A 275,180-nucleotide genomic window follows, 5' to 3' on the forward strand; every position below is an offset into this window, starting at 1 on the left:
CTTTTTTTTTCCGACATACTATACTATGACTTTTTTTTTTTTTTTTTGACATACTATACTATGACTTTTTTTTTTTTTGACATACTATACTATGACTTTTTTTTTTTTTTTCCCGACATACTATACTATGACTTTTTTTCTTTTTTGACATACTATACTATGACTTTTTTTTTTTTTTTTTTAACATACTATACTATGACTTTTTTTTTCCGACATACTATACTATGACTTCTTTTTTTTTTTTTTTTTGACATACTATACTATGACTTTTTTTTTTTTTTTTCCGACATACTATACTATGACTTTTTTTTTTTTTGACATACTATACTATGACTTTTTTTTTTTTTTTTTGACATACTATACTATGAATTTTTTTTTTTTTTTTTGACATACTATACTATGACTTTTTTTTTCCGACATACTATACTATGACTTTTTTTTTTTTGACATACTATACTGACTTTTTTTTTTTTTTTTTGACATACTATACTATGACTTTTTTTTTTTCCGACATACTATACTATGACTTTTTTTTCATAAAATTAACGACATGCTATACTATAACTTTTTTTTCATAAAATTAACGACATACTATACTATGACTTTTTTTTCATAAAATTAACGACATACTATACTATGACTTTTTTTTCATAAAATTAACGACATACTATACTATGACTTTTTTTTTTTTTTGACATACTATACTATGACTTTTTTTTTTTTGACATACTATACTGACTTTTTTTTTTTTTTTTTGACATACTATACTATGACTTTTTTTTTCCGACATACTATACTATGACTTTTTTTTTTTTGACATACTATACTATGACTTTTTTTTTTTTTTTTTGACATACTATACTATGACTTTTTTTTTTTTTTTTTTGACATACTATACTATGACTTTTTTTTTTCCGACATACTATACTATGACTTTTTTTTCATAAAATTAACGACATGCTATACTATGACTTTTTTTTAATAAAATTAACGACATACTATACTATGACTTTTTTTTCATAAAATTAACGACATACTATACTATGACGTTTTTTTCAAGAAATTAACGACATGCTATACTATGACTTTTTTTTCATAAAATTAACGACATACTATACTATGACTTTTTTTTTATAAAAGTTTCGACATACTATACTATGACTTTTTTTTTCCGACATACTATACTATGACTTTTTTTTTTTTTTTTTGACATACTATACTATGACTTTTTTTTTTTTTTTTTTTACATAATATACTATGACTTTTTTTTTTTTTTTTTTTAACATACTATACTATGACTTTTTTTTTCCGACATACTATACTATGACTTCTTTTTTTTTTTTTTTTGACATACTATACTATGACTTTTTTTTTTTTTTTTCCGACATACTATACTATGACTTTTTTTTTTTTTTGACATACTATACTATGACTTTTTTTTTTTTTTTTTTTGACATACTATACTATGAATTTTTTTTTTTTTTTTGACATACTATACTATGACTTTTTTTTTCCGACATACTATACTATGACTTTTTTTTTTTTTTTTGACATACTATACTATGACTTTTTTTTTTTTTGACATACTATACTGACTTTTTTTTTTTTTTTTTTGACATATATACTGACTTTTTTTTTTTTTGACATACTATACTATGACTTTTTTTTTTTTTTTTGACATAATATACTATGACTTTTTTTTTTTTTTTTTGACATACTATACTATGACTTTTTTTTTTTTTGACATACTATACTATGACTTTTTTTTTTTTTTCCCGACATACTATACTATGACTTTTTTTTTTTTTTGACATACTATACTATGACTTTTTTTTTTTTTTTTTGACATACTATACTATGACTTTTTTTTTTTTTTTTTGAAATAATAAACTATGACTTTTTTTTTTTTTTTTTTTAAAATACTATACTATGAATTTTTTTTTCCGACATACTATACTATGACTTCTTTTTTTTTTTTTTTTTGACATACTATACTATGATTTTTTTTTTTTTTTTTTTGACATACTATACTATGACTTTTTTTTTTTTTTGACATACTATACTATGACTTTTTTTTTTTTTTTTTTTGACATACTATACTATGAATTTTTTTTTTTTTTTTGACATACTATACTATGACTTTTTTTTTCCGACATACTATACTATTAATTTTTTTTTTTTTTTTGACATACTATACTATGACTTTTTTTTTTTTTGACATACTATACTGACTTTTTTTTTTTTTTTTTTGACATATATACTGACTTTTTTTTTTTTTGACATACTATACTATGACTTTTTTTTTTTTTTTTTGACATAATATACTATGACTTTTTTTTTTTTTTTTTTGACATACTATACTATGACTTTTTTTTTTTTTGACATACTATACTATGACTTTTTTTTTTTTTTTCCCGACATACTATACTATGACTTTTTTTTTTTTTGACATACTATACTATGACTTTTTTTTTTTTTTTTTGACATACTATACTATGACTTTTTTTTTTCCGACATACTATACTATGACTTTTTTTTCATAAAATTAACGACATGCTATACTATGACTTTTTTTTCATAAAATTAACGACATACTATACTATGACGTTTTTTTCAAGAAATTAACGACATGCTATACTATGACTTTTTTTTCATAAAATTAACGACATACTATACTATGACTTTTTTTTTATAAAAGTTTCGACATACTATACTATGACTTTTTTTTTCCGACATACTATACTATGACTTTTTTTTTTTTTTTTTGACATACTATACTATGACTTTTTTTTTTTTTTTTTTGACATACTATACTATGACTTTTTTTTTTTTTTTTTTAACATACTATACTATGACTTTTTTTTTCCGACATACTATACTATGACTTCTTTTTTTTTTTTTTTTTGACATACTATACTATGACTTTTTTTTTTTTTTTTCCGACATACTATACTATGACTTTTTTTTTTTTTTGACATACTATACTATGACTTTTTTTTTTTTTTTTTTGACATACTATACTATGAATTTTTTTTTTTTTTTTGACATACTATACTATGACTTTTTTTTTCCGACATACTATACTATGACTTTTTTTTTTTTTTTTGACATACTATACTATGACTTTTTTTTTTTTTGACATACTATACTGACTTTTTTTTTTTTTTTTTGACATATATACTGACTTTTTTTTTTTTTGACATACTATACTATGACTTTTTTTTTTTTTTTTTGACATAATATACTATGACTTTTTTTTTTTTTTTTTTGACATACTATACTATGACTTTTTTTTTTTTTTTTGACATAATATACTATGACTTTTTTTTTTTTTTTTCCGACATACTATACTATGACTTTTTTTTTTTTTGACATACTATACTGACTTTTTTTTTTTTTTTTGACATACTATACTATGACTTTTTTTTTTTCCGACATACTATACTATGACTTTTTTTTCATAAAATTAACGACATGCTATACTATAACTTTTTTTTCATAAAATTAACGACATACTATACTATGACTTTTTTTTCATAAAATTAACGACATACTATACTATGACTTTTTTTTCATAAAATTAACGACATACTATACTATGACTTTTTTTTTTTTTTGACATACTATACTATGACTTTTTTTTTTTTGACATACTATACTGACTTTTTTTTTTTTTTTTTGACATACTATACTATGACTTTTTTTTTCCGACATACTATACTATGACTTTTTTTTTTTTTGACATACTATACTATGACTTTTTTTTTTTTTTTTTGACATACTATACTATGACTTTTTTTTTTTTTTTTTTGACATACTATACTATGACTTTTTTTTTTCCGACATACTATACTATGACTTTTTTTTCATAAAATTAACGACATGCTATACTATGACTTTTTTTTCATAAAATTAACGACATACTATACTATGACTTTTTTTTCATAAAATTAACGACATACTATACTATGACGTTTTTTTCAAGAAATTAACGACATGCTATACTATGACTTTTTTTTCATAAAATTAACGACATACTATACTATGACTTTTTTTTTATAAAAGTTTCGACATACTATACTATGACTTTTTTTTTCCGACATACTATACTATGACTTTTTTTTTTTTTTTTTTGACATACTATACTATGACTTTTTTTTTTTTTTTTGACATACTATACTATGACTTTTTTTTTTTTTTTTTTGACATACTATACTATGACTTTTTTTTTTTTTTTTTTTAACATACTATACTATGACTTTTTTTTTCCGACATACTATACTATGACTTCTTTTTTTTTTTTTTTTTGAAATACTATACTATGACTTTTTTTTTTTTTTTTCCGACATACTATACTATGACTTTTTTTTTTTTTTGACATACTATACTATGACTTTTTTTTTTTTTTTTTTTTGACATACTATACTATGAATTTTTTTTTTTTTTTTGACATACTATACTATGACTTTTTTTTTCCGACATACTATACTATGACTTTTTTTTTTTTTTTTGACATACTATACTATGACTTTTTTTTTTTTTGACATACTATACTGACTTTTTTTTTTTTTTTTTTGAAATATATAATGACTTTTTTTTTTTTTGACATACTATACTATGACTTTTTTTTTTTTTTTTTGACATAATATACTATGACTTTTTTTTTTTTTTTTTTGACATACTATACTATGACTTTTTTTTTTTTTGACATACTATACTATGACTTTTTTTTTTTTTTCCCGACATACTATACTATGACTTTTTTTTTTTTTTGACATACTATACTATGACTTTTTTTTTTTTTTTTTGACATACTATACTATGACTTTTTTTTTTCCGACATACTATACTATGACTTTTTTTTCATAAAATTAACGACATGCTATACTATGACTTTTTTTTCATAAAATTAACGACATACTATACTATGACGTTTTTTTCAAGAAATTAACGACATGCTATACTATGACTTTTTTTTCATAAAATTAACGACATACTATACTATGACTTTTTTTTTTTTTGACATACTATACTATGACTTTTTTTTTCCGACATACTATACTATGACTTTTTTTTTTTTTTTTTGACATAATATACTATGACTTTTTTTTTTTTTTTTTTGACATACTATACTATGACTTTTTTTTTTTTTTTTTTTTAACATACTATACTATGACTTTTTTTTTCCGACATACTATACTATGAATTCTTTTTTTTTTTTTTTTTGACATACTATACTATGACTTTTTTTTTTTTTTTTCCGACATACTATACTATGACTTTTTTTTTTTTTTTGACATACTATAATATGACTTTTTTTTTTTTTTTTTTTGACATACTATACTATGAATTTTTTTTTTTTTTTTGACATACTATACTATGACTTTTTTTTTCCGACATACTATACTATGACTTTTTTTTTTTTTTTTGACATACTATACTATGACTTTTTTTTTTTTTGACATACTATACTGACTTTTTTTTTTTTTTTTTGACATATATACTGACTTTTTTTTTTTTTGACATACTATACTATGACTTTTTTTTTTTTTTTTTTAAATAATATAATATTAATTTTTTTTTTTTTTTTTTGACATACTATACTATGACTTTTTTTTTTTTTGACATACTATACTATGACTTTTTTTTTTTTTTCCCGACATACTATACTATGACTTTTTTTTTTTTTTGACATAATATACTATGACTTTTTTTTTTTTTTTTTTTAACATACTATACTATGACTTTTTTTTTTCCGACATACTATACTATGACTTCTTTTTTTTTTTCCCGACATACTATACTATGACTTTTTTTTTTTTTGACATACTATACTATGACTTTTTTTTTTTTTTTTTTTAACATACTATACTATGACTTTTTTTTTCCGACATACTATACTATGACTTCTTTTTTTTTTTTTTTTGACATACTATACTATGACTTTTTTTTTTTTTTTTGACATAATATACTATGACTTTTTTTTTTTTTGACATACTATACTATGACTTTTTTTTTTTTTGACATAATATACTATGACTTTTTTTTTTCCGACATACTATACTATGACTTTTTTTTTTTTTTTTTTGACATACTATACTATGACTTTTTTTTTTTTTGACATACTATACTATGACTTTTTTTTTTTTTTGACATACTATAGTATGACTTTTTTTTTCCGACATACTATACTATGACTTTTTTTTTTTTTTTTTGACATACTATACTATGACTTTTTTTTTTTTTGACATACTATACTATGACTTTTTTTCTTTTTTGACATACTATACTATGACTTTTTTTTTTTTTTTTTTTTAACATACTATACTATGACTTTTTTTTTCCGACATAATATACTATGACTTCTTTTTTTTTTTTTTTTTGACATACTATACTATGACTTTTTTTTTTTTTTTTTCCGACATACTATACTATGACTTTTTTTTTTTTTTGACATACTATACTATGACTTTTTTTTTTTTTTTTTGACATACTATACTATGAATTTTTTTTTTTTTTTTTGACATACTATACTATGACTTTTTTTTTCCGACATACTATACTATGACTTTTTTTTTTTTTGACATACTATACTGACTTTTTTTTTTTTTTTTTTGACATACTATACTATGACTTTTTTTTTCCGACATACTATACTATGACTTTTTTTTTTTTTGACATACTATACTGACTTTTTTTTTTTTTTTTTGACATACTATACTATGACTTTTTTTTTTTCCGACATACTATACTATGACTTTTTTTTCATAAAATTAACGACATGCTATACTATAACTTTTTTTTCATAAAATTAACGACATACTATACTATGACTTTTTTTTCATAAAATTAACGACATACTATACTATGACTTTTTTTTTTTTTTTTGACATACTATACTATGACTTTTTTTTTTTTGACATACTATACTGACTTTTTTTTTTTTTTTTTGACATACTATACTATGACTTTTTTTTTCCGACATACTATACTATGACTTTTTTTTTTTTTGACATACTATACTATGATTTTTTTTTTTTTTTTTTTGACATACTATACTATGACTTTTTTTTTTTTTTTTTTGACATACTATACTATGACTTTTTTTTTTCCGACATACTATACTATGACTTTTTTTTCATAAAATTAACGACATGCTATACTATAACTTTTTTTTCATAAAATTCACGACATACTATACTATGACTTTTTTTTCATAAAATTAACGACATACTATACTATGACGTTTTTTTCAAGAAATTAACGACATGCTATACTATGACTTTTTTTTCATAAAATTAACGACATACTATACTATGACTTTTTTTTTATAAAAGTTTCGACATACTATACTATGACTTTTTTTTTCCGACATACTATACTATGACTTTTTTTTTTTTTTTTTGACATACTATACTATGACTTTTTTTTTTTTTTTTTTGACATACTATACTATGACTTTTTTTTTTTTTTTTTGACATACTATAATATGACTTTTTTTTTTTTTTTTTTAACATACTATACTATGACTTTTTTTTTCCGACATACTATACTATGACTTCTTTTTTTTTTTTTTTTTGACATACTATACTATGACTTTTTTTTTTTTTTTTTGACATACTATACTATGACTTTTTTTTTCCGACATACTATACTATGACTTTTTTTTTTTTTTTTGACATACTATACTATGACTTTTTTTTTTTTGACATACTATACTGACTTTTTTTTTTTTTTTTTGACATATATACTATGACTTTTTTTTTTTTGACATACTATACTATGACTTTTTTTTTTTTTTTTTACATAATATACTATGACTTTTTTTTTTTTTTTTTTTGACATACTATACTATGACTTTTTTTTTTTTGACATACTATACTATGACTTTTTTTTTTTTTTCCCGACATACTATACTATGACTTTTTTTTTTTTTTGACATACTATACTATGACTTTTTTTTTTTTTTTTTTTTTAACATACTATACTATGACTTTTTTTTCCCGACATACTATACTATGACTTCTTTTTTTTTTTTCCCGACATACTATACTATGACTTTTTTTTTTTTTTGACATACTATACTATGACTTTTTTTTTTCCGACATACTATACTATGACTTTTTTTTTTTTTTTTTTGAAATACTATACTATTACTTTTTTTTTTTTTGACATACTATACTATGACTTTTTTTTTTCCGACATACTATACTATGACTTTTTTTTTTTTGACATACTATACTATGACTTTTTTTTTTTCCGACATACTATACTATGACTTTTTTTTCATAAAATTAACGACATGCTATACTATAACTTTTTTTTCATAAAATTAACGACATACTATACTATGACTTTTTTTTCATAAAATTAACGACATACTATACTATGACTTTTTTTTTATAAAAGTTTCGACATACTATACTATGACTTTTTTTTTACCGACATACTATACTATGACTTTTTTTTTTTTTTTTTTGACATACTATACTATGACTTTTTTTTTACCGACATACTATACTATGACTTTTTTTTTTTTTTTTTGAAATAATATAAAATGACTTTTTTTTTTTTTTTTTGACATGCTATACTATGACTTTTTTTTTTTTTGACATAATATACTATGACTTTTTTTTTCTGACATACTATACTATGACTTTTTTTTTTTTTTTTTGACATACTATACTATGACTTTTTTTTTCTGACATACTATACTATGACTTTTTTTTCATAAAATTAACGACATACTATACTATGACTTTTTTTTTATAAAAGTTTCGACATACTATACTATGACGTTTTTTTTTCCGACATACTATACTATGACTTTTTTTTCATAAAATTAACGACATGCTATACTATGACTTTTTTTTCATAAAATTAACGACATACTATACTATGACGTTTTTTTCAAGAAATTAACGACATGCTATACTATGACTTTTTTTTCATAAAATTAACGACATACTATACTATGACTTTTTTTTTATAAAAGTTTCGACATACTATACTATGACTTTTTTTTTCCGACATACTATACTATGACTTTTTTTTTTTTTTTTTGACATACTATACTATGACTTTTTTTTTTTTTTTTTGACATACTATACTATGACTTTTTTTTTTTTTTTTTTTTTAACATACTATACTATGACTTTTTTTTTCCGACATACTATACTATGACTTCTTTTTTTTTTTTTTTTTGACATACTATACTATGACTTTTTTTTTTTTTTTTCCGACATACTATACTATGACTTTTTTTTTTTTTTGACATACTATACTATGACTTTTTTTTTTTTTTTTTTTTGACATACTATACTATGAATTTTTTTTTTTTTTTGACATACTATACTATGACTTTTTTTTTCCGACATACTATACTATGACTTTTTTTTTTTTTTTTTGACATACTATACTATGACTTTTTTTTTTTTTGACATACTATACTGACTTTTTTTTTTTTTTTTTTGACATATATACTGACTTTTTTTTTTTTTGACATACTATACTATGACTTTTTTTTTTTTTTTTTTACATAATATACTATGACTTTTTTTTTTTTTTTTTTGACATACTATACTATTACTTTTTTTTTTTTTGACATACTATACTATGACTTTTTTTTTTTTTTCCCGACATACTATACTATGACTTTTTTTTTTTTTTTGACATACTATACTATGACTTTTTTTTTTTTTTTTTTTTTAACATACTATACTATGACTTTTTTTTTTCCGACATACTATACTATGACTTCTTTTTTTTTTTTCCCGACATACTATACTATGACTTTTTTTTTTTTTGACATACTATACTATGACTTTTTTTTTTTTTTTTTTTAACATACTATACTATGACTTTTTTTTTCCGACATACTATACTATGACTTCTTTTTTTTTTTTTTTTGACATACTATACTATGACTTTTTTTTTTTTTTTTGACATAATATACTATGACTTTTTTTTTTTTTGACATACTATACTATGACTTTTTTTTTTTTTGACATACTATACTATGACTTTTTTTTTTCCGACATACTATACTATGACTTTTTTTTTTTTTTTTTTGACATACTATACTATGACTTTTTTTTTTTTTGACATACTATACTATGACTTTTTTTTTTTTTTTGACATACTATAGTATGACTTTTTTTTTCCGACATACTATACTATGACTTTTTTTTTTTTTTTTTTGACATACTATACTATGACTTTTTTTTTTTTTTGACATACTATACTATGACTTTTTTTCTTTTTTGACATACTATACTATGACTTTTTTTTTTTTTTTTTTTTAACATACTATACTATGACTTTTTTTTTCCGACATACTATACTATGACTTCTTTTTTTTTTTTTTTTTGACATACTATACTATGACTTTTTTTTTTTTTTTTCCGACATACTATACTATGACTTTTTTTTTTTTTTGACATACTATACTATGACTTTTTTTTTTTTTTTTTGACATACTATACTATGAATTTTTTTTTTTTTTTTTTGACATACTATACTATGACTTTTTTTTTCCGACATACTATACTATGACTTTTTTTTTTTTTTGACATACTATACTGACTTTTTTTTTTTTTTTTGACATACTATACTATGACTTTTTTTTTCCGACATACTATACTATGACTTTTTTTTTTTTTGACATACTATACTGACTTTTTTTTTTTTTTTTGACATACTATACTATGACTTTTTTTTTTTCCGACATACTATACTATGACTTTTTTTTCATAAAATTAACGACATGCTATACTATAACTTTTTTTTCATAAAATTAACGACATACTATACTATGACTTTTTTTTCATAAAATTAACGACATACTATACTATGACTTTTTTTTTTTTTTTTGACATAATATACTATGACTTTTTTTTTTTTGACATACTATACTGACTTTTTTTTTTTTTTTTTGACATACTATACTATGACTTTTTTTTTCCGACATACTATACTATGACTTTTTTTTTTTTTGACATACTATACTATGACTTTTTTTTTTTTTTTTTTGACATACTATACTATGACTTTTTTTTTTTTTTTTTTGACATACTATACTATGACTTTTTTTTTTCCGACATACTATACTATGACTTTTTTTTCATAAAATTAACGACATGCTATACTATAACTTTTTTTTCATAAAATTCACGACATACTATACTATGACTTTTTTTTCATAAAATTAACGACATACTATACTATGACGTTTTTTTCAAGAAATTAACGACATGCTATACTATGACTTTTTTTTCATAAAATTAACGACATACTATACTATGACTTTTTTTTTATAAAAGTTTCGACATACTATACTATGACTTTTTTTTTCCGACATACTATACTATGACTTTTTTTTTTTTTTTTTGACATAATATACTATGACTTTTTTTTTTTTTTTTTGACATACTATACTATGACTTTTTTTTTTTTTTTTTTGACATACTATACTATGACTTTTTTTTTTTTTTTTTTAACATACTATACTATGACTTTTTTTTTCCGACATACTATACTATGACTTCTTTTTTTTTTTTTTTTTGACATACTATACTATGAATTTTTTTTTTTTTTTTTTGACATACTATACTATGACTTTTTTTTTCCGACATACTATACTATGACTTTTTTTTTTTTTTTTGACATACTATACTATGACTTTTTTTTTTTTGACATACTATACTGACTTTTTTTTTTTTTTTTTTTTACATATATACTATGACTTTTTTTTTTTTGACATACTATACTATGACTTTTTTTTTTTTTTTTGACATAATATACTATGACTTTTTTTTTTTTTTTTTTGACATACTATACTATGACTTTTTTTTTTTTGACATACTATACTATGACTTTTTTTTTTTTTTCCCGACATACTATACTATGACTTTTTTTTTTTTTTGACATACTATACTATGACTTTTTTTTTTTTTTTTTTTTAACATACTATACTATGACTTTTTTTTCCCGACATACTATACTATGACTTCTTTTTTTTTTTTCCCGACATACTATACTATGACTTTTTTTTTTTTTGACATACTATACTATGACTTTTTTTTTTCCGACATACTATACTATGACTTTTTTTTTTTTTTTTTTGACATACTATACTATGACTTTTTTTTTTTTTGACATACTATACTATGACTTTTTTTTTTCCGACATACTATACTATGACTTTTTTTTTTTTGACATACTATACTATGACTTTTTTTTTTTCCGACATACTATACTATGACTTTTTTTTCATAAAATTAACGACATGCTATACTATAACTTTTTTTTCATAAAATTAACGACATACTATACTATGACTTTTTTTTCATAAAATTAACGACATACTATACTATGACTTTTTTTTTATAAAAGTTTCGACATACTATACTATGACTTTTTTTTTACCGACATACTATACTATGACTTTTTTTTTTTTTTTTTGACATACTATACTATGACTTTTTTTTTACCGACATACTATACTATGACTTTTTTTTTTTTTTTTTGACATACTATACTATGACTTTTTTTTTTTTTTTTTGACATGCTATACTATGACTTTTTTTTTTTTTGACATAATATACTATGACTTTTTTTTTCTGACATACTATACTATGACTTTTTTTTTTTTTTTTTGACATACTATACTATGACTTTTTTTTTCTGACATACTATACTATGACTTTTTTTTCATAAAATTAACGACATACTATACTATGACTTTTTTTTTATAAAAGTTTCGACATACTATACTATGACTTTTTTTTTACCGACATACTATACTATGACTTTTTTTTTTTTTTTTTTGACATACTATACTATGACTTTTTTTTTACCGACATACTATACTATGACTTTTTTTTTTTTTTTTTGACATACTATACTATGACTTTTTTTTTTTTTTTTTGACATGCTATACTATGACTTTTTTTTTTTTTGACATAATATACTATGACTTTTTTTTTCTGACATACTATACTATGACTTTTTTTTTTTTTTTTGACATACTATACTATGACTTTTTTTTTTTTGACATACTATACTATGACTTTTATTTTTTGACATAATATACTATGACTTTTTTTTTCTGACATACTATACTATGACTTTTTTTTTTTTTTTTTGACATACTATACTATGACTTTTTTTTTTTTTGACATACTATACTATGACTTTTTTTTTTTCCGACATACTATACTATGACTTTTTTTTTTTTTTTTTTTGACATACTATACTATGACTTTTTTTTTTTTTTTTTGACATACTATACGCTCTGAGGCGACTCAAGACTTTGAGACTGAAACCGCAAATCCTCAGGGACTTCTACCGGGGCACCATAGAGAGCCTCCTGACAGGCTGCTTCACCACCTGGTTCGGCAGCTGCACCAACGTGGACCGTAAGGCGCTGGAAAGGGTGGTGCGCTCGGCCCAACACATCACCGGGTGCGAGCTGCCCAGCCTGCAGGAGCTTTACACCCAGCGGTGCCTCAAGAAGTCCCTGAGGGTCATTAAGGACACGACACACCCCCACAACAGCCTGTTCTCCCTCCTGCCCTCTGGTAGAAGATACAGGACCCCCAGGACTCTCACCAGCAGACTGAGGAACAGTTTTTTCCCCCAGGCCATCAGACTTTTAAATCTATAATTAATTTGACACATTCTTACACAAAAATATTTCTTATACTGTATATATTGTTAATACATATGTTCTTAATATGCCCTTGTATAAAGTATTTCCTTTTATAATTGTAATGTAAATGTAATTGTAATGTAAATGTAAATGTAATATAATTTATTATTTAATGGAGCTTCCTAGCGAAAAGTATTTCACACGTTTGTACCTGTACAACTGGCGTGACAATAAACATCTTGAATCTTGAATCTTGAAAACTATACTATGACTTTTTTTTTTTTTTTTTGACATACTATACTATGACTTTTTTTTTTTGACATACTATACTATGACTTTTTTTTTTTTTTTTTCCGACATACTATACTATGACGTTTTTTTCAAGAAATTAACGACATACTATACTATGACTTTTTTTTCATAAAATTTTCGACATACTATACTATGACTTTTTTTTCATAAAATTAACGACATACTATACTATGACTTTTTTTTCATAAAATTAACGACATACTATACTATGACGTTTTTTTCAAGAAATTAACGACATGCTATACTATGACTTTTTTTTCATAAAATTTTCGACATACTATACTATGACTTTTTTTTCATAAAATTAACGACATACTATACTATGACTTTTTTTTCATAAAATTAACGACATACTATACTATGACTTTTTTTCAAGAAATTAACAACATACTATACTATGACTTTTTTTTCATAAAATTAACGACATACTATACTATGACTTTTTTTCATAAAATTAACGACATACTATACTATGACTTTTTTTTCATAAAATTTTCGACATACTATACTGACTTTTTTTTCATAAAATTAACGACATGCTATACTATGACTTTTTTTTCATAAAATTAACGACATGCTATACTATGACTTTTTTTTCATAAAATTAACGACATGCTATACTATGACTTTTTTTTCATAAAATTAGTGACATACTATACTATGACTTTTTTTTCATAAAATTAACGACATGCTATACTATGACTTTTTTTTCATAAAATTAACGACATGCTATACTATAACTTTTTTTTCATAAAATTAACGACATACTATACTATGACTTTTTTTTCATAAAATTAGTGACATACTATACTATGACTTTTTTTTTATAAAATTAACGACATGCTATACTATAACTTTTTTTCATAAAATTAACGACATACTATACTATGACTTTTTTTTCATAAAATTAACGACATACTATACTATGACTTTTTTTTCATAAAATTAGTGACATACTATACTATGACTTTTTTTTAATAAAATTAACGACATGCTATACTACAACTTTTTTTTCATAAAATTAACGACATACTATACTATGACTTTTTTTTTTTGACAAACTATACTGACTTTTTTTTTTTTTTTTTGACATACTATACTATGACTTTTTTTTTTTTTTGACATACTATACTATGACTTTTTTTTTTTGACATACTATACTATGACTTTTTTTTTTTTTTTGACATACTATACTATGACTTTTTTTTTCCGACATACTATACTATGACTTTTTTTTTTTTTTTTTGACATACTATACTATGACTTTTTTTTCCGACATACTATACTATGACTTTTTTTTTTTTTTTTGACATACTATACTATGACTTTTTTTTTTTTTTGACATACTATACTGACTTTTTTTTTTTTTTTGACATACTATACTATGACTTTTTTTTTTTTTCGACATACTATATTATGACTTTTTTTGACCAGATTTTACTGTACATGTCTTATACCCCCGAAGATATGATAAGAATCTAAACCATCTCTTCTGTTGGGTAAATCCAACAGCCTCATCTGTGTGTAAAAGGAATTATAAATGAGACGTCATTTACCAGCAGGATGTCTCTGTATCACTAATGACATCAGTTCATTATGAACTCTCCTGCTGTGAACAAAGGGTAAAATTGTCCTCAGATTTATATCCCGTGCAGTTAAATGTACACATTTTTTTAATTAAAAAAAGATGAGACATTTTTACAGATCATCCGTTTTGTGGTCTCACAATTTTTTGAAAACAAAACCGCTTCAACACAAAATGGTACAATCACTGATAGCAATCTTTACTGAGAATAAATTTCACTGTACAAGCAGATATAAATATGCAACCATAAAACTTTGAGCATACAGTTAGTGTTCAGTAACTAAATGACTAATATGCCAAAGCTGCACTCGAGAATTTTCAATGGAAAAAAAAGTCTAAACTACTTAATTATTTCTTTTCTTTAAAAAAAGTGGGAACAACACAAATAAACAGGAGGAAAAACAATAGAAATCTATGACGATGTATCTGCCTGACTGACTATATATGGTACAAAAACAGCCCAGGCTGCAGTAACACATGGCCAGAGGACTTGTAGTGGAGTACTTCTTTTTTTTTTTTTTTTTTTTTTACACTTATTGAGGCCAAATTTCCAAAAATAATAAATCAGAACATTTCGTAGAAACCGGCAGATTGTTTACAGAGAGGTATGGCTAGTCCAGCATACTATGAAATATTGTCTAATGAGTTGGCGATCAAGCAGTAGCTTCTCGGTGATGTGTCCTCGTCTCTGGTTGCTCAGTTCAGGAGCAGGACTGAAATTTGTACTGTGGAACTTCCTTTATGGTAAAAAACACTGGATCTTCATTACATCTTGCTGATATTAGAGCACATCAACTACAGATCATAGTCTGGCTTCACTACAAGCAAACTACTTAACCCCACTGGGAGAAGATGAAGCTAACCGATGCATTGTCCAGTGAAGATGATCTGATTTCAGAAACTCTACAGAGGGTTAGAGATGGACCGGCTTTTCACAGAGCGTTACTTAGATATTCTTCTTAATCCATGATAACTTCAGTGTTGACACTTACAAACGGAATTGTGAAATTAGCAATGTTTAACATGTCTGTTCACAGGGGTTTAGTTGTTGTGTTTTTTTGCATTTCCAAAGCACATAAAAATGCAGATACTAACTTGTCCATCGCTGAAGTCGTACAGCTCTCTAAAACCTTCACTTGTGCCACCAGCATTCGGAGGGATGGGACTGTGTGTGTGTGTGTTTGTGTGTGTGCCCAGTCCAGACATTACTGCAGCCTTCACTTGTAAGTCCCAGGCTTGAAAGGCGTTAGGCATTGGGAGGGCTTGGCCAAGGCTTCAGGTGGGTTGGAGGCGGGCAGGAGTGCAATCACGGGTCCAGTGGAAAGAGGGTCTTGGGGAGGGGTCAGTCACAAGGCTTCATACAGTAGGGGTCAAAGGTCAGGAGTATATACAGAATGGGTGGGAGCTTTTTACTGCCGACTCTTGAGGGAATCCACCAGCCTATGAGGACAGAGACACAGAGCAAATATAATTCAGCCTCGGTAAACACAAAGAACAGATAGCATGTTGTGCAATATGAACCAATGCTGAAGAGGATGAGTAATGTAACGCAATTAACTTTTTTATGAGCCCTCCACATTGCTTTAAAATGGCTCACCGTTGACAAATACAAATGTAGTTCTGGATGGCAATAAACACCACACCTTATTTCTCATCTAATAGGATGTTGAGTTTTTTTCCTACTTCACACCTATTTGTATTTCTCTATCTAGTAAGTATGCTAAAGCTTACCATTCCATTGCTTCATCCAGGCCTGTGCCCTTTGTGGCCGAGGTCTTGAAGATCTGCCATTTTCTGTCTTTGAGGGCGGGAAGGCCCAGAGAGTTGGCCACCTCAGCGGGCGTCATTGCCTGGTCCATATCCTGTTTGTTTGCAAATACCACCAGGATAGCTTTCTTTAGCTCTTCCTCCTGGATAAAAAACACAAGGTCACAAAATGACATCATGGAGAGAGAGAGAGAGAGAGAGAGAGAGAGAGAGAGAGAGAGATAGAGAGATAGAGAGATAGAGAGATAGAGAGATAGAGAGATAGAGAGATAGAGAGATAGAGAGATAGAGAGATAGAGAGAGAGAGAGAGAGAGAGAGAGAGAGAGAGAGCCAGAGATTTGCCAAGCTAAAAATATCAGTGGAATGGAAGCAAAACACAGCAACTAAATACTTAGTGAATGTTAATCACTCTCAAATACTTATTAAAAGGTGATAACATTTTTATGCAGATGAATAATTAAAAAAAAAAAATTCATCCACAGAGCTTTTAGAAAGGTATTATATTTGGGAATTAATCATTTTAAAAAATGTTGGCGGGTCCAAAATTAATGTTTTGTTTATCTCTGTGGAAGATATCTGACGTTTGGTTCACACTTCCAACAAGGCTACTAACAAGGTGTGACATCTAGTGGCTGATTGTTATCAATGTTATCAAAAGCACCTTTAAAATTGAAATACCACTGATTTTATAGCTTTGAAATATTCTAATTTCAACATTAAGTACAGTAACATTAAATACACTTTTAGGATTAAAGATGATTTTATTTGCTTATAGCAATTCACACCGATTTTTATGAACATTTAACAATTGCTTTTCACAACATCTAGTCAAGAACCAGTGTTGAACAAACAGATAATGTGACCTCATGGTAGCATTAGAGGAAAAGTGAAGGTATTCTCTCAAAATGACTAGAATTGATCCTCTGCGAACATTCGATGTCATGGAAATCTTTCCAATAGCTTCACTCTTGACAAAGTGTTGAACATCCCTACAGCTTTGCCGCTAAGAAAATATCCTCACATCTGACTTGATTCAGTGTGTTTAGGTTTGTAGGTTGAGAATAAGCCGACTTACCTCCAACATGGCCACCAGCTCAGACTTCGAGATGCCCATCCTGTCGCGGTCGCTGCTGTCGACGACGTAGATGACTGCATCTGTGTTCGAGTAGTAACACCGCCAGTAGGGCCTGTGAAGCAGAGAGAGGAACAGACAGGTTGACAGATGGAAGAAGAGACAGATATATATAGATATATAAATATATATCTATATATATATATATTTAAAAAAACTTGATTTTTCTGTTTATCCCCAATTTCCAAGTTGCTGTTTGGAGCTATGTCCGTGTTCCACATGCATACGTTTCCCACACAATCACTCCTGGGAGCTCGGCAGTACAGCCACCATCTGCCCCTTTACAACCTACCTGATACTCGTCTGTCCTCCCAGATCCCACACCTGGAACTTCAGATTTTTGTATGTGACTGTCTCCACGTTGAAACCGATTGCTGTGCAGAGAGAAATTCAAATGGTTTCAGTGAAAGCAGAAAATGTGAGCCTGATTATTATCATCGTGTTATCTGGATGGGCAGTATACTGCAAGTATGATATGACCTGCTGTTCACAGTAATGTGAGGGAGATAGCAGAGGAAAATGATGCTCTTTTGTAGAGCCTGAATATAAAGAAAGAATTGGCACGAATACTGAAATACTGCATTTTTAAAGCTTATGAAATCTTTCCCTCGGACAAGAAATTGTAGCATATTTGATTCTAATGAGTGAAGTAAACCACACTGTTTGTCATTTTCTCTACAACTAATTGGTCATGGTTCACTTCATTATAAAACTTCAAAGATCACATCAACAAACCACAGTGAAACAACATGTGTGTAAGCAAAGTTTGTGCTGTCATGGTAGAAGTGCTCATCTTAAGTTACTCCCCCCTGAGTGGAAAACATGCAAACATTTAGCATCTGCACATTCACATGGAAAAATAACAAAGAAAACGCTGCTGAAATGTAAAAGACTGCACAAAAAAAAAAAAAAACTGGATTTTTAAATTAAACATTTGCAACATTTGTTTGCAAACCTGTCCATACATGATCAGAATAATAGCGTTACTCTCCCCCACAGAAACACTGCTCCTGAACTGCCTAAAGCGCCTTTTCTTCCCTAACGTGGTGATGTCAACATGTTATACATTTGCATAATACATGCCTAGCGGCTAGTTAGAGCGGGGTCTGAAGAGTTTGGTACAGTTGACCAATCGAAACAGAGTGGGCATTTTTCTGACAGGGGTAGGAGCTCAAACAAGAGCGTTTCAGACAGTCGATATGAGAAAAATCAAGCATTTTTTGAACATTAAAGCGTGTAAACACCTTCTAGTAGAAAACCAAGATACAAGTATGAACCTGAAAATGAGCATAATAGTTCCTCTTTAAAGCCAGTGAAATAAAACACTTGTGTGGCAAAGAGAAGAATGTTGCCCAGACTGGTTGCCCGTGTGTGCCAAGCCTCTCCACGTAGAAGCATTTGCCTGCAGGGTTATTGTTCTGTGCCATCCGTAATCTAATTACTGTAGGCTACATAAATACATTGTTGCTACAAAAAATAGTGCATCTGATAAACTGAGAGAGTTGCACTGATATGAATCTAATGATGTTGTGTAAGGAGGAACAAACACTAAATAAATATGGAAATTAAGAAAGAGAGCAAATCAGTACATACTGGGGATTGTAGTGACCACCTCTCCAACCTGCAGCCGGTACAGAATGGTTGTCTTTCCAGCGCCGTCCAAACCCAGGATCAGAATCCTCATCTCCCTGGTGCCAAACAGGCCCGAGAAGAGACTAGAGAAGAAACCTCCTGAAGAATCGACAACACACGGGAAGAAGTTAGAAGTAGCTTTTGATCAGCTGATGGATAGAAAATTAAGTTTTGATCATTTATCAACTAAAACAGCTTGCTTCATCTTTATTCAAGATTCAAGATTCACTTTATTGTCATTTCACTGAGTATTTGCATACACAGAAGGAAACTAAATATGTTTTTCTCCCAGCTCCCGTCAGTGCATTAAAAAGGATAGAATAAATAAGTATTAAAATGAACATACCTAACTATAACAATACAAAAATAAAATAAGTAAACGTTTCAGACACAATTTCACCCAATTTGCAGTCATACACCCAAGTGCATTTATGTCCATAGTAAAGTGCTGATTGCATTACTGTTCCAAAAATTGTCTTTGACAGGTGACTAGCTTTAAAAACTGTTTCTGTGTTAATGCTGGGGGGTTGGATGTGAGTGTGAGTGTGTGTGGGGAGGGGACACAGTTCATTTACAAGCCTGTGGGAAGAAGCTGTTCAGCATCCTGCTGCACCTGCAGCAGATGCTCCTTTGAATACTTTGGATGTATTGAGTGTAACACATCACTTTGGGCTCTAGTAAACTCTTGCATGAACTTAATGATAACTCAAATAATAATAAACATAACATGATTAAATCAATGGTAAATCAACTGACAAAATAGTATTTACTTTAAGTTCTAAAAGAATTACAGAAACAGAGAAATGTGAGTCCCCTTTTCAACGGAAAGAGTGAGCTTTTCTACATCTGGAAATATTATAAAGAACCCTTTTCCTGTTTTGCATGACAGTGGCCTAATTCTCTGTCTGTAGGCGGTTGAGCTGGTTAGCTGAGGTTCGCTTCAGTAACAGACGTTATGGTGTGATTGAATTAAATTGAAGACTGCAGGTTGTCTTGCTTTTTCCTCGTATGTCCTCAATGCCATTATGTAAATATTATAAAACAGCTAGCTTGAATACACAATGTTTAGGAGCTATACACAACAAAACACCATGTAAAGTAAACAGTTGTAAAATAGGTACGGTAGATATAATAAATAAATGTAAACAGAAGTGTTACACTAGAGGAATAAAATGTAAAATAGATGTAATGTAAACAGAGGTAATTGCACTTGTAAAGTAGGTAGGGTCGATGTAATAATAAGTGTTACACTAGAGGAATAGAATATAAAATAGATGTAATATAAACAGAAGTGTTACACTAGAGGAATAAAATATAAAATAGATGTAATGTAAACAGAAGTGTTACAACTAGAGGAATAAAATATAAATAGATAGATTTAATGTAAACAGGTTGTAAAATAGGTAGTGTAGATGTAATAATAAGTGTTACACTAGAGGAATAAAATATAAAATAGATGTAATGTAAACAGAGGTAAAATAGGTAGGGTAGATGTAATAATAAGTGTTACACTAGAGGAATAAAATATAAAATAGATGTAATATAAACAGAAGTGTTACACTAGAGGAATAGAATATAAAAAAGATGTAATGTAAACAGAAGTGTTACAACTAGAGGAATAAAATATAAATAGATAGATGTAATGTAAACAGGTTGTAAAATAGGTAGTGTAGATGTAATAATAAGTGTTACACTAGAGGAATAAAATATAAAATAGATGTAATGTAAACAGGTTGTAAAATAGGTAGTGTAGATGTAATAATAAGTGTTACACTAGAGGAATAAAATATAAAATAGATGTAATGTAAACAGAGGTAATTGCAATAGTAAAATAGGTAGTGTAGATGTAATAATAAGTGTTACACTAGAGGAATAGAATATAAAATAGATGTAATGTAAACAGAAGTGTTACAACTAGAGGAATAAAATATAAATAGATAGATGTAATGTAAACAGGTTGTAAAATAGGTAGTGTAGATGTAATAATAAGTGTTACACTAGAGTAATAAAATAGGTAAAGTAGATGTAATGTAAGCTGTAATGTGATGTAAGGTAAACAGTTGTAAAATAGGTAAAGTAGATGTAATAATAAGTAAACAGTTGTAAAATAGGTAGTGTAGATGTAATAATAAGTGTTACACTAGAGTAATAAAATAGGTAAAGTAGATGTAATGTAAGCTGTAATGTGATGTAAGGTAAACAGTTGTAAAATAGGTAAAGTAGATGTAATAATAAGTAAACAGTTGTAAAATAGGTAAGGGTAGATGTAATAAATAAAATGTATGTTGCACTTGAGGTGTATATTACATAGTATAACTAAAAGAGTGAGCTTCTGTGAGTGTTTTCCTGTGTAACATGACAGTGGCCTAATTCTCTCTGTGTGTAGGTGGTTGAGCTGGTTAGCTGAGGTTAGCTTAGCCAGCTAGCAACAGTCCTAATGTGTGTTAAATGAAGCAGGCTGATACAAAGCAGGTATCTAATTACTCACACGCATTGATAAATACATGTTTTATCGAATAAAAGTTAGAAATACTGACCCATTTCGATAAGAATACGACCCTTTGAGTGGAGCAGGAACACAGAGAGGCAGGTTGGACGGTTGGAGACCTACTTCCGGGTTGTTGACGTGTCGCTGTGCTACGTCACCACACTGTGGCTTCAATTTCGTGTCGTCACATTCGACACATAAAAAAAATTAAATTAAATTAAAAAAAAAAATTTAATTAAAGTTAAAAATTTGTTTTAACAATATAGTTGACACATTAAGAGTCTTTATTTTATGTTTTTTTATACACATTAATTTGCTTTATATAAAAACATGTTTTTTATCGAAAGTGCTGCTCTGGAAAAGAAGCTTCATCATGACGCTGTGGTTCAGGGTGCATTCAAGACGCCAAAACGGTGTCGCGTTCTCAAGTGTTTAACAGCTGTTCTTATTAAAGGGAATTGTGACATTCAAATGATGTGTCAGTATATACCACAGAACTATTGGCAATATTATTGCACTTATATTATTTCCTCATTATTATTATTATTATTATTATTATTTATTATTTTATTTTATTTCATTATCAGGTCTATTGGGGAATACAGCAGTTTTTAAGAGAAACTGATATAGTTAAACGAATCTAGAGTTTTCCTCATTATTTTTTTTTCAATATTATATTTATTGTTTTTTTGTTCATTTTGAAACAACAGAACAAACATTCACAAAGGTCCCCAATAATAACATTCTCGGTACAAAAAGAAACTTAACAAACCTAATATTAATATAAAATAAGCCAGCATAGATACAGGAAAAACATATTATATACAAAAAATAGATATATAAGTAAAAAGAATATACACAAGTAAAATAAATAAAATTGAAAACAATAAAATAAAATAAAATCTATTTATATATACTCTATACATATATACACATATACGCACACGCAGTATATAAACATACAAAATCACATATACATATAATCAATTAAAAAAAATCAGTGTACAATTCAGTCATCATATTCTATCACCCAGTTTTCCTCATTATTATTAGTATTTTTTTAATTATTATTTTGTTTCTGCACAATCTCCTGCTCCACACTCCAGTCCAGATGGTGGTGGTAATGCACCTCTAAATGGTTTGCCAATAAACACCAAAAAAGAAGCTGAAGCAGGGACTGTGTAATAGAAACTGGGTTGTTTTTGAATGCAACTCACATCTAGACGAAAGGAGTTGCCCTCTCTCTCTCAACAGCATCACATTTTTATTATCACCTCAGAATAAAGACAGATTATAAAGGTAGATGTGGAGAAAAAGAAGCTGCTGTGCATAATGTTATAATTTTTAGTGCAACCTGTTCTGAGCAGTTTATAATAACTTTGCATGCAAACGGATGGATTTGGTGCCTGAAGGCTGAGACATCATCATTTTTACAACCGGGACCGCCGACAGGATGGTGGAGCGGTCGGACCGAGCTCCTCTGCTGGACTGGGAGGAGGTTCAGCCCGGTGGAGCTGCACCACCTGCACCACCGGTACCGGTACCGGCTGCAGCTGCTGCACACACCAAGGAGAGCCGTGCATCACCGGGATGCTGCGGACCAGCAGGGGGTCCAACTCCTCCCAGCAGCTGCAGGTCTGTCTCCTCCAACGCAGACGGCTGCAGCGCCACACCCGCCTTCACCTCCACCTCCACCTCCACCACCACGACGTGCATGGAGGATGAAGCCGAGGAAGAGGCACATCTCTCGGATTCAGAGTCCAGGGAGGAGACGCTGGAGGAGAGGATGGTGAAATGGGAGGAAAAGGACCAGATTGTGTCGGTCTTTGTGGTTGCATTCAACACCAGATCAGGTGAGGGACAAAAAAATATATATGCAACATGCAAACACAATGCAAAGGGAAAAAGATCATGTTTATAGACAGAGAAATAGATGCAACATGGAACACAATGCAAAGGGAAAAAGATCATGTTTATAGACAGAAAAATATATGCAACATGGAACACAATGCAAAGGGAAATGTTTATAGACAGAAAAATATATGCAACATGGAACACAATCAGGTGGGGGACATAAAAAATATATGCAACATGGAACACAATGCAAAGGGAAATGTTTATAGACAGAAAAATATATGCAACATGGAACACAATGCAAAGAGAAAAAGATCATGTTTATAGACAGAAAAATAGATGCAACATTGAACACAATCAGGTGAAGGACACAAAAAATAGAAGCATGCAAACACAATGCAAAGGGAAAAGATCATGTTTATAGACAGAAAAATAGATGATGCATAGCAAATCTCTCTGTGTGTCTGACGCCCAAAATTGCATGTTTTGTACCAAGTCTGCAGAACATTTTCTCCTACAGGTGTGGCCTTTTTCTGACCTGCTTGGCCATAAGTTTAGAGACATGATGCAAAAGGCATCTGTGGCCTGTAACTACAGAACAAGACATGTCCAGATGTCAGGGTGGAAATCAATCAGCTGTTCTGGTTTCTGCAGAGCAGGCCTTATACATTTTTAATGAGGGGTGCATGTTGAAGACAGGATGAACCCTAACCTTGTGAAATATAGCAGGTTACTTGCATAAGATTTAATGTTTTAAAATGATAGAGATAGAAATTCCCTGCAGGGTGGAGCTGCTGGGTGCTTTATGATGTTGCAGCATGTCAAACTGAAATGAAACCAGGAGAAAAGGGTGAGGTTATAACAGGTTATAACATGCTTTTTATAAAAAGAAATATTTGCTCACTGATATTAGTGGCTCCACCTCTACCAACCATCTGATAGTGGCTTTGCAAGGAAAGGCCTCAATTTGAAGCTATAACAAATAGGACTCCAGGTAGATTAGATGCATCAATTCCTGGTCTGTAGAGTCAATAATGTTCCTGGACTTTCAGGGTAACACATGATAAGATAATACATTATTGTTTGCAATACATCAGGATATTAACAGGTATATACAGTTGGTAAATCTTTGATATTAAATATTGCAAGACAGTTGGCTGTGGTGCATCATTAGACGAAAACATACCCTTTCATTCAGTATATTATTAAATGTTTTCATATAAAGATCAAACGGTGTGTAACGTATTGCATAGAACCACATTATTTGTAGCGTGCTTACACCAAAAATCCTATAGTTTGTGCACTCTAATGTCACTCTTATGTTAAAATGTACCTGTGTCTTAGCATCACAAGTAAATGTAGACTATTAAGACAGTTGTATCTTGGCAAGATGTAATTTCCCCATTTCTACTTACAGATAGAAAGTTCAACTTCTGCTTATTTAAAAAGATGCGGTCAACTCGAAAACACTGGTGTAGCGTATGTACTTTCCTGTGACGTGTCGTTGTTTTTTGAGGGTGTTGTTCTGGCAGAAAATGTTCAGATTTTTCCATTTTTTTTAATAGTTTTTTGGGAGTATTTTTTTACCTTTTTTTATTAGAGTGCAGCAGATAAATGACAGGAAATGAGGGGAGAGAAGGAGGGAGAAAGATATGCAACAGTTTCATCAAAACAACCCGATGGTTCCTTTTTTTTAAGTGAACAAATGAGACCTAAATATTTCCTAGATTACTTCAGAGTCTATACTGTACTAGAGCAAATAGAGGATTAATTAGAGTAGCATTAGGATTCATTTTTCACCTATAATAATAATAATAACGCTGACAGAGTGAATATTGATTTGAAGATAATTTCTTACAGAATTTAGCCGAGCATCAAGAGCCACACGATACATCACAAATAGGGCTGCACACGATTATTTTCATTGTCGATTATTTTCTGGATTAATCGATCAGTTGTATGGTCTATAAAATGTCAGAAAATGGTGAAAAATGTGTGTGTTCTCAAAGCCCATGATGACATCCTCAAATGTTTTGTTTTGTGTATAACTCAAAGACATTCAGTTTAGAAAATATCAGAAAATATTCACATTTAAGAAGCTGAAATCAGCGAATTTTGACTTTTGAAAAAAAAAAAATACTCAAACCGATTAATTGATTATCAAAATAGTTGGGGATTAATATATAGCTGACAATTAATCAATTAATTGTGGCAGCTCTAATCACAAATTAAAGCAAAGCAATACGATTTTGTGCTTTTGTTCACAACTGGGATACAAAATATATAATGAAAACCTGTAATGTCTCTAGGGGCCTTTTTAAAACAGGTCTGTGTGTACAGGAAACAGCTCTGATAGGCACTTTGCACTGCATGAGACTTAAAGCGAAACGCTTAAAGTCAATAACAACTGTCAGAGTGGTAACAAGACAGAGCATCTTTGGTGTTTCAGCAGCAGGTGGATGATACAGACCTGTAGGCTCAATCTCACGACTGAACTCTGCAGAAACAACTCTGACTGATACGTGGAGCTAATGATTAGATTGAAAGCTGAGTCACCTCCTCCATCTACCCGCTCCTTTCAGACCATATTTGCTCAGCTGCCGTTCGAGCGTCAGCGCTCGGCCTTCACACATAATGAATTCCAAAGAATCCAGTCGGGCTGTGTCACTGTTGTTTCACGAACACGAAATGGTGATAATATATTTACAGTCTGGTCTTGTATCTTTGTCTGCTTGCCTGTGTGTTCTAACGTTATCTGTCTGTTGTGTGGGTGTGATAGGAAACATGCTGGAGTGGTGTCTGCCCAAAGACATGGACCTGGAAGGAGTGGAGTTCAAAGCCATCGCCAGCGGCTCCCACCGAGTCACAACAGACTTCATGTAAGCACAATAGATGAAGTTGTTCACCTTCTTTACATCCTGAAGGACAAGTGGAGGAAGCTAATTCTCAGTATTAGGATGCGGCCCCATGTCTTCCTCCTGGCAGGACAAACAAAGTGTTGCCTGGCAAAAAAAAAAAAAAAAGCCCAGCCATCTGGCAGTGCCTTTGCTTTTCATGACTCATGGCTTCGTCTGTCTCCCTCTCTCTCTTTCTCTCTCCCTCCCCTCCATCCATCCATCCATCCATCCATCCATCCATCCATCCATCCATCCATCCCACAGCTACTTCCGCAAGGGCTGCTACTTTGGCCTGGCCTGCTTTGCCAACATGGCGGTGGAGAGCACAGTGGAGAGGGGGGCGAGGATGAAGTCGGTAGGGATCCTGTCTCCTTCCTACACCCTGCTCTACCGCTACATGAGCTTCCTGGAGCACCAGGTCAGGTAAGAGGAGCTGGTTTGTTCAACAAAGGGGTCTGCTTGATGCGCATGGCGGGAGCCAGTGCGTTCACTGAACATACTTAGAAGGATTTAGTCTATAAAATGTCACAAAATAGTGAAAAACGCACACAAATTGCTTGTTTTGTCTAACCAATCATCATATCACACGATCTTCCTCAGGAGATTATGGAATTGCCAGACTGTTTTCTTTCCCAGGGCGTCAAATACCGATGCTTTGTCACAGCCGTCGGTGATCAATACCGCTGCACAAGCCAACCTTGAGTGGCGGTAATGTGACAATTAACTACACTGTAAACCCATCCATGGAATCAGTAAATGCTCAGGGAAAGTGCTGCGGTAATGTAGGTTAAAGAGCGAAAGAGACACACTAGGCGGGCGGGAGGGAGGGGAGGTGGATGTGTCCAACAAACACAAGGCTTTCATACAGGAGACCGCTGTTTGTGTCACATGCATCATGATTCACTTTCAGCTGATTGATCGTGTCCCGTGTTCACAGCGTGAAATCACATTTTCACTGTACAAAGTTAGTCATTTTAAGACCAACCAGGTTGTTTTTTTCTTAAACCTAACTAAGGTTTTTTTTTTACCTGATCCTAAACAAGTGTTTTTGTTTAATTCGCAACATTAAGCGTGTTTACTGCGAGCAAAAGATGACGTCACGACAAAGCGTCAATATATGACAAGTTGGGATGAGAACGTGTTGGAATTGTAGATGTTCAAATTTCCTTTTCTTTACATGCCATGTTGGCTTAAAAATTGAGATTGAAAATAGGGCTAATCGATTAAAAGATTTAAATGTGATTAATCGCATGATAGTCATAGTTAATCACGATTAATCCCAAATTAATTGCACATATTTTATCTGTTCAAAATGTACCTTAAAGGGAGATTTGTCAAGTATTTAATACTCTTATCAACATGGGAGTGGGCAAATATGCTTGCTATATGCAAATAATGTATGTATATAATTTATTTATTATTGGAAATCAAATTAAATCAAATTAAAACAAATTTGCGTTAACACGTTATTATTGCAATAACTTTGACAGCCCCTAATTGAAGGTCAACAACATTCAGTTTATAAAACCGAAGCAAAACCTCATTTTGAGAAGCTGGAACCAGCAAATGTTTTGCTTGATAACTAACTTAACATGATTATCAAAATCTCTTTCAAGTAATTCATTTTTCACTCTTTAAGAGTTAATCCTGTGACACTTCTACCACTACATCTTTACTACAACCAATAAGAGGTTTCAAGTAGGCATTATTAGTCCACAGGTAAGTTCACATACGGCCATTAGGGGCCACTAGTGAGCCTTTCTGACTCTCCTTAGCCGAGTTCTTCCTCTTCTTCTCTCTCTTCCCTCTTCTCAAATAGACCGCTCTCACTCTTTCCGTGACTCCCGTTTTCTGTCCCTCAACAGCGCTACACTTCCATTATCCTTAAACCCCATTAATAATGTTGCTGGTGTGGACAGGCCTGTGAATGTTTCATCCCGAGATTTGTCACACCCCTGTCACACTTTCTCTTTGAACACAGTTCCCCCTTTCTGTCTCTCTGCTTTATCCTCGTCCCTCTCCTTAGTTCCCACACTCCTGGCCTCGCCTGGCCTCCAGTCACGCAGCGCTCATGCTCCTTACTCATCATTCCCCACGTAGCTCGCTCCAGATTCCCCATCTGCTGAATATAAAGGGCTCTCTGTTGGTCATGAGGTTAAGTTAGTTAAGATATAGAGGAATCTCTCTCTCTCTCTCTCTCTATTTCTGATTTTGAGTCAGTTATGTGTCCTCTCTTGGCACTTCCAGCTAACGCAGGGGTCAGCAACCTTTACTATCAAAAGAGCCATTTTAGGCAAAGAAAACAACAAATCTGTCTGGACCTGCAAAACATTTGAGCATTGTGATGAAGATAACACAGTTTATAGTCTAAGTATATAGTATATAAGTCTAATGCAGTGAGGGCCAAAGTGTACTACGGAGTATTAGGGTCACATTGAGGGAAAAAAACACCTGAGATTTACAGAATAAAGTCAAAAAAATGGGTGGGTATAGGTATGGATATCATGATTTAGGGTTTGTTATGTTTTGATGTTTTTCTTGGTTTGGGACCTTTTGAAATTATGATGGGATTTAGGCTGTAATTCATTATATAATTATAACAGATTAATCACTAGGGGTGTAAGAAAATATAGAGTTTTGTGATACTGCATTGATTCTCAAAAACAATATAAAATATATTATAATATAATATAAATAGTTTACATGCAAAGTCAATACTTGAATTAATTTCTATGTGCCCTAGTAAACTGAAACTATGCTTGTATATTTTTGTAAATATTTTAATTTTAAAGTCTTGAATTTTCCAGTTTTAAAGACGCTGAATGTCTTTTTTTTCGATCCCCCCGCTACAGGCTGCAGCTTCAGACCCCAGGCCACTACTCTCCCCTGGAGGCCTTCTATGAGGACAAGAGAGCACTGCTGCCCCCCAGTGTTGATGGTGTTGTTACTGCATGTCCAGCCAACGCCTGGGGAGCTGCAATCAACCACAGCATGCACCCAGAGATGAAGGTAGGAAGGACAGTTCCACCTCTACAACTACGTCAGTCACTGTGTGACTCAGTAATAACCTTGTGTGCATGTCTGTGTTTGCATACCTCTGGACCAGATCACCCACCCTGCAGGCTGCATGTCCCAGTTCATCCGCTTCTTTGGGGAGCAGATCATGGTGCTGTGGAAGCTGGCTCTCCTCCGCAGACGCATCCTCATCTTCTCCCCTCCACCTGTGGGCGTGGTCTGCTACAGAGGTGAGAAGGAATACATAGTATTCTCAATTATCTCTTGGCAAGATAGCGAAATGGTGTATTTCACAAAATGTCAAAAACATTCCCTTAACTTAAAAATCATCATCAAAAGAAAATAATTATTTTCATGTTTTTACTTTTTAAAAGTTGAGACCATCTGCCTTTTACTAATTTATTGTATGAGTCTGGTGGATTTTACTTGCAGTGTCTCTCCAGCTGTATCAGCGTTGGACGTCATGCACACACTCACATCCTGTGTCGCTCTCTTTCTCTCCCACACTCATGCATCACCCTCCGCCCCCTCTTCCCCTCTCAGTGTACTGCTGCTGTTGCCTGGCAAACATCTCCATCCCCGGGATCGGCGTGGCCGTGCCCGAGTTCCGCCCCTTCTTCTATGTTAACGTGGCCGACATCAGCGCCCTGGAGAACGAGCTCTCCTACGTGGCGTGTAAGTGGGTGCTCGAAAAACATGTTGACATTTTGTGAAAAGCCCCACTGTAAAAAAGGACTAGTTGGTGTAATATGCATCTTTTGCAGGTACGATTAGTATCTTAGAGATGTGTTTGTATGTTTAGGTACTACTGAGAAGATCTTTGAGGAGAAGAAGGATCTGTACGACGTGTATGTAGACAATCAGAATGTAAAGACCTACAGGGAAGGCCTGAAGCCTCTGCTCCGCCTCAGCACCGCAGACAGGGAGAAATATCGCAAACTCACCGAACAGAGGTAAGGTAACACTACTAACAACAGGACTAATGCTTACACTTCATAATAATTACCAGGGTGGGAATTAAAAGGGACATATTGAGAGTATCTAAGTTTGTCCAAACTGATATATCTCAACAAATCTGAAATTTAAACTGGTTGCAATCTGCAATCTCACCACTAGATGCCGCCAGATCCTACGCACTGCACCTTTAAGTACAGCCTCACAAAGCTGCTAGCACCATGTGTACCACAAATACACATTACATATGTTGGTATACTGTAGATCACGAATCGTGCACTCTCTCTCCTGTAGGTTTTCAAAGGAACGGCTAGAAATAAAGCGTGTCTGTGTGTGTTTGTAGGCAAATGTTGCTGTACTCCCAGGAGGAGAATGGAGACTGTGTGTCCAGCGAAGAGGATCTCTTTATTCTGTAAGTACAACATGATTCATTTAACCAGCCAGCGGAGGGAGAACTACTGATTAACCACTGTACTGCAGAACAGACACAAGTTGATCTTTTCATGAAGGGAACGGTCAGCACAGTGGCTGCTTAGAATAAATTGAATCAAAGAGGTAATGATCCTGACAGAATCTCTCCCGACCTTTCTCCTCCTCTCACAGTAACTGTTGTAATTACATCTCACAAAGGGCGTTTGTGCTGTTTTTCCATCTTAAGGGGGACAAATGAAGGGAAAAGGTCAGCTTTGTGTCGGTCAGCTGAGCCATATTTGATAAACTATAAATTAACTACTCACCCTTCCTTCTTGACTCGTCCAGGTTTTTCCTGGAGCAGAACAACAGGATTTTCCAGACCCTCAGCGAGGTGGCGGGGAGCCCCGATCCCACGCTGACCCAGGAGAGCGTGAGGGCCATGGGTCTGGATCCCCACGGAGACAGGCTCTTCCTGCTCCACCTGCTGGAGATCTACGGCTACGACACCCTGCTGGTGTCGGAGCAGCTGTGCTGCAGTTGAGAGATTATGGACGGCAGGCTTTCCGCCTTTCATCACTGCTGGGCTTTAAAAAAGGGGAGGGTTGATTTGCCTCGCGCAAAAACGTCAAGTGCTGCACTACTGGCTTCTTGGGAGTCTTCAGGACTGTTTGGATTTCCTCTGGTAGAACTTTTTTTGTTGTATATCCCCCTTGTGCTTCTTTTGTTCGCCGTGGTTCTGCTCCCTGCAAGAACAACAACAGTCTCCTTTATTATAACCAAGAGTAATGTGGTCTGTTCTACTTGATACAGCCTCAAGATGTGATACTCACCCTTGGCGGACTAAAAGTGATTCTCTGGATCAGATATTTCAACACTGAGCCGTGTTTGAGAGCCATGGACGGCAGGTCCAAACCCAAGATGAAGACCAAATAAAGTGGCCTGAACTGTACTGGGACATCAAGTTGATTGAGAGACTTCCTCCGAGATAAAGCCAGGGATTTGGAGATTTTCAGTGAACCAAACGTGTTCTGAGGATTGATGTATGAAAGTGAAAAAGAGAGGTAGCCGTCCTGTAAATAATTCTTTCCCCTCTGTGTATAGTGTGTCAGCGTATGTGTGATATTGGGGTTCGCCTCTCTGCCAGTGTTGCTTTCCTTGTATCAAGAGCTGGATTCAAACATCTCATTTTTAAGCCTCTATGTCCAAATCAGGGGCCTCCTTTCTTGAATTAATGTCACTACTAAGCAGGTCAAACCACCTTTTGTCTTCATGAGCCATGTCTGTAAAGCACTACTGTTTTAACTGGCACTTAAATGACCAGTTTTGCCATTTAATGTTAAGACTAATTATTTTTTTTTGGCCCTGAGCTAAGACCAAAATCAGATTTTCTAAATGATGTCCAACAGGCGAGGGGCGACGTCCACGTGGACATAGAGGCTAATTTCAAATGGCTTATTTGCACCCGTGCTGTCAGCTGGGCCTGCAGCTCAGACAGAGGAATGCACTGTTACACAAAGACCACTGTTAAAGTCTTTAATGCTTTTCTCAAATGTCCAGTTTTGCAGCTCTAGTATCAAGACAAAGACAGGCCTTCAGGGGGTCGACTTCACAACTTCAGATGATTCTCTCAGTTCAGAGACACTGAGTTGGTTTATTTAACAGCTTCCGTCTGCAGAATAGAGCATAGAGAATCAAGTTAAGACAGTACTATAACTTTTAATAATGTACATTTTGAAGCACGCCATAGCAGCGTATGCTTTCGGCTTCGCCAACAGAGTGGTTGCACTTGTTGATATCTTATGTGCATTGCTGTTGATACATGAGGTAGTGCATACGTGACATAAAATAAACAAGGTTCTTGGTTATTCGGAGAACCTTAAAGTTGCATTAATTAAACTTTGGCCATGAGACGGCAAAATAACAACAACAAAAATGACACAGCTAACACATCAGTGGCTTGTTAAAGGTGCTCTCTACAATATTCAAAGCATTAATAAAGCAGCAAATAACTATTTGCTATTTAAAGATATAGAGGAGTAATGTCTACCTGAGCAGAGAACGAAGTCGCTCTCCCTCTGCGTGGGTTGTAATCCGAACTTCTCCTTGCTTTATTTACGAAGCCGGGTGTGTGTTTTAAGTGCATGTTAGTGTGACCCACCGGCTAGCTCAGGACCACCGCTCTGCACTGCTCTCATACCCGTCCCGACCGATGCTGAAGACGAGCACCCGCCCTCTGGTTCCCCCCCAGGTTAACAATGTAAGCTCTGTCAGCACTGTTGCCGTAGTTTCCACCAAAGAACGTATATTGCTTAAGAAGTGAAATTCAATTGGTCGTTCCATAGCAACATCGGCGCCCAGCAGCAAAGCTACACTTCCGCCATTTTGGACTGAAAGCGATTACCGGACACCAGTAAAACGTACGCCTAAAAAAGTGCTGTATAAAAGTAAAACAAAATTATTTCTATTCTGTTGTCATATTCGACCGAAACAGCCTGTGCTAAAATATAAAAGTTTATAAATATAATAAGCATTTTCCGTCCAAAATGAGCCGTCGCCATGTTGAGAGCCGTGCGGAGGCAACAGAAATGCTCCCAATCTTGAATTCAGCACCTTTAAGTTTAAACAATGGCCTAATAACACATCCAGCGAACACAAAGAAACATTAGCATTCACATGTCGTCGGGTTTTTAGCTCTACGTTGGGTCTCCACCAACTCTTAATAGCTTTTTAGCTGCTAGCTGTTCGACTTTCTTCACTAGATACCTGCTAACTTTGTAGGTCTCCTGTTTAGCGCTGGATAGGTATCATACAGTCAAGTTTATTGAAACATTTTACACGGTTGATGAGTAGTGAGATTGCAACCACACAGTTAAAATGCTTCATAAAACCATAACTAGCTAAGAGGCTTAAATAGCTCCATGGAGCTGCAGAGATTACCGATAATTCTCTGCAAGTTTGTCAGCGACCGCTTTCACATTCCATGTAGTCATATAAAAAAGAAAATACTCATTAATGCAGCTTTAAGCAATTTTTCCCCTTTGATGGGACAGTAATGTTTTCAGCCTGCATACCTCCATAGATCAGGTAAAGTTTACCAATTTTGTGTGGAACAGCAACGTTTGAGGAATTTCTTTTAGACCGACCAACATTACATAACTGCAATGTGAAAATACATGTGCTGAAAAAGACGAATTCTATTGAAATGTCATTTAAAGTCAGTCATATTGTTAACCTGGTGCTTTTTCCACACACACGCGAGCTATGATGTACTCCTACAACAAACTAATGGTTATTATTCCGTCATTTTATGTGTTACAGTGATCATTTATTTTTTAAATGTATTGTTTATTTAGTTTCTTTAGCCGTTAATCATTTTGAGTGTAAATATTCAATTGCTGTAACATCATCTGTGAAGAAATGGGGTCAGTTGAATGTGTTTTATAAGGCAATTATGATCCCACAGAGCCTCCTGTGTATCACTGAAACCCTCATGCAATTTTGTGTTCAACCGTCCGCTGTAAGAAATCAACATATTTTCACCCCCACATCGCATGGCACCTTAGATCACGTGTACAGAGCTAAAGCAACCATGTTCGTAGTTGAAGGGATAGTCCGACTCATGTTAAAACACCTTCACTTTATTTATTTTACTGTAAAACCATTTCAGAAATAAAGTGCATCGCCACTTGGAAGGAAAAACACACTTCTCAGTCTGAATATTCTTATTAACAACTTTTACATTCCTGATTCTAGATTTCATTCATTTTATAAAATGTTCAGTTCAAAGCTCAACATCTGTTGCGTGGCCGTCTTCTCAAACATTCAGCAGTGGTATTCCTGGTGTCCAATGATGATAAATTCCTCACCACTAGAGACACTTCCGTCACTGACGTTACCATTAACGTAACATCTGGAGCCATTGGTGATGATGTCATAGCCATCGAGTGTGCACTGCCTGTCGGTCGCAGCATCTTTCAGAGCAGTCAGCCAGCTCTGTTTGAGACCCGAGCCGGCGCAGAAGAAAGTGTGGGTGCTTTTAGATTGTCTTAAACAGAAACAAGGCTGACCCTGGAGATCCTCGGGGGAATCCTCCACACTGCTGCCCAGTAGAGGTATAGTGGACACGGGCTTCACATCCTGGAGATGGGGGGGGGGGTGAATGAATGATAGGGATAGAAAAGCAGGTGGTGGATGCAAAAAGTTGAAGCTGTGTGCATGGCAAGATTTTGTATTAAACAACATTATGTTTTTGTCTTCACAAATCCCATAGTGGGGTTGCAACAGAATATTTTATACATTTTTTAAATGTAGAAAGAAGAGGTTTTGGACGAATGGAAACAAAATGCAGGGCACGAGAAGTTACTGAATGGTTTGAGGACAATGAAAATGATGTTGATGAATTGTATATTATGGTCCTCACATTCACCAGATTTCAACCCAAGTGAACACCTACGGTGGATTTTTGTTTGACGTGTTTGGCGGCACTCTCCACCACCATCATAGGACACTTTATATTGATTTTGTTCTTTAATTTATCACCAACAGTATCTGTGTATGTAGCCAGACACTTGGGAAAGTAATGTTACACTAAACGAAGCCAAAGGGCATTTGCTGTAGGTCCAGATTTAATGCAGCTGAAGATGGATTCAAAGCACGAGGACTTAAAAAGAATATTGTAGTTTTCTGTGGATATGTAAAATGTTTTGAGTTTTATTAGGTATCATTGATAAAAGAAGCAGGAGTGGCTTTAATCTAACCTTTTTAAAAAGTCAGAATCTGTTTGTGTAGTTGATTGCACAACTTCACAATTTCAGCAGGGTTTCCCTTTTTTCCATGAGAGAGCATGATTGCAGACGGTGACTGTTGTGTTGTGCGTGTTTGAGGGGGAGAGACTGTGGTGACATCTGTCTGTGACAACATCACATGCATATCCTATAGAAACAGGCCCACCCGAATAACAACGCCATACAAACAGAAACGAAGTGTGTGGCATCATTACTCCAATGGTTGCATTGTTAAACTATTCTTCATCACAGAGATGCCTACCTGAGGAGCGGTGTACAGCTGGAGGACCAGAGGTTCAGTCAGGGGGATAACAGACCATACGTGTTGCCAGGTGTTGGGGTTGTCACCATACAGCAGGAAGCCACTCATTACGCAGTCACTAGACACTGCAGATACCTCCGACTGGGACATACGAGAAAACACAACGCTGTTAAAGACTTACGTCCATGTTATGTTGTCTATTATGCTCCTAAAAAAGACCTTTAGAAACCACACCAGACTCACCTCCAGTGTCCTCCTCTTCTTTCCCTCCACCCTCTCGGTCAGGATGGAGTAGCAGGATTTACACACTTTGTTCAGCTTGTTGCCGTCGTACTCTAAAGCCACTTTATTGTCTGAACACTTCCAGCACACCACCTGGGGGAGCAGAGAAACCATCACTGTTATCTTGTACCTTAAAAGAGCTTTTCTCTGTTTGTTTGCGTGTTCAGTATTAAGACGTCACATGTCGTCACTCACGCAGCCACAGGCTCTGCAGTGATGTCTTCTCCTGGTGAGTGCGTTGAAAGGCTCCTGGCATTTCATGCACACGGTCACCTCGTTGTCCCTGATCCAGCGAGGGGCGCGTCGGCCGAGTTCCTCGGACTGTTAAAACACTTGCACGTCAGCTGGGATGTTTTGGAGTCTTTGCATAATTTTCTGAATAGATTATAAATACATACTTCTGAAATATTATCAAACTTACTGGTTCTTCTACATTCAGCTCCTTAGAAGCCAATTTGAAGGTTTCATTTTTCTTCTGAAACACATCAATGGCTCGCTGAATTACCTGGAAATAAAACTCGTTTTTAGAAAACTCACTTTTCTAAATTCATGTAGTATTTAAAACACTGAATAATAAAAATACCCCGGTACCTTAATCCACTCATCTCGGTCTTGTTCAGAGCTTGAAAAAACAAATGAGTAAAAAAGCAATTACACATTTAATGCACTTACTGTAAATGTACTGAAATTCAATAACACGATTATGTTCACAGACTACAATATGTTGAGTAATTGAACACTTTTACTGCACACACACACACACACCTGGTCTGCAACTCAAGGGTCTTCTCCTTTCCAGAGACCTGGAAGGTGTACGGGTGGTCTTCATTGGTGGTCTGCTGCACCTCCATGCCATCCACTCCGATCCTGCAGCGGACAGTAAAACGCTGCCCAACTAGGCTGAACTTTGGATTGCAGCACAGCAGGAAGTTGTTGAACTGTGAAGAAGAACACCATAATACACATGGTTACTTTTATGAACTGTGATTAGGGCTGTCAACCGATTAAAATATGTAATCGCATTATAGTCCATAGTTAATCATGATTAATCACACATTTTTTAATTGTTCAAAATGTAGCTCAAAGGGAGATTTGTTAAGTATTTAATACTCTTATCAACATGGGCATGGACAAATATGATTGCTTTATGCAAATGTATGTATATATTTATTATTGTAAATCAATTAACAACACAAAACAATGACAGATATTGTCCAGAAACTGTCACAGGTACTGCATTCAACGCATAGAACCAGTTTTTCCTCACCAAAATTTAGTTTGGAGCGTTATTTAGCCTCCTTCGCAACAAGCTAGTATGACATGTTTGGTACCAATGGATTCCTTTGTTTTTTTTTAGTTTCATATGATACTAGTATCTTCACAACCTCCGAAAGATCAAACAGCAGCCAGGCCCGACTGCGGCCCGTTGGATTTTTAAGAGGTTAATTGAAATAGAGGGGTGTCTATATGCACATTCAGAAGGTTTTTTGGCAGATATATGGATCATTGTTTAACAAAGATGTTGGTGTGTCTGCATCCGTTTCTAACCAGGAATAGGTGCCTCTCCATGGCAGATGCGTTCCTGGCAGCAAGCTTGAACAGACGACCTTCCCTGAGGAACTCGTTGGTCGGGTTGACCACCTCCTCCTCTCCGACCATCTCGTAGATCTCCAGCAGCCGCTTCAGGCTCTCCTACAGGGAAGGAAAGAGAAACACTAAAACACATCGGTTTGCACAATAATAATAACATAATAATAATAATAACAGGATCACGTTTGACAATATAATACAGTTAATGTGTTGTGCGAAAGTGATGATATCTTACTTAGCACAATGGTAAATGGTGTGTAATGGTAACGTACAGCTTTGTGGATGGCGCTGTTTGAGTGGGTGGCTGCCATGGAAATGGTCTGCAAGGACTCTGCGGGAGGAGACAAAGGAAGAGGTTCACTCTGCTCGTTACAGACACAACAACCCATCAGAGACAGACGGGCACTTTATGAGGGGAAAAAGGTGGACCATCAAAACCTTACACAAGCACACTCGGAGCAATTAAACTAGTAATAATGGTCCAGCATATACGTACTGTGAGCAAGATCATAATCTGGGTTATCCTTGGGCAGTTTCTTCAAGTAATCCCGGAGCAGCATCTCGTAGCGTGGAACCCTCTGGACCGGTTCCAACATGTGGTGCTGCAGGGTCAGGCTGCCACACACCTCCTGACTCTGAAAACACATAATTAAAATCACACTCTGTATGACCTCCGTACGTTTATGTGCATAGTACTGCACATACCCTGCTGAGTATGCTTTACCTGTATGTCCTGGACGATGTTTCTGAAGGCAGAGGAGCGTTCAGTCCAGGTCCTCACCAGCTCCATGGCCTGGTCAAAGTTGCTGACGTAGTCTGCGTACATCCTCAGGAAGGGTGCGTGTTGCAGCAGAACCGTACCCAGGCCCGGGCTCTCACACCTACACGTAGAGGGTAAAGTGTGTGACTTTTTATGTATATAGTGTCTTAATTTTAGGGGACAGAAAATAATATGAGAAATGCAAGTATTTAATGTTTTGGTAGCAAGTCCTGACATCTACTACACAAAGATAAATGTTCAACATCTTCCCCGCTGATGCTCTGCCGGAGCTGCACTGCAGAGTTCCTTGTTTGCTGCCTTCAGTCTGGTCTTCAGCAATAAGCTCAGTTGAGGTCAGGTGACTGATTTAAGGGGAGACACCCCACGTGAATAGGGTAACATTTTGGACTAATGAAACTTCCCCGGTTCATTTCTTTCTAAGGTTTCTAAGTTTTCTGAAATTTTATGTTTAAATGTACAAATGAGGCATTATCATATTAAATATGTGCTAATTTGCAGCAATTTCTGGAACAGAAATCTGAACATTGGATAAACCAGGTTAAAAATTCTTATTTAATTTTGTTGCCATATTAGAGTCAAACGTTTTTACTGAGGGAATTTTAAATTTCTTATCACTCCATAAATCAGTAAATACAGTCAACAGCCATAAAAAAAATCTATTTTTACAATGTTTTTAGGAATAAAATGTGATAGAAATCAGGTTGGAGATTTCTGGCTCTGACTCTGAGAAAAACTTAATTTTGAGAAAACAGCCCTTAAAGATATGGATACAAAAATGATATTCATCCTGCTACCACAAACAGCTGTGGAGGCATCAAGAAACCTCGCCCCTATCATGTTTAAACAATGAGACAGCATGTACTTGGAAGAGTTGCTGACAGTTATAAAGTGGTTTGTAAAAGTGTACCAAGTAATGCGAGCGTCACATAGCAAGTTGATTTTCGTATACAACTTTTACATCCTGTAACGGGCAGAACAGGTCTGAATGGAGTCTGTGTTTATGACGTGAACACCCACCAGTGGCTGATGCAGCTTTCCAGGTCAGGCAGCAGGAACTGGCTGTGGAAGGAGTAGATGGAGGAAATGTTGGAGAACATATTTCTTATCACGTCGGGAGGAAACGAGCCTCGGCCCGCCTCTTCCGTTAGGCGTGAGCAGAACACCTGTGGTGGGAGTTAAGAGAGGCACGAAATGAATTTCACACTTGATCCTACACAAAGAAATGTAAACAAAGAAACAAGCATTTTGGTGGAGGAAGCCACAAACAGATGACCACGCTGACCTGGTCCAGCAGGTGGAGACGAGCCACGTAGTGTCTCTCCGTCTGCAGCAGTTCATTGGCTATATTGTACAACTTCTGCTCGGTGTTCTCTTCATCTTTAGTCTCTCCTCCTCTCTCGTTCCTCGTCTCCTCATCACTTTGTTCACCTTTAGACTCCTTGCAAATCCCATCATCTTCTGTTGTCGCCTCGTTCCACTGGCAGGTGGACTTGGAGCCGTATCGTATACGCATCTTGCCTTCTTCCGTTTTGTCATTTATTCCCTTCCCGTTTACCACCGGGCAATCTCTCCCCTTCACTACGCCGTTCATTTGTCCTGGAGAGTGCTCTTTTTTTCCGATGCTCGATAGATGGTTTTCACTCACGGCATGATTGAGTCTGTGGTGAACCGGTGCTTTGATGGTGATGGCTGGCACGGTGCAGTTGATGGATTGCGGCGATTTCAGAAGAGAGCGTTCAACTTTTTTGGTGGGAATCCTGCAAGAAATAAAGTGCATCTATCATTGAAAGTGATATTCATAAATGACTGGATGGTGTTTTACATGCTACGGGAAGGTATTCAGGCATTCATGGTGCAGAAACAGACCAATTATAAAAAACCCAACCTGCTCTCGTCCATGTAAACAATCAAGTCGGGCACGCTCAAAGACTTCCCCGCTCTCTTGTCTTGTCCGTCTGTCTTGCTGCCTGGGATCCTGTGCAGTCCTAGCCAGGATTTAGAGTTCATGGCGGGGCTGTAGCTCCCCATCCTGCCCTGTATGGGACTGGGGGTCCGCAGTAATCCTCCGAGAGGGCTGAGGTTCCTCGGGGACAATTTAGCAGGGCTGTGCCCTCCTTCCCTCGATGGGCTACGGCTCCGAATGCCTCTTTTGCCTGGACTTGGAGATCCTAAAAGTGGACTGCTTGTAATGTAAGAAACCCCCTGAGTGAGTCTGGCAGGGCTGATATGTGCTCCATTCAAAAAACTGTTCCCTCTTCCTCTGATTGGACTAGGGGAGCCTAGACAGTTCTGCGCTGGGCTGACACAGGAAGCAGAAACTCCGTGACCTCTGTTAGGACTCTGGTCTTGCTCTGTGCCGTTAACTGGTTGAGGTAGTGATTTTCCTGTAGTGGGACTGAGGGCTTGAGCTTGTCCTGCCCTCAGAGGACTCTTGAGGTGAGCTGGTTTAGGAGGCACTGCAAAAGAGATAGCATTTATGATTATAGTACAATGTCTTGCAGGTACTGTATAGTCCACAAATGCAACTTAGAGTAATAGACTTGCATAGATAGCTTTTATTCTGCTGGACTTCATGCCTACCTTGTGGTTTGAGAGGTGATCTTTTCGCTGGGCTTCTTTCGTTGTCTTCCTCGGCACCAGGTTTAGCGTTTGGTTCTGATCCACAGTCTCTGTCACAAGCCTGGCCACAGCTGTACGAGCCGCTAACTCCACTGCTGCTCACTACTAAAAGAAATACACGGTTACTATAAACACATTTTCCCCCACACTGCATGGCAATGTTTTCTGTATATAGTACTTCTTTCATAGGTTTTATCATAGTTATACCGGGTGAAATATCTAAAATACACAATGTTAAAGGGGACCTATTATGCTTTTGTGATTTTTCCCTTTGCTTTAGTGTGTTGTTTAGTTTTTTGTGCATGTACAAGGTCTGCAAATTTGGTTGCACCATTACAAAAAGTGGAAAAAATCTAAATGTCTTGCAAAATCATTGTACGCAAAGTTTCCAACTAAAATAAAATGACCTAGCTTTGAACTTTGAGGACCTATTTTGTAGCGTCCTTAGAAACAACACACAACATTTGATGATTCAGAGGTCATGTTCCTCCTGAGCCTTTAACTGCTAAGAAATGCACACACATGGAAAAACTGACCTTACTGTAGTGTTGCTAATCCCTTGGTTGTGTACTGTTACTGGTCAAGTGTTTCATCTGCACTTTAACAAACATTATTAGGGCTGCAACGATTACTTTAATTGTTGATTAATCTGTTTGGTCTATAAAATGTCAGAAAATGACATGAAGATGACGTTCTCAAATATCTTGTTTTGTCCACAACTCAAAGATATTCAGTTTACTGTCATAGAGGAGTAAAGAAATAAGAAAATATTCACATTTAAGAAGCTGGAATCAGAGAATTTTAACTTTTTGTTTCTTAGAAAATGACTCAAACCGATTTATTGATTATCAAATTAGCTGGCGATTGATTTAATAGTTGACAGCTAATTGATTAATTGCTGCAGCTCCAAACATTATCTTGCATCTTGTACTTCTATAAGCACTGCAGGTTGTTGCCGTACAGTATTATGCCCATCTATTGCTGTATTGTTTCCTTCTGCCTGTATGGTATAATATCCTGCATGCTCAATCTTGAACCAAAGACTAAATTAGTTAGTTTCTAATTATTATTTAGTCCAAAAGTACAAAATGTTCCATGTGAGGATTACTTTTTGTCTAGAATCAAAGATGAAATGGATTATTCTTGGTTTACGGTGGTTTTGTATTTTATCTAACACGGATCCTCACAAAAAAAAAACAAGTATGCATGTTAAACACATCATATTATTCACTGCGGTTTCATTACTCTCTGAAATCTGACTGTTCCACTGACATCTTTACTTCACAACAACAATTTACTACTTTCAAAATTGTGTAACATTTTGTTTTCTTACCTGCAATTTATGTCCAAATTTATGTAATTATCCATAACTTGTATAACAAAGTCAAGTTTTTTGCTGTTCACTCTTGGCTCTGCTGATGTGTGACAAATTTGCTGGTCATGTGGAGAGGACTATACTTTCTCAATACTTCTGCTTTCTAACTTCTCTCTTTTCTCCAACTTTTAACCAGTTTTACACGTTATTTAAGGTCTCAGAGCAACATTCAGCACTTTTCTGAATAAATAGAGTACTATCACTCCCACTACACTCTCGTAGTTGTTAGACAGCACTGATGTCTACTGTAAAAAACTACAAAGAGAAAGATGCACGTTGGAGGCTACAGCTATAGGTGACTGCTTCTTTTAAATATCCAAAAGCCTCTACCATTTGAGTTTGTTCATTTTAAAAGAACTGAGTCCAGGGGAAGAGATATTGTAAAATAAAAACAACAACAATAAATCCCATGTACTTCAACGTACACTCCTTTATTACCGTTTGCATACTAGTTTTTGAGAATGCATCATTAATCCCTGATGATGTGCCTCAAGTTTCTCGCCAAAACTACATTTATAAGATTAAATTTGAACACATCATGATAACGTTAGAATTTAACTTCGCCCACTACTCACTTTTTTTTACTGAATAGAGCTTGAATGCATCATAATGTAACTCAATGCAACCTCCCGTACGTTAGCTCCGTTGTTTAGCCAAGCAGGACTGTGCTGCCCACCAGCTGCTAACAGCTACTGTTAACTAGCTCTCCTTCTGCTGATTTCAACGCAGATTTGTTGTTCGCAATGTAGCATTATCAGGGAAATTTTCTATCGTCCCCGGGACGACGTCTTGAACCCTGATCCCCGGTACCTGTGGTACTGTAGAAAAACGAGTACCGTCACATTTTCTAGAGTGGTATCAATCTTCTCTTTTGCTCTCTGCAAAAAAAGAAGTGTCTTTCCTCAAATGTCAAACTATTCCTTTAATGTTTTCAACTATATGAACTAAATCCAAAAAGCACTACTGTGTGTATCAATTTCTAACCTCTAATTTGTAATAAAAAAAAAAAGGCAGAGTGAAGTTTTGAGATGTCTTTGTCTCAAAGTTTTAACACCCCTCTTGCAAAAAACTGGCAGTTATTTTCATCTCAAAATGTAATTAATGGCCTTACTTTGTATGTTTTGTATGGGGGCTTGTTTCAACAAGGCTCAAACCAAAGTGCATTATAGGTCGGAGAGATGGATGACACTATTGAATCTTGCATCTGACAGTACCATTGGAGCAAACATACTTCTCTAATCTAAACAGATAGCTCGGCCTCAATGGGGGGAACAGAACGGCTTTGTGTGTGTGTCTGTGTGTGTGTGTGTGTGTGTGTGAGAGAGAGGGATTGACAAATGCCGGTGGTCTCAAGACACGCAGGCAAAGTCCAGGCTGAATCAGGGGAAAGAGATTTCCCAGCAGTAATCCAACAATAAGATAAGAGGCTAATAGGCCAACTGTGCAAAAAAACATGCATGCACACCAAGTGCAATACATACAATGGCATTATATTAACAAGCTGACTAGGGAAACTAAAAAAAATCATTTAATGATGTATACCAACACAACAAGTCTGGCAGCTTCCTTTATCACCCTCTGGTTGGTGTGACAGCAGACACATTGGAAAATATTCAGACAATATTTTGATAGTGTTTCCAACCAATATCCAATCATATGCATTCTTAGTTTTGCACACAAATTCAAATAAAACTCACCAGCCTATCTACTACTGGTCACTTTTTATGCACTTTAGCAATGTAGTTTGGCCTTTGCTAGATAGATAGATAGATAGATAGATAGATAGATAGATAGTAACTTTATTAATGCCGAGGGAAATTCGGCATCACAGTTCCATAGTGCAAAACATGTTATTAAAAAGGCAGTAAAAAAGTTAGTAGTGCAAAGTACAAAAAATATACCAGATATAAAAATACAATGAGATGAAGAAAACTGTTAAAACTGAATATGGTGCAGGGTAACAGCTGTGATACAGGACTATTAGAAAAGTGAATATAGTGCAGAAGAGACTGTTAAAAATGAGTATAGTGCAGAAGAGACTTTTAAAAAGTGAATATAGTGCAGAAAAGACTTTTAAAAAGTGAATATAGTGCAGAAGAGACTTTTAAAAAGTGAGTATAGTGCAGAAGAGACTTTTAAAAAGTGAATATAGTGCAGAAGAGACTTTTAAAAAGTGAGTATAGTGCAGAAGAGACTTTTAAAAAGTGAGTATAGTGCAGAAGAGACTTTTAAAAAGTGAGTATAGTGCAGAAGAGACTGTTAAAAGTGAATATAGTGCAGAAGAGACTTTTAAAAAGTGAGTATAGTGCAGAAGAGACTTTTAAAAAGTGAGTATAGTGCAGAAGAGACTTTTAAAAAGTGAATATAGTGCTGAAGAGACTGTTAAAAGTGAATATAGTGCAGAAGAGACTGTTAAAAGTGAATATAGTGCAGAAGAGACTGTTAAAAGTGAATATAGTGCAGAAGAGACTATTAAAAGTGAATATAGTGCAGAAGAGACTGTTAAAAGTGAATATAGTGCAGAAGAGACTGTTAAAAAGTGAATATAGTGCAGAAGAGACTATTAAAAGTGAATATAGTGCAGAAGAGACTGTTAAAAAGTGAGTATAGTGCAGAAGAGACTATTAAAAGTGAATATAGTGCAGAAGAGACTGTTAAAAAGTGAGTATAGTGCAGAAGAGACTGTTAAAAGTGAGTATAGTGCAGAAGAGACTATTAAAAGTGAATATAGTGCAGAAGAGACTGTTAAAAAGTGAGTATAGTGCAGAAGAGACTGTTAAAAGTGAATATAGTGCAGAAGAGACTGTTAAAAGTGAGTATAGTGCAGAAGAGACTGTTAAAAGTGAGTATAGTGCAGAAGAGACTGTTAAAAGTGAATATAGTGCAGAAGAGACTGTTAAAAGTGAATATAGTGCAGAAGAGACTGTTAAAAAGTGAATATAGTGCAGAAGAGACTATTAAAAGTGAATATAGTGCAGAAGAGACTGTTAAAAGTGAATATAGTGCAGAAGAGACTGTTAAAAAGTGAATATAGTGCAGAAGAGACTATTAAAAGTGAATATAGTGCAGAAGAGACTGTTAAAAAGTGAGTATAGTGCAGAAGAGACTATTAAAAGTGAATATAGTGCAGAAGAGACTGTTAAAAAGTGAGTATAGTGCAGAAGAGACTGTTAAAAGTGAGTATAGTGCAGAAGAGACTATTAAAAGTGAATATAGTGCAGAAGAGACTGTTAAAAAGTGAGTATAGTGCAGAAGAGACTGTTAAAAGTGAATATAGTGCAGAAGAGACTGTTAAAAGTGAGTATAGTGCAGAAGAGACTGTTAAAAGTGAGTATAGTGCAGAAGAGACTGTTAAAAGTGAATATAGTGCAGAAGAGACTGTTAAAAGTGAATATAGTGCAGAAGAGACTGTTAAAAAGTGAATATAGTGCAGAAGAGACTGTTAAAAGTGAGTATAGTGCAGGGTAACTCCAGTAGCTTAGTCTATGAAAGTGCACTGTGTGCATTATTATCTGTTATGGAGCCTGCATTGAATGCAGACAATATTAGAGCCAATATAAGCCAAAAAAAATCCATTATTAATCTGTTTTGCATCATTATTTTTGATTAGAATAGAGAAAAAGCTCCTCTTAAGTGAAAGGTATCTCACCTGTGTGTGAGTTGAGGCAGTCCACTGCAGCACCTTTGACCTTCCTTCTGACTGCCACTCTTCTGAACTCCTCAGTCTCTCGGCTGTTCAGAGTCAAACTATTCCTCTTTTTCAGGTCAAACATTGTTACAAAGTACAACTTCCACCACCTGCTGTTTCTGCAGAAAAAAACAAACCAGTAAATTGTTATCAGAAAGAGAGAGAAGAGGGAGAGCAACGTGTGCAACTGTTTTCACTATTTCACGTGTTCAATCAATGCCACTATCCTCTCTGCTGTTGTTTGACAAGCCACGCCCCCAGACAAGCCCACCTGAGGCGCTGACCAATCAGATGGCGCAGACTAATTGCATTGACCAATCAGATGCCACTGACCAATTAGATGGTGCACAGTCAGTTGAATCTGGAAAATCAATGAGACTGATGAGATCTGGAGCAGTTTAACACTTTAACTCTGATTAAAAACAAATTATTGTAATCTCTACATGAGCATGCATTAAATTACAGTAGCACTGTTTATTTCTATTTGTTATTTAGACTCATTTCATTTTTACTTTTGGTTAAGTAAAAGTGTAAAAATGTCTTTTTAATTTAAACAAATAAATGTAATTTAATTTAAAAAGTACAATCTGAATCAGCTTCTTACTGATGTTTTTTTTTTATTTTTTCCCACTCACAATGTTGTTTGAAGAAGTCTTTATAGATATTTAAATCAATATCCTCCTCACAAACACTAACCACACACACACACTTGTCTTTTTTGATATATTTACTGTATTGTTATTGTTGTTATTATATATATCTTGTCCTAATTGTTTTGTTCAAGCTGTTTGTGGAGGTGCAGGTTGGGTCTGAGGGATGTAGCAGTCTGCTGCCACCAGGAGGCACCACACTACATGAAGCATGCTGACTGTGGAGTTGATGAGCAACACTGCCTCTGGGGTGGATGCTCCATCTGAGGACAGAACACAGAATATATTGAGGAACTGTATTTTACTTTTTGTTAGTTTTTCAGCACTGACACAAGTTGTTCTGTCACTTGCATCAAAATGTGACTGATTACTTAAAGCCTCTCTTAACAACTCGTTTTCAGTTCCCACCTGTTTCCAGGTACCAGAAGTCCTAGCAGCACACCTGGTCAAATCCTCAATTAGGATAAAGTGATTCATTGAATTAAAAGAGTTAATCTTTTCTGTATTAAATCAACTTTTGTTATGAATATAGCTCGTCTGTTTCATCAACATAAATATATGTAGGTGCGGACTGAGGACTGAGGGCTGCGGTGCTCACTGCATGTGTGTACGTAAGTGTGTGTTTGAGAGGAAGAGACAGACAGAGAGGAACAGAAGTTGGACTAGGAGTTATTAATGACTTACTCGGAACGCTACGTTGTCAAAGAGTTGTTTCTCACTACATGCAAATATGCAAATAAGCCTAACACAGTTTTGTATTTAACTCAAGGTCCATTAGCAACTAAAGGATGCAACATTTCCTTTCCTGTACTTAAGTACAAATTCAAGGAACTTTACTTGAGTTATTCTATTTTCTTGTTTAGGCAACAAAACTATAACTTTTTTAGGTTTAGGCAACAAAACTACAACTTCTTTAGGTTTAGGCAACAAAACTATAACTTAATTAGGTTCAGGCAAAAAAACACACTTGGTTAAGTTTGGGGAAAAACATTGTGTTTTCAGTTAAAATACCTACAAACACAAAGACAACTACACGTTGGTTTCACACGGGTTGCAAGATCCGGTCTCCAAGGTGAAAACCCTGTGTTTGGTGTCCCATTCATCCTCTGACCTCCGCCCCATATGGAGTTTCACACTGTCTATACTACAGCGCCTGACTTCTTCTTTTGCTCCTGCCATAAATACTACAGTCACTAAAGGTCACTGTCGTCTTCTTTTATACCTTCGTTTGGTGATCTACCGTGTGAATAGACGATAGAACCTACTAGGTGCTGCAATAGGCCCCTAATGACCCACATCTATGAGGCTTATAGCGACTGATAACACCTATTTAACAGCCTGACAACAGTCTAAAAAACTATTTTTAGAAGATTTAGAATCACCTTCAACGGCCAAGTATGAATAAAAGGATTTTATCTCAGTACTTCTCGTATACACTGTGTCATGGACAAACATAAGGTAACAGACAAATATACTGAATGCTTTTGTTTAGTTCTCTGCATTAAAAGACCAGTAAATCAATTTATCAGTGGGAGTGGGAGGTTACAGTCCTCTGTTTTGAATGTTGAAGGCAGGGCAACCCCTCGTGTTTATATTTGGATCACAATTGCATCTTTAATGTCAGAGATTAATGTGGTCGCCGGGTCATGAATCAGATCTAAAATTCCATCAAAAACAGTCATCCGCCGTCATTACTGCGGCGATAAACAACTCAACCACCAGATAACGGTTGAAGTACAGAGCCATTTGTGATTTTATATGAAGTAATCGACGGATCTTGACACGATCCCCCGTCCTCTGTCAGGGTGTTTGGCGGATAATGGCTGCATTGTTTTTGGATTCATCAGCAAAAGCAGGCACTTGTTCTATTTTTGAAAAACCTTTTATGCCGGTGTTAACCATGCATGGGAGTATTGATGTCAGTGTCTGAGATGATTGGGTCACTGGTAATCAAACACAGGTTAATGCTGTGCGTCATACCTCCCCTCTTGATTTTCATTACGTTACCCAGAATAACCCCTGCAAGAAGACAGAATGTGATCACAAATATAAAGGATTTATTTGTCTATGAAATAAAAGCACTGATTATATTCAATATATGGAACATATTTTTTTAATTTTCATTGATAAAAAGTGCTCTTGGAGGTTTTTGTGGATGCATTTCAACAGACTGTGGGGCCGTAGACCATATTATGGAAACCACGCTGCTTTGGATATTAATCAAGATACTTTCTCTTTAATTTAAAGCCAACTAAATGCCACAAACACATATTAAATTGTTAACATAATGCATAGATTACTTGCACCTTAAATTGACATTTGTGAGGGGGAGCCCCGGAAAATGGAGGTTGACAGCCTCCATTATTGATAACATTAAGGGATCACAGTTAATTAACCTGACTATATTTATTTTTTTATTTTATTATATATTATAATTATTATTTTTTATTATTATTATTATTTATTATTTTATATTTATTTATTGGACTGTAAATGCTAAGGGTTTTAATGAACTATAATCACAAGTAAATACGTACATATTTCACCTAAATTTCACTGAAAAATCTGCTGTCAAAATGCACATTAAGTGTTTTTCATTTTAATGTCTTTAACTACACCTTTTCATGATGCAAAATTAAGATATATGATATAAGAAACAACAACAACATGTAAAACAGCATATAAGAATCACTGATATATCTAAATCATGGGTTACTCTCCACCAACAGAGAGTTATCAACTCATTCTATGTTATCTCCATATGAGTAATAGAGTTTCAGTTCATTATTGACAAAAATGTAGGGCCTAAATAATTTATGAGATATATCATGTGGGAAAATATAGGCTAATGTTTTCTAAAAGTTAACTTAGAGCAATAGTTTGACGTTTTGCTTACTTGCTTTTTTGCAAAATCTACCAATTAACACCTTAAAAGGCTCACTAAATTAATACATTATATTTTACTTATCTAATCTGTAGATTAAGGCGAGTTAGCCTATGTGCAGGAACATTTCTTGGCTCTAACCCAGGGGTCGACCTTTACTATCAAAAGAGCCATTTTAGGCAAAGAAAAAAAGAAAATATCTGTCTGGAGCCGCAAAATGTTTGAGCATTGTGATGAAGGTAACACAGTTTATAGTCTAAGTATATAGTATATAAGTCTAATGCAGTGAGGGCCCAAGAGACAATGTACGACGGAGTATTAGGGCCACATTGAGAGAAAAAACATCTGAGATTTACAGAATAAAGTCTGAATATTACGAGAAAAAAACGTAATGTTACGAGAATAAAGTCAAAGTTTTACAAGAAAAAAAGGCGTAACTTTTCGAGAAATAAAGTCCTAATAGTACGAGGAATAAAGTCATAACTTTACGAGAATAAAGTCATAACTTTACGAGAATAAAGTCATAACTTTACGAGAAAAAAAGTCGTAATATTACGAGAATAAAGTCATAACTTTAATAATGTGGCTTGAAACGCACAAAGATAGTTTTTAAAATATATACTTTCACAATTTTATTATCAAAATCAACATTTATCTCATATTATGGCTTTACATCTGTTTTTCTTTTATTTATTGTTTTATTATTTTACTTTTTTTTGTATTGTTATTATATATACATCATTATAACAGAGCCACAACACACACACACACACACGCACACACAAAGCCAGAACAAAATGGTTTAAATTAAAGGCACTGTTTCTTTAAAGTTTATAAAATAATCATTTCTTCATAATCATTATCATCACTATCAGTGTCATCATTAGTAACGTCATTGTCACAATCATTGTTACATAAGATGTCATGGTTATATCATCAGAGCACTGTGGGAGGAGTGCTCGGTGGAGGTTCCTCAGTCGGCACTAGAGAGGCAGGTAGAAGGGAGGCGGCAGCAGTAGGTCCCTCTTGCCGTAGGTGCCAGATCCCACGTTGGTCGGCGCGTAGACGGTGCCGATGGTGTTACTGGAGCGGACCAGGAAGTCTGCTAGCCTTTGGGTGACGCAGGTGGCTGTGTTGCATTTCCTCTTCTCTATGTGGTGACTGATGGGTAAAAGAAAGTTAAACATCACAGTAACACTCATAGATAGAATAATGAGGATGAGGATACTGGTTTCTGTAAATGCCGTTACCTGTTCATGGCTGTGAGCCCCCTCTCTGGCCGTGTACTCACGAGGCCGAGGAACGGGTTGGAGATTAACCCCGGGGTTAACCAGCCGTCGCTGTCTGGGAGAGCACTTTCTTGCTCGCTGGATGAGCTGGGACTGAAGTACCTGAATCACAGAAGGGGAAAAAAGGGCCAAACCGTTTCAACTCTGATAGCTGATTACAGTCTTCCCTCTTCAGAACATCCACTAGTCCCGAGAGCAAGAAGAAAATGTGGGCACTTAGCTCCCCACGAGTTGCACAATGAAGCGCTTTCCCCCACACACACACAACTTCCACCACACAGAACATTACAGCCCTACTTGTCACACAATTTCCATGACATTCAGCTGCTTGTCTGCTGACCTCAGATCTGATATGATCAGCAAAGTGAAACCCTTGCTGAATTGGAATTGCTGGTGCTTGCCACCGTTTAAACTCTGCCCCTAATCTTAGACCACAATCACATCATCATTGCACATGCAGCCACACCAAAAGAGCTCATTGCTTCTGATACGCTTACCTGTAGCTCGGGGCGGCGGTGACACAGCGCAGCAACACAAGCAGCGTGAGGAGAAGCACAGGCACCCTCAGGTGATACATAGTGTAGGGTGATTACCTGGATCAACACAGATACAACAGAGTTTGATTTATTGTGAATAATTTGCATGCAATATTTGTTGTAATTAACCTTTATTTAACTACAAAGACAGCAGCACAGACATTTAGCAATTTATGTTCATCATCAGTACATAATGTCCTAATTTAACATGCATAAAAGTGTCATTTCTAAGGAAATTCTGAATTTGAAAACCGTTCCAGACTATTAAGAGAAAAAAAGAGAAAAGTATTGTTCTCTATAATTTCATGCAATCTATAAATCACCTACAGTCTAATTTAAAGCTGTGCTCAATGCATCAGTAACAATAATCCACCAGCACCTACCAAGCATTAAGCAGTTCAACACTGATGTTATGAATATAATTTTTTTCCATATGGTTGCAGCTAACAAATTATATATTTCTTAAATTTGATTTATTTCTTTTATTTATTGTATTTCTTTTATTTATTGCATTTCATTTATTTCTTTTATTTATTTCATTTCATTTATTTATTATTATTATTATTATTATTATTATTATTATTATTATTATTATTATTATTATTATTATTATTATATTTTTATTAATTAATCGATTAATTTTGCCTATAAAATAGAAAATATATAATATATATAAATACAAAAATTCCCCTTAAGAATTTCACAAAAAACACAAAGTCAGAAGCCAAGGTGATGTCTTGTCTGTTTTGTCCGACCAACAGTGCAAAATCCAAAGATATTAAACTTATAATCACACAGGACAAAGAAAAGTAGCAAATCCTCAGAATTGAGAAGCTAGTATCAGAAAATATTTTGCACTTTTGCTTGAAAAATTACATTTATAATATTTTCTGTTGATTGATCATTTCAGCTCTAGATACTTTTTTTTGTGGATCATACTCCTGAGTAAAACATATTTATATTTGTATATATTTGATGGCTTTTGATTCTTCCTTACTTTAAATAAAAAAAATGTTCTGCATCATTTTCTGCACATTTCCCATCATGTGATGCAACAATACATATTTGGTTTCTTTGGGAAACCCTTTTGAATCTTGAATTTAAAATAAATAGAAGTTCTGTTTTGACACACAGATTTAAAGATTTAAAAAATATCTGAAAAGAGGTAGAGATTTAAGAAAATATCCTATTCAAACCTACAATTAAAAGTAAAAATTGTTAATTTCCTGTGGCAACCCATTTGTATATACACAAGAATTTCCTGTATAAAAGACAAAGTCCGTAAGTAAGAAATAGTACTTACTCTCTTGTTGTGTCAGCCAGTAGCCAGCAGATCCCAGTCTGTCACTGGAGCAGTCCAGGGTTTGTCAGACTGACACACAAACAGACTCCAACAGTTATAGGCTCTTCGCTCAAACCACTTGTGACATCAGCTCTGTCCAAATATAGCCTTGTTGCATTTTCATTGACACAGAATGGGGAGGACGAGGGGGGGGGGAGGGTGTATGGGGGTGTCGGGAAGTCCAAGAGGGTCTTATATTTGCCATACACACACTCATCTGTACCTTAATGTAGACTCTTTAACCTGTGCACACGCAGGGAAATGCAAATTTTCGCAGTACATACACACAAACACACACACACACAACTTCGTACGTCACCATCCTCATCATCGCCTTCGTCATCATTGTCATCAAGCCTCCGTGATGGGACTGACCCGCCGTAAACCCACACTGGGGAGAGGAAAGTTGTCTCCCTGTTTACCTTGAGACACGTAATGGACTTTTGGGTCACCAAACTCTGGCCCCCCCTCCGCCTCCCTATGGGCTTCATCGACGATGAATAATAAATCTGAGGATGAATTATCGTTAATAATGAATGGCGTCTCATTATTTTGACGGGACACGTCACAAACAACTGAGAAAGTACTAATTAATGAAGCGATGGTGAGCAACACTTGACGCACGTGACCTGGAAATCTGACTAGTGAGCAATTAGCACATCTCTTTGCATTAGTTTCCTGCAAAGTATTTTTCTGTAACTTTAAAGCTGTTAATCAATATTTTTTATATCAACAATAGATTAAATGATAATGTGTATTGTGAAAAACCCCACAGATAATATCACCCCTCAGCTCTACATAACATTTTAGCATCTCTCAGCTCTTTGTTTTGGTTTTTACGTTCACAACTTTACTGTTTTGGTTGACTCTCACGGCTCTCATCATTATCGTTTTCAGCCAGAGCAGGCAGCTGTTTTCAAAACTGAAAAAAACAAAAAACTGACTACCAGCACAGCACACAGTGGATGTAGCGGAGCATTTAGCAGTTAAAGACCCAGATGTTTCCCTCCGGAGTTAGCGGTTACTAAAAACAGAGCTAAAAGAGAGTGAATATTGGACTTACAATCGTCATGTGGCCAGAAACACGACTCCAAATGAATTCTAATGTTGCTCCGTGTTTGGTGGATGTGCAAATTGGTTGACAAGTAAGACATATCAACTTTAAAAAGTGATGTCAGTGTTTGTGTTTACAGCTTGTTACCGCTGCCCCCCATGGCCATGTGACCAAAACAATCGCAGGTCAAATATTGGTGGTTAAGATATTTATGACTAAAGGAAATTATCCCACAACAGAGTGCTACAGGAAGTCCTAAAACCCGGAAATGAGGTAGCATTTTAGCACTTTCGGTTCCCTCGTCTGGAAGTCAATGTTTTTTTTTTAATGGGTTTATAGTTAGATTCATGAGTCCGTGGTTAACACAAGTTTAAAAGATTTTAACGTTTTTCTCTACGTTATAAAATACGTCAGTAAATATCCCAATCGGGAATTTTGAAGTTTTTGTCTTAAAAAAAGGCGGTTGCTAACAAATGAGTCTACAAAACATCATCACGCCAGCTTGTCCACCTTAACAGTCTCGTTGTTTACACTTGCCTGGATGCGATCGTGGTGTAGTTCGCTTAAAGTCTAATGTCATTTGTGAAGATTATCTTACGGAACAAAACGTGTAAGTATCGTAAACGTTTGTTTGCCACAGAGCTTATTTTCTGAAATAATCCAAAACCCAATGGAAAATTCCCATTGACTTTTTGTTTAGAGAACCAGTGCGATGCTAACTTGCTGTTTGGCCTATAAAAATGCGTCATCCCTGGAGCACCCTACTGTCATCAGATTATAATGTTTCTAAACTCTGATTGGTGCATGGAAATATATGACATCAACTTTTCCCAGCAAAGTCACACTCACTTCATATAGGAACCCTCTGTTGACAAAATTGGTTTACTTGGCCTTTGACTCTTACTATCTTTAACTGGAAAAATCATCTGGTGCACGGAAGCTGATTTCCTTAAATAGAAAATGAACATGAGATATACCGTAATGGTCATAAAAATGCAATTATCAGAGAACGCACGAAAAGAACATTAAATTAAACATTAAATTTAAAATGACTACCTTGACCATGTTTGTGACGTTCATCCCGCGGTCTCAGTGGAGATATGCCGCCACAGGCTGCAGGCTAAGTGCTGGTGGTTTTTCACCGCAGCTTTGAGCTAACAGAGAGATATAGTGCAGTCTTAATGGATATTTAACACCCCCCAAAACCCCAAAACCCATCACGGTCCAACGAACACCTCTTTGTGTTTCCTGTAAACGTCCCAAGAAAACCTGCAGTAACTGCAGACAGAGATGGAGTGACAGATTTCTCTACTTTTACATGGATCATATAGTTTGCATGTTATCAATGCCTGTTAATGCAATTATATCGTGTGTCATTGGCAAACACTGATTGATAAAATAATAATGAAAAATTAACTGAATATATAATTAACCTATTAAATATTTAACTACATGAGCAGCTTGTTTAGAAAGGTTAATGTGCACAATCTTGAAAGGAAGAACGGAGTGGAAGGGAAGGCAGAAGACAGAAAAAAAGCAGAGGAAGAGAGAGTAAGTGGGTGGTAAGTGTAGGATTTTAAGTCTATTTTTATAAGCTATAGTCTGGGGAAACACGTCTCTTCTGTTTTCTTGTCTCTTGGATTACTTTAGTGTGGAGCCAGATGTTACATGGGTGGCATTCTCCACTCTTATTTTTCTTCTATATAGCCACTTTGTTTCCATTTCCACATTTAGTGCACAGATTTGGGGTTTGGAAGCTCCAATACAGAAGCTCAGTATTAGTATTCCTCTAGTGATGGATGGACATGAGAGGGATCAGGAGTCACTGGGGATTGATTAGTAGATAAGTAGCCGGTGCCAGTAAAGGTAATGGTGCTGTGGCCTCTGATAATGACTGTTCATGTTCATTGTTGTTAACTGGGGATGTGTCCGACTGTTGTACGACGTACTACTTAAAGCTGAAGTAGGCGAGATTGGAGCAAATATGATTAAAAAAAGTTATTTTTAGAAAACGGTCGCTATATCGTGACAGTAGTACGTGAAACAGGTAACCTGAGAAAAAATCATGTGCCTCTGTGTCCTCCGGTGCTCCTTACGGCATCTGCAAGATTTCACAGACCGGAGGAAAACAAGCAGTAAGAACTGATCTGTCAATGAGTCTATGAGAGCCGGCTGTCAATCACTCGCGAACTCCGATCAAACGGTCAAACTAGGCAGCGCTGATCAAATATGAATCAATATTCTGTTACCTTAATGCCAATTTCTCTCCTCAAAGGTTTTCAGAATCGTCTTGTAGTGCACGGTTTAGCTGTAAAATGAGAAAGTTTGTGACGACGCCACCATTGTGAAATCTGTTAAAGGAACGCCAAGTTCCGGTCACATGACCGGAGCACAGCCAATAGGAACGCTCTCTCAATGAAATGACCTGTGATTGGTCAAAGTCTCCCGTCACGGGCTAGATTTTCTAAAGCCTGAAAACAGAGACATGATGATGCAGAAGTCTAGTTTTCTCTCAGAACACTTGAATTACAATATGCTGAAAGGTTATTATGGAATTTTTGCCCAATGATGCCAAAAACATACTTCTTACTGCCACTTTAACATTGGTTTTTTTTCGCAACTGCGCATAGATCAGATCTGCAAAAATTGAATGTGACAATATCACACATTGAAGGATTAATTTATTGGCATAAAAAGAAAAAAACATTCATTTTGACCGAGAAGTTTCCTCTATAATGTTTTTCAGTTTGGGTCTTGCACGGCTGTTGTGTAATCATGAGTCAACATATTCCATTTTTATGTTTCTACAGCTGTGAAATCGGGTTTTCTAATTCAATACAACAGCTTTAATAAAAGAGGAAGAGCATGCTATAGCCCAGATGAAAAAGCATTCCCTCTTGAAAATCCAGGTAAATGTGACTTTTGGCCCAATTCAGTAACATTTCTAGAAAGGTCCCAGTGTTTGAGACCACATTGGTGCCCACCTTAGTTTTGTGGGCCATCCGTTTCTTTGCAGTGTGTTGTTTCTTTCTCTAACTCCTTGTCATCTGTGAGATTGTCCTCTTTTGTCTCCTTGCAAACCTCATCTTTTGCCTCTTCCACCTCGTCCCCTGGCTCCAGCCCGTCCATCTCTATCTTTGCTTCCTCACTTGGAAGAGGAGTAAACTCAACAGTGGTCTCTGTCAGGATGTTATTTGTGTAGCTGCCATCTCGAAGGAGCTGCTCAGTTCTGTGAACCTCCTCTCCCTCCTCCAGTTCTGTTGCGATCCGTACCCAAACTTTGGGAGCTTGAAGCGATTTGGGAGTTTTTGGAGCGCCAGGCTGGTCCTCGGTGGGATTTAATGTGGCTCGAAGTTCAATTGCCTTTGAAGCCTTTGTGTCCTGCGTCTCTATTCCTCGCTCTGATTTTCGAAACTGTCGCCTGAGGAGGACGATGACGGCAATGATGAAGAAATACGAGGAACCACTGAGGGAAGTGATCAGACCCAGGAAGATGATCCTGAAAATAGAGACAAAAAAAATGGACAGAAGCCAATAAAGGGCAGAAATATTTATTGCTACGGTGTTTAAAGTGGTGGAGAAACACTCTACACTTTTTTAGTAAATTCATATTAGCAATCACGTTGTATTTCCACATTTGTAGTCCGTGACGTACCTGTACATCTCAGAGTTGTAGATGCGACATACCCCCCTGCCACCACACTTCTTGATCGACCACTTCAGGCAAGTTGAATCAATCAGGGCTCCGAAATACACCGGTGCAGGAAGACCACCTACAGACACCCAAATATGTACTGTTACAATATTGAAATGGAGAGAAATATTGTAAATGTAAATATTTATATAATCTTATTTTGACTTGATTGAGGTGTCATTTTTAGTTAGGAGGAGGAGGGAGCTTTAGTTTTGGGACCGATCAGCAACTGTGCCAACATTGAAAAACAAAACAAGTCCAAATGAAAAAGTAAAATGATTGTACTTAAATGAAGCTTACCAAGAGTCCTAGCTACCATGGCCTGGATACCTAGCGCAAGGGATTTGAGCTCTGGTGAGATGCACCTGTAATTACAAAACAGCACAGTCATTTATATCAGCCCCTTCTCATTCTCAGGGTGTCAAACACCGACGCTCTGTCATGGCCGTCGGCGTTCAATGTTGCTGCACAAGAAACCCTTTAGCGCCGGTATGCAACGCACCGGGCTTTCTATTACCTACAATGGAAACCCATCCGAAGCAACTTGGAGTGTGGTGACGTAGTTTAAAGAGCGAAGGAGACACACACCGGGTGGGTAGGAGGGGAGGTGGACGGGTCCAACAAACACAACGTTCAGTCACATTTTCAGTAATTTTAAGCCCGACCATGTTGTTTTTTTTCCTAAACCTAACTAAGTAGTTTTGTTGCCTCAAGCTATGCACTTGTTTTTGTTGAATTCATGTTAAGCACGTGTTTACTGCGACCTAAAAGTGACGCCGAGGGGTCTGACAGCGTCAGTATATGTTACGTTACCATGTTGAGAGCCGTGTGGAGGCATAACAATGCTCCCAATCTCTTATTTAGCACCTTTAAAGGAATAGTTTTTGGGTAATACACTCATTTGCTTTCTTGCCGAGAGTTACTTGAGATGATAGACACCACTCTCATGTCTGTATGCTGAAATATGAAGCTAGCATTGAAACTATGCAATGCCACTCACAGCTCACTTAGGCTCAGATTATAACAACGATCTACATATAGCACAAATATTCCCAGTTATCATTATTATCATTCTTTGCCAGAAATCAGTGCACAGACCGTATGATGACCATGTAGCCAGGCGTGGTTCCCAGAGAGTTGATGAAGGAGCTGAGGACAGATACGGCCATGTAGGAGGTGAAACTACGGCCGCAGTCCTTGGCATGAGGACACTGGCCCAGCCTTACGGACGTACTGCTGCCTGCTGGGTAAGAGGCGGACACGCAGCTGCAGTTGTGGAAGACCTGATAAAGAGAGAGAAACTGCAATGTAGCGGGATGACTTACTTGAAATTAAATGAATTACTGGAGGCGATAAAGTAGCAGATGAATGACTTTGGATAAATGGGTCACAATAAATGGACCTTCGAACTTAGATTATTTGAGACACAATGCATGCTGTGCTGATCCCACTGGCTCCTGTCGTCAAGAAATCTAATTAACTTTAATAAAATAATAAATGATATCGATAAATTAGGTGACAAATGTGATTATATACAAAATTCTGACATATGGGACCTTATTATTGCCAATTAATTAATTTTAATTTAATGCAATAATGAAATATTATCTAATGCATGTAAACTCTCTAGGTTTAAGTAACTGTATACTGTATATTGTTTTATTTATTTATTTTTATTTTTATTTTATTTTATTTTTATTTTATTTTTAATTTTTAATTTTTAATTTAATTAATTTAATTAATTTAATTTATTTATTTTAAAGGGCTTTGAATGAGATTTTGGTAGTAATTCCAGAGAAAATAACATGAATTTATACTTTGATAAAGTAATTATTTCACAATGCAGAGTGGGGAGTGTATAGAGTGTTGACTATAGCAGGGAGAGGAAGCGAAGAAATTAATATTCAAATTCTTGTCTGCTGAGGAATAAGGGTTGTGGGCTGCATGGTACTGCTGATAAACACGTCTAATCTAACACATTTGTGATTAATTCCTAATCATACAGAGTTCCTATTTCTGTAAACACTGTGTGTTTGTGCATCTACGTGTGCAACCCATACTGTGTTCTTGCCGTATCCACTGGAGCTGAGGCAGCCGGCCATACACGGAGAGACGTAGGTGATGCCGCTGTCTGAGCACACGGGGTCCCACTCCTCTGCTGAACACGAGCAGTCTCTGTTGCACTCTGAGAAGAGCATATCCCTGTCGGATGATATAAGCTGCGTCCTGTAGGGTAAAAAGGGGTTTATGTTTCATATTAGCTGCAGGTTATTGCATATAAAAATCCTGTTCCTTTGGTACATTATTTTAAAGCTTCTTCGTACGCCCTCTGCACTGACCCGTTGTATGAGATGGTGAGCCCAGCCATGGGGATGTTATCACACTTGGTGCCGAACTGCAGCAGCATGAGGAGGTACGCCAGGAAGGATGTGGCAAAAGAGAGCTGTGCTCCTGACACCAAACTCAGTTTATACCTCTTCATCAGCAGCCCTCCCAGGAAGATCCCCCCCGCCACCGCCGGCAGGTTCAACACACCTAGAAGAAAAACACGAGGGAGTCTGGACACTTTCTCTTACAGTAGGAAGTCTCTCATCAAACACCCTGTGATATTTAGTTTCTCTATAAGTCGTTGCTTTGTGCAGAAGTGTACCATTTGAACCTTTGTCCTTCATCTAAGGGACGTGTAGGGGAGCGTTCGCTTGTATGCTGACGATATGACCTACTATAGGCCTATAGATTTGGCGTCATCTAGTGGTGAGGTTGCAGATTGCAACAAACTCAAATTTCTCTCTTGTGCAAAGAACTACGGTGTCTGACGCGAAAATGTGAAAACGCAAATGGCCCTATCTAGAGCCAGTGTTTGTCCGTGTTGGGCTGCTGTAGTAGCATGAAGGCCGGCTGTAACATCAATAACCCTTCAATTTAACTGCAAGTATAAGATTTCACTTTGTTGTTAGGTGTAATATATATTTTAAATTAATGCAGACTTTGATTCTCACAAACTGTCGTTTTTGGTCACATTAGGTTGGCACGTGTTACCATGGTTACACGTCTCCAACCGGCAAGAAGGCCCTCAAGAAGTGGCGACGTAAATTACAGTTCAGTGCGTCCGAAAAGATACATACTACTTTTCATCCACACATGTCGAACGATAGTACACCTATTGAGTATGTAGTGCATAGTGTGCGGACGAAGCACATTGTTTACCTATGAGGAAGTTAGCTCTGGAGGCAGACTGTCCAAACTGTTGTTCCATGTATTTGGCTTTGAAGGTAAACAGGCCGATGAAGGAGTTGAACTTCAGGATGCTCCCACAAAGGAGCAGGAAGTAGGTAGGAGTTCCCAACAGACGCTTTAGCGAGGGAAAAAACCCTGTGGAAGGACATCAAGTAAAAAACAATGACCATAAACCTGCAAACATGTTGTAATTTATTAAAATACCAAATCCTAAATGCCAACCTTTAGCGATGTCAGTCAGCTTGAGGTTGTGATGGTTGTTGGGGGCATCATCTATCCCATCCAGGGTCTCAAGGGCGGGAGTTGGCTTGCCGTCGTCTCCCTTCTGCTTCGGCAGCGAGCGGGGCAGGAACCAGAAGGGAATGCTGGAGATGAGGAGGAGAGCGGAGGACGCTATGAAGCCCATCCACCAGGCGCCCACCCAGCGGGCATCTTTAGGAGTGATGGTCACACTCTCTGGAGGCCAGAAAATAGTTTTCAAGTGAGTGCACAGCAGGAGCAGGAAGCCTGATGTTTCATTTTTCACTTTCATTTGTAATTTCAATGTCACTTCCCTTTGTGTGAATGACCATATTGGACACATTTTGACAACAGGCAAATTGCGTCTTATATTATCAGGGATGGGACACACTAGTAGCGACACTGCACACTTCAGGTGGACTGATTGAGTTTGTTTGACCAATAAATTATTGATTTTACCTTATCTATCTGTGAGAGTTGAGACAGTTCCTCACAGGGACACTCAGAAGTGTCCTCACTAAGCTGTTCTGACAGGTGAGAGCCTATTTTTGTGGTATCCTGACGGACCTTTGCACCATGAGCAGCAGGCTGGTCGAATCAGTCTGAAATAAAGCTCAAGCCAGAGTCACAATGTCTCTTCTATCAAAATGTGACATTCTAGCCAAAAGGCGTGCATAGGTTTAACTCTGTCGTCTACACGGGAGGCGTTTGATTCTAATTTCATTGTAATTTTTGAAACAATGAGTCCTTATTGATTTCAGACAGAAACAGACATCTTGTTTTTTTGCAACCAGAAATGAAACGAGAGGGTGGAGCTAAGTATTTAGAGTGAAGACTAACTGATGATACATAGCCTACTTCTTGCAAAACAAACACATTGCACTTACCGATATCAACATATCCAATGTCAACATATAGTTTGGCACAATAGGAGCCCAGGAGGAAACCAAACATGGGACCCAGGAGAGTGATGGTCTGGAGACAAGCTGCAAAATCATAAACCAATCGATAGATTAACATTTTGTATGATGTGGTCTGAAAGGGGAGGTGAAAAGACATTTGATAAGAGTTAAGAAGATAAAGGATACACATAACAATCTATGTGTAAGTTTTAAGAAATGTGTTTGTTGGTTAACACAATTCATGACATTTGAACCCTTTAAAAATTCCACTCGAAACCCAAAATGTGCAAAGATATCTTACCAATATAGAAGGGCGAGTTTTCAGCTCTGGCAAAATCGTCGATGTAAGAAATGCCCAGAGGCGTAACCGGGGTTTCTCCGATCCCTCGCAGAGCGTTCCCCAGGAACACATAGATCCACATGTGGGAACTAGACTCTCTCACACAGGCTACATAAAGACACACACACACACAATAAGGAAAGCCTGAGTTACAAAGATCTGATAAACTGTGATATTCATAGACACTGCTTTATACTATCTCTGATGTATTGTTTAACATTAAATAAATTTTTTTAAATGTATAATATCATTGACGATCAGTGCCATTCCTAAACTCAAATGTAGAAAATACTAAAAACTTTGGTGCATGTGTATCAAAAGCCCCCTACCATTCATAAGTTACAGAGAAAAAGGAAATAAAGTCTCAAACCCGACGTATGAATATAACGTAGTGTTGTGATTTAATATCAGTGTAATAGGATTCGGCTTTAAGCTTGCATACCGCTGCACCGTGTGTGACGTCCATATTGTATTTCTTTTCTAAATAAATCTCATCTGTGTGGCTGAACAGGATCAATACGTTGCATTCTGTGGGTGTATGACGTGTTATTGTGAGAAGAAGAATTAATTATGGCTCAACAATAGAAAAACTGAAGTAAGGGAAGTAGAACTCATCGGACGAGAGCAACTCCTCAAAATATTGAAGGATACATAAACAGATATGTGTCCAAGCTAAATTTATTACCATAAATATAACAGACGTCTGCCTTCTTCTCGGTGATGTTATAAGACCTGATGGTCCCACATATTATTCTGTCTCTTTCTTTTTCTTGTTGGTTTCTTGCTCTGCAGTCCACATGTCATAGACTGATGACTGGCACTGGATAATTGTACTGTACAGTGTCGGCCTACTCAGCACGGGAGGTGAGTGGCTTTGAGGGTCGGACCAGGATCAGTGCATTCCAGGGATGATTGAAACAAAGCCAGTGAGTTGTTAAGGCTTTTGAACCAGGTTTCATGTTAAGGCCGTCAGTATGCTACTGGTGGCAGCTGACTTTTCCACCCACATGACCAGTACTGTACAAGTTTTATTGTTAGGCCAAGCTAGCAGCATTTCAGTCAAAACATAGACTGTATATAAGAAGCGGACGTAGTCACCATGATGTCACCCATTGGTTTTGTGGACTATGTTTTTGAAGCCTCACGTTCGGCATTTTGGCTGTCGCCGTCTTGTTTTTTTGCAACCATAAGTGACACGAGAGGGTGGAGCTAAGTACAACCGAACACTGAATAAGACATTTTTAGGTGACCAAAATGTTATTATTAACTTTCATGAGCTGAAAACACACTGTGAAAGGGTCAAAGTTATAAGACGAAAACACGGACAACTCCCAGACTGGACAACGCCATGGTAGCGACCTGTCCACCACAAGGTAGCCACGCCCTAAAGCATCCTCTGTTTTAATGTCTATTTGACTCTAAATGGGACCATAATTTACTAAATGAACATCATGCTGTATTGAAGAAGACTTGAAACTAGCGACTGAGACCATAAACTCATGTTTACAATGTTTACTGAGGTAATAAATCAAGTGAGAAGTAGGCTCATTTTCTCATAGACTTCTATACAATCAGACTTCTTTTAGCAACCAGAGGAGTCGCCCTCTGCTGGCTGTTAGAAAGAATGCAGGTTTAAGGCACTTCAACATTGGCTTCACTTTTCAGACCCGGAGTTGAAACAACAAATGTCAACCTTGTAGCCTAGATGTTGAGATATTTCAGTCTAGACCAAAGTGGTGGACCTCGTATCTAACTGTTGCTTATTGTAGATTTAGATGACGGGAAATCCAAATGATTAATGTGACAGTGGAAATAATTTTGAAGGTGCCCATTTGACCCCTGGGTGTAGCCCACAGTCTTACCTTTGTTGACTTCCACAGAAGGCTCAATCTGAACTTCAGGTACTTCTGTTTTCAGAGGATCCACACAGGCTGCGATGGTCACACTGTCATTCTGGAAACCCTGGATGACTGTGCTGTACTCGTAGCTGTGAAAACCGCAAAGAGACTTTAAAAAAGATCATTTGAAGCTCTTTTTTTTCTCCAAATTTTTGCTTCGCAAAAGTTTCTAAAAGTCTGGCGTTTGTTGCTGTTTACCGTCCCATGAAGAAGTGCGTCAGGCCCGTGAGAAAGGACCCTGCGGCCATAAGGAAACAGCCCACAGCAATGAATTTGGGCCGATGAAGCCTGGCCCCAAAATGGCTGACCACAGCGAGAAACAGCAAGTTGCCTACCTCCAAGAAAGAGAAACCAAGAGAGCAGAAGAAAAAAAACATTATATATTTAGAGAATCATCAGCTACAGAGTCAAACAGAAAAAAGTGGCAGAAACAACACTTCAAAAGATAGATGGTACCCATTTCAAAACTGCCATCTATGAGTCCGACGTGCGTGCTGGAGAGGTCGAAACGTCTCTCAATCTGAGTGATGGAGCTCTTCATATAGGTTCCTGCCAGAGCTTTGGAGAAGCAGGCGAAGGACAGTGCCACAATAAACAACTAGAAAACACAAGGGGGAAATATAAGTTATCAAAATAGGCTAATAATTCATATATTATACAAACGTGAAAAGTCATCTGTCATTTTTTGAATATCACCATTTCTACTTTGAGGAAACCAATCACCTAAAATGTTTAAACCTGTCATTTGATACATTGTTATTATAAAAATATAGATTATATCCACTTTAATAATAATCCTCAAACTAAAAAAGATAAACGGTTTCTGCCAACACAGCCTTTGATTTTTAGTCCCTTATTACCAAATGAAACACCTCGCTTGAAGTCCCGCCTTTTCTTCTGTAATGTTGTGATGTCACCAAGTAATACATTTGCACAATACCTGCCTAGAGGGTGCCTAGTTTGGCAAACAAAGCTAGTTAGAGCGGAGCTGGAGCGGAGTCCGAAGGGTTCGGTTCGGTTGACCAATCATAACAGAGCGGGTCAGCTGACCAATCAGAGCAGACTGGGCTTTTCGGGAGGCGGAGCGTTTTAGACAGAGGGTGAAAAGGGGTGCTGAATCACAGCCATCATGAGAAAAGTAAAGTGTTTTTTGAACATTAAAGCATGTAAACATGTTCTAGTAGAAACCCAAAATACAAGTATGCATCTAAAAATAAGCATAATAGGTCTTCTTTAATTAGAGCTCATAAAGCACTGTGTATATTTTGCTGTATAAATTTGCTTTTCAACCCAATATCTAGAGACTGAGCTCAGGAACCGTGAGGAAACTGTCTTGGATGAAGTTGTTATATAGATGTGTTGTGGGGGGAAATACTCCATTAACTTTACACATGCTGATGTAGTCCTTCAATCAGGCAAGGCTGAGCTCAGGACTGATGCTGAAGTGTTTGACTACAGTTGATATGCTGATAGAGTAGAAATGTGGCCTGCAAAGACTTTCGAAAAGAACATATCAGCAGCTCTTGGCTTGATTCAAACTACTTTTGGGGGGAAAGCCTTTCTCTAAAAATGTTCAATTTGACCAAAAACTGATCTGCGTTTTACATTTTAAGCATTTATCCCTCCATCCATCATCTATACACGCTTATCGAAGTTTAACCCCCTTTGACCCTGCACTGCCTTTTAGGCTTTTAACTGATGTTTACTTTGAGTGCATCAATAGAATGAACTTCAGCCCATGACGAAGAAAACAGAGTTAAAAGTAAACAGCAAGAGGAGTGCTGATTACAGAAAGCTTTAGTACTTTGAGAGTGGAGATCCCGGGGCATTTTCTGGTCTTCTGATCAGGGTCACACAGACCCTGCTGGCTGGTCATCTTGTCTCTGTCCTCGGCTGCTTCCTCCATCCTACACTCAATGTTTGTCTGCCGGTCTATCCTGCCCTCAGGCCACTGCAAGAAAAGCAAACATAGACAACAGATAGACAATAAAGAAAGGAAGGTCAGGCTAAAGACAGAATTCACTCTTTAATTCCCTTTCTTGCTGAGAGTTAGAGGAGATACCACTCTCATGTCTGCACCAAAGACTGTATACAAAGATAGACGCAATGACAACTCCCCAAAAGTGAAGTCAAAACATCTTGATCGCCCCCTGGTGGCCGGCTGCAGTATAGGTCATAAATCTGGACGGGAGCGGATGGGACAAACTAAAAAGTCAAAATACATGTCAAATAAATTTTTCCCAAAGGTGTTTCTGTCATTTTAGGTTCTTATCCCGCTGATGTATGTTCAAATGTTTTTTCCTCAGACCTATTATAAAATTACGAAGAAAAAAAATATACGCCACAAGTCGTGAACTCGGAAATTTTAGAAACTTTCCACTTCCGAGGTCATAAATACGACATGAGGGGGCGTTCTTATGGACCCAACTCGTAAACACGGTAAACGCAACCCCATTTGAAGGCACCAATACCTTTGGCAAGAATGTGAATAGGCCGGCTCAACCACTCATTTCATATAACATAACATTTTGTATATTTAGATATATTTATAGCACATTAAATGGTATGAAACTAAATTTTAATTTCTACTGCATAATAAAATATTTAAAGCTTTCAAAATTGGACGGTTTCAAGGAATTCAGATTCTCAGTTATTAGCTAAAAGATCGATTTTTTACCATCATTATCAACTTATTAGCAGTTTTATGTTGTTGAAACATTTCCTCAAGTCCAAAGTCCTGGTCCTGCAAATACCCTGTCACTTGAGCCTCACATTTAAATTTGTAAAGTGAGTGAAAACAAAGCAGCCGTAATGATACCTGTGTAAACTCCACCAGCGTCTTCTCCTAACAATCCTCTCAGCTCAGGAAAACATTGTCAGGAGCTGCAGGTTGAATCCATATCACAGAGGAAAAATGGTTTCCGATGACAACTCATTTGTCCTCTGGAAAACTTGAGACCTGACATAAAGTAACACAATTAACCAGTTAGAATGTTTTTCACTTCATAACTCCAATAATTAACTACTAAAGAAGTTTAATACCTATTGCATCTCCAGGCCGGAGGGTCAGGGGTCTGCCCTCTCTTCTTCTTCTTCTTCTTCAGCTCCTCTTTAAGCAGCCATGTGTCTCTCCTCCTACTGAGATGAAGAAAACCTGCTCTCTCCGAGCTCCTATTCTCCCGTGTGACAGCAGAGCACTTACTTGGAACTAGAGGGACAAAAGGCCTCGCACATTTTTATTCCACACACATGCCAGCCAGTCCAGGAGGGGGACAGCAACAGGAGAACAGGGGTGGAGGGGGAGACAGATTAGTAACTCCAAACTTGCACTTTGGATTATTTTTTTCTCACAAGGCAAAGTTGCAAGAATTTTAAAAGAGGTGTATAAAATAAGTGTTTTATTTTGAAAGTTTTGGTCCAAATTGCCTTTTCATATATCTACTGATAACAAAAAATACATATAACATCATACAGGACATGTCAACCTAAAATCAATCATTTGCTGGATTGTATTGATGAAGAACCTCAAATATGGATCAGTGTATCTCAGTATTAAAGAGTGTGTTTCGCGGTGTAAACATGTGTTCGGGGAATGCTGTGTTAGTCCAGTGACTGGTGGGGGGTTCAGGCTGCCAGGCAACGGGTCACTCAATCAGCTTGGACCGCTCACAGATTTAGATTAAGAGTTCACATTCCTGCACAGCAACAGTGAAGGAAGTGTTTACCGTTTTTGCACGTCTTTCGTCACTGTATCTAGTTTCAGGTGCACTCGGACAGGAATGCAGTTTGTTGCTGCTATTAGGTACTGTACCTGCTGCAAATTATACTGTTTTTAATGTGAATTTAACATATATTTGTTTAATCTTACAGTACACATTTCCTGTCTGACTGGCTTTAGTTTGTACTAATAAGCAGTGCGACACCCTCAGTGGCATTGCACAGTGGATATTTTCTTGTATAGAGTACAGCCTGCTGGTAAAAACAGATACTGCACTCAGATTCATGAGCAACAAGACAATAAGGAAAAATTAAATTAATTGGATAAATGCAGAAGAGATTATATCATTCACATTTAAAGCTAAAAGTTGCACATTTTTTAAATCTAGTAAAGCATAATACAGGTTTAACGATCATACAATATTGTAAGCACTGCTCATAACAGTTACAATATATTAAATAACAAGGTAAAAGGTAAAAACAAACAAACAAACACAAGTTTATCCGTAAAGTAAACTTACCATTTGTCCAATAAAAGAAAGAGAAAACACTTTTGTTGAGGCACAAAGTAAACACAGAGGAGTCAAAGTTTGATAGACTAGGTTATGTAATGTGTAAACAACCTTCAACTTTAAGCAATCCAGAGTGATGTGTTGATGCACACGGGTTTTAAAATGAATAAACCAAAGTGTCCTCGGGTATCATTTACTTTTTCACTCTTGGTGGACTGTAAAAGATAATGTTAAGGTTCAAACTACATTTTATATATTAATATATATATATATTAGAAGAGGAATTGTCATGTCATGTCACTGTCATGTCAGCAGGTGCACAACAGGAGACAGCCATTATTAAGATCACTGACCCCTGTGTTGTTGGTGTCATTGACCCTGCTCATGCTCTTGTGTTATCTAAAGCTATATATATTATATTTTCTACGCTATGGCAGCATGGCTAAATGTTGGTTTGTCAATAAGTCGGTCCACTTTGGTCCAGAATGAAATATCTAATGGAAGCCATTAAATATGGTGCAGAAAATCATGGTTCCCAGATGATGTATCCTTCTGACATTGTTGATCCCTTGACGTTTCCTCCAGGGTTAGGGTTGAAATATCTCAACATTATACCTGTTAAACATCTGCATTCATAGCATTGTCATTGTTAGCATGTTGACTTTTGCATTTAGCTCAAAGCACAGCTTCACAGAGCTGCTAGATTCATTTTGGAGTCTGCAATAACTATTTTTTTTTACCACTTGTGTGCAGCAGAAACAAATCTGTGAACACAACACTGACAATATTGTCACCTTCTAAATTGATAGAGCGCTCCAGGGATGATGTATTTTTGTAGGCCAACCAGGAATTTAGCATCGTCGTGGGTTCCCTCAACAAAAAGCCAATGGGGATTTTTCCATTGGGTTTTGGATTATTGCAGAAAATAAGCTCTGTGGCAAACAGACGTTTATGATATTTACACGTTACGTTCAGCAAGATAATCTTCACAAATGAACACCACTTTTTTTGATTTTTGAAGTGTAAATGCAATCGTAAAAAGCTAACATTAGGCTATAAGTATACACAACGAGGCTGTAAAGGTGGATGAGTTGGCGTGATGACGTTTAGTATTCTCATTTACTCTTAATTTTTAAGACACAAAGGCTTCAAAATTCATGAGTGGGATATTTACTGACGTGTTTTATATCGTAGAACAAATCGTTAACATCTCTTAAGCTTGTTTCAGACCGGAAGTGCTAAATTGCTAACTCATTTCCGGGTTTTAGGACTCATTCATGTAGCACTCTATTGGAGAACTTGTTAGTTACCTGCAACACATCAAACAGATGAGGAGCAACATTCATTTGGTGTCGTGTTTCTGGACACCTAATTAATGTAAGTCCAACATCGACTAATTCCTGAGGGTAATATCTGGCTCTTTAAATGCTAAATTAATTAAGACTCAGGGTTAAAAACATATAGTGAAAATCTGTCTTTAAGTTTACAGATATGCTTCAAGGACAATCAACAAAATTGTAAAAAAAGGAAAAAAAGAAAGAAATAAAAGGCAGAAATGATGAAACAAAATATATGGACACAATAAAAAACATCTAACTCAATATATAACTTCTCATAATTAACAGCAATAATACTGTATATACTAGCTGATGATACATTTTCATCGACAACTACAGTGTTACGATCAAGTTTGAGTTACACTTCAACCTACTTTTAGTCCACCGTCCAAACCTAACTTTTCCAGACACTAGTGAGTCAAAGGATTATATGAACTTGTATGACCTTTTACGGTTTGCGTAATATGATGTGATGTAACAAGGGTTAGTGTGTGTAAAGTCAGACAGGTGAGATATCCCCACATGTTAAATGCCGCTGGGGCACATTTGCTAACAGGCTGAATAAAGGTTAACAGGCTGAGATCCCTTTGACCATGTTTAGGCTATGATTTTGTCAGTGTCCAAAACTTTTATCCAAAACGATTGACGATTGATACCACTCTCGTTTCTGCACTTTAAATTTAAAGCTACTGCAAGAAGACAGATTGCTTAGCTTAGCACAAAGACTGGGAACAGGCGGTTGCAGCTAGCCTGGCTCTATCCAAAGCCCAAATATCAATGCCACTAAAACTTATTAATTAACACATTATATCTCATTTCTTTAATACATAGTTTTTGCTGGTTGCAAGGCAAACGTGCTGTGTTGACAAGACTCCAGGAGGTCACTGCCCCCGGCCAAGAAATAGTCACATAACCCTCGTAAGCACCACAATGTGTCGTATTTACACTTGTATTTCGTACATATTAAATAAACAAGGTATAAATAGTGAGCTTTAGAAGACTCTGTTACCTTTGGACAGAGTCCAGAGTCCAGTCTTTGTGCTAAGCTAACCTGCAGCCTTCCTATGTTTATCTAACAGACTTGAGAGTGATAGTGATATTTTCATCCCACCCTGGACGAGAAAGCGAATTTGGCCAATATGGTTAACTATATCTGTAAGTTAATTCATATTTGGCCTCAGAGAAAGCAGGTTTGTTTGGAGCTGCAAACTACCAAAAAAGGTGCCAAACCGAAAAACTGACCTGACAAAAATGGCATAATTTCCTGGACAAGTTGAACCTCTACATTAATGTTAACTCATTTTACTTAAAAACACCCTCACTGTCCTCATAACAATACTGTTCAATGAAGTAAGCTTTATAATCTCACAAACTCTCAGAAAAACATGAAAGAAAACATCGTCAATCACTGAAAAAACATGAACAATACTTCATCTTATGCTACCACATCTTAGACCACAAACACTTAAAGTAGTATTTAAAACTATACACTGTACATACTATATATTGTACATATACTGTATACATAAATCACTTTGAATGTAAAGCTGTGGGATGAGACATTACTATCATTACCTGGCCTATTCAAGTATAAATGGTGAACACGAGCTTAAAAAGTCAAACGCTCACGTCCTCTAACATCATACTGAAATGTCTCATAAGTGAACAGCATATGTTCCCATTATGTTTTCTTGACTGTTGACTGTTGAAGTAGAGCAAAAAATGACCTCTAAGTTTTATGCGTTTTTGTGCAGATGTGGACTGCATATCGTCTAATGCCATTTGATTGTTGTTCATATTAAAACTAAGCTCTAGTCGGGGTCTTTGACCTTTGAAGTGAACAAACAGCAGCTCATGTTTTCGGCACAAAATCTGTGTAAAAAAAGAGTTGTGCTGTTCGAAGACCAAAGAGTGCTGACACTGTACCATTACCACATTTGGTCCACTATGGATGCAGCACTTTAGGCAATGGAAAATATGTGTCGTTCACCTGCGTTATAAAACGGTGCTGAGCTTCCTCAAACTCCTTAAATAGTGCTCTCATTGTCCGCGTCTTCTTTGTTTTTGGTGATGCTGATGTTGGCGTGTCCGTTGCCCGCCGCGTTACCCTCCAGTCCGTTTTCTTTGGCCTGATTCCTCAGCGCTAACTTCTTATGTCTCTTGACAATTCTGAAATAGAGGCCTCCCCAGAGTATGTTGGATAGGCAGTAGAGTCCGGTAATCAACCCCAAGAACGTCATTCTGAAAGTAAAGTATATTGGAACGGGTTAAAGATATAATATGCAAAAATTCCTAAAAAACAATGTTTAGACTGATACAAAAATAATCCCTCTCAATCACCACTTATGACTTATGACCCACTAGAAGTGTGTCTGTATCTGCAGAGACCTTGCCCTCTGCCTGTATTTTCTCTTTACTTATTTTGCTGTGTTCGGGACTCTTCTGCAAACAGCCTTTCGGTCTCACTTGGGGAGGTAACCCCAAGCTAATAACAGCGTGTTCCGCTCGTTCAAGGCCCCTTTTAGCTCTGTCAGATACAAAGCGACCCTATGTCACAGATGAGAACAGATTGTTACATCGCTGTGAGTTCACCCTGTTCCTCCCCGCACTCATTCAAAAATCTGGCAAAGCGGCACCTTCCTGCAGGGATCTGTGAAGGTGTTTGGAGTTGTGGTTGTGTATATTTGTGTTTTAGAACGTAACCGTTGTGAAACAAGCAGAAAACAAAATTTTATTTTTCTGATTAATAGCTTTGTTCTCGCTAACGTCGCTCCCTATCTTCATTCACTCTGTAGCTCGCTACACCATCGCTGCTCTCTCTTTTTAAATTGCTCGTTGAGCTGAGGAGGACGGGCCAACTTTGAATGCAGTGTGTTTACCAACAGCAACCAAAAATGGTTACATTATACCTTTAAGTTTATTTAGTTATTAATTTTTTGCTTCTTTAGGTGCCTTCATTTGGAATTATGAACACAAAAGCGAAAATGGTGTAAAAAGTGTAGAAATCCAAATGATTTACACGATTAACACACATCTTCTCCATCTCTAAAATAAGAGTCTGGTTTTACCGTACCTGAATGCATCAGCATCATAGAGTCTACATGCTCCACGGCCTCCACACTGCTTGGTTCCCCACTTCAAACAGGTTCGGTCAATCAATGCTCCGAAATATATAGGAGGAGGTATCCCACCTGAAAACACACAAGGTCACATGTGATGTCAGTAACATAATTATTATACAGTATATAATTAACATAATTATTATATTGTAACATAATTATTTTACAAAACCAACATGTAGTTTCGATACTCACCCAGAGTTCTTACTATCAGTGTCTGCATACCCAAAGCCAGTGCCTTCAGATCTGGCTGTATGGACCTGAAGGATCAGCCCAAACATCATCACATCAGACCTTGATATCAGCATTTTAAGATGCAATATTACCTACAGTAGTGTCACACAAAATCAGTACATATGCCAGAAATCAATAAGACACTGCAAGGCATCATTATACGCAACCATTTAAGATGTGAGCTGAGCTCTTTTAGCTTTAGTGTCTCTGACCTGAGCAGTACGATGTATCCCGGCGTGCCCCCGCAGGCAGAAATGAACGACCCCAAGGCGGACAAACCCATGTAGATTTTGAATATGCGATCACAGTTGCTCTTCCTGGGACACTGGCCCAGCACTGCGGACATGTTCATGCCTGGAGTCGTCATCTCCCCAGCGCAGGAGCAGTTATGAAACATCTAAAGAAACCAGAAGACAAGAGATGTGAAGAATTACCTTTGATTACCTTTAATCTACCAGTCTTATCTATTTGCATGAGGAAATATAAGTTGCTGTCTTACAATGTCCTTGCCTTTGCCGGTGGTGGTCTGGCAGCCAGCCAGGCAGGGCGAGGCGTACGTTATGCCGTTGTAGGCGCATACTGGGTCCCATTGCTTCATTGAGCAGGAGCAGTCCATGTTGCACTGTGACAACAAGGTCTGTTGGTTGTAGGACAGCTGAGGAGTCCTGGTGCACACAGACATGAACAGAGATGCATGAGTTGGGGGATATTGGTCCAGTAAGGCTTAACTGAGTTTCCATGGAGATCATTCTTAACTCATGCAAACTTTGGCCACTCACCCCTGATATGAGACGGTCAGACCCGCCACCTCTGCCTTGTCACAGTTGATGAAGACCTGAATGAAGAGCAGACATAAGGACCCGACGGAGGCAGCTATTGACACCCTGGCCGCTCCGATGATACCCAGCTTGAAACGCTTCAGTATAAAACCTCCGGTGATGATGCCCAAAGCTACCGCTGGCAGGTTCAGTACACCTGGATGGATGGATGGATGGATGATCAATAACACTGGAAATACTATGAAATGAAAACGTCTACTGATCACAATGTTATGGCATAATGTAATAAAAACAATGTGTCCTAAACATTGGGTAACACATAAGCATGTTGACGAGAATAACAAATATAAAGAGGACTGTGAGATAGAGTCATGGATGGGCTTTGGATATTGAACAGTTATTTTAGCTTCGGTCCCCGTCCTAACAGATGAACTCAATTAACCCTTCACCAACACCACCTGGCATGTTTCAATGTGTTCATTTGAAATAATTTTAAATTATTTAACACCAATAATTATATGCTATTTAAACTATTACTAATTACTTTTAGCTAACTATTTCAACTATTTTACTTATTACTTTTAGGTAACTATTTTAACCATTTATTCAATACTTTTAGTGAACTATTTTACTCCTTACTTTTAGCTATCAATTTCAACTATTTATCCATTACTTTTAGTTAATTGTTTCAACTATTTATTCATTACTTTTAGCTATCAATTTTAACCAATTTAATTTATTCAATATTTTTAGCTAATTTATTATTTTCAACTATTTTAACTTTATTAATTACTCCTTGCTATGTTTTTTAATCATTTACTTTTAGCTATCTGTTACAACCATTTATCCATTAATTTTCTTACTTATGCACTCTCACTTGCAACACATTTCAGGCGTTACATCTAACTCAATATGTAGATTTTTTTTAATCTTTTTTTTTTTAAAATTAGCTACTCCCCAATCTTTCCACGTACACCACATAGTATGAATTTGCAATTTTCATAATAGCAGGTGATTGTGGAACAATGTCTTTATATATATATAAATATAAACATCCCAACAATAACGCTTTCAGCTAGCCGTGCTGGTCATAAAACCTAATCATACCACAGGTCGCTACTTTATAGACACACACACAAAAGGAGGCTCTCCTTTCCACAGTGGGCTACCTGGTGCTTACATCTCAAGTCAACTTTATCTCTCGCAATCACGCTTCCCTTCAATAACATCATTGTTTCAGTTGCCTTCGGGCCACAAAAAGTGCAGTGAAGACGAAAGTGAAAGAGGGTCAGTTATTGCTGCGTACCTATGAGGAAAATGGCCTTGGAGGCCGATTGGCCGTAGATTTGCTCCAAGAACTTTGGCTTGAAGGTGATCATGCCGATGAAGCCGTTGACGGCCACCAGGTACGTGAGGATCATCAGCGTGTAGATGTTGTTCTTGAAGAGTCGCCTCAGAGACGGAACAAAATCTGGTGAAGAACAAAGCACAAAGAGAGATTGTAGTATTAAACTAAAGTATTTTTATTAAAAGGCACTATGGAATATTATGCATATTGTCATTTTACACACATTAAAGAGAATTATTACATAACCTCTATCTTCTTCTTCTGTATATAATCACTCTTTTGTTTTGTTTTTTAGTTCTCTTTTGCAGCTGTGATATCAGTGATATCGCTTTCAAATAATAATGTACAAAAGTTAAACACTGTTATATCCTGTTGTGTAATGTGTTATGGCATAACTAAGCCCTTAGGTAACTGTTTCCACGTGTTTCTCTGTCCTGAAGTGTCATTCAACTCATGTTCAGATTGCAGCGGTGGTTTGGCACTGTAAGTCCTGGATTCAGGGTTACAGATGGTTTGTCTGGGCTACACCTGGTTAATGATTAAACACATCAACCCTAAAAACTATTTGCACAGAGATACATTTCTTGGAGTTTAAAATCTTAGAAGCTTTTTCTTTGTCAAGTCATATGTGATGACCCGCCGTTAAATGCAGAGTTGTGTATGTCAACATGACCTGAGGCCGCAGAAAACAAATCACAGTTTTGCTTTATAGCGTCTCGTGCTGATGCAAAAGCTTTGGACGGTACCTTTAGCCAGCTCCTTGAACGAAACCGGTTTCTCCTCGTGATCCTGGTTCTCGTCCGGCATGAAATTCTCCTGCTCTGCCACCGTGGCGAGCTCTGTGCTTTTACTCTGGCTCTGCTCTTGCCCCTGCTTGGGCAAAGACTTTGGTAGGAACCAGAACGGGATGCTGGACAGCAGGATCAGGGTGCCGGTCACTATGAAGCCCAGCCACCAGGCCCCCACCCAGCGGGAGTCCTTATAGTTGATGGTGACGGCGTCTGGGAGAGGAAAGACGAGCAAAGACGTCAGATTTATGAAGTGTTTATAGGACTGTTTTCATCTTAACAGCTTCGACAATAGCAGGAGGACATGTCAACAGCTCTAATCAATGCAGTAAACACCGAAATAGTCTTACTATGTCCACAGGATGTAACCTATTGTGTCTGGAAGATTTGTAATTACTCAACTGTTTTTCTCTTTAATTACGACCTTGCCATGTAGGTTCAAAGGGAGGTAGGGTTAACTGTTTTGCTGAAGGGCGCTTTAATGCCAGAGGGGTTATGTGTAATAGGTCTGCACGCAGCCAATTACGCAATATTTGTATAATCAATCAAGGGTAACAGACTGAATGGGTAAGAACTACCAAAAACACAGTCTGCATGTTGTGCCACATTAACACACATACAGTACTGTATTGAGAGAGATTCCATACCTAAATCAACAGATCCAATGTCCACGTAGATCTTGGCAAGGTAGGACCCGAGCATGAATCCAAACATAGGTCCTAAGATTCCCACTGTATGGATGCAGGCTGGGGGAATGGAGAAACAGAGACAGAAAGGTTATGCACTCTAATACTGTCATATTAATCATTACACAGGATGGGCACACAGAAAAGCAACAAAACACCAAGAGCGGGAGAGTTTGTAAGCAGGCTAGGTGTGACCAAGAGTAGAAACTAACACAGCTGTAAAGTGTGTAAAAATGTCATAAAAACTAGCACAGTAGGAGGTAAAAAACATGAACTAACCCAAATAGAAAGGAGTGTTCTCTTCTCTGGAGAAGTCATCCAGGTAGGACACACCCAGAGGCATGATGGGAGTCTCTCCGATTCCACGCAGCATGTTTCCCAAGAATACGTAGATCCACAGGGACGAGCCAGCTGCCTTTTCACATGCTGATGGAGGAGGAAAACTGGGCTCAGAATTTGAAATGAAACTGGACATTGATATTGAAAAAGGTATCGTATCTGTTTATACCTGTTATGGACGCTAAATCAGGCATCTTGTCTGCTTTGGTCAGGCTGTGGTTGGACAGACAGGGCAGGACGCTCTCAGTGCTGTTCACAGATGTACTGTGAGACATACTGGTCTCATATTTATACCTGGAAAATATTGAGAATTATTATTATTATTATTATATTATTGTTTCTTTCATTTATGTCTTGATTGAATGATTTTCTGAAAATTACAGGGCATATAAATTAACTACAAAAATGTTCAGTGAAAGCATTACAGTAGTGTTTATATGTAACATGTGGTGTGCATACCCAGTTTGCTCATACATATGCAAATTGTTATAGATTGTATTATATTTTAAAAATTCTTTGAGGCAGACGGGTTCTGTATTGAGAACTAGAACATGTTTACATGCTTTAATGTTAAAAAAAAAACACTTTATTTTTCAGATACTGGCTTCCCCCTTCAAAATAAAAGCCTAGTCTTCTCTGATTGGTCAGCTGTCCCACTCTGTTGTGATTGGTAAACCTAACCAAACTCTTCGGACTCCACTCCAGCTCCGCTCTAACTAGCTTTGTTTGAGGGCGTACCAAACTAGTCGCTAAGCAGGTATTGTGCAAATGTGTTACTTGGTGACATCACCACGTTACGGAAGAAAAGGCGGGACTTCAAGCAAGGCGTTTAAGAAGCAGTTCAGGAGCAGAGTATCTGCGGGGGAGAGTAACTCCCTTTGGCGTGGACTTTGGCTTTGTAACCCTGCAGACCTTTTACATGCATAAAAAAAACTATATAACACACTAAAGGAAAGGGAAAAAGCACTAAAGCATAATAGCTCCTCTTTAAAAAAATGTTTTCATGTAACAACTTTAGTGTCTTTTAGAAGATGTCCAGTGTTGGGTTTACCATCCTGCAGCACTCTACTGGGGCTTAGTTGGGGTAAGCAGCACCTGTCACTCAGTCAGAGCAAACATACTGTATGAGTCTTTAAATCTTAAAATCTCCTTATCAAAAATAGCCAGTGAGATGCACATTCAATGCTGGATTACCAAACAGGCAAAGCAGGTACCTGCCTCGGAGCTCCAGACTCCCAGGGGCCACACAAGCCTTAAAAGTTACTGTGTGTCTGTTGATTTTTTCAAATTTAATTAACTGTAAGTTTGTCAAGGAATTTGCCCTGCCTGATATGAACAAGATTAACTAAGCCGGGTCATGTGTTATTTCCTAATCTTCTGACCCTGCCTTGTGTCAAAATGTAGTTTTAATACTTTAGATTAATTTACACACAGAAAACGTGTGTCCTGGTAGTCCTATTTCCACGTATAGTACTGGAAAGTTTGCTGTGTGCACTGAACTTGAAGGCGGCGGGCTACATACACAGCTTGGGTAGGGACCCTGAGACCCCAAACAGACTATTCCCACCTAATGCACATTAGAATAAGTAAAATTAGGTTAATTCTGATATTATTGTATCTTAAATAACAGTAGTTCTCTCTCATTGTTGTTCAATTGTCTCTGCTTCCAAAGCAGCTCTGCCTCCAAGAGCCATATCATTTGATTGTAATTAATGATGTGTTATCATTACTGCAGGGCAGTTACAGTATTACAACATTTGAATATTAAGAAGATAAAGTAAAAGGGTGTACTAACAGTCCCTGGAAGAAGTGAGGCAGGGCTATGAGGAAACTTCCAAATGCCATGATCACACAGCCAATACCAATCAGCCTGGGACGATGGAGCTTCGCACCAAAGTAGCTCACAAAGGCTATTACCAACAGGTTACCTGGGGAGAGAGAGGAATCACAAAATAACTGAATGAATGAATGAATTATTTGCTTAAAGGAATAGTTTGACATTTTGGAAAACATTCACTTTTCTTGCAGAGAGTTGCACGATTAGATCGATACCACTCTCATGTCTGTATGCTGAATGTGAAGATAGAGACTGTAGGTGTTTAGCAGAGCTTAGCATAAAGACTTTTTTAAAGGAACAGTGTGTAATATTTCGGGGGATCTATTAGCAGAAATGGAATATAATATTCATAACTATGTTTTCATTAGTGTATAATCACCTGAAACTAAGAATTTTTGTGTTTTCGTTATCTTAGAATGAGCCCTTCATATCTACATAGGGAGCGGGTCCTCTTCACGGAGTCCGCCTTTTGCCTTTTTACATGACCTGAAGGCCACCATAGTTCTACGACACACTTGTGAAACTGTGGTAACTTGAACCATAGAGTGCAAAACCGTGGTACCGCCAGCCGCCATCTAACTTCCGTTGCTCCTAAAGTAGTGTTATTATGGTAAGGATGTATCGCTGAGCGAGGCGAACGCCACGGTTTTGCACTCACGTTACCGCAGTCTTGGGAAAGGGAGGAGTGAGTGGAGGGATGATATCTGCAACCAAACCCTACACACTGTACCTTTAAAATGAAAAAAAAAGCTGCACATACCCATTTCGAAGCTGCCATCTATGACCCCTATGAGGGAGCTGGGGATATCAAAGCGCCTCTCGATCTGGGTGATGGAGCTCTTCATGTAGGCTCCACCGAAGGCTTTTGAGAAGTATACAAATGCCAGAGAGGCCAGGAAGAGCTGGAAACACACACAAAACAACAAGCATGTTGGATGAAACTGTTGATTTCATTAGGTTTCGTTACCGCTCAGACTGATTCTCAGAATATCTTTAAATGGTGAAACTGAGTGTTGTTGTAAAGTGATTACCTCGGTAATAATCTCTCCTCAAAGACTTCCGTGTGAGAGGATTAATCTACTTTTCTTTTGCAATGAAAGGTGTTTGAATGAGGCTTATTCCAATACAAAAGAATAAAAGGATGTAATTGCACCTTGCACAGATGTTAAGGGAAAGGGTGAATGACTGTGTTTAATACTTAGACTCCTCCCATAATGGATTAAGCTCACACACACACAAACACACATTTACAGACCTGCTTTCAACACTGATTGGATTTACTTTCATTGAGATTAGATTAGTTTAAATCTAATCTAATGTAAACTTGTTTGTTTTTCCCCCCACATCATGTTTGTGATAGACAAAGCAAGTTGTCACATCATTTTGTCAAATTAAATTGATACAAAGTTTGGGTTCTTGGAGATTAAACGTTTAGTGAAATCTTAAATCTTTGGGACCTAATTTGAGTCCTTTTTAGAGTTTGTTTGATTTACTATTAAATCCTGCTTGCGTTATATGTTTGCCACAAAGATAGCTAATATTAGGAGGGATTCCCACTGGGCTGTAGGTCATATACTATTCTGTGAATGTGTGTAGAGAACAGATAAAGCTCCACAGGTCAACAAAATTTTAATTTCCTCCAGACTTCAACACGCCAGAAATCAATATTATAAACCAATATCAAATTGCTACTGATCTGATAATGTCCCATTTTCTTCTATAATCAGCCTGTTATCAGAAAGCATGTAATAAACTGTGCCATCATATAAGTGAACCAATAAAAAATAACTCTTACATGGTATGAATACAGCTCACTGCAAGCTAAAAAGCACTTCACTAACTATAAGCCCTATCTCTCTGTCTGTGGTTAACCTGCATATTAACACTCCCTTTACACTCATTAACATGAAATAACACACTTTTCGTGGACTCAAAGTCTTATTTGGTGTCAAAGTATCAGATTTTATCTGGTCAAGAGAAAAAAAAAACGAGGCTTTTTTTGTTAAAGCTTTGCCTTTTACTGCCTCATCAGGTGCAGCATTTGTCGGACGCAGATAATACTGACACAGAAATGGAATACCGAGACAAACGCATGGAGATAAGGTTGAAGAAAAAGCAGTTATACAATGAGATTTTACAACTTGGCACTGTCCCAGGTCCATACAGAGGCGAGCTATAAGAACTGTAAACTGATTATCATGAACCATCCAACCAACATATTATTTATAAACTTTTCAAATTTAGAGATTTGGTGGACTTTAAAACTACACAATTAATGAATAAAGTAAAAAAATAAGTGGTTCCAATTTAGAGTTAGTCATCATGAACTAAGAGGAATTAGCATGTTAACAAAAACTAGGTTAGAACAAATGCAAAACAAATACATATATTTTCTTTTCTTTCATTTTTAGTGTATACATTTAACGAGAAGTGTACAAAATAATTAATGCAAAAAGGGTAGGTGCACTTTGGCTTGTCACTATTTCAGAAGTAATGGCTTATTATTATTAACGTGATAATAAAGCAAATTTGTTTTAACGCCACTAATTTCTTTAACGCATTAACGCAACCAATCTTTTGTAGCAGGCTCAGTTTTAAAGCCAAAGTGAAGATAGATACTGGTGTCAAATGAAACTAGAGAATCTAAGGAATCCATTGGTACCAACCACGTCGTCATACTAGCTTGTCGGCTAAATAACGCCCCAAATTTACGCTAAATTTTAGCGAGGAAAAACTGTCATGGCCATTTTCAAAGGGGTCCCTTGACCTCTGACCTCAAGATATGTGAATGAAAATGGGTTCTATGGGTACCCATGAGTCTCCCCTTTACAGACATGCCCACTTTATGATAAACACATGTAGTTTGGGGCAAGTCATAGTCAAGTCAGCACACTGACACACTGACAGCTGTTGTGGCCTGCTGGGCTTGAATTTGCCAATTTTTTTAATGCTAAATGCAGTACCTGTGAGGGTTTCTGTCATTGTTTTGTGTTGTTAATTGATTTCCAATAATAAATATATACATACATTTGCATAAAGCAGCAGATTTGTCCACTCCCATGTTGATAAGAGTATTAAATACTTGACAAATCTCCCTTGAAGGTACATTTTGAACAGATAATAAATGAACTAAACTAAACATTTGATGATTAAGAACGTACAGTACATTAAAACAGTGAGCGATATTCCCCAACACTTTGTAATTCTATGAAAGGGTGACATTTCACTGACCTTGAGGTTGGAGCAGCAAGCCTCACGTGTTTTTTTGGACTCTACACTCATGATGCTGCTGTGTGCTCAACAGATGCAAGGAAGCAGGAAAAAAACACACCACCAAAGGACCTGCAGAAAGACGGCAAGATTAGAAGCACATCAGAAATTTGGGGGAAATTATGTTTATTTCATGTGATTTTTATCAAAATAATTTCCTTCAAAATGTCCAAAAGTTGAAAAAGAAACTAGAATTCCTTCTTAGAAGTGTAATTTTATAAGAAAATTGAGTCATCAACCTGTCATACATGCTGGGAAAATACAGTTTGAAGAAGCTTAGGATTTGAAATTTGTTACCAAATTCACGTTGTTAGTCAGTTTTCTGATCACAATACAGACGATATACCAGTAATTTACACTAAAATAGCAGTAACATGTAAACCTCGGTGCAGCATTAGAAGAAAAAGCAGAAAAAGTATTTACCTGAGAGGCAGCAGTGGTCCTATGAGGGATGGGAAGGATGTGGTGTGATAGCTGAAGGCTTGTTGTACCTGGCAGGACTTTGTGCTTAAAGCAAAAGTCTTATCACAGACAAACTATAACATCACCTGTAATCAGTAACCCAGTCACTCATGTGCACTTGTTGATCATGTCAATAAAAAGCTCTCCAGCCCCTTTAGCACTCATGCACACAGACACAGACACGCACTCGCAAACCCAAAACGTGACCTCTCTGGCTGGGTAAGGTTCAGCTGGATGTATGTCTGAACAGCACCGGAAGGTTCAGAGGTTCACCGAGCGCAAACACACACACACACACACACGTTCAGTCTGCGCACACTCGCACATCCTCCTCTGTGAACATCACAAGCCTTCCAAGTATCCATCCTTTTGTACACACAACAAACAGCAGCAGCGTGAAGCTGCCCAAAGCTTATTTTACAAGCCTGCTGTTTCTGTTAGTGTGCTGTTTTTCAAAGACTTAAAATGCTTTTCCTCTCCTGGAGAGGTTCAGCTTTTGTAAGGCTGGGTGTTTTCCGAGGCCTGATCAAAGTCTTCCTGTCCTATTGATAGCCCCTAACAATGGCTTTCTCTCTGTGTCCTAAGTGGCTGAGTATGGCACATCACGTCACCTGATCACATCACATTCAATGAAAATACTTACATATTTAAAATTCAACACACCAGAGAACTTTTGGAGAACATTTCTGACATTACAGTTGCAGCAGTAATGTCAGTGCAACAAAGTGTAATTCAAGTGTTCTGAGAGATAACTAGACTTCTCCACCTCCTCATGGCTCTGTTTTCAGGCTTTAAAAAGTCTAAGCCGACGGGAGACTTTGACCAATCACAGGTCATTTCATTGAGAGAGCGTTCCTATTGGCTGTGCTTAAACTTAGCATTCCTTCGCCAGATTTCACAATGGCGGCGGCGTCACAAACTTTGTAATTTTACAGCTAAACCGTGCACTACAAGATGATTCTGAAAACATTTGAGGTGAGAAATAGGCCGTTTGACCGTTTGGTTGGATTTCGCGAGTGATTGACAGCCGGCTCTCATAGACAGCAGCTGGACAGCGGACCTCAGATCAGCTCTTACTGCTCGTTTTTCTCCGGTACGTGAAATCTTGCAGATGCCGTTAGGAGCACCACAGGACACAGAGGAACATGATTTTCTTCAGGTTACCTGTTTCATGTACTACTGTCACGATATAGCGACTGTATTATAAAAATAACATTTTTTAATCATATTTGCTCCAATTTTGCCTATTTCAGCTTTTAAGGACAAGTTCACCCAAACTACAAAAAACACTATTGGTGATAGCCATACGCATATTTGAATTTAAAACATAAACTTAACAGCATATGACAGTGCTCCTGTTACTGTAGATAGCTTTCAAAGGGACTTTTCTTCTGTAGGAAGTAGTTCCAGAGATAAACAGCAAACTTTGAAGCAAAGTTTTGGGATTATTTAGAGCAATCATTCCCAAAGACTGGGTCGCAGGAGATTTTATTAGGGTCGCCAAATAAATTTGCAGAATTTCTTCTATGTATCTGCAGTACTCCCTTGAGCCACACGAATGAGCCTGAATGTTCGTGTTGTGATTTATCAAACATATATCTCTTTTTAAATGTTTACCTAGGTTTACCTATTCAAGATAATATGAGGTGATGCAGAAATGGCAGTAAAAATGGACAGAAACGTTTATTTACGCACAGATTCGCACTTCTCACGACTTATTGAGAATCGAGTCGCAATGGTTTGTCATTTTTAAAGATTAGTTCCCCAGAAAAAAAAGTTTGTGAAACACAAATTTCAGAGTAACAATGATGTTTATTCTGGAAAGAGACGCTTGCTGTCGACCTTTTTTCAGTGCTATGAGCACCACAAGAACAGTTCCTCTACTTTCATTGTGTTGGGGTGAAGGCAGAAATCTCAGTATCTCAAAAGCCTGGGCAAATCAAATCTAACAGCATGGCTTGATACCACTATTGAGAAACTATGATTTTTTTTTTGCAGTGAAACAACCTTTGACGTCCTGGAAGACTCGTTATTGGCAGAAATGGGAGTGATCAAAGCGGCTGTATGGCTGCCAATCGGTACTTAGGGTGATAAAGTGTGAATAGAGTAGATTTAAGTTGCAATACTGCACTGGAAGAAGATGCATACTACAAACTTTGGCAATTAGTCAGTGATTTATTTGATAGAGAGATTCAGTGATTGCTATAAATAAAGAACAGGGTTTTAATTAATAATTCATTGAATTTGAATATATTAGATTTTGATTTGGAAATCTAAAGGATACATTACTAAAAAGGTTATTCTTGGCTCTGGTATGTGCTGTCATTACAGTATTTCTCCAGTAGGAAACATGCTACAGGCTGTGCACTCACAGCTGGTGATGTGCTTGTAGTGGTATTGTCTGGTCGAGAGGTCCAAGCACTGCAGGGTCACTGGTCTCCTCTCGGAGCTCCAGTCCTGACAGCAACTGCAATTCTGCTTCACCATCAGATAACCGTGTAACACGACTCTGTTACATTGGACAGAGAGGTGGGGGGGGAGGGGGGGAAGACGGAGGACAGAGAGTTATTGAGACAGATAGAGGGAGGGAGAGAGATGTGTTATTATATCTTTAACCGGAGTTACAATTCAGCTCTAAACTTCACATGGGACTGAAGGAAAAAAGAAGTCCTCAGTATGAACACTAAAAACCTCAAAATGTGTTAATTGGCTGCTACTGATCAGTGACAGGTATATTTCTTCTCACCTGGGCTGAGACACACATTGGCCCTGACACACAGGTATCTGCATGACGGCGGTACAGTTTTCTACTGTGACGCTGACAGCGGTCACCTTCGGAGCACAGCTCTGGTTACCTGAAGTCAGAGGAAAATTAATACGGGAGGCAGTGTGATGAGTGACGGCAAAACATCTACAAAATATGAAGATATTTTTCCTCTTTATCAAGTTTTGAACGAAGGAAAGACCCACGTTATTTAACTTTTGATTGGTTAAATAGCTGGAACTGAAATGTCAAATGTCAATCTTCAATATTTTATTGATTTTGACTTAACTTACAGGTAAAGCAGCAGTGTTGGACGTCCCAGATTCTGTCCTCCTGGTTAATAAATCACAACAGCTCAAGGTTAAAGGTGCTAAATGTGAGATATGGGAGCATTTCTATTGCTGCGCAGCTAACGGTGACTAACAGCAGTAACAGTGAAAACAACAGCAACCCTGCCAACGACGCCGTCGGTCAGGACGGCGTTATCGGCTGTAGCCGCTGTATGAGCGGCAGCCATGAGCTAGCCAGTGGGGCACGCTTACATGCATGAACATGCACCAAAAGGCACACACAACCGGTGCTGCCATGTCAACAAAGCACGGAAAAGCTCTGATTACAACACACAGAGAGAGGGAGAGTGACTTCCTTCTCTGCTCAGGTAGACATTACTCCTCTATATCCTTATATCGCAACAGTTGTTTTCTGCTATATTAATGCTACTGATATCGTTTAGAGCACCTTTCCATGTTTGTTCTTCTACAGCTTTTGTATTCAAAATTCCTTTTCACTTGGTTAGCTAACCCATAACCCTTTTTCGTTTCATAATGTACCTCCCTGTAGGAAGAGAAATGCTTTCTTTCCACACCCAATAAATGTGACTTTTTTTTTCTTCATTCTAAAACAATGCTTAAGCTGGTGGGAACTGCAGTAATACATGACTTAGTATTACTGTAAAATAAGGCTGGTAGGATGCTATAGTTTAAGGAACAGAGCAGCGGGGTGTGCAGTACCTCCTGACAGTCTTCTCTGGGACAGACTCTCGTCTCAGTCTGAATGCCCTCTTTGCTGCAACTTAATGACATGCAGGGATGGATGGCATCCTTCCAACTGTCTCCCACCTACACACAACAAGACACAGTGATTCATTTCAATCTAAATGCTTTTTTCCTCTATGGGAGAATATAGTACAGAGACTGTTATAAGATTAGACACATCATACCTTGTATGTTTGTCCACGATAACTGCATGTCTTCTCAACTGAAAAAGGATGTGTTGTTTGTATTAGTATTCATGTGAGGAAAGGAAAGTCTCTGAGATAGTACTTAAAGGTCCCATATCATGCTCATTTTCAGGTTCATACTTGTATTTTGTGTTTCTACTAGAACATGTTTACATGCTATAATGTTAAAAAAAACACCTTTATTTTCCTCATACTGTCTGCCTGAATATACCTGTATTTACCCTCTGTCTGAAACACCTGTGGCCGTTAAGTCAACGAAAATCAGCGTCCTGTTGCTCGCGCTTGTGCTCGCTCTACATAGACATGAACGAGCATCGCTCAACACAGTGAGGCGACACACGTTAGCTAAAACCACAATATCACTCTATATTTCACCTGCTTGTCAGTAATGTTAGCTGACCAGATGAAGGTCTCTACATGAATCACTGCTGATCCTAGTGTTGGCTTTTCCTGCTTCAGCCTTCCGACCGCGGCCGGAGGAAACAGGAGAGACACCGGAGTTTTGGTCGGAGACGATAACGTTTCTATCTGCGGAGCCCCGTCACTTCACAAGACACGGGAAACTTCTGTTGGTCTGGAGGAGCTGCAGCATTTAATTCTGCACAAACGTCCACTGTACATTCACTAGATATTCTCAGAGCTAAACTAACTCTTCTGCAGTGTGTAGTGTGCGCGCATGCACGTGAGAGTGGAGCGAAAGAGCAAACAAGAACGAGCGCGGTGTGTGAGTGAAGGCAGGCAGAGGAGCAGAGGAGCAGAGTACAGCAGAGACTCCGGCCCTGGAGACCAAAGCTACGGTCTCCCCCGCGTCCTCCGACCGTGGTCAACACTGTTTAGCAAGACGGGCTACACTAGATATAACTTTGCGGTTTTGGTGCTTCCGTGTAGTTTGTGTTGGAGTCTGAGTCTGAACATCGTAGCCACACGCGAGCGCGCATGGGACACCGACCCGAAACGATTAATACGTGTAAGAAGTTACAAACAGCCCCTTTAACAGGATTTATATAGCACTTAAACCTGCTTTATAATATAAAAGACATGAAAATCTCACTTTCTTTAAATATGGGACCTTTAAACCATTTAAAATATTATGACGTGCCAGTGCTTACCACAAATCTGATCACCACAGCAGGAGGTGTACATCGAGGTGTTTATCAGTACAGCAGTGGGGCTACAGAGGGGAGCTGGTTCCGGGGGTTTTGGAACACACTCCTCTGTGTGAGTCTTGTTGTTACATGTACATTGGTAACAGCCGGACTGCCACACCTCGCCACCCTGGTGAACAGGTATAGAAATGCTTTTAAATATCTAGAATACAATCAAGAGTCAGAGATATCACTATTTTCGCACTGATGAGACAAAAGTTACTCACCTTTCTGGGCTCACCGAGTGGTCCTTTACAATCTGACGGAAGAGACACAAACTGTACATTAACACTAGTTATTATGACAACATATGTCTAGGTGTGAGTGTCAGCCTTATAGCCCGTGTTACTCACAGGGACAGTCAGACACACAGATGTGAGAGTGATTTCCTGCCCTGAAGAGGCCGCTGGGACAAAAACAGCCTTCCCTGCCGTTCACGAGGGACGCTCCTCGATAACGCATTCTGTGCAGCCAAAACCAGAAGAGAAACAGAAATGGTGGACATCTTGACAGGGGAAACATTTGGGATTTAACCAAGTGAGAAATCAACAAGAACAAGTGTCTGTGATTCCTGCCCGAGGCTATATGTTCTCAGTGATCCACAAATGACATCTCACTGTGGAGCCTCGGACTTTATTCAGACCAGTATAATGGTGGGAAAGCAAATTATAATGAGAAACTGGATGAATCCCGGCGAGCCCTCTTTTCAGGAGTGGTTCACAGAGTTGGCAAAAGTGGCATCATACGTACAACTTTCTTTCAGCTTGAAGGACAGGACTGAGAAATATGTGGCGGAGTGGGGAGACTACTTTGAATACATTGCTCATGTGGACAGACCTTGAAGTAAAGCACACACCATCACACAATACTTGTATACACAGCACACACACTCACACTCACACACACTCTGTGTGTTTAAAAATGTATTGGATTCTTGTAAATTAGATTAGATCATGGTGCAGATGAATGTAGGAATATGTATTTCATTTGTCTCTTTTAATTTATTTATTTATATTTATTTTTTACATTTTATTTGTATACTAGGATTTTGTAGATATTATTTTTTAAATGTATTCATTTATGTCTTTTATTTATTTATTTATTATTGTTTTTTATATTAATATTATTTTGTGACAATGTTTATGTAAAAAATCAATAAAATACTAATTACAAAAAAAAAAACAAGAACAAGTGTAAGGGTGTTATTTGGTCAAAGTGAATTTTACAAACCCTCCAAAGCAGAAGTCATCCAGCTTGTCACGATATTCTCTGTAAACCAATCCGTCTGGACATGTCACATCTGAAACAATGAATAAGGACAATTAAGTTATTAAAGACATACATTAAGTCCCTAGTATGACCGGCTTTGCTTTACAGAGTATAAGAAAAAGTATAAAAGATACATACTACAGCTTCCGTTAGTCAGTGTTCTCCAGCCAACACGGACACCAGCCTTCATGCATTCCTCAGCAGCTTGCTCTAGTGATGAGCAAGGACCATTCCTGCATGAATCAAACTCACAGTTCTTCTTTTTAAGGGCCAGATTTACGTACCCGCTGCAATTTGAAAAGACTCTGAGGAAACAGAATAGATTCAATTTTTAGTTGGTTTGTTGAAATATTTAATCTCGATTAATCGCATGACTGTCCATGATTAATCACAATTAATTGCACGTTTTATCTGTTCAAAATGTACCATAAAGGGAGATTTGTCAAGTACTTCATACTCTTATCAACATCAGAGTGGGCAAATATGCTGCTTTATACAAATGTATGTATATATTTATTAATTTATTATTGGAAATCAATTAACAACACAAAATAATGACAAATATTGTCCAGAAACCCTCACAGGTACTGCATTTAGCATAACAAATATGCTCAAATCATAACATGGCAAACTGCAGCCCAACAGGCAACAACAGCTGTCAGTGTGTCAGTGTGCTGACTTGACTATGACTTGACCCAAACTGCATGTGATTATCATAAAGTGGGCATGTCTGTAAAGGGGAGACTCGTGGGTACCCATAGAACCCATTTTCATTCACCCATTTAAAACTGGCCATGACAGTTTTTCCTCGCCAAAACTTAAGTGCAAGTTCAGAGCGTTATTTAACCTCCTTTGCGACAAGCTGGTATTACATGATTAGGTTTTCTAGTTTCATGTGATACCAGTATCTTCACATTAGCTTTAAAACTGAGCCCGCTACAACCTCTGAAAGATCAATTGTGTTAATGTGTTAAAAAAATGAGTGGTGTTAAAACAAATTTGGGTTAACGCTTTATCTAACTTTGACAACCCTAATAATAAGCCAAGCCCTAATGTTTAGTCAAGGTTACTAGGTGGTTGCTAGGTCACTACTAGGTGGTTGCGTGGAGGTTGTTAAGGGTTGACTGCCAGGGAATTAGTAGGTAGGGTGTACTACTTTGTGTCTGCATTAGTCACAAAGGTAGCTCTTAAGTAAAGGAAAAGCATTGCGTCGGAGTAAACACACTAATTCCCAAATCTACCACAAATTCCCTGACGAGGTGTGTGTGTGTGTGTGTGGGTGTGTGTGTGTGTGTGAAGCTTACGGGTGGTGTAGCAGCTCACATAGTGAGCTCGCAGGGCAGGGGGTGGTAGTGGTTGTGTAAGGGGGTACTGTAGTGGTTGAGTAACAAGGTAAGTCCCTTGATGCAGAAGCACAGGCCGGCTTCAGCGGGTCGGCGTACACCCAGTCATAGGCTGTCTTATCACAGCAGCTGTCATCCTCGATCTGCCCTCCTTTACGGATACATGATGCAACGCCACATACACCTGGGGAGAACACAGAGAGGTGCTATCTGATGTCTAATATACACATAAACCTTTTAATTTACATAAACACTCTACACCACTCATACTATGTATGACTTTTAGCCTTTTTTTATGGTTATATGGCCCATACGTAGACCAACCCCTTCCCCCTATTATAAACTGTACGCAGACATTCAAGCAAGAAACCTCAAACAAGCAGCATTTATGCTATCTAAAAAACAGAAAGTGGCTGGTTAAAAAAGTTAAATAGTTAAAAAGTTAAATGTGCAAAATGTAAACAAGCAAATTGGATCAAAGACAACATGTTTCTTTGGGATTGGTGTTTCTTTCTGCCCTCAGTGATCAGAAAGTGTTTAATGCAGCTTAAGTTCCTGATCAGACTGAGCACGTTTTAGCAGCCTGGTGCAGCTTTTTGTAATTGTTTGAAGCATTTTGCGTGCTGATTTGCGATGCTGAGCGCCTCGCATTTTTGCAGGAGCGCCCTGTATGCCTCAAGTTGAAAAAATTCAACAGCGGAAAAGTGACTGACATTATTTTTTTCTCAATGTGGTGACTTTTGCTGGACACCAGGAGATATATATGACTTAACCAATCGTAGTTACCATGATCCGAACAGAAAACAGCAGGTCTGGAGGCAAATTAGTGCAGTACTTCAGATTTCGGGTAAGTTGTTTTCATAAATTTGAACTGTACTATTAACTATTAGGTTGCGTTTATGGTTTGTGTTAAGTTAACGTTAGCACTCATTTGGTGGTTTCCTGGCAACAATTAAAAAAAAGACGCAGCAAATTTCCTTCACTTCACTTTACTGTTTTCCAAACTGTTAAACCTCTGTGTATATACAGTATATATATATATTTATATAATTAATTTTATTTATTTATTTATTACTTCTCTATACATACTACATTCCTGTGTACACCTCTGTTCAGTTTTCCCATCTGAAATACTGTCCTCAACAAAATTACTTTTACATTACTATTTTATACTTACTTTATGCCTTAGATTATATTTTGCTTTTACATTTATTAGTGTGATTTCCCCTCTTATATATATACATATTTTATGAGCGTTGTTGAGGGAACCTGAGACCGAAGATTTTCATTGCCAATGACTGCTTTGCTGGAATTGACATATGACAAATAAAGAACCTTGAACCTCGTCTGATCGGCCACCAAAAAGGCGCGGTGTGGTGCGCCTTGCGTTTTCCACCTGCAAAACGCGCTCTTTCAGATCAGGGCCTAGAGCTGTTTGGCTTTGTTAGCCTACAGGCTAATTTAGCAACATGTTGGCTACTGTTATAAAATTGTCAGACACGATTAAGCTAATAAATTCATAAAAAATCTGCGAGATTCAGAGGTTCTTTTTGCATTACCTGAAAATCACCCCTACACCCAAACAACCACTGTCAAAATGGATGTATAATATGCATTTAACCACACCCGTGAACCGTCCCCTTCGATCCATTACCCACCACATTGTCCCTGGGTGTTGTTGAGGAAGTACTCCATGGCCAGACTGACCACCAGGGTGTAAGACGGACTGAGGGAGACATAAGAGCGGACCTCTGGGAGGTAGATTGACACTATGTACCTCGTGGTCTCAAACCTAAACCCGTGCTCCTCATATGGTGGCTCTATGGTCACGTTGTTCAGAGTTGCCTAGGGAGAATTAGATCAGTATCAACTTAATTCTTTCAATAGAGTATGGTATGGTAAATAGTAGAGCTCTGAAGTAAAAATACGCTTTATCGTGACATACTGTAAATAAATAGAGTTGCATTTTATCCTACCTGTACTCCAAACAATATCGGTAGGATACGGAGTGTAGCTATATTGTCCTGATATTTCAGGATGATGCCTTTAGCACAAGAGCCCTGCAGGCCCGGCACACAGTCTACGTTGTCCACAGCAATGGTCAGATGATGACGCGGTGACCGCTCCTCCACCAGGATGTAGGTGCATTCGTCCAGGAAATCGAAGGGTACACCTTGGAAAGAGATGTAGTGGGGGTCCCCATATAGCTCGCAGCGACCTAGGGAGGTTAAGAGGTGATTTAAATAGGTATGGACAGAAAAGAAAATAATTAGCCACGTTAGCAGCCTGGCTCTAGGGATGGCATCAAAGAATGTATATTGATAAGAAATGAAAGTCAATTGTTTATTCCATTGCAACATCGCACATTTATTCAATAAACTTGTCTGCCCGGCTGCTTCCCAGAGGAGCATTAAGTGAGCACACAGATTTTGAGAGCAATATCAAACTTTTTCATGTCAGGGACCCCCAAAATGGATGTCCAATAGACCACAGACCATGGATGTATAAGAGGTTGTGTCCTGTGCTTTTGCCCTGCGTGTTAGTAAATAGCCTACAACTCCATTAAATTCTGTTTATATCATGCTACTAGCACTACTAACTACAGGCCGATAGCCGGTTGTTTGGGAACAGAGACGTTAATACATCCCACCACGGTACGGGCTTACGGCATACAGCCCATGGGTGTATTATAAGATCATAAAAGTGATGAATTACAGCCAATATATCCATTATTACAGCTGCATACAGCTAGCGGGAAGCTGGCAGAACCAGATGTGTCATATGAGCATGCAGGGCGGTGCAGTCCTGTGGGTCTGATGCACATTCATAATGCTGAGGAAAATAACTCTGGATTCGGCTATTAGGGAATTTTTTAATTTTTAGGACATAACAATTTAAATAAGGGCTATTTAAGTGTTCGTACTGGGAAGTAAAAAAAAAAGTCCTCTGATTTACAGACGTCTCTTTATACACCCATGGAGTTTCGTCTCTTTGCTTCTATACTCTTTGATGGCATTGTCGGTCGGTCAATTATTCACTTCTTTGGTCCAGACTAAAATATCTCTACAACTACTGGATGGATTGCCGTGACATTTACTACATGCATTCATGTTCCCCACAGGATTCATTACAATTATCTCGGTGATCCCTTAACTTTCCTCTAGTACCATCATCTAGTTTGACATGTGTCCAACACTTTACATCATTACCAAATACCTGCAAAACATTCCCAGCAGGATTAACTGTACTTTGAGATAAGTGCTGATTAGCAAAAGATAGCATTCTAAACAAAGATAGTGACCACAGTAAACGTTACCTGCTAAACGTCAGCATGTTAACATGTTAGCATATAGGTCAAAGCACCAATGTCCTTAACTACAGCCTCACAGAGTGCGGCGTTATAAGGACAGATACGTCAGTGCGGATTGATTCAAGGGAATTGGGAACAAGATTACTTGATGCTGTTCTCAAGAGCAGCACTTTGTACTCTGAAATAAAATACACTGCCTAAACACACACAGAAAATATCAGAGATAGACATGTAGAGGGATAAATGGGGGCAAACGAGAGCAGTGGCAAAGACGGACAACACTTACAATCACACTTCCATGTTTCACAGCATCCATCTGAGACTTTTGTGGCCTGTTCTCTGGGGCAGTTGGGAATTGTAGACTCTGGACAAACCACTGAAGTCAACTCTATCTTCCCATCTGTACAGTTCTTATGGAAGCAGTCCTCTGTCCACGTCTCACCGCAATCCCAGCGTTTTCTCCTCTTCAGGTCTGTACACTCACACACTGGTGGTTCTATAAACACAAAACAGAAGACAGTGACCATGGAATAGAATAGTTTAGGCAATTATTTAAGGAACTGATTGCTAGGATAAGTGAAAAAAAACAGACTAATGTGCAGAGCGAGTACATGGCACGCACCCTTGGTTGTTAAGCTTGGTACAGTTGTAGTTGTTGACCAATTTTCAGTAGAAGTTGAGACATTGGTAATGGTTGTCATCGATGTAGAGGTGGTAGGGGGCGCTGTTGACGATGTTTCAGCCGTAGTTGAGGAAGTTGTAGTTGGTGGAGGGGTAGTGGAAAGCGCTGTTGACCAATATTCAGTAGTAGTTGAGACAATGGGAATGGTCGTCATTGGTGTAGAGGTGGTGGGGGGCGCTGTTGACGATGTTTCAGCCGTAATTGATACCTGTTTAGCAGTTGTGAATGTCTCTGTTGGGCCGGTGACAGGGGTCATCAGTTCAGTGGTAGATGTTGCATTGGTAAATCCTTCACTTGTGGGCATCTCGGTGGTGTATGTTGTTGGGGGCATCGTCGTGGATTTAGACGTCACTCCCTGAGACGTTGTTGCTTCTGAGAAGGTGGTAGTGGGTTGAGTGGTTGAATGTGTAGAAGAGGTAAATGTTTCAGTTGGAGCTTCTGACATGGTTACTTCAGTTGGACCTGAGGTTTCAGCAGATGTAGCAGATGTAGCTGGGGTAGTTGTAGTTGTTGGTGTAGAGGTGGTGGAAAGCACAGTTGACCAATTTTCAGTAGTAGTTGAGACATTGGTAATGGTCGTCATTGGTGTAGAGGTGGTAGCGGGCGCTGTTGGCAATGTTTCAGCCGTAGTTAAGGTAGTTGTAGTTGTTGGTGTTGAGGTGGTGGAAAGCGATGTTGACCAATTTTCAGTAGTAGTTGAGACATTGATAGTGGTCGTCATTGGTGTAGAGGTGGAAGGGGGCGCTGTTGATGATGTTTCAGCGGTAGTTAAGGTAGTTGTAGTTGTTGGTGTTGAGGTGGTGGAAAGCGATGTTGACCAATTTTCAGTAGTAGTTGAGACATTGATAGTGGTCGTCATTGGTGGAGCGGTGGAAGAGGGCGCTGTTGATGATGTTTCAGCGGTAGTTAAGGTAGTTCTAGGTGTTGGTTTAGCAGTGGTGGAAAGCACAGTTGACAAATTTTCAGTAGTAGTTGAGACATTGGGAATGGTCGTCATTGGTGTAGAGGTGGTAAGGGGCATTGTTGATGATGTTTCAGCCGTAGTTAAGGTAGTTCTAGTTGTTGGTGTAGAGGTGGTGGAAACCTCAGTTGACCAATTTTCTGTGGTAGTTGAGACATTGGGAATGGTCGTCATCGGTGTAGAGGTGGTAGGGGGCGCTGTTGACGATGTTTCAGCTGTAGTTAAGGAAGTTGTATTTGTTGGTGTAACGGTGGTGGAAAGCTCTGTTGACCAATTTTCAGTAGTAGTTGAGACATTGGTAGTGGTCGTCATTGGTGTAGAGGTGGTAGGGGGCGCTGTTGACGATGTTTCAGCCGTAGTTAAGGTAGTTGTAGTTGTTGGTGTAGAGGTGGTGGAAACCTCAGTTGACCAATTTTCTGTGGTAGTTGAGACATTGGGAATGGTCGTCATTGGTGTAGAGGTGGTAGGGGGCGCTGTTGACGATGTTTCAGCTGTAGTTAAGGAAGTTGTATTTGTTAGTGTAACGGTGGTGGAAAGCTCTGTTGACCAATTTTCAGTAGTAGTTGAGACATTGGTAGTGGTCGTCATTGGTGTAGAGGTGGTAGGGGGCGCTGTTGACGATGTTTCAGCCGTAGTTAAGGTAGTTGTAGTTGTTGGTGTAGAGGTGGTGGAAACCTCAGTTGACCAATTTTCTGTGGTAGTTGAGACATTGGGAATGGTCGTCATCGGTGTAGAGGTGGTTGTTGACAACGTTTCAGTGGTTGTTGGTGTAGTGGTAGTAGAAAGCATTGTTGTTTCGGTGGTAGTTGAAGCAGTTGTGGTTGTTGGTGTAGTGGTAGTGTAAAACACAGTTGTTTCGGTGATAGTTGAAGCAGTTGTGGTTGTTGGTGTAGTGGTAGTAGACAGCACTGTTGTTTCAGTGGTGGTTGAGGCAGCTGTGGTGGGAGGGTTTGATGTAGGAGCAGGTGTAGTAGTGGGCGGAGGTGCTGTTGGAGCAGAGGTGGAATAGAGGTCTGGTGTTTTGAAAACAGGTTCTGTGAAGGCAGATATACTCTAATCTAAAATATTTAAAAACTAATATTTTTGTGTAACTGGTATTTTGTAAATGTAGTCGTACATGAATATAATTCATACTCACGACAGTTCATTGTTCCATTTTCACAGCGACTGAGGAGGATAATATAAGAAAATCATAAATATCCAGTTGTCAATGTAGCAACTAATGAAAAGTGCACAATTTTTCAGATTATGCTGAACATATACATATGTAGACATGCTGTATATATATGTGGAGAATGGCTGAACTTACCACTCAGTAGACTGTATCATCACCACTGCCCGAGGCTGAATGATAGTGTCATTAAAATAACAGGTGCAGTTTCTCAATTTGGTGCATTCACCAGTATTTTCATCATAGTATGGTGCCTCCTTTGAACATCTTGGGTAGCAGCCTTTTCCAAGAATACACATAATGTTTATTTTATGGGTGCAAATGGATTTGTACTAAACATTGACTAGAAAAAAAACCATTTCATAAATATCTAAATTGTGAGGGTTTTATTCAGTTTAAATAAGTTTGCTTGCAATACTGCCAGAATTAGAAATTAAAACATTGTTTTCAATTTTCATTTTCACTAAATTTAACTGATGATTAAGAATTAAGTTTAGCTGTTATATTAGGATAAAACTGAGAAAGTCTGCTTACCTTCCAGCTTGCGAGTCACATAGTTGTCTTTGCCGCAGGTTAGCGTCTCACCGCAGGCTTCATAGTGCCAGCTACACTGGCCCTGCTCGTTGTAGTAGTCACAGTAGACCGCTAAGGTTTAAATGATGACAGGGTAAGTTGTTACAGACTTATAGAGTTTATGTTTATGATTTGCAGAAATCCAATAATAATTGACACACTTTTCATCATATGGATTGTTGGCTATATTGATTGATTACTTTATTTATGTGTCTTACACAGTGTCAGTCCCTGCATAATGACAAAGAAATATTCCAGTACTGATAAAACATTATATAAAGTGTGTAAAGTACGTGAAATACCAAGCAGTGAAATGAAACTTGGATATTTACCTTTAAATTGTCTCTAATGTACTATATGTTCCATATTACCAACTCTTTATCATGAAAGTAAACTTGAACAAGAGATGATGCATCTTTAGCACTTTGAGCATAGCCCACTAAAAAAATTGTTTTGTTAAATGCCTCCTTACATGATGATCTCCTTTCACTCGACTGACTGGTGCTGATCTAATCTATGTTCTCTTTATGGGTTTAAGTTAGAAGTTGTTTTAAAATGTCGCATTGCTGCTACCATCTGAAAAAAAGATGTCTTTAAAGGTGTAGTGTGTAGGATCTGGCGGCATCTAGTGGTGAGGTTGCAGATTACAACCAGCTGAAACTTCTCCTGTGTGTCAAGCGTGTAGGAGAACTACAGTGGCTGACGCAAAAAATGTGAAAACGTGAATGTCCTTCTCTGTTTGGTTGGTCTGTTCTGGGCTACTGTAGAAACATGGCGGCCAGCTCCGTGAAGAAGGACCCGCTCCATATGTAGATATAAAAAGCTCATTCTAAGGTAATGAATCTTATTTTCAGCTGATTATACTCTAAACAAAACATACTTCTTAATATTATATTCCATCTCTGCTAATAGATCCCCCTAAATGTTGCACACTGTTCCTTTAAGAGTTAAATTAATGTTGGTGGGGGGAAAAAAGGGTCTTAACTTACGACACAAATCAGGCGTCCTCCATTTTACACACACATCCTGTTCGCTGCAGGCCTCTGCGTAGGCCGCCACAGCTGTGCAGAAGCCCAGGAACTTCCCTTCAAACTCACAGGAGCAAGACTCCTGCACACAGGCATGGTAGTAGGGATCTGGATCCACCTGTAGAACATCAAAAAATAGAGCTTTTACTAACACATCTAAGGGCTCTCTGTGAGGGGTCTATAACTGTATATACTTATTATATGGTTTCAAAGCTATAGCAACTGCACAGGAGTCCAACCCCTGACCCCTGGTGTTGGTGTCACGCTAAATATGTAAAATACATACTTTTAAGTGGCAATCATTGAATGTGTCTCCTGTAAGGATCATACAGCGCCGCTGGGCCCAGGCTGAGCAGTAGGAGTTGCGTTCACATGGAAATATCTCAGTGGTCACATCAGAGCAAGGAGGTGTGGCGGCTTTCCAGCTGTTGCCAAATGCCAGAGGACTGGACTCCACTAAAAAAAATAAAATGTTTTGGTGTTATTTTGACCACTGTGACACAACTAAACGTCATAAGCTTCATAAAATCAAAAAGAAAATGTACCTGCTGAGCCACTTATCTGAAGGTCATTCATCTCATTGGAGTCAAAATTGCCACAGAGGCCGCACACTCGGTTCTGCAGGAGAGATGGTTGTGAAATCAATTTTAAAATGTATTAAAAAGTTCAGCAAGTACACTTAAAATGAAAGGAACTGCTGATGTTTAGGGAGGATGGATCTATTAGTGATGATCAATGCTTAAATATAATGTTAGTGTCTTTTCTAGTAGTAACACATAGAGGCTTTGATCTAAATCGAAGTTGACTTGAGCTGGTTAAATAAATAAATCAGTACAAAGTTGAGAGAGAAAGCAAGAAGACATTAAGCAATTTAGGCTCAGGATCAAAGTGTGACAAGTGATATATAAATGGCTAGATTTCAAAATCCTCATCACTCACCCTCCAGTACGCATGCAGCTCGATGGTGATCCGGGTGTGTTTGTCCCAGATGAGAGTGATCCCTCTGCTCGGCACTGAGATTATGATGTAGAGTCCCACGGTGTGCGTGGAGTAAAGCGGATCTTCCTGCAGAGACCAGCCTTTGTGGTGGCGTCTGGTCACCTTCATGTCGCTCAGTGTCAGGGTGACTTCGCCCTGTTAGGACAGCACAGGTACAACTCATGGTATAAGAATATTTTTAGTGTGTGAAGCAATGGGATGGAAAAAAGTGAATAACGGAATTAATATTAGTATAATGAAGATAATGATAATAAACATGTGGACAATAGCTCCCAGAAATCCACCTGAAGGTCGAGGATGATGGAGCGAGAGCAGGTGAGCGCCTCATCACAGCAGGGGACGCTCTCCACTCTGACAGAGAAGGTGCCCTTTCCATTTCCACAGTCATCCTTTAAGTAAAAAGATCATATTTAAAATGAAAAATATGGCAAACTCTATATAAACTATATTTTTAAAAATTCCCTATAGTATTTGGAGGATGTACTGTGTCCTTTCAAGGCGATGCATTGGAGGCCTACAAAGCTTTCATGTTTCATGTCTCACCTCTACAAGTATGTACTGGCATTGTCCATCAAAGCGGTACCATTTGGAGTCGAAGGTCTGGTAGTGTCCGTTCCCATAAACTTGACACTTCCCGGGGCAAGGCTCGTCTCTGCAGTGCCACTGACCCTGACCACAGATACTGTAACAGTAGTGATGTAAACCTTTTAGTCTCTGGCTTTAATAGCAATGAACAATTATGAAAGCAGCAGGTGTTACCATGTTTTGCAGTTGGTTTTGACGTGCTGTCCCACGCTGAATACTTTGCCACTGTACACACAGGTGCAGTTGTCCAGAGGAACACAGTTTCCACGGTGATCCTCATACTGGTCATGTGGGCAGTAGCAGCCACTCTCACAGGTCATATTGGTCACCTGGAAATCACACCAAAAGAATATGCTGTAACCATCACAATAAAATAAACCTGTATTTGGACAAAGTGATCGGTAAAAAAATTTAAAAATAAAATGACAGATTTCAGTAGCAGCTGCTCTCAATTTAATGCTAATAATAATAATAATAAATAGCCATATTATTGATCTTACAGTTTTAACAGGTAATTAGTCAGATACTGCTTTCAAATGAAGAATGAATAATGATTCAAGTCATGTATAGAAACATAATATCTGTTGACCTACCATTGGTTTGCTGAGACTGTCACAGGTTTTCTGAGCCGTGTTAACTGGGAACTCGGAGCAATGAAAACAAACCTTCCCATTTCTGCACCCTGCGTTAATTAGATTCCAGACAGTTCACAGATTTAACTTTTTATTTTTTTCCTTTTGTTTTGCAGAAACTAGCATTACATTTTTTTATTGTTAAAACTCTGGGTGAATTTCCTGGGTGAATTCCCACTTTTAACATATTAATGAAGTTGAATAATCAATGGAGCAAAGGTAACAAAGGGTGATTTTGATAGAGGAATATATATTTACCACAATCCGGAGAACAGTGCAGTTCTCCATTCTCACAGATACTGCAATAAACACAATTTTTTGGTTTGAGATATAAAACAATTTTGCCTACATACAGTATGTGTACATCATAGGTGTAGTCTACACTTGGTTAGGGTAGACAGTGGGTAATAGCCTCAGAAATAAATGGTATTTAAAGGTATACTATGCAGGATTTTCTTAAAACAGAAGATATAGACTCATACAAAAATAATCCCTCTCAATCATCACTTATGACCCACTAGAAGTGTTTGGCTGTGTCTGTATCCACAAAGACCTCTGCCTGTATTTTCTTCCCCTGGGTGTGTTGCCCCCATGCATGCATAAGCACGGATCCATGAGTAAGCTACAAAAATGATGGACACAGCGCCGCCGCCGCCGAATAAACGTAAATATAGCGACGTTGACAAAGCTTGTTCCAAATGAGAGTGAATCTGGGGGTTGGCTTTCAGGAGGGGCCAACTTTGAATATAGTATTTACAAACAGTAAGCGACAATTCCTGCATAGTATGCCTTTAAGCATTGTTATTGACTGTAAATATTCAGATGATCAGCTCACCACTTTCGTCCTTCGATAATAATAGATCCCGGGGCTGTTATACCGCCGTGGTAGTGACAACCGCACTCTGACTTTCGGGTGCAGATGTATCCTTGGTTCAGATGGGTTCCCTCCGGACAGCCACAGCCCTCCACGGGAGCGTCGTCCAGCCCACAGGTAGGGTCGAAGCCAGACAGGGAACGGCATGTGTGGTTGCAGGCTTGCATGTTGTAGGAGAATTTTTGGTTGTTCTGACATGTCAGAGCTGGGACACAACATTAACATTAATGTACCACTGATTTTAACACTACTATATGTGACATTTTTATGAACATAATTTTACACTCTTGGCAGTTGTAACACGGTAGTTGATTCAACCTATAATCTGTATAAAGCCTTTACATTTACTGTTATAAACATCTGGTGTCTGAATGGTTTTTAATCATCCTTTTATCATTATCACAAAAGTGAAAAACAACAATCTCATAAATGGAGCAGAATGTATTTGATTTAGGCTTTTTGGAGCCAGTTGTTATGTTGAACATTGGCTCTTTTCAGTGGACTGTGTAAAGTGGGAGGATACAGACAGAATAAATTGTATATTTATCAAAGCTGTACTTACTGCAGTTGGTAGCTTTCCTCCAGTCACCAATTACAACACCCAGACTGGCGCAGGCTTTGGCGTAGCTGCCCAGAGCAACACACAGGCACTGAGGCGGACTGTTGCCACAGTTACATGTTCTTTGGATGCAAGCCTGGAAATAACAAAAACAATCTGTTTTATGCTAACAGGAGTCAGTCATTGATATGTCAGTTGTTGAAAACACTAAAACTTATTAAGTACGGTGCAAAAGTGTTACCGTGTGGTAGTGATCAGTTGGGATGTGATCATGGCACTTAGCAAATATCCCAGTTGGGTTGTTCAACACAGAGCACATTTCCTCAGCATATATTTCTGCAAAAATACATATTGAGACAATGGAATATGTTTGTTTGTCCTTGTAGTTTAAGTATTTGTATATATATTTATTTTCATTAGTTTTTTTATCCTATTTATTATTATTTTCTAATTTATTTATGAACTTTTTTGTTTATGTAAATATATATATATATACATTCATTAATTAATTTATCTATTTTTAAATTTTATAAATACATTTTATATTTATTTGTATTATTATTTAGTTATTTAGTTACCTATCCCCCCCATAGTACAATGGTTTTGTCTGTGTATAAGTCTACGGTATGAAAGCATGTACCAGTATGTACGAGTAAGCAAGCAAACTGTAGAGCAAATTCCAGTATTTTAATATCAAAATATAATAATTGTATGTCTATTTTTTCTATTTAATTTTTTTAATAACTTCTCATCCCCGATATGTAGAATTCAGGCAGACAAATAAAATACGATGCATGAATCTATACACATATTTCCGACATTTTAGAAGCACGTTCCATCCTTAATTAGTACCGTTGTCAGTGTTGATGCAGGTGGGGGGTATGTTCCGAGGACAAGCACCAACACTCCAGGACTGAGCGAACGGTTGAGCCGAATTCTCGATGATCCCGCTGCTGGTGGTGAAGTCGTCTGTGGTGTCGTTGTTGCTGTTGCCACAAAGACCTGAAAGACAGAACGACTCTGATTACAAACTGGATCATGTATTCTTGTATTTTATTTTTGGTCTTGAGAGCTCATAAAAACAAAACTTTGGCTTGTTTGTAGACTGACATCCTGACCTGAGATCATGCCAGTGTGGTTTCTGGGTGGGGTGATGTACAGCTGGATTTCAGGAGACATCTGGACTTGGATCTTCATACCGAAGGATGTGTGGACTTGGACGTACAAGGAGGACTGCCAGAAAACCAGAGCATGATCTGACAGGGGACAGAAGTTGGTAAGTGATTAGGTGGGTGGGTAACTAAGGCTACAAGACATATCACATATTCAAATCTATGATCCAGTCAATAGATGCAATGGACGACAGTTCTTCCCATTTTTTTTTACCAGACTGATGAAGTTCAGTCATGTCCTCTTCTCCTAATTTAACCTTGTTGTGTGAGAATGTATACGAGTCCTGCCAATTCAAAAAAAGAAGGGCATTTATAGTCAGTGACATTTTTTTGATAGATTATATCATTTTAAATTCAAACCTCAAAGACTGCTTTTACCTGAAGAATCTGAAAAATAACTTTTGTCAGAGAGGGCGCCTTTGCAGAAAACTCTATTGTTATTGTCCAGTTGAGACCCTTAAAAATAAAAGAGCAGTTAGTATCATAAAAAGATCAAACATGGGGTTAATGTTACATGTTGAGCTAGTGGGGGAAAAATTCACCTGTGAAGCTACATACGTGCATTTACCAGGGACGACAAATTGTTTGCCATCGAATGTTGTCACAAACTGCCCTTCAATTAGACATCTGGTGGGGCAGAGGTTTTCAGAGCATCGCCATTTCCCGCTGTCACACATACTGTAGAAGACACATGAGGATGAAAACTTAAATTAAAAACTTTACGTCTCTTTTCTTTTTTCAATACTTATCCATATCTGGGAATTACTAAAATCAAATTTTATACAGCGTAGGATCCCGTATGAATCTTGTTTTTTTGCAGCCAGAGGTGACACGAGAGGGTGGAGCTGAGTATAACCAATCACTGAATAAGACATTTTTAGGCAACCAAAATGTTACAATTAACTTTCATGAACTGAAAACACACTGTGAAAGGGTTAAAGTTCTACGACGAAAACACGGACAACTCCCAGACCAGACAACACCGTGGTAGCGACCTGTCAATCACACGGTAGCCACGGCCTAAAGCATCCCCTGCTTTATGGTCTATTTGACTCATGCTGTATTGGAGAAGACTTGAAACTAGTGATTGAGACCATAAACTCATATTTACAATGTTTACTGAGGTAATAAATCAAGTGAGAGGTAGGCTCATTTTCTCATAGACTTCTATACAATCAGACTTCTTTTTGCAACCAGAGGAGTCGCCCCCTGCTGGATAGTAGAAAGAATGCGAGTTTAAAGCACTTCAGCATTAGCTTCACTTATTCACTTATTTCCCACTGGTTCTGAAATAAAGTTTGAACTGAATTGAATTACCATGACTGACACTTGGTGCTGCGTATGTCCCTGGTTGAGTAGCTCTTGCCAGCAAACACACAGGGGCAGCTGGACACACTCACACAGTGGAAGCCATCTGCGCGATCATTAAGCACCTCACCTACAACACAAATTAATATACCTTTTATTATTAGGCTCATGTAGGCTAAACAAGCAATGCAACAACAAGTGAAGAGCTACATCATAAAATCAGATTGTGCTCTCTCACCCTTTGTGCAGACACAGGAGCTGGTGAGTTCCTGGTTGGAGAATGTAGGGTTCATGTTGGAGCAGCTGGGAAGAAAGGGCGGTCCCTGTTCTACATAAACCAGGTCTCCTGGACAAGTCGGCTCCGCTGCATTCACCCACAGAAACAATCACATCATTCAAACATGAAATTTGAGCCAAATAATTTGAAGAACTTTAAAAATCTAGTTTTAGAGAGCACTTACCACATTCAGTTAAAGTTCTCCATACTTTCCAGGCGTAGCTTTCATTTCCACACTGTCGGACAACTTCTTTGAAGAAAGCACAGCCGATGTATCCGCTTGTTTCGTAGAGGTAAATGTTCTCTTCACAGAGTTGCATGTAATGAGGCGTCCTGTCTCGCAGACAATCCAAGGTGTAGGAAAAGAACATTCTGCATGCCTGCAAATATCATCAGAGAAACCACCTGAACATCTGGACCCATGACATATTGTATGGCTTTGTGGACTTTGTCTTATAACTTCAAATCTCCACCACTGACGTAGAAAAGAACAGAACAGAGTAGAAAATAATGGAGACACTTTGATGCTGATCTCAATATTATTATTATTCAGTGTTTTTTATTTTCCTCCTTATGTTTTGTATTCTATTCAATCGTATTTTTTATTTTAAGTGTTTTTATCTTATTTTACATTCATTTTACATTACATTATTACATACATTATTTTAAATTATATGCTCCTTTATTGTAAAGCTATTTGTGCTGCATTTCTTGTATGAAATGTGCTATAAAAATAAGTAATAAACTTTATTATTATTAAACTGAGGTGTGTTTAAACGCAGCTGAATGGATTGCCTCCCAAAAACATGAATTACTGAAAGTCATTACTTTATAACTAAAGAGACAGTTGCGTCAAATAATTCAAACCCTCTTTCCAGTGAGGTCAATGAGTGAAAAAACCCAAAGAAAGTAACGTAGAGAGGAGCAGTACAGTACCAACAGCAGACTGGAATCTAGTATCATCAGCATCCACTCTGATGGTTGTGTTTTAAATCATCAACAGTCAGCCATTTCAGCAGTTCACTTACTGGATTCACAGCGGAGACAAGATCTCGGGTTTGACATGTGTCATCAGCGAGCACGCTCTCCGTAACCAACTGCTGCCCGTTGCCTGATTTCATGAAAATTGTACATTCTTAGAGCAAACTGTATGCAAGCAAATATCAAAGTTTGATGAACAAAATGTGTGCAGCATTCTTATTATCAACTACATTATAATCATGACTAGAAATACTCATTCATTTTATACTTGTGGTTTCACTTGACTTATGAATTCTTCTTTTTATGACCTCCGCCAAGCCCGAAGGCCTATGAGGGAGGTTATGTTTTCACCGACGTTGGTTTGTTGGTTTGTCTGTTTGCAGGATTACTCCAAAAAGTCCGCGATGGATTTGAATTAAACTTTATGGAGGGGTGGGGTGTGGCACAATGAACAACCTATTAGATTTTGGTGGTGATCCGGATCATGATCCGGCTTCGAAAATGTGTTTTTATAACTCCGCTCAGCCTGTGCATTAACACCACAGGCTTTAAGACATGCGCAGTGTAACTGATGATGCGTTCATGACACGTCACCCTGCATCTTTCCTTCTGCCTGCAGAGAGAAAGCGAGGGGTGGAGGGAGTGGGGGGACACCTGTAGATTCAGCATTTTTTCACATTAAACTAGGTGAAATTACAGTTGAGTTCGACCAAAGCACACTTGGTGATTGTTAGAAAGATTAACGATGACAGTTTAGGTGAGTTTTATTTTGTTTGCTCCGCTGCGGTCAGCTGATCTCAGCATAAACAAAAATACACGTGGATGATGGCGCAAGCTGCATCAAGCTGAGAGGGGGGGGCAATCGTACTCGGGCAGCTTGGCGGAGGTCTGCGCTCTCCGAGTGCAATTCTAGTTTTAATTTAACATCACATACAGCTTAACAAAAGCTACAAATTCCATATAAAACTCATTTATAGGCTATTATAACCACAATTGCTAATGGTATTACTGCTATATTACAATAATCCTGCTATCAATTCCAGTCATTTAACCATCATACCTGAGACGTTGTGTTTTCCACACAGTCCAGTCATGTCGGTGCTCAGCTCCTGCTCTAGCTCCACCTTTAACAACAAGTTTATAAAAAAAGTAGCTTCAGTGGGTGAGTTTCGAGCTCTGCAGTACCAAACTAGCTGTGAGGTAGTGGGATGATGCATGAGGTGTGCATGTATTTGTGTGTCTGTGTTTATGCTCTTGTGTGTGTTAACTCACCCACACAGTGTCTATTCCTCCAGGTAGGTTGTGCCAGGTGACCGACAGAGGAAGCAGCGAGCTCTTCAGTTTAGTGTAGATGCCGTACTGAAAGATGTGCTGGTAGGTGTGGTCGTACGGAAGGGAAACACTGTTAACAAATAAACATACAGAGGTATCAAGAGAGGTGGAGGAAGTATTCACATCATTTACTCAAGTAAAAGTACTAACAACACACAATAAAAATACTATGTTACAAGTCCTGCGTTGAAAACGTTACTTAAGTAAAAGTACAATCAGGAAAATGTACTTAAAAGTATTAAAAGTACTCAATGCAGAAACATTTAAATCACTTTAATCTATCAAAATAATTAAAATAATTATAAGGAAATCAGCAAATTCTCATATTTGTGAAGCTGGAAACAGGAAATGTTTTTGCATGAAAAAGGACGATTATCAAAGTAGCTGCCAATTAATTTTCTATCAATCGATCAATCTACTAATTGTTTCAGCTGCACATTTTAATATTTTGAGTGCAGAAATCATAATTTGTAAAGGAACTAGTAACTAAAGTTAACTAATAATTGTAGTGGAGTGGAAGTAAAAATTTGGCTTGAGATTAAAATACTCACTAGTACCCTTAAATGTGTACTTAGGTACAGTACTTAAGTAAATGTACTTAGTTACGCTCCACCAATACAGATGCAGAGAACAGGAGTTATCACAGTGGATTTTAAAGACAAATAAAAACAAAATAATTTAATAAACCGTTTGTGTATGTCTGTTTGTATATTTCCTCTTTCTCAGACAAACCAGGTCTTTCAGGAAGTCTTCTCACTTAATCCACTTTGATTTGAAAAAATTATAATACTGGTTAAAGATTACAGTGTCCACCTCCCCCCAAATACAGCCTGTAAGTCACCTTGCAGAATGCAACAACTTGTATGTTTTCATTTGACTGAACCCGGAGAGACAACCCATTAATAATGCAATGTGTCTCAGAGTCAAAGCTAATGATCAACTAACACTGATGACATTAAGAATGCATAAAAACCACCTGGCTTGGTGGCTGAGTGTGAATGCCAATTTAAGTGAATGATTTGTGTTTGGCAAAACACTCAGGGGGGATGTATGATTGGATCGAACTTTGCATGAATCATTACTTGATGTCAGTTTCCCTGTAATGAAACAATATCAGGGCGGGTTAGGGTTGGGCTGTTGGATGTATGATTGGATCGAACTTTGCGTGAGTCATTAATATAATAATATATATAATAATAAAAATAATTAATATCAGGGCGGGTCAGGGTTGGGCCCGAACCTTTTCTTCTCCACCAGGATGTTTCCGTTCTGCACAACAGTCCTGACTTTGTTGATGATGATCTCGACTTGGACCAGCAGCCCGTTGTCACCTCGCCGTACGGTGATATCACATTCCACCCGGTTGTGGGTGAAGCGGGTGAGGGTGAACGGGCAGTTAGACCGAACGTAGTAACTTGAACCGTTGAAAGGCTGGACGACTCCGCTGCCAAACGTCCTGCAAGTGTCTGATCACAATCCACTGATTAATGCTCAACAATGAAGACATAACTGGGCTCAATAATGAAGCAGTAAATCAATTCAATTATGCTGTTATGTTGGATTTAGGGTTTAAAATGTCAATGTCTATTTTTTCTAGTATGTTATATGATAACATTTTGAAAAGTACCATTTTTAAAATCAATAAGCCACATGATCAACTATTATTTCAAGTCTAAAAAAATCTAAATCAAATCACGTTAATTTGCCACAATCATACACATGACAACGTACAGTAAAATTTGCTCGTGTCCAGCTCCAGAAAGCAAGTAACAATGAGTAAAATAAATTGACTAAAATACTATAGAATAAAATAAACCAAATAAAATAACATATTTTACAAAAGAAACAATAAAACAATGTAATGTATCAGTATGTTTCAGATAAATTAAAACAAAACAGTGAAACAATGAAATTGAAAATTTAAAGTTTCAGAAAAACTGAAACAATATAACCGGTACATATATCTGTATAATGAACTGATCAATATCCAACATTGATTGAATTATACTCACATTTCTGAGTTTCTGTTGTTGTGACTGATTCCCCTGTGCCTAAAACTAGGAGAGAAATACAGCGTCATGGTGGAAGTAAACATGAATTATGATTAAAAACACAAATGGATACAGCGGGGATTGTTATTGTTGTACCAGATACAATATTTAGATATGTAATGCACAGATAATGCACATCAGTGGTAGTAAAAATTGATTATTTTTTATATATTTAAGACTTTTACTTTTAGTTAAGTAAAAGTCGTGCATTGAAAATGTCACATACGTAAAAGTATTATTAGCTACAGTAACTCTACTTTACAGTATCAAAAGTAACTCATAATTGAGAACAATAGCTCCAGTCAGTGTTATACTAATTGACTAATTATATTATTGGACTAGTGGGTGGTTTAATCTACAACATTTCATCATACGTTTTGTGCGTAAATTATTAATTTGTAAAGTAATAGTAAGTAAAGCTGTCAAATAAATGTTACTAGAGTAAAAACAACAATATATAGTACAGTAGAAATAAAAAAGTAGCATGAAATTGAAATACTGTTCCTCAAATTTATACTTAAGTACAGCAAATATACTTTTTTTATTCCACCCCTCAGTGAAAATGACATTTCTTACTCCAGTTTGCCAAATGTGATTAAAAAAAAAAAACTAGAGGAAATAACCATAAAAAACGAGAAATAATTTTATAGAATATGGCAAATGTTAAAAGTTTTGCCGTTTATGCTGCTATAATTAATTAATTTTTGGTCCTTTTTTTGATTTTGCAATATCCTTTTCCCTTGTCACTTTTTTCTGCTTAGAAGAATTAATTAATATTCATAACTGCATCGTACCTGAGGCCAGTGCAAAGCAGAATGCCAGCATCCATCGCTGTGAGGTCATGCTGCCTGATGGTCTCTCGCTGCAGGAGACCAGATGAAACCAGGAGGAACTGCACACACAGCCCACCACATGGGCTTATATATATGTGCAGTGTCCATACGCACACTCCACCCCATACTTGTGCACACAAACGTAGACCAGGAAACTAGAAAAAGAAATCAGTTTAAACATTAAACTAATTAGTAATTCAGCAGAAACATGGAAATGATTACACAACGCTTGGAAAACCAGCTTAATTTAAAATCATATCCTGCTTTTCATATTGCATTTACAGTGACTATTTCATGGTTCAACAACAATCTCTATAATAATACTACCGTGGGAAATTTTGAGTGCGTCTGTTAAAGAGAGATCTTGATTAGAAAGAGGTTGGGATGGATGCACAAACACAGTGGACGTCTCAATATCAACTGCTAAAGAGAGTCTGAAACGTAATCCTGTTCTTTTATTTCTTTAAAGCCCTAAGTGTTTCCTGCCAGTAAATATCAACACCTTGTTAACACTTGGGTCATCACCCCTCACACATAACAGGTAAAAACAAATCTTGTATTATGGAGAAAGAGGGATGCTTACTTTTGGCAAACACTGGTGAACCAGACAATGCCTTTGCTAGTTAACAGAGGACAAATGGACCAATAACAAAGTGAGAAATGAGGCTAAGTAAATGACCAGGATGCATGAACCAGGAAATAGTTAGTTATTTTTCCGTTTCAGAGCTGAGGGAGAGTACCACATGACGTTTTAAAGACATGTTCTGCAGCTATACTCAGATTTCTTTTCATGCAAAGATTATACTTAAAGCTGCAAACTTGAGTTTAAAAGCTTCTCAACTTAAATCAGTGAGGTGGTAAAAGGATTAAGTGGCTTATCAACACTTCAGCAGGCTACATTAAAGCTGAGAGCTATCACCGTAACCCACCACCTGTCAATTGAGATATTATAGCTTCCAAATATGAAATTCTTAGTGTGTGTAGATATTAGTATTGAGAAGTACTTTCACTGCTTATGATTTACTACAACTGTGGTATTTATTGGTTGAAGGTAAAACTAAATTACCTTATGCAAGTAGTGTTTAAGTAGTTATATACAGTTGTAAACCACTGCAAAATACTGAGTGTATGTAGGGGAGAGTGGGGTAAAATGAGCCAGTGGGTAAGTTGACCCACCCCCTGTATCTTGGCAACTGTGATTATGTTTTGTCATGTGACCATAAATTCAGGAAATACCCATCATTTCTATCTTGCTGTGATGAAGTGAAGCACATGGGAGAAGTAGTAAGTACTTTTTTACACCAAAAACAGTTTTTTCCCTATCAAAGTAAATTTTCTGCATGTCAGGAATAATGAATGTTAGGTCATAGCAAATTTATCCAGGTCTAAAAAAATATATTATACATGTTGGTGATTTACTAAGGTATAACACCATGTTAATCCCTTTGCTAAAGATTAGCCTGAATTGCTAAGTTGGGCCATTTTTTCCAAAATGGTAGCTATGGGGCAAAGTGAGCCAAAGGCTATGGGGTAAGTTGAGCCACTGGCTCACTAATATTCTACTATTATTCCGAGCCACTGGCTCAATTTACCCCACCATAAATTAACCAAATTAATTCTCTGATGTATAAAATGGTATTACTGTTGAGTGTTACACAACTTGGTTTGATTTTTTTATGTGTTAACCTTTATAGAAGAGGGAGATAAAGGAAGTTAAAACAGTTGGTTATAGTGGAACAGCAGAGGCAAAGAGGGTCCTCACAGAGGAGGTAGAGAAGGAGCTTGCAGACCATATCAAGAAGCTGGCTGAACAGTTCCACGGCCTTACTCCAAAGAAATGCTGTGAACTGGCATTGGAATTGGCAGAAAGAACAACCTTCCTGTCCCCAACAACTGGAAAGAGCAGGGTTTAGCAGGTAGGCCTAGGTCAAACCAAAGACCAAGACGAAAATCACAGCGTACAGCAGTTCTGAGGAGAGTGTGATGCCATCCCATTTGATGACACTTCTGAGCACGAGAGTTCTAATGATGAGAGAAGTGAATCAGACATCTCAGATCTGTTAGTTGGTGACTTTGTCATAGTAAACTTTGTATCCAAAGGCAGAAGCTACCATTACATTGGCTTGGTTGAGAGCCTGGAGGGCAACGAAGTGAGTGCAAGATTTCTCAGAAGAATCCGGGGGAACACTTGACGTGAGAAGCCCACCTTTGTATTCAAGGAAAAGGATGAGGCATCTTTTCCACTGAGTGATGTGCTGAAGGAGCTACCTCAACCTCAAAAGGCTGGAGGAACTGCAAGGAGGGAGCAACAGTTCATATTTCACTGCAACCTTGACGACTGGAATATTGTCGAATATTGAATGATATTTTGATTGTTCAATGGTCTTGAAACTCACAGGTGGTTTGTTCTCACAAGTTCATAACTGTGAAACTGTTTGTTAACACACTTATGCTGAGGTTTAAACTTAAAAACTCAGATGTTCAGTTTACCCCACGATGGCTCAACTTACCCACTGACTCGGATCAACTTACCCCTTACCTGGGGCAAGTTGAGCCACAGGAGCACTTTTTTTGGGAAGGTCATTTTTTCCAGACAGCTTTGTGATGGATGCATGCTGATCATTTCATTTGATAGGAGAGATCCTGAATTTAAGGTTCAAGTTTTCATTCTGCTTCTGTCTCATTTTTCCTAACCTCGAGGACAGCATAAGTAAAAATTGTCTCATCTTACCCCACTCTCCCCTATATCAAAAATTGTCCAATGTTGGTATGGAAAAATAAAGCATTGTGCTCTGATGACATTTCATTGAAATAAGCAAGGTATACCTACTTGTCATAACTCACTGTAACTGCCATAGAAACTTCTGTCAGTGCAACATGGACAAAATCTTTGTGTATCCCTCCAGAGCAGGGGTCTGCCACCCATGGCTCCGGAGCCACATGCGGCTCTTTAGCCCCTCTCCAGTGGCTCCCTGTGGATTTTTAAAAATGGAAATGAATAACTGTAATTTGTTTACATTTTCATTTTTATTTATCATTGTTGTAGGTCTATGGTACGACAGAGTATTAACTCACTCCGTTATTCACGTTAATCTCCATGGCAACATGGAAGAGGCCGTTGATTGGTTGACGGAAGCCGACGGAAACGACGGTTCAACGACTGGGAACAACATCCGGGCTCTTCAGCTCCTCTCCAGTGGCTCCCTGTGGATTTATAAACATGGAAATGAATTGAACTGTTTTATGTTTATATTTTAATTTTTTTTTTGTTATCATTGTTGTAGGTCTATGGTACGATGGAGTATTAGGGCCACATTGAGGGAAAAAAATAAATCTGAGATTTCGAGAAAAAAGTCATAGGTTTTCATAAAAAAAGTAGTAATATTATGAGAATAAAGTCATAAGTTTACATGAAAAAAAGTTCTAATATTATGAGAATAAAGACATAAGTTTACATGAAAAAAAGTTGCAATATTATGAGAAAAAAGCCATAACTTTACGATAAAATAAGTAGTAACATTACGAGAATAAAGTCATAACTTTACGAGAAAAAAAGTCGTAATATTACGAGAATAAAATCATAACTTTACGAGAAAAAAGTCGTAATATTACGAGAATAAAGTCATAACTTTACGAGAAAAAAAGTCGTAATATTACGAGAATAAAATCATAACTTTACGAGAAAAAAGTCGTAATATTACGAGAATAAAGTCATAACTTTACGAGAAAAAAAGTCGTAATATTACGAGAATAAAATCATAACTTTACGAGAAAAAAGTCGTAATATTACGAGAATAAAGTCATAACTTTACGAGAAAAAAGTCGTAATATTACGAGAATAAAGTCATAATATTACGAGAATAAAGTCAGAAGTTTACGAGAAAAAAGGCGTAATATTACGAGAATAAAGTAGTAAATTTACGAGAAGAAAAGTCGTAATATTACGAGAAAAAAGTCATAAATTTATGAGAAAAAAAGAAAATAACACGTAAAATTACTACTTTATAATATTATGACTTTATTCTCAAAATAATATGACTTATTCTTGAAATCTCAGATACATTTTTTTTCCTCTCCTACCATAGACCTACAACAATGATAAATAAAAAATGAAAATGTAAACAAAGAACAGTTATTCATTTCCATGTTTATGAAGCCACAGGGAGCCACTGGAGAGGAGCTGAAGACCCGGATGTTGCTGGCCCCTGCCTTAATGCTAACCTGTTAGCAACAAGCTAACTTACCTACACAACCAGCAGTCACGGAGCAATATTATCATGTTTCAAGCATAGCTAGCTAGCATAGCAACACCACCAACACAAAGTAAAACTTATCTCCAAAGCAAAAAAATAGAGATATTACCGGCATAATGTTACCTTATGTCCTCATTTAACTAATTAACTAACTAACTAACTAACTTAACGTCAACTCACTCCGTTATTCACCTTAGTCTCCATGGCAACATGGAAGAGGCCGTTGATTGGTCGATGGAAGCCGACGGAAATGACGGTGCGACGACTGGGAGCAACATCCGGGCTCTTCAGCTCCTCTCCAGTGGCTCCCTGTGGATTTATAAAAAAAGGAAATTAATAACTGTTTTATGTTTGTATTTTCATTTTTTTTATATCATTGATGGAAAAAAATAAATCTGAAATTTCAAGAAAAAAGTCATAATATTATAAAGTAGTAATTTTATGTGTTATTTTCTTTTTTTTTCTCGTAAAGTTATGACTTTATTTGCCAAAGTAAGTATTTTCACACTGGTTTTGGTCTTCAAACAAACTCCATGGAAATATATAGCTGGGTCTTTTAGCTGGTGGCCGCTAAACTAACGTGTTAGTATACAGAAGGTTCATCAGAGCATTTGATTTATTGCTGATATATACAGTATAATGTTGTTGATATTGAGAAGCTTTTACATTCATATCAAAGCAGACATTTTGACATGTAGCCTTTAACAGAAAAAAGCACAGGTGTAACTAATAACATTAATTAGGGCTCTGTGCCATTAAAGGGGCTGTTTGTAACTTCTTACACTATAAATCACCCGGGTCGGTGTCCCCATGCGTGCTCGCTCGCATATGGCTACGCTGTTCAGACTCAGACTCCAACACAAACTACACGGAAGCACCAAAACCGCAAAGTTATGTCTAGTGAAGCCTGTCTGTTAAACAGTGTTGGCCGCTGTCGGAGGACTCGGGGGAGACCGTAGCTTTGGTCTCCAGGACCGGAGTCTCTGCTGTACTCTGCTCCTCTGCCTGCCTGCCTTCATTCATCTCGCTCCACCTCACGTGCATGCGCACACTTCGTAGCTCTGAGAATATCTAGTGAATGTACAGTGGACGTTTGTGCAGAAATAAATGCTGCAGCTCCTCCAGACCAACAGAGGTTTCCCGTGTCTTGTGAAGTGACGGGGCACCGCAGCGAGAAACGTTATCGTCTCTGACCGGGTGCCGGTGTCTCCCTGTTCTCTCCCACCGCGGTGGGGAGGCTGAAGCAGGAAAAGCCAACACTAGGATCAGCATTGATTCATGGAGAGACCTTCGTCTGGTCAGCTAACATTACTGCCAAGCAGCTGAAATATAGAGTGATATTGTGGTTTTAGCTGACGTGTGTCACCTCACTGTTTTGAGCGATTCTTACAAACAGTCCCTTTAATTAGGGCTCTGTGCCATTAAATGCCTCAGTGAGCCAGTCCAGTGAGACAGCATGCACAATACATGACCCTGAAACTTGCTCACCTTAATATATGGTCTTTGTCATTCATGTTTTTAATTAAACCTGTGCAATTTCCGACTACAATAGCTATATTACAGTGTCCTGCTGTGAAAAAAGGTCTATAGGTTTTAGTTGTCAATACCCAGCCCACTTGGCACAGTAGGTGTGAAACCATGATCCTGCTCTGTTTCCTTGACTGGAACTGTTATTACAACATTATCCTCTCAACAGGTTGCAGACCGGTGTTTTTCTCCCCCCAGTTTCTTCTTTTTGATGCTGGTTTACACAAAGACGGAGGATTGGGTTCTCTTAAGCCTATACTTTTCTCCCTGTAATGTTGCACGTCAGCTAGCCTGACTGACTCATTTGGGTGTGCATTTGTAGCTGTAGTGCTGCAAATGTTCTTGGGGCGTTTTTGTTTGATTTGAAAGGTTGAGCTTGATTATGGAGAACTTGGAACAAAATGACTCAGTTTGAGGCTTGGCAATCTGACAACCCATCAGAATTTGTCAGCTGTACTCTGGATTTTTCTAGATGTACAAACCTTTGTAGAATATCTGAGAGCAGTCCAGATAAATCAGGAACACCATGGAACTGTAAAGATGATAATATTTTGTGCACATAAATTACAATTAGTCATCAAACTCTCATAATTCGCGCCTTACAAATGCTTGGCAGGCTGCTGGTTTAGAGTAGGTTTTGGGTCGAAGTCTATTTCCTCTTCGAAGACTTAGCACGCAGACAGTAAATACGACAAGCTGGGCTTACGTGTGATCTCTGTAAATCTATGATATTACTCAACTTCTGGATGGTGACACATTAAAATCAATATGAAATTGCAGTTCCGTGTGTTGCAGAACATTAACATGAGGTATAACTTAGTGATTCTTTGGTGAGCTTTTCTTGATCTGAGCTATGCTCCTTCTCAAATGACATATGCTTTTATTTTACAGTTTGGTTTATAGCCATATGGCAGGAGAGCCCACAAGATGCAGTTTTGAGCAGAGATTGAGGATAGATAGATCCGTTTTCAAGTTGACACAGGAGGCAGGTGTGACCTTGCATGTTCTAACATTCATATTGTCAGAGACAGCCAGTGAAGGGAACCAATATAGTGGTGCAGGAATGAGTCCTAAAACCAGGAAATGAGTTAGTGTTTTAGCCTGCGGGAAACTCCAGGGTTTGAAAAGTGAAGCAAAGTTGCATTCTTTCTAATATTTGACTTTATGATGTAGCTCTTCACTTGTTGTTTCATTGCTTGTTCAATCTACATGAGCCTAATAATAAAAGGTATATTAATTTGTGTTGTAGGTGAGGTGCTTAATGATCGCGCCGATGGCTTCCACTGTGTGAGTGTGTCCAGCTGCCCCTGTGTGTTTGCTGGCAAGAGCTACTCAACCGGAGACATACGCAGCACCAAGTGTCAGTCATGGTAATTCAATTCAGTTCAACTTGCATTCTTTCTACTAGCCAGCAGGGGGCGACTCCTCTGGTTGCAAAAAGAAGTCTGATTGTATAGAAGTCTATGAGAAAATGAGCCTACTTCTCACTTGATTTATTACCTCAGTAAACATTGTAAACATGAGTTTATGGTCTCAATCACTAGTTTCAAGTCTTCTTCAATACAGCATGATGTTCATTTAGTAAATTATGGTCCCATTTAGAGTCAAATAGACCATAAAGCAGGGTATGCTTTAGGGCGTGGTTACCTTGTGACTGACAGGTCGCTGAGTTGTCTCTGTTTTCGTCTTACAACTTTAACTCTTTCACAGTGTGTTTTCTGTTCATGAAAGTTAACTGTGTGGCGGTACTGAGTTCCCCAGACTTTAGTTGTTCAGTCAGAAGACTGAAAAACAGTTCCCATCCACATAATAATATAAAATAAAATGCCTTCTTAATAATAATAATGAACAAATGCCTCTTCAATAATGAACAAATGCCTCTATATTAACAAACAATTAAGGAAACTGAAATATTGGTTTGTGTTTTTCCTTTTACCCTCCTTTAAAGTTTTCCCAAATAAAATACACTAAAAGAAATGGGTATAAAGGGTTTCATTGAAAATCAACAAATGAATAGAATACAAAAACACAGCCTGCAGGCGTTAGGCTATTGTAAGGCAAGCCAGCTGTTGCACAAATAGCACCTAATCGTCCCAGTGCAGGTAACCTAATTGGTTGGCACTTAACTTGTTTCCCCAACTAGGAGTCAACACTCTCAACAAACAAAACACAAAGATCACAGAATCCCAAAAGGGCCCAAAACAGACCAGAGTTTCTGATAAAGCTGATAACACATGTTGCATTGAGTGAAGGAGAGATCAGAATGACACTGGGTGTGCAGTTTCCCTCCTCTTTTAAGCCCTACAGAAAGGGCGTCGTTACACCCTGATTGGCCAAGAGGGGAATGCACCAAGCTGCTCTCAACTATCATTTAAGAGCCAGTCCCCACACCCTGCACAACAGGTGAACTGAATAACCCTCTAATCACTCAGCAACTCAACCAAGAAAAACACCAGGGAAAAGGGAAACAACAGCAAGCACCAGAGAATTGGCAGCTGCCACAACTGTAACATTTTGGTTGCCTAAAAATGTCTTATTCAGCGTTCGGTTGTACTTAGCTCCACCCTCTTGTGTCACTTCTGGTTGCAAATAACCAAGATGGGTATGTGTAAATGTTAGTCGGATGTTGGTGCTTGTGGAAAGATCAGGTTGCTAAAATTTGAGCTGTGATTCATACCTAATTTTAGAAAATCTGGCCAGCAGTTGTCAAGAGTTAGACCGATCGACAGAACGACTGACGTACATCGCCACCCCAAGGCCCCGCCACTCAACTGGAATCACAAGGTTAATTTCCCTAAAAGAGACATTATAGGTTTGCACCATGAAACCATGTACACCATTATGCGTATACAGGAAACTTCCATTATTGCCCTCCTTCTCTAATGGGCTCGATCATGAGCCATTATCAGGCTGTACTCATTCTCCATTTTGTGTGACACCGCTGTCCACATATTGATCCCCCTCCACACATGAATGCATTTACAACCGTGTCATTTCTCCAGGCGGCATCCATGCAGCATGTTCACTCAGATTACTTTTTTCTGTGTTTGAAGCCTGATCAATAATGGAGAAGAAGGTTGGCAGTAATAATGATTAAGTGTGTGAAAGAGGGAGCTCTGAACATGAGAGCTTTTCATGGCTCATGGAGACATTTTGTTTGTTTGGTTTAGATGTTGGCAGATATTTTGATAATGGATTAATCTTTTTAGATATTTTTCAAGCAAAATCAACAAACATTGCTTTCTTTCAGCCTCTTAATTCTGAGGATTCGCTGCTTTCCTTTAATGTGATAGTAAACTGAAATTGTGGACCACTGTGTGCATAATCTGGGTCAGACCAGCAGGGGGCAGCCTTTTTCCTATTATTGCCAGAGGCAGCCTGCTGTATACAGTAACAGGCCTTATTTGAAATGTGTGTCATCATTAAGAATATATATGTATATTATAGACATAGCCACAGGTTATATGCATCTATGTCCTTTGTCCCCCCGAGCCATCAAACTGTACAACACCTTTCTAGGGAGGTGGGGGACAAAGGAAGACGGTCTGCATGACAGATAATAATGCACACAGTGCACTTTCATAGACTAAGCTACTGGAGTTACCCTGCACTATACTCACTTTTAACAATCTCTTCTGCACTATATTCACTTTTAACAGTCTCTTCTGCACTATACTCACTTTTAACAATCTCTTCTGCACTATATTCACTTTTAACAGTCTCTTCTGCACTATATTCACTTTTTAAAAGTCTCTTCTGCACTATACTCACTTTTAACAGTCTCTTCTGCACTATATTCACTTTTCTAATAGTCCTGTATCACAGCTGTTACCCTGCACTATATTCAATTTTAACAGTTTTCTTCATCTCCTTGTATTTTTATATCTGGTATATTTTTTTGTACTTTGTTCTACTAACTTTTTTACTGCCTTTTTACTAACATGTTTTGCACTATGGAACTATGATGCTGGAAACTTGATTTCCCTCGTGATCAATAAAGTTACTATCTATCTATGTATGTATCTATCTATCTATCTATCTATCTATCTATCTATCTATCTATCTATCTATATCTGTGCAATAGTTAACAGAATATTTTGTTAGATTTTGCTTGTGTCCAAATATTGTTTTCATAGTCAGAACTGATAGTAAACATCCTAATTGCCCCTTTATTCCAACAGCCTATTGATTTATAGTGTGCTGTACTGCTTTCTATTTCCAGCAGCCTATCTAATCTCCATGATTTAATTGAATTGTAGCAGACTTAAATCTCTGCCACAAACCATTCACTCTAGCTTCCCAAAACAATATTTCCTCTGCTCCACTCCACACTCCTCCTGTCTTTTACCTTTTCCATCCTCACTCTGCCTCCAACTCTCTCATCAGGACCACTGGAGGGGATGTGATGCTCTGACTGCACAACAACAACAACAACAAGGCTTGGACATCAACTTTTATTTATTTATTCTAGGAGTGCTTTGTGGATAAACTAAAACACAGTAACTCCAAAAAACTGAAGAAGGGGTGGGGTGGGAGAATTAGTTTTTGTTTTCTTTTTTTCTTTTATTTTGAAGCATCAACTATAAGCAGCCACCTTGTGCTGCACTGTGTGCATTATCTGAGTCAGACCAGCAGGGGGCAGCCTTTTTCCTATTATAGAGGCAGCCTGCTGTATACAGTAACAGGTGAAAACATGGTGATATGAAGCCTTATTTGAAATGTGTGTCATCATTAAGAATCTATATTTATATTATAGAAATAGCCACAGGTTATATGCATCTAAATCCATGCAATAATTTACAGAATATTTTGTTAGATTTTGCTTGTGCACAAAAATGAAATATTGTCACAACTGATAGTAAACATCCTAATTGCCCCTTTATTCTAATAGCCTATCGATTTTTTTTGTGTGTACTGTAATGCTTTTCTATTTTCAGCAGCCTTTTTCCCTGCCACAAACGATCCTCTTCCAGCATCATGCTTCCAAAAAACAATATTTCCTTGCGTCACACCGACGCTGGTGATGACGAGTTGCTCCACTCCACACTCCTCCTGTCTTTTACCTTTTCCATCCTCACTCTTCCTTCAACTCTCTCATCAGGACCACTGGAGGATGGGATGCTCTGACGCACAACAACAACAACAACAACAAGGCTTTGGAAATCAACTTTTATTTATTTTTGTGGATAAACTAGCACAGTAACTCCAAAAACTGAAGAAGGGGTGAGGTGGGAGAATTAGTTTTTGTTTTCTTTTCTTTTTTTTTTTAAGCATCAACTATAAGAAGCACCCACTTGCGTTGCATTTCCCATATGTCTCGAAAGCAGGGCGACCATGACTACAACCTCCGGAGTATGAGCAACCTGATGGGCGAGAGGTGGAAGAAAGTGAATGATGGAGGAGAGAGGAGTCTCATCAAGGCTGCATCTCCATCCAGCTCCAGCATCAGCAGCCTGCAGGGTGCATCAGCTGCAGCTCCATCACCATCACCAGGCGCACCAGCACCTCCATCCTCCTCCACCTCCACCTCCACCACAACCGGTGACTTGGAGAGGGCTGCACGCAAGCAGTTCCAGCAGGATGTCACCCCAGGTTTCGTCTACATCCTGGCCTCCTTCTCCGCCCTGGGAGGGTTTCTTTTCGGCTACGACACCGGGGTGATCTCCGGAGCGATGCTGCTGCTGAAGAGAGAGCTGGATCTGAGCGCACTGTGGCAGGAGCTGCTCATCTCCAGTACTGTGGCTGCAGCCGCTCTCTCTGCGCTGCTGGGAGGCTTCCTCAACGGGCTGTTCGGCCGCAGAGTGTGCATCCTGATGGCCAGCTGCTTCTTCACCGTGGGGGGCATCGTGCTGAGCAGCGCACCCGGGAAGGAGGTGCTGCTGGCGGGGAGGCTGGTGGTCGGAGTGGGGCTGGGTGAGTAAGACATGTGGTTCAACATACTTTCTGTTCCTTCTCTCTGTTTGAGCGTTTCCCCCAGTTTGTTTCTTTAAATTGCATGAACAGATCAGGTTTAAACCCACATATTGTTTATGTGAAAGCAAGTAAAAGCATTTTGCATGAGTTTTAAATGCCATTTTAGAGACTTGTCACACCACATTACCCAACATCAACACTCACTGATGCAAAGACAAAGTTGCTTTTAATTAGAAACCATATGTTCAACATAGTCCCTTCTGTGTATCATCAAATCAGATGCTTGTTTGAGCATTTCCCCCCCAGTTTTTCTATTAACTTAAATTGCATTGCAATTGTTTTCGTGAAAGCAAGTAAAAACAACCTGGGATAAGAATTTGCATTAGTTTTAAATGCCAGTTTAGAGACTTGTCACACCACGTTACCCTACATCAACAGTTGCTTTTAATTAGAAACCAGTGAAATTATCTCACCCCACTGGCAGCACTAATGCTAATGTAATACTTTATTGATCCCTGCCTTATCATTCCCCCCGCACTTGCTCCCCATCACAAAGTTCAGAGGTCAGAATCAGCTTTTAAGTGCACCTTAGGAGGTGCTCCTGGCGGGGAGGCTGGTGGTCGGAGTGTGGCTTGGTAAGAAGATATGTGGTTCAACATATAGTCTCTTCTGTCTGTCATCAAATCAGATGCTTGTTTGAGCATTTCCCCGAGTTTTTTTTTTAAATTGCATGAACAGATCAGGTTTAAACCCACATATTGTTTATGTGAAAGCAAGTAAAAGCATTTGCATTAGTTTTAAATGCCATTTTAGAGACTTGTCACACCACATGTTATTGCTCAGCAGTTTGGTCCAATACTTCATTAGGTAATATAAGAAAACTGCAACTGGTCCAGAATAAAGCAGCAGGTTTAGCTCTTTCTTGTGGGTGGAGAACAAATGTAATTAAAATGCATAAATGTCTCTCTTGGTTTGAAGTGAGAAATAGATTGCTGTATTCATTGATGGTTTTCATTAAGAATGTCATAACAACAAAGACTCCACTTATTTTTTACCAAAAATATCCTTTAGTACAGATACACACAATTATTCCACTAGGCATGCTGCTGCAGGTTGTTTTACTTTACCAAGATCCAAAACCAAATCAGGTCAAAGTACCTGTAGTAGTGTGTTATGTTAGTGTATGATGAGTAGTGTGAATGTGTATTTTTGTATTGTCATCATGTAAACTATGTTGACCCCAGGAAGAATAGCTGATGCTATGCAAAAGCTAATGGGGATCTAAACAAACAAACATTACCCTACATCAACACTCACTGATGTGAAGACAAAGTTGCCTTTAATTAGAAACCAGTGAAATTATCTCACCCCATTGGAAGCACTAATACTAATGTGTTACTTTATTGATCCCTGCCTTAACATTTCCCCTCCGCACTTGCTCCCCATCACAAAGTTCAGAGGTCAGAATCAGCTTTTAAGTGCACCTTCGGGCCACATGTAATGGGTTTGGTTTTGTCTCTTCTTCTTTCTGCCTCTCCCTCTGCCTCTGGCCCTGATATTTGCAATTACTCACAGCTCCTAATTACACAGTCGTGACCCTTCTGCTTGCTCGGGCTGCTAGACAACTTGCTGTCTTTATTATTATCGTCATTAAAGATTATTATTAGATTTAGTCGGGGGTGCCATTACGTGATTAAAGAACTCTGATAAGAAGTGGATATCATCACAGCAGCACGCCCCAAAAGGAAGCCAAGATGAACGTCAAAGCACCCTGGAAACTTTTAGTGTCAACGAGGTCGTCCTTCATCAGACGCTGATGTCAGAGTTACATTTATCTGATTGGCCCCATCCCTGCTTCCTCCCCCCACCACCAACACACCTCTGCACATTCCCTTTCTACTTCTTCCTTCCCTGCATGCATATTTTTCACTCTGCTTTTTGAATCCTTCCTCTCTCTGCCTGTTCCTCCCTCCCTCCCTCCGCTCTCTGCACGCTTTTTACATGCAGCAGCGCGCCTTTTGATCCGAATTCAATGTACCCCAAATTATTTATAGTGGCTGCCGTTACTCATGAGTCACATCCTCTGTGGAAAGGGCTGTTAAAACTGGCTTTCCAGGGCTGAGCGCCACGTTGATGGCACTCGTGCACCGCCTCCTCTGAGTGTAGTAAGCGCTCTCTCCCTCAGTCATACGTGGAGGAATTGCAGACCATTTTCTCTCCTCAATCAACCACTGGGAGAGGAGAGGAGGCTTAATTCTTTAATAAACAACCCTGACCACAGTGAAGAGCACTGTGTTTACTTCCTCTTACAAACTAAAGCCCTTTATTATCTATGTTTGAATCAAGATTTGCCTTCAGACACCCTTTTGGTACCATTTCTTGATCTTCTTGTGATGAATGGCTGTAATTTTGATTCTTGTTGTGTGGTATATAAATCAATCACGCTATGATTAGCATATATTTATCTAGCTGGCATCAGGAATGTGCAGATGATGAATGTTTCTTTGCAGCCATTTATCCAGCGGTGTTGGCTGGGAAAAGAAGGAGATAACGATTTAAAGGGAAATACTTCAGTCTATATCTGATTTGTATTTCCCATAATTATTTTTCAATGCATGTTGGATACAGTGTGGATTTTTCTTTTGGCTATGAAAGTCATGCAAAGTAAAAATAAAACTGGAAGTTACAGTAAAGTTTTGATTTTTAGAAACTTCAGGTGATTGGCAGGAAGTGCTGGTATGAAAACACTCAACTCGGGTGCAATGAAACGACAACTAGATACGAAACTAAATTAAAGCTTCATGTTTCTTGTGATGGATATAGTTTGAGGAGCTTACAAGTCTGTAGAAAACGCTTTTTCTCACTGAACAAGAATGAAGCAAATCAGAGATTGACGAGGCTTGTGAAGGGTCGAAAATGAGCCCTGCAGTAAGATACCCCAGATATACCCCAGATACCCCAGATACCCCAGATACCCCATAGCAAACTCATAAAACTTCCCTTTTACTAAAACAGCTCTTAAGCAAAATTGTGTTTTCCTGGACTGTAATTCTCCAAACTTGTTTTCTCTGTGCAATCAATTAGAGCAATTACAGGGAACTCTACAAAAACAATATTCTCTTCAGGTATAGAAAGGGTTCAGTTATAATGACAGTGAACTGCTGACACTTTTTCTCATTAAAATACCTACAATGTGCAATTAGAGAGATGGCTGTGGTCATACCAATCTTACAAAAACTGGTATACTGAAATGTGATCATGTTTTAAAACTCTCCATCCTATATTTAAACCTGTCCACCTCTTGAATCTCACCTATCATGACCTCTTGCACTTTCAATCCACTTGTTTTTATGCACATTATGATTTTTTTGCATAAAGCACTTGAATGAAACCCTATCAGAATCAGTGAGAGTGTTGATACCCGTTTGGGTTAGGTTCGGCCTACTTGGACACGGTGCTACAAGTTCTTTATAGTGAAAATATAATGATGGCCCTATTGTCTGTGTTGGGCTGATCTCTATAAACAGATATCTGCATATGGATGTGTCGGCAAAGGGACAAGATTTTGGTATTGGAAGCCTTCTGGTTTCCATTTGTAGTCCGAGTAGTATTGACCAACAATACACGTCTGAGCCGATTTTGGTTGCATACAGGTAAACAGTCCTTGTGGAGAGCAAAAGAGATGGAACGTGTTGTCCGTAGTGCAATCTCTGAACCCATCGGCTATTGTTTGACTTGGATCGGTTGGGATATAAAAATCAGAATAGCCTGTCGGGTTCGGGTCGGGCTCGGTTACTACTCTCTCACACTGGGGTCGGGTTTAAACAGAAATATGTGAGTACAACTGAACTCAGCCTGTGAAAACTGTTGAATAATATCTCCTATGGCTCTGGAGGAGCTTTCTAAAGTCTGATAAAGAATAACCTCGATGATGTCGTCAGCGTTATCTTAGTGTGGGCTTGGAGGATGAATTTATAACAGAGAGCCTGTGAGACAAACTGGGGGAATAAGAGTTTGATAGAACATTTATAAGGGTGGCAGAGAAACTTTAATGAGGAGACGCTATTAAGATGCATCATGGGAAATGTTGGATCCAACTGTTGCATGCTTATATATAAAAAAAATAGTGGAGCACAAAACCAAATATAGTCAGAGAAAATTACTTGATTAGTTGATCAACAGAAAGATGATTATCTATCTATCTATCTATCTATCTATCTATTTACCATTATAAGTTGAATATATTTGGGGTTTGTACATTTGGTTGGACTAAATAAGTTATATGAAGACGTCAACTTGGGCTCTGGGAAATTTTGATGAGCATTTTTCACAAGTTTTCCAACATTTGATAGCCCGATAGACCAGATCGTAAAAATCAAATGACTGATCGATAATGAAAACAATTGTTAGTTGCAGCCCTACATCTGAATTACGATTTTGCTGCTTTATATCCATTTAAGAATTTCTGCTGCTCTTTTGATTATGTAGTCTTGTTGTGCCCTTTTTAAATATATTTGCATACCTACTTACTGGTGGAAATAAACAGTGATTATTTTCTACCTCTGACTTTTTTAGAAACATAGTTAATGGAAAGTCATCAACCACTAGTTTTTTTTATGGAGATGGGAGCCAGTTTTAATTTGAAATAGCAGCCCCATAATGGACTGCAATATCAACACAAACAATTGTGGCAGTAATGCCAGTCTATGTTTGTGTTTGTTTCGAACCAACAATAATGAAATGTGATGGAAAGAAAAAAATATTTTCACAGATTTGAATACCTAAATAAAAGGTGAATAAATGATGATGATTTCCCCCAAAACAAACATGTGAAATGAGGGTTGAAAATGCAGCAGCCACACACTTCATTTACATACACAAGATTGCTAATATGTGGAAGAAACTAATCACCCGGGTCATTTCAGCTGCTACATTATAAGTGGCTGTTTCATTATAAGTATCCACTCCCCTTCTGCCACCACAATGTTTTTCCCATACAGCCATCTTCATTACACAAGCATGCACGAGCCGGCCCCGGTAGATAATGAAACACATTCTGGCACTGCAATTAGCTGCCGGAGACGCTAATAAGGCGTCATTTTTCTTCGCATGCAATTATTTTATAGGCCGAACCTGTCACCTCTAGCCCACATCAACGTGACCGCCGGACGGTTCACACAGGAAAAGCCAGTTTAGTATTTCTGAACCGAACTCGCCAAAAAGGTCATCGTCAAACCAGGAAAGGCCATACACCGCCAAGCCCTGCCCTCTCTGTATTTCTACCCATACGCGTCTGGTTCATCTGCTGCCGGCCGGATATTGTTGATCTGACCTTTTGCCTGGGCGCTGGGACTGTTGTGTGATACGAGCCGTTGCTAGCAGACGGTATTGAACCAGACTGTTTGACTTTGCCAAGTTATTACAGGAATCCCTGTCAATCCTGTCAAATGAAGAGGTTTTTTCTCTCTACACAGGAGATTTGTAGAAAGATGTTTCAATCTTGGAGGAGAAATCTACTCTTGTTAGCTCCAGTGGGTGTGCAAGGGGAGTTATTCTATAATTATTAAGCATAGGAATTTACTCTAACCAATCTTAGACTAGACTCTTGAGTGACCGCCGGGGATAGCAGAGCTAGCACTACTCTCGCGGGATGGTTAAGGTTAGGCATTGACCTCCAATGGTCAAGGTTAGGATTGGTTGTTGGGAAGCAAGTCTTGCGAGAGTTTTTGCAAAGTGTTTGTTACCTTCTAGACACGACTCTGTCCACACTGTTGTTGCAATTTTTTTCCGTAGACCACACTGGCTGTGGGTTTTATGATGTTGTTTTCCTCAGTTTTTACTAAAAAAGGTAGTGATCGATACATTTTGGTAGGAATTGATTATTGACAGTAATAATGTTTTTTCTTTAAACCTGCAATAATACAATTTTAGGCCACTTGGGGGCAGCAAAAACAAACTGTGAATACAACAGTGACATATAATCACCTTTTAAGTTAAGATATTGCAAACTTGTTAGTAAGCCCGACCGATTGAGGATTTTTGAGGCCAATACTGATATTGATATTTGAGAGTTAAAAGAACCCTATCATGATACAGTATATCAGCCAATATTAATTTTCTTCCACAACCCATAACATATATAAACATTTTTGATATGGTTGCCTTTAAATTTTCCTTTTTTAACAGTTGCAGGCAAGAAATGTTCATTGCAGGACATTTTACTGTTGAAAAATAAACTTGTCAAAGTTGTGAAAGAATAAAGAAAAGCGGCAGCTTTGTTGTATTTTTCACTTTTCTGCTGTATAGAGTTTTACTACATTTTCAAGGACAACTGAGTAGACAAACTAGCACAGCTACCAAAAATTAGTCCACTGACAATCTATCATGTGATCTTTGCCCTGCAGTTTTTAATCTTCGGTTATACTTTTCCGCGAGAACGACCACACTGAAATGAGCTGACGTGGAATCGTGACGAGGAAACATTTGGATCTTTTATACTCCGTGCAGGTTTCTCCTCGCGGCAAAATGGACATTCTCAAAGTTCCTCAAAGTTCTCCATAATCTCCGCCCATCCGAGTCCGCGTAGTTAGAAGGATTGTCTGATGGTGTGACGTCACTTTGCCCGTGCAGATGCGACAAGCATAAATCATGCTTTAGTGGTATCTCAGAGTGTCCCTCTAAAATAATGAATTCTTTGCATGCTCTCTGTGTGGTGACGGTTAGATTTAAGGTTGAAATGTTTTTCTGAAGACAAATCTGCTCTGATGCCTTCAGCCCTAGTTAGTCATAATCCATTCCCTCACACATAGACACTCAAATATCAGCATGCACCCTCATGTTGTGCGTATAATCATGTTTTCTGGCTAAATTATCCATCAGTTGCAAACGTTGAACTGTGTTGTCCTCGGAGACAGTAGATGAAGGGTCCGCATAAAAATAGTGCAGTTAATTACATTGAGATAACGTTTAATTATTACCTAGAGGTTTCTATAATTAATTGGTTGGTTTATATAATTAAGCGACAATTCTCATCCTAACCAGGTGGAAGCGCGTAGGTGGAAGTGTAGACTTATTAAAAGGTTTGTTTATGCGGATATTATCGTTGTAATGTTCAAATCACATCACTAACCTGTCAAGTGTTCAAGGAATAAGTTGTTTTTGGCTCAAAATTTTGTGCATTTTGAGTTATTTTTCTTTCCAAAATGGTTTTATAAGAACATGAAGTCATAGAATTTCATTTGACTAATCTCCAAAGTGAAGTAACATCATTAAATTGGTATATTATGCGATAAGTTGCCTTTAGACAAACAAATCCGTATTGGCAAAATCCAATGTGAGATTAGGCACATTCACTGAATTCAATTAAGAAAAGGGCACAACCTCTCCTGCTTTTACCAGTGAATTTAATCACCACTCACGCCACTTACCCATTTGCAAGTCAACAACGGCTTTATCTCGGGGAGGTTTCTCTTTTCCTCACTCCACATTTTCAAGGATGCTCCATTAGCCTCTAATTAGCTTCCTCCATCACAACCAGCTACTTAGTAGCAGAAAATGTCCTGCCTGTCTCTTTACTACATCACAGTGATGGAGGGTCTGGTGGAGTATCTCCCTCGTACTCTGATCAAGTGAGTCAGTGCCGAGCTTTGTACTACGTGCCTAGAGGCTGCCTTCACAAGACCAGACAGAGTCTTTGTTTAACTGCGCTGTGCTGCTTTGAGGCTTCGGAGCCTGACCAGACGATGACTTTATGAGGGTGTGTGTTTGTGTGTGTGTGTGTGTGTGTGGAGAAAGGAGTGCTGGGAGCTGTCCCTTGGTGCTGAAAGAGAGCTCATTAACGAGAAAGGGAACACACTGCAAATGTGTTTGTAAGGGATTCACATTAAGTGAAGAAACCTGGCCTGTGGTTGAGGTAATAGTGCTTGTTTTCAGTGCAGTTTCTGTTCCAGTGGAGAACTTAAGAGAGAATATGAATACTTAGAGATGGCTTCACTTATCAAAATGATGTCACTTGACTCCAGATATGTCTTCTTTTAAATAATACTGGTAGGACTACATACTATTAGTCACAATCATCAGCGGGTCTTCAGGTCTCATTCTCATAATTGTGCTCACTACGACTGTGGGTCATGCAAACTTTGCATTAGCCACTTCCATTGTAGAGATTCAGGCCATATTCCTGGCACATTAGCAAGGCATTTAGTGTGCAATAAGAACGCCTTTCTTGCTTTTGGCGTGTCATTTGTACGCCGTATAGTACGGGTCCAAGAAACACACGACTTTTAACCAGGAGACCAGTGTTTGAGACCGACGTTTTGTCCTGTAAGTTATATTAGTGACGTGTTTTTTAGTGACGTTTGTGACATGTTTTCCGTACTCATGTTATGTTGTTTCCATACGTATTTTACTTAATTTATTTTAAGCTGAAGCATGATACACGAAAAGCCTAAAATACGTCCTCATGACACGAGGAATCTCCTTGTAATGTCGTGCAATTTATACGCCTTTCCATGAGACCGGGTTGTGCTGCAAGCAGCGCCAGTTTCTGAAAGCTTTCCAAATAAACTTTTTAATACTGTGTTTTACATATATCACTTCAACGATTCTTAGTTTCAGGTGATTTATTCACTAACGAAAATACAGATATGAAATATTATATTCAATTTCTGCGAATAGATCCCCTCCGAAATGTTATATACTGCTCCTTTTAAATGCTTGTCTCTGAGTCCAACCAGAAGTAAACACATACATTAGCCCCTTGATAAGCTATTTTTACTAACTGTATAGGGATATACAACCAGCCGGCTAGCTGTTTCGTTAGCCAATTAGTAAACTACCCATCACATTTGACGTAGTAACAAACATTTGTCACTTATTGTTTCATATATAACATGATACTATTTAAATTTTCCTTTATGCAACATCAAAATAAACACAGAAGACGTAACATATGAGTGAAATTATAACATTAGCAGCTTAAAAAGCCAATGTAAGATAAAATAGCTGTGAAGCTGGACTCCCAGCCGAAAACACTTAATTTCAGACGATCAATAAACTAAAGGAAAAGCGTAAAGTATTTGACCTTTTTACTGGCCTGTAATGGTATTAGCTTTAATGGGTTCTAACATATTTTCTCTGTGACCACCTGCAGCAGGATGTGAAATGGAAACGATCCATTACTCAGTGAATACATCAACATCAGCTGTAGTATCTCACTCGTAGGCATATGGGCTGTGTGTGTGGCAGCAGGTGTGCCTCATGACGGAGACAGGCTGGTGGTGCATATGGCCGAGATGTATAACAGAGAAACATGGAGGGGGAACTAGCAGGAGGGAGGACGTGGAGGATGAGGTGCTGTATGAGGTGAATACAGATAGAGGCATTACAGCATGATGAGGACTTTGGGACTTGTTTGTGTTAAGTGTGTTCAGATCTGTGCACATGTCCGTCTGTCTGTGTGTGTGCATCTGCATAATGTCATCTAGAGTATACAAACCTGCAGTGCAAACACACTCAGTCAGAAAAGCTGTCAGATAGAAAGGAGCGAAAACAGATTTCATGGCTTTTGGTGTTTGCTGCCTCCGCTGATGAATTGCTCTGCAGATTAGCATGAAATCCGCCTGCTGCTCTGTTTACCTGTTGAATCATTACACTCGAAAACTTGATACTTATTCTAATATAGCTTTTTTTCCAAACATACTGGATCGAACTGTATTCAACGATACAGTATTAGCATATTTAGTTTGACAAAAAAATTCTAGCGCTAGGTCCACTTACCGCAAAATTGATTGTGTCTTCAGCCACATCTTTGTCAGCGAATGGAGTTTGTTTGGTCACCAAGGAGATGATATTGTTAACCCAAGTATGGAATTTCACTTATGTGATAACATCTGGTTGTATTTGGTGAAGGGGGGGATTTTGACCCATGTCATGAGGCCACTGCGCTGTGTACAGGAAAAGGAAAAATTAAGGAAAAGTGATGCAGAAGTGCCTTAAACTTGCATTCTTTCTACTAGCCAGCAGGGGGCGACTCCTCTGGTTGCAAAAAGAAGTCTGATTGTATAGAAGTCTATGAGAAAATGAGCCTACTTCTCACTTGATTTATTACCTCAGTAAACATTGTAAACATGAGTTTATGGTCTCAATCACTAGTTTCAAGTCTTCTTCAATACAGCATGATGTTCATGTAGTAAATTATGGTCCCATTTAGAGTCAAATAGACCATAAAGCAGGGGATGCTTTAGGGCGGGGCTACCTTGTGATTGACGGCGTTGTCCGGTCTGGGAGTTGTCTGTGTTTTCGTCGTAGAACTTTAACCCTTCCACAGTGTGGTTTCAGTTCATGAAAATTAATTGCAACATTTTTGGTCGCTTAAAAATGTCTTATTCAGCAGTCGATTGTACTTAGCTCCACCCTTTTGTGTTACTTGTGGTTGCAAAAAGCAAAGATGGTGGCGACCAAAATGTTGAAGTTGAAGCTTCAAACGGCCACAAACCAATGGGTGACATCACGGTGACTATGTCCACTTTTTATACAGTATACAGTTTATTACTGTAACCTATAACCTAGAGGTCAGGTTTTCTCTCATGTCTGTCTTGCAGCATTATCTCTTAAAAGCTTATGAATGGATTTCCATCGAATTGGCCTGAGCAGACGGGCTTCATGCCAAAGAGCAGTTGATTAGATTTCGGCGGTGATCCGGATCTCGGATTTCCGCCCCTCAGATGATAATCCTTTTTTTAGCCATAACTAAGATAAAGACTTGACTCCAAATCCTTTGGGTGTGTTTGCACGGTCAAGAAAATCAATTTGAAGACGTAAGAGACGAGACGGATATCTCAGCAGGCTGGAGAGCGAGGAGAGAGAGTCTACGAGTGCCTCTCTCCTCTGATCACTCAACGCTGAGCAGCAGACCAGCGGTGTCTTGAACCATTACCGTTAACTTTTTTCATAGTACACTGAGGGGAAAACAATGTTGCCTTTTTTAAGATAAAGTTCTGAACTCCTTCAAGAACTCTGCTTTGAAATGTTGATGATGGTGATTTCCTTTTGAGGAGACAACAACAACAACAGAAGAAGAAATCCTCCTCGCTCTGGGTTATCGATTTCCCCTTCCCAGAGCTGCCACAGTGTGATGCCCGCTGTGGAGACTGGTTTCCCAGCAAGTGGTTGCCATAGCAACAGGTAGCCACGTAGTCATGGCGGCCGTCGAGGGCAGGGTGGTGGCAGTAGGGAGGGGATGGGAGGGAGAGGTGAGGTTGGGGGGGTTTGGTGTGTGTGTGTGTGTAGAAAGCAGTGGCAGACTATTAATAGAGCTTATCAGGAACCAGCTGCAGAACGCTGCGGTCTCATGGCACCTTGTCAGATACATCGTAAGCAAACACACACACACACACACACTGTTTGCTCTGTGTGTGTATGTGAGCACAGAAGCGTGCATGTGACTCTGTGTGTGTGCATGTGCGTGTGAGAAAGGATGTTTTCCACATCAGAGTAGTGCAGAGCCCATTACTGAGATGGACTATAGTATTTGCTTGTGTTCTTGGGTTCACTTTACGTCCACATGACGTCATTGTTGCTGTTGTTGATGTCAGGGTCAAAGGTCATTTTAAATTAGTCCCTTGATACAGACAATAGAGATTTACTGAAATGATTGTAATTAGTAATGATGATGTTAAACTCACTCACTTGGTAATTGGTTTTGTGGTTTTAAAGTTACAATTTAAAATGTAGTTATTTTCAAATCGTCATATCGTGATACAAAATATTAGTGTAGCTTTAAGGTGAGTTGATAGAGACAGTAACTTGTTTGTTAACACAAATTCATTTTAACTACTATTTTAACTAATTTCTTTAACGCATTAACACAACTTGTGATTTCTAGGTTGTAGCAGACTCAGTTTTAAAGTGAAGATACTGGTATCATATGAAACTAGAAAACCTAATGAATCCATTGGTGTCATACTAGCTTGAAGGAGGTTAAATAACGCTCCAAACTTGGGCTAAACTTTAGCGAGGAAAAATTGGCATGGCCATTTTCAAAGGGGTCCCTTGACCTCTGACCTCCAGATATGTGAATGTAAATGGGTTCTATGGGTACCCACGAGTCTCCCCTTTACAGACATGCCCACTTTATGATAATCACATGCAGTTTGGGGCAAGTCATAGTCAAGTCAGCACACTGACACACTGACAGCTGTTGTTGCTGTTGGGCTGCAGTTTACCATGTTATGATTTGAGCATCTTTGTTATGCTAAATGCAGTACCTGTGAGGGTTTCTGGACAATATCTGTCATTGTTTTGTGTTGATAATTGATTACCAATAATGAATATATACATACATTTACATAAAGCAGCATATTTGTCCACTCCCATGTTGATAAGAGTATTAAATACTTGACAAATCTCCCTTTAAGGTGCATTTTGAACAGATAAAAAAATGTGCGATCAATTTGCGATTAATCAGAATTAACTATTTTAATGGATTGACAGTTGTATTATATTTTAAATAAGGTTAAGGTCATTTGATTAGTTAATGTTAATATAATGTTTTTGTCATGGTTTAGCTTATAAACTTGCCCCAATGGGTTCATATGTGGTACATTTTTCATTTATGTAAATAAGTCCTTTTCATAAAGACTGCAATTTCCTTTGAGAACAAGCAACATCTGCTGTACAAGGCCCAATCTCTGAGTCACCTCGCTTAGCAGAACCTCCCGCTAAATGTCGCCTCCCTCTCTCTCTCTCTCTCTCTCCCTCCTGCTGTGTAGGTATTGCTTCTATGACAGTGCCAGTGTACATCGCCGAGGCCTCTCCGCCCCACCTCAGGGGTCAGCTGGTGACGGTGAACACCCTCTTCATCACCGGCGGACAGTTCACTGCCAGCCTCGTCGACGGCGCCTTCAGCTACCTGCAGCGCGACGGGTGGAGGTCAGACACAAAGACACTCACCTCACACACACACACACACACACACAGAAGAAGTTACAATTTAGACAAATAAAGGGATAAATAACATAAAATTGCATCGTTTATGTCTGCACAAATTCACAAAGGATTCCCATTTCCCTTCATGATTGATGGTCATCTAATCAGATATGATATTAGCGTCTTTTCTTTGGGTTCTTATCATATCAAATGCCAGAAAAAGTCAGGCTGGCTCAAACCCTCATTCCAAATGTCAACACATGCGCGGGTCAGCCCCTAACATTTCCTGACAGCAGCTGTACTGTACGTTTTGAAAGATACAGTATGCCTCTTTCTCTCTGTTCTTCTCTTCTTCGCTCTTTTTCTGCTTCTGTTTGCATCTTTTCCTGCTTGTCACACTGAATGTTTCAGCTGTTTCATGTTGAGCTGCGAGATATTTTAGATAAAAATCGTCCTTTTTGCAAGGATTCGCTTCAACTACAGTTCTGATGGAGCTGGCGCAGATCGTTTAGAAGCAGCTAGATTGCTGTGATTCATACATGATAATGGCTTTTTCGGAGACGCTTATTGAGTTTGGAGTATGACTGTCGGATTGACGTCTTTGCTTGCGCAGTAGACGAAAAGCCTTATATGTCTGGGTGTGTACTTCAGGAGAAATATATGGATTATTTTCCACTTTCTCTTTGGAGTTGTATAAAACAACGACCTGCTGCTTTCTCCACTTCAGAGTTAAAGCTCTCTAACATTTTATCATTATCACAGTCTTTTCCTCCCTCATTCCCCTCGCTTGCACTGTACCCTTTTATTCTTTGCCTTCACACCACATAATATTTTGGATTTGTAGAACGACCCCTTTTACAGAATGTGTTGAACCCTTATTGTGTGCATGAGCGGATACAGAGAGGCAATTTTCCTCTCAACATAAAAAAGTCCAGTATATCAGTGGGTAGTTATTCTGTCATGGTTTGCTGTCAGAGTTAAAACATGCAGTCAGTGTATGTTTATGCACTCATGATCTGATCTTTTAACTGATCACAGGCAAAATAAGATCATTTTTTTACACCCCAACACTCCATCTGTTACATTCAGGGTCAAAGTTAAATGTAAATGTTATTTTAAGCAGCATAATCTTAATAAAAGCCTTGACATTTTCCCTAGCGTTTCATTTTAATGAACCACCTGATGCTTGAACCAACATATGCTGAATGTATGGGTAACCTATAGAAACCTATTTCTGTAGCTAATGTCGAAGGAATTGAAATTTGCATGCAAAGCTTTCCAAAGTCAGCCAGAAACCAAAAGCATCTGGTTATGTAGTGTCTGTGATCGTAATTAGATTCCTCACGCCATGTATTATCCCCTCCCTCCCTCCCTCCCTCTCTGTCCAGGTACATGTTGGGTCTGTCGGTGGTCCCCGCCGTGCTCCAGTTCGTGGGATTCCTGTTCCTGCCGGAGAGCCCTCGCTGGTTGATCCAACGTGGCCTGACCCAGAAGGCCCGCCGCGTGCTCAGCCAGATCCGAGGCAACCAGAACATCGACGAGGAGTACGACAGCATCAAGAACAGCATCGATGAGGAGGAGGACAGCGGAGGAGGTAACGGGGAGTGAAAGGAGGGAGGATAGGGGGCAAGAGAGCAGCATTTTGTTTTTGCTTTTTGTTTCATGCTTTAAAAGATTTTGCTTATTTTCATGTGCATGCTCGTATTTGGGTTTTTTACTAGAACATGTTTACATGCTTTAATGCTAAAAAAAAATATTTGGTTTTCTCATACCGGCCGTGCTGCAGAACCTCTTTTCACCCTGTCTGAAAAGACTCCGCCTTAACTGGCTTTATTTGAGGGGGTGCCAAACATGCAAGTGTGTTACTTGGTGACATCACCACGTTACGGAAGAAAAGGCAGGACTTCAAGCGAGGCGTTTCAGACAATTCAGGGGCAGTGCTTCTGTGGGGGAGAGTAACTCTCTTTGGCGTGGATTTTGCAGAACTTTTACATGCACAAAAAATTATATAACAATCTGAAGCAGTTTGTGAACTGTTTTACTGTAGTTCAGTGTAGGCATTTCAAGGCATTTCATTGGTGAAGAGGTCACTGCTACAGGTTCACTCATCATCTTTACACAGGCTTTCTTAGGCCCTGTCTATACGTCGAGAGATTTTTTTAAAACAGATATTTTCCTCCATGTTTTGGCCTCTCGTCCTCAAGCAAACAAAGTTTCGGGTCACAAAAACGGATGTTTTTAAGACGCCTTCCATGGTGCAGATTTTTAAAAACTCTGGTTACTTTGTGTCTGTGTGGACGTGTAAAACGGAGCGTTTGGGAAACAATGATGTCTTCTCTTCATTTCCATGCCCATTGTTGCATGCCCAAAGATGGCGGACTACCAGCTTTGTTAGCACTGCTCAGACTAATTACTACTTTACATTTGAAAAATGTTACAGTCACAGGAGGCCAAAGCAGGGAACACATTAAATACTGTATGTCGAGGCTGAATGGTGATTGAATAAACAGACAGTGGAGGACAGCAGAGTGATGACAGTCATGCAGTTCGACCAGGAATCCCAGCCCACCCCCAACAACACTAACCGTTATCCAACTGACTGTAATGAAGCCGAAGGAAAGGGAGGTAACAAAATTCATTGACCCTTAACTTGTAATCTCACTTGTGGTGTAAATATTACGCTGAATGTTTGGAGTTGTTTTTGCGTTTGAGTGTGAACGGAGATATTTTGTAACGGAGAGGAAAATATCCGTTTTTAATATTATCTCTATACGTGTAGAGAGGGCCTTAGGGACCTCCTCCACAGCAAAGGCATACAGCGCTGTCAAGGGATGATTTTAAACATGTTTGAAAGGGACTGGCTAATTCTTGGGCTCATGTTATTAACACCTCACAGCTGACAGTCACGACCCCGAGCCTCGAAGGCAGCAACCATCCTTTTCAGTCACTCTGATGAGTGAGGCTGATTAGAGAGTTCATGCTCCCCCTCCTGCTGAGTGATGAAGTCCTTCCTACTGAAGCAACAATAACTCATTCAGTTGCTCTGTTGCGTTCCCCCTTGACTCCCAGGGCGATGATGGCGGCCCGCTGCGAGCAGTAAAGTAGCATCTTTTTCTGTTGACGTCTTCTTTTGTCCCGTCCCGCTTTCAGCGCTCAAGATGACTTTTGTAGTCGTGTACAACAGCAAATGTTTCCTCACACAGCAACAGGTGTTAAAGAGCAGTATATTGTTGAAGCTGTCATGAACTGGATGGAGGTTGAATCCTTTGGTGATAGCTCAGCTTTCAACAAGGTGAATCAGCGCTGTGAATAGAGATCTCTGCTGGAAAAAGGCAAACACAAACAGAAAGCGGAGGAGTTTAACGACTGTGACGGAGTAGATTGAAAAAACTTTCTTCTTCACGGTCAATTATTGTGTGAGCTGACCTTTGCTTTAGCACTCGGATGCTGCTGTTTGGTGCGAGGCTTTGCCAGCGTGAGCCGACAGTATTGAACGAGGTTGTCAGAATGACGGCTGACTATTAGCTGTGTTTCAGAACACGGCTCGTGACAATCATGACATTTTACTGTATTTCAAAGGCTGCGTGTGTGTGTGTGTGTGGTACGCTCCGATCTGATCCTGCAAATCTTTACCTCACCTCTCGTCTCTTTTCCATCCTCGCTTAAACCAGCACAAGACTCACAAACACACTTGTTTTTATTCACATTTCATAACAGTCTTTATCTGCCATCTGTTTGTGTCTCGTGTGTGTGAGAGAAAGCACAATTAAATCCACCAAAGAGACACATTATGCACATTCGCAAGCGAAGAGCATACGGTGTTATAATTGCTGCACTGATGTGAATGTGAATCCAACCCCCAAAAAACAGTTACTTTAACTATCGCTGGAAGTCTCCTATCAAAATTCTAGTCGTTTTGTTTTTATGTGTTAACTTAAAAGGCTGATTTTCACCTGTTGCACCTTCAAATAACAGGAAAGCGAACAACATGTAAAATAATGAACAGATCCTGGATGTTACCAGCTATATCTGAGTTTAGATTTTGATTTGAGGAACCAACCCCAGCCAAATTTGAGAGCGTCACAGTCACAAAAAATCACAAAGCTAACTTCGGTCTTCGTATTCCAAGCATTCAAGCTAAGCATCCAAACAGGGTTATGTCGTGTGAATGACACAATAGTAAAAGCGTGTATGAAGAACGCCGTTCTTGCTTCAGGTGTGTCATTTTCACGCCATGTAGTCTGTACTGACTGCAGTTTAAATGCATTCTTGTGAATATTCTACGTTCAGAGCTAGTGGCGTAGTATAAAACATGAGAAAGACTGCTTATGGTGGACGGAAGAGGATGTGGATGGGTCCAACATACAGAGACCGGTGTTTTTTTTGCAAGTTATGTTAGTGACATTTTCACGTGTTTTCTGTACTTCTGTTACGTTGTTTCCGTATGAAATTTTAAATAGTTTACGTACTTACTTTAAGTCCAACCATGACATTTTTCCTAAACCTGAGTGAGTGGTTTTGCTGCCCTCTGTTGGTAGATTACTGCACCTTCATACATGCTTGTAATATTATTATAACGTGACACTGACATGCTATCCTCTGGTAGACAGGTCTATTCCACACTTTGGCCTGATACAGTCTGATATTACATTTTCCTTATCATACGTATGACTAACTAGCTCTACGATGTTGTTTCTTTCTTCTTTTAGCACAACATTTAGCCATCAATAGCATATATAAGACACTTCACAAGATTCTCCTTTTAAAAGGTGTTAACTGGAGTTTTCAAGCAACTGATTAAGCGTTAGCGTAGCAAGCTAGATGGGAAATGGCCTTTGCATTTATAGTCTTCCGCCCACTCAGAGTGCACCTGGTATGCTCTGATGAAGGTCTGACAGGTCGAAAGCTTAGAATAAAGTGGAATACTGCATAGATCTAAAGTGTGCGGATATCTTTTCTATCATCTTTGGGACTCATTGATTTTTCCAGCACCTTAAGAAAAGATAAGACAGGTGGAGCGGTTGTCATCCTGCAAAACTATTTAGGTTGAATTTGTTTGTTTTTGCCACTACATGCAGGATTTCTTTTTTTAAGCAGAGTCAAGCCTGAGATGAAGTTGTAAATTACTTCTACCGTCATAGCACACAAACCCTTAAACAACTGCGTTTCCAATTATACTAGAAGAGCTACAAGCCACAGATACAGAACATGGTTTCCTGATCTGGATGCAATACTTCAATGTCTCAACGGTGATGGCGATGACTTCCAAGCCTACAGTGCGTGACCATCAAAGGTGTTTTCTATGTTTGTACAACTTTCTCTACTGAGCTTCTTGTTTGTCTCGGCCTGTCTGCGATGAGCCGAGCCGGGAGAGTAATGGAGGGCGAGAGAAAGTGGAGATAGGAGAGTCGATTAATAGGCAGGAGAGGACAAGCGGGCGAAAGGCTGAAAGAACGGCAAAAGAAGGGGAGGATGAGGAGAGGAGAGGAAATTGGATTCATCCTGCAACTAATCAACCTTGACAACAGAGAACAGCATGTCTCTGGAAGGAGTGGCATCCATCGGTCCCCTGGGTCCATGTGGCCTGCCGTGGAGACAGAGGAGCCTCTATCATCACACACTGATGTATTAAAAACACACTGGCTGCTGAGTGTCCCTCTTGTGGGACTCAGTGTGTGTCCTCTTTTCATTTCAGTGTCTCTCCTCCTCACTGTAACTCATCGCTTGCGGTCAGCATCAGTTACTGTGTGCGACCAGAGGCACAGCAGGGCGGCTCCTCTCACTGCCAGCTTGTTATCTCGCAGCCAGTGTTTAACATGTTGATTCAACGTGAAATATAGAAACCAAATGTACAGACTTTATGTTGTCGTCTCGCTTGAGTTTGTTTCAAGTTTCAGGCCTCTCTGTGATTCCAATTAGCACGGCAGAAAATGTAACAATGTTTCTGGTTTTTCCTGCAGAGACGTTGCCGTTATACTGCACCTTTCATTGGGTTTTGGTTAGAATGATGATGGAGCAGCTGGAAGATTAAATTGGCACATTAACTAATATCACACGCATTAAATGCCAAATGAGTTCTGTGATGACTTTCCAGTGAACTCACTAATTAGCCACTTTCCAAACACACTGCACTTTGCACTCAAACTTATATACTAAAACTGGCTGGCTGTTTTTTTTTTCTCAAATGTCCATGAAATATCTTGTGCACTCTGCAGCCTAATTGCCGCGGGCTTTACGCTGCTGGATTACTTAGAATAACATCAGATGGACTTGTGGTTGTGATCGGCTGTGAATTCACTGCTTGATGGTTCAAGGCCAGATCTGTGAGCGTGTCTTAACTCAACAAGTTAGGCAGTTCTCTGTACTCCATGTAGTTATATTACCTCCTGAGATTTATAGTCTCAGGAGGGTCCTCACGAGGGGCAACCTCCGGGTCAGAAAAGTGAAGCCAATGCGGAAGTGCCTTAAACTTGCATTCTTTCTAACAGCCAGCAGGGGGCGACTCCTCTGGTTGCAAAAAGAAGTCTGATTGTATAGAAGTCTATGAGAAAATGAGCCTACTTCTCTCTTGATTTATTAACTCAGTAAACATTGTAAACATGAGTTTATGGTCTCAATCGCTAGTTTCAAGTCTTCTTCAATACAGCATGATGTTCATTTGGTAAATGATGGTCCCATTTAGAGTCAAATAGACCATAAAGCAGGGGATGCTTTAGGGGTGTGGCTACCGTGTGATTGACAGGTCGCTACCACGGCGTTGTCCAGTCTGGGTCACAGTGTGTTTTCAGTTCATGAAAGTTAATTATAACCGTTTTTGTCACCTAAAAAATGTCTTAGTCAGCGTTCGGTTGTACTTAGCTTCACCCTCTCGTGTAACTTCTGGTTGCAAATAACCAAAATGCCGACCTCAAGGCTTCAAATTGGCAGTCCACAAACCAATGGATGATGTCACGGTGACTACGTCCACTTGTATACAGTCTATGTGGCCTGACAAGTCATTCCACTTTACCATCTTATTGGATAGTACAAACAAACAAAACAAACACACAAAGCATGACAAATAGTAAAGAAAAATAATAAAGTAATTGCCATGACATTCATTCATTATTATTATAAAAGTGAACATTACAAGCAAGAGCAACTTGATTTAAAGTAAGAAAAATGCTCCAAAAGATGCTTTGTTCCTTCTGGCATTTCAAGACATCCGATTAAGATACTCTCTACTGTCAGAAACTGACATTTCAAAATAAATTTTAAATAAACCATTGTAAATAACATTTAAAGGTAAATATTTGACTTAGTAGTATTATGACACACCATGTCAGCATAATCCAGAATGGGTAGCAACGATTGGTTGACAAGCTTTTTCCTGACATTAAAAAAGAAAGACCTATAAAGAATGCCCAGATCTTGATTTACTTTTTTAATAACAGCATATGTGGATATTGGAAGAAGCTCAGAATCAATAATAATGCCTTGTGATATGAAAAACCCACCAATGCATGTAATTGAAAGTATATTTGAGGATTTGCTTGTTGGTGTCAAGAAGCACACAACAAAGATTTATTTTTATTAGGTGGCAGCTTGTAGACAAAAATCACACTGAGGCAAATACTGAAGGCAGCAAGTCGAAGGTTTTCATCTCTCTTCAACTTATTATTACTTTATTTTGAAGGCAGAAATTCAATCAGAGTCATCCAACTATGTAAATTAAACTGTAAATCTTAAAACTAAACTTCTTGAAAGGTGCTACAGCCCCTCTCACACAGCCTGTTCAAGGCGGGAATGTTGTGACGTTGTTCCGCCTCGCTGTTCTGTATGAAAGGTACGGAGACGGAATGGGGAGGTTGTTCCACCGCTGAGCCAGCAGCGGAGGTAGTCACAGAACCGAGTCGATGTCTGTGTGAAGCGGACAGCCGGCACGGAGCTACACGCACACACACGCTAGACCCCGACGCTGTCGTGTTTAACGTGACGCCCCTTTTGCTCCTGTGATGCCGGCGTGCTATCTAAAATCATTATTCCGCCAATGGTGTTTCGTTCAATGTGAAAAAGTAAAGCCGGCGAAACGGCGGATCTTCTTTATGGCAGTATTGCAGAATCCATCCATATGAAAAGGTCGGCTATGATTGAGGGATTGACTCCACACGTCTCTCAACATGTTGACAGCTGAGCTATGCTATGCTTATAGTTGTTTGGTTATGTAAGACATTTTCAAACTGTTTTATTTTGTCAACTCGCTCAGCAAAAAGTCTCAGACTAACATAAGAAAGTTTTAACAGATAGGGGATTCGTGGGGAATCAGGCAGAAAGGGCAGACACTACATGACACTACATGATTTGACCTTTATAATTTACTTTACCACCTTTCAGCAGAACAGGAGACCAGTGTTGCTCATGTCTCCACTCATCCTCTCCTCCAAATCTCCTCCAAAGTGTAGTTGTTGGATTAAATCACAGTACATACAGTCTCAAGGTTCCTCACGACTGAATCCCAAAGTGAAGAATCTCTAATGTGCGGCCACCATCTGTGCCACATCATTTCATGCCTGCACCACTAGCATGTTTGCAATTTACATGCTCTCTTTAGGGCTGACATACTGTATGACCTGGAGACCAGCTGTCGCCTAGCAACCAGACAGAGGGAGAGGGCAGAGGGATCGGTAGACGGACAGATGGAGAGAGAATTAAAAGGAAGGTTAAAAACTATTTATTTGATTACTGAGTCTCCTGAGTGGCTCAGTCATGGTCAGGTGACCAGGAGCGGGAAGTTCTTGTAGATAGCAGGGTTGAGGTCAAAACAACTCGGGTTGGAACTACCACAGAGGCAATTTAGAGTACTTTGCCAGGTGTTTTTATGTCTGTGGACAGATTTTGTGACCGCGATAGCTTCACAATTGTGCAAAATGCAGTCATGAAAATGTATAGGTGTGTAGTTGAGATCAAAATGAAGGTCGAGTTTGAAGATTGGTGTGTTTCTGAGCAAGGGCGCCGGAAGTAGTGGGGTAGGAAGTGGGGAAGGAAAAAGTGAAGCCAATGCTGAAGTGCCTTAAACTTGCATTCTTTCTAACAGCCAGCAGGGGGCGACTCCTCTGGTTGCAAAAAGAAGTCTGATTGTATGGAAGTCTATGAGAAAATGAGCCTACTTCTCACTTGATTTATTACCTCAGTAAACATTGTAAACACGAGTTTATGGTCTCAATCGCTAGTTTCAAGTCTTCTTCAATACAGCATGATGTTCATTTAGTAAATTATGGTTCCATTTAGAGTCAAATAGACCATAAAGAAGGGGATGCTTTAGGGCGGGGCTACCTTGTGATCGACAGGTCGCTACCACGGCGTTGTCCATGTTTTCGTCCCAGAACTTTAACTCTTTCAAAGTGTGTTTTCAGATTATATAAAATTTTGGATGCTATGATCTTGGATGAACTCGAGGCTTCAAAATCATAGTCCACAAACCAATGGGTGACGTCACGGTGACTACGTCCACTTCTTATACAATATACTTATTTAGCGTCGCGGCTGGTGTGTGATCCCATCACAAAGTGTTCTCTAGTGAAGTTTACCATAGTTTAATTTTATTTTCTCATTTAAAATTATCAATAATTTTACATTAAATGTCGCCGACACTAACAGGAAAACATCAGTGGTCACGATGAAGTACAGTTTTTAAAATGAACCAAAGCAATAAAAACGTCCATTAAGCATTAAGAGTTTGCAGTTCCTCCTGCAAGTACGAGAGCTTCTTAAGAGCCTCCCATGAGTGAGTAGGAGGCCCTCGTTAATCTACTTTAAGAGTGTCTTAAATTAAGATGCTTTTAGGGAACACCTCTTCAGCTTAAGAGGGTTTGTAAGATGAATTTTTATAATCATTAAGATGCTTTTGAGAAACGGGGCCCTGGATAGAAAAATTTGGTTCCATAAAGAACAAAATTGACAAGTGATTCTCTCTCCGACATGATGAACAGATAAAATACAGAGAGTTCACTGTGAGTGACGGATTTTTCTACCCGCTTTGTTAAGTTTGCAGTTTGTGTAAACGTTACTGTAATAAACATTAAAGGTTGCGAGGAAATGCGAAGGCCATGATGTGAGTTTAAAGAATGGCAGGCGTTCCACCAATTTGTCTTCGTTGCCCTTTAGAGTACTCATTAAGTGTGTGTCTGTGTGTGTGTGTGTGTGTGTGTGTGTGTGTGTGTACGTATGTTTTCTCACCTTGAAAAAAACAAAGACGCACCGTGCCGCTTTGCTGACATGTCGGTTACCATGGAAACAACACTTCTCACTTCCCTTTTCCTCTCACCTCAGACGTAACAGTGATTATAGTGTGCATAAATCGCATAAACCTCCTTCACTCCCTCTCTGTCACACAAACACACACACACACACATACACACACACACACACACACACTAAAGGTGCAAATGACTCAGTGGTCAGAAAGCTGATAATGACAGAAGGATAATTATAGAAGGAACAGCTGTACACACAGTTCTCATCACGTCGCTGTCATCACCTCCTGTCAAAGTCAAAGTTAGTATATACTATATACTATACTATATATAGTATACTATATACGTAACTGCACATTGTGAGTTTATGCAGCCTTTGTTAAGTTACAAGAAAGTCTTTTCAGAGTTGAATTGAGTCACAAACAGTAAGTTAATCTTCAGTGTTTCTTGCTGATTTAAATATGTGGGTTTCATTTTACTTCCTTGTCTCGAAGCTATTATTTCCAATAGAAGATATTTTGTGTTTTCTGATTGACTTCGTTGTATTTTTGGTACTTAAACGTCAGGCTAATGTGGAAAGAAGGATGTAGAAACCCTCAGCGCCTACTTCATCTTTTGAAACTTGCTCAAAGATGTGATGATGATGATGATGTGTTGTCAGCCCCAAAGTCAATGAGCTCTGATTACCGTCTTTTCAGCCCTGAGAGGTGCAAAAGGGGAGAGAGGAGGAGGAGGAGGAGAAGAGGGGAGGGGGAGGAGAGGTCGAAGATATAAGAGAAAGTGAAGTGGAAAATGGAGGTGTTGGGGCGGCAATTATGATGGAGAAGCAATATTGTGGCAATATTGCAGACCAGTTCTGTCAGCCATTCTTCATGAGAAACTTCATAGCGCACCGCTATTGAACGCATTGATTTCTTTGGAGGGCTTGTTCATAACAATTCTTGTTCCAAGCAACACAGAGCAGATGTAACAAAGGTCATGAACGGACTTGAGTGATGAGGGCAATGTAGACCGCTGCGGCTACATGACATGGAAAATGCTTTGTTCTATAGCAAACAAAGTTAAAGGAAAAGCCAGTTAAAACTAGACTGTTTAATTTTGGATTATTGGTGATTACAACATTCAGTAGACAAGAAGGAGAATGTATTTTTTATGTTTTTAAAGTGATAAAGCACCCACTATCTGTCTCCTGAGAATGAAGCACTCGCTCTCTTTAGACCTAAAAGGTTACTGTAAAAAGTCGGTTCCTAGCTTCCTCATTAGGCTGCAAATGGTTTTACAGCAAGACATTTTAACTTGTTACAGCAAATAAATCAACGTTGACTTCTGGTTTCACACGGGATACAAACAGTAGTCTCCTGGGCGAAAGTCCAGTGTTTTTTGACCCACCCATCCACCACGAGAAGAGTTTGTCACTCTTTATATTTCCTGGTTCCAGATTACGGATTACATATGAATTGAGGGATATATGCAAATTATATTGCATTTCTTTTCATAGGTATAGCTGCAAATGGTGTATGAGAACAGACTGCAGTGAGTCAGCATGTACAATACCAGGACCATGGGAAAAGATATATTAAATGAGCTAGTAGGAGCTAAACATAAAGCAACCTTAACAGGAAGTGTTGTGCAGGGATACTGAAAACTTTTTACAGCTGACAAGTCTACAGGTGGGGAGGGTTTCAAATTTAAAACAGCAATATGTATTTTTTTTTTTTGGGCCATTTTAGCATTACATTAGTATTAATTGGGAGTTTCTGTCCACCTGGCAAATGTGAGTCGGCTCCTTTTAGCTCTGTTTTGGTCTCCACCAACTCATGAGGGAAATATCTTGTCTCTTTCGCTACTAAATGCTCCACTATGGTTCACCAGTTGCTTACTTTGTCTGCTGTTTGGTGTTGAGCAGGTAGAGTGCAGAGCAGGCAGATGATGAGAGCTGCAAGACTGAACAGAAACAGTAAAGATGTGGGGTCGTAGAACCAAAACAACCAGCTGAAAGATGCTAAAACTCTTCATAGAGCTAAAGGGAATGTCAGAGTTGGGTGATAATCATATTACACATAGTCATTTGGTCCATTGATAATATGAAAAAAATGATTCAGTACAGCTTTGAAGATAGATTTGGGTGTGCAGTTTCCCTTTAAAGAAAGTTTACTTTCAGTCTGCTTATCCAGTTTGAATGAATCCAATTTGATTTTGAAGAAGAAATCGCTCAATGTCAAGTACTTTTGACATCAATTTAGCACACTGCAATCACTGCATTACATAAGACGTCTTGGTAGGCAAACAGGCGCAGCCAGTAATCAACATGAGTGGCTATATTGTTTAAATATGAACACGGCTGCATGTGAAAGCTGTAAATCCAGAGAAAGTTCAGACTGATTTGTACAGAATCACAACATCGGTCGAGGTGCGGGCAATTTAATTAGCGTTATATATACAATTGTTCGTGGTCCAAAGCAATCTCCTCTTTAACCCGCCGTTCTGTTTGACTCACGCTCGTTTTTAACCATCTGGCTGCAGGTAATTGAATGGCACATTGTGTTAGCTGTCAACAAAAGTGTGCTGCCCATGTTCCTGCTAGTCTAAATCATTAATTTTATGCCTTTATAATCGCCACTTATTCTTAGGGAACACACAGGCGTAAACACATTGCACAAACACCTGATGGATGTCTCAGGGAGTTTTAGCGTCTACCTCCCATCGCAGTCCTAATTCTCCCACTGGTCATTAATAATTCAGGCTATTTGAACATTTTATGAAACTCCACTGCTGCTCTGGGTCTGTTTAAATCCTCCAGGAAACCATAATGAGACCAGGGCTTCACACTGAGGAGAGCGTGTTCGGAGTCAACAAACAGCGTCTTCACTATCTTGAATTTAAGCATGACTCGTTGTCTTTAAAATCAAGTTTAGAGATCCCATTATTGGTCCAAATAGAATGGAATAAAAGAGGCTTTATTTGGTGAATTCAACTAGTATCAAAGCAGCAGTCCAAGAGTCACTATTTACCGACGTAGTCTGGGTTCACTGCTCCGCTCTCATATCAGACTTAATTGAATCTAAACATGCTAGAGGCTTTGTCTTCTAAATATGCTTTCTGCTCCGGTGCTTTTTCATTCCCCGCTTCTCGTTCCACCTCCCGTGCTCGTGCGTTTAACAAACCCAAATGTGCCTTTCGACAAATATGCTCACAAGGGTAATACGAACAAATATTTTGAGATCAGACTATTGGAAACGACACATCTGTCATCAGTTTGAACAATGAGCCGATGAGCGGGGGTTGCAGGGTGGAGTGCGGGGAAATGAGACCAAAGTCCCAACTGGGAAATTATTATGGAGGATGCATTAGCAGAGGCAAAGCAAGGCAAGCTGCTCCTGATGAAAGCAGAGAGGGGAGATTAGGGAATTATCTTTCTCTTTACTTCAGTAATTGGTTTCTAGCGAGGCCTACTTGTAAGTCCAAAAAACAAAAGTATGAATGTATTCAACTCACGATTCAATATTTTTAATGCTGTTACAAATTATTGAGTGACTATTCATCAGCTGCAGAATTTTATTGATGTTTTACATATCAACAGGTATTTCCAGATCACAGTGTTCATCGCTTTTTTGTTGGAAAATCAATGCACTCGATACACGTTGAGGAGCACGAGGGGATTGTTTTTGTTTTGTTTTCAGCAGAAGAAGGTAAAAAAAAGTTCTCGGAGAAATACAAATCAGCACACAAATTTGAAAGTCAATAGCAGAAATAAGTTGCTGATTATACGTAAAGAGTGGAGGCCTCTGGTAATTGCATTTTTAATAAAAAAAAGTAAGTTAACAAAAACAAAACTAGTATAACCGCCTCGTGGTTGTATGGCTCTGCCAACAAGTTGCAGTTTACATCCATGTCTGTCCTAAATGTGATCACAAGATCACTTTATCTTGACAGACGTGTGTGAAATTGTCATAATTAGCATATCTTGAGTTATGGACAAAAACGCCAAAATCTAATCACTGGAGCAGTATCAAGGAGGACTTTGTTTTACGTTTTTAGCAAGGCGATAAAGAATCTCTTTTTCATTCGTCGTCATTTTTACAGAATCACAAAGACAAGACTCGCGCTTACTTGTGGTGTGTTTACTTTATAGTGTGTTTTTGGCGCGTGCGGTATGACGTCATGTATGCGACAAGCTTTTATTTACTGCGTGCGGGAGAATACAAAAGAGAAATAGCTAAAGTTTCTGTTAAACACGAGATATCGTGGCTGGAATATTTACACGATATTACTATTTTCATGTTTTTAATACCGCAAAACCGGAATACCATGACACCCCTAATAGAAACACACATTTTCACTGCTTATATAAAACAAAGAAGTAAAGGAGGATTTTCACTGTGCTGCAATTCAACCTTTAATTATCGTCACTCTTGTCAACTCACAATGGAGGAACAACAAAAGGAGATTTTTAATGGCTCCACTTTCACTTATTTGAATCACAGGGCACAATGGGGATTGAAACGAAGGCTACTTGAACACACGGCAATGTTCCTCTGAAGATGCTATTCCAGGGTCGCGGTATCCGCAATGACAGCAATGAACCTGTGACTCATCCAGAGAAGCTTTATTTAATTCCAATACCGCTTGTTGAATTGGTTTCTTTTGGGTACAGAGGCCCCAATGAGCCCCTGAGTGAAATTAACAAGCACAGTAATGGTTCTGACTCAAATGTTCTATCTGTAAATGTGGGTTTATGAGGTCATTAAATTATCTTTTGTGGAACTATTATCCTAATAGGTTTTAATGGGAAAGACGAAATGAGAAATTCAGATGATATAGGTAACGGTGCCTATGCTTCCTGTTTATCCCCGAGCCTCTCTGACTCACTCTCTCTCTGTTATTTCTCTATGTGTGTGTGTGTGTGTGTGTGTGTCCCTAAGGAAAACCCTCGTCATTTGCATTAGGGCAGGTGTGCAGCTGGGACGTCATGAATCTCAATAACTCGGTAGATTGATTACCAGCAGACTTCAAAATGGCTCCAGAGATTTTATTATTGGCCAATGGGAATGGAAAGATGGATGAGGTTGTGTTTGTGTGTGTGTGTGTGTGTGTGTGTGTCTCACAAGTTTGTGAATGCTGCTGCATAAGCTGAAACCACCTATGAAGGCACATTCAAAGCATAAATGTTTGGCGAGGTTTCCTCTTCACATCGGAGCATTTACTGATTTAGACTGGTTCATTTTAACCTGCTTAGAGCAATACTTGAACATCGATGATCATCAGAAATAACGGCTTAGATAAATTAATATTAAGATATAATAATTATTATTATAAATAATTTAAAAAAAAAAAATTCCTTTGGTTTTCTAGTTTCATTTGATGCCAGTATCTTCACTCTAGCTTTAAAACCGAGCCCGCTACATATCGATTGCGTTAATGCGTTAAAGAAATTAGTGGCTTTTAACGAATTTACGTTGACGCGTTATTATCGCGTTAAATTTAACAGCCCTACTATATCTATATTGTATATATATACGTATATAACTGATCTAATAAGTGTTGCTATAACCGCCAATAGCGATCGATGTTTGTAAGACGTCGTCTGTCTTTAACACCATTTATTACACGGCTTTGTTGAATACTCAATTCTGATTGGTCAATCACGGCGTTCTACGGTCTGATATTTCTTTATAGCAGACTGTTGCTATGTATAACAGACCGTTGCTATGCATAGAAGGCCGTCGCTATGTATAGCAGACCGTTGCTATGTATAGCAGACCGTTGCTATGTATAACAGACCGTTGCTATGATCGCAATTCTGATGTCGGACTCTGGCGGACCGTTTTTGTGTCAAATAATTGATTTCTTCCGTAAGTAGCTGTCTAATAAGCGGGATAATGTACAGCTAGCGGGTCATTGTTGTAAAATAAACCCCTTCAGGGCGACGAGAGACCCCTCTGCTTTGCATCGCCCTGTCAAGGTTTTCTTTCACAACAATGACCGCGCTCGCTTCACATTATCCCTTAATTGTCACATTGTAAAAGTCGTTAAATATCTGCTAAAATGCGAGGTTGTCACAAGCGGCAGATGCCAACCTTCACAACGGAACAGACGAGAAGTTAAAAGACAAAATACAGCACCCGGAGCACTTCCATGTTGCCGGGAAACATCAGAGCTGGGTGTGATAACAACTACAACAGACAGACAGACTCCTGTGGTCAGGTGGGAGTCCATAAAAGATCCAGTGTGGACTTACTCTTTAAAGAATTTACCAAAGGAACATTTTTCACAACGATTCTAACTAAAGAAATCAAAAGATACCTGTGAGATTTATGAGATTTACTCTCTCTCTTTGTATCTGTCATGTCACACATCTTTTTACCTTTTACCTGAAATGTAAGACGAGTCAGCGCTACCAGCTGTGTTTTCATCACAGCGGCACAAGAGTTGCCTTCCGAAGACGGATCTCTTTAAGATCTCTCCGTCTCTTCAACACGCATTTGTTTCCTTGTTTCACATTTAAAAGGCCTCGGGCCTTCTGAAATCACTGAGCCAGCACTTCAGACGTACGATAAGACGTTTGAAAGGAGCGTTTCATTCACCCTGTATCTCGCTGTTACAGCTTGTATCTTTCCCTTGAAAACGATTTTTTTTCTTAATACAATCATTTTTCTCCTCTAATCTGTATCTACTTGTCACTTTGTCTTTTTGCACAGATCGTTCTGAATATTTGCTTTGCTTGAATGGATCAATCAGACATTGATTTGTTTACTTAATCGTCTTTCAGAGGAGCAAAGCTGTCTGGGTACTTTGTGCGTAGTCCGATTGTTCGTTAAACCCACTCAGTTCGTCTCAAGGCCGCTCAGACGAGAGGTGACTCAGAGAGGAGAAAAGATTTTTGACAAGATCAAATGTGGAAGAAGTTCTTCACTACTAAACTCCCATTGCCTCCCGGTGAACATTTCCAAGCAGACATGACATCGCTGCTAAATTTGTGATAGCTGCTGCTGTGTCGCTGAACAGGAAAACGCCTCATATCAAAGTTTTTCTAGTTGTATTTAAGGAGAAGGGTCTTTTTTATTTTGTGAGTGACATTATTTTCCGTTACCTGTGGTTATTGTGGATGCCAATTTAGAGGTTCCCTAGTGCTGTGCTATTTGTGCATCAGAGCAATAACGTCTGGAGATGCTGTCTGAGTTATTTGAGTTATTTAAAAAGCGTATTAAGATGCCATGCGGTTAAAACACCGGCAGGTTAAATATGGATGACAGGCAGCCGACTGCTGTTTCCAATGACAACAGATCCTTTCTCCTTTCTCCCCCCGTGGCTCTCCACTCACCTCTCCTCCCGACTCCCATCCTCACGACAGCAGCTAATTCCTCTCCTCTTGTTTCCTTTATCCCCTTTTCTTCCTCTCCTCTCCTTTCCTTTACCTGTCTTTCCTTTCTTTTCTTTTCCTTTCCTTTCCTCTCTTCTCCTCTCCCTTCCTCTTCCTCTTTGTTTTCTTTCCTCTCATTTCATTTCCTTTACATGTCTTTCCTTTCCTTTATCCCTCCCCTTTCCTTCCCTCTTCATTTTCTTTCCTCTCCTCTCCTCTCCTCTCCCTTTCCCTTCCTTTTCTTTTCTTTCCTCTCCCTTCCTTTACCTCTTTCCTTTCTTTTCCTTTCCTCTCCTCTCCATTCCTCTTCCTCTTCCTCTTTCTCTTCCTCTTTCTTTTCTTTCCTTTCCTTTCATGTCATTTCCTTTACCTTTCTTTCCTTTCCTTTATCCCTCCCCTCTCCTTCCCTCTTCTTTTTCTCTCCTCTCCTCTCCTCTCCTCTCCCTTCCTCTTCCTTTTCTTTTCTTTCTTCTCCTCTCCTTTCCTCTACCTTCCTTTTCTTTTCTTTCCTTTCCTTTCATTTCATTTCATTTCCTTTACCTTTCTTTCATTTCCTTTATTCCTCCCCTCTGCTTCCCTCTTCCTTTTCTTTGCTCTCATCTCCTTTCCTTTACGCTGTTTTCCTTTCCTTTTTCCCCCTCTCCTCTACCTTCCTCTTCCTTTTCTTTCCTCCCCTCTCCTTTCCCTTTTTTCTTTCCTCTCTCCTCCCTTCCTCTTCCTCTTCGTCTTCTTTCTTCTCATCTCCTTTCCTTTACTTTTCTTTCCTTTCCTATCCCTTTCTCCCCCCTCTCATCTCACTTCCTCTTCCTTTCCTCTCCTTCATCTTTCTTTGTTTTCTCCTTACCTTTCCTTTCCTCTCTTGTCCTTTCTCTTCCTTCCTTTATCCTTCTTTTCTCATTTCCTTCCCTTTGTTTTCTTTACTCCCTTTTTTCTCCAAACCTACCCCTCTTTCCTTCCCTTTCTTGCTCGCTCCTTTCCTTCCTCCTCTCCTCTCCTCTCTTCTCCTCTCCTATGGAATCACATTTGACCAGTTAGACTGACTGTAGTAGTCCGTAGGAGAACCAGATCAGATTGCGATCACAAGTCACGCCACCCGGCCGGCCTGAAGGTCATCGCTGCTCCTTTCGAAATGCAGATCACACTTTTCTCCCCTGCTGCTTAACACACTCTTTTACCAATGAGTCTCTTAGAGACGCCGATGTCTCCAATCACTCTGCTTTTGTGAGTAATGTTTGCTGTTGCTCGTCTTCTACACAGATTGGTGTGCAGATTGGACCCGCTGTCTGCATTCAAAATGTGTGCCATCTGTTTAGTGATTGACTCTTGACTTGAGCGGAGAGACTGAGCAATCAAACCCTCCTTAGTAGAACGGGCTGTAAGAAAGTCAGCATTATCTTCCATCTATCATTTCAACCATATTCAATTTTATTCACTTGAATTCAGCTTTATTTACATAGAAATATAAATAACTATATGATATAAAGTGCTCTGCAGGAAAGCAAGGACAAGTATACAGTCCATAAAGATGCCAGTGCTACAAGGTTGAAATAAGAAAAACAATCATATACTTATCTAATGAGGATACTGATAACCAAGTGTCTTAACTACATTTATACTTTTATTTAAGTTTTCTCTGGCGAAAACATGCACGCCATGGATGCGTGCTCGCGCTGCAGAGGGCGGAGCTGGCAAGCTGGTGCATGTCGGAGAGTGAACCGGAGTAACGTTTAACATTTCTTTACTAATAAAAGTGCTAAAAACACTTTCATATAACGTTTGTCGTCCTTAAATACAAGATGCAAATCCTTAGTATCGATACAATGGATTTTTGCGTTTCAAGTCGATTTTATATCGATATACGTCTCCCCGTGAAGGACAACTTGCCGAGAACCTATAGATGTAGTTGGATCGTAGGAATATAAATCGATACATCGATATAGTAGATGAATCGTTACACCCCTAATACATGGTATTTCAATTTCAAATGAGTTTGCCAAAAATACAAGGATATACTGTTGCATCCGGTCGCATTTTGCAGCATGCTTTTCTGGCTATTTTGACCCACAATCCTAGATATAGGAGAGATATATGAGCAAGAGTGTCAAAGTTCAAGGCACAATGTTATGATGAAGTAGTATGTGTCCCAATTGTACGCACACTGCATGCAACAGTACCTACTTTGTAAGGGCGGCTGCAGTGTGTACTGCTAAAACTAAAAAGAAAAAGTATGTGATTTGAAACGCAGCTCGAGTACTGGCAGCGAGTGCGTTTACTCAGCTGCCTGCTAGTAAATACTGTGTGAGCTGTGTGTTTTAGCTGTAGATGGGCAGACATATTGTAATGTGTTTGTTCATATAGAGAGTAATGGGTGGGGAGGGGAGAATTGGAAAGTACAGCAGGGTCCAAAATACCTCCATCTGCACACTTGTATGCATAGAGAGCCTCCAGAAGAGACATTGCTCCTGTCCATTTAAAAGGGATGATTTGAGATTTTGAGATTTTCTTTCTTAGTACTGATTAGACTCATCAAGCTCAGTGGATTCAAACTGCAGGCAGAGACATAAAAAATCCACCCATGAGTTTGTCTGATTAAGTAAATATCTGTCCTTTAACCCTCCCACTCATAACCTGGCCCATCGTTAAGAAACTGTGCAGCAAAAAAGACAATGAATAACAGTCGCCAGCAGTCTTAAAAACTAACCGTGACGAGTTTGTGTTGGTCACTGTGTGTTACACAACAAACAACGAGGAAAGGCAACAGTGACAAACAGAGAACAAAAGAGACCCTTTTCTCCACCGCTCTCCGCTCCTCGGCTCCCCTGTAGGTTTTAAGCAGCTTATTAATAATTGAGCGAGGAGAGTTGTGCGATGGCAGATCTATCACGATTCCCCCACCGCGCCTGTCACAAGCCCTCCACGGCTAGATGGATATTGAATCAGCCTCTTTTCCACACAGTATTTTTTGGGGAGGGCACGGGCAGGCCAGCTGCATTATTTCACCACTTAAATATGTGATAATGAATTTTAGTCTGGGCGCATGAGCTGGCTCAGACTGTAGAAGAAAATCCCCACATGCCAGATAAGACAGGACGTGTGAAAAAAAAAGTGAATACAGTATTTGTGGATGTGTAATTTGTGCGTGTATATTTAGTTCAAAGGCAGTTTTCACAATGGTGTATCGTTCATGTGTTATGGAGCTATTATGAAATGCATATCAGAGTGTGTTTGCGTCCAGAAAAATAGTCTACTGCAGAATAATAAGATATGAAATGGAAAAAGTGTGTGTGGATAGTTTTCTGTGTGTATTTCTGCCTGTTTCCCCGAGGCCATCAAGACACACTCGCTATTCTTTCCTCTCTACTCGCGTCCCTCAGGACTAACTACCCACCAGTTTTGGGTCAAACTGGCAATAGCGGCTGATTCTTGCATAACATTTCTGTTTAAACATGCAGGGAGTACTGGATAGCTGGAGTTTACCCAAAATAACGTCTGTTCCCAAAATGAAAAACAAGCTCTCCTTGAGCTTTTATTTTCCGCTTTGATACTTTTTCATTTAATGACGGACTGCAGGGAACGATGTCTCACCGCTGAATAATAAAAAATCTCAGTTGGAGAATCGGATGGGGTTTAAAAATGAATGCGCCTCCCTCTCTCGTGTCCTCCTCTCAACCTCAGGTAGCTCTGCTGGTGTGATCTGATTCTGGGTTACATAACCAGGCGGTGACTTTTCAGCACTTTTTCGTACCAAAATGGGAGAACTCGTCTTCTTTCTCTGCATCTTTCTTTGCCTTCGTATAACCGTCTTTGTTTATCCGCCCCGGCTACAGAAAACGGACAGGAACAACATGACAGGCTGACAGGCAACCCTCCTGCGTTCTATTGATCGATTCCTTTGATGCGATTAGTTTCAAACTGGAGAGATGGTGGTTTTGTTGACACTTGCACTGAGACTCCGAAAGCTTTCAGAGACACTGTTAGCTTCAATTGAGACAGCAACTCTCCTTCATTCAAAAGTTTTCTCTCTCTTTGCTATTCCAGTCGCTTCTTTTGTTTTCCACAACACCGTGTGCCGTCTCTTTTCAGTATTAAAGAAGTTTGTGATGATAATTTAGAGAAAGGGACACACCTGATTCCCTCATCATCTGGTCTTTCATTGGTTTTGAGTATAGACCGTGTATAAGTTGATGTAGTCATCGTGACATCACCCACTGATTTGTGGACTACGGTTTTGAGGCTTCGAGTTCGGCATTTTGTCCTTCGCCATCTTGTTTTTTTGCAACCAGAAGTGACACAAGAGGGCGGAGCTAAGTACAACCAAATTAAACATATTTAGGCGACCGAAATGTTACAACTAACTTTCATGAACTGAAAATACACTGTGAAAGCGACCTGTCAATCACAAGGTAACCACGCCCTAAAGCATCCCCTGCTTTATGGTCTATTTCACTCTAAATGGGACCATAATTTACTAAATGAACATCATGCTGTATTGAAGAAGACTTGAAACTAGAGATTGAGACCATAAACTCATGTTTACAATGTTTACTGAGGTAATAAATCAAGTGAGAAGTAGGCTCATTTTCTCATAGACTTCTATACAATCGGACTTCTTTTTGCAACCAGAGGAGTCGCCCCCTGCTGGCTATTAGAAAGAAGGCAAGTTTAATGTTTGAACAGGGAGCCAGTGTAGTTGGATGAGAATGGGGGGTGATGGGTGATTTGAAGTCTGTTGAGCAATTTGGTGGGAAGGCCAGAGAGAACAGCGTTGCGGTAGTCAATCCGGGATGTAAGAAATGTGTGTTCTAGGATTTCTGTGCTGGAATGAGACAGGGATGGGCGGAGTCTGGATATGTTGCGTAGGTGGAAGAAAGCAGTCCGGGTTTTTATGTGAGGTGCAAAGGAGAAGGTGCTGTCAAGGGTGACCCCAAGGCTCTTGACATGGGTTGAGATTGGGATGGAGAAGCCATCGATAATGAGGTTTGGGGCAGTGGTGTTTTGTGCTTTGGAGAGGTTGTTTTTGATACTCTGTTTTATTCCCATGGGTGGCAGGGCAGCGGTGGGTTTTGTTGAAATATAGACCTGCGTGTCGTCGGCATAGCAGTGAAAGTGGACATCATGATGACGGAGGATAGTGCCCAGGGGAATAATCAAGCAGCCCTACCTTGTTGTGTATTAAATATACAACAAGGTAGGGCTGCTTGATTATTCCCTTGGCACTATCCTAGCTCTGTCAGTCAATGTGTGTGTGTGTGTGTGTGTTTGTGTGTATGTGTGTGTGTGTGGGTGTTAGACTCCACTCATTCATCTATTTATCCATCCATCTATCCGTCTGTCTGGCGCTCGGCTCCTGGCAACCGCTGGCCCCTCGGTGCCCTGAGATAAACACAGCTGCTCCCCTGCATCTGCCGACACTGACGAGATTTGATCAGCTCCACTTAAAATGCTGTTCCTCCCTAACGCTACAGGTCCAGAGTGACTCGCAGTTATCCAGAAAATGCACCAATCAAAAACCATATAGCTTCTTCATGATATTATCAAAACGACAGGATGCACATGTCTGCTTGACAACATCTTCTTCAGCTTGATTTTATTTTCTTTCTATCAACATACCATGCCTCCAACTGATGTCAGAGAGGTCCAATGGATATTATGGGCTGCCAGTGATTCAAAGATTGCAGAAATAAAGGCTTCTTTAAGTGCAAGTGTGCTAAAAAAAAACACCAGGAAGGCTTCATATCTCTGAAAAGCACAGACTATTATGAGAAGCAGGAGGAATGAAGTTCATGTTGATGTAACCTCACATTAGTTCAGTAAAAATGTATTTAAAAGAAATCTTTACTGGCACGGAGACTACAGTCTGTAAAAATGAGAGTTTCATTACCCCAAGGTACCTGTAATCATAATCCTTCTCAACTGTCCATACAGGGCTGTAAAGCAGCACATATAGATTATTTTTATGTAAACATTATAATTAATTCATGCTATAATTATGGAAAGCTCTCTCTCCCTGTCTTATCAACGGAGTCACCGTATATTCAACCTGTTTCTCTAAATGCAAATGTGGTAGAAGGTGTAGTCACCATTGAGAAGCAAAACTTCATCACGAAAATATTGATGTTTTCATAACGATTTAACTAAAAGTGTCTGAAGTAAGATCAGGGTGCTGTTCAACTTAACCCAAACAACCCAAATTAAAGGAATAGTTAAACATTTTATTTCTAGCGAGAGTCAGGTGAAAAGATTATGTTGAGAACCAATTAGAGGCAATAGAAATGCTCCCAATTCAGTATTTAACACCTTTAAATGTAAAACTACATGCTGCATTCAAGCAATGTCGGAAGAATCCTTAAAGTGGCAGTAGGCGGTATATTTTTGGCATCATTGGGCAAAAATTCCATAATAACCTTTCAGCATATTGTAATTCAAGTTTTCTGAGAGATAACTAGACTTCTGCGCCTCCTCATGGCTCTGTTTTTATATGGGAGACTTTGACCAATCACAGGTCATTTCATTGAGAGAGCGTTCCTATTGGCTGTGCTCCGGTCATGTGACTGGAACTTGGTGTTCCATCGCCAGATTTCACAATGAAACTTTCTCATTTTACAGCTAAACCGTGCACTACAAGATGATTCTGAAAACATTTGAGGATAGAAATAGGCGTTAACGTAACATAATATTGATTCATATTTGATCAGCGCTGCCTAGTTTGACCGTTTGGTCGGAGTTCGTGAGTGATTGACAGGCGGCTCTCATAGACGGCAGATTGACAGCAGACCTCAGATCAGCTCTTACTGCTTGTTTTCTTCCGGTCTGTGAAATCTTGCAGATGCCGTTAGGAGCACCGGAGGACACAGAGACACATTTTTTCAGGTTACCTGTTTCATGAGCTACTGTCACGATATAGCGACCGTTTTATAAGAATAACTTTTTTTAATCATATTTGCTCCAATCTCGCCTACTTCAGCTTTAAATATGACGGTATTTTTGAATGACAGCTTCGCCTACTTCAGCTTTAAGGAGAGATTGAGCTTGATTACATGGTGGCTATTTAGTTGTAATATTAACATTTTAGAAACAGCAGCTTCTTTGTAATTTAGTGAAACACCAAATGGGCTGCACGGTGCTTCCAAAAACCGGATCCAGGGACGGACCTAATCTCTATTCTTCATTAGTTCTGACCTTTCTGTTCTGATCTTGACTTTGTAAGTAAGAGTGCGAGGTGTCATGATCCGACTCTGATGAGGAAGCGGAGGGGAGGTGAGAAAAGGAGAGAAGAAGGGGGAAGTATGGAGAAGAAATAATTAGAGGGAGAGATGGGGGTTGAGGTAGGAGGGCTGCAGATTGCCTGTTCAGGCTTCAGTCCTTGATTGCAGCTCTCCCGGTTATGTAAGTGAAGCCCGCTTCCCTTCCAGCCACTCACTCCCCGAGGACACGGTGATTGGATGGATAGAAAGAGCTATTCTCTTATAGACGGAGTTCTATCTTAATAATTCCTCCTGTTCTTTCATCCGCCGTCTCATTGGGCCTTTTTGTTCCCTTGATTGCACATTGTTCAACACCAACCCATGGGTAGATATACATTTCACTGATTCAGAAAGGATTTACAAATCGATATAGGAATCTGTCATCGCAAGTTTTGCGGGTAGATGCTTGCCAATGATCCTGGAAAGCGAGCCGCCTCGCTACCTGCTGTATATTTCATTAAGCCGACTGACTGTGGCACGTGTTTGAAGCATGAATAAAACAACACATCTGACAGGACCAATGGTGCTAAACGGGCGCTCTAATTGGCCGTGGGGGGTTGTTGTGCGGATGAAGTTGGGGGGTGTCTCCCGAAAGCAGGTAGCCGAGGAAAAGAGAGCTAATTGGGGATTCCTTCAGTGAATATCAAAGAGGAGGAGGAGAAGAAGAAGAAGAGGGAGAGATGGACCTCGTTCTCATTAAAAACACATCCCAGGCTTCCCCATGCTCACTGTACAAACAAACCGTGGTCGTGTGGTCTTAGATTAAGGATAGGAATATTTGCTGAATTGAATGCCGATAAGATGTGAAAACAAACTGCAGGTTGTGATGGAGGAGGGATGATCACAGAGCTTGTGTGGGTAGCTTGACATGAGAAGAGAGAGTCATGCCTTTGTAGTGAGCTTTGTGTGTGTGTGTGTGTGTTACGCTGACTACTAGGGGTTTCAGGAAATATTCTATATAATCGATTAAAATATTCAGTCGCATGATTGTCCATAGTTAATCGTGATCAGTCGCAAATTAATCACATATTTTTTATCTGTTCAAAATGTACCTTAAAGGGAGATTTGCCAAGTATTTAATACTCTTATCAACATGGGAGTGGGCAAATATGCTGCTTTATGCTAATGCATGTATATATTTATTATTGTAAATCAATTAACAACACAAATCAATGACAGATATTGTCCAGAAACCCTCACAGGTACTGCATTTAGCATAAAACATATGCTCAGATCATAACATGGCAAACTGCAGCCCAACAGGCAACAACAGCTGTCAGTGTGTCAGTGTGCTGACTTGACTATGACTTGTCCCAAACTGCATGTGATTATCATAAAGTGGGCATGTCTGTAAAGGGGAGACTCGTGGGTACCCATAGAACACATTTACATTCACATATCTGGAGGTCAGAGGTCAAGGGACCCCTTTGAAAATGGTCATGCCAGTTTTTCCTCGCCAAAATTTAGCGCAAGTTTGGAGGGTTATTTAACCTCCTTGGCGACAAGCTAGTATGCCATGGTTGGTACCAATGGATTTGTCAGGTTTTATAGTTTCACATGATGCCAGTATCTTCACTCTAACTTTAAAAACTGAGCCCGCTACAACCTAAAGATCAAAAAAAGAAATTAGTGGCGTTAAAACGAATTTGCGTTAACACGTTATTATCATGTTAACTTTGACAGCCCTAATCGCAAATAAGTATTTTCTTCTGTGATATTGTATTGATTCTCAAAAAAAACATTGATTTTTCATTAATAGTTTACATGAAAAGATGAACTCAGTCAATACTTTATTTCATTTGCAAAGAGATGCGCCCTCTCAGTGTGTGTGTCCTCTCAAAGTGCTCTGATGTTGGATGTTACAGAGACTGTGATAAATGCAAATGCAGATCCCACTGTTCTGATTGCATAAAAAAAACTTTTTTTTATTCAGATTTTATGCATAAGGTGGTGTGTTCCTTATACTATGACAGTTTTCCTAAAGTTAGATTTAAAAAATCGTAATATATCGATATCAACATACTAACAGTATGCCAATATATCGCAATATATTGAATCCTAACACTGTATCATGATACGTATCGTATTGCCAGATTATTGACTGACTACATCTAGGTTTTGTGTGTTTTACGATCACATTCGGTGCTCATCTCTCAGAAGAGCTGGTCTATTTTGACTTGTACTATTTGTGCATCTACCCGTGATATACACCTGAACGCATCATGCTTGAAGTTTGAAGGTAATGGTGCTGCTGCAGTATAGACTGAATGAAATGAGGCTGATATAGTGTGGAATACTGACGTGCAATTACTGCAGCGCTGCTTGTGAGACCTAATCACTGTGCTTGTGGCTTGCTGGTTGCTCGCTGACTTGTTTTTCAACGCCATCCTTCTTCTTCAATATGTCATCTGATTAAATTACAGCTGGGTGGTGTTCAGCGGAGGAAATGAAGCTGTGTGTGTTGTGTGAGCTTGTTGCGTGTGTGTTTTGTGCATGTATGTAAACCTGTGTCTCTGAGCAGATACGAGAATGAATGTGTCTATTTTAAATTGGATTTTCATGGAAAAACGTACATATGTGCTGTATTGTTAACCCCAAAGAGAGTCAGAGGGAATAACATATTGTGTCTGTATGAGTACAGTATATGAATGCGTTTGTGTAGCTCTTCTCCAGGCAGCCATCAGGTCCCCACTCTCTCGATATAGTTGACTTCGGCCCATGAATCCTGATTTCCCTGTCGGCTAATCAGATAACAGTCCTCTGCTCTGGTCTCGAGGGATCAGCCAATCACCCTCCACCACGTTAGCGCCATGGAAATGGCTCAGCCCATAAACGCATCACTTCGTCTCCGCTGTCTGCGGTTAGAGCTCTGCTTCACATTAAACCTAGACTTTGAAAGCTGAAACCTGCCTTGGCGGAGGTCTGCGTTCTCCGAGTGCACTTCTAGTTTATCATTCAAATAAATTGTACTCCAGCAACTTGATAAAAAATCTTAAAAATTAAGGAATTACAATTGAAAAAAGTGAAAGCCTTTTTAATGCAACAACAAAATTGGTCAAAATGTAAACAGGAATTACAATTCCAGTATTTAATGTATATAGGATATAAACGTGGAATTGAATTGAATAGATAAGCCCCATTGTCACCATTATCCGATCCAGATATTTGAGTCAGTATCGGCCTGATATCCGATATAATATCGGTTTCGGTGCATCCCTAAAGCCAATGCACAATACATAATAGAAATATTTAAAAAGAATGGTCAATATCTGTGCAGCCGAGGCTGAGATATCCTGACTTTTAGTCTCTAGTATAGGTCAAACTCCTTGAACCTACATTTCCCATAATGCACTTGGGATCAAGTATTTTATTAGACAGCCCTTGCTTGATAAATACCCTATATCTTTTAAACTCTTGTCCCAAATTCGTAACACAGGATTTTTGTTTTAAAGTTTGAAGCCTCAATCCCAATCCGAGATAAAACCCCGATGACATCACTATGACGTCATCGTCATAAAATCATGGAGTGCCCCTTTAAATCCCCTGTTTTGAGCTTGTTATCCACAAGCTAACTTAAGTTATTTATAAATAATAAAGAACAGGGCTCATATAACGATAATAACTTCTGATGATGGGTCACAGTATTAAATCAGATATACATCCACTCAACCTTATATACGGCTATCTTTAACTTTAACACCCTCATTTTTTCACTACAGCAACAACAGCACGATTGTGTGGAGTGGGTGGATGGTAACATAACAGTAGGCGGTGGCTGTTAATAGTAAATATGGTATTATCATAACCAATGTCTGGGCTGCCATTTGAGAACTCTATTCTATTTTTATCGCTCTGTGACGCAACACTAATGGAATTATAGTCGCAGAAAAGAAGCAAGTCCCTGGTTGGAAGTACCGCATATAAATGAACTGTGATATGATCCAGATATTTGGTATGAATTTGCGAGTCACAGCCACTCAGTCATGGAACGGCTTTATATAAAGAAATGGAAAACCAATAAACAAAGCAGATAAAATGCTACTTTATCTTACTTATTTGTTGTTTACTTCCTATAGTGACACTGAATAATGTGTCACATTCCTTCAAAGGCATTTCATTGTCTGGTGGGAGTTTCTCCCTGTTTCCAGTCCATGCTAATTTTGAGATTAGGGGGGCGTTGGGGGACCAGTCAGTAAACAAACTGTGTTTTTTTTCTTGGAACGGATTTTATAATTACATATAAAGTGTCTTGAATTATGTAATTGTTTTCAATGTTTGAGTTGTTATCAATGTGAGAGTCTCAGTTTAACCTTTTCTACTCCACCCCTCTTTTGTCATAGCAAAGATTTTGTCTTTTTTTAGGGGGGTACAGTACAGGGGGTCTTTAGGGGGAGATAGCAGGTCAACAGTAGATGTCACATAAAAGTGGTGTACATCATCTGAAAGCTGGGAACCTGAAGATTAATTTGAGATGCAGCTCAGAACTATGTGTCAAGTTGTTCTAGACATAAATCAGAAAGTGTATAAGGGTTTAGAACATTATGATAGAAGTATATGATGGTCATCCCCATGCTCTATTATGTCTCATAAGTTTTTGCAGCAATTTTTGGGGTTGATACCATTTGTTACACAGATTTGGTGCTAAATTTAACCATTTTTTAACACTCGAGTACTGATAAAAATGAAAAATAATCCCTCCAAAATACCAAATTAAGACACCGAGACCTTGAGGAACACCATAGAAAAAGCCGTGATGTGATTTGGGATCAAAAACTTTTGACATTCGGAGATTTCTGCAAGAAACAGAAGCACTTCTGTTCTGGAAACTGCTCAGAAACCCCCTTATTGTCAATCTAGCTAGGGAAGCCATCCATACTCTGAATGCTCTAGGTCTCTAGTTTTTGGCTGTAGAGTTTCATGAGGCTGTGATTATCCTAGAGGTCACCACAGGTCATTTTATACAGGGGGGGTCAAATTTAAAAAAAAAATGGTCTTACCATATGAAATGTCTACTATGGGGACTAACATCATCACACATGAATACAGTTGGGCTCATTGGATCCACAAGAGTCTCATCTTTACAGTGATACCCAATTTATGCAATTCCAAGACTGTTTAGGGACCCCAGTATGCAGAAATATTCAAATACCTCATTTTAGAATAGGCAAAAATAACACATTTATACTGCATTTATACTCCTGTTTTTTTGCCCCAAACTGCATGAAAGTGGGCATGTCTGTAAAGGGGAGACTCGTGGGTACCCATAGAACCCATTTTCATTCACATATCTTGAGGTCAGAGGTCAAGGGACCCCTTTGAAAATGGCAATAAATATAGATAAAGTAGTGTATGAGTAAATAGAGTACATAGAGATGAAGCTGAGTTCATGTTGTTGATAAGGTTAAAACTCTGTTACACAAAACTCTGAGTGATGCCTTTTCATCTCATGATTTCTAGTTGATTAACATCAACCTTGTGAAGTATACAGAGCGTGTTTATGTGGGACACATTGAATTGAGGAAAAGCTGTTAAATTGAGACTAAAGTTATGTATTTGGCTGCCTCAGAGTGTGCTGTGAAAATTGCCTCTCGTCTCTTTAAACGGACGAGAAGTGGCTTCTGCAGGGAAATTGCGGACGGATCGGTGAAGGTTATCTTTCAGCATTTCGGGATTGAAAGGAATCAAAGATGATAATGTCCCTCTGAGAAGTCGGCCGTCGGGAAAAAGAAGGCTGGAGTGTGTTTTGTGTGTCAGCGGGGGCCCTCCTTTACAGAGTCTGGTCTGCTTGTCAAACTGCTAAAGGAGATGTTCACTGGTCCAGAGTCCTCCCACACACAGCTGCTCCCAAATAATCAGCCTGTGTGTCAGTTCATATGTGCAGAATCATGCATTATGATATGTTTATATGTGCTTGTGTTTGCACAGTCACTTCTTCTTGTGTATCCAGTCGTACCTGTGTGTGTGTGTTTCTCTCCTGTGTGTGTTCAGGCTTGTTTGTCTGATCTCTTGGCTCTAGCGCGCGTCTCCCTCTTTATCCGACAGCTTCATGCCTGTCCAGCCGCTCTCTCATCTTATTAAGACTTCTCCTCCCAAAGGAGGCCGCTTGTCTGTGTGCGTTGGAGATCACAGTCTGCGTTCTGCTGCCGAGCCAAGTGGGACTCGGCGAGGCCAAAGCCTGGCATCAAATATTTGTTTCATCCCAAACTGAGAGATCCACCATCTGAAAAATGGAAATAAAAAAGGCAGCTACTGTGCTGTGCTGATCCTCAAGAGAGACATTTCTTTTTTACACTTTTTCAGCACCACTGCAGAGAGGTCAGAGGTCAAAGTAACAGAGAAGAGGTCCCCGGAGCTAACAAGGCCTCAGTGCAAAGAAATGTCAGTAGGGCAGATGGTTGCTGTCACAAAGGCTTGAATATAGATCTTCCAATTTGAGGACAGTATGACTCATCATGTCAACCTCATGTCCAAATCATACATTTATTATGAATATGGGAATTTATCAGCTGATAAAATTAGGTCTTTCTCTGTGTGTACTTTGGAAATAAAAACATTTATTTTAGGAGTTTTTTGATAATCACATTATGTGTGTTTTCGCTTGTGTTAAAGGAATAGTTCAACATTTTGGGAAATATTCTTATTTACTTTCTTGCCAAGAGTTAGATGAGAAGATCGGCACCACTTTCATGTTTGTACGCTAAATATTAAGGTACTGCCAATAGCCGATTAGCTTAGCTTAGCACAAACACTGGAAACAGGGGGAAACAGCTAGCCTGGCTTTTTCAGAAGGTAACTAGATCCGCCCCACCAGCATCTGTAAAGCTCACTAAATAACACATCATATCTTATTTGTTTAATTTTTGTTTTGTTTTGTTTTTCAAAAAAAAGTTTAAAAGTAAAATATGTTTGTCAACAACCTTTTTTTCCATGACGAGACGATGAAGAGACGGCACCGACGTCATTACGTCACACTAACGGGGACGATATCAAACATGAAATATCGTTGACAAAAAAGGACGTGAATAAAATTTTGTTTAAAAACAAACTTTAGCAAAATCTCTCTTTATTTTTGTCACTTTATACCTTCTCTAGCACTCTCTCTGTCTCGAACACACACACAAAACAAAGGTAGAATTGATCTTCTAATCTAACTCTCGGCAAGAAAGTGAACTTTTCCTTTAATGGTTGTCTTGTTCTTCCTAGTATTTAATGTGAGGTATATCAAATAATGCATTATGTTATTTTATAGCAAATATTTCTTCTTCTTCCTCGTTCTGTAAAGAGTCAGACGCATCTTGCACCCACTGACCTTTATGAAAATTTCAATAAAATGTGAAACTGAACCACGACTAAACCACATTCGAGACACATAAAAATAATCATTCAATACTACTGTACATGTTTATCATCCAATAACAGATTTTAGGGGACTCACTGTATCCAACTCCTCTTCAAGTCCAACATCCATTTCATGCAGAACCAGGTCAAATCATAAAATAAGTTTCATAAATGGGCTCATACGTACTATAATAACATGACGTACCAACACCAGCTCTTGTCAGCATCGGGGGGTCTTGTTCCTCTCATGGTGGCGAGCTGATAGTGGAATCAAACTCTGTTAATGCCTCTGTAATTTTAGTAAGTCATGCTGAGTTTGAAATTAATTTCTGCTGTGCCGTTGCTTGTGTCTCCAGATGGCCCTGTGATTTGGCGGATGCTGACCTACCCCCCCACTCGGCGAGCCCTCCTGGTGGGCTGTGGTCTTCAGATGTTCCAGCAGCTTTCAGGAATCAACACGGTCATGTGAGTGAAACCATCCGCCGTAGTTTTACCTCAGTCGTCCAGTACAAGTCTGAATTATTCTCCGGGTCGGGCCGTGACAACAGACTTTACAAAACTGTATAGAGTCCGCACAATACAGCAGGTCATAATGGGACAGTTACTATTTGTAGTTATGAAGAATGCAGCTCCATCAATTCTAAACATGCTCATCTTAGTATCCCTAGCTGCATTTACAGTATGCTTATTATGACATACGGTACGGAACCAGAAACAGGACCGCTCGGGGGCAGACTGTCAGACCCTGCTGCAGTAAAATGAGAGGTTTTCTAAAGGGACTCTTGTGCTTGGAAACACGACCACATGGACCACCAAAATCAACACAAAAAGTTCCTCATAGCAGCTTTAACATCACGAAAAATGTACTTGTGGCCACTTGAGGTCGTGTGACTTAGTCAGTTCTCTTAATCCTGGATCAAACTGGAGAGTCTGTCTTGTTACTAGATCATATTGTCACTGAAAAAAAAGGAAAGTTCAAGTGAGCTTTTATCTCTCTGGCCCTCCGGGTTAACCAAAACAAGGATGATACATGACACTGTGAATCTGTGTGTCACCAGCCGTCCCTTTGAACACAACAGACGGATCTAGACAGATGTATTTGGTTTAGCGGCACAGTATTAAATCATAAAACATTTCTTTCATCTCACACACCGGGGGGACGAGTAGCCTCATTGCATCACTGCCCACTTTGCCGGCGAAAGGGGACGGACCACCTTTTCCTCTTTTATTCTTTTTTATCTCTCCATCTGAGGAGATTGTGTCATCTGTCTCTGTCTCACCTCCCCTTTCAGATGAACTATATTACAGGCTCTGTAAACAATCTGTGGATATGTGCTGTTGCTTAGCGACCGTCGGAGGTGAGAACAATAGGATAAGTGCGAGCTGTGTTTGTGCGTGTGTGTGTCTGCAAGCATGAAGTGTGACACTATGGACTTTAAGGTCTGCACATGTGCAGCTGTGTGGTTTGTATGTGACTAAAGGTATGGACGTTTCCATATGTGCGCTCGTATCCGGAGGTTTGAAATTAGCAGAGGTGTCACACTGGATGTGTCACAAATCTCTTTACAGTAAATACTCGTTTCTGTCACAGCTCCGTCCCTATCCAGTCTTTCTGAAAAAGGTTCTGCCTGCTGGTTTATCTGTGTCAGCAGTGACCCATTTACACGGAGCATTTTAATGCATCTTTGATCAAAGAGGGTGTCTAGTTTGTGTTGTGTTTACACCTAAGCATTGAAATGTGTCTACAGATCTACTAATTGAAGTCTGACTGCCCTTTCATTTGCAAAAAAGAAAACACCCGCTGTGGCTTCCTTCGGTGATAATTGCGTCCTTCAGAAATTGACATTAAAGAACTCATCCTGCTGACAATTGATTTTTGACGATAACGTCTCAGTTTGAGTTGTTTGCTGTTTGTTTGCTTTGTGCCGTCTCCTGGGTTGGAAACATTTTATTTAGCGTGCGTTAGATGCATCAGAATAACAGTTTATTGTTAAATAAACTGCACGTCTACACAGGTGTCTACAGTTAATATGGATTAACTCTAAGCTGGATTTTTCTGAAAGCTCAGGTATTTACGGAATTTGTTGTTAATGCACACTATTTCTATCTCTAGGAGAGAATGTGTCTCAGCGAGAAACATTTTTTACATTATTTATCGTGTGAGGCTGATAATTCCTGAGCGTCGGGTTTAATACGAGTTACATCATTTCAATTTTCCCAGAAACATTTAGCCTAATAAATCATTTGCAGTGTTCAAAAGACACCATGATCTTATTCTGGGGGTATTAAATAATGAATTCACAATCAGAATATCAATAAATACAGAATAAATAATATAACGGCATTCTCCCAGTAGAAATAGTGTACCTCTAAGCAGGTTTCCTGCGTCTAACACGCAAGGAAAAGACACAGTTGAGGGAAACGTGGATGCAATTCAAAAGACTTGGGGTGCTCCGATAGTCAGTTGTTTTTGCATTTGTGTGCAGTTATTTTTTTTTCTCAAACTGCATGAAAGATATTGTACTCAAGTATTTCTATATGTGCAATTCACAGGTAAATTATAAACATGTTTTAGACAAAAATGTCATCACATCACGGCTGTGTGCCAGGATCAGGATCAGAATGCAAACAGCAGCGACTGAGCAGGTGAAGGAGCTTCTAATCAATACTGCTTGAAGCAGCAGGCAGACAATTTAACAGCTGACCCGGTGCAGCTGGGTTAGGGAGGCAGCAGGGCAGGGCTGATGAAGGGATGACCTACAGGTGAGCCCGACAGAGGTGTTTTATACTACATACTAAGTTACAAGCAGGATTTATCATTTATATAATGATTTTAGAAGCAGCCAGTGCAGAAAAATAACACAGCAATCCCTTAAAAGTGTTAACAATCGACAGCATGATTGTCTGTTTTTGTCTGCGTTCTAGTGTATTTTCTGCATTGTGATTGCTTCCATGTCTGTGCTGAGCGTTTCTTGTTATTCCAGCGTTTTTCTGGCTCATCCTGTGTCCTCCTTACCTCTGTATACTCCGCCAGCCCGTCTGTTTGCCACCTGCCTTTTTTGTTCCCGTGTGAAGCCACCGAGCTATTAGCCGGCGAGATACAAAGGAGGTCTGGGGAGCAAGTAAATCAGCCTGTCTTAGAGACGAGCCCAGCTCTCGCTGTCCCCAGCTGCTTTTCCTGATTAAACCACCATGCTGGCTTCAGAGAAAAGAAGGAAAAGGGCATTTAGAGTACGCTGACAGACTGGCAAAAAAAAAAAAATTGCAAATCAAACTAGCAAGCACACAGTGTCTGTCACTCTGCTGTAACAGTCTGCTCTCTCAAGTTGGGAACCTGACTGCAGCAGATTGATGGAAGTCAAATATGCTCACACAAAGGGGCGCATTTGAGTTCATATTAAGACATTGTCCTACTTGAAGTCTTCCCGACAGTGAAGTAAAAGTTAGTTAACACATTTCCCCACAGGTGTGCCCTCTCAGATCTGACTCACTCGCTGCCTCCGAGAAATGTTTGTATATCTAAATCCCAGTCCGTCTAATACAGATATTTGAGAGGACTCCTGATTAGATATGTCCCTGAGATCTCACTGGAATTTGTTCACTCCGACGTTATACAATCAAAACAGCGGTGAAGGGCAGACAGCTCAGTGCGCCTCGCTGTGCTGTACCGAGCCACGGATGTATTATGAGACCTGGAACGTTTGTTCGTTTCAAGGCCGTTGACTTCAGTGTAGAAGTTGTGTTTTCTATTCAGATGCAAAATACTGAATCTACTCTTTTTTTTTTTTAAATTGAAGCATAATGTAAAATGGAATAATATTATAGCTAGGGCTGTCAAAGTTAACTCAATTATAACGCGTTAACGCAAATTTGTTTTGACGCCACTAATTTCTTGAACGCATCAACTCAACTTGCGATTTCAGAGGTGGTAGCGGGCTCGGTTTTAAAGCCAGAGCGAAGATACTGCTATCATATGAAACTAAAAAAACGGAATAAGGAATCCATTGGTACCAACCGTGTCAACCGGGCTATGAAACCGCTCAGTGAACTACACCAACGAGTATAAAAGCAAAGAGATGAAACTCCAGTGTTTTTTTGACAACAGCTGCTGCCGCCATTTTGGACTGCTTATTATATTTATAATATTTTATTGTTCAACACAGGCCATTTCGGTGACAATGGAATAGAATTTGTTTTACTTTTGTACGGCACTTTGAAGGCGGACGTTTTACTGGTGTCCGGTAGTCGCTTTCAGTCCAAAATGGCGGAAGCGTAGCTTTGCTGTTAGACGCTGATGTTGCGATGGAACGAACAATTGACTTTCACTTCTTGGCAATATACGTTCTTTGACTACATCTCTCATCTCACACAAAGGTGCAAAAGCTGACCACCTACCTAGTCTGTGGTTGATTTATGTGATTAATGGTGAAATACCTGCAGAAACAGTTGGATTGGCTAAGGGTCTCGTTGTCTGCAGCACATGAAAGGATATTTTGTGACCGTAGACGTGATCTGAACTGAACTCTGCAGAACATCATGACAGATTTGTGAGTACATGCTCACACATCTATGTTTTTTACGGCAGGTTGATTTGAACTCATATGTCAGGCACACTCTCTCTGGACTCTCTGGCTGTTATATGAATGACCTCCCTCACCCCATGCACACACACACACACACTCACACACACACTCCAGTCAGCGAAGCCTGTGTGATGAGAGATGTATTTGTCAATAATACATCTCTCAGGAACCAAAGAAGTGTCAGGTGGCGTGTCTGGTCTGCTTGTCTTTCTGCCCGCATGAGTTGGTGTCCCTGAGCGCCTCGCCGCCTCACTGCCTGCCAACGGATGAAGGGATGAAGGGATGGATGGATGGATGGAATGGTATATAGATTACATAGATAGATGAGTGATTCTTTCTCTGCTCTTTTTCCTCTCCACCTTTCCCTCTCTGTTGTTCACTCATAAATGTGGAATAATGTGGTACAGCAGTGGGTCAATTAGATATCACCCCTCCCCATTAGCCACTGGATCATTTAGATTGAATTAGCCACATAATCTAGCATGTAAAGGTCATTATGGGCTGGTGGGGGGACGGCTGCGTGTTTGTTTGGATCTTGTCAGGGGCGGGTCAGCGGACTGTGTTGACAAAGCGGCCGGGGGTAAACGGGGGAAAGAAGACGGAGAGAGATGAAGTGAGCAGAGGGGGAGAGGAGGAAAAAGAGACAGATAGGGTAGGACAGAGGAAAGAAGAAGAAGAGGGCGGAGGGAGAGATGACATTGATGGTGATGAGGTGGAGGAAGGTGTGGAGGGGGATCAAGGCAGATGACAGGCGGAGGGAGGATGAGATAGATTTATAAAGGAAGACAGAAAAAGGGAACAAGAAATATTGAGTACAGGAAGAAAAACTCTGTGTTCTTTCATTTCTGTTCCTTTGGCACATTTTGTAACAAGCAGGTTTGTGTATATACACACTGAATATACAGACAATACATGTATATATATTATGCGTACACTCACACTGTTATCATTTGTGAAACATGAACTCCTGTGATGTTTTTACTAGCAACTTTTTGTCTGTTTTGTAGTTGTGTGGTCAGGCTACCGTTCATGGCATGACGTTACATCAGTAGAGAAGTAGAGAAGGGAGTTATTGGTGAAAAGTCCAGCTGTGTGTTCCCTCGCCCAGCTCTACAGGAAGTGGTCAGAGTGTACTGGTCAAGATGGAGCAGTTATTGATCAGAAAATAACCCAAGGCAGAATAAAACAAACTTATTTTGTTGAAAAAATTATATAATATTGTAAAAGAAATCAACAATGTGTATGTTTCTGTCAGAGTTAACGTGATAACAACGCGTTAACGCAAATTTGTTTTAACGCCACAAATTGTTTAACGCATTAACGCACCATGCGATTTTTCATTAACCTCTTAAAAATCTGACGGCCCCTTTCGGTGGTTGTAGTAGGCTCCATTTTCAAGCTAGAGTGAAGATACTGGCTTCATATGAAACTAAAAAACCTAATGAATCCGTTGGTACTAACCATGTCATACCAGCTTGTCGAGAAGGAGGCTAAATAACGCTCCAAACTTGCGCTAACTTTTGGCGAGGAAAAACTGGCATGGACATTTTCAAAGGTGTCCCTTGACCTCTAACCTCAAGATATGTGAATGAAAATGGGTTCTATGGGTACCCACGAGTCTCCCCTTTACAGACATTCCCACTTTATGATAATCACATGCAGTTTGGGGGCAAGTCATAGTCAAGTCAGCACACTGACACATTGACAGCTGTTGTTGTCTGTTGGGCTGCAGTTTGCCATGTTATGATTTGAGCATATTTGTTATGCTAAATGCAGTACCTGTGAGAGTTTCTGGACAATATCTGTCATTGTTTAGTGTTGTTAATTGATTTCCAATAATAAATATATACACTCATTTGCATAAAGCAGCATATTTGTCCACTCCCATGTTGATAAGAGTATTAACTACTTGAAAAATCTCCCTTTAAGGTACATTTTGAACAAATAAAAAATGTGCGATTAATCGTGATTAAATATTTTAATCGATTGACAGCCCTTTAATGATTGTAGCAGTGAACAAAGACATCCTGGATATATCTTTCAAATGCATTATGAAGAACCTTAGATCATAGTTATGCCCAGAGTGCAATTAGTGACAGTGTGGGCTCTATGGGAGCTCTGACAGCCTGACAGGGTATCAGCGGGGGGCGAATGGTCAATTGGATGGAAACACAGCTACTGTCTGTTCGTGGGACATGTGGTGTGATATTAAATCAATTCTATCATTTTATAAGGACCAAAAAAAGAATAAAAATCCGACAGGTGCCTAGAGAAACCACATTTTGTATAATTAGTACAGATGATGCAATATAATCTGATATGATATATGACGAGAGCATGTTGTTGTTAGTGGGCAGTTAGGTGTTTTGTCGTTGACACAGGCCAGTTGGCCCTCACAGATGGTCCCGCAGACAAATGTCATGATGCAAATGTCACGGAACGGCAGTTTTTACGTGGTCACTCCGCTGGCAAGACCGCAAGTAGCTGGCAGAGCCCACTCGGTTGTGTGTGTGTGTGACTTCATGTTGAGAGAAATGCTGTTTCTTAACGTGTTCCTGTTTGTGTTTGTATGCTTTCAGGCATTCTTAAGCAACTTAATCATGCCAACGTCCTCTACTGTCTCCAAATGGAGTCGCAGTGAGATCCTCTTTAATGAGAAATATTCTAATTTCCCCCCCTAATCAAATGCAAACAGAAACACATTAACCCTCACTTCAGCACAAACATCTCATTTGCTTAATAGCAAGTTGTCATTTTGTGAAGCACGCTTATTCTGTCGATGGAGTGGCGTTTTACAATGTGTATAATAGTCATTAAAGCAAAATGCAGAGGGCTTGTATAACACAGAAAGCCACGTGTTGCAAGAGAAATGATTGCACAACGTCTGAAAGACTGAAGTTATTTATATTCAGGTGTTTTCTCCTGTGTTTCCTGATTAGACCTCCTCTTAGGACTCGGGTGTGTTCACGCTGTGCTTGGTTGACATCTCCCTCAGTCCTTTGGTAGTTTGTTACCTTTATTTGCATTAGAAGTACGTGGAGTTTAGGATCCTTACATAACAGGCCTTTTTCACGGAAGACATTTTGACTTGTCAAAGCACAGGTGTAAATAATAAAATTAACCATGGCTGAATTCCATGCAGCTGCGTTGATTTCAGGGTGCTCCAACAGCGAGCAGCCTGCATCGATGCCGACTTAACCGGCTGCCCTTACTGACGACGTGCAACGCCGTTTTGTGTTCGTCATGGAACACGCTCCGATGTCAGTTCCGTGCGACTACCACTAAAAACATTTACTTGTAATCTACTCAAACTGACATTTAATTTATTCTACTTTATTGTCATACAGATGTCAACAACATAAAGTAAAACAAATATACCCTCATCTAGTCTGTAGACGGTAGACATGTTCATTAGATTGTAAATTGTTGTATTTACTGTATATATATATATATATATATATATATGCAGTATATATATAATTTTTTACCCCTATCAGGAGCTATAACCCCAAAATGTATTATATCTTCAACTGTGCAATACTGACTCAATAGTGCAATAATTCAGCTGTGCAATAATCTGTTTTACTCCGGCATTAACACTGTATTTATTTATATAGAACATTTAAAATAATATTCTTATTCTACACTATTCTTGCATTCTTATAAATGCATGCATTTATACTATTTGCATAGGTCCTATTTTTCATCATTACTATTTGCACTGTTCTCATATATATTTCTTATTTATATTTTGTTAAGGATTTCTCTATTTTCATATATTCATATTTATATTCTAGAACGGGAGCAAAACGTAACTCAATTTCCCAATAAAGTATTACTGATTCTGATATTTATTTCCTTGCCAGAGAGAGGGAAGTTCGTCCCGAAGTGGCTGCTGTATTTATACCTTGCACCTTAAAGAAGGAGCTTCATTGAGCTGTGAGTGTGACTACAAATAGAGTTCACTCCACCACGGAGTGACGGAGGGTGGAGGAGCCGGATTAGAATTGGGCCAAAATGTCTGCTGTGAAAAAGCCGGGGTGCAATCAGTGAGGATATTGAAAACACCTGTGTCCGTGTGACGGACCTATAAATAGTTTAAAGAGTAGAGGTGAAAAAACCACAGAGCAGGTAATTCATAGAATGGAAATATATTTATTCTCTCTAAATCTCTAACTGGACAGGACGGGGTTTTGAAATACCTAAATAAACAAAAATATAAAACTGCCCTTAAATAAGTAGTTACATATGATTTGGACTCAAAGGAAAACCGACTGCTGTTGGTGGTGGTATGTACTCGTATTACCTTTAGTCAAAGAATTTCAGGCAGCACTAATATGTGCAATAATGAATAAACCAGAACTTAATTTGCATATCTTTGTGAAACATTTGCTTCTAGAAGCTTTGGTGATGTAGTTACTACCCACAGGGCTCGGCTGGTGGCCGGGGAGCCGACAGTTTACACGCCAACCAGGCAGCCACTTTCTGGTTTACTCCCTGCTGATATTATTGCCCTCAGCAACAGCTTCGGTCTAAGTTTGCTAATGCAGTAACTGACAGGAAATAAACTTGGAGGGCAACAGCTTTGGTCACTCATTCACACACCGATGGCTGTGCCTCCGGGAGCAATTTGGGGTTAAGTGTCTTGCTCAAGGACACATCGACATGTGTTAAATCACAAGTCTCCACCACACCTACAAGAGTTGTATAGAACGCCACTCCTGATTAGACCACTCCACCTAGATTATATAAATCTGCCCTCCAGGCCTGAACCCTCCCTTTTCCCTCCAAACAATCCCAGGCAGAACAAAGAAGACTGATGTGAGTTTAAAATGGCTTTTGCACCTTTATATTTTATTTGGTTGAAATGAAACATATATTGTTTGAAAGTTAACAGATTGTTTTGTGTTATGTTAGATACCGAGGTTTAATATTTCAAGGAGTAAAGCCAGATTCCAGATTGTGGATGCATGAACGATGTAAATGAAAATGATCATTACTGCCAGTTCATCACGTACAATACAGCGGTAGAGACTGAAGATGACATTTGGACATCATCATTGGACTGAACCCGCTGTCAATCATGTACTCTGCTGCTTGTTGATTCGTAACTAGCAAAGGAAGGATGACCTCCTTTTGGAGCGTCATTCCACGTGTCTTTGCCAATAACAGGCAAGCATGAAAAAAATGAAATGCATTGAGTTGATAGGAGATGTCCCGCCCCAAGGGAGGACGGAGGGTGCTCGACCTCCTCTACCCCCTGAGAAAACTTAAAGGAGGAAAGCTGGTCCACCTTAAGAGAGTCTGAGCCGGCGTTACAGATACAGGAAGTCGGCTCCCGTCTATAGCTCGCTTGAGCGGAGGAGTTGTAGCCTCGTAGCATTTATTCACCGACAAATAAACGGTACACACACTGTCTGCTACACCTACGCTCACAGCTACAACGCCACCTACAACACACACATGGTCTGTCGGACACTCGCTGAAGTTACGTTGGGAAAGTGGCTGCATGTCCGCGACACTACACGCAACACCGTGGCTGCTAAGTTAACGCTCCCGGACGGGACTGTCTGTTGTGCTCATACACTGCAGCTGACGCACCGCTGCATACGAGACAAAAATCTTGTCGGTTAATGGTTAATAGTCGGTTAACGAGGGTTGGTTATCGGTTAAGAATATTTTTCAAAATTAGCATCCCTAATTTGAACCAATTACTCTTTTATATTTTGATCTCCCTCTTTCCTCTCAAAAAATAGAGGAGGAGCAACCTGCTCTGCCTCTCTGGACCGGCCTCCTCTGGTGTGTGTGTGTAGTCTGAATCAGAACATCCAATCTGCAGTGTACCTATTCGGGCTAAGCGTTTTTGTTCCAGAGCATAAATGCGCCGCGGCTCTGTGTTCGTATGCATTCATTTGAAAAATAGGCCAGTTCCCACGAGGATCTCTATCTCTGTGTCTCTCTCTCTCTCTCTCTGTGTGTCTCTGCAGCCACATCTTTTCCTGTCTGTCCATTTGTTCTTGTTTTCACACCCACATCCCTCCTCTATTTTCTCCAACCATTCATTCTTCCTCTCGCCTCTCCATCCTTTTCTCACTTACTTCCTGCTCTCTCTCTCTCTCTCTCTCTTCTCCTGCCTCCTTCTGTTTCTCCGCTCTCACACCTCGTCACTTAGTCTCTTACTCAGTGAGTCGGTCACTTACTCGCTCACACACACACACACACACAAGCGCTCGCTCGTTCATTTTCACCCACTCACTCACTACTTGCCCACTCACACACACACACTTACACTTGTTTGTTCGCTCAATCTCCCGCTCTCTCTCTCTCTCATTGTTGCCTTTACAGTGGATCCTTCCCTCTAAATCCATACTATTAAGTCACATAATGAGATCAGCGCTCCGTCAATAAGTAGCACTCTGTTAGAGCGTTAGGGAAACCTTCCCTTTAGTTCTCCTTCGCACTCTCGCACGCATGTATAGGTTTGTCATCACTCGTCATTTAACTGCTCCAGCAGCATCATGACCTTCTCTGTCAGTCAGGCAGCTTCCTTTGTTTCCTCTGGAATGAAAAGAGGTTTAGGTAGATTTTGAAGTACCGTTTTAGCCAGTTGGTAACCTCCAGTTCTGAGAAGTAAGCCAATGGTGAACTGCCTTAAACTTGCATTCTTTCTAATATCCAGCAGGGGGCGACTCCTCTGGTTGCAAAAAGAAGTCTGATTATATAGAAGTCTATGAGAAAATGAGCCTACTTCTCACTTGACTTATTACCTCAGTAAACATTGTAAACATTTTATGGTGATCAAATTGTGCATAAAAACAGGTGGATGGAAATGCACTTGTAGATCATGAAAGTTCTACATAGTGTCACATGGGCAGAAGTAAAAAGTTATGTCTTGGATCATAAAATTGTATATAACAATATTTCAGAATGAGAAGTGATAGAGCTTTCCTCTTAGTTTCCATTTTGCCATGAATGAAACTTGAAACTTATGGTAGCCGCCGCTGCGCGACCTGCAAGCATTCAGTATGCCAACTCACAATTATAATGTACAGTAGCTTACGATAATGGCAGGAGTTGATTGCTTCAGCCGATTCGACTGTTATCGGCTCGTTAAATGGGCGTTATCAGTCGTTAGAAACCTTATAGATGTGGGTCAGTAGGGGCCTACTATGCCTACTACATTGTAAAAGTGAAAGCGAAACTTCAAAGCAACACGTTCTAACATGTAAAATTGAATGAAATGTTACATTTTGAATACAAAAAAGCAGCTTGTTTAGTTTTAGGCAAAAAAAAGAAAAAGAAAACTTCTTTAGGTTTAGGTAACAAAACCACTTTGTTGAGTTTCCGGAAAAAGTATTTTGTTTTAAAAAACTATGTTTGAAAAGTGAAAGTGAAACTTAATGCTCGTGAACACAAAGACAACTACACACTCCCGACCTCCGCCGTATATGGGGTTTCATGCTGTCTATACTATAGTACTTGACTTCCGCTTTTGCTCCTGTCATAATTGCTACGGTTGAGGTCGGTGTCGTCTTCTTTTATTCCTTCTTTTGGTGATCGCCATGTGAATCGATGATAAAAACCTACTATTGGGTGTAGCAGGCCCCTTCTGACCCACATCTATGAGGATTATAACCACTGATTATAACCATTTAATTAACTAAACGGCCGTTTTACAGCAGCAGAAGCCAAACCTTCTCATATTGCTCTTGAATTCACTGGAAACTGTCTCTCTATCTGAAAGGTGGTGATCAAAGCAACCTAGAAACATATTTTGGAAAGTGGTTGTGATTTGTTGCTAAGATATGAAAAGCCACCAGTGTGGTCCTTTAAGACCCCATGTTGTGCGCTCCCAAGAGTCAGGAGCCTCCCAGACGATCCAGTAACGTGTCAGTTAAATGTCAACCGTGAGTCAGCCGCGTCCTCTCATCATCACCCATGTGAAATGGGCTGAGAACGGCGGGGGAGCGATCGAATACAAGTGGGAGATGGAGTCGAGCGGAAACATGTCTATTATCTATTTAAATTAGCTAAATGAGAAATCAGGCGTGTATTCATTTTATAAGTGTTACTTATACTGTATGTCTGCTGTATCTGCAGTGCAAATCACTGTATTTCAATTTTCAGGGGAAGTGTAAAATTGACACTGACAGAACGAAATTGACAGACTTATAAAAACAGGTTTGGTTGCAGGGATTTGATTTATTCTTCTTTTAGCTAGTGATAGGTGTAAATGACTTGACAAGTTGCGATACAAGAACTAAATACATAAACGCACCCGTGAAATGTGTATTTTCTCTTCCACCTGTCACTCTCCTGTTTGCTCCCTGCAGCTACTGCAGCTACTTTCCTTCATGTGTCTCTCTCTCTTTTCTCTCTATCTTCCCCGCTGCATCTGTCTTTCCTCCCCGGCTGACGTCCGTGTTGTCACTCTCCATTAATGTTGCTGAATGAGAGGTTTGGATTGGAAGCGTGACAGGAGTGAGGATCCATGTTTCCATTTTCAGACCGGGGTCAGGGCCAGATCACACCTTCTCCTGTTTGTTTCGCACCGACGCTCCGCAGGAGGCCTTATGTAAAAGACAGTGGGTGGGTTTGTGTTTGTGCACGTGGGCGTGTCTGTGTGTGTATTTGTGGGACAGAGAACGATGATATCTCTGTTGCTCAGTGTGTGTGTGTGTGTGTGTGTGTGTGTGTGTGTGTGCGTGTGTGCGTGTGTGTGTGTGTGTGTGTGTGTGTGCTCTCTGATGATTACTTTTTATCTGCACGGAGGAAGATGATCACTCTGTGGAGGTGTAATCAAATTAAAATTACTTCGATACAATCTGATAATCAGGGATCATTACCAGGAGACTGTGGTTCTGATCTTTGATCATGTTATTATTATCTGTGTGTAATGATGGCAAACTAGGATTGAAACCTTGTTCCTCTCACTGTAAATGATAATAGGTGTTCCTATTGAGTGCTATTTCACATATAAAGTATAAGATGTAGAAGGATATTAACCTATGTGCAGTCGAATCTGGTGACGTAGTGACTACTCGCAGGGCTAGTTGGTGGCTAGCAAGCCAGCAGTTCAGGCCGTTTGCACGAAAAAGGGTATGAATGACACGATAATGCACAAGGCATTTAGCGTGCAATAATGCCTTTCTTGCGTTTGCCGTTTCATTTGTACGCCATGTAGTCTGTACTGACTGCAATGTAAATGCATCCGCGTAAATATGCGTAGAATAAAAAGCAAGAAAGACTGCTTATGGCGAGCGGAGAGGTGGATGGGTCCAACAAACACAGGACTTTTAACCAGGAGACTGGTGTTCGAGACAAACTTTTTTTTAAGTTAGTTAGTTAGTGACGTTTGTCACGTGTTTTTTAGTGATGTTTGCGTCAGGTTTTCTGTACTTATGTTACGTTGTTTCCGTACGTATTTTACTTAGTTTATGTACTTATTTCAAGCCCAACCATGGGACGTTTTTCCTAAACCTAACTAAGTGGTTTTGTTGCCTAAGCTTAAGTGCAGACATTACCGCAGTTTTGTTGCGTGGCGTACAAATGACACGTGAAAAACCTAAAATACGCCGTCATGACACGCAGAATGTTCTAATGTCTATTTATACGCCTTCCTGTGAGATCGGGTTGAAGTGACATTCGCTCATCAATTGAAATTGGTGACGTACACAACCAAACACAGCATCAACTAAACTCACTAACACTAATTAACATGCTTCAAAAGTATAGAAAGTAATCGGTGAAATCATCATTTCTTTCAGAATGAAAACATCCTACCTCTCGACCTCGATGGATGTGTTATGGGACCACTTCCTAAAAGAGTCAGACTTTAAAGGCACAGAATGGCTGCATATTAGCAGCATTTTTCTTCCTCTCAGTACAGTTTATGAAATCACCGCAGGCTCCCAGAGGCCCAGGTAATTGGACCAAATCCAGTCCTGACTCACCTCTGACCCCCCTCAGACGCCTTCTTATTAAAGCCAGTTTCCATTGTGAACATTGTTACTGTTTAATAACCGTGCCTTTTCTCCCACTCTCAGTTCTTATGAATTAATGCTTTTTTAAAGTTTATTGTGAAAGACTGCTCTGCGTCTTAGAAGATCAAAATTAAAGAAAAATATGCATTTTCGGACATCAGACATCTGGAACTACCTCGGAGGTCTGTTTCATTCAGGTCCTGCTTGACTTGCCTTGGAGTGTTTCTTGTCACTTTGCAAGTATTGAGTGTTTCAGACTGAGAGGTGTCACTTTCTATCAGGGGTGACAGCTTAAATATGTCCGGTTCGGCATTCAGGCTTGCAGCCAGTGGGCTATCTCCGGGTCTGAAAAGTGAAGCCAATGCTGAAGAGCCTTAAACATGCATTCGTTCTAACAGCCAGCAGGGGGCGACTCCTCTGGTTGCAAAAAGAAGTCTGATTGTATAGAAGTCTATGAGAAAATGACCCTACTTCTCGCTTGATTTATTACCTCAGTAAACATTGTAAACATGAGTTTATGGTCTCAATCTCTAGTTTCAAGTCGTCTTCAATACAGCATGATGTTCATTTAGTAAATTATGGTCCCATTTAGAGTCAAATAGACCATAAAGCAGGGGATGCTTTAGGGCGTGGCTACCTTGTGATTGACAGGTCGCTACCACGGTGTTGTCCGGTCTGGGTGTTGTCCGTGTTTTCGTCTTACAACTTTAACCCTCTCACAGTGTGTTTTCAGTTCATGAAAGTTAATCGTAACATCGGTTACCTAAAAATGTCTTATTCAGCATTTAGTTGTACTTAGCTCCATCATCTCGTGTCACTTCTGGTTGCAAAAAAACAAGATGGCAACAGCCAAAATGCCAAACTCAAGGCTTCAAAACTGTAGTCCACAAACCAATGGGTGACGTGACAGTGATTATGTCCAAATCTTATACACAGTCTATGGTTGCAACACTGCAAAAATACCTTAAAGATCATGAATATTATCAATATTATGGAGATAAATACCAAAAAAACTTTGTAGTTTGACTTATTGCCAGTTTATGTTACTTAAATGTGCACACTTCATTGTCTGTCAGATTCCATTCGCAAAGAAATAAGAAATAAGTGCATATTTTTATCAGGACAAACTAAACTGGCTCCCAGAAATGAACAATATGCCATTTTGAAGAATTTTAACGACATGCCAAAGTAAATACCGAGGACTTTCTGTACCACAGTGTTCTCTGTGTGTACCCATTAAAATGATGCATTCTCATCTAGGGAAGAATTTCCATGAGCAGCAGCGTTTCTTCACGCATTGATTCCAAAATTTCAGCTCGTCTCCCAACCAGCTTTTCCCTCGATGCTTAGATGAAGAAAAAACAAAAAAACACATTCATAAGCAAACCTGATGCTCTCTGCAGATCTGCGAGGAGACACAAAGAATTAGCACAAGCACAAATGACGCTGCATACATTATTTTTCCAAGGCCGTCTTCTGTTGTCCTGCTAACAATTCAGTCGCCTGTTACTAGATAACAACACTTTTCACAGGAGGACTCAGAGGAGGGTGCAGAGGACGGATAATCACAGTTATCAGGAATTAGACAGGCCCAAGTTCACCCCCTTGAGTGTCTGAGACGCCAATTCTGTGATGCTTTTTACACTTCTTGGCGCAATGGTCAGAAAAAATGATCACTTTGTTTCTGCAGGCTGTTATTCACAGTAGTTTAAGTCGGAGCATAGTGTTTGTGTGTGCATGTGTGTGACCGTGTGTGTGTGTGTGTGTGCTGTAATCAGTAAGATGCAGGGCTGGAGATGGAGCACAGCAGGCTGCACCGCTGAGAACAGAAATAGTTGCTTTTACTCCCGCTGCTGCTCCAAAATCAACTCATTTCTTCTGGCATTTGTGTCTCCGTGTGTCCGTTCAGCACATGCATTTGCTGCTAGATATAGTTATATAAGCTTGCAATAAAGCCGTCTGTAACTTTTATCACCAAAACTTGTGCTGGTGTAGGTCAAGCTTTTAAAAAACAGAATTTCACACCATCTCATCTCTCTTGTTCTGTTCCCGTCCTGTCTGACTGGATACCATGGCAGTAAAGTAACAAGTTATTATGCAAATCCCTCAATTGAATGTCTTTGTTTTGGAGAAGAGAGACAGAGAACAATTCTTTTGAAGAGATGAAAAGCAGAATGCTAATTCTGAGTTGCCTGTCGAGACACAAAGAGAGGTAGACAATGCGGGAGACTTTTTTATTTTTCTTTAACGAGAATTAACTTCTTTGTATTCGCATTCTCTACGGGTTTACTATTTATATACAGCTTGTGTACATCCTTTGTGGGTGAGAGTTATATATATGTATATAGGGACACCTTGAATCAAATCCTTGCAGGTGTATGTGCTTGTGCAGCCATCACGGCATCATAATGAAGTGGGGGAAATGGACCCCATCCAGCTGTTGACCGCGGTCTGTTTAGAGCCTTGTTGATGATGATTGGGAGGTAATCTGCCTACGTGGAGCAACATGGTGCCAGAGTTGCAAGTATAATTATACTGTATGAGAACAGAGAGGGGGGGAAAGAGAGGGAGAGCCATTGAAAGTGACTGGTGAGAGACTATTTATAGCTGATTGCTAACATGAGTGGCTGGTACTCAAGTAGAGAGGCTGTGATTGGTGGATGAGTGTTTGGGCTCTCAAGAAGAGAAGTTATGGTTGGTTTGTTGACTTGTCTCGACTCATGATGTCATATGTTTAGTTATTTAAAGTATTGTTTTGAAACTTGTGTATTATTACTGCAAAGATATTTATGTAGTAAGGATAATTGTGGAAGAATTATTACCTCCGCCAAGCCCGAAGGCCTAGGAAGGAGGTTATGTTTTCACCTGTGTTGGTTTGTTGGTTTGTTTGTCCGTTAGCAGGATAACTCCAAAAGTCCGCGATGGATTTGAATGACATTTTTTGGAGGGGTGGGGTGTGGCTCAATGAACAATCCATTAGATTTTGGTGGCGATCAGGATCATGATCCGGCTTCGGGAATTTTTCTTACTAACTACGCTCAGCCTGTGCATTAACACCACAGGCTTTAGGACATGCATCACACCGCCTCTTTCCTTCTGCCAGCAGAGAGAGGGACAGAGACGTTCAGCTACGTTCAGCTGATCTCAGCATAAACACAAATACACGTGGATAATGACGCAAGCTGGATGGAGAGGGGGGGCAATCGTACTCGGGCAGCTTGGCGGAGGTCTCTCCCTTAAAACAATACAATGTTTTAAGGGAGGTTTGGACTGAATCAGACTAGCTGTTTCCACGTTTCTAGCCTTTGCGAGCCGCACTTCGTCACTGCCTGATGTGAATCCGGCGGAACTCTTGGTAAGAAAGTGAATGTGTGTTTCCTAAAATGTCAATCTGTTCCTTTAAATAATCAGGCTAATCTGTTGACTTCTTTACAACCTCTCTGATAATCTGCTCGTATCTGTTGCCCCATCGGACTTATTGTAATTGCCATGTTCCCACAATAATCCTTGAATTTGTCTGCTCTTTAGCTCTTTATCTGGTATAAAACTTTCCACTTTTAGACTGGAGAAAGTGTTGTTTAAATGTCACAACGACAGTAACTCATTCGTTATTTTCTGTCTTTGTGTTCCACAGGTACTACAGCGCCACCATCCTGCAGATGTCAGGAGTGCGGGACGACAGGTTGGCGATCTGGCTGGCCGGACTCACCACCCTAACCAACTTCCTCTTTACCCTGCTGGGAGTGTGGCTGGTGGAGAAAGTGGGACGCAGGAAGCTCACCCTGGGCAGCATCATAGGTAACTCACTCAGTGTCCACATCATCAGGTAGTGATGTCCACAGATCCGAACAGTCGTTCTTGCATGTTATGTGTTGTCATTTTTTTTAACAGGTACATGTTTGAGTTTGAGTCTGCTGGCCGTTGGTTTCCTGATGTCTGCCCAGCACAGTCCTCCTGTCACCTTCCACCCGTTAGACCCATCTATGGCCAACTCTACCTGCTCCAAATACCAGTGAGTACATACGTGTAGAGTTCACTTTGGTTTGCAAGTAGCATTCATTAAAGAGGAGCTATCATTATTATTATTTTCAGGTGCATATTTGTATTTTAGGTTTCTACTGGAACATGTTTACATTCTTTATTGTATAAAAAACACTTTATTTTTCTCATACCCGCTGTGCTGCAGCACCTCTTTTCACCCTCTGTCTGAAACGCTCTGTTTGAGCTTTTTCCCAAATTAAGTCTATGGGGAAAAGTCTTTTTGGGCCCAATGCATCACGTGACTGACACAGAAGTTGCAGTACCGCCGTTTGGCCCCCACGAAAGTCCGGATCGATGGCCGGCGCACTTCCTGGGGGCTTGGTATTATGCAAATGTGTTACTTGGTGACATCACCACGTTACGGAAGAAAAGGCGGGACTTCAAGCGAGGTGTTTCAGGCGGTTCAGGAGCAGTGCTTCTGTTTCGGAGAGTAACTCCCTTTGGCGTGGACTTTGGGCTTTGTAACTTTGCAGACCGTTAATATGCTCAAAAAAATTATATAACACACTAAAGGAAAGGGAAAAAGCATAATAAGTCCTCTTTAAGCTGCTGCTGCTGGCTCCTCTGCTATGAAACAATGAGCACTTATTCATCTACCCTTATTACAAACCATAAGCAAAAACTATTTACAGAACAAATCATGATTTTACAATCCAAGGAAGCTGTTTAAAACTGACTCAGGACCGGGAATGATTAGTTTGAGCCCTTTAAATTACTCCCAATGCTAATTGCAATCCCAAAGATATAAATAAAAAAGGAGCTTTACGGTGTTTAGATATGAATTCAACATCCAGGTGTCCTCCGAAGACGAAGCTGCATACATTTATTTAACAATTAGACACTTTTTATAAGCATACCAAAGGATTGATAAAGATTGCTCTGCTGTTTTATCCCCCTCTCCACCAGCTCTTCACTAGGGGGTTGATATTAAGTGCCATTATGTCACATTAAGCACACAGGTATAGATGAAAACAGAGAGAGCTATGGCAAGACCGCTGTTCACCTCAGAGCACATCTGCTCTTTTTGTAAAAGCACTCAATCCTTTACAGGGTCAGACTATCAATCCTGGAGAGCACTCTCAGTGGTGGAGAGCTTCGGAGGATAAAACTCTTGCTAAAAGGATATTTGTGGTGAAGCTATCGCAAGTTTTCACACATACATTAGTACGGATCTCGAGGTGGAAATTAGTGCCAGGTCAGATTTGTGCCTTTTACCCAGCAGAAGACGTTTTATTCTGTGTTTCCTCTGACTGGTTTATTAATAGCAGGATAAAAAACAATGAGTTGTCATGGAAACAGTACTGTAAAGATGCCGGGGTAAATATTGTTCTTGTCTATATGACTTTTTATCATCTCCCAAAACCTTCAGGCCGAATGAGGCTACAATTCACTTCATTGTCGCCACAAAAGGGCAAACACAGACAGAGAGTGTGTTTTTGGAGATCAGATGCCTCCGTGTTCCAATTTACTCTCACTTACGCAGAGACAAGATGAAGCTCGTGTGTAACGACGCTCTTTCATCATAACAACAAACAACGCCTAATGGACTCGCTGTCCGGCACCCACACGCTGTAACACACACCAACACACAGGGGTAATTTGAAGAGATGAGTGCTTTTACCACACTGTAGTGGCTTCATTGAGTTCACTTTACTCCACACGAGCCCACACATCTCCTCTGCAGAGGCCTCTCTCTGTGGACGGGACGTCTCATTTATTTAAGGAGTGTATTCTTAAGGTGTCTCCAGTGGGGGATTGACTGTAGGCTACTGACGCAATCTCTCGGATATGCTATCTTTAAATCGTTAAATGACCGTGCAGTTGATGGATACATACATGATATTGAGCCGGACATGAAAAAGAAGAAGCAGCATTGTTTTTGTGTTGCAGTGTGGAGCTAGTTAAGTCCATAGAGTGTCTATAAGAAGTGGACGTAGTCACCGTGACATCAACCATTGGTTTGTGGACTGCTGTTTTGAAGTCTTCGCCCATCGCAATCTTGTTTTTTGGCAATTGCCATCTTGTTTTTTGCAACCAGAAGTGACACGAGGGGGTGGAGCTACGTACAACCGAACGCTGAATAAGACATTTTTAGGCGACCAAAATGTTACAATTAAATTTCATGAAGTGAAAACACACTGTGAAAGGGTTAAAGTTGTCAGACGAAAACACGTACAACTCCCAGACCGGACAACGCCGTGGTAGTGACCTGTCAATCACAAGGTAGCCACGCCCTAAAGCATCCCCTGCTTTATGGTCTATTTGACTCTAAATGGGACCATAATTTACTAAATGAACATCATGCTGTATTGAAGAAGACTTGAAACTAGTGATTGAGACCATAAACTCATGTTTACAATGTTTACTGAGGTAATAAATCAAATGAGAAGTAGACTCGCCCCCTGCTGGCTAGTAGAAAGAATGCAAGTTTAAGACACTTCAGCATTGGCTTCACTTCTCAGACCCAGAGGTTGCCGCCTGGTTAAGTCCGAGAATTAGTAAAGTATGATGGGGTTTAAACTTTCCAAAAATCTACTAAAGAGCAGGGCGGAGCTGCTAATGTTCACCTAAACTGAGATAGTAGCATCCGGGGCCAGCTTCCACACAGCGGGGGAAATTGTACAAAGTGCAGTTTATTTTAGTACAGATAAACACACTGTAAACACACACAAGAAAAAAGGGCAATTAGTCAGATCTCCACGGAATAATAGTTTTTACAATCAAGGAGAAAACTCCACAACCGGTGATAATACACAGTTTTATTTATATCTAGTTGACCTCAGTGTGAAATTAGAGCAAGGTGCCCTGCACACGGGGAGGCTGCAGCCTGCAAAAATAGACCTCTGAAAACAAAACACACATTTCATTCCCTTCCATCAAGATCACAACAACAGCAACAAACCTGATGGAACTGCAATGTGCCCTTGTGAAATGAAGTATCTGTGCTGGGACCAACAGTATTGGTAGCCTATAGGCAGATGTAACTCAATACTATACTTTTATGTTTGTGAAAAGTAAAGGAATGTGACTCCAATAGCTACCAGGCAGTACGATTGATTGATTGTGTTCAGGGGAAATTATAGCTAATGTGTGTGCCATTTGGCTCGCAGGCTGTGTGAGCCGTGCATGCTGGACCCAGGATGTGGCTACTGTTACCGTGAGAACGCCTCGGCGCTCCTCACCTCCTCCTGTGTGCCCGTCAACAAGGCCTCCACCGAGCAAGCAGCATGGGGCAGGTGAGTCACAGGATGCTGCATGAGTATGTGTTTAGGATGTAGCAGGCGGGGGGGATACGCTGTGGTGGAAAAACGTTTGGATAACATAGGATGAGAATATATATTTAGAGTCTAGTGCAGGGGGTCTGCAACCTGCGGCTCCGGAGCCACATGTGGCTCTTTAGCTCCTCTCCAGTGGCTCCCTGTGGATTTTTAAAAATGGAAATGAATAACTGTTTTTTGTTTATATTTTCATTTTTATTTATCATTGTTGTAGGTCTAAGGTATGATGGAGTAAAGTAAAATGTATTTATTTTTTTCAGCCTAAAATGGCTCTTTTGATTGTAAAGGTTGCTGACCCCTGGTCGAGTGTCAGGAGTGATTGATAAAAGCTTAATGAGTGTGTGCCTCCCTCTTCCAGATGCTCCAACTCCAGCTTGATGAGAGATCAGACCTACTGGGCCTACAACTACTGTCCCACGTCCTACTCCTGGCTGGTTTTACTGGGTCTGGTCCTCTACCTGGCTGCCTTCGCTCCAGGTACACTTGTCATTTCAGTGTCACTCGATCTAAAATCAGGTTTTGTTCACATTGCTGTGTTAAATTTAACATCAAATATTGTGCTATTTACTTTAAAGGGATAGTTCAGGTGTTTTGAAGTGGGGTTGTATGAGGTACTTTTGTTAGTTCACATTCACCAGAGTCACACAATAGCACAAACAAACTGACATATCGAGGCAGTGGTAGACCAGCAACTCCCTGTGTTGTGCGAGGTTAAAATTACAGGTTTATTCAATGGAGTCTAGTGGCTTTTGTGAGAGCATAGATGGATGCAACGGCTTCAGTTCCCCGTTAGAAAGGGCTGTCTGACGGCAATGTGCAGTAACTCCTGTCTGCTTCAACAAGCTGGCGGCGTGCTGACTGTCATCTACTGAAGGTAATACGCAGACTGTGGATAAGTACCTCATACACACCTCAAAACAAACTACCCCTTTAAAGCTACAATATGCAAGTTGAGATGGGAGGTTCCTTCTTGACCCAGGAAACATCACTCTCACCACAAGGTCCATTAGGAAGCTGCTCTGGAGCTTTCAATCATGTCACGCAATCTTCCTCAGCAGATGGCGTTTGCCCATTTGTCATGGAATTGTAGATGACATACTTTACTTCTCCATTGATTCTCCTGTTTCTCCATCCTCTGATAACAAGGCTCTCATCTCTCATCCGTCTCTCTCAGGGATGGGCCCGATGCCGTGGACCATCAACTCAGAGATCTACCCTCTGTGGGCGAGGAGCACAGGCAACGCCTGCGCTGCCGGAGTCAACTGGACCTTCAACATCCTGGTGTCCCTCACTTTCCTCCACCTGGCTCAGTACTTCACCTACTACGGTCAGTTTATGGGCTGCAGAACTTCTTTATTTTTTGTGGAAGAAAGAGAGAAGAGATTTTCCTTTTTTTATAAATCCAGTCAAACTTGAGCTCATGTAATTTCAATAAGACTTCCTGTCAGGAGCAATTACCAGCAGCAATCAGTGCTGTCAGTCTTCATCTTATTCCGTCAAACCTCTCAGCAGATCTTGTGTAACATATCATACATCTATACGATACGTCAAAACCAGCGAAGCAGGTGACAGCTGATTGATACCCCGATGTGTTTCCAACCTTTTTCTCCTTCCACATCTCCTCCGTTAGTGCTGCGGAGGCATCCTGAGCTGCAACAGGGTTAATGATTGATTTTTGAGTCGTTCATCCGCTCACTCCAGTTTATAAGAATCGTTTGAAGTTGCCATAGAAATGGTAATTGTGTTTAGCATAATGCACTTTAAAAATGTCTGCTTTGACAAGGAGAAAATAGAGATCACAGTGGTCAGGAAATCTCATTAAACTTCTGTCTCTGTGTGAACACGTTTTTAGGTGTAGTAAGCCATTGTGACAGTGGAACTTCTACTTTAACGTTATCGTATAGTGACCAGCAGCCTGGAAGTAACATTTCAATTTGGTAAAACATTTGCCAGCACACACACACACACACAAACACATCTCCGTAGAGGTTTTGTGGGCAGTCAGCATCCAACTGCTTTCAGGATCCACCAGTGTTTCTTTTTCTGTAGATGAATGAACTCATTTATAAAAAGCGACACTGCTCTCAAAAACCACGCCAGCGTGTTCCTCTCGTTTGTTGGTCTTCAGTGACGCTGTGTTCTTTTGTTTTTCTAACCCTTCCCCAGGAGCTTTCTTCCTCTACTCCAGCATGGCTCTGCTGGGCTTCTTCTTCGTCTACGGCTGCCTGCCGGAGACCAAAGGCCGCCGCCTGGAGGAGATCGAAGCGCTGTTCGAAAACCAGCTCTGCTCCTGCGGCGTCTCCGATTCGGACGAGGCGCGGCAGGTCGAATACATCCGAGTCAAAGGTTCGAACTACCATCTATCGGATAACGACGCATCCGACGTGGACTAGGGAGAGTTTGAGTTTTAGTTAGCTTCGGTGATCGCTGAGTGTAATACTTTTCTTTTTGTTGTTGTGTGTGAGCTGAGGAGCCACTGGTTACCCTCACGATGAGGTTAAGAAGGCCTTTTATGCTTGTATCATAATGTGAGTGAGTTCCCTTCCAATACAGGGATACATCAAACCGGCACATACGGGTGATTCACAAAAAGTCAAGGCCGCGCCCCCTTTTGTGGGAAAGAAAACCCAAGATCCGATAGAAGTTCGTACGCATTCATCTCTTGATAAACAAACGTTTGTTTGATACACATCTAATAATTATTTTGCGATCTTGCCTGATGCTGATCGCCGTCATGTCCCTTCAGTCTTCCCCCGTCTAACACAGTATTTGCTTATCCAGACTTCTATACAGATATGATTGAATCACGTTAGGCTAAGTGTTGTCTGTAAATAACCAGCCTGTTAATATCCAACTGTTTGATCTATAGGCTTAGATTTAGTTGGAGACGACAGTCTGATGCTGCTAACGTTAATGTATGACTGTATTACTGCAGCAGCCTCACACTCAAGCTAACGTTAGCTAGCCATGCTTGTCACTGTCACCAGCATCATTTAGCGGTTTACCACACTGAGTGATTATTCACATATCATATGTCCCTCAAATCAACAGCGTTTTGACGTTTTCTCTCCTGTGACAGCAAGTTTCTTTACCCCCAAAAGGGAGCGCAGCCTCGGCGATGACACCATGCTGGTCTGGTCTATAGCTTGGAGCCATAAAGCTCCTCCATTACATCTTTTTTAGGACATGGCAGGGGAACAAATCAGCGTTTTTGGATTCATTGTTGGTGCAACCAACTATACAGCAACTCTTCGGCATAGCGTTATCGCTATTACCGGTTTGTTTAAAGTAGAAGTTTGGAGACATCTTTCAACTTCTTCTGTTTCCTCTGTTACCGTCTGTGAGGGACACGGGATTGTTTTCCCCCCAAAAGGGGGCGTTGTCATGTGAGCCTTCTCTGGATGACGTATTGCCGGTCTGATGTATCCAAACACACTCATGCATTTGTCGGCCTATTCTCTGAATTGAGGTGTGAACTTGACGCCAAATCTGGAGTCAAACCTGCTTTTAGTAGACAGCTGAATCTTCAACCACGCACCACAAACATCTAAACTACAAAATGACTGTTGAACAACACTGCATGTACAAAATACAAGGGACACAGATGGCGAGGTACTTTACAAAAAGAGTGCTGCAGCTCAGCATCAGGAAGATGTTCCTTTATATTTTGTACATTTGTTGACTAAATATCACTTATACATGATGTTGTACGTAGTGTACAGCCATCCTACAGCAAAGTTACAGTAAACGTGGTGTTGAAAACCAGGTTCGTGCGTCCGGTTACGAAACTTTTCGTCGACACGACAGCAGTTGTGACTTCTCGTCGTGTATCTATAGAACCATTATGCCTTTCTATATGAAACACATCTCAAGTTACATGTCGTTTTAAGCTTGTAGCATAGCGCACTAATGTCGGTTCCTCATCTGATGACTTATGTCTTAGTTCGTGGTCGTTCTGATATTGTTTTTTTTTTTATGAAAAGCAAACACCAGAGATGTACAGTATATTGTTCCGAGTTTAGAAAACTTGTATTGTCAGTTGGTGCCTAAACAAAACCACTCACCAATCTAGTAGCACTGAAAGGAATAAAAGTTGCTATTTATTTATTTAAATATTTTTTGTACTAATTGCTTGAGCATAGTCTGTTTTTTAAGTTTTAGGCCTGCAATTCTGTTGCTTACCTGCCTCTAAAAATGGCAGTTTTTAACATAATACTATGGAGAGTACCGTCTCGTGTCACCTAAACTATGAGCCCATGTTATAAACCTGGGTACAGCAAAGAAAGCGGTAGACTAAAACGATGGTTTTATGATCTTCTAAGTATGTAATTCCATCCTAAACATGATCATATTAGTGCCTGTGTGTATTGTGAAGGTCCCTGCTGGCCGTTTTTCAGTCCAAATCCCTGAAGTGGATATATTATAGCTTTTTTTTCCTTATTTGACATGTACATATTTTACATTTTCACCCGTGATGGAATGTTTTTTTACTATAATTTCATGTATTTTTGATTTTGTCTTCCTCCATAGCCTTATGTACAAATAGCAGAGCATATCATTTATGTGGTTCTCGTGTCAAAGGTCGAGGCTTTCGCGTAATTTGCCACTGTCGTTTTGTAAAAAAATTGTAAAAATTGTGCACCTTGTTAGTCAAATATACATAGATTTTTTTCTGTGTAGCAAAAAACAGTTTGAAGGTAGATTACGGAGTATCTTTGTGTAACAAAAACAAAACAAGGCACTAAACAGGCTGAACAGGTCCGTCATTTTTTGACACGTGGGTCCCAACCCATCATGAATTAATAAGATATAATACCTCTTTTTAATATAACTTTTCAAATAAGAAGCTGTTCATCAAACAGCTGCGGCACAATAAGGATATTTTCAGTGACCCCATCAAAGTCGAATGAAGTATTTGCATCGAGTATTGTGATATTTTTTGGTATTGTCGAGGTGTCACACGTACATATGGATGCCTATGGGAATTATTAATCAGTATAAGACGAATTAGTAACATATTATGCTCATAAATGGCAAGACAGTAATACAATTTAAGTTTAAAGATGGAGAAAAGTATAATTCAGAATGTGATGGTATTATCTGTTCTGTCTTAAAAACCACACACACTAGTTTTGTACTCAAAGTATTATAACAGGAATTAAAACACACAGATGAAGCTCCATGCATTAACACAGATTGTGTAATTAAACTTGTGTTGACCAAATATATTAGCGTGATTGTTCCAGTTGTTGACATCCAGTCGTGTTAACACTGTCAATGTGTACTTCTGGTGAAAAATGGTCGCAATTCTTTTTCTATGTGAACCAACTACGTGTGTTTCTACAGTTTACGAGGAACTACAAAAATACCAATAAAAAACGAGTGCTGTATAGTATATTTGATTATTGTTCCAGCTGTATATGTTTTGCTAGAGTTTATATTCTATTAAAAAAGTCAATATCTTCATGAAATCTTAACACTTGAACGTGTATAACGGGGAAAGAAATAAACTTATGAATCGGAGTGAACGCTTTTGGGCTTTATTTCATAACACTTAGAACAAAGACTTTGAATATTTAATGTGGTTTATGTGCTTAAAACAATAACGGTTTGTATAAAAACATGCACGGAACAGTTTTTTTTTTAAAATCTATCTTACTTCCCTTTTCTGTTTGAGCAGGAGCAAGATGTCAGCTATTTCCTGGAGTGTCTCGGCCTCCTCTGAGAGTCCGTTGGCCCGGATGCCAGATGTGACCTCCTCTCTCGCTTCGATTGAGAGGTCTTTCATCACACGGCCATTTTCTTGTTGCCCTCTCTCCTCTCTGCCCTCTCTATTCTCCTTGCCTAAATCACAAACAAGAGCAGAAAACATTCATTTCTGTATTAAACGGTGGAATTTGCAGAATATAAACAATGAATAATGTAAATATGTTTCTTAATTTACAAATGAAATGAGTTTCATGTTATACCTCTGCCACCAGTGATGCTCAGAGCATCTAGAAAGGGGTTTATGGGTCTCACTCTGCCGTCAGTGTGTTTGTTTATAACACTGCTGCCTGATAGAGAACCGCCCCTGGGTTTCTTCTCGGTCCAGGGTTTCTCTCCTCTCCCTGCCTTCCCTGATGGAGGTGTGTGTGGCTTTGCAGCGGTATCAGATTGCCTCCCTGTGGCTGGATGCTGCACTGACACATCAACAGGTGGTGGTAGGTACAACCCAGTGGCTTCAACGTCCGCAACAACGCTGCACTGAGTCGAGGCATCACGCGTCTCAGCTGTGGGGTTGTAGACAGTTTGAGTTCCCGCATCTCGACTTTCACCGGGTGTTTTCTTGCATTTGCACACTGAGCTCTGAGCTTGTGGAGATGCAAACTGAGCTGTGCTGCTATCACTTCCTGATGCTTTAACTTGGAAAACTACGTTCTCCATAATTTTGCGATTATCTCTGATGTTCATTTGGGGTTTCGGGAGCGGGGTGGGAGGCCTGGGATGCTTGGTGGGCCTTTGTTGTGGATTCCCCTGGTTTGGGTTTAGGATATCTGCACAACAGGCTTGGTCCATATATGAAGAGGCGGCCTGGAGGAGACATGGCTGACAGCATTCTTCCTCCTAAAATACAGTTAGAAAAGTGTTAGATGTTAGATGTTGCTAAAGAGAACAGTTACTGATGTGTGGTGTTGTGAAATTCAGAAATGAATGCTAACTATTAGGGGTGTAAATCACAAGTTTCATCACAATAGGATATTATATAGATCCTTTGGACAACGATATGATATTTAATGAGATCACAAAGTCTGCCACGATACGATTTTGATCCGATTCAATCGATGTTTTCATTTTGTATGGATATTGGATTGTCGATCACCGAATCCATATATCGACGTATCGTTACACCCCTATTAACTATTGCTGACAGGTGCGGATTGGAGGATTGTTTCTATTGCACCTGTGCATGTTCAATAACGATGATGTGTTCAAAAATGATGGCTGCAGTCACTGGCACAGTGCTGATTTAATTTAATTTAATTTAATTTAATTTAATTTAAAACAATGCAGTCAAATATTAGACTAAACTTTACTGCGGCTTTAACTGTTTTACTCTGAGGTGATTCTGTAGTCCCAGTACAACAGCAAGCTGGACAAAAACTTCTAAGTGCAACTTAACTTACGTCATCCGAGTCTGAACTGAGGTAACCTCTCCTACAAGAGTAACTTGGCGAGTATTCACAGCCATTCATTGGCCCGCTGTTGTGTTCCAGACATGCTGCAGGAGTGGAAAAAAACCCAACATCTATTCAATTTATTGTCTTTTGCCAGCATATACACAATTAGCTTAATTGGAGATCCTTGAGAAACTTACAAAAGTCCACGTCAGTGTAGTTGGAGAGCTGTGAATAAAACAGAATTAACATGTAAAACTGCAGCTGCCCACATCATCAACATGACATAGTATCTTGTATAACTCTATCAGGATACATTTATAAATACTTTTAGAAGCTCTATACCAGTGGTTCCCAACCGTTTGGTTCCCATCGTTGAGTAAACTGATAACCCTCAACTAAGTGACATTTTATGGATATTTCATATTATATTCAATGCATAACAATAACGGTACAGAACAACTGATAAATTGTACAATCAACCCAAATAGTGAATTACTGCAGGATGTTTACGTAAAATGAGCGATTTGGATGAATTTTGAGCAGATTATTTCCTGTGAATATTGCATCGGAGATGAGTTTTCCTGTTATTTTTTAGGAACTTTTAATACAAATCTCTCTCTGTATTACGTATCTTTTAAATTGTAATTTCTTTAACAATTATACTTACTTAATAGGATTATTTCTTATTGACAAATTGAGTGTTTTCTTCTCCCTGACGCTTGGCCATAGTTTATATCTTAAATAATAATCCAAATTTTAAAAATAACAATTTCATTTAGTTTTCCTCACAGAAATTAACGAAATGCTGAGATACAGGCTAACTGTCTATATTTTTTTTTAAAAGTTGTCTTGAGTCGAGTTTCCACCGAGAAGTTCTGGGTAATTTTAGTCCCGGGACTTTTCAAGGAAAATCAAGACCTCGCAACCCCCTCCGTGAAACTTTGGCGACCCCTTGTGGGGTCGGGACCCCAGGTTGGGAACTGGTGCTTTATAAAACAGTTCGTAATGATTGGAGAACCAGGATAAATTTTCTTAATCGTCAAGCAGATATTTATTGTTTGTTTTCTTTCACTTCAATGTCGGTGCTGTTGCAGTTACAAAATCTGCCACCGGGTGGTGATAAAAGGCTAACTTAACACTCACATGTATGATGTCGCTTCCCTCCACTTCCATGCACTGTGGGTCAGGGACAGTTCTGACAGTGAAGAAAAACATGAGAACAAATCATATTACATATCAGGGATTTAAAAAAAAAAATTATATTTCATGTGCATGCACCTACTGTGGTGCTGAAGATGTGGCGGGTGTTTCATCTTTGAGGTATATCTTTGATGTTCCGCTCCCAAAATGAGAACCTGAAATCAAATTTCACGTTAACCTCGACAATAAAGTCGCTGTGGTTGCGTCAAAGTTTCAAGCGGTATTCACCTTTTCTTTCACATTCTTCAGTACTGAAGCCCCTGAAGACATCTCCCTCAAACTGCCGCTCAGTTTCTGACTGGTTGAGAGTGAAGTCCAACAGGGGCTCCTTGTCCTCCGGTTGGTTGAGAGAGAAGATGACCTCACGTCTCGCTTGGTCCCCGGCCTCTGTGTTACTGTGACAACGCGCGTGTGATTTGAGTGCTTATAACAAAAATGACATAGAGAAAATAATCCATCAAATATAAGTCTCACTCTGGCTCTGGACTTGTAAACAGGACTCGAGCTGCTGTGGGTGTCTCCAGTTGGTAGAGAGGTGGGTTGGATCCACAGGACCAGGGGACACAGTCTGTCATACCTCTGGGCTGGGAGAAAGGCTGAAACTAACGGAAATAAAATTAGATTGGAAATTAAAGTGGCATCATATTTGGGAAGACGCTGTCACACTTTGATACTTTGAAAATAATATTCCCTTTTTTACTACCTTGGTTTGCTCCAGCCCTGAGGTGTCCCAGGGGCGAGGGGAGCAGCGGGGAGGTAGCTGTGCCTGCGTCTGGCCTCTCTGCTGGAGGTTCAGCTGCAGGGGGAACATTCCTGAGGAGACCAGTTTGATTTGGCTTAAATTGACGGATTGTATAAAATACACTCATGCACAGTTACCATTGCGTAATTTAATTTGTGAGAGAAAATACTTTGCAACACCACCTTGGCCTGAGGAAGCTGATGAGGTGGAGGAGAAGGGGCTGAGGGGGTCGGTTATAGGTGTCAGGTAGTCAGATGCGCTGTTGTCTGAGAAAGCTGATTCCAGCACTGGTGACAGCTTTATAAAAAACGTAAGTGACTTTTTAGCCAGGGGGTCCCAACAGAGATAAGAAAAGTGCCATATGAATAGCTGGAAAGTGACTAACCTGCCGACACTTGAAGCCTTGTGGAATAACATGCTTTCTTTTTCTTGTCCCTTGAGCACTAGGCGTTGACACAGAATATCCACAATGAATGTTAGTAATGTTTTCAGTATTCATTCATAGACCTGGGTGATGCTAATACAAACCACACTCCAGCTCTACCTGTACTGAGCTTGTACTGAGCCCTCAACCAGACTCAGCTGTGACGGAGAACAGGGGCTCATCGGGAGAACCAGCGGCTCATTTCTCTTATGCTTGGATCCTCCTTTGGAGCTGCCAAGAACTGCCACTTTCGGAGGATCTGAAAAACACAAACATTGTTTACTTAAATCTTTTGCCACACTGAGGAACTAATGCTGCTGTCTTGGCCACGTCTCTCTTGCAAAAGAGATTCTTAATCTCAATGAGTACTACCTGGTTAAATAAAGGTTAAATAAAATAAATAAAAATATATTATATTTGTTACTACTGTAACTTTCACACTGAATTTGTTTGAGGTAAAGACAGTATAAGGGAGGGTACCCTTCATTTTTCTCCTGAACTGATGTAATGTTTTCCCTTTCAGCTTCTTTATTGTGACTTTTGATAACCAGAACTATTGACTTATATATATATATATGTCTAGTTCTCACCTTTAATGTCCTTCTTAGCAGCTATCTGGTTGACTATAAACAGAGTGACCAGGTCCATACTACCAGAGCTAACGTTAGAGCCTCCAGGGGATGCTGGCAGAGAGACTCCCAAGTTTCTCAACTTCTGCTGCATTTTTCTCTTTTCAAAGAACTCCTGAGGGGGAAATAAAGCAACACCACAATGTATTCAAAGATTTTTGTCTTGTAAAGTCATGGAAATTGTAGTCAGCTGTCTCACCCTCTGCTTTTTTGCATCATTCTTCACCACGAACCGGTTCCTGCAATGTGAGTAGTTCACGTTAACATAACTAAGATAACTTAGAACTAAAGAAAAAATATTGTACTAGTAATTTCTTTTTTTTTAAACTTTTTATAATTGTATTATTTATTATTAATAATTGTATTTATTATTATGATTATTATCATTGTTATTATTATTATTATCATTATTATTAATATTATCATTATTATTATCATTATTATTATTACCATTGTTATTATTATTATCATTATCATTGTTATTATTATTATTATTGCCATTGTTATTATTATCATTATTATTATTATTATCACCATTATTATCATTGTTATTATTATTATCATTATCATTGTTATTATTATCATTATTATTATTATCACCATTATTATCATTGTTATTATTATTATTATTGCCATTGTTATTAATATTATTATTATAATTATTATTATTATTATCATTATTATTATTATTACCATTGTTATTACCATTATTATTATTATTACTATTATTATCATTGTTATTATTATCATTATTATTATTATTATCACCATTATTATCATTGTTATTATTATTATTATTGCCATTGTTATTATTATCATTATTATTATTATTATCACCATTATTATCATTGTTATTATCATTATCATTGTTATTATTATCATTATTATTATTATCACCATTATTATCATTGTTATTATTATTATTATTGCCATTGTTATTAATATTATTATTATAATTATTATTATTATTATCATTATTATTATTATTACCATTGTTATTACCATTATTATTATTATTATTATTATTATCATTGTTATTATTATTACTATTATTATCATTGTTATTATCATTATCATTGTTAATATTATTATTATTACTATTATTATCAGTTATTATTATCATTATCATTGTTATTATTATTATTATCATTATTATTATCATTGTTATTATTATTACTATTATTATCATTGTTATTATCATTATCATTGTTAATATTATTATTATTACTATTATTATCAGTTATTATTATCATTATCATTGTTATTATTATTATTATCATTATTATTATCATTGTTATTATTATTACTATTATTATCATTGTTATTATCATTATCATTGTTAATATTATTATCATTACTATTATTATCAGTTATTATTATCATTATCATTGTTATTATTATTATTATCATTATTATTATCATTGTTATTATTATTATCATTGTTATTATTATTATCATTATTATCATTATTACCATTATTATTATTATTATTATTATTATTATCATTGTTATTATTATTATCATTATTATCATTATTACCATTATTATTATTATTATTATTATTATTATTATTATTATTACAATTTTTTCTCTCCTTTGTTTTCTCAATTCACAGTTACCTAGTTATCTGTTATTATATGTATTTATTTTATTTGTTATGGTTTAGGATGTTGAAATCATTTTAAATAAGGAAACAATAAAAAAAACAAAACATAAATAAATAAAATGGAAGAGAACCATGCTAAGTTAGCTTAACTATGCTAATTTAGCTGAACTAGCTTAGTTAACGGTTATAGACTAACGGTTACAGACTAACGGTAACATTAACACGTCAACTAGCTAAACTAACCTCCTCTCTCTTACCTTGAACCTCCAACCCAGTTCATGTTCACCGTCTGTAACTATCAGAGAAGCAGTGAAAACAACACAACTAGTGTGGAAGGTCTGGTAGTTAGCATGTTTCTGCTAGGTAGCTATCTAACGGTTACTGAAGTTGTATGAAGAGGTGCGCGAGGACCAACTGCCACTATCACGCGCCGCTCAGAAGAAGTTCATACATGTGTGTTAAAGGTCCCACATCAGCTCTTTATCAGGTGTTTACATTTTTATTTATCATTTATCATTGTTGTAGGTCTATGGTACGACAGAGTATTAGGGCCACATTGATGTAAAAAAAAAATCTGAGATTATGAGAATAAAGTCGTAATATTATAAAGTAGTCATTTTATGTTTTATTTTATTTTTTCTGGTTAAGTTATGACTTTATTCTCGTAATATTACGACTTTATTCTTGTAAAGTTATGACTTCATTCTCGTAATATTACGACTTTATTCTTGTAAAGTTATGACTTCATTCTCGTAATATTACGACTTTTTTCTTGTAAAGTTATGACTTTATTCTGGTAGTATTAAGACTTTATTCTCTTTAAGATATGACTTTATTCTCGTAATATTACAACTTTTTTCTTGCAAAGTTATGACTTCATTCTCGTAATATTACAACTTTTTTTCTTGTAAAGTTATGATTTTATTCTCGTAATATTACGACTTTTATCTCGTTAAGTTACGACTTTATTCTCATAATATTACTACTTTTTTTCTCTTAAAGTTACGACTTTATTCTCGTAATATTACGACTTTTTTTTCTTGTAAAGTTATGACTTTATTCTCGTAATATTACAACTTTTTTCTTGCAAAGTTATGACTTCATTCTCGTAATATTACTACTTTTTTTCTTGTAAAGTTATGACTTTATTCTCGTAATATTACGACTTTTATCTCGTTAAGTTACGACTTTATTCTCATAATATTACTACTTTTTTTCTCTTAAAGTTACGACTTTATTCTCGTAATATTACGACTTTTTTTTCTTGTAAAGTTATGACTTTATTCTCGTAATATTACAACTTTTTTTCTTGTAAAGTTATGACTTTATTCTGGTAGTATTACAACTTTTTTCTCGTAGTATTATGACTTTATTCTCAAAATCTCAGATATTTTTTCCCTCAATGTGGCCCTAATACTCCATAGTACATTGTCTCTTGGGCCCTCACTGCATTAGACTTATATACTATATACTTAGACTATAAACTGCGTTACCTTCATCACAATTATCAAATGTTTTGCAGTTCCAGACAGAATTCTTCTTTTTTCTTTTTGCCTAAAATGTCTGTTTTGATAGTAAAGGTTGCTGACCCCTGCTATAAGTTGTTAAAATGATGCTTCCAACAATATATTTTTCCCGGATACCAATGTACTGTATGACATAACGTTAGTACATGGTAACATAATGTACCATAATATACAGTTAGGACAGTCAGTTACGTGACGTCACGCAGCCAATGGAGTTTCGCCGGTGGCTCGACCAATCACAAAAGCCTAGGGCGGAAATAAGGAGCGTCACAGTGTCAAAACTACAAACAAAACAGGATGTTAAGCGAATTAACTTTTAAAAAATAAAACCATAAACTTTTTATTTTTTTTTTATTTCAAAATTACAGTAAACATAGTAAGAGCAGAAAACATTAAAAACATTTACATGCAGAAGAAGCATAGCGAAAACATGAACATCAGTTCAGGAGAAGAATGAAGGGTTCCCACTCCCTTATACTGTATTTACCTCAAACACATTCAGTGTGAAAGCTGGTAACAAATATAATATATTCAATTTGCTTTATTGGCATGAATATAATGAGGACAATTTGCCAAAGCGTCAAGTAATATTGTATTTATTTATTTATTTATTTATTTATTTATTTATCTCACTTATTTTTGTAAGTGTTGGTATTATTATTGTTATTGCTATAATTATCATGACCTCATCATCATCATCATCTTTATTATTATTCATATTATTAATATATTTATGTATTTATATATACTGTATTATATATATATTTTACTAATTTCTTTTCTTTTTGTTCCCCCTATGCTCTACACATAAAAGGAAGGATTTCTGTGTGTGTGTGTGTGTGTGTGTGTGTCGATATGTGTGCATGTGTACAGTATATGTGTTTAAGAGTAGATATATGTCATATATGACCACCATGTTTATTTTTGTTTATAGCTTATTTTGTAAATTGTACATTTTTATTCTTATTTTATTCTAAAGTTTTATCTATTCTTTTTTTTATTATACTGTTTCTCTTGCACCAACAAAGCCAAAGAAAATTCCTAGTGTATACCTCTTACAGCTGGCAATAAACACCATTCTGATTCTGATTCTGATTCTGATCTAGCCTCATTCAATGCCAAACACACACCCATTATCCTCAATTTGCTTTATTGGCATGTATATAATAAGGACAATTTAATATAAATAATATTGTGATGTATACAAATAAAGCTGCCTTGCCTTAAAGCTGCCCTGCCTTACCTTACTCTCAATACCACCCCCTACTATCCCTCTCTCTCCCTCCGATACCTGATTGTTTGCACTCTGGCAATATTTGCACTATCTGTTTTTATCATGTTTATTTTTGTTTATAACTTATTTTGTATAGTGGTAGAATTACAATTTTGTATTCTTATTTTATTCTAACGTTTATCTATTCTTTTGTTATTATACTGTTTTGACTTGCACCAACATAACCAAAGCAAATTCCTAGTGTATACCTCTTACACCTGGCAATAAATACGATTCTGATTAAGCTTTTATTTTGACATATATAAACCGGAAGTGTAATGAACCGTCTTCCGTCTAACTTAACCGTTGGTACAGCGAGAGGAGCAGGATGTAGCGGTACCAGCTCTCTTCACATCAATCCAACCACCACAAAAAGCCCGTCTTCCTCTCTATCAATGTCGTCGCGGTGAGAGTCTGCTGTTTCTAGCTGTGAGATATGATGGCTGTTATTCGGATTATCCACTAATAGAAGAGATAAAACATGTCCAACATCCTGGATGCGGCGGTTGGAGTGAAATGGGACCGAACAACCGCAGCGAAGCGAGCCGTGATCATCGCTGCTGCCGCCTACGGACTGAAGACTCTCTATCCAGTCATCTGCAGGCAGCTCTGCAGCAAGAAAAGCACCGATAAAAACCCGTGTTTAAAGGGTGAAAACGGCTGTGTGAAAACCCAAATATGTGCTTCGGATCACACCAAGAAGAAGAAGACATCTCCAGCTGTGAATGCGGAGTTCTTCCATCAGATCCTGGAGCTCAGTAAGATCCTGTTTCCAAAGCTAGTCTCCAGAGAGCTGGCTTTGCTGTCTTTACACTCTGTGGCTCTCATATCGAGGACCTTTCTGTCTATATATGTGGCCAGTTTGGATGGGAAGATAGTGAAGACGATAGTGGAGAAGGAGCCGAGGAGCTTCATCATGCAGCTGATGAAATGGCTCCTCATCGCCATCCCTGCAACCTTCGTGAACAGCGCCATCCGGTACCTGGAGTGCAAGCTGGCTCTGGCCTTCCGGACCCGGCTGGTGGACCACGCATACCGGACCTACTTCACCCAGCAGACCTACTACAGAGTCAGCAACATGGACGGGAGGCTGGCCAATCCGGATCAGTCTCTCACTGAAGATGTCATGATGTTCTCTCAGTCTGTAGCTCATCTTTACTCCAACCTCACCAAGCCCATCCTGGACGTGATGCTGACCTCCTACACGCTGATCCAGACCGCCCGGTCCAGGGGGGCCAACGCCAGTGGACCGACCCTGCTGGCCGGGTTGGTGGTGTTTGCTACAGCCAAAGTGTTGAGGGCATGCTCGCCCAAGTTTGGGAAGCTGGTGGCCGAGGAGGCTCACAGGAAGGGCTACCTGAGATATGTGCACTCCAGGATCATTGCTAATGCTGAGGAGATAGCTTTCTACAGGGGACACAAGGTATGCAGGGGATGGATGCATTTATTTAACATTTATTTAACCTTTATTTAACATTTATTCAACATTTATTTAACCTCTTTTCCAAGAGAGACCTGGCCAAGATGGTCAGCAGCAAGAACACAAAGTTGCAGACACAAATAAAGATAAAATACAATTCACAAACACTAAAAGCACTAACATTTGCATTAAAAGAGAACTATCTGAAGACAAATGAGGGGACAAAAAGGAACTTTTCTAGGAGTCAGCTGTACAGGGATGGATATGTGCATTATTGTTGCATTTGTTGTGGTAAGAATGCAGTAATATTACAGAAAAAAATAATGTGGTGGGGAATGAAATACTTGGCTTGTATGTTTTTCAGTATAATACATATATAGTCCATCATTATGTGCACTCCAGGATCATTGCTAATGCTGAGGAGATAGCTTTCTACAGGGGACACAAGGTATGCAGGGGGTGGATGCATTTATTTAACATTTATTTAACCTTTATTTAACCTTTATTTAACCTCTTTTCCAAGGGAGACCTGGCCAAGAGGGTCAGCAGCAAGAACACAAAGTTGCAGACACAAATAAAGATAAAATACAATTCACAAACACTAAAAGCACTAACATTTGCATTAAAAGAGAACTATCTGAAGACAAATGAGGGGACAAAAAGGAACTTTTCTAGGAGTCAGCTGTACAGGGATGGATATGTGCATTATTGTTGCATTTGTTGTGGCAAGAATGCAGTAATATTACAGAAAAAAATAATGTGGTGGGGAATGAAATACTTGGCTTGTATGTTTTTCAGTATAATATATATATATATATAGTCCATCATTATGTGCACTCCAGGATCATTGCTAATGCTGAGGAGATAGCTTTCTACAGGGGACATAAGGTATGCAGGGGGTGGATGCATTTATTTAACATTTATTTAACCTTTATTTAACATTTATTTAACATTTATTTAACCTCTTTTCCAAGGGAGACCTGGCCAAGAGGGTCAGCAGCAAGAACACAAAGTTGCAGACACAAATAAAGATAAAATACAATTCACAAACACTAAAAGCACTAACATTTGCATTAAAAGAGAACTATCTGAAGACAAATGAGGGGACAAAAAGGAACTTTTCTAGGAGTCAGCTGTACAGGGATGGATATGTGCATTATTGTTGCATTTGTTGTGGCAAGAATGCAGTAATATTACAGAAAAAAATAATGTGGTGGGGAATGAAATACTTGGCTTGTATGTTTTTCAGTATAATACATATATAGTCCATCATTATGTGCACTCCAGGATTATTGCTAATGCTGAGGAGATAGCTTTCTACAGGGGACACAAGGTATGCAGGGGATGGATGCATTTATTTAACATTTATTTAACCTTTATTTAACCTTTATTTAACCTCTTTTCCAAGGGAGACCTGGCCAAGAGGGTCAGCAGCAAGAACACAAAGTTGCAGACACAAATAAAGATAAAATACAATTCACAAACACTAAAAGCACTAAAATTTGCATTAAAAGAGAACTATCTGAAGACAAATGAGGGGACAAAAAGGAACTTTTCTAGGAGTCAGCTGTACAGGGATGGATGTGGCGGTACTGAGTTCCCCAGACTTTAGTTGTTCAGTCAGAAGACTGAAAAACAGTTCCCATCCACATAATAATATAAAATAAAATGCCTTCTTAATAATAATAATGAACAAATGCCTCTTCAATAATGAACAAATGCCTCTATATTAACAAACAATTAAGGAAACTGAAATATTGGTTTTGTGTTTCCTTTTACCCTCCTTTAAAGTTTTCCCAAATAAAATACACTAAAAGAAATGGGTATAAAGGGTTTCATTGAAAATCAACAAATGAATAGAATACAAAAATACAGCCTGCAGGCGTTAGGCTATTGTAAGGCAAGCCAGATCGTTGCACAAATAGTACCTAAACGTCCCAGTGCAGGTAACCCAATTGGTTGGCACTTAACTTGTTTCCCCAACTAGGAGTCAACACTCTCAACAAACATTGTTAAAATTATGTGCATTATTGTTGCATTTGTTGTGGCAAGAATGCAGTAATATTACAGAAAAAAATAATGTGGTGGGGAATGAAATACTTGGCTTGTATGTTTTTCAGTATAATATATATATAGTCCATCATTATGTGCACTCCAGGATCATTGCTAATGCTGAGGAGATAGCTTTCTACAGGGGACACAAGGTATGCAGGGGATGGATGCATTTATTTAACATTTATTTAACCTTTATTTAACATTTATTTAACCTCTTTTCCAAGGGAGACCTGGCCAAGAGGGTCAGCAGCAAGAACACAAAGTTGCAGACACAAATAAGACATAAAATACAAATCAAAAGCACTCAAATTTGCATTAAAACTGGTGCTAGTTTCCAACCCTGGCAAGCATGCAGTAATATCAGGCAATAATGTGGTGGGGAATGAAATTGTGACCAGTATAGAATACAACCACAAAAGTAAATCCATATTCTCCATTAATAGACCGTGGGCTAGTATGTTTTTCAGTATAATATATATATATATAGTCTGAACGTCCATCATTAGATAGATAGATAAATAGATAGATGGATAGATGGATAAATAGATGGATAGATAGTAACTTTATTGACCCTGAGGGAAATTCAAGTTTCCAGCATCACAGTTCCATAGTGCAAAACATGTTAGTAAAAAGGCACAAGTTAGTAGTACAAAGTACAAAAAATATACCGGATATAAAAATACCAGGAGATGAAGAGAACTTTTAAATAGTGCAGGGTAACAGCTGTGATACACGACTATTAAAAAAGTGCAGAAGAGACTGTTAAAAATGAGTATAGTGCAGGGTAACTCCAGTAGCTTATTATGTGCACTCCAGGATCATTGCAAATGCTGAGGAGAGAGCTTTCTATAGGGGACACAAGGTATGCAGGGGATGGATGCATTTATTGAACATTTATTTAAACTTTATTTAACCTCTTTTCCAAGGGAGACCTGGCCAAGATGGTCAGCAGCAAGAACACAAAGTTGCAGACACAAATAAGAGATAAAATACAAATCAAAAGCACTCAAATTTGCATTAAAAGAGAACTATCTAAAGACAAATGGGGGGACAAAAATGAACTTTTCTGGGAGTCAGCTGTACAACAAGGGGGCTAAAAACATTGGCATGCCTTAGAGTCTGCTTCTAAAGCCTTCATTTTAGATTTAACAATATTTAATGATACCGGCTCCTTGATTTTTAGGTCATTTTGGAGCAAATTCCAGGCTGAGGGTGCAGAATATAATGCAAAATATGCAAAAGCCCAAACAACCTAAGATGTGGGAGGTTGCATTTGTTGTGGCAAGCATCAGTGTTGGAAACTAACATTTTTGTCTACCTGTCACTGTGGCCGGTGGACTCCAAAAATCTACCAGTCACTCAACAGATTACCATAAATGTTTTTTTGGCTGCTAGTGAGAGAAGCAAATCTAGCAGCCACTTGCATATTTTATCAGCATTTGGCTGGTGGCTGGTGCTAATTTCCAACCCTGGCAAGCATGCAGTAATATTATGCAATAATGTGGTGAGGAATGAAATTGTTACGAGTATAGAATACAACCACAAAAGTAAATCCATATTCAATCCCCCAGAACCCTAGCCCCGTAAAACCGCAACTCACTTCAGACATCACAATGGTTTTAAGACAAAAATTAAGATTTTTATTTTCATAAATAACTGTTTTTATTATAATACAAATAAACAATTGTTCCCTGATGTTGTATGTATAAGTGTTTAGTCAGTTTCACTACATCGAGAGTTACAGGGTTGAAAAGTTTCTTTCTTTCTTTCTTTCTTTCTTTCTTTCTTTCTTCACCTCATTTTACCTCAATGCAGAAAATGAGGAAGGGCGCCCAGCGGCATTTAAAAAAACATTTTTTTAGGGGGCGACCAGTGCCCCCCAGAAGGTGGCGCCATAAATTAATAACATTTTTATGTAGACGAATATTTAAAAAAAAAACATAATACATCCACAGTGCCTTTAGAAAGTTGCTGAACAAAACTATGGCTTTTCCTATTGTGAGCCAATAGTAAAATGATATTAAAATGATAGTAAATAATGGTATCATGTGGTATCTCTGGGTCGTCAGTTAGTGTGGGAAAAACGGAAAAATAGCTGAGATTGACGGTAAGTGCCTGGCAACGACTTGTTGTGAAGTAAATGCAATGGAACCGGGGAGGGAAAATGCGACATCTAGTAGCTGATAATTATCAATAGTACCTTTGTAATTTTGTTTCCTCCATTCCAACCTTGGCACTTCTACAAGTCAAATCCAGTTATAAACATGAGATATGAGATTATCTTGATCATCCACATCCAATAACAAAGTTCACATAGTGTCATAACACGTGTACATGAGTGTAATCAAATTGATAATAGCACACAAGCAGGTCCAGCTGGCGATGACTTCAGTCAAATACAGGCTCAAGCATAGATTAACTGAATGTTCACATCCCAAAACAATGTTCCATCTAATCAAATCAAATGCAGGAAGTGGCTATGTAATGGTGCTCTATGTTGTTATTGTTGTCCTTTTGCAGGTGGAGATGCGTCAGCTGCAGAAGTGCTACCGAGCCCTGGCGGACCAGATGAACCTGATCCTGTCAAAGCGTCTCTGGTACATCATGATCGAGCAGTTCCTAATGAAGTATGTGTGGAGCGGCAGCGGGCTCATCATGGTGGCCGTGCCGATCATCACAGCCACCGGCTTCGCTGACAGCAGTAAGGAGGCCTAAAGGTGCCCCACAACCAACCAGGGAACCTCAGTTTGCTTGATTGTATCTGATAGTATCTGATGTGTAATAGCTTTTTTTTAAGCACCATTTTAATAGTTTGTTTCATTCTGTTGTTCTTGTTGTGTAAAGCATATTTCACAGTGCACGCGAGGGTCATTAGCACCTCCGAACCAAACACCCTCCTCAAGCAGGGGGCTGATTAGCATGTGTGAGAACAGTAGCTGCCTCCCACACCTCCCGGATGACATTTCAGTTGCATCTAAAATAAAAGCTACAACTGAGTCCCTTTGTGTACCGATGAGCACTACTGCCGTGCTACCGTTCCAGTGTCACTGCTGATATTTAAATAACTTATTTCCATGGTATTCTAATGCTCGTAGTGTGAGAATACATTTTCAATGGGCTCACAGGACAGAGACACAGAAATGAGTTTTGTTGCTTAAAATACAAATGTCTCCAGTGTCACAGTTTCTTAAATCAGTTGTCCCTCCCCTGTCTTTCGTCTCTCTCTCTCCTCCCTCTAGAAACAGCAGACGGGCGCACGCAGGTGATGGTGAGCGAGAGGACGGAGGCTTTCACCACCGCCCGCAACCTCCTGGCATCGGGAGCCGACGCCATCGAGAGGATCATGTCCTCCTACAAAGAGGTGAGGACACCACATGTTGAAGTTAATGTAGCCGTCTTAGTTTCTTTAGTTTATACAATGTGAGATCTCTCTCTCTCTCTCTCTGCCTAAGAGGATTTTTCTTACTCCACCATTTTCCCTCTTTTCACTTCAAAGTTCAAAATAAAAGACTTCTGATTTTACTGGAAATCCCAACACAAAAGTCATTAAATAAAAAATAAAGGTAAAGGTTAGTCACTGCTAGGCTACAAAACAAAATAAACTATGTATCGCCCACAGTCATATTGGGAGTCATTCACAAAAACAATTGCCGTGGGCCGTTGCAGTTGAGAAACAAGGGAATGTTGCGTCATCTAAATCAGATTTATAAGCCTACCTTTTATTATTTTCAACCGACCTTTGAATGTAGCTGTTGTAAGATAAACTATGATGAACCTTGCGCTTCCATGTGTCTTGATAACGGCATTGCACACTTGTTCGGAGCTGATAACAATTAGTTGATTAATCAGGAAATGAATCTGCTACTATTCTGATAATCGGTTAATCATCAAGTCATTTTTCGAGCAGCGACGTCGAACACTCACTGGCTCTAGCTTCTTTTAATGCGAGCATTTGCTGCTTTACTCTGTTATATCTCATTGTTTAAATTAATAATCTTTGAGTTGTGGACTTTTGATCAGACAAAACGAGGCATTTGAAGGCCTCACCTTGATTTCCGGGAATCGCATGGCATTTGTTTTTGACATTTTACAGGCCAGACGATTGACAGACTAATCCAAAAATGATTCATCAGATTAAGCAACAATGAAAACAATCATAAGTCGCAGCCCTTTATCATGTGGTTGCACAGTAAACTTGCAGATATATCCGTCTAGTTTGTGAGTGTGACATGTTGGTGTCTGTGGTGTCCACACCAACTGCGTTTCTGCTTCTGTGCTGCTGCCAGCCCTTTCTTTCTACATAGAGTTTGCCTTTCATAATGGCCATTTCAATTCATGATAAATGTCATTTATTTTAGACAGAAAAAGGTTAAGAAGTGCGTGCTCATTCGTAAATAATAGTAATAATCCACAATTAAAAGCCGATACTCTATTTTATTTATGGTGTCATTGCATTTTCCACAACACTGTCTGCAAATATTTCAGATTAAAAGCCTTATGTTAAAAAATGAAGGAATTCTGTCCACAGAAAAACAAATACTAGAGGACTTTTATTTTGAGTTTAAAATAAATATTTACTTTTTTTTTTTGAATGTCTGTGACATATTCTACAGATGTAGACATTGAAACTGTTATAATGTTGCTGGTATGATGTCAATATACTGTCAAAAGATCATTTTCGCTGTCTATCTTTGCTGTGAAGACCTCAAATCTCTAGAAGAGGACAGATGTAGCATGGGTGGTTGTGCCACTTCATTGGCCCGGGTTTGAACAGACTTCAAGTGGTCCAACAGATGGGTGGGCGGATGGATGAATGCACAGATTGGCTGTATGATTGACAGATGCGTACTGTAGATCCATCTCTCTCTCTACTTCCCCCCGTGTGAAGCTCACCATGCATGCACAGGAATTTATTTAAGTCCCGACTAACTGAAAAAGCAAAGAATCACAGAATGAAAGACCTCGTTCATCGAGGGCCAAATCCCTGATCTCTCGTTGCATTTTAATCCCCCAAAAAATAGCAAGACCCATTCATGCATTCTCTCTCTCTCTCTCTCTCTCTCTCTCTCTCTCTCTCTCTCTCTCTCTCTCTCTGGCTGCATTTTGAGGTCCATAAGAGGATTTGGCTGCAGCACACTTGTGGTGAAGCCGTATTGCAGTACAGCTGGTTTCTACTTGTCTGCCTTCAATCATATGCTCACATGGGGTGTACTTTTTCAACATAGTCAGTCATTTCCTAAGTAACATACGCAGTCAGGTGAACATCCAAAGAATGTCTGTGTCATGATGAGGACTCTAAACTCTTTTAAAAGTGCTAGCGGGTTGTTGTCAGCTTCCTTAAGCGTGAGTCACTTTTTCTCTGAAACTTCCCATTGTACCACTTTTACTCTCACCAGAGAGAGAGAGCAGAGCCAGACACGCACACAAGCCCCATTTTTTTTACAAACACACAGAAGGCTCAAACTGCTGTGAAATCTTCAGAAACGCAATGCCAGTTCCAAGAGGAATTATTTCATTTCAGTAATGTGCAAATCTGTGGCAGAGCGGATTGTCACGACTGTCATTTCTATTGGCAGTCTCCGGCTCAAAACACGTCCCTGGAGGATGCAAGTTTTAGCCTGCGTTCAGCTCCGGTCTGAGCACGGTGTTTATCACATGTGCAGCAGCAAGCCCCCGCATGCAAGGCCAAGAGATGTGAGAGTGTGTGTGTGTGTGTGTGATTTAATTGACAGGCAGCAGGGATGGAGCACATTCCTCAAGCTGTATGCCCTGCTCACGCCTCCAAACACTCTGCCTGTTTTATATGACAGTGTACAGTATGTGTGTGTTTGTTTATTCTGTGTGTGTGAGTGGTCAGATGGCCCTATGACATGTCCTAGCTCGTCCCAGTTTGTTACTCATCTTGTAGACTCAGATTTTCTTTTTGTTCTTCGAAGGTCTGCTCTATCCCCGCCTGGAATAGAGCTCTCCCTATTAGCTTTCTGTGGTTTCTTTTCTTTTTTTTACAGAATTAAAAGGATAGTTTGGGTGTTTTGAAGTGAGGTTGTATGAGGTACTTATCCATAATCAGTGTATTAGCTACAGTAGATGACAGTCGGCACGCCCCCCGCTTGGAGAAACAGACAGAAGTTACCGCACAGAAGCAAAGCAATGTACTGCTGCAAAACTTACACCTTAAAAAAATCAATATCAGTTTAAGTGCACGCTATATTTAGAATATTTTCACCGCTCTACCTTGCCATCAGACAGCCCTTTCTGACGAGGAGCTGAAAAATCCATCTATGCTCTCGCTAAAGAAACCAGACTCCATTGAAAAAAACTGTAATTTTACTTTGCAGAACACGGGGGTTGCTGGTCTACAGCTGCCTCTGTCGGTTCATTTGTTTCTGCTATTGTGTAACTTTGGTGAATGAAAACTAACCAAAGTCACACAATAACACAAACAACACTAACCGATCGAGGCAGCGGTGGAGCAGCTACTCCCGTGTTCTGCGAGGTAAAATTACCGTTTTTTTCAATGGAGTCTGGTTTCTTTGACGAGAGCATAGATAATGGCTTCAGTTCTCCGTCGGAAACATAGACTGTATGGCTGTCTGACAGCAAGGTAAACGGGCGAAAACATTCTAAATGATAGTGTCCACTTTTTTCAATTCAGATGATTTGGGTGATGTTGGTCCTCTGATATGTGTTAGGCCACATTAAGATCTAATAATGTGGAAAAAAAGGAACACAGAAACCTTTTTTATAGGCATCCATTCCTCAAGATTGAATCTAGTGCTGCCCTCATGTCACTGTAGGTCAGCCAGCAGTGAGTCGTGGTGTGTGTGTGTTGACTGTCCAGAGCTCCTTCCTTCCCTTGGGGATTAGCCTAGCTGTGAATAATCCTCCATCTGGTGATCTCTCAGCCTGCCCTGCAGCACTTCTGCATCTCTTTCTCACTTTCCCTCGCAGCATGTGCTCCAGCCCTCCAACACTTTTTAGGCTAATGGGGGAGGACAGTTATCATATGTGCTGGTTCTGATTTATTATGGCTATACTTATACAGTATATGCACTTTCAATTTAGCACCTTTTTGTTTTGGACGTCTGCTGGACTTCTGAGGCACAACGCTGTTTTTATTTGGTGAAAGAGAAGTTTTGGCATGTTCAACTGTTTTTTTTTCTGGCTCATAATAATCACACTTACTGGTGGACCAAATCTCGGTTTGGGGGATGGGTGTTGTTAAGGATTGCTGACCATCTATCTTCCACAGTATTTGCATATTTGTTTTTAGTTTCTGCGTGATGAGCACAGTGTTATCAAGGATGAATCCCGACCATTTCAGAGTGGGCAGTCCACTCATTTCTTTTACTTTATTCTATATTTGTACAGTAGGTAGTGAAGTAAAGCAGAGCAGTAGGCAAAGTAGTGATGGCGATGGTTTGTGGGAGTCGTAAATCAGGCTGCAAGCTCTACAAATCTCTTTGGCAGCCAGCACAGAGGTCATCCCGTGTCCTTTTGTAGGGCTGTGTGACCATAAAACAGTCTAAAATAAGTTAACAGAGCCATAAATGTTGACTGATTTTTACAAGTAGCCAAAATATCCTATTTTCATTCATTTCATTTTCATTTTCTAATGATATAAATAGCAAAAAAATAAGTAAATCCTTCATTACAATGCATGTGAGAAGTGGTTATCAATGATAAAAAAAAAATGTATTATAAAAGGGATGATCAGTTACTTTCAGCAACACACTCATGGAGAGCAGCTGTGGAGATATGTTCGGAGATAAAGGATGTGACAAACCCCGCTGTATCACTTCTTTTTTTATCTTCACATCCATGCTGAATAACAGGAAGCAGAAAAATACTGCATGTCTCCACATGTGTCCGTGTTTTGATTCCAAATATGCCTTTGTTTGAGTTGACACATTTAAAGGTGGAGATGTTCAGGGCTATATTTTAACATAAATTAAAAAATCAGACATCTGTCCTGTCTCTTCCTGACAAAAGTGATTTCTAAATTAAGCTATTCAGTGTTTTTTCAGTACAGCGGAGGGATCACTGATCCTGCTAGAATTCTGCAATAAGCTGTTAAAACTCTTTTAATCATAAATATTTCCTTCACCGTTTCACACGAGGAACACCATCATCAGTCCTCCACTCTTCTCTCATCTGTCCCTTTTTTTCCCCGATACATTTCATTTTCTTTCTTTCTTTCTTTGAGCCAGTCACATCTCTAAAGCCCCACATGGTGTCCAGGAATTCCCAGAATTGGTGTTTGTTGTTTAATATATAATCAAGCTGAGTCAACAGCCTGGTATTTATTCGCCGCAGGGTACTAGCACTAAAGCCAAAGCAAGAGGGCAATTTTTTCCCTCTTGTTTTTTTCCCCTCATTTGTCCTCATGAGTTTCAGGACACTCTCCCATTGCTGATAAAGATAATAGTTTTGTTCCTTTTTCTTTTAAACCTTAATGCATTTTGTGTTTATATTGTTTTGTGTTGATAAATCATTACAATTGGTTTTGTTAATTTTACAAATTGAATTATTTTATATGTATTTTAATATATTTTGTTTAATTTTAAATATACTTTTTTCATTCGCCCATCTCTCAAAGATCATCACACATTATGTTCAGCACTTCTTCAGATCTGTGCTGATGTGAGTGTGCGAAGTCTACACACTGTAAACAAACACAGAAGAACACGCAACTGGATTATAGAGATTATAACTGATCCAAGAGTATACAGTCCACAAACAACATATCAGCAGCAGCAGCAGCCACTCGGGGACTTCTGAGTTAGCGACATATTTGTAGAAACACTGTTACACATTGTTGCACTCACACTTTATATACTCTAACGCAGACGTTCTCAACCTTTTTGATTTAATCAATTCATTAAGTTTAGCTATTTTAACATTCATATTTAGCTATTTTAACTGTTAATTATATAATTTAGCTATCCATTTCTAGCTAGCCATTTATCCAATATTTTTAGTTAACCATTTTAACCATTTATTCATTATTGTTAGCTAATTATTTCAACCATTTATCCATTTTTTTAGCTAATTATTTTAACCATTTATCAATAATTTTAAGCTAATTATTTCAACCATTTATCCATAATTTTAAGCTAATTATTTCAACCATTTATCTATTATTTTTAGCTAATTATTTCAACCATTTATCCATAATTTTAAGCTAATTATTTCAACCATTTATCCATTATTTTTAGCTAATTATTTCAACCATTTATCCATTATTTTTAGCTAATTATTTCAACCATTTATCCATAATTTTAAGCTAATTATTTCAACCATTTATCCATTATTTTTAGCTAATTATTTCAACCATTTATCCATAATTTTAAGCTAATTATTTCAACCATTTAGCCATTATTTTTAGCTAAATATTTCAACAATATATCTGTCACTTTTAGCTAACTCTTTCAATCATTTATTCATTATTTTTAGCTAACTGCTAAGATCTCAACTCGCTTGCTATCTAGTTTTCATGTATTTTTGATGGCAACATGTAGTGTTCAGGTGTCACAGGTGACACAATATGTGGATACATTTTTTAATCATATTGTAATTACTATTTTTTTTTCTTTTCACATGAGTGGATCTGCTCTCCAGTGTCTCCACATACACCCTGGTAACTCCAGATGTACCACTGGTTGAGAATCACTGCTGTAACGGTCACTCACAGTCAGAGTGTTATCAGCACATGACCATGATGGTGACCTGTATCATCTCTCTCTGGGTCACGTCCTTAACATCCCTCTGACTTTACTTTGTAATAATGACCTTTGACCCCTGTGTGTTTGTGTGTGACAGGTCACGGAGCTGGCAGGCTACACCGCACGGGTCCACAACATGTTCGTGGTGTTTGAGGACGTCCAGAGGGGCGTTTACAAGCGCTCCACTCTGTCAGCCACGACAGGAGCAGAGAAGAAGAGCAGGCCTGAGATGCACATAGATGGACCGCTGGAGATAAAGGGTAGGCCTGATCTGCTGAATACACACACCCACACCTCCTCTCCTGTATTAAAATACACTGAAAGAGAGAAACAGGTAGTCACCACACACACTTGGTTACTGTTGCTATGTTGGACAAGCTTTTGCACACTTCTGCTGTCTGGAGCATGTGGCTTTGGTCGGTTAGTCACATTGCACTTAAATAACCCTAACTCAGGTCCATAATTTGTCTTAAATATGTATTTTTTATATATATTATAGTCAAATTAGTCATAACTCCAAATGAACATCAAGCTTTCTATCCAAAGTTGATGCATTTAGCCAAACCTTTATCTAGGGCAACCTGCATAAGCAGAATAAATCCTAGATCACCGACATAGTGTCACACGCAATCAGCAGTATCAAGGTCAAAGGTTAGAATCATAGCATAAATATCTATTTGACCCTAGAATGAATCTCCTATTGGAGAGCACAGTTAAGCTAAGAGATAATAGAAGCGGTAAAGAGGGATTTTTTTATTTCATTTTTAACCCCATAATTCCTGCCATGTAGTTATTATCCCACCCATGCTTTATGCATCGACGGAGTCTAATCTTCATCCTTCTGCTCTTATAACGCTGTGTTTTTCTTTCTCTGTGTTCAGGTGAAGTGATAGATGTGGACAACGGCATCGTGTGCGAGAATGTCCCCATTATTACGCCGAACGGGGACGTAGTAGTGTCTTGCTTGAACGTCAAGGTGAGACAGCATACAGTATATTGCTTCTATTGTATAGCTCTTCTTTTAACATATGAAAAGCACCAGAATGGTCATTTAATCTCTATTCCAGTACCACTTAATATAACCCATTAATGTTAACTGATGCTTTTACAGGCAGGATTCAGATGCTCTCTGAACCATCCGACTCCCTGAGGGTTGTTTTGGTCTATGTGGAGTTTGTGAACAATTATGAAGAATCCTCTGCGGTCTCATTAGGAAACCGATACCTCCTTTTGGGTGTTACCGACGTGTTGCTCCCTTCAGGCTGCTGGCTGAGAGGATATTGTGGTGCTTAAAATCACAGATCAATGCTGACAAAAGAGTTCACTTTTTGAACATTTCAGTTGTCATTGGGACAGTTAAACTCCTTCCTGTTCGTATAAAACGCTCGGTGCGTAGTGCCGTCTCTCCTGAGGGGCTGCCCCGTGGGTAGAAATACATTTTCTACATTTTTATCTGTGTCCTACTTCCCTGCCCTGGTCTTCAAACTATGCGTTGACAATTGAGTTTGAGCTTGATTTTCATTGCTGATGATTTGACAACAAGCCTGGATTTCTCAGTTCCTCACAGCTGGCTTTAAAGTGTATCTAAAAACTAACATGTCTTTAAGCTCAAACCTGCCAGAGTGCAGATTTATTCCCAGTGAGATGTGAGAATAGAATAAAGGTTGAAGCTTCAACGGAAAATTAAAAAAAAAACACCCTGGCCTCAATTTTTAAAAAAGGAAAGTGTCTCCTGTGGGAGTTATTGCTTCATTCAAACTAGCACTAGCAGCTCATGCTATCAGACCTCAGTCAACACTGCTCTCGTGAATGCTGATTTGAGGTCAATACACCTGCTGACATTGAGCTGGCAGATAGCAGGAAAATCTGTTGACATTGTACTTATGCCCACAAGTTTAAGACTAGTTAGTTCTTCTCATAGTCTAAATATAGAGGTGAAACTGCTACAGTGTGTGTGACAGCTGGTATTAAAGGGATAGATTGGGTGTTTTGAAGTGGGCTTGTATGAGGTACTTATCCATAGTCAGTGATATTGGTAATACACTGACTATGGATAAGTACCTCATACAAGCCCACTTCAAAACACCCAAACGATCCCTTTAAGTATAGAATTAGACAGACATAATATTTCATGTATCTCCATTCAGAACAGAACCTTGTTGCTTTTTTATTTTGATTGCTTCAACAGAAACACAAAGCAATATATGCTGTGCTGTTATCCTGTTAACTGCAGGCACACTAAAGACATTTAGCATACCTCCAAACCGTTTGATCTGACTTCAAGCTATAGCTCAGAGGGTTCAATTTCAGAGAGCGGAGAACTCAAACATTCTGTTAGAAACGAGGATCTCTGAGGAGACTCTTCCTGTGTTGACATTTCAGATCTCCCGTGTGTAATGTTAAGTAGTCATATCTATCAAAAGCTACACGCCCACTGATGCTTTACATCTCAATGTTGTTTTGTAACTTTACTGATGTTCGACTCATCTCAAGGGGGATTAATGAATTCCCTCTCCGTTCCAGGTGGAAGAAGGCATGCACCTATTGATCACGGGGCCTAACGGCTGTGGGAAAAGCTCTCTGTTCAGGATCCTCAGCGGCTTATGGCCCGTCTACGGCGGCCGCCTACACAAACCCTCTCCTCAACACATGTTCTACATTCCTCAGAGGTATACAAACAAACACTTTCACACATTACTTATTCCAACATCCACACAGAGGGGATTTGATCGTTGTACCGGTGAGCCCTACCAGTAATCTAATCTATCGTAACAAGACCTTACAAAGAGAAACCAGAGCTCTGGCCACAGTGAAATATTTACCACCCAGACATGGCTCGAAATACCTTCAATTACAATCATTTCTTTGATATACCTATCTCTGTAAGTTGAGTATCATCAGTGTACCAGAATCAGTCATGTGCATCTTTTTGCTCCAATGATCTGTGATAACTCTCTGTTGAATGATTAAAGGTAGCTAGAGTTATCCAAAGTGTCACTACTGACCTCTTAGGGAAAAAAAGTACCTGATATTTCAGGCGACAGGAAATTAATTGGCACCCATTTTGATAATCAATTAATCTTTGAGAGAGTTGAGAGAGGAAAAGAGTTGGAAAGTAACACCTTGTGGTGTCACTCAACTCTTAACAGGTAAGATGACCGATTAATCAACCAAAAAGGTAGCAGAAGGACTGAACTGAACCCGTCTAAGACAAACCATCAAATGTAATCTTACCCAGGGTTGCGACTCCCTCCCACAGAGCGGTGAATATTTTATACATAGGATGAGACGGACACCTGGCAGCTGTAAGAGAATCCAACACTCTGTCCACAATAGATACAACAGAAGTGTAATGGGTGTCTTTCTCTTCTAATTCCTGTTCTTAAAAGGTGTATCCTTTTGTACACATACGCCCACTCTGTCAGCTGTCTGGAGCACTTAATGAAATGAGGGGTTAACAAAGAATCACTCAGTGGATAAGGTCTGTGTGTGTGTGTGTGTTTCCCCAGGCCATACATGTCCATGGGTTCACTGCGGGACCAGGTGATCTACCCAGACTCAGTGGAGGACATGGCTGCCAGAGGCCTCAGTGACAAGGACCTGGCTGCCATCCTGGACATAGTCAACCTCTACCACATTGTCACCAGAGAAGGAGGTAGGACAGTAATAAAGACTTAAGAAAAACACACAACAATAGCTCAGGAAACACTTTCTGACATCTTAAACCTCCCTAAGCTAGACAAGGTAACCATCAAAGAACAAAATAATCACAAACTACGGGTGTGCCTGTTCCACCCAGGGAGGCAGCGGGCACACCCAAAAATCCGATGCAGAATTAATTTTTAGTTATAGCCTTATTAAAACGAGATACTATTACTAAACAAAATAAACTGTGACTATCCATGTGCAGCCTTTTTATATTTCTTCTCGTGGAAGTTGTCTTGCGTGCGGCCGGGAACCAGGAGAGGATGCACAGAAAGCTGCCGGAGGCCGGTAAAAAATGAAGCGGCATTTAGCAGCTGTTTCGCTCTTGTGAATTTCTGACAAGCCACGACTTACATGTATACACAGAGGTGGCAGCTGGGGTGGCTGTATTAGTGTTAAAACTGCCAAAAAAAATATTTTCGCACCCTCTGGGCGCTCATATAAAGGGCCTCTCTATCTCAAAGTCCCAGGCTGGTCAGCTTCTGTATCATGTGGCACACTGTTTTTTACTGGCTACGCTAGTGGACTAAATAACTGGAACCATCAGAGAAAAAACAACAATCACCGGTCCTAGACAAAACTGACAAAATAACCGTCATCTGGACAAAAGAGACGAAACAACCATCAACTAGGCAAAACTAGAGACCATCTTGCAAATGGGCTCACACCAGCTGTGATGCCAAATCGGGCCCCTACTTTCGGCGTCCTTGCTTGGACCACACCCGTCTTCATACTCAACCTTCATTTCGATCTCAACTACACACCTGTAAAGTTTCGTGACTGTATCTTGCACAGTTTTGACGTTATCGCGGTCACAAGAATCTGACCACAGAGTCACACACACATACTCTCAGGGTGAAAACAATACCAGCGTCTCTATCACGGCTGTGGTAATAACCATCAGACAAATGAACCATTATGATGATGACAAAATAACCATCAACTAGTCACAATAGACCCAATAACCATCAGACAAAATAACCAACAGCTAGACAAAATAAGCAGTACAGCCACTAGAGTCAAACCGAGTCCTTGACAGTTTAGTCACTGACAATGGGAACTATTTTGTCTTCTTCTTTCAGTGTTAAAGATTCTACATTTTGTCTTTCAAATAATTCAAATGTGTGCAAAATGTGCTGTGCACAGTGTAGCTGCAGAGCAGGTTTGCTGGTGTTGTCAGATCAAACAGACTGGTTATGTACTGTATGTGCACCAGCCAGATTCTAATTCTTAAGTACTGTATTACGTGTATTGCCTAAACTTGCGTCCGTGTGGTTAATTGGCAGCCGCTCTCCTCTCATTGCCAAACAAACAGGCCTATTGTTGTGAACCAACTACAGTACAAAGCTGCAAGCGGGTTTAATGTATGAATGGCTGCACTGTGAAAGTGTTGTCTTGATCGCACATGCAATCGAACTCACGCATATTGCAGCAGGCACGGATCATCAGTCGTGGATTTGCACACGTGCAAAATAACTGCAAAGAATTTCCTGTGAAGTCTTTGAAAATATCAAACAGAAAGAAAGCTGCTCCGTCGTGCACCTAGACTGGTTAAACCCTTCAGTGCTGTTCCCTTCCTTTGTAATGGCTGTTGTAACAACAGCAGCATAGAAACAGTCTGTAAAACCTGTCTGTTTGCATTTTCATTATTCATGCACAAAATGTATTTCTGATTAACTCTTCATGCTAATGCCTAATTTATTCCAGAGTTTCCACTATCATACAAACTGGGAAATATTTGCTCTTAGCATCTATAATCCTAAAATATTATGTGTTTTCAAGGGTGTGGTGTGATGTCTTGTGTTTTTTTTGTTGCAGGCTGGGATGCTGAGCTGGACTGGAAGGACGTGCTGTCAGGAGGCGAGAAGCAGAGGATGGGCATGGCTCGCATGTTCTACCACAAGTAAGGAGGAACAGCAACATTGTTGTCTGCCAATAAACTGAGGCCCATTTACTGTCAAACACGTGACATATGACACACCTGGAGCGGTGTACTGCCAACTATCACAAAGAATCCTTTTATACCTCCCTGCCGGCGACAGCTGTAGCCAGAGGCATTGTGTTTTCTGGTTGTTCGTCTGTACGTCCGTCCCATTCTCTTGAATGCGATATCTCAAGAACGCCTTTAGGAAATTTCTTTAAAATTTGGCACAAATGTCCACTTGGATTCAAGGATGAACTGATTTAGAATTTGGTGGACAAAGGTCACAAAACACATTTTTGGCAGTGGGGTTTGAGAAGTGAAGCCAATGCTGAAGTGCCTTAAACTTGCATTCTTTCTAATATCCAGCAGGGGGCGACTAAAAGAAGTCTGATTGTATAGAAGTCTATGAGAAAATGAGCCTACTTCTCACTTGATTTATTACCTCATTAAACATCGTAAACATGAGTTTATGGTCCCAATTGCTAGTTTCAAGTCTTCTTCAATACAGTGTGATGTTCATTTAGTAAATTATGGTCCCATTTAGAGTCAAATAGACAATAAAACAGGGTGTGCTTTAGGGAGTGGCTACCTTGTGATTGACAGGTCGCTACCAAGGCGTTGTCCGGTCTGGGTGTTGTCCGGTCTGGGTGTTGTCCGTGTTTCCGTCTTACAACTTTAACCCTTTCACAGTGTGTTTTCGGTTCATTAAAGTTGACATTCAAAATGACGAACTCGAGGTTTCAAAATGTCATTCCACAAACCAATGTCTGACGTTATCATCAGTATCATTACCTGCTTAAGACAGCAAAATGAGTTGTTGAACAGTAGAATCAATAAGACATTAAATACGATTCCTGCAGTCTGGTTTTTCATGTTTGCATGTAAAATGTTTTAAATGCAGAGTTGATGGTTGATTAACATTTATAGGGTAACAGTTGATCTGCACATGCTAATGATCTCACTGATTAACCAATGTCATTAGTTACTCACTGGATGGATATCAGTTATTAAAACAATCTCCCCTGTGTGTGTCAGGCCTAAATATGCGCTGTTGGATGAGTGTACCAGCGCCGTGAGCATCGACGTGGAGGGAAAGATTTTCCAGACCGCTAAGGACACCGGCATCTCTCTGCTCTCCATCACACACAGACCCTCCCTGTGGTAAGACACAGGATCTCACACAACATGTTATTATTCAATAAAGGAGAAATGAAATGAAATTGTCTAATAAAGTACAAACCAAATTAAGACACGTAAGTTGCCACTTTAAATGCTTCCTCTCCGCCTCCAGGAAGTACCACACCCACCTGCTGCAGTTCGACGGCGAGGGAGGCTGGCGCTTCGAGCAGCTGGACACGGCGACGCGCCTCTCCCTCACCGAGGAGAAGCAGCGGCTGGAGGCCCAGCTGGCCGGTATTCCCGAGATGCAGCATCGCCTCAACGAGCTCTGCAAGATCCTGGGAGACGACTCTGTCCTCAAGACAGTCGAGGAGTGAGAGAGAGAGAGAGGAAGGGAAAAGGGAAGAGGCCCAGAGGGGAAAAGAGGTGGGGGGAGGAGGAGAAGAGAGTGTGGGAGACAAAGAGGCAATGGAAGAATGAGAAATCTCTACGGTTTTTTTAGTGTTATTCTCAGGCTTAGATTTTCTTTTGCTTGTTCAGATTTTTTTTTCTTTTGCCCCGAGCCTCTCCTCCGTTAAAGCAGCCAGTCTTTCAGCTCTCCTTTCTCCTCTCCCTCTTCTTTTAATCTCTCCTTTGCCCCGCTCCAACACCGAGAAATGGAGGGAGGAGAGTGAAGCTGATCCACAAAGTATTATTCCCCCCCTTCTGACGCACATCGACTGCATACTAGATTTAAAAAACGTTTGGTTTTTAGCGCACATCATTTTTTCAACATTCAATTTGCCACAGTTCAAAACAAATGGCAAAAAAAAAATAATCTAAAATTAACCAAGATAATTTATTTGTTTGTTTTTATAGCACTTTACTCTGCTTCTAGAGGGCTGTTTCTCGTTTTGTTGTTGTAGCTCACAGTGAAATGAGGTGATAGCTGTGTTTTGTTAGCTGGAAAACTTTGAACATATAGAACCACTTTAATAATGTCCAAAGCAGTATTCCACGCCCAGTTCCGCTGGGTCGTGCAGGATCCACGTTTGTTATAATTTTAGCTGTAGATTTTAGTTTTTTTTCTGAACTTAATGTGGCCGAGAGGTCAAAAGAGACTATTTTTCAAAAAATGTCACAATATGCCTTTTGTTTGATTTTTGTGTATCTGGCCGCAGTACAATCCCTTTCCTTATACCTCATCTTATCCCTGGGACCATGTATGTAGTCTCAATTGCAGACAGCGAAGAAAAAGAGCCAATCTAAAGTCTATTATTAGAGCGATTAGTGACGCAGGTCTGACTCCAAAACTATAGGTTTCTGGTTTATTGAACAAATACAATGAGCTAAAGAGGCCCTCTTCAAAGGACGAGGAGCAAAGAGCAAGCTGACCCCGGTAGTCCGGTCTATGAATAGTCACACATGTATACTGTTCATGAATGAACATGTAGACATCCAAACTATAACGTTCACACGCTAGCCACCTGTTGAAACTCGCCCCGTGTTGACACAAAACACACTCGTGTGCCAGATGCCTGCTGGGACTCAGCAGTTTTGAGCCTGTTTAGATGCACTGGACAACGGGCGAATACATTACGCTAATTTACTTTATATAAATTAGATGATGATGTAAAAAAATACTTTGATTTGATTTCTCACCTTTCTAAAAAAGTGAATTTAATGTCACGAAGTGTGTTTACATGCACTTGTATATTTTAGATAATACTCCACATATTATTATGTTAAAATATATGAGGCCTTATTGGGTTTTATCTGATTAGCGTATGACATAATAGGGCTAATATACAGTCAGTTGGAGGTCAGACTAATGGCTGGCGTACATCTCGGCCACATACAAGAATGAAATTACTTAGTTTGTTTTTAGCTTCCTATGTTTGTTACCAGCGACTTATCTGAAGTTGTGATACTGTGAAATTAGTGATTTGTTGCATTAACATTATTTTTGTTCTCATGAAAAAAAGAAGAAGTCCTAAACGCTGTGTTCTCATGTGGTGGTTCTGAGCTGTGTGTTTGTGCTTACTGTGTCATCGCATAAAGAGTCAGAGGAAAAGTAAATTAGGCGATTTTGCCTCCCAGATTGCACTGAGTGAAATAGGAGAGGGGATCATGGATGTTTTCAGGTTTCACCATAAGCATGTAGACTTCATTTTTGAGGTTTAATACATTCAATTGGGCCTGAAGCTTAAGAAATAAAAATGATCACTGCATTTGAAAAGCAAAAAAAGCACCCAGAAACATTTGCATTTCTTTTTTTGTGCTGTGTGACTCAAACGTTTCCCTCCTTTACAACCCCTTAGTACATTACAGAACCACTTAAGAAACATGAATATGGTGAAATCTTAATGTACGAGTGGTCCAGATGCCACTTCAAAAACAGGAGAACCTCTGGACTTCTGTATGTTATCCTCACACTGTACCGCACACAGGACTCAATCCATGTCACAGTGTAATATCAAGTCACCTCACTGGTTAGAACGCCACTATTTCTGTTATTATGTCTCTTGGTTTGGTTAACACACCACCGTGTCAGAGAGAATGTACAATCAGTCACATCATCAATCAGCAGAATACAAACAAAGTGCACTGCTGTATTTCAAACTACTCGGTTTGTTTTTGTTGTGCAAAGAAAAAAGTAAATGAGCTCTGGTTTTAGGTAAAAACAACACACGTGCATCATCTGATTTGTTAATGTAAATTGCTGAGTATGTCTCCCTCAGGCCTTTTTTGTTAGACTGAGCTGGGGCTGCATCCAAAGTGCAACATCTTCGCTCCATTGAAACCTTTGCAACCTCCTCTTTTGGCTTTTAGTGTAAAGTTCAAGACCCATTTGGATGCAGCCCTGCTCTGCTCAGGATGATGGCTGCTAGGTTACAGAAGGACAATTTTTTTCCCCCTTAAATGTGACTGGAGAAGAAAAAAAAAATTAAAAATGGAAATGTCAATGCATCCCTTTAATATATAAAGGGATAATAATAAGTGGAATGCTCTCTTAATATAATCTGGACTGCAAAAAAAAAAGAAAAAATGACGCTTTCCTTTGGTATGCAAGAGAGCATCGTAGACAGTACTGTAGGGCTTTGAAATGGCACGGCCCTTTTTAGCAGCATTCTGCGCTGGACTTTCTGACCTGACATAAGTTCTCATTGTGTGCCGTCAGTCAGACTCTGTTGACAGGAGGCCAGTCGAGCCGCTGAATGACGCAGAGTCTGCCAAGTGACACTGTAGCACATGAGGTCAGCTCGAGAGAAGACAGTGCCTGATATTCACAGGCATGACCATAGCTTCAGAACTACTACTATTTCATCTTGAGAGGACGGGATAATAAATGATGAGGTGCCATTTTAATAGTATGCTTTGGTATAGATCTTTCTGTCAAAAATTGTGTTTTTATGAATTTTTCTTCTGGTTTGAGTTGCGTAATAGGATGCTTTTTGTGCTGCATATTCTCTCTGGGGATTACATTATTCTTTCAAATGATTATAAGGCTAAGAGTTGGCTAATTTGTCCCTCTAATCACACCACAAAACTGAGCCTAGCTGAGGCTAAACTCCTCCCTTTGGGCATCATGTTAAAATGTGTCTATAACTTTTTGAGATATTGCTCTAACAATATCCGTTAATAGTCCCAGGGGCAAAAACATTACCTCAGTGGCGGAGGGGGGACGGATATGAGGGAACATAAACACAGTCCCCATAATTATCCATTGATTACATGGTTAGAGACTAATATGAAAAGACCTCAAGATTACCTGCATTCTTATTTATTAATAAAATCTTTAAAGTGGCTAAAATCAATAGTCTTATATTAGCAATAAATCACATACATGAATGTGAAGGTGAACACACGAGAGAGACACTTTCAAGTCATTGTTATGGTCATCCGGCCTTACTATTTTTGGTTGACTCTCACCGGTCTCATGAGGTTGTTTTCGGACGAGCTCAGTACGCTACCTCTCCAGCACAGCAAAACCACGGATGTACATCCACGCGGCAAACAGGCAAAGTCAGCCACTAGGTAGCTAGTCAACATAGGGGCAAGTGGAGCATTTAGCTAGTAGCTAAATTTCCATTTATTTGCCTCGGGAGTTGGTGGGTCGTGGCTATAAGGTAACGCGCAAATTGCGAAAAACTCTTGCGAGATGGTTATGGTTAGGCATTGACCTTAAGTTTAGGATAGGTCATTTGCAATTTTTTTCCAAGTTTTTGCAATTTGCGGGTTACTTTCAAGACACGACCGAGTTGGTGGTCAGCAAGCAGCACTAAAAGGAGAATAAATATCGGATTTCCACGACTCCAAAATGAATGTCAATGTTGCTCCGCATCTGCTGAATGTGTAATAGTCAACAAGTTAGCAATATCAACTTAAAATTAACAGTTAGCATTAGGTTTAAGCTCGCTTGTTAGTGTTAAGCTTGTATCTGCTGCCCCCAAGTGGCAACAAATAGTTATTGCAGATACAATATTGTAATAATATACTGCTGTGACTCTGCCTAGCGTCTTTTTTCATGACTTTAGTCGCAAATTACAAGGAAGAAATATCTACGTTGACTTTATCTTTTAACATGGCACCTCATTATTTCTTACCCCTTCTGGAAACCAGTGAAGATAGCTCACTTAGCAGTGAAGATAGGCCTTTTAGTGGCCTACGACTACACTGTATGACCCAGCTATATACTGTAATGACATCCTTACTAACAAAAACTTTGATACTGAAAGTTTCACATTCTATCTTCCCTTTTGTAAGTAAGAGATTGAATGTATCCATTATGTATGATAAAGCATCTCTTTAAGGTTACGAAGACAATGTATACATGTGGTCAGGTCATACAAGTTTCCTTTTTTTGTTTGATAATTCATCATTTTATAATTGTGTTGATATAGTGCATGTAACATTATTTTATTAGAGCCACATTGTGGTGTTTAAATTGGGATTTACTGTACATGTGGTGTATGAACTGGGATAAATGGGAAAGGAAAACCATGACCCAGAGTACAGTAGTTCTCAAATCCAGGGATTACTACACTTTTATTACATAATTACAGTTTGCAATCAAAAATCCCATACATGTAACTATTTTATTTTTTATTTCCAGGAACAGTAGCCCAGATTTTCCTTTATTGGGATGTCATTGTGCATGTGTAGGAATATTCTGTATTCTTTAACCTTAGAACCAAGAGAGAGGTACATCGGCACAAAGGTCATCTGTTCAAAAAAATCATGTGCTAAGGTCACTTTATGTTGAAAGATGAAGATGTATTTTCTTGTAAATAAAACAATACAGTGCAACCTCGAAAAAAATGGGCCTTGTGCGTTTAATTTACACCATTTAAAGTTTCAATACCTACAAAATAAATGTTTGAAGTGCTTAGATTAGCTACAGGTTTTTGTCACATCTGTGTTTCCTTACATTGAGAAGTGAATGTCAAGTTATTTATAGCCCGAGTAGGTGGTTCATGTCCTTTGATTCAACAAATTATAAATAGAAGCATTGTAGAGTTTAAGCACACATACAAATGAACAGCAAGTTAAAGGTCATGCCACTTCTTCTGATATTTATAGTGTCAAGCCCAATACTAAAATGCATCATAATTCAGATTCTAGACAGTTTTAATATCTGATTCTTAATTCAATACTACACTAAAAAACAATAAATCAATATTGTCTTGTGTCATTTCCTATTTGTAGATAGATTTGTTTCTATACTAACTGCAAAAGCAGTACACTATGAGAAATATTATACTGCATAAAAGTACCAGTGTGTTAGTGAGGTCATCTGCTGGTGAAGAAGCCACATTACTTTAATGACTCCTTCAGTGCAATAATAAGAGTTGACCTCAAGATGGCAGCATGGCTCAGTAGCCATTTATTCATTTATTGCAAATCTCTGATTTGCATACACCTTCAGAATATTACCATGTCATTTGTGTTGCAAATACATTCAAATTACATTCAAACAGAATGCAACAGGGTTCCTTGTAATGGGTTTTAGTGATTGCTAGTTCATGTGTTCAGATGTTTTTTTATTACAACTTTATTTAACAATGCAGAACAAAAGTTTGCATTTACATAGCAGCTATATCATTTTATTATTATTATTATTATTATTATTATTATTATTATTATTATTAATAATAATAATTAATATTATATTAATATTATATATTATATTATATTATATTATATTATATATATATATATATATATAATTTAATACTTTATTGCCATAGTTCAATACAATATATTTGCATGTTCAGATTTGTAATTACAATTCTGCAAAAATATTTTACTTTTTAAAAATAATATAGAAAACAATTATAAATTATACAACCGATAAAATCTAAGGAAAGGAAAAGATGAATAAAAAAAAACATTTGGGGTCTGTTAAACATTTGGAATACATTTAAAATGTCTAAACAATTTAATTGTTTTAGTCAAGTTTTAAGTTATCAATCATTGTCAAATTATTTTTATTTTTTTTTATTCGTTATCAAAAATATACATACAACAAAGCACTGTCAATTATTATAACAGTAAGAAAAACATCTTTGGGTTGAGCATGGGCAACAACAACATCTATCATTTAAAATGTATAAACAATTTAATAGTTATAGTCAATTTAGAATATTTGAGTTTGAAGTTATCAATCATGGTCAAATTTATTTCTTTTTTTATTTGTTATCAAAAATATACAAATATTCAAAGTGAATAAAAATAAAGTAAAAAAAGAATAAATAAATAAAAATAAAAAAAGAATGTTGATTATTACTGACAAAAAAAAGCTGTTAAATTGATCTCTTTATTTTTAATATGTACAAACTAATTTGAGATGAGCTTAGATTAAAAACAAACAAACAAATAAACAATAAATTGAATTTATTCTGTCTACAGGCTCTATGTCCAGTTATTGGTACAGCCCAGGAGGAGGAGGAGTCTGGTGACGTCATCAGTCTCAAGCCCCACACACACCAAGTGGATCCAGCTCCTCCACACACACCGACACACCACTGCTCTGCACCGGTCTGCAGCTGAGACGATGCCTCTGGAGAGGTGACCACCGCCGGATCCTGATGCACGTTCTATCCTCTACAATGGAGAACAAATACATATCATAGAACATGAAGAGGAGGAGGAGCTCCACATAGAAGCGCTTCTCTGGTGACTGGGAGGAAGGACAGCCAGCCTGCAGCTCTCTTGTCTCGTAAGAGGATAAAGAAAAAGAGAAATCAAGCTATTTATAACCAGGTCTTGTTGTGGACTTCCATCATCCACCATGAGCAGCGATGAGAGCTCTGTGCGTGTGGCCCTGAGGTAAGGATGCAAGACCCTCCTCTTCATCATCATCTCTGCAAAAGATGCTCACACACCTGCTACAACCATGCATGCATATGTTATTCCTGCTTTTTATTCTTTATGCTTCACATTGCATATGTTTATGTTTATTTGTTTTGCACAATTTAAGACTATACAACATAACAAAATAAATAAATGAATAATATACAGTGCAGGAAGAGGCAAAAAAAAAACACTGGGCTTATCTGAGGCTCCACCTAGAGACAAGATTAATATAAAGAAATAACATGACTACATAATAGTGATAACAAACAATTAGGACAAGATATATATATATATTTAATAACAACAATAACAATACAGTAAATATATAAAAAAAGACAAGTGTGTGTGTGTTGCGTGGAAGTGTGTGGTTAGAAAAACATAAAAACAGATACATGGACAACATGGGGGAAAAGCAATTACAAGATTACATATCATCGGCCATTTATTCAGCTCAGACACTCTTAATCTACTTATGCCTCTCTCTCTCCATGCTTCTTCGTCTCCTATCCCCAAATCCCTCCAAAGCAATACCCCTTTCTTCACTAAATGTGCTTTTATTTTGAAGCTCCATGCTTTATCTCATCTATACCCTTCACTTTAATGCTCATTGCATGATTACCACAACACATATAGACCCACGATTACATGAGCTTCTTTTGTTAATACCTGCACTGCATCATGTACATGCTGTTGTAGTGGATTTATGAATGGAGATCTCAGCTTCAGAGGGATTAGGCCTGTAACTCTCCCCTGACAGTGTGTCTCCTGTAGTCAGCGACTACACAACATGCAATAGGCTTTTGGTAACCATACACAGGTTAATATGTCTGCTGGATCTTTGGAGCGATGACTGCATTTGATCCCATTGGTTTCAGGCATTTTACACTTTGAATTTGTAGTATATTGTGGTTCAGGCAGTTTGTATTTGCTGCATCGTAGTGATCTGACCTTTGCCCCCACCGTTGGCCAATCCGCCACTTATACACAGCGGCAGACAAGCTGAGATAGTCACCGTCTGGTCAGCAGAAGTGTTTCTAGTGTGTGGAACAGTAAGACCTCAGACATCAATAGAGGGCGGCTGGGGGCAGGTGCTTTTCTATGTGTGTGTGTGTGTGTGTGTTGGAATGGAAAGACAATCTGAAACGTTATGTGAACTGGATCAGAGGACAAAAGCTTGTTCCTATCATGTTTCTCTCTCCCCTCTCTCTCTCTCTGCCTCGCTTGTTGTTGTGCATTCAGACTTTGACCCAGGAGGACTCTTGTTTACTGTCTCTCTCTCTGTCATAGATAATAAACTATATAATCTGTCTCATCATGCACTCTGCTTCTTCAGTGCTCATCAGTAAGATTTGATTTGTCTGGCTTCTTAATAATTCAATATGTGCATTGGGATTTGCTGTGTTAGTTTGCTGTAGACACACGGCTACAGAAAGGTGTGTGTGTGTGTGTGTTTTTCTCTTTGAGTGGAAACTTGCTGCTATTGTATCTTCTTAGAAAGCTCATTCATTATTTGTAGAGCTCTTGTCGTCTTGTTTGCTAGCTGGGTTTCCACCTTTAGTTCTATTGATGATCAGTCGACTATTCATCGGTTTACTCTTTCATGTGTTTGTCTTTCTTACTTTATTCTGTTCACTCAGATTATGTTCCTCTATCATGAAAGGATTATATATGATAGTTGCACAAATTGAGGAAATGTTTGATTTGAAGATAATCGTTAGGAGGCAGGTAAAATGACTCAGAGTTGGTTTGGTCATTGTGATACTACAAAACTGTATTCAGTACTTGCTATGGAAAAGATCTTGAATCCTGAGTCAGCAGTTCAGAGCTTCTTCTGAGGTCAGCTGTGGCTCCTGAAAGTGCTTCATCACTAATCTCTTATTTTACTCTCACACAAGGTGATCCACTTCCTGTCACTGAGACCTTACCTGCAAGCTCACAGAGCTCTTTAATCTTACTGTATCACACATTCTCTGTCACAAATACAAATTTATATTCAAGTGTGCTTTATTTGCATGAATGAGTGTAGACCTTTTTGATAGCAGACATTCGGATTTTAAGTAAGAAAAGCCAAGCTCATTTCCATTTCCATTGTCCTAGGAGGCCACACCAGTGAGCCAGCATGTGCAATACCAGTACCTTAGAACCTAGCAAAACTAGATCTGATGTGAAAAAGACCTGTTAGAGAAAAAACACATCAAAACAAAAGTTATTGATACATTTTAATAGATTAAATGATCAATAGCAAGCAAAACCTCTATTTGAATATTTAACTTAAAGCTGCGCTATTCAGATTGAGATTCAGACAACTTTATTGATCCCAAGAAGGGCAATTCAATTCACAGCTTACCCCACGAACACACACAGACAACATCCAGACAAACATCCATAATGTTATGTCAAGCACAAATCAGTAAAACTGACAAACAGAGGTGGGTAAAGGACAGCAGATAAGTTAATACAATATAATAAATAGCAATAAATAAATAAAAAGAGAAAACAAATAGATAATAAATATACATTGTTACATGATTTATCATGTAAGGGAACTGTCAATAAAAATCTCACATGAAATGACTACTGTCTGAGTTTAATAACCTGATAGCAGAAGGAATAAAAGATTTGGAGTAATGGTTAGTTCTCCTCAGAGGTGCCTGATAACGGTGGCCTGAAGGCATCAATGAGAATTCAGGAGACAGAACAAGAAGAGGTTTGATTATTTTGACTGATATTGCAATAGCGATATGATTTTCGATATAAGAGGGAATGATCATTTTTACATCATTATTCTCATTTTCATTGATTATGGTGTGGATTTTGTGGGGATCTGTACCAAACAAGTCTGTAGAACATGATGTATAGGCCAGGACATCTCTGCAGCACAACAATATCTAATTTAAAATAGCATTTTGACACATTTCACCTTTAACAAATATTGCGATTTCCTCCTCATCATCCTGCGATTTTAAAATTGCAGCAGGCCATATTGCAATTTTGATAAAATTTCAATTAATTGTGCAGCCCTATTAGTGAGCACCTTTAACTTTCCTTTATATACTCATATGCTTCTGTACTATAATTATGTGCACTTACTGTACTGTACCTGTGCTGAGCTGATAATAGGCGAGGCTGTAATCTGCAGTGTGATATGCTGAATTGAGACTCATCACGATAATAATGTTTCCAGCTGAGTCAGCAATTAGACACTTAAAAAGGAGTCCCATCATGCATCACATGCACAGTGAAAGCGACATGAAGACGGGATGGGAAAAAAAAACATTTCAATGCTTAATAATCCCCTGGAAGCCGTACCTTTTCATCTGCTATTAAATCTCTGACTTCATCCCTTTGAACGTCAAACCGCAGCGTCATGTTGGTGTTTTCAGCTCGATTAATCGCCATGGCAACGTCCTAATCATTTGGAGCTTGTGGCGAACCCGAACTTCAGAGCATCTGAAAGGCTTTCACTGTCAGCCTCTCCACACTCTGTAATAGTTTAGTTAGCTCAGTGTGTGTGTGTGTGTGTGTGTGTGTGTGTGTGTGTGTGTGTGTGTGTGTGTTCGCAGTAATCAGCTAGCAGGTTGCCAACCAGTACCTGCCTCAGCCTGCGAGGCTAATGCTGTCTGTTAGCAAGTTCCCTAATCCCCAACCCCAACATGTCCACAGTGATGAAATGCTTCTTTATCATCCTGATTCTGGCGCTTCTTTTTGAGGCAGAACAAGAAAGAAAGAGGTCTGGAGCCTGAACAGAGAGAAGGTGTTTATGTCATCTTGATTTATCACTGGAAAGATGATGTAACTTAAAAGTCTATTTGCTCTTTAGTAGTGCCTCTTGATGGGAGTAGATGTGTGTGCTGTGCTGCCATCTCTGGTTTTGAAGACTATCACGCCTGACAGCATACAGATGGGTCACTCCAGTAGCACATTGCTGGCTGATTCAGCAAACACACACATACACAGATAGTGTTTACTGGGTTATCCCCATGTGTGAGTGTGTTCCAGATCTCTCTTTCCTTACGTAACATCCCATCTGCGTTCGCATATGTTTCTCCTGTCACATGTTCCACGATGAAAACAATACAGGAAGTTAACGATTTATCCCAGAAGGAAGTCATGTTACAGACTTTGCCTGAAGGAGCCACTCAAGTGACTTATTAGTATGCCAATATCCTTGAAGTGCAGCTTTAATAATTAAGAGCCCACAGACAGAATTAGCCAGCGGTGAGGAATCGGGTTTCGTACTGTTGAATTGGGAACAGATAGCTCTTCCTCTTTAATTAGATGAGTTAGTGTTTTAACGCTTCCATATGGCGTATAGCACGCTGCAGGTTAGGGAATCTGTTGGGGGAAATTGGGAAAATGCAAACTTGACCTCCAGTCCCAGACTAGACCGACTCCTATTGGCTCCTCACATGTGTCCGTCAGACACAAGTCCCTCCTTCTTGACCTTTTGTGGATTATATTTGAGGCAAAGGCTGCACGCCTGCTGCCATGATACAAAAGCATTATGTGTGTGTTCATATATGTGTGTGTGCGTGCGCGTATAAACACCGTGTCCGTCCATGCATATTCCTGATAAATATTCATGAACCAGTTCAAGTGAACTGAGACACAAAAGCAAAGCATGCTGCAAGCCAGCTGCCAGCTGCTGTCATGTGATATTGCAGCTACTGAGATATTCAATAACTTCTGTCTAACCAGCACAAGCAAAGCTTAATTCAATATTTCTTTGTCTCTGTATTTTAAAGCCATTCTTTTTTCCACTTCCTACCATAAATGTATGCATAAAAACATGTTTTTGCTCTGCTTATTTACCGGGTATTTCATCTGTCCCATGTGTGCTGTGAATGGGCTGAACTGTCCTTGTCCAAAAGGGACATTTCCATTAAGCAGGAGGTGCTGGAAGCCAGTGGCGTGTCTGTGTTATCCTCATACGCCCTCTCTTGACAGCTACCATCCTCGCTGCCACCGGCGTCAACCTCTCCCCTCCTTCCTGTCCAGCGACCTTTGACCCAGGAAGCAGTCAGAGCTGTGATCAGTCAGAATCCCCCAGTGGTGGCTTTGTTTTAGCTGTCACCATGGTAACCACGGGTCCTTTTCAAAGGTTCGGGGTTGTGTGGCGATGACCCTGTGAATGGACACCGGTCAGTCAGCCGTCTAAACAACAAGACAAGAGAAAGAGAAAGACGGGGGCGGGGAGGACTGAAACGCTGAGTCAGCAGAACACTTTGTCTTTTTTCTTTTTCCCGCTCTCTTGACCTTTCTCCATTTTTCTTGGCCTCATTCCGAAATGCCCTCTGTGACATCACTGCCTAGCTGTTTCCACACACTGACAGAAAAGACACATTCAAGGTCTTTGTCATAATGTCTTTATCACTTCCTGTGAACTGGTGTGAGTTTTCTCACCAACCAGATAATAGCAAGGATGGATACTTGTTAGAAAATGAACAACACTTCACATCCATATTGGTTGGCACAAATAATCAGTGCCTTCTCTAGTATATGGTCTGTGGTAAAAATGCACAGATATGCACCTAAATTGACAGCGAATGTACAGTAATGATGCACCTGTCTTCAGGCCTTTACACACCGGCAGCATGAAATAAATGACACAAAAATACGAAATACTCGTTTGCGAATATTATGTCTAGGGCTTTTATTGTGAAAGGTAAGAACAGAAGGAGTGGATCTGGTCTGCGCTGCCTTTGTCAGCAGGTTGAAAGGAGTAATAAAGTTTGCTGTCATACATGTTGTCGTTTCATAAATATAGGCACAACTCAATCCGTTCTGCATAATGTGATTTGTTAATGCTTTTATTTGTGTGGCGAAAGCTCAGAAAATTGACCTCGTTCCGAAAGATAATGTACGCTTTTTCGCAGCGTAATATTCACGTTCAATGTCAAAGTATTTGTGACAAAATCAGTTAAAAAAAAAATGTTGACATGTGAATTAATTGCACGAAAAAAACACCCCGATATGCTCTTTATAAATTAATTTTAAATGTGGTAATTCCGAATAAAATAATTAGTAGATTTTACAATATTATATTAAACTGAGACAAGCAAGATGCCAAATGTCAATTTGCTAATTTTTAAAAACCTTTTTAAGCAATTAATTTTCCAGTGAGATGCATTTTACATGATGATATCAAAATTAGGTGATGTCAAATTCACAAAATTGAATATAAATGGATTTTTTCCTGAGATTGTGTTGACTGCAAAACATACACATACAAATTGACAGTATTATAGCCTTCTGCTCTTGACTCATGGTGCTTTAAGATGATGCTAAAAACTATGTGAATTATTGATTCTTTGCAGTCTGACTGCAGTAGATAATATTGCATATTCATTTTTAATCTTTTTCTCATCTCTGCAGACATGATCCATCCTTCATTGTAATTTTAAAACATGCAGATTTCTGGCCAGAGTTTGTCTGCGTTCAGCCTCTCGCAGGTTGAAGACTTGTTTGAGCTTGCTGCTTACTGAAGTACACTGAAGAGAGTGATACGATGAATAGGCTCTTGATGTCGAGAGCAGCTGCTAGACAATGGAAAGACTGTCCCGCTGAGTGGTGGTGTCTTAAAACAGTAGTCGCTCTTTGTGGCCGGGCCATTTTTCACTCTCCGTAAGGTCTACTTTCTCTCTTTTATCTACATCATTTCTGTCTCCTCACTCGTCCTCTTGCTCTGGGCGTCCATTAGAGCGCAGTCAACAGACTAATACAAACATACAAGTAGAGCACCTGCTGCCCGATGCACTATAAAAGAGCTGTCTGTATGTGTATGTGTGTGTGTGTGCGTATTGTTATATAAGTCATGATTGTGTACCTGAAGGCCTTCTTGCAGTGGTACAATCCTGAAGAATAGAGTGAAGCTTTTTCAGTATTTACGCTTCACCAGAGGCCTTTTGAGTGTTGTCCCTCATTAACCTCTGTTGGAAAGCATCAGTCCACAGTTAAAGCACCTCCGAGGACTCACAGTCCACTCACATCTCCATCAAAACACTCACAGACATTCTTCAGCTGCTTAGCCTCAGTTGTTATTGAAACTTTTTCTTATTCGACTTCACATTTTGAACGCTTAGAGAACACCGTGCTTGTTGTACTCTCACTTTTTGACTCTTCTATTATAAATTGAGAGTAAATTACCCAGTTGAATGTCATTTATCCTTCATGATTTCCCCTTTTTTACCTTTATACCTAAAGAAAAGAAGGCATCCGGCAAAAGAAGATGTTTATGAAGGGAAGCAAGTGTGTTTGCATCACGTTGCATCTTTCCATTGATTTATTTTTGCTGCCTCGCAGTCTGTCTAATGATCATTAAGTCTCAGTGAAACGGATGTTAAAGCGTCTTTAGCTTCTATACTGTGAGTATACCCCAGTGAAACAGAATATTTGAGCAGTGTACAGTTACAAGAGGGATTTAAATCAAATCAAAGTTGCAGATTGATTGATTGATGGATGGATGTCATAATATTATTGGTTGAAATTGGTTGGTACTATCTTACGAAAGCACACGTCATATTTTGGAAGGAAAAGATGGATTTTGATATAAGCATATGAAGAAATAGATTTTTGTTGTCATTTTCTTTTGCACATATTGTTAAATAGGTGCACAGTATGACCGGTGATGTGATCTAAAAGGGTTAAAAAAAGACATTTTTCATTTCATCTTGACTTGAAAACTCAAAATCAGAGACTGGAGATGTCCCTCATATCTCGTATACTTACTCAAAGAAAAGTTTGAGGTGAAGATTTATTTTGAAAATTAGTGTTTTCAATTGTGTAATTTGTAATAAGTTTAAAGTGGTGGTTATCCCCAGATGTAATTATTCAATGCTTTTGAGCACCACAAAAAAAAATCCAGAAATATCATTGGGCCTCATGCAGGAAGGGATAGAAGAGCAAATTTCTTCGAATCCACGATTTGATTTGATTTTGTTAGGTCCCATTGATTCACCTATTACCAAGATAAGAAAGAAACATGTTGTTTTCACAGTCCACAAACTGTTTGTCCAACACAATGAAACACAAGTTTTAAATTTGAAGAACATAAAAACAACGCATGAATATCATATAATCAAGTATATATGTTTTAGATTGGATTATTAAATTCCAGTAACGCCAGTACTAACGCTCTAGAGAATTAAATGTTACTACTGTTACTGAAGTTCTTCTTCCTACAGCCTTTTTTTGGTGGCATCTCTCCAATTCTTGGGCGTGTGCCAGCGTATTTTCACACAGCAAAACATCTGTCCTTATATAGTGTTTATGGGGCGTTATCTATGCTAATAATAATAAACAATCTGCCACACGCCTCCAATTTATGACCGAGCGGGATTCATCCTTCAGCACACCTGGGTAAGAGCAGATTTGGGTGGTTAAGAACGTTTGGTGCATCTGGAGTTGACTTCTTTTTCTCTTAACAAAAAATTAAGAGAAAATATAAGAGAAATTTCAGAGACTGTTTCTGCATGAGGACCAATTACACATATCTTAACACATATCTATATGGCTAGATCCTGCTTAATGTGTACACTGTACATTAGGGCGAAATGTTCCTTTTAAAGCAACATCAGGCCACTTTTGGGATATAGCAGGTAATGCATGATGCAAACAGATTATTTTACATGAGATTGAAACATTGAATTTAAAAGGAAAAGATTCATAAGTATGAGACTGTACTAAATGAGGTCAGGTGATGAGTCAGTGTGCTGGTAGCAGTGTGAGACGTGCAGAAGAGAAGAGTCTTGTTGTCTGATGCCTTGTGGGCTCACATGTTCCTTTTTGCTTCTGCTGAATCACTGCACCAGCTTTACATCGCACTCAAAGTGAACCTCAACACTAAACCAAAAATTAGATTACAGAGGATTAGATTTGGTAGGTAGGAATGAAACGCCGGGGCTTTGTTGTCGGTGATGATGCAGAGGGATCTGACCGCATCCCCAGGGAGTGATTTGATTGGCTGATTGTCAGGAGGAGTGATGTCAGCAGGCGATGTGACTTTCAGGAAGGATGAGATCAGCAGCATGGTGCTGATGGACTGACTCATCTCCTTTTGTTTTTAACCAGCATCTCCTCATTTCTAGTTTGTTGATAAGGTCAGCAGACGGGTAACGCTGATGGGAATGATTTTATTTATTTTTATATTATGTATCCGTTCTTATTGACAGGATCAGGGTACAAAATGGTCTCTAGAATAAGATGTTTTAACTTTCATCAGTTTAACTCCCCTCACAGTGTATGACACCTCCAAAACCAAGGCCGATGGTTGTATGATGTCTGGGTTTTTTCTCTGGTTGTGTGTGCATGAGGAGCCCACTGTTTCTCAGACTATCGCTGTAATCGCAGTAATGAGACTTTGAGCAGGAGTCTAACAGGACCTGTCACATGGGGAGAGGCAGACAAAGCCCCTCTGTGTGTGTGTGTTCCTGTCTGTACAGTAATATAATGTGTGTATGTGTATTTGAAAAGGTATACTATATGTGTGTGCGTCCTCTCGTTCATCTCTTGGAAAGGTTCAGTGAACTCTTATCTCATCACTCTAAACTCCTCACATCAGTCAACGGCAGCTCACCTCTATATCTGTGGTCATATTGGAATAACACCGGTGGTCTTATGGTCACAGTTTACATGCACATGTTCTCTTAAAGTGTCGTTTAGCCAAACACTGAACTCTTATATCTTCATTATTTATCACTTTGGATAAAAACATCAACTAAAAAGTAACTTGTACTACCGATAAGGCATTGAAATTGCACTTTATACTTTAATATTAGTAACTTTTAGTAATTTGACAGCCACTTACGGTAATTACAATCAAGTTTGTGGTGCTGTAGCATAAACAGCAAGATAGCACAGTTAGCTTTTTCTTTTTTAGAAACTAATATGCACCTCTGGCCATAACATAACAAGCTTTCTGAACACTAGCGCTAACATTTTGTTCAGTATGGAACATAAATGTTTGTGAAGGTTCTCAGTCATCCAGGTCATGGTATCCGATTAAGGGTTAAATCAGCAGCAACTGGACTTGGTTTAGATTCTTGAAGATGTTTCACTTCTCCTGTGTAAGTACCTAGTGACAAATTATGTATTATGTAAAAGTATCTTTTCTAATCCTCTCCATAATGGAACTTCTTTGTATTTTACTTCTTAGCATTCCCTCCAACCGGCTGAAACTGTCATAGCAGATTAATGTGTTGAGCAGGTTTTCACTTGGCCTTTGGGGGGCCCCTGATCTGTGTGTGTGTGTACCTATGATGGGGGTTTTCACATTTGATATTCGGTAATAGTAATAATGGTTTATTGCAAGATACAAAATATTAAAATCACAAATTAGTTTTTTATTTATCTGAAGAATCATCAAGCGGCTGAACAATGTTGTTACATAACTCTAATTACGTTTAGTGAACAACTCCCCAAACAGTGAAGTTGCATGTACAAGAGTATGAAAGTGTTGAGGCATGCTTCCCTATGTGCATGTGATTGTGCACGTTTAGGAAGCGGCAGAGTTAAATTTCCTGGAGAGAAAGAGCCTGTGAGGAGGCTGCGTGTGTCACTCTAGAAGGCGGATTAGTGCTGAAGGGCAGCCCTTATTCAGCCAGGAGAAAAAGAGTGTTTTGGGTTGAACCCCAGAATGAAGCCTGCCAGATCATAATCACAGCTACAGTCAGTCACACTAATAACACAGCAGCAGGACGTGCTTCACACCTAGCTTAACCCTCACCTGTTTACAGTTAGTGGTGATGCGTGTGATGCCAGAACTTGTATTCGTTGTGAATACATAACACGTTCAACAAAATACTCAAAATAGAGGTCCATTGTGCCACAATGTCAAACATCTTTATGTAAGGCTACTTGACATTTATTCATTTGAGATCCATTACACACCGTCGGAATTTACGAGAGATTGGAATCCAGTGCCTTTATGTAGCAAGGCCAAGGAGGTGTGTATGGGAAAAAAATGCTTTTTCGGTCATTGTGCATCATGTTTGCAATATCCCATGCAGCCATTACGCCAAAGTCATACACCGTATAGCTATAAGAAGTGGACGTATAGTCACCATGACGTCACCCATTGGTTTGTGGACTGCCGTTTTGAAGCTTCGAGTTCAGCATTTTGGCCGTTGCCATCTTGGTTTTTGCAACCGGAAGTAACAACAGAGGGTGGAGCTAAGTACAACCGAACGCCAGAATATTATAATTAACTTTCATGAACTGAAAACACACTGTGAAAGGATTAAAGTTGTAAGACGAAAACACGGACCGGACAACGCCGTGGTAGCGACCTGTCAATCACAAGGTAGCCACGCCTTAAAGCATCCTCTGCTTTATGGTCTATCTGACTCTAAATGGGACCATAATTTACTAAATGAACATCATGCTGTATTGAAGAAGACTTGAAACTAGAAATTGAGACCATAAACTCATGTTTACAATGTTTACTGAGGTAATAAATCAAGTGAGAAGTAGGATCATTTTCTCATAGACTTCTATACAATCAGACTTCTTTTTGCAACCAGAGGAGTCGCCCCCTGCAGGTTATTAGAAAGAATGCAAGTTTAACGCACATTGGCTTCACTTTTTAGACCCCGAGGTTGCAAACTGCTCTAAATAGCTTCATTCCCAGCGCTGTTCCTTTTTGTGAGCACGTTAGCATGCTGACGTTAACATTTAAGTAAGTAAGTAAAAGCCTTAATACCTTAACGATCCTGTAGTTACCAAGCACAAGGATTGTAGGAATGATTAATGGAAAGAAATTAAACATTTTCATTGAAAGTAATGTGGGATTTTGAAGAATTATGACAAATTTCCAATCTTAAAATTGGTCCCTTTTAGCACCTTGAAAAGTTTGCAGAGTTCCCAAAGGCTGATCCGGTTCAGTCTGATGGTCTTGTTCTGTGAAAGACCATCATTACACAGATTAGACAGATAATAGGTCTGTTTGACTGGACGGACTGTGGAAGGCCTCCTAATGCGAAGATTGCCATCAGTGTTTTGTCTGGGCTGTAACCATTATGTCTAGTCTCCTTCTCTTTTTATCCTCTTTCTTTCTCTTTCCATCTCTCAGACATTCATTTTCCTCTTCAGCCCACCCCGTCTATCCCTCGATGTACGGAGGACCCCGGGGATGTCGCACAGAGCAAACATTGTGTCACACTGTTGAGATGAACACAATCAGAAAGACGAGGCATTTATTCTGAATGGAGCTGCAGTCATAGAGGACTTGTTCCCTCGGTTCTCCAGCAACCATTGACCTACTTCATTATGCTTTACTGTCTTTGACATTTTCTACATTTGACGTCTCACGTTGAAGTCCATATTTCGTTACACTCCTTCTTTGAAGTTGCCGACGTGAACAATGACCCGGTGACTTAATGCCCTTTGCTGTGAGCAGCAGTGAGTGCCTCCATTGTTACTCTGGATTACAGTAATGGCTCTCTGTCAGGTTTTGGGAAGGTGGCCAAAGGGATTAATGCAGATTCTCTCTCCTGTAATGCCCTAAACCATCCTACCATTAAATCACAGCCTCCTCAGATGACCTGACTAACCACACTGACTGTTACACTTACGTCAGTTTCACAAGCTAGAACAGCCTCCGTTATGTACGGTTTTAACGAGCACTGTTATAAAACTGCTCTAATTCATATTTTTACTTTAACAATGTGTCAGATTACTACGTGTAATGTGAAAGGCGACGCTCGTAATGACGAACCCACAAAAAAAAACACAACAAAATGGACAAATTTTAAGTGCGAAAAACAACAATTATGAACAGCCTGAAATGTTTATAATTGTTGTTTTTCGCACTATATGCTATATTGTTTATTTTTCTATTAATGGAAATATTTCCCCACATTCTTAGTTTATTCCTAGTTTGTGATTTGATTTCCTAGTCAACACTTTAGCCAATTTAGTAGTAGGTGTAAATCACAATTTTTATCATGAAACGATATAGTGATTCTTTGGTACAACGATACAATATTTGCTGATATCACAAAGTCTCCCTGCGATCAATATGAGACAATCATCATATTCCCATTTTATACAATCAGTTTAACATTTATATCAATTCACAAAAAGCAACTAAAATATGATTTGATAATTTTATTACTGGGCTCTTCCAGACATTTAAATGAAAAACAATCTATTTTTTTTAACAAAAACAATAAATATAAAGTGGGAATTTCAAAATAAAGGCGTATCTTAAAGGTACAGTGTGTAGGATTTGGCCGCATCTAGTGGTGTGGTTGCAGATTGCAACCAACTGAATATCCCTCCGTTCACTCCTCCCTATTCCAAGACCGTAGTAACGTGAGCCGCTGAGTGAAAAACAGTGGTAACGCCATCGGCCTCGCTCATAATAGCACTACTTTAGGAGCAACGGAAGTCAGAGGGCAACTGGCGGTACCACGATTTGCACTCTGCGGCTCACGTTACCACAGTTTCACAACGGTGGCCTTCAGGTAACGTAAAAATGTGAAAGTCTCTCTCTCTAGAGTCAGTGTTTGGTTTGTCTGTTCTGGGCTACTGTAGAAACATGGATGATTCTGTGATTCCTGCTCCCTATGTAGCTAACGAAAACACAACGATTCTTAGTTTCAAGTGATTATACACTAATGAAAATATAGTTATGAATATTATATTCCATTTCTGCCAATAGATTCTCCTAAATGTTACACGCTGTTCCTTTAAAAGATGATATGTGTTGCAATTTATCACTTTGCATTGATGATATCAGTTCGTTGATCATTGAATCGATATATCGATCCAGATCAATGTGTTGTTAAACCCCTACAAATTAGGGTATTTTTCAGGTGAATGCTTTCTGCATTTCAAAAATATTTTTAGAGTATTGTAATAATAATAAATAGACTTAAAACGTCATGACAAAGAAAATCCTGTTGTCAAAGCTAAGTATTTTAAACACCACAAAGCAATTGTAGCATAGTATATCCACATTTTGACTAGTTCCGCTTTGGCTGTCAGTAATGAAATACTGACATGACATATCATTCATTGTTCGAACTGGGATAAATCGGGCAATTGTGCTTGTCTCTAACACAAAGCTGACAGTAATGCTCTGCAGGTGTACAGTTACTGCAGGTAGGACTGTGTTTCCAACGGTCCCTCCCTGTCCCCGGCTCTGTCCTCTCTGTCATCAGGGCTGTAATCCCAGATAGACTATAGCTGGGATCTGATGTCACACACACACACACGCACACACACACACACACACACACACACACACACACACACACTGTCCTTTCAGGCCATTCAGACGTTCTATAGACTCTTGCTGTGATGAATGTGAGAGTCTTTTTTTTAATGCAAGCACACACAAAAAGTGTTGCACACACAGCACAGAATACAAACTGCATGCAAAGCGCCACGTTGTTACACACACATACACACACACATGCACACACACACACACACAATCAGAGTTAATGCCTGCCGGGCAGAGAGCAACAATAGCAGCTATTTATAACGATACTGTTCTGTTCTCAGGTGTCTTGGTTATGATTTCTTCTTTTTATAAATCTCATTTATCTGGGTTCATTTTCACTGTAGCCTTGGAGAATTTCTTTTTTTTTTAAATATCCAATTTTATTTCTAGTATTTCAGCATTATCTTTTGCTATATATATAATCTTCAATATGTTTTTGTCAAATAATAAATTACAAAGTGCTTCACATAAGTTAAAATAGTGCAAACATCAAGATAAAAACAATACAGAATAAAAATATAGGACAAAATAAAATGTTGAACATAAGACTTAATAAAACAGTGTGTACAAAAAATCAACAATAATGAAATTTAAAACAAGGGATTGCTATAAAAAAAGGCCTTCCTGTAAAGGTAGGTTTTGAGGCGTGATTTTAAAAGATGAAACCGAGTTTACTAGCCTGAATTCGGCTCTAACGGAGAACGCCCGGTCTCCCTTTGTAACGAGACGGGCTGTGGTAACAGTGAGGAGGGTCCTACCTGAGGAGCGCAGGCAGCGGTTGGGCTCGTAGGGCTCGAGGAACTCTAAAATGTAGTTCAGTGCAAGGCTGTGTAGGGCTTTAAAAGTAATTAGTAACATTTTAAAATCAATTCGATACCTGACTGGGAGCCAGTGAAGTGTTGCAAGGATGGGTGTGATATGGTCTTGTCTCTTAGAGTTTGTCAATAGTCTGGCTGCCACATTCTGAACAAGTTGGAGACGGGATATGGCTTTTTGACTGAGCCCTGAATAAGTAGTCCAATCGGGACGAGATGAATGCATGGATGACTTTTTCTAGGTCTGTTTAGGAAATGAAATGTTTGACTTTAGAGATGTTCCAAAGCTGAGCTCAGAGTCAAAAGACTACACCCAGGTTAACGGGCGGACTGCGTGACGTTAGATCGACGACAGGTTGCCAAGATTCTGCAAATATTTCTGATATTTTAATAACGCTCCCAATATGTCGCAAATATTTCCTTCCAATATTTCCACTTCCTGTTCAGGTGGACAAGTGAGTTCAGTGATGAGAGGAAAGAGGTGCATGATGGGAGGAAATGATGTAATATAACAGTGTGTTTATTTGCTCTTAAGTAAACAGAGTGATTCCTTAATGAAATCCAGGGTGGGACTGTTTACCCAGAGCTCTCTCTCTCTCTCTCTCTCTCTCTCTCTGGTGAACAGTGAGGGCACTGTGCTGTGTATGGTGGCTGCTGGAGAGTGTGCTGGCACTGCGTGGTCCTTCACTCACACACACACACACACACACACACACGCACACACACACACACACACACACACTCTCACACACACACACACTGCACAGTGGCAGCACTCATCTGCTTGCAGTTCAGTGAAAATATGATCTGTCTTCAGTCAGCTACATTTTTACCATCAAACTTGTCAAAAATATCAAATATCAGATTCCTGATCAGGCTGTAGATGCGTGCACAGACAGCTCAGCACCGCCTCAAACATCTTGGAAATGTCCTTGATTTTTAGCCTTGCTCACGATGAAGTTATAGCACTGGCCAACCTCCGAGTCTGAAAAGTGAAGCCAATGCTGAAGTGCCTTAAACTTGCATTCTCTCTAACAGCCAGCAGGGGGCGACTCCTCTGGTTGCAAAAAGAAGTCTGATTGTATAGAAGTCTATGAGAAAATGAGCCTACTTCTCACTTGATTTATTACCTCAGTAAACATTGTAAATATGAGTTTATGGTCTCAATCTCTAGTTTCAGGTCTTCTTCAATACAGCATGATGTTCATTTAGTATATTATGGTCCATTTAGAGTCAAATAGACCATAAAGCAGGGGATGCTTTGGGGCGGGGCTACCTTGTGATTGACAGGTCACTACCACGGTGTTGTCCGGTCTGGGATTCGTATGTGTTTTTGTTTTAGAGCTTTAACTCTTTCACAGTGTGTTTTCAGTTCATGAAAGTTGATTGTAACATTTTGGTCGCCTTGAAATGTCTTATTCAGCCTTCGGTTGTACTTAGCTCCACCCTCTCGTGTCACTTCTGGTTGCAAGAAAGCAGGATGGCGACGGCCAAAATTCCGAACTCGAGGCTTCGATGTCTTGTTCAACACTTCACATGTTAAAAAACGTGATGGAAGTTAGATTTGTAGTTTTTATATAAATGATTTCAGGGTTTTTTCAGCCTTGGATAATGGGTATAAAACGAGAAATCTGGTTATGGTGGGCAGTTACAAATCTCACCGTCTCTGTCTCCTTCTGTCTACCAGGATCCGTCCTCAGCTGGCCAAAGAGAGGATCGAGGGATGCCACATCTGTACGTATGTGATGCCCGGGGAGCCCCAGGTGGTGCTGGGCAAGGACAAGGCCTTCACCTACGACCACGTCTTTGACATGGACACCCAGCAGGAAACCATCTACCACCACTGCACCGAGAGCCTCATCGAAGGCTGCTTTGAGGGCTACAACGCCACTATCTTTGCATACGGACAGGTTAGTCCACCGGCTACTAGAATCAGCACAGCACACACATTCACATTCACTTTCCAGTTTGCACCGCTGCAGGGGATGGGGAGTTTCTTTCAGCAAGATTTACGACAGCATGTGATATGATCATTCATTTCATATCATCAGCCAAGTAATGAGGGAGTGAACCCGGCTCCCCAGCTGCACCAGCTCTGTCAATACTCTATCAGCTGACATGTTCTGACCTGCTCTCCCAACCGCAGCTTTATATTGGCTCCGATAGATTAGCCTGAGAGGGCAAGATAGAAAGTGTTATTATTACCCAATCAGAGAAAAGTGTGGACTGATTGCATCACTTCATACCAGAGCTGGGAAATAAACCGCAAAGTCAAAACATAATTGAGACGTAAAGGTGCTGGTAGGTGGATTTTATTACCTCTGGACAGAACCAGACTAGCTGTTTCCCACTTTTTCCAGTTTTTATACTAAATTAAGCTAACTGACTGCAGGCTGTAGCTTCATATTGAGCAGATAGATATAAGAGTGGCATCATTTCTTCTCATTTAAGTCTTGGCAAGTAGGCAAATAAACCCAAATATTGTACTGTTTCTTTAATAATCTATAAACACAGAAATTGAAAAGTGCACTACCATGCATATCAGAGAGTTGAAGGGAAATCCACAGCTAAAGTTTACTTTAAATTTATAGTTACATATAGTTTCTTGTCGGGATATTTTTGTTATTCCCCACTAATAACTGAATAAATGACACATGAAATGACTCATCGACACCAGGGCTGTCAAAGTTAACGCAATAATAGCATGTTAATTCGTTTTAATGTAACTAATTTCTTTAACGCATTAATGCAACTTGCGATTTTTAGGTTGTAGCGGACTCTGTTTTAAGATATAAAACCTAAGGAATCCATTGGTACGAAGCATGTCATGCCAGCTTGTCGTGAAGGAGGCTAAGTAACGCTCCAAACTTACGCTAAAGTTTGGGGAGGAAAAACTTTCATGGCCATTTTCAAATGGGTCCCTTGACCTCTGACCTCAAGATATGCGAATGAAAATGTGTTCTATGGGTACCAACGAGTCTCCCCTTTACAGACATGCCCACTTTATGATAATCACATGCAGTTTGGGGCAAGTCATAGTCAAGTCAGCAAACTGACACACTGACAGCTGTTGTTGCCTGTTGGGCTGCAGTTTGCCATGTTATGATTTGAGCATATTTTTTATGGTAAATGCAGTACCTGTGAGGGTTTCTGGACAATATTTGTCAATGTTTTGTGTTGTTAATTGATTTACAATTATAAATATATACATACATTTGCATAATGAAGCATATTTGTTCACTCCCATGTTGATAAGAGTATTAAATACTTGACAAATCTCCCTTTAAGGTACATTTTGAACAGATAGAAAGTGGAGGCCTGTAACAGTAATTATAGAAGAAGCAAAAGAACAATACAAAAACAATATTAAAGCCTGTTAGATAAAAAGAGTTTCTATTAGTCTTTATAGCATCTCGTCCAGACTACAATGTACATTGAGGGAGAAAGAAAGAAGCTTCCTGCTTTTTATTTTGTCTCTCACACAGCGCCTCAACAGTTCCCTCCTCTTAACCTTCCCCTCCGCTCTTCTTCCTCTTCTTTCTGTTCATTATTCTCTCCTCACATTGTTCCTGCAGCTCTTGTGTTCCTGTCAAAGAGCCTTTCACAGGGCGCAGGGGAGGCCACATGCACACACACAGGAGCATGTGCACAAACGTAGTAATCACACAGGTGTGGTCTCACAGAATAAAACCGACACACACACTGTCTTTCTCACACACACTCCTTCATATGCTACCACACAGACACACACTCCTGTCAGGGTCTCTTTCAGGCATTTCGACAGCGAGGAGAGGGGTGACGCGTGAATTTGAGCTCGATGTTGCATTCCTCTTTTTGTCACCACGGCGACCACCCCATCCCCTCTGACCCCCCCTGTGTTAGAGAAACTACTCCGAGCCTCTGAGTCCCAGAGCCTCTGAGCAGTCGAATGGTTGCTAAGAAACACTATATTGATTTAATATAGAGGAAAAACACACATGATAAGAGCAGATTTTTATTCCCATTTGGTAAAGTAGCTGATGTCTCTTGTCTTCTCTCCCCCCACGTGTCCAGACAGGCTCAGGGAAGACCTACACCATGGGAACCGGCTTCGACGTCAACATCGGAGACGACGAGCTGGGTATCATTCCCCGGGCCGTCAACCACCTGTTCAGAGGGATCGAGGAGCGCAGACAGGCTGCCACCGAGCAGGGCAGGCCTGTTCCCGAGTTCAAGATCAACGCACAGTTCCTGGAGGTGCACAAACACACACACACACACACACACACACACACACACACACACACACAGAGGCAAAAACTTCCACAGGATTAACCCATAAATGAATGTTTTCATCTCAAATTAAGGTGCATTTATCACTCTATACTCAAAACATCCAGTCCACTTAAGGCCCATTAGTTAGGCGTAGCTAGACACATGCAGACAGCGAGAGGTCAAAGGTCAGCAGAGGGTGTAGGGGTTTTAGGGTGTTAAAGTGTCCAGATGACCCGCCAGCCATTAAACTGTCATTAGTCTGTCTCTGTGGTCAGCTCCTGGATTTATTTTTAACCGCCAGCGAGCGGCCGCCAGCAGCTGGTGAAGAAGCAGCTGAGGGGAAAGGACGAGGCTGGGAAGCGTAGCAAAATGACGAGTATTGATGATGTCATCATGACACTGACTATTCATGCAATAATATGTGCATTATCTGTTTTCTGTTTTGTTTTTTTATTAACCATCCTCTCCAGTTGTACAACGAGGAGGTGCTGGACTTGTTCGACTCGACGCGAGACATCGAGGCCAGGAAGCAGAGATCCAACATCAAAATCCACGAGGACGCCAACGGGGGCATCTACACCGTGGGGGTGACCACGCGCACCGTCACTTCTGCGGCTGAGGTCAGCTTTAACATTCAAAACCACCACTTTGATATTAAAGGGCTAGATTACACAAAGTAGAAAAAAAAAAAACAACAAGATACGGTAGTTTTGGCTGTATTTTCACGTTTTCAGACATCTATCTATGAGATTTATGTCTCCTCACCCGAATGATTAGACTGTTATCAAGTCATTAAATGGGGCGTTATCAGTGGTTATAAGCCTCATAGATGTGGGTCAGTAGGGCCCTGCTGCACCCACTAGTAGGTTTTGTCATATATACAGATGGGCAAACACCGAAAGAAGGAATCAAAGAAGACGACAGCGACCTCTAGCGACAGTGGCATTTATGACAGGAGCAAAAGCAGAAGTCAGGCGCTGTAGTGTAAACAGCGTATCCTGTGTTTGATATTTACTTTGAAACGTAATTATTTTAAGCCAAAACACAGGCTTTTTTTCCTTAACTTAACAAAGTGGTTTTGTTGCCTAAACCTTAAGAAATTGTTTGTGTTCGATTCTTGCAATTTTACGCGTTGGAACGTGTTGCTTTTTAGTTTTGCTTTCACTCTTACGACTTAGTAGGCGTAGCAGGCCCCTACTGACCCATATCTACGAGGCTTATAGCGAGCGATGACGCCCAGAGGTGAATTGAATTTTATTTGTTTTCCTCAAAACACTGAAAACATTTCAGCAGCAACGTGTCTTTCCAAAATCCATGTTACTCTAAAGATACCTCACTGTGAACATAGTACTACGCTCTGCTGAAGACATAGTCCCTGTGAAAACTGATCATAGCAAGGTCTGTGGATTAGTGGCAGGACAATGAAGGAAATAGAAATTACCATTCATAACCAAATTCTCCTTAATCTGTTTGTTCTATTGATATAATGGACCGGTTCGCTATACAGTTTCCGTCCAAGGACCTTCACCCCTAAGATCTCTGTGTGTTTTGTCTCTCCTGCCAACAGATGATTCAGTGTCTGAAGCTGGGCGCTCTGTCTCGTACCACCGCCAGCACTCAGATGAACGCCCAGAGTTCGCGCTCCCACGCCATCTTCACCATCCACCTGTGCCAAGTCCGAGTCTGCTCTCCTGACAACGACGTACGTACTCCAACACACAGTGCCAGGTCCACGCTGCCACTATAACGTGAATATTACTGATGTGTTGAGATGATCATCAGCTGCAATTTTCTCCCTCAAACCCTTAAATTGTAGCACTTGCTGGAAGACGTATTTATTTTCTGCTCCGTTCTTTCTCTTCCAGGATAACACGACAGACAACCGTTTAAGTAACGACTCCGAGATTAACGAGTTTGAGACGCTGACGGCCAAATTCCACTTTGTGGACCTGGCTGGTTCTGAGAGACTGAAGAGAACTGGAGCTACAGGAGACAGAGCTAAAGAGGGCATCTCCATCAACTGTGGGCTGGTGAGGAAGCTCATAGTCTCGTTATTGTATTGTTATGCATTTGATCCATGATGATTTGGTGTTGTGTTGCTACAAGAAACTGTTTCTTTATTGGGGTGATGATGGAAAGGTATTAATATTTCATTCCGCAATTGCACATGTTCATATTTGTGATATTTGTGGAGCAAGAGAGCCCCCTGGTGGCCAGAACATGAACTGCACATTTCATTTCTTTTCCCCACCACAAGTATCAATATTTACACTCAAGTACACATTAATGGTGTTTTTTTCCCTATTTCATTAAGTCCTGGAATTGTTTCCCCCCCCTCAAATATCCAATGATAAACTTGTTTGTTTGTCTCACCTCAGCTTGCTTTGGGAAACGTCATCAGCGCTCTGGGAGACAGGAGTAAGCGCTCCTCTCACGTGCCTTACAGAGACTCCAAACTGACCCGGCTGTTACAGGACTCACTAGGTGGCAACAGGTTTGTAAACACTGTGTGATGTATATCTTTGGCAATGGATCACAAACCAAGTATTTTGATGCTGTAAAAAGTTGACGTAGTTTTACAGATTAGTCTTTGCATCCGATCACCGTTCTTCATCTGTGCCTTCTCCAGTCTAACGGTGATGATCGCCTGCATCAGCCCGTCGGACCGGGACTTCATGGAGACCTTAAACTGCATGAAGTACGCCAACAGGGCCCGAAACATTAAGAACAAGGTGATGGTGAACCAGGACAAGGCCAGCCAGCAGATCAGCGTCCTGAGGACGGAGATAGCACGGCTGCAGATGGAGCTGATGGAGTACAAGACGGTAAGAAGGCAGATGGAAAGGAGGGAGGCTAGTAGATGGAATAAAAGATAAATAGAGGAAATAACATTTCATAATATGAATCTCTCTGTCTGATGCTCAGGGGAAGCGTATGGTGGGTGAAGACGGCATGGAGGGCATCAATGACTTGGTCCATGAGAACTCTATGCTGCAAACCGAAAACAACAACCTGAGGGTGAGAGTGAAGGCCATGCAGGAGACCATCGACGCCCAGAGAGCCAGACTCACACAGATCCTCAGTGACCAGGCCAACACGATCCTGGCTAAAGCAGGTGGGCAAAGAACTCATTCCCTCCGCCACGGCCAAAGGCCTAGGAAGGAGGTTATGTTTTCACCGGCGTTGGTTTGTCCGTTAGCAGGATTACTCCAAAATTCAGCAATGGATTTGAATGAATTTTTTTGGAGGGGTGGGGTGTGGCACAATGAACAATCCATTAGATTTTGGTGGCGATCCGGATCATGATACGGATTCAGGAATATTTGTAATGATTCCGATCAGCCTGAGCATTAAAACCACAGGGTATGTAGCTGATGACGCATTGATGTCGCGTGACCCCGCCTTCTTCTAAGAGCAGAGAGATACGTGTGTGGATGTGTGTACAGAAGCTGCTGGCCGTCCGTGGTGAGAAAGAAAAAAGCGGTAGATGACGGGATGACAGACAACGTAGTTTAACGTTACACAGACATAACAAGGCTGCTGAATGAGAGAGGCATCCGCTGCTACGTTACACGGAAACACACCGTGTTAATAACAAGCCGACAACCTCACGGTACCGCCAGCTTTAGCACTAAACACAAAGTACAGCTGAGCCTGATGGGAATGTCATTAGTTTTGCAGGTTTTTAGTATTTGATTCAATTTAAATTTTGACCTGCTGATGGCGCGACATGAAAAGTGAGCTGGTTCACCAAAGCATGTTTCTGAAATGGGTTGTCACAGAAGCAGTGTAAGAATAAAGAGTAGCCTTGTAGGGAAGGTATTGTATGTACCAAAAAATGTAATTACACTTGAAAGTCTTCACCACTGCTCCTGAGAAGTCACCATGAATCCGTGTTAAATTTAACGTGATGCTTCTGCTTTGCAGGTGAAGGCAGTGAAGAGATCGGGAACATGATTCAGAACTACATCAAAGAAATCGAGGAGCTCAGGTATGAAGTGACCACATTTATTTTATTATAGTATTTTGCTATTATTAATAAATCCATTTATAGAGATTAAAAACACTTGTTCATGCTGTACTGTATCTCCCCCTCTCAGAGCTAAACTTCTTGAAAGCGAGGCTGTGAACGAGAATCTCAGGAAGACTTTGTCTCGGGCCTCGACGCGCTCCACGCTGTACGGCGGCCCCGGCGGCTCCTTCTCAACCGCACTCCTCGCACCCGAGAAGGAGGCCAGCGACGTCATCGAGATGGCCAAGAAGAGCCTGGAGAAACTCAAAAAGAAGGAGAGGAAGAAGAAGAAGAGGTATAAGCGTGGGTCAGCAGTTTGCACCATTTAGACAAGATGATAAGTGACAAGCTATTAATGATGATGGCTGCCTGTGATTGCACATTAGAAGTGAGGAATTACATTTGTGATCTGCATCTCCATAAGCAGTGTTCATCATTCGAACACACTGTTTCTGTGAGAGTCTCTGCACTCGCTTGCTGCTCTCTCACTCTCTGTCTTTCTCCTATCTCGTAATATTCCCTCACTTGCCCCGACTTCTACAAACTGTCTGCCCTCCGCTACCTCCTCCTCACCTCCGCACCTCACCATCCTCACCCCCCATCCCTCTCTCTCTCCGAAGACTGAGGCGATATGAGGAGAACCACCACCAAGAGGTTGAACACACCAGGTTTGCTACATCCCCCCAACCCAGGATTGGGTCACATCTGAAACCGGTTCAATTACAAAATCATGTGCTCAAATTCAAAATGCACCAAGTAATTGAAAGGATTTCAGTTGACTGTTGACCTGCGTCCGAACCCAAAACTCCCTCTCTGAGTTCCCAAAGTGACTAACCTCTAACTTCTTCTGCACCTACAGGTGGTTTACACTCCTGGAGGGAAGCTGATATTATAACCAGCTCTTACCTCTTTCCTCTCAACCCTCTGTTCTGTCTGTGTTTTCTTGTTCACTGCACACGGTTAAATGTTGATCAGATCTCATCATGAGTAGCGTCTTAACCTTTAAAAAAAGATGGAAATTGGAGTTTGATTATGTGCAAAAAATATCAGGATTGTACGGAGCCGCCCTAGACCCCTTGGAGAAAATTTGTATTAATTTGCTCCCTCAAGTTAGTATCTCGTTCCCTCGAGTTAGTATCTCGTTCCCTCGAGTTAGTAACTCGTTCCCACGAGTTAGGTATCTCGTTCCCTCGAGTTAGTATCTCGTTCCCTCGAGTTAGTAACTCGTTCCCTCGAGTTAGGTATCTCGTTCCCTCGAGTTAATAACTCGTTCTCTCGAGTTAGTATATCGTTCCCTCGAGTTAGGTATCTCGTTCCCTCGAGTTAGGTACGTTCCCTCGAGTTAGGTTTCTCGTTCCCTCGAGTTGGGAACTCGTTCCCTCGAATTAGGTATCTCGTTCCCTCGAGTTAGTAACTCGTTCCCTCGAGTTAGGTATCTCGTTCCCTCGAGTTAATAACTCGTTCTCTCGAGTTAGTATATCGTTCCCTCGAGTTAGGTATCTCGTTCCCTCGAGTTAGGTACGTTCCCTCGAGTTAGGTTTCTCGTTCCCTCGAGTTGGGAACTCGTTCCCTCGAATTAGGTATCTCGTTCCCTCGAGTTAGGTATCTCGTTCCCTCGAGTTAGGTATCTCGTTCCCTCGAGTTAGGTATCTCGTTCCCTCGAGTTAGGTAACTCGTTCCCTCAAGTTAGGTATCTCGTTCCCTCGAGTTAGGTAACTCGTTCCCTCAAGTTAGGTATCTCGTTCCCTAAGGAGATCATTGATGTGTGAAGTCATTTTGATGGTACTACACTCTACAATACTGAAGTTATTGAATATTTTCTCTTTTCGGTGTTGCACTTTGTAGACGCTCCCTGACCCTCGTCTCACCGCCGGCTGCGCACAGAGACCAATGTTATGTGTTATGTGTTGATTAAAATGAGGTTGTAGCTCATTGTCTACCTTACTATTATTGATCCAGGAAGTTTGAATCTGTCCATATCTTTACAACTTTACCAAAGTGCATCATCTAGGGGGGCTCCGTATATCAGCAATGCATGGACTTAACTTGAGGGAACGAGTTAATACAAATGTTCTCCTAGAGGTCTGGCTCCGTAGGATTTGAGAATTTGGTCAACAAATCTTAATAGTGTGTGGCAACCCTTCTTAAAATGAAATCAGCTTGTAATGTGAATGGTAATAACTGTTAATAGTGATCAGTTCATCATTTTGTCTTTCCCCAGTGTATCATTAACGCCGCCCCCCCTCGCCATGCAATCACAGTGAAATCATTCATTAATACACTGATTCCACATCTGCTTCTGATCTGATCAAGTGTATAATCATTTGCATGTGCACTTTACCCTCCTTGTTGTAAACTCAATTGCAGTCAATTCCAAATCTGACCTCCAGTATAAAGATCTCAGTCGGTCGCTGCTGGCTAACAAGTCTTTTCCTTTTTCAGTGTCATCAAAGAGGAAGTGCCGGACAATGACCACGAGCCAGGCAACGAGGAGACAGAGGTGGAGAATCACTAGATCGAGCTTTTTAGAGATTGCTGCTTAAGGATCACACATTTACGAGTGTGTATTTTTGATTGTCTATTTCATGCATGTGCTTGTGTGTTACCAGGAGGGCAGCGACCACGAAGAAGGCGAGGACGCAGACGTAGAGGAGGAGGACTCTGACATGGCGGGAGACGAGACGTCTGACGGATCTGACTCTGAAGAACTGGAGGAGAAAGGTAAGGCGAACCGTTATGTACAACTTCTTCTCTGAAGTCAAATGGTAGGTAATAAAACAGAAAAGAGCCACAGGATCTAATGATGCATCTGTGCACAGACAACGTCCAGGCCGACCTGGCCAACATCACCTGCGAGATCGCCATCAAGCAGAAGCTGATAGACGAGCTGGAGAACAGCCAGCGGCGTCTGCACACTCTGAAACAGCAGTACGAGCAGAAGCTGACGATGCTGCAGAACAAGATCATAGACACACAGCTGGAGAGGGACAAGGTGCTGCATAATATGGGTAAGAGCAAAGAGAGAAGTAGGGAACCTTGTAACTGATACCTAAATGCGAAAGGAAAGCTTCATCATTTCCTCGTTTGTCTCCAGGTTCAGTGGAGTCGGGTACGGAGGAGAAGGCCAAGAAGATCAAAACAGAGTACGAGAGGAGGCTGAGCTCCATGAACAAAGAGCTGCAGAAGCTCCAGTCGGCTCAGAAGGAGCACGCCCGCCTGCTGAAGAACCAGTCGCAGTACGAGAAGCAGCTCAAGAAGCTCCAGATGGACGTGAACGAGATGAAGAAGACCAAGGTAAAGGAATAGGGTTCTGTGTTTTGTTTTTACTTTCCAACACTCGTCTTGTTGCAGTGCTGAGTTGTATTTTGTCCACCAGGTGGTGCTGATGCGTCAGATGAAGGAGCAGCAGGAGAGGAACAGAGCCACAGAGTGCAAGAGGAACCGGGAGATCGCCTCTTTGAAGAAAGACCAACGCAGAGCTGAGGTGAGAGGGATGGAAATCATCTTTACATATTATTTTACCGTTTATTTTACACATAAGCAAATATATAGTCAAGAGTAGACCCACCTAAACTCATACAACCGGTTTACCACTGTTTCTTTCCTAATATTCATTCCTTCTAACAGCACCAACTGAGGCAGATGGAGGCCACGAAAAGACAACAGGAGTTGATCCTTCGCAGGAAGAATGAAGAGGTGAGACACACACAGTCACAGTGGGGTTTGCATCCGCCACGGTTTCCCTCTAATATGCTAAATGACTCTTTCTTTTGTGAACCGTATCAGGTGACGGCTCTCAGGCGGCAGGTGAGGCCCGTGTCTGGGAAGGTCACCAGGAAGGTTGGCATACCCGAACCTGTACAGGAGCCGTCTCACAGAGCCATCCCAGGAAGGATGCAGACATCTGGGGCGTCTGCAGCCAATGGAGCAAGGTGCAGCATCTGAGCGGTGTGTGTGTTACACAGTTGAATGTGTGTTTTAAACAGTTTCAAAAGAGCTGTATCTTTTCTCCTCAGGAGTTCCCCGGTGCGGATGGGAAGTACCTACCTCAACAGGATGGTCAGGACCAAATGGCAGTCGCTGGAGAGACGCGTCACTGACATCATCATGCAGAGGCTGACCATCTCTAACATGGAGACGGATATGAACAGACTGTTGAAGGTACACATGACGTTATTAGATTCAAGATGCTCGCAGAAAAGTAAAGCCAGAGGAGGAGAAATGGAGTTTTTTCGAGTCCTGTCAAATAAATAGAAAATGGTTAGTTAATAGGTACCAGATCTAAAGCGAGAACAATCTTTATTAATCATTTTAAAGAGTATTTTTGGGCCTTCATTAAATACAGCTAAAGACGACATGCAGCAAAGGGCCGCGGGTCGGATTCGAACCCCGGCCTCTAAGGCCACAGTCTTACCACATGGGGCGCCCGCTCTACCCGGTATGAGCACTACCTGTTGTCAAAAAGCATAGTTAACTGTTAATAAGTGCTTTATTAACTGCTTATAAATGCATAATAAAGTATGTATTAATATTAATAAAAGTAACAAAAAGGTTTAACAACGATATAACAGGTAAGTTAGTTAAACTCAATTAAATGTGTTTGCTTTTATAAACAATTACAAGAAACTCATAAGGCTTTTATTAACCTTCTTAAGCTGTCTATTAACTGTTAACAACTTACTTATAAGTGCTTATAAGGGCCTTAATACCTATTAACTAATGCTTATTATAAGAACATTAATACAAAGCGTTACCTGGAAAAGGATATTTGCCTGTGAAACCTTTGGAAATATGCAGGAAAGGTATTCATGTAGTGCACATATGTTTCTTTTCAGTTAATTGAGTGCTAAATAGGGAAGTAAGTTGAATTATATTATATTTTATTAAATTTAAAGTATAGTTCCAAAACCCCAAAGCTGAAAATGTATGCTGGCAAATGCAGGTTTTTTAAAATCTGTTCTTTTGAATGGCTTCTTTATCCCTTATTCTCATTCTTCTTTTGTTTCTTCCCCTTCCCGTCTCCTCTCGCTTCCCTCTTACTAACCTCCCACCACCCATCTCAGCAACGAGAGGATCTGACCAGGCGGAGGGAGAAAGTGTCCAGAAAGAGAGAAAAGATGGCGGTGGAGGGCGCAGACGCCGACCGCTCTCTGGCCTCCCTGAACGAGGAGCTGGAGTCTCTGAGCGCCAACATCGACTACATCAACGACAGCATCGCCGACTGCCAGGCCAACATCATGCAGATGGAGGAGGCCAAGGTGAGGCGGCGGGGAATCTCATTCCTTGGTAGTCGTGACGCTTGTAGTTGTAATACATGAAGGTAAAGGGAGGACACAGTTGATCACATTGCTCAGTGATGTGTATCACTACCTCATTAGCTGGTAAATGCGTGTACTGGACTACAGCCCTTCAAGCAAACAATTTGGAAATAATTGCACAGTTCAGCACCACTGACTGCTCCCAGAGCTTTTTGGACAAATAAGCATCAGGCGCTTATTTATCAGAGAAACAGTGGCTCAATAAAACAACCAATGGCCGTGACAGCCCATTAATCCAGCCAAAAACATTGGAAGAGCAGCCTAATGATGCACACTGAACAGCAGCTCATAAATGTAACTTTACAAAGTATACAGTCAAATACAGTGTCCTATGACCGAGTTTCTTACAAAGCCACTTTACTGAATGTGTTATTGTTATTTTCCAGGAGGAAGGAGACACAGTGGATGTTACCGCGGTGATCAGTTCCTGTAATTTATCAGAGGCCCGCTTCCTTCTGGATCATTTCATGACTATGGCCATCAATAAGGTACCTACCGCCCAGGCTGACTTAATGTTATTTCACTCCTAATGTCATCAGTGTGTCTTTGTTTGCATTCACGTACTGACAACAGGTAAAGTCTGGTTTACTCTGGAAGCAATTTAACCCTTTGCTTTTTGTATTATTTACGTGATACCCATATATCTTTCTAAATAAATGGACTGCACGAATTTGATTGCTGGTGTGTACTGTTGGTTGTCGTGGCAACTTGCATACAATTTGTCTGTCCGTGGTGATCTTGCTTTTCGTAGCCACGGCTCCTTTTAATGAGACTTTAAATGGAACAACTTGATTGAATTAAGTTTCAATTAGATTAGATAAGATTAGATTTGATGAAACCTAATAGGTCCAGTGAGGAAATGCATTCAGCCCAGCGGTGCAGAACAAGACAGATAAAACAAATGAAGAGGTGGAAGTAATTTACAGAGGTAAAGAAGATACAGAGCCTTCATTGGGTTTGCCTGTTTGAGATTTACAAAACAGTTTGAAAAAGAATATGCTGCTGTGTCTCCAGTGATAATGTGTCTGTCGTGTGTGTGTCAGGGTCTGCAGGCGGCTCAGAAGGACTCCCAGCTGAAGGTGATGGAGGGCAGGCTGAAGCAGACGGAGATCAACAGCGCCACCCAGAACCAGCTGCTGTTCCACATGCTGAAGGAGAAAGCAGAGATCAACCCGGAGCTGGACGCTCTGCTCGGCAGCGCTCTGCAAGGTACAAGAAACACCGATCACTAATCGATTACCGGTCCGAGCATGTCGATCACAATCACCTTTTTGTTTCTTTCACCACGTGGCTACGTTTTATTTTGTAGGCCTCACTTCTTTGTAGGTGTGCAAAGAGAATTGATGCTTGAAATAAAAAAAAATAAAAAATCTGGCCTGTAAAATAAAGAGTAGCCCCTTTTTCTCATCTTTGGGTTTGATTTTGATTTGATTACTGTTTGTTTTCTCTGTTGTGCTGGTGTGAACTCAGAGTTAGGTTACCTGTCGCCAGGTGAGTATGAGTTGCATAGCAATGTGACTGTGTTTGAGAGAGCGTGGCACATGCACACTACAAGATTTCCACAATATTTACCTCCAATTAAAGGCAAATATGGAATTAAAGGGATAGTTGGAGTGTTTTGAAAGGGGGTTGTATGAGGTACTTATCTATAATCAGTCTGTTATCTACAGTAGATGACGGTCGGCACTTAAAAATGATATCTAAAGACTCAAGAAAATCTGTAGTCGTATAGTAATTAGTATATCCAAGGTGACTCTGACATTTATATTCTTTTTTTTTTAATATTTGATGAATTAATGTGCTTATGATAACTATATTTCTAAACTAGATAATGAAATCTTGTAGCGTGCATCAACCCTCCATTTAAAAACTAACCCAGTTGAAATAACTCTGCCATTACGTGCATGATGTGTTTGTGTTAACGTTTCCCCCTGTTCCACCACCTGCTAGCACGTCCCACTTAACTCAGGTCACTAAAACTAAACAGCCCTAAAGATCCACGCTGCAGCAGGACTCAAAGCTGAAGTGTCCTCAGCAGTTTGTGTGTCTGCATATCTGTGTTTGTATCTACCTCTCTCTCTCTCTTGCTTTCTCCATTCCTCCTTCACACAGGATAAACACTCCAACCGTGTAGCATCCAGCCACATTACACTAATAACCCCCGACTGTTCTCTAAAACTAAACCCCCGACCTTGTTATGAAGCCCTAATCATTGTTGTGCTGTAATATTTAGCTCTCTTAATGGACCTTGTCTTTTGCTAGATTTCTTTGAAAATACAGTTTGTTAGCAGATATACTGTACCCATGTACACATGTGTGCTTTGCAAATGAAGTGAGGAATCATATTCTTCACAGAGAATGGAGATGACAGCAGTAGTGACGAGTCCACCGCCAGTCCAGCTGCGGAGGGCGGGTAAATACACACACACACACACACACATAGTGTTTTTCAGGTTCACAATTCAACTGCACTTTTTTATGTTCAATCTGTCATTGCAGAAAAACGAGTAATGTGCGTTTGTATGTGTCACGTTAAACTTTTACAATAAATCCAGACTACGGATGCACCAGTCCAACTTTTTCAGTCCCGATAGCGATAGCTGGGCTTTGGGTATCGGCCGATACAGAGTACCGATCCGATACCAGTGTTTAATTAATAAGCCGTATGCCTCACCGTGTGGAAGTGACTGCGATCATTCTTTTATGTGTAATGTAACATCAGGCTTAACTTAAACATTGTTCTCCTGTCTTTGCAACAAATTGGACAAAACTTAAACAGGAATTAAAATTCCATTATATAATGCATATAGCATATAAACGTAGAATTTAATTGAATAGATCAGCCCCATCGTCACAGATACCCGATCCAGCTATTCGAGTCAGTATCGGCCCGATATCTAACATCATATCGGTGCATCCCTAGTCCAGACTGAAATATCTCAACACCTAATGTTGCACAGACATTATAGAACTGTACTAACGTTGGTGGTCTCTTCAGTAGCACCATCAGGTCAACATTTCAATTTGTCCAGTAGTCATATTTATCACCAAATAATTTCAACAGCCTCAGCTTTACTTTGCGAGCATGGTAAACATTATATCATATAAATCATTGACTTTGTTTCAGCACACTGGCATCAGATCTAATGAAGCTATGTGGTGAATCCAGACCCAGAAGCAAGGTACTGTACTGTGCATGGCCATCTGATATACTGTAATAAAAAGTGTCTTAATAGTAATAGTAAAAGTTAAATATTTACTTCCTATAACTACAACTTTTTCTACTCCACAGTAGTTATTTATAGAAATAATTACTATCTGGTCCATTGACTTGTGAGTCAGCTGAATGTTGAGCCAAAACAACTCTGGTCCCTCAGGCTCGCAGACGGACCACCACCCAGATGGAGCTGCTGTATGCTGGCAGCGGGGACCCGTCGTGTGAATCCCCCACCGGAGACTTCCCGGCCCCTCTGCTGCCCCTCTCGGAGCGCCCGGAGGGGTCGCCAGACATGCAGGGTCACGCGCTTGGTCAAACTCCCGACCGCGAGCAAACCGTTTCCCCATCTGCTGCGTCTGCCCGGCCAGCTGGCATGTAAGTGTCGAGGGTAACATTTGTCAGTTAGAGACTTCTCTTTGTCTGAAATGTAGAATATTTTTATTTTTGGTGGGGGGATTGCAAGTTAATCATTCAGTTTTGTAAAAAGCATTAAAGATTGTTGGTCGTTGGTCAGTTCACACTTCCACCCTGCACCCTTCTGTCACTTTTCCTGTCTGCAGCTCTGGATCCAGGTCACCTACGGGGACTGACAGAAGGCTACCGGGCTCGCCGCTCACCCGAAGGAAGGGGCAAGAGAGAGGAGCCACGGCGACACACATCCCAGCACCGACGCACACACTTCCGCTCAGCACAGCAGAGGCTAAAACTAAAGCAAGTGACCACAAATCACTGTAAGTGAGAAGCGTCATCAATAGCAGCGATCCTTTACATGTTTTTCTTTAAAGGTGCCATTGATAACATTCAGCCACTAGATGTCTCAATCTCCGTTCGTTATAGGTTAAAGGTTATGATATGATTTTGAAATGTACATGTTACATTTTATTTCATGTTACTTTGTTTTCTCATTCAGGTTGGAGGAGTCACCTGTATTTGAAGGCCATAGGTAATCATCTTAATCTGTCCCTTCTCTCAAATACAAACTTTAATTATCTATATTTTGAATCCTGTTATTTCTATATATGAGCTGCACTGTAGTAGTACTAGCCGCTGGGTATATCCTTCATTATGTCATGTGTATTGCAGAGGTGTGATCAACCCCGTGACGGCATCAAAGAACAGCCGCGGGGCCAAACTTCAGTGTGTCTACGTTGCAGAGGGGCACACCAAACCTGTCCTCTGCGTAGACGCCACAGATGATCTGCTCTTCACAGGATCCAAAGGTCAAAAACTAAATTATCTGCAACTCAGAAAACCTTTTTTTGTTTTTTGTCTTCTTCTCTAACATGTTGCATTGTGTGCGTGTTTTCAGATCGTACATGTAAAGTCTGGAACTTGGTGACGGGTCAGGAGATCATGTCTCTGGCAGATCATCCCAGCAGTGTCGTCTCAGTCAGGTACCAGTATGCAGCAAGTTAAATAGCAGTAATATTAGTATTTAGTAGTGGTATAGTAGCACAGGGAAGGATTTTAGTTTTTTTTGTTGTTATATTTCAGGTACACTTCTAGTCTCGTCTTCACTGTTTCCACTGCTTACATCAAAGTGTGGGACATACGAGACTCTGCCAAGTGTATCCGCACACTCACGTAAGTTTAGTCATTCTTCCGACATCTTTTGCAGCTTAAAGGGATAGTGTGGGTGTTTTGAAGTGGGGATGTATGAGGTACTTATCCATAATCAGCGTATTACCTACAGTAGATGACGGTCAGCACGCCTCCAGTTTGGAGAAGCAGACAAGAGTTACCGCACGGAGACAAAGCAATGTACTGCTGTGGATGAAAACGTATTTTAGCCACCTAAAAAAAATCTATATCAGGCGTGATGACTGTCATCTACTGTAGGTAACACACTGACTATGGATAAGTACCTCATACAACCCCACTTGAAAACACCCAACCTATCCCTTTAACATTGTCTAAGTGTAATGCCGCTAATAAGGATGTGTTTTATTGTGGATGTCAGGTCATCGGGCCAGGTGGGTTCGGGAGACATCTGCTCGTCTGTCAGGAGTTTATCCATCCCACCGGGAGAGAGTCAGATCAACCAGATCGCTCTCAACCCTTCCGGCTCTTTTCTTTATGCTGCCGCTGGCAACGCTGTGCGCATGTGGGACCTCCGCAAGTACGTCCAAACACAGATTAGAGTTTTAATTGTACAAAGCATTTAACAGATGGAACAGAACTCACCTCCTCACCTCTACTGTAGGTTTGTATCCACGGGGAAGCTGACCGGCCATTTAGGACCCGTCATGTGTCTGACTGTTGACAAATTAGGTAGCGGACAGGACGTCGTCCTCACTGGCTCCAAAGACCATCATATCAAAGTAAAGAGACACATCATCACTGTATTTGCATATCTCAGTTCTGTGTGTGTATGCAAGACAAGAATCAGATGCATGGTGGGTATTTTGTTTGTTTTTTTCCAGATGTTTGAGGTGGCAGAAGGTGCTCAGGGTAGCATCAGCTCCAGTCAGACGTTTGAGCCCGCCCACCAGGATGGCGTTGAGTCTCTGGCCGTGCACGGAGACGTTTTCTACAGCGGCTCCAGAGACTACTACATCAAGAAGTGGGACTTAACTAGTAAACGCCTTCTACAGGTACGCTGATAGTGGAGCTTTTTTTCCCCCTAGATTTCAGTTTATATGTGCTAAAAAAGTTTTTTAAAAATAGTTTTTAAAAGCACAGTATGATCTGAGATACAGAATAAAACTCTGCACTGGCTGTCGTTTCCTCTAGCAGTCCGTCAGCGCCCAGGCAGACTGGGTCAGCGCTCTGGGCGTAGTGCCAGGCTCCCCAGTGCTCCTCAGCGGATGCAGAGGAGGGCTGCTGCGCCTCTGGCACGCCGACTCGCTAGCGCCCCTCGGCGAAGTCCGGGGACACGATAGTCCCATCAACGGCCTCGCCACCAACAGCAGCCAACTGTTCACCGCCTCAGAGTGAGTCACAAAAACATGCTCATTTCGTGCTTTCTCTCATTACAGTCAAGTGTGCAGCGATACGATTCTATATCAAAAATAACATCTTGCCAGCATTGATTTTATTTTTAACTTTTTCATGTGTGTGTTTTTTGGCAGTGACCGCACAGTGAAGATTTGGGAAGCCAAAGGATCTCTGGAGGAAGGAGTCCACTGACACAGACCTGAAATCGAGGTTCGTCTACTGGCCTTTTACCCAATCAAAATGAATCATTAGTGAAGCGACTACATCACCCGTGACTTGATGAAAGTGTTGGCCGGGAACCCAAATTAGTTCTGGGGACCTGAAAGTGTGTTTTTTTCCCACTGAAAAAAGACTCTTTAAACAACACTGATCCTTCACTGATGCTCCAGAGGGATCCGTTTCAGAGAAGTCTAATTAGATGCGACAGCTCTCAGTCTTTGAAGCCGAGCGCGTGTGCTGATATTTTAGGTCAAGACGAATCACAGCGGAGCCTCTCGAGTCTCCAACGTCTACAGAACAGCTGCGACGGACAGCATCTTTCATAACTGTGACAGAAAACAACAAAACTGAAGTAAAAATATGAACTCAATCGATCCAGGAGTCTCTCCTGTGTTTTCAACATTCCTCTCCTCAGTTCAGCACTCTACGACAACATGGATACCTTCTATCTATAGCCTACAGCGCTGAGAAAAAGAACAGTTGTTGGTGAAATGCTTTGCTTCCTCAGAGTCTCTCTCCTGCTCAACCAGCATTAACTGTGAGTCTCTCATCTTGTGTGTTCACATGATGTGTCGTGTCGTTGCTCTCCAGGTCATTTTGTGTGTTCTTTGTAAGCAAGGACCAAATAACTACTGAAACTGTCTGGTCTTATTCTTCAGCTGTTACTGCCAAACCCTCTATAGTGCAGAGGTTTTTCAAAGTGGGAGGCGGGCCTCCAAACAGTTTCACGGGAAGGCTCAGTGAATGGAAGTGAAAAAATATGACATTAGTTATCAAAAGAAGATCAAATGGAATAGCCTAAATGTGTGTGATTTGGTTAAAGAGATAGTTCAGAGAGGGAATTATACTGTCTTTCTCACTTTCCCAGAATCAGAAACTAATAAAAGCCTTAGGACGGACCTTCTTCGTGTATTTGGTGTAGTCTGAAGTTATGTCAAAGTGTCTATTGGATCAAATAACATAATCATGATACCATATGCATCCAGGAATTGAGTGAAACTAAGCCCACAGTCTCAGACTTTAAAATCCCCTGCTCTAGTGGAACTCTAAATAAAACATACCGCGTTTCTTTGACAGAGTCCTTACACATTTTCTACTTCAAATTTCAGTATTTTTTTCTGGGCTGCGGTCGAAAAGTCTTTGAGTGAAATGACCCGAAAGTATCTGAGTGGCAGCCATGATAAGAGCTGTTCAAATTCTATAAATGCTAAGGAAAGGTGCTTCAATGCTTCCTTTTATTATCTCCTTTAGCATAGGATACACTGGAGCATCCTTTTACGAAAGGAAAGGAGATAATGCTGTCCCACAATTCCTTGCGGCTGCAACATTTAAAGCGACCGTACATGAAAACAAACAAACATTCCAACCTCGGTAATGAAGTTTTTCACCGGTTGTCCACGATAGGTCAGATAATCCTTTATTATATGTTGATGTAAAGTGGTACAGTTGTAGTTTCACCACAGCAGACCCCGCGTCAATATCATCCGCCGCTGTCGCATCATAATTACTCATTACGTAGCCTAGTGTAAGTGCAGTCAGATTCTCTCTTAACACCACGGTTGTCTTTTCTTAAGTCCTTACGAATTCTCCTTCACATCTTTCCTTGACCTCATGACGTTTTCCATTGAGGTCAAAGAAAAGTGGTTAGGAAAAGACATTAGGATGTCATATTTTTGACTTTTCAACCGCAGCCCTGGTGTTTTAGTTAGTGTTAAGTCATTAAATCAACTGCTGACCAATACTATGTCCATAAAAATGTGTGTATCATGGCTGAATAAACACTATTTCTACATACTAGCCTACTTCAAGCAGAGGAAGACATGCAGTAACTATGAACTGAATTTTAAGTTTCATTTAGCTTTCTTGTCCATTTGCACTGACGCGCTGCTGTAACTGGTCAGATGGTTGCAGACCAGCGTTATTTCCCGAAATTAAATTGTGTTATAAAACTGTAATAAGTTGAGTTGACAAAAAAAATGACAAATCAGACGTTCCTATAGCAACCGCCCTGCACTGACGTTGTGTTTCACTATAATCCGTCCTTGATTGTGTGCTGTGATTGGCTAGTCGTCTGATCTGTCGTGATCAGAGGGGCAAAGAGGTAATTTATCGATCCAAACGATGTGAGTTTCGTTCCCGTTCTCCGTGTACAGTACTGTTCACCTCTAGTGTCTGTGAACTGCACATATGCTGCAGTTTAACCATATCAAACATCATTCAATCTTTTTAAATGTGAGTCTATTTATTTATTGTTTCGTTGATTTTTGCATGTTGTGTCGTCATTATCAATCAGAGATTTTGAACTAACTTCCCATCTAATGCCTCTGATGTCTCAGCATTGCACAGAATAGGCCGATGGATTTCAGTGCCTGTAATGAATCCTAAACTATGGATAGCGACTGTAGAATCGCTACATGATCTTATTAAAAATGTCAGGAGGAGTATCCTTCAAATTGATTGAAAAACATGTGCTGCTCTGGTTTGGATATAGGAGGTATGTTAGCAATGCTAAAGTCAAGGGGACTCAAATAATTGCACTGACATTTTTTTTAACTTTAAATCAGTTTTCCCGCATTGTCTTACAACATAGGAGTGAAATCGATTACAGAAACTGTTTTTCAGTTCCGTTGACTTGCACTTGATTTGCTAACTAAATGAAACCCAAAAAAATAAATAAATATGAGCTGTAAGTATTCATAATTCATAATTAATCAGATTATGAAAATCTTAATTATCCTCTTAATTGTAGTTGTGTCTTATTTTGTAATTTGACTGCTCTTGTGTAAATACGACTGTTGTTTTTCTTCCTGCTGATTCTCTTGTGCACAATTTCAAAATGATTGAAATATCATGTGCAGTGTGGAAATAAATTTTTAAAATAAATAAAAGTCTTTTTGTTTCATTTCTTTAACCGTGTATTAATACATTACGACCACATGGTGGTAGTACTGTATGATGACATGTGATTGCAACTTTTGTATTTGTAAAGCTTTGTGTTTTTCTGACAAATATTTAAATGACACAGTCAGATCATATGAGATGTTAATGAAAACAGCTGCAGGCAGACTATTTTACATTTTGTTATTTTAATTTGTTTTATTTAATGCCCCCCAAATACATGTTATTTAAAGAGGGGAATTAGAGAGTACTGCCACTCAAGAAAAATCAAAACAGCCTCCCTATAAATATATTTAACAGTATATTAACTCACAAGAATTTACATAATCTCTGCTGTCTGTTTCATTCCTCCCTTACTTCCAACTTCAGGCTGTAATTTACTCCAGCGCAGTAGAAGCAGACAGAGAGAGGTGAAAAAAGGGTAAGAAACTCCCCCTGAAGACACAAATTAATGTGAACAGTGATGGAGGGATCAATATTTAATGTTCGGCTGCACTGAGAGCAGCCGAGTGTTAATTGGCCTCGCAGGAGCAGAGCATTGACTCACGGCTGACTCACGCTGCCTTACGTGTGTGTTGTGTTGGACTTCTACTCTAGTCTATTGTACTTTATGCGATTCTAATAAGTGCTTTCGGGTGACATAATACACCCACACACGATGCATCTCTCAACCTGATTAACTCAACATAACGTGTTTTCCTTTCTCCGATTGATTTGAATTAATGTCACAACATTGTCAGCTTGGAAATCAGCTGGCCAGCCTGTCCTCACTGTACTGTTTACACACATATATAAGATAATGTATATAATAGAGGATCACATTAGCTGCATACTGTAAGCCTACTAGGAGGCTAAATAACTAACATTGTTGGTTTATTTTATGATAATATTTTAAAGTACTCAACTATCAGGTGACAGATGGATGGACCCTGATAGTTTATGGACCCTTCAGTTGACCTTAAAGCTCCTAAATGCACCGGAGGGTGGGTGCTACGCTTCTATAATGGCACCAACGGTCGGGACGCCGTATGAGAACAGTGCAGAGCAGCGACCCGTGAGCTAGCCAGTGGTAACTTCATTCTCTGCTCAGGTAGACATTACTCCTCTATATATCTTTACATAGCAAATAGTTGTTTGATGCTATATTAGATGTCGCATAGAGCACCTTTAAGGTCACTACACCCTGAAGCTATAGTTTAACATTTTGGAAAACTTGCTTTCTTGCTGAGTTAGATGCGAAAAGTTCATGTTTTTACGTTACCTGAAGGCCACTGTAGTTCTCCGACATTCTTGTGAAACTGTATCATGAGCCGCAGAGTGCAAAACAGTGGTACAGACCAGCCACCTTCTGACTTCATTTGCAGCTAAAGTAGTGTTATTATGGTAAGGATTGGCCTCTGAGAGAGGCGAACGGCGTTACCATGGTTTTGCACTCGACGGCTCACGTTACTCCACAGTCTTTTGGAAAGGGAGGAGTGAGGAGAGGTATTCAGATGGTTGCAATCTGCAACCACACCGCTAGATGTCACCAAATCCTACACACTGTACCTTTAACATACAGACATGGTGAGTGGTATCGATCTTCTCAGCTAACTCTCGGCAAGGAATCAAATAAGCGTATTTGGCAAAATATTGAACTCTACATTTTTGTGACATAGGGTCACATGACGGGAAGTAAGGTCAACACAAGACTACATGTGTGACCTTTTTATATGCCTATGAGTCCCACAGATTCACTTTATGAGCTAGAGACACAATCTTGGAAAACACCTGCATGTCGTCTTAAATTAGCTTTACATGAACACCAACAGTATCGGTCCTACCAGCTCCACAGGATGTTGTAGGCCTATACGGGAATCGAATAACACTCATATTCCTGGCACATTAGCGTGTACAGTACAAGCCGGATGATCAAGTTCTACCAGAAATCAATAACGACTGCTCAGACAGAGAGCGCGAGGCTGAGACTTACACTTTCACTTTAAGTGTAGCATGATCTATGATGAGTTTGGATAATACATCCTCCTCTAATCTGTTCAGTGAGCACATTGATTGGTGATGTGCGGGGGTTTACGCCGGATGCTCTTGTTTCACAGTTAAATCCGTCTGAATAATGTGATTTGTACAGCTGCAGGTGCCCTTTATTAACTGGGGGATTCAAATCAATACGGGGTGAGATTTAGCCGTTTGTGTGTGTGTGTGTGTGTGTGTCAGGCTCCCTTCAGTATTCATGCTCAATATTATGCTATCTATGCTTTGGACCATCCTTTCAGTATGATATTCCCATTATTGGTTGGCCATTAGTTGCTGCATTAGAGATGTTTACTGCGCATTTCTTTGTTTTTACCTTTAGATCGGCATCATTAGGAGTTGTTTTCTGACATTCAGCGAGCTATTTGCTTCAACCTGCGGCGTGAAAAACACACCTTATTTGCATTTCTTTAACTGCCATATGGAAACAAACTCAAAGACAGAATTGGTGGTAGAACACGTTGCTGATGTGGGAAACAGAAACCAGGAAAGAGGAAGGTTTGGGGGGGGGAACAGGCAGCCAAGTGGCAGTTAAGGACATTTTTTTCTGAGCGCCAATGAGGCTCAGGAGGACAGGGTCAATATTCACCACCCCGGCTCCTATCTCTGAGCGACCACAGAGTGAATCCTCCGGCTAAAAATACCAGCGCTGCTGCTTTATGACCAGAACTGATGAGCCGTGATACTGCTGCTTGCTCTCTTAATGCGGCTACAGAAATCAACCTTGTCCCCTCTCGGCGGATCTCAGTTATCAAGAAAAAACAGATTGGGAAGAACAGAGTTTTTTTAATATGACGGTAAAAAGCGTTTTAGCATGAAATTAGAGGGCAGTGCCTTTTGAAGAAATTCCATTTACTGAATCCGTTTTTTTTTTTACGTCTCAACAAAGAGAGCAGCGTGGAGAGAGAGGTGGAGGACGAACAAAAAAACGACACCAAACAGGAGTGTGATTGTGAACGGGTGGGAAATGATAGTGAGAGATAGAGCTGATAGTGAGAGGGTCAAGTGTGTGCTCTTATGAAGCCTACATTTGACGAAAAGGGAAGCTCTCCACATTGAATAGATCTCTTCACGTAAGTGCAGGTCAGTATCAATTGTGTGGCAAGTGGCAGCGACTATTGAATCAGGAGAGCTCTTCAGTTGGAACCTGCGTTGTGGAGAGTAAATGAGATCATAACTACGTGGGACTTCAACACTATAGGGTAACAGGGAATTTAGGCAGCTGAGAGAGAAAGACATTCTGCATTTTTTTTCTGTACCTTACTGTCAAAATCAGACATGCATGGCTCTTAGTTTTTCTAAACTAGATAGCCCAGTAGCTTGATCTATAGGGAATATCTGTTAATAATATGATATGAGAGATTTTTAGTCACACTAGCGGCGCAGATGTCGGGATGGCGATGCTAATCTGTCGTTCCACCCCCTTTGGTCCACACTGAAATATCTGCATGAATTGCCGTGACATTTTGTAAAGGCAAAATGAATGACATTTCCATCAGCCTCAACTATACTTTCCATTTGGTGTTAAAGAGGACCTGTTATGCTTTTTCCCTTTCCTTTAGTGTGTTATATAGTTTTTTTGTGCATGTAAAAGGTCTGCAAAGTTACAAAGCCCAAACCAAAGGGAGTGACTCTCCGCCACAGAAACACTGCTCCTGAACTGCCTGAAACGCCACGCTTGAAGTCCCGCCTTTTCTTCCGTAACGTGGTGATGTCATCAAGTAACATATTTGCATAATACCTGCCTAGTGGCTAGTTTGGTACGCCCTAAAACAAAGCTAGTTAGAGCGGAACTGGAGCGTAGTCCAAAGAGTTTGGTTCGGTTGACCAATCACAACAGAGTGGGTCAGCGGACCAATCAGAGCAGGCGTTTCAGACGGAGGGTGAAAAGAGGTGCAGCACAGCCGGTATGAGAAAGCGTTTTTTGAACATTAAAGCATGTAAACATGTTCTAGTAGAAACCCAGAATGCAAATATGCACCTGAAAATTAATATATATCCACTTTAATTAGCAAATGTTAGCATAAAAATATCCCTTCTTCCCTTTGTAAATTGCAATTTCTTTCTCTTTCATTCTCTTTATACATTATGAACCTACAAACATTAGATATCTGTATATGTATGATATTTGTAGGTGGGTCTTTTGATATAGATGTGTGAGAACAACTGATCATGATAGCAATTGTGGTTGTGTGTAATAATTATGGAGCAATTTATTGGTAACGAACAGCTTCATGTTTTATGCATGTTCGGGGATTCAGTAGCTGAATTATGATTCATGGGGTATCAACATTCTTGCATAGACTGTAAAGTGTGTGTGTAGTGTGTTTGCATATTTAACCCCTTTCTGCCTATTTCCGTCTGAATTTACATAGGTCTCTGTAATACTTAATAACTTCTCATGTAAACACAAGAAGACACAATTACATATAAGCATAGATTACTTAATTATTTGATCTACATGAAAATATAGGACAGTAAATTCACATCTATATTGAAAAAAAATAAAATCAGACTTAAATGCTTTTATTTTAAGATAAGACAAGATTAACCTTTGGCGTCACAAACTTTCTCATTTTACAGCTAAACCGTGCACTACAAGATGATTCTGAAAACATCTGAGGAGAGAAATAGGCATCAACGAAACATAATATTGATTCATATTTCATCAGCGCTGTCTAGTTTGACCGTTTGGTCGGAGTTTGCGAGTGATTGACAGCCGGCTCTCATAGACGGCAGCTGGACAGCGGACCTCAGATCAGCTCTTACTGCTTGTTTTCCTCCGGTCTGTGAAATCTTGCAGAGGCCGTTAGGAGCACCGGAGGACACAGAGGCACATGGTTTTTTTCAAACCTGTTTCATGTACTACTGTCACGATATAGCGACCGTTTTATAAAAATAACTTTTTTTTAATCATATTTGCTCCAATCTCGCCTACTTCAGCTTTAAGCTACTATATCTTTATATAGCAAATACTTATTTGCTGCTTATATTAATGCTCTGGATATCAAATAGAGCACCTTTAATGAGCAACTTGTTTACAACTTGTAAACAACACTAGTGTCCACACACCAGGAGGCACCGCAGAAAGAAGTTGCCAGTGTTTCTCCTTGTGGTGCTATATAGTCAGGAGGCGATGATGATGTGATGTTTGCTCACACAAACGGCTTCTGTCTTTCTGTCTGTTACACCCTGTATATGTGTGTATGTGTGTGTGTGTGTGTGTGTGTGTGTGTGTGTCTCAGTGTGTGCCCATTAGTTTTTGCTCCCATCCACCCCGCCCATGGTGTTTGGTCAAAGGTGCCCCAATGGTTTTTGCATCCAGCCCAGGGAGCATCATTGCATGTGTGTGTGTATGTGTGTGTAAGACAGCTATATTTAGAGATGTAGTTAGCCAGTAAACACACTGAGTAATACTGGGATGCGTCATTTTGCGATCCTGTGACTCTATGATCTAAGAGAAATGCTTACACACACACACACACACACACACACACACACACACACACACACACGCCCTTAAGCAGCCTATAGCAAACGTAGTAGTTTGGGACACTTGCGATGTGGTAATGTGACGTATGCATTTGCACAAGTATTAGTATAAGAAGAGGTAGTTGTAGCTTTTATTCAAAACTTTTTTTCAGACATTCTAACAAGAAATCCTTTTTCAGTTTTATTTTTAGAAAATAGGAAAAAAAAAAAAATCTGTACTCATTAAGACAGAACACATACTGTACAGTGAAACAAGGAGGACTGTGTTCTCCCTACAAACACACCCAGAGTGAAACAAATCAACATACTGTACGTCTCTTTTGGAAACACACACACACACACACACACTCATACGCATAATGTCTTCATAATGTGACTCTCCTCCTTATCCCTTCACATTCATCATGCTGTCATTTTATTCTCTGCCAGCGGAGGGTCTCCCTTCCAGTTAATTAAGTCAGATGCTTATCCTCATCGCATGGAGAGAGAGAGAGACTTATTAGTGTTTCTACAAGCACTAATAATAATAATGTTAATAATAATCTCCTCTCAGACTACTGAGGGACTGA

The 275,180-nt window shown here is 39.2% G+C and overlaps 11 protein-coding genes across 20 annotated transcripts; 4 read left to right on the forward strand and 7 right to left on the reverse strand.

Moving 5' to 3' along the window:
- Positions 1-15,726: 15,726 nt before the first annotated feature.
- Positions 15,727-22,772, reverse strand: arl1 (ADP-ribosylation factor-like 1). Its single transcript, XM_037760269.1, has 6 exons — positions 22,618-22,772; positions 20,042-20,179; positions 18,741-18,822; positions 18,392-18,503; positions 17,280-17,458; positions 15,727-16,988 (listed from the first exon to the last, which is right to left on the reverse strand). Exons 1-6 carry the CDS (start codon positions 22,619-22,621, stop codon positions 16,958-16,960), a joined length of 546 nt encoding a protein of 181 aa, XP_037616197.1. The 5' UTR covers positions 22,622-22,772; the 3' UTR covers positions 15,727-16,957.
- A 925-nt stretch (positions 22,773-23,697) lies between these two features.
- LOC119483177 (DENN domain-containing protein 11-like) lies at positions 23,698-34,156 on the forward strand. The gene is made up of 9 exons (XM_037761274.1): positions 23,698-24,421; positions 27,202-27,301; positions 27,584-27,742; positions 30,172-30,328; positions 30,426-30,564; positions 30,878-31,009; positions 31,137-31,287; positions 31,632-31,700; positions 32,048-34,156. The coding sequence occupies exons 1-9, from the start codon at positions 24,022-24,024 to the stop codon at positions 32,241-32,243; spliced, it is 1,503 nt and encodes a 500-aa protein (XP_037617202.1). The 5' UTR covers positions 23,698-24,021; the 3' UTR covers positions 32,244-34,156.
- Positions 34,157-35,319: 1,163 nt separating this feature from the next.
- On the reverse strand, positions 35,320-47,332 carry LOC119483140 (FYVE, RhoGEF and PH domain-containing protein 4-like). Of its 2 annotated transcripts, none has more exons than XM_037761219.1 (16): positions 47,045-47,332; positions 41,982-42,122; positions 41,287-41,857; positions 40,684-41,158; positions 40,419-40,564; positions 39,345-39,501; positions 39,117-39,255; positions 38,893-38,951; positions 38,579-38,722; positions 37,796-37,968; positions 37,622-37,652; positions 37,452-37,535; positions 37,226-37,351; positions 36,992-37,123; positions 36,749-36,889; positions 35,320-35,839 (listed from the first exon to the last, which is right to left on the reverse strand). In XM_037761219.1, exons 1-16 carry the CDS (start codon positions 47,166-47,168, stop codon positions 35,525-35,527), a joined length of 2,958 nt encoding a protein of 985 aa, XP_037617147.1. In that variant the 5' UTR covers positions 47,169-47,332; the 3' UTR covers positions 35,320-35,524. The 2 variants fall into 2 exon arrangements, with proteins under 2 accessions (XP_037617147.1, XP_037617146.1); XM_037761218.1 differs by having other exon boundaries at positions 41,982-42,125.
- Positions 47,333-51,220: 3,888 nt separating this feature from the next.
- On the reverse strand, positions 51,221-55,201 carry LOC119482433 (islet amyloid polypeptide). The gene is made up of 4 exons (XM_037759907.1): positions 53,746-55,201; positions 52,404-52,499; positions 51,868-52,008; positions 51,221-51,778 (listed from the first exon to the last, which is right to left on the reverse strand). The coding sequence occupies exons 2-4, from the start codon at positions 52,481-52,483 to the stop codon at positions 51,601-51,603; spliced, it is 399 nt and encodes a 132-aa protein (XP_037615835.1). The 5' UTR covers positions 52,484-52,499; positions 53,746-55,201; the 3' UTR covers positions 51,221-51,600.
- Positions 55,202-57,502: 2,301 nt separating this feature from the next.
- Positions 57,503-68,368, reverse strand: LOC119483137 (solute carrier organic anion transporter family member 1C1-like). 2 transcript variants are annotated; one of them, XM_037761214.1, is made up of 17 exons: positions 68,192-68,368; positions 68,020-68,108; positions 67,968-67,984; positions 66,954-67,100; positions 65,606-65,747; positions 65,348-65,480; positions 65,114-65,238; positions 63,213-63,359; positions 62,897-62,995; positions 61,992-62,225; positions 61,740-61,904; positions 60,872-61,067; positions 60,593-60,758; positions 59,631-59,815; positions 58,833-58,897; positions 58,494-58,611; positions 57,503-58,337 (listed from the first exon to the last, which is right to left on the reverse strand). In XM_037761214.1, exons 2-17 carry the CDS (start codon positions 68,021-68,023, stop codon positions 57,824-57,826), a joined length of 2,457 nt encoding a protein of 818 aa, XP_037617142.1. In that variant the 5' UTR covers positions 68,024-68,108; positions 68,192-68,368; the 3' UTR covers positions 57,503-57,823. The 2 variants fall into 2 exon arrangements, with proteins under 2 accessions (XP_037617142.1, XP_037617143.1); XM_037761215.1 differs by lacking the exons at positions 67,968-67,984; positions 68,020-68,108 and having other exon boundaries at positions 68,192-68,367.
- Positions 68,369-70,837: 2,469 nt separating this feature from the next.
- On the reverse strand, positions 70,838-83,864 carry LOC119482767 (solute carrier organic anion transporter family member 1C1-like). Its single transcript, XM_037760618.1, has 15 exons — positions 83,539-83,864; positions 83,077-83,187; positions 80,606-80,747; positions 79,804-79,936; positions 78,178-78,302; positions 77,949-78,095; positions 77,631-77,729; positions 76,942-77,196; positions 76,154-76,318; positions 74,848-75,043; positions 74,568-74,733; positions 74,281-74,465; positions 74,030-74,094; positions 73,789-73,906; positions 70,838-72,956 (listed from the first exon to the last, which is right to left on the reverse strand). Exons 2-15 carry the CDS (start codon positions 83,125-83,127, stop codon positions 72,743-72,745), a joined length of 2,061 nt encoding a protein of 686 aa, XP_037616546.1. The 5' UTR covers positions 83,128-83,187; positions 83,539-83,864; the 3' UTR covers positions 70,838-72,742.
- Positions 83,865-85,373: 1,509 nt separating this feature from the next.
- LOC119483158 (mucin-19-like) lies at positions 85,374-115,094 on the reverse strand. Its single transcript, XM_037761243.1, has 47 exons — positions 114,911-115,094; positions 113,497-113,638; positions 110,628-110,821; positions 109,795-109,839; positions 109,023-109,248; positions 107,723-107,852; positions 107,511-107,574; positions 106,498-106,580; positions 105,654-105,849; positions 105,431-105,556; positions 105,202-105,322; positions 104,427-104,562; positions 104,263-104,340; positions 104,099-104,168; positions 103,831-103,968; positions 103,565-103,714; positions 102,954-103,048; positions 102,716-102,848; positions 102,115-102,358; positions 101,538-101,578; positions 101,241-101,329; positions 100,822-100,976; positions 100,606-100,744; positions 100,347-100,451; positions 100,003-100,197; positions 99,609-99,681; positions 99,350-99,519; positions 99,025-99,181; positions 97,997-98,107; positions 97,601-97,742; positions 97,430-97,458; positions 95,585-97,277; positions 95,271-95,413; positions 94,935-95,144; positions 93,315-93,556; positions 92,997-93,183; positions 91,300-91,522; positions 90,134-90,300; positions 89,957-90,026; positions 89,080-89,189; positions 88,954-88,985; positions 88,691-88,856; positions 87,561-87,598; positions 87,352-87,459; positions 86,635-86,674; positions 86,324-86,432; positions 85,374-86,086 (listed from the first exon to the last, which is right to left on the reverse strand). The coding sequence occupies exons 3-47, from the start codon at positions 110,674-110,676 to the stop codon at positions 85,903-85,905; spliced, it is 7,212 nt and encodes a 2,403-aa protein (XP_037617171.1). The 5' UTR covers positions 110,677-110,821; positions 113,497-113,638; positions 114,911-115,094; the 3' UTR covers positions 85,374-85,902.
- A 6,405-nt stretch (positions 115,095-121,499) lies between these two features.
- Positions 121,500-192,116, forward strand: LOC119483195 (proton myo-inositol cotransporter-like). Its single transcript, XM_037761308.1, has 10 exons — positions 121,500-122,359; positions 135,130-135,289; positions 136,675-136,880; positions 167,817-167,925; positions 185,661-185,824; positions 185,918-186,038; positions 189,178-189,303; positions 189,704-189,822; positions 190,520-190,672; positions 191,512-192,116. The coding sequence occupies exons 1-10, from the start codon at positions 121,759-121,761 to the stop codon at positions 191,736-191,738; spliced, it is 1,986 nt and encodes a 661-aa protein (XP_037617236.1). The 5' UTR covers positions 121,500-121,758; the 3' UTR covers positions 191,739-192,116.
- A 2,747-nt stretch (positions 192,117-194,863) lies between these two features.
- On the reverse strand, positions 194,864-201,521 carry LOC119483197. Its single transcript, XM_037761310.1, has 15 exons — positions 201,364-201,521; positions 199,700-199,739; positions 199,462-199,615; positions 198,992-199,130; positions 198,833-198,890; positions 198,630-198,744; positions 198,409-198,518; positions 198,180-198,307; positions 197,934-198,100; positions 197,788-197,860; positions 197,649-197,700; positions 196,703-196,730; positions 196,512-196,606; positions 195,315-195,951; positions 194,864-195,189 (listed from the first exon to the last, which is right to left on the reverse strand). The coding sequence occupies exons 1-15, from the start codon at positions 201,384-201,386 to the stop codon at positions 194,996-194,998; spliced, it is 2,013 nt and encodes a 670-aa protein (XP_037617238.1). The 5' UTR covers positions 201,387-201,521; the 3' UTR covers positions 194,864-194,995.
- Positions 201,522-204,198: 2,677 nt separating this feature from the next.
- LOC119482577 (ATP-binding cassette sub-family D member 2-like) lies at positions 204,199-226,921 on the forward strand. The gene is made up of 10 exons (XM_037760242.1): positions 204,199-205,328; positions 209,901-210,081; positions 210,620-210,741; positions 217,203-217,365; positions 217,987-218,081; positions 219,629-219,774; positions 220,615-220,760; positions 222,629-222,713; positions 223,770-223,895; positions 224,026-226,921. Exons 1-10 carry the CDS (start codon positions 204,387-204,389, stop codon positions 224,228-224,230), a joined length of 2,211 nt encoding a protein of 736 aa, XP_037616170.1. The 5' UTR covers positions 204,199-204,386; the 3' UTR covers positions 224,231-226,921.
- Positions 226,922-230,786: 3,865 nt separating this feature from the next.
- LOC119482576 (kinesin-like protein KIF21A) lies at positions 230,787-267,187 on the forward strand. 8 transcript variants are annotated; one of them, XM_037760235.1, is made up of 38 exons: positions 230,787-231,164; positions 247,921-248,143; positions 250,287-250,469; positions 250,958-251,107; positions 252,055-252,189; positions 252,353-252,517; positions 252,866-252,981; positions 253,117-253,312; positions 253,413-253,602; positions 254,415-254,478; positions 254,588-254,794; positions 255,120-255,167; positions 256,942-256,999; positions 257,109-257,220; positions 257,319-257,507; positions 257,594-257,793; positions 257,876-257,983; positions 258,127-258,195; positions 258,286-258,431; positions 258,516-258,660; positions 258,845-258,937; positions 259,563-259,757; positions 260,204-260,305; positions 260,861-261,026; positions 261,288-261,308; positions 262,173-262,230; positions 262,945-262,999; positions 263,195-263,409; positions 263,595-263,765; positions 263,945-263,977; positions 264,118-264,254; positions 264,344-264,428; positions 264,529-264,618; positions 264,995-265,153; positions 265,238-265,355; positions 265,458-265,628; positions 265,771-265,967; positions 266,106-267,187. In XM_037760235.1, exons 1-38 carry the CDS (start codon positions 231,127-231,129, stop codon positions 266,161-266,163), a joined length of 4,866 nt encoding a protein of 1,621 aa, XP_037616163.1. In that variant the 5' UTR covers positions 230,787-231,126; the 3' UTR covers positions 266,164-267,187. The 8 variants fall into 8 exon arrangements, with proteins under 8 accessions (XP_037616163.1, XP_037616162.1, XP_037616164.1 ...); XM_037760234.1 differs by having other exon boundaries at positions 230,788-231,164; positions 265,768-265,967; XM_037760236.1 differs by lacking the exon at positions 261,288-261,308 and having other exon boundaries at positions 230,788-231,164; positions 265,768-265,967.
- Positions 267,188-275,180: the final 7,993 nt, after the last annotated feature.

This window comes from Sebastes umbrosus, chromosome 23, assembly GCF_015220745.1.
Source record: "Sebastes umbrosus isolate fSebUmb1 chromosome 23, fSebUmb1.pri, whole genome shotgun sequence".
Classification (NCBI taxonomy): Eukaryota; Metazoa; Chordata; class Actinopteri; order Perciformes; family Sebastidae; genus Sebastes; species Sebastes umbrosus.

Bases quoted from the DNA above. Each gene is read 5' to 3' on its own strand.
- arl1 (XM_037760269.1), bottom strand. The intron at 18,504-18,740 runs GTAGGTTGTAAA...TCTGCTTCACAG, and splicing joins GGAGGACAGACGAGTATCAG to GCCCTACTGGCGGTGTTACT. The intron at 17,459-18,391 runs GTAAGTCGGCTT...TTTTTTATCCAG, and splicing joins AGCTGGTGGCCATGTTGGAG to GAGGAAGAGCTAAAGAAAGC.
- LOC119483177 (XM_037761274.1), top strand. From the start codon at position 24,022: ATGGTGGAGCGGTCGGACCGAGCTCCTCTGCTGGACTGGGAGGAGGTT. The intron at 27,302-27,583 runs GTAAGCACAATA...TCCATCCCACAG, and splicing joins CGAGTCACAACAGACTTCAT to CTACTTCCGCAAGGGCTGCT. The intron at 31,701-32,047 runs GTAAGTACAACA...TGACTCGTCCAG, and splicing joins GAAGAGGATCTCTTTATTCT to GTTTTTCCTGGAGCAGAACA.
- LOC119483140 (XM_037761218.1), bottom strand. From the start codon at position 47,168: ATGTTTGACCTGAAAAAGAGGAATAGTTTGACTCTGAACAGCCGAGAG. The intron at 37,969-38,578 runs GTTAGAAACGGA...TCTTCTTCACAG, and splicing joins TGGAGAGGCACCTATTCCTG to TTCAACAACTTCCTGCTGTG. The intron at 37,124-37,225 runs GTGAGTGACGAC...CTGCTCCCCCAG, and splicing joins ACTGCAGAGCCTGTGGCTGC to GTGGTGTGCTGGAAGTGTTC.
- LOC119482433 (XM_037759907.1), bottom strand. From the start codon at position 52,483: ATGTATCACCTGAGGGTGCCTGTGCTTCTCCTCACGCTGCTTGTGTTG. The intron at 52,009-52,403 runs GTAAGCGTATCA...TCTGTGATTCAG, and splicing joins ACCGCCGCCCCGAGCTACAG to GTACTTCAGTCCCAGCTCAT. The intron at 51,779-51,867 runs GTAACGGCATTT...TTTACCCATCAG, and splicing joins GGGCTCACAGCCATGAACAG to TCACCACATAGAGAAGAGGA.
- LOC119483137 (XM_037761214.1), bottom strand. The intron at 65,481-65,605 runs GTACCATCTATC...TCTTGGAGGTAG, and splicing joins AGATGGCAGTTTTGAAATGG to GCAACTTGCTGTTTCTCGCT. The intron at 61,905-61,991 runs GTTGGCATTTAG...GTCCTTCCACAG, and splicing joins GCTGACTGACATCGCTAAAG to GGTTTTTTCCCTCGCTAAAG.
- LOC119482767 (XM_037760618.1), bottom strand. From the start codon at position 83,127: ATGAGTGTAGAGTCCAAAAAAACACGTGAGGCTTGCTGCTCCAACCTC. The intron at 78,303-79,803 runs GTTAGTACACCC...AATATTTTCCAG, and splicing joins CCTCACTTCTTCCAGGGACT to GTATAAATATGAGACCAGTA. The intron at 74,466-74,567 runs GTAAGACAGCAA...TGGTTTCTTTAG, and splicing joins CCGGCAAAGGCAAGGACATT to ATGTTTCATAACTGCTCCTG.
- LOC119483158 (XM_037761243.1), bottom strand. From the start codon at position 110,676: ATGACCTCACAGCGATGGATGCTGGCATTCTGCTTTGCACTGGCCTCA. The intron at 104,341-104,426 runs GTGAATTTTTCC...TTTATTTTTAAG, and splicing joins GCACGTATGTAGCTTCACAG to GGTCTCAACTGGACAATAAC. The intron at 102,359-102,715 runs GTAAGTACAGCT...GTTGTGTCCCAG, and splicing joins GAGGAAAGCTACCAACTGCA to CTCTGACATGTCAGAACAAC.
- LOC119483195 (XM_037761308.1), top strand. From the start codon at position 121,759: ATGTCTCGAAAGCAGGGCGACCATGACTACAACCTCCGGAGTATGAGC. The intron at 189,304-189,703 runs GTGAGTCACAGG...TCCCTCTTCCAG, and splicing joins GAGCAAGCAGCATGGGGCAG to ATGCTCCAACTCCAGCTTGA. The intron at 190,673-191,511 runs GTCAGTTTATGG...ACCCTTCCCCAG, and splicing joins TCAGTACTTCACCTACTACG to GAGCTTTCTTCCTCTACTCC.
- LOC119483197 (XM_037761310.1), bottom strand. From the start codon at position 201,386: ATGAACTGGGTTGGAGGTTCAAG. The intron at 199,616-199,699 runs GTGAGACAGCTG...TTTCCCCCTCAG, and splicing joins ATGATGCAAAAAAGCAGAGG to GAGTTCTTTGAAAAGAGAAA. The intron at 196,731-197,648 runs GTGAGTGTTAAG...TTTTATTCACAG, and splicing joins AGGGAAGCGACATCATACAT to CTCTCCAACTACACTGACGT.
- LOC119482577 (XM_037760242.1), top strand. From the start codon at position 204,387: ATGTCCAACATCCTGGATGCGGCGGTTGGAGTGAAATGGGACCGAACA. The intron at 210,742-217,202 runs GTGAGGACACCA...TGTGTGTGACAG, and splicing joins TCATGTCCTCCTACAAAGAG to GTCACGGAGCTGGCAGGCTA. The intron at 220,761-222,628 runs GTAGGACAGTAA...TTTTTGTTGCAG, and splicing joins CATTGTCACCAGAGAAGGAG to GCTGGGATGCTGAGCTGGAC.
- LOC119482576 (XM_037760234.1), top strand. From the start codon at position 231,127: ATGAGCAGCGATGAGAGCTCTGTGCGTGTGGCCCTGAG. The intron at 264,429-264,528 runs GTACCAGTATGC...GTTATATTTCAG, and splicing joins AGCAGTGTCGTCTCAGTCAG to GTACACTTCTAGTCTCGTCT. The intron at 265,968-266,105 runs GTGAGTCACAAA...GTTTTTTGGCAG, and splicing joins CAACTGTTCACCGCCTCAGA to TGACCGCACAGTGAAGATTT.